General features: G+C 39.5%; 1 protein-coding gene and 2 long non-coding RNA genes across 3 annotated transcripts; 1 reads left to right on the plus strand and 2 right to left on the minus strand.

Annotated features, from left to right (window-relative positions):
* Window positions 1-16951: 16951 nt before the first annotated feature.
* Window positions 16952-195359, minus strand: ipo11 (importin 11). Its single transcript, XM_047381873.1, has 30 exons — window positions 195212-195359; window positions 188541-188690; window positions 182075-182175; window positions 178694-178766; window positions 176548-176751; window positions 168285-168417; window positions 166952-167010; window positions 156713-156761; window positions 149378-149448; window positions 149061-149253; window positions 144945-145097; window positions 144222-144265; window positions 140849-140939; window positions 138375-138422; window positions 135245-135350; window positions 119540-119666; window positions 108258-108291; window positions 108040-108080; window positions 107806-107922; window positions 102775-102888; window positions 94475-94590; window positions 91507-91583; window positions 63709-63788; window positions 63532-63612; window positions 60009-60104; window positions 59647-59760; window positions 57733-57854; window positions 54382-54477; window positions 51759-51843; window positions 16952-18793 (listed from the first exon to the last, which is right to left on the minus strand). The coding sequence occupies exons 2-30, from the start codon at window positions 188676-188678 to the stop codon at window positions 18629-18631; spliced, it is 2928 nt and encodes a 975-aa protein (XP_047237829.1). The 5' UTR covers window positions 188679-188690; window positions 195212-195359; the 3' UTR covers window positions 16952-18628.
* On the plus strand, window positions 162461-163023 carry LOC124878092. The gene is made up of 3 exons (XR_007040657.1): window positions 162461-162576; window positions 162682-162833; window positions 162922-163023. It is a non-coding gene; the product is annotated as an uncharacterized LOC124878092 (long non-coding RNA).
* Window positions 195360-197982: 2623 nt separating the features above from the next.
* Window positions 197983-199012, minus strand: LOC124877480. Its single transcript, XR_007040541.1, has 4 exons — window positions 198941-199012; window positions 198655-198772; window positions 198498-198574; window positions 197983-198196 (listed from the first exon to the last, which is right to left on the minus strand). It is a non-coding gene; the product is annotated as an uncharacterized LOC124877480 (long non-coding RNA).
* Between the last annotated feature and the right edge of the window lie 27357 nt (window positions 199013-226369).

Here is a 226369-nt window from a genome sequence, read left to right on the forward strand (position 1 = left end):
CAAAGCAAATAGATGAAGACCCTAAAAGACTGGCAGCTGTATTAGCAGCAGAAATGTGGTTCTACAAAGTATTTTCTCTGCACGCCACACTTTTCAAATTTTTGATTTAAAAAAAATTATAAAACCATTTATCATTTTCCTTCATCTTTCCAACAGAGGACTACTTTGTGTTGGTCTACCCCAAATCAAAATAAAATAGCTGTAATGTGGTTGTAGTGTCACAAAATGGGAAAAAGGCAAAAGGACAGGTAATATTTTCACAAAACGCTACAAATGCACATTTAATACTACAAATTTATGTTTAAATCTTTCATATGTTTAGAAGATTTAGATTTTTCTCTTGTTTGCTGAACAGGAGTCATTCATCCAAACTATTAATCAATTTTAAAATGGTCATCAAACATAATGTCACCAATGCATGAAACTCTTCTCTTAGTTTCAGCTCCAGGACCAAACAGGCTTTTTATGTCAATAGAGGACTCAGTACTTGGATACTGACTGTTGGAGAGAGACAAATGATTATATCTTTTAGGAGTCAATCCAGTGCTTATTGGTATTAGCAGTCAATTGGAAACAAGAATCCCATTGGTCAATCAGACCTTCACCCCTTCTTCAATAGTATATTAGATTGTATTACTATAAATGCCATTTTATGCATCATGTATATCTGGTGCCAACAAACCTTTGAATGTAGTCCAAAATTCATTTTAACTGAAAAGCTCTGAAATTACCTCAACTATAAATATGTAAATAAACACACCTTCAGGCATCATTTAAACTTTTCAGACCAATGATAAGAAATGAAATCTGACCTTAAGCAGGTGCAGATATTTACACCAAAAGTAGTACTATTATAGAATGAATAACAAATAAGGTCAAATGTCTAATAAATATAGGTTACAGTAGTGAATTTGTTTTGACACTTGCTAGTGACACATTTTAACCTAACAAAGGTTACAGAGAAATTATCTCTTGCCAAATGAATCAGTTTGAACTATTGAATTACTATTAGTAGAGATGTGAATGAAGTGCTATGTGAAGTTATTGTATTATATAATCATTAATCTGACTCATGCATTAGTCAGTCAACGTTTCAGTCTGAGGAGAATCCTCTACTGTCCCAGAGAACCATTACTATCACACATTTAAAAAAAAATCAATTTCTTTAATGTATAGTTTTTTTTATTATGCATCTGCAGGGCAATTCCAGCATTTTCCTTAGCATTGATGGAGACTAGAACTGAATCTGGGAAATAACTTTCTGCAACAAACTGTGTAGAAGGGCATTCTGTCTCATGAGCAGAGTACTTTAAGAGAGACTGAGTTAAGTAGCTTATAAACTATAATTGGTTGTCTCAATATAACTCATAGCTGAATGAAACCATTCAACCAGCAAAGCAGTTACAACTATATTTAGAAACTACCTTCCACTCTCAGATGACGGACATGGGAATTGTGCATGCAAACATGAAGACACATGACCGCACGAGGACTCATTATTAGTGGTATCCAAGACGGCAGGGACACAGAACTACTGCCACTGTCTAGGATTTCAGGTTTTAATAAAAGGTTTCCAAAAGCAGACAGAATCTGCCACTTCTAATCTGGATCAATGCACAGACAAGACACTCTCCTACATACTGTCACCAACACTTACTTGCTTCCAGAGGCCATAGAGGTCAAAATGACACAATCAGGTAACTACTGAAGCACAGCCCAAGACAATTTCATTTAAAAAGAAAATTCTTAAGAAATTTGACATACAGTCATGGTGAACAACATGGTCTTTAAAGTCCAATGTTTCATAGATAAAATTGTTAACTGGTCCTAGCCAAGTCTTAAAATTAATTTAGATTTTTTTTTAAATATATGCAGCTATAGATCTACAATGTTACATGACATTGGAAAGTGCGACACATTTTACAAAAACTAAGCTAAACAAATATTTTCAAGCTTTTGAAAACCTGAATCCATTCTTACAGCTAAATGCTACTACTCCATACAGACCACGAATAATATACATTGCCAAAAATTCCAAAATTGTAGGATTCGTGAGGACTCTTGGAATTTTGCAAATATTCGGGTCCAATCTGTGACACCCGGTTACTATACAGGTACATAAAGATAAATCTTGAGATTTGGCTGACTTCATTCGAATATTATCAAGAATTAACTATGATTTAGGAGAATCTATGAAGAATACTGCACGGAAGTTGGGAATCACTTAGGCATCAGTTAACAATGCCGAAGGGATCAAAGAATCATCTACGATTAAATATGAACTTGTTACTGTTCTTGACAATTTTTCATCAGGATATAGTAAAAAGTGATGCTGGACTAGCAGGAGTGAATGTACATGAATGATGACTGTTTATATTTAGAAATTAAAATGTTTTTTTTTTTTTTTTTGCAGCATCACCAGCCTTTATTTTTCTAATTTTTTGATTGTAAACTGACAGGAAAGGGGGTGGAGAGAGGGGGAAGACGTGCAGCAAAGGTCACCTGGGCCAGGGGTTGAACCCACCACAGCTGCATCGAGGACTGAAGCCCCTGGATAAAGATCATGTGTTTTATGATCTTTATCGTAAAACACACGCAGCCACCGCAGCACCCTAGAAGTTAAAATGTTTTAAGTGAAGTGATTGATTTAGCCAACAAAATAAAAAACTAAAGTGCTTGATTTTGGACATAAAATCTAAGAAGAAACTAAATTTAAAAGTTAAATTTGAGTTTGTTTTACATTTCTTATTTATTTTTTTGAAAATAATATTATTTTCTTTTTACCTTTTTTTATAAATTATTTTCCTTATTTCTTATTTTTTCCCTAGTGCAAAAGAGAACTTTGGGCAGTTTTAGGGGTTACAAGGAACCTGAGTGGTCTAGGAAATGCTTCATGATCCCCCAGTTGAGTTAAGAACACATAGAAATGCCTAAGAATCACTTAGGAATCGGTATGACACCTAAAAATGAATTAGGAATTTGTTAAGAATTAACTAAAATGTTTTAGATTTGGGAGCTTGGCACCAAACTTTTGAACAGCTCAAAAGTTTTGCCGCTAATTCCCCATGGGTCAAGAATTGTAAGGTTTCACTAAGAATAAAAGACAAATCAGTTGAGAATTCAGAAATTGATCACAATTCAACTAAGAATCCTACAATCTGGCAATTCCTAGTGATAGGGGCTTTAGTAAGTATAGTTTAAGTATTATTTAGGTACAGTTAATCAAATTTAAGAGATATTGCAAATTCTGGAACAATTTCCGAGAACCGCAAGCAAAGAGGATCAGCACAGAAACCAACCATACCTTGGGTCCCCACAGCTCGACGCTGCCACCACTTTGTTCATAGTGTGTTCTCATCCATGTGCAGTTTTAGTTTTATATCAAACATAGCGTTTTACTAAATGTTTAACTTCTGTTCATCAGTCCAGAAACAATTCTTCCACGTTTGCTCTGTCCCTTACATTGATTTTAAGAAGCTAAAACATTTGTAAAGTTTTCTTTTGACAATGGCTCACTTCTCACCACCTCTCAATATAGGCCAAATACAGGCACTGCATAAATAGATAACAGTCAACCTGACAACAGACTCTCCCACTAATTCTGCACTGCTCTGCAGCAAGAAGGTCCGAGAGTTGTATCCCAGCCTTGGGTCTTTCTGCATTGAGTGTGCCTGTTCTGCCTGTGCATGTGTGAGTTCTGTCCAGAAAGTCCAGCTTCCTCCCACATTCCAAAAAGAAGACTATTAGGTTATTTGGTCTCCCTAATTGCTCTTCGGCTGTATAGATAAGCGCATGGATGAATGGATGGATGGAAATCCATGTAATACTTTCTTTTAAGTTAATAATTATGAGGTGCTTTGTATTGTTTGATTACATAAAATTCCAATAAAATACACTGAAATTTGAAAATGTAAATATTTTCAAGGGTAAAGTACAAGTAAATGTAGGCCAAAACAGACCCTTTGCACAAATTTTCCAGATAATAAAATTTCTCACTCAACATGAGGAAAATACTTATAAATGCCAGGTTTCAAATACTGACTCAGAATCCTACTGACTTTAACATGCAACAAATGTTCACAATTTGAGTGACAGTGAGGAAACACTCCTACTTGGTGATTGGAGAGGCTTAAGATGGAAAGAAAAATTATTAATATTTAAAGTGATTGGTGCAAAGAGTGGATCTAAATGCTATTAAACTCAGGGGCATACTTAGTTTTGAGTCACAGCTGTTAGGCTTTCTACTTCTTTTGCCCTCCACTTGTTCTACATAATGTGCTATCATGACAAGATTCAAGAAGTGGGCTGAAAATGAGTGAAAAAGCACACAGGTTTCTAAAGAACCAGACCTCAAAAGTTCTTCAGAAAGCCTGAAGTTCTATTGATCGACAGCATTTGAAAAGATAATAAAAAAATTGAGTTGCTTTACAGGCAAAGTATGAAGAAAATTGGAGCGGAATAAACTGCTTTTGAGCAGTACTCTATAAATAAAAAAAGGGAAATTTCTCGTATAACTTTGGGAGGAGCTTAGATAAACAAATATGAATAAAGAGAAAGAAACGAATTAACAAATCCCTAAGTTGGGACAGAGCAACATGCCACTGCTTAATTATGTAATCTTGGCAGAAAGTAATCCAATAAAGAATGCAAATCATTGATTAGCACTAATCCTCTCGCTCTTCTCTGTCATTCACACCAGGGAACAATTAACGCTAAGCTCTGCAGAGCAGTGCACCTGTGGAAAGATGAAGGAGTAGAGTCTGTTGGATTAATAGCACTGGTGAGGAAGAAAAGGCAGGTTGAGAAGCAAGGATGAGCACAGAATGGCTAATAGCCTCTTCATGCTATATAAGTCACTAAAGTGACCACTAGTCTGGAGTACAATTATTCTCAACCAATTAAGACAAATGGTAAGGTAAGGTTATTTATATAGCACTTTTCAGCAACGAGACACTCAAAGCGCTGTACATACAATTATAATACAATCACAAAGAAAATAAACACAGATACAGACACAGAAAAACAAATCAAATGATAAAATCAAACAACAGAGGTAATAAAAAAAGAAAAATACAAATAAAGAGAATAGAATGATGGATAAGAAAATGAAAGGAAAATTGGACTGAAAACTTAACTAATAATGTTTAAATAACACAGTCAAAGGCCACTCTAAACAATTTTTTAATTTTGATTTGAAGCAACTTAGAGTTTCGGCGCTTTTACAGTTTTCTGGCAGTTTATTCCAGATTAGTGGAGCATAAGAGCTAAAAGCTGCTTCTCCATGTTTGGTTCTGGTTCTGGGTATGCAGAGTAGATTTGAGCGAGATGACCTGAGAGGTCTGGGTGGTTGATCCACTGACAACAAGTCTGTAATGTATTTTGGTGCTAAGCCATTCAGTGATTTATTGACTAAAATAAGTATTTTAAACTCTATTCTCTGAGCTACAGGAGCCAGTGTAGGGACTTTAGAACCGGGGTGATGTGCCTCTGTGTTCCTATTCCTTGGAAAGAAAACACAGTTTCTAGGTAATCTTATGAGGGCAGATGTCTGAGAAGTAAACTAAGTTTTTTTTGCAGACCCTGTAATTACAGAACTGAGCAGCAGAGCCACACAGGGAAACCATTTAAAGGAACAAGTCAGTGTTGCAGCATTTACAGATTTTCCACAGAGAAATAGCACATAAAGAAAGCTATATGGCTTTTGTCTTTTCTGTTATCATTTTCAAAATAAAAGCAGACAGAAACTTGGAACCCAAATTAAGAAAAGTTCCCCGATTGGTTTTGACATTTGGAATTTAAAGAACAGGCTACAGTGAAATGAACTTGAATATAAAGAAACAACATCTCAGAGTGAGGAGAGTATTGTTTAATTCACTGAATGTTGCTTTCTGCCCACTATTAACTCTACGCCTCTAAACTATAAAGTTGGATGAGTAATTACTGGTATGAAGCTTTATAGCTCCTTTTAAGTCGCTAGTCAGACTTTGCTGCAGATTACAATCGAACTCACTTTAGATAGATGGAACTGAAACATAATTATCAAGGCCCAAAGTTATTTTCTGCAGAAGCAGGAAGCACTGTATGTTGAGATCAGCATCCAATTCAGAGCTTCCAATTAGGCACTAGAGTAAAAAGCTATTTCAGAGCTGTGTGAAATAATGCCGAGTAGGTCTTGCCAGTCTCAAAAACTTCAGATTATAAAGGAGTCGGTCAATACAAATCCACTGTGAAAGCTGTGAAGTAGCACCTTTACTTTGGCAGTGAGTTGGAAGCTTTAGTGTTGTCACTATTGCAGAGAATGAATGCCAGACATACAGTTGTGAGGGCAATCATGACTGAAACTGCAGTACAGTCAATGTAACTGCCACAGTTCAAGTCAACACCAGCGGGAAAAAAGCAATAAATTGCCTGCTCCAGCACAACCACACAAGGATAGGCGGTTATAGACAATGGACAGTCTTAGATGCATTTCTCGTACTCGTATTCGTCGTCTTCCGCTTTTTCCGGGACCGGGTCGCGGGGACAGCAGACTCAGCAGAGACGCCCAGACGTCCCTCTCCCCAGACACCTCCTCCAGCTCCTCCGGGGGGAGCCCAAGGCGTTCCCAGGCCAGCCGAGAGACATAGTCCCTCCTGCGTGTCCTGGGTCGTCCCCTGGGCCTCCTCTCGGTGGGACATGCCTGGAACACCGCCCGAGGAAGGCGTCCAGGAGGCATCCGGTATAGATGCTCGAGCCACCACAACTGGCTCCTCTCGATGTGGAGGAGCAGCAGCTCTACTCTGAGCCCCTCGCGGATGGCCGAGCTTCTCACCCTATCTCTAAGGGAGTGCCCGGCCACCCTACGGAGGAAGCTCATTTCAGCGGCTTGTATACGGGATCTCGTTCTTTCGGTCATGACCCAAAGTTCATGGCCATAGGGGAGGGTAGGAACGTAGACCGACCGGTAAATCGAGAGCTTCGCTTTTCGGCTCAGCTTCCTCTTCACCACAACGGACCGGAAAGGCGCCCCCATTACAGTGGCAGCCGCACCGATCCGTCTGTCGATCTCCCGCTCCATTCTTCCCTCACTCGTGAACAAGACCCCAAGATACTTAAACTCCTCCACTTGAGGCAGGAACTCCCCTCCAATTGGAAGAGGACAAGCCACCCTTTTCCGGTCAAGAACCATGGCTTCGGACTTGGAGGAGCTGATCTTCATCCCAGCCGCTTCACACTCGGCTGCGAACCGCCGCAGTGCATGCTGTAGGTCTTGGCTAGAGGGGGCCAGCAGGACCACGTCATCTGCAAAACGAAGAGACGAAATCCTCTGGTCCCCAAACCAGACCCCCTCCGGCCCTTGGCTGCGCCTAGAAATCCTGTCCATAAAAGTTATGAACAGGACCGGTGACAAAGGGCAGCCCTGCCGGAGTCCAACATGCACCGGGAACAGGTCCGACTTAGTGCCGGCAATGCGAACCAAACTCCTGCTCCGCTTGTACAGAGCCGGATGGCCCCTAATAAAGGGCCCCTGATTCCATACTCCTGGAGCACCCCCCACAGGGCATCATGAGGGACACCATCGAATGCTTTCCCCAGGTCCACAAAACACATGTGGACCGGTTGGGCAGACTCCCATGAACCCTCGAGTACCCTGTAGAGGGTATAGAACCGGTCCATTGTTCCACGGCCGGGACGAAAACCACACTGCTGCTCCTGAAGCTGGGGCCTGAAGCCGGGGTTCGACTATTGGCCGGACTCTCCTCTCCAATACCCTGGCGTAGGCCTTACCAGGGAGGCTGAGGAGTGTGATCCCCCTGTAGTTGGAACACACCCTCCGGTCACCCTTCTTATGTAGGGGGACCACCACCCCAGTCTGCCAATCCAAAGGCACTGTCCCTGTCCGCCACGCAATGTTGAAGAGGCGTGTCAATCATGACAGCCCCACAACATCCAAAGACTTGAGGTACTCAGGGCGGATCTCATCCAACCCGAAGCCCTGCCACCGCGGAACTTTTTAACCACCTCGGTGACTTCAGCCTGGGTGATGAAAGAGTCCAACCCCGAGTCCCCAGCCTCTGTTTCCACCAGGGAATGCGTGATGGCAGGATTGAGGAGATCCTCGAAGTACTCCTTCCACCGCCCGATAATGTCCCCAGTCAAGGTCAGCAGCTCCCCACCCGCACTGTAAACAGTGTTGGTGAAGCACTGTTCCCCCTCTTGAGGCGCTGGACGGTTTGCCAGAATCGCTTCGGGGCCAACCGGTAGTCCTTCTCCATGGCTTCACCGAACTCCTTCTAGGTCCGAGTTTTTAACTCTGCCACCGCCCGGGCCGCGGTACGCTTGGCCCCACGTTACCTGTCAGCCGCCTCAGGAGTCCCACAAGCCAACTACAGCCGATAGGACTCCTTCTTCAGCTTGACAGCGTCCCTTACTGCTGGTGTCCACCACCGGGTTTGGGGATTGCAGCCGCGACAGGCACCACAGACCTTACGGCCGCAGCTACAGGCGGCAGCATCGACAATAGATGCGAAGAACATGGTCCACTCAGACTCTATGTCTCCAACATCCCTCGGAATCTGGTCAAAGCTCTCCCAGAGGTGAGAGTTGAATACATCCCTGGCCAATGGGTCCGCCAGACGTTCCCAGCAGACCCTCACTATGCACTTGGGCCTGCCAAGTCTGTCCGGCTTTCTCCTCCCCCAGCGGATCCAACTCACCACCAGGTGGTGATCAGTGGACAGCTCAGCCCCTCTCTTCACCCGAGTGTCCAAAATATGCGGCCGAAGGTCTGATGATATGACAACAAAGTCGATCATTGACGTCCTGCCTAGGGTATCCTGGTGCCAGGTGCACTGATGGACACCCTTATGTTTGAACATGGTGTTCATTATGGACAATCCGTGACTAGCACAGAAGTCCAATAACAAAACACCACTCGGATCAGGGAGGCCATTCCTCCCGATCACGCCTCTCCAGGTGACTATGTCGTTTCCCACGTGGGCGTTGAAGTCCCCCAGCAGAATAATGGCTTCCACAGGAGGGGCACTATCCTGCACCCCCGACAGGGACGCCAAGAAGGCCAGGTACTCCGCACTACCACTTGGCCCGTAGGCTGAAATGATAGTTAGAGACCTCTCCCCAAACCGAAGGTGCAGGGATGCGACCCTCTCATCCACTGGGGTAAACCCCAACACGAGACGGCTGAGCTGGGGGGCGACAAGCAAACCCACCCCAGGCCGCCGCCTCTCCCCGTGGGCCACTCCAGAGTAGAAGAGAGTCCAGCCCCTCTCGAGGAGATGGGTTCCAGAGCCCACGGTGTGCGTGGAGGCGAGCCCGACTATTTCTAGTCGATATCTCTCGACCTCCCGCACAAGCTCAGGCTCCTTCCCCCCCAGCAAGGTGAATTTCCACGTCCCTAGAGCCAGCCTAAGCATCCGGGGATCGGGCCACCAAGGTCTCCACCTTCGTCCGCCTCCCAATCCTCTTTGCACCAGTCCCTCACGGTTCCCCCTGCAGGTGGTGGGCCCACTGGGGGATGGTCTCGCGTCTCTCGTTCGGGCTTGGCCCGGCCGGGTCCCCGCGGAGCAACCCAGCCACCAGGCGCTCTCCGATGAGTCCCAACCCCAGGTGGGATCCCGGCTCTGCCGTACCGGGCAACGTCACGTGCCTCGATTTTGTAGTCGTCATGAGGGGTTCTTGAACAGCTCTTTGTCTGACCCGTCACCTAGAGCCTGTTTGCCATGGGAGACCCTACCAGGGGCATTTAAGCCGCAGACAACATAGCCTCTAGGATCATTCGAGCACTCAAACCCCTCCACCACGTTAAGGTGGCGGTTCAAGGAGGGGCAGATGCATTTCTTTCCAATATAAACATAATATATTTTAACAGTTATTGAACAAACACTCCTTTATGCATCTGTCCATGTATGTAGCTATATATTTATCCTTCATCATCTATCTACATGTTTTAATGCCGGTCAACTATTATTCTTAATGAGGATTAATTGCACTATTATGGGGTTGGAGCGCCCCCCTGGATAATGGTAGGGAAACACTGCAATCTATGCTGGGACATGTCAAGTGAGTCATCCGCCATAGTTTACTAAAGCCAGCTGATTTTCTTGAACCTCCTTACAGTTGATCCTGGCAGGCAAGTGTCTGTCTGATGTGACATCATGAACCCAAATGCACACAATGCAGAATTATGCGGGGTTCTATGTATGCCTTTTTTTTTTCTTTGGTGAAATCCATAGTTATTATCCAGCTGCATTTTTATAGTTGCTGTATAGCTGTTTTTGAAAAGAAAAATACTATTGGGTAATCCATTCAAAGTTACTTTAAGACTTACTTTTACCTTTGCTTGGCTAATTAATAAATTTTAGTAGTATAACATTTCTTGCCCTGGTTGTTGTTATGAATGCCTTTTAACAAACAGATTTAATAATGTTTCATGAGATATTCAGAGTTTGAGATTACTTCTGATAACCAACCTATAATCTGTGTTTTCTTTCAAACTTTCCTTCGTGATGTGTTAAGAGTTCATTAAATTGCATCCTTGTGTCTCAAGTCATCTTTGTGCTCTTGGGCACAATGACGAAAATGAGCCAGTCGCATGGGTTTAAACTAGAGCTTCTGTTTGTCTAATTTTTTGCCATGCAATTTTCCTAATTATTCCAGTATGTTGTTTTGGTATCATCCAAAACAACATCCTTTTCTGGCAAGGTCTCTCCTAAACTGATTGTAGTGTGAAAAATCATTCAGGTGAACTCTCCTAAACACATTAATCCTCACCTTCATACTGATCTTTCAATGTGCTGGAACTCCCTAATTCACCCCTTGCTTGCCATTAGCTGTAATGCACAAATAACTTTGAAATGGAATTTTGCCAGTTCTCGCTTAATCAGTTTTGATGAGCTGGCAAGTAAATTTTTTTTCACTGTTTATTAAATGCATAAAAAATGAAAAACTCCCACTATATTACATTGTGTACACCCTGCAGCTGTTCCATCTTAGCTGCTGTCTCCTGTTCTGATCCATCCAGCCACTGTTCCACTTCTGCTGCTGTGACCTGTTCTTTCACATGAAGGTTATTTTATGGTCGATGGCGTGCCTGGTAAAAAGATGAGTATATGTATTGGGAAGTCTGCTGGTCCTGATGGTGTAGCACAGAGGTTTATCAAGGACTGTGCTTCAGAGTTAGTGATGACCCTACAAACCATCTTCAACTGAAGTCTCCAAACCAGACGTGTCCTTGCCCAGTGGAAAACCTCATACCTTGTACCAGCGCCTAAGGTGGCAAGGCCAGCAGGGATGAAGGACTACAGACCAGTGGTGCTGACGTCTGTTATAATGAATACTCAGAAAAGCTACTACTCTGACTCCTCAGACCCCTGGCAGACCAGGCACTGGACTCATTACAGTTCAGCTCTCAGGAAAATATAGGGGTGGATGATGCAAATATCTTTATGCTTCACTGGTAGACTATGTGAGGCTGATGATTTTTCATTTTACGAGCGTTTTCAATAAAATTCAGTCTCAAATATTAAAGGGGAAACTGGAGAAGATGGGAGTGGATCCCATTTTTATCACTTGGATCTACAACTATCTCACTGAGAGGTGGCAGTATATCAGGCTGGAGGGCAGTGTTTCTAGAACTCTGCTGAGCAATATTGGGGCATCACAGCGGACTGTGTTGTCTCCTTTTCTCTTCACATTGTACACTGCTGACTGTACATACCATTCCGCATCATGCCATATCCTGAAGTACTCCGATGATATAGCCATTGAGGCAAGTGGGAAGAGTGGGGACTAAAGGTAGTACAGAGCAGTCATCTCATTTACAGAATGGAGCAGGACACATGGTCTTATCCTGAACCCCTGAAGACCAAGGACATGATCATTGAATTTGGTAGGAAACCTTCCCAGAAACCAATCACCTTTGATGGAAAGGAGATTGAACTTGTAAAAACCTACATGTATTTAGGAAACCATCTCAAACTGGAGCTGGACTGCTCGGCACAGGCAAGCGCCCTGTACAAGAACGGACAGAGTAGGCTCTATTTCTTGAGTAGGCTAAGCTCCTTTAATGTCAGCAGGGAGTTGTTGCACATCTTTTACCAGTCTGTGGTGGCCAGTGCTGTGTTCTTTGGGGTGGTCTGTTGGGAGGGGCAGTATAACCCTGAGGGACAGTAACCGGCTGGATAAGCTGATCAGGAAGTGTGTTTTTGTGACAAGGCTCCAACAGGCTTCTCTCCCTTCACTGCAGAAGAGTGGTTTAAGAGATATTTTGGTCCTTCTGCTATGAGACTATAATACAGGTCCTTCTCAAAATATTAGCATATTGTGATAAAGTTCATTATTTTCCATAATGTCATGATGAAAATTTAACATTCATATATTTTAGATTCATTGCACACTAACTGAAATATTTCAGGTCTTTTATTGTCTTAATACGGATGATTTTGGCATACAGCTCATGAAAACCCAAAATTCCTATCTCACAAAATTAGCATATTTCATCCAACCAATAAAAGAAAAGTGTTTTTAATACAAAAAACTTCAACCTTCAAATAATCATGTACAGTTATGCACTCAATACTTGGTCGGGAATCCTTTTGCAGAAATGACTGCTTCAATGCGGCGTGGCATGGAGGCAATCAGCCTGTGGCACTGCTGAGGTCTTATGGAGGCCCAGGATGCTTCGATAGCGGCCTTTAGCTCATCCAGAGTGTTGGGTCTTGAGTCTCTCAACGTTCTCTTCACAATATCCCACAGATTCTCTATGGGGTTCAGGTCAGGAGAGTTGGCAGGCCAATTGAGCACAGTGATACCATGGTCAGTAAACCATTTACCAGTGGTTTTGGCACTGTGAGCAGGTGCCAGTTCGTGCTGAAAAATGAAATCTTCATCTCCATAAAGCTTTTCAGCAGATGGAAGCATGAAGTGCTCCAAAATCTCCTGATAGCTAGCTGCATTGACCCTGCCCTTGATAAAACACGGTGGACCAACACCAACAGCTGACACGGCACCCCAGACCATCACTGACTGTGGGTACTTGACACTGGACTTCTGGCATTTAGGCATTTCCTTCTCTCCAGTCTTCCTCCAGACTCTGGCACCTTGATTTCCGAATGACATGCAGAATTTGCTTTCATCCGAAAAAGTACATCGGACCACTGAGCAACAGTCCAGTGCTGCTTCTCTGTAGCCCAGGTCTGGGGAATGCGGCACCTGTAGCCCATTTCCTGCACACGCCTGTGCACGGTGGCTCTGGATGTTTCTACTCCAGACTCAGTCCACTGCTTCCGCAGGTCCCCCAAAGTCTGGAATTGGCCCTTCTCCACAATCTTCCTCAGGGTCCGGTCACCTCTTCTCGTTGTGCAGCGTTTTCTGCCACACTTTTTCCTTCCCACAGACTTCCCACTGAGGTGCCTTGATACAGCACTCTGGGAACAGCCTATTCGTTCAGAAATTTCTTTCTGTGTCTTACCCTCTTGCTTGAGGGTGTCAATAGTGGCCTTCTGGACAGCAGTCAGGTCGGCAGTCTTACCCATGATTGGGGTTTTGAGTGATGAACCAGGCTGGGAGTTTTAAAGGCCTCAGGAATCTTTTGCAGGTGTTTAGAGTTAACTCGTTGATTCAGATGATTAGGTTCATAGCTCATTTAGAGACCCTTTTAATGATATGCTAATTTTGTGAGATAGGAATTTTGGGTTTTCATGAGCTGTATGCCAAAATCATCCGTATTAAGACAATAAAAGACCTGAAATATTTCAGTTAGTGTGCAATGAATCTAAAATATATGAATGTTAAATTTTCATCATGACATTATGGAAAATAATGAACTTTATCACAATATGCTAATATTTTGAGAAGGACCTGTATAGTGACCACAAAGTTGATATGTCTCCTACAAAAATTTATTTTCTCTAGGTCCCTTCAAAATATCTGTATCTGATCGTCTTTTTGAAATAACTTCTTATTTGATGTAGATGGTGTCCCAAAATCTGTAAAATATGAATGTATTTATGACATTAAAGCCACCAAGATGGCGCCAAAGATGGCAGCCTCGGAGCTTCGCTCTCTCTTTGTTTTTGTATTTTGTGTGTTTTTATGTTTTTCGAGCCACAGTTCTGTGGTGTCATTCAGTAGAGAGGAACTTCTCAACATCAGAGAGTCCTCTCTTGGGATTTTTTCACCATCTTTCATCGATCCGAGGTTCACTGAGCTCCTTGCGACCGGGGCTGCGGCTCTATACGGGATTCTGCGCCGAAAAAGTCGAAGGGGAAAGCGTGCTGGTAAAGCTCCGCAAAAGAGGACTTCGCACACCACTGCCTTTAATCCACCTGGCAAATGTCCGCTCTCTAAACAACAAGATGGACGAGCTGCTTCTCCTCACCGGTAAAAACACGGACCTCCGCGGATCAGCGGTTCTCTGCTTCACCGAGACATGGCTGAGTGAAAACATCCCGGACCGCGCACTGCTGTTGCCGGACTTCCAGCTGTTCAGAGCGGATCGCAGCGCGTAGCTATCGGGGAAGAGGCAAGGAGGCGGAATCTGCTTTTATATAAATGAAGGTTGGTGCAGAGACGTAAAAGTGCTGGGAAAAACATGTAGCCCGGATCTGGAGTCATTTTCCATAATCTGTAAACCGTTTTATTCACCGAGAGAGTTTTCCTCGTTTATAATAATCGGCTCATATTTTCCACTGCATGGCTGCACTTCTGCTGCTGAAAAACATCTCGTTGAGCTGATTACAGACATGGAGAAAAAATACACGGACTCTTTCATCATAATACTGGGAGATTTTAACAGAGCAAACCTCTCAAATGAACTCCCCAAATTCAGACAGCATATTAAGTGTCCCACCAGAGACAAAAACACACTGGACCATTGTTACACAGCTTTAAAGGACTCATTATGCTGTTACCAGGGCTGCTCTGGGTTTTTTGGATCATTATCTAATCCACCTCATCCCAACCTACAGACAGAGACTAAGAGCTTCCAAACCCAAGGTTCACACTGTTAAGAAGTGGACTGAGGAATCAAAGCAGATGCTACAGGCCTGCTTTGAATGCACAGACTGGACTGTTTTTGAAACTTCAGCCACCGACTTAAACTAACTAACTGATGTGGTGACATCATACATCAGTTTGTGAGGACATGTGTGTGCAGACCAAGACCTTCTGCACCTTTGGGAACAACAAGCCATGGTTTACTCCACACCTCAGGAATCTGCGCAGGGAAAAGGAAGAAGCTCACAGCAGTGGAGATTGGGCGCGGTACAAGCAGGCCAGGAACAGACTAACAAAAGAGATCAAAGCAGCCAAGAGAAGCTACAGTGAGAAGCTTAAGAACTGCCTTTATACTGGTGACACTTCAGCTGTATGGACCGGTCTGAGAAACCTGACTGCCTATGGGAGCCCCTCCACCCATCCTGAACAGAGTCGTCTCCTGGCCAACCGTCTGAATGGCTTCTACTGCAGACATGACAAGAAGCCATTCACACCTCAAACCATCTCCTCCACATCCCATTCAGAAACAAATTCCTCCCATAAAGCAACCAACCCCCCACCATCAAATCCTCTGCCTGCACTAAAGATCTCCAAGGAAGATGTAAACAGGCTCTTTCAGCGCATGAAAACAAAGAAAGCTGGAGGACCTGATAACGTCTCCCCATCATGCCTGAAAGCCTGTGCCAATCAACTCGCTCCGATCTTCACAAGGATCTTCAACAAGTCACTGGAGAAATGTGAGGTCCCCTCCTGCCTCAAACAATCCACCATCATCCCGGTGCCCAAGAAACCCACCATCGTAAGATTAAATGACTACAGGCCTGTAGCCCTGACGTCTGTGGTCATGAAATCCTTTGAGCGGCTGGTGTTGAAGCACTTGAAAGACATCACAGGCCCCCTGCTGGACCCCCAGCAGTTTGCTTACCGAGCAAACAGGTCGGCAGATGATGCTGTTAACTTAGGTCTACACTACATCCTGCAATACCTCAACCACCCAGGGAGGTACGCCAGGATCCTGTTTGTAGACTTCAGCTCGGCCTTCAACACTTTCATACCAGACATCCTCCACCAGAAGCTCACCCAGCTCAACGTCCCAGCCTCCACTTGTCAGTGGATCAACAGCTTCCTGACGGACCAACAGCAGTAGGTGAGACTGGGGAGCATCTTCTCCCGATCCAGATCAATAAGTACTGGTGCCCCCCCAGGGGTGTGTTCTATCTCCACTCCTCTTCTCTCTGTACACAAATGACTGCACCTCATCGGACTCGTCCGTGAAACTCCTTAAGTTTGCAGACGACACCACTGTCATTGGACTGATCCAAGACGGTGATGAGTCTGCATACAGACAGCAGGTGGATCGGCTGGTACACTGGTGTTGTCAGAACTACCTTGAACTGAACCCACTCAAGACTGTGGAAATGGTGGTGGACTTTCGGAGAACACCACCCCCATACACCCCCCTCACAATCCTCAACAACACTGTATCGGCCGTGGACCACTTCAGATACTAATCCGGATGTGATGCCATCACGCCTGCTGCTAAGGCAGTCAAATTGTGAGTCTCCGTTAATTCGCCATCTTGTAAAGGCATAAACGTTTCTTGCTGCCATCTTAAGAGTTCATAACTCCATTTAAAATATTTCACTGAGGGCTAATAACTATTAACAATCTATTGCAAAAAAGGTTATTGATTTATTATTTGGCAAAGTATTATGGTCCTTAAAACAATCAGAATGGACCAAATCAGAACCGGCAAATCAGACCTGATCAGCCTAATCGTTGCATCCCCCTGGCAGTGGATCTTTAATGTTCAACAATCTAAGCCCTAATCTGCTTATCAAATCAAAAACCCGACATAAAAAGAAAATTGCAGGTATTTTAGTAAATTCCAGCAGGGTTGTTTTCGATTATACAAATGGGGAAAATCAGAGAACAAATCAGAGAATGGAGAAAGAAGTTGATAGCTGCTTTGGCAGATTACTTACATTTTATTGAAGGCTTAAGAAAGGAAAAATATGGATTATTTCTGGCAAAACAAAACCAAATGTACCCTCAACTGTGTATGTAATGTTCAAAACCTATTTAGTACTAAAATAAAATGGTAAAAAAAAGGTGAAGAAATTCTCTACTGCTAAACTAGTTAAGAACTGAACAGACAAGTAAAAAAGGGGGCTTTCAGGTTCCAAGAACAGATCAGGCTGTATGCATAAGGCTGTAACTCGGACACAATGTCAAAGAAGATACAGTCAGGATCATCATCTTCCCTTTGAGGTTTACTAATTGAATGTAATCAGGGTACTTCTTTGCTCCATTCATCCCAAAAGAATCAATACTAAATCAGAGCCAAAGTTCACATGTTTTTCACACTGGAGTTTTTCTCTTTTATGACTTCTAATTTACAACAAAGTTATTTGTCTGAGCTTTAACTTTAATTCACATTGAAACTGCCTCAATTTAAACTGAACAAGGTACTCAAATCTGTCAAGTAATTTATAAATGTTTATCACCTATTGTGTAAACCTCTTACGTAATTAGACTGAGAAAATCTCAAACAAAAGCAAACTGTTCTCCTTTCAGATCACATTTATCAAAGCTTCATTTCTAATTAAGACAGCTCTAAAAAATATCATGGCAGCAGGACCAGAAGGACATTTTTCTGTTATTAGCAAACAATTAAAAAGCGAATTTATTGGACAAATCAAATGAAATGGAAAACATGACTTAAGAGCTTCTGAGATTTCCATGAAGAATGTATCTTGTGCTAAGTTGCACTAAGATGTAGAAAATCAAAATGTATTTCTTTAATTTATGTTTTTCCTCTGAGACCCCCAAAGATTATGTTGAAGATGGAAAAAAAAAGAAATGTAAAACAGTTTTTGGTTATTAAAGTGCTCTGACACACCATCTATTAGCAGCAGGAAGTATGTACATATAAATGTGGTTCAGCTCATTTATGAATCAACAGAATGACTTCAAAACTTTTGCATCAACAAAAAAGTAAAAGTAAAACAATCGCTCAGTAGTAACTTCAAGCTGACCTATGTCAAAATAAAAAATACAAAAACATCATGCAAGTTATCATTCATACTTTACATACAAAATTACACTTCTTTTTTGTCTTTTAAGAATATATTCTGTAAACACTGTTTTACGTCCTTCAGGTTTTTGTTTTTTTTCACACATTTCTGCTACAATCTCTATGTTTTTCCCCCCAATGAAAAACAGTCCGAGGCTTCTTCCCTGGTTCCTGCAGCTGAGCTTTGTATTTTTACTCAACAACTCCAATATTAACATCAATCATAACTTTTAACCAATCTCAAGTCAAACTGTTCCAAAGTTAAGAAACTAGAAGAATTAAATGGAAGCTCTGGTGTAGTGATGTCTACATGTGGGTGCTTTAAACGTCTTTAAGCATATGTAGGCACCCACGAATAACATCGAAAGAAACAAAGTGGTTGACAAGGCTAGGACTGAATAAAGGTAAGCCTGGGTAGAAGTTGGGAAGGTCTGAATCGGGAGTTCACATGTCAGGTAGATCTTTAGCCTTTTTTTAGTATGCTTTTTCTTTTTTTTTTTTTTTTTAAATGGTGGAGCATAGCACTGGTGAAATGAAGTGAAGGACTATATGCTATATTCAGAGGGCTTGCAGAAATTCCTGGAGCTGCCTGACGAGCTCCGTATCCACAGTCTCCATCAGGACCCCGAAGCTCTGGTCCCCCATCAGGGCTTGCTGTGCCTTCAGTTTTTCATAGACAAACTGCTGGAGAGACACGCTGTGGACCGGGTCCTCTAGGGCCAACTGCAGCAGAGAAAAAAACAACAAATACAGAAAATTGTTTTAAATTGGTCTTACGTAATGCTGTAATTTTCAGAGGAAATTAATTTCAGGGTTTTATCAGAATCAGATTTATTGCCAATTTCATACATACAAACAAGGAATTTGACTCCAGTACACTTTGCTCTCTGGGTTTTGTTTTTTTGCATTAAAGAATATACATACAGGGGTTGGACAATGAAACTGAAACACTTGGTTTTAGACCACAATAATTTATTAGTATGGTGTAGGGCCTCCTTTTGCGGCCAATACAGCGTCAATTCGTCTTGGGAATGACATATACAAGTCCTACACAGTGGTCAGAGGGATTATAAGCCATTCTTCTTGCAGGATAGTGGCCAGGTCACTACGTGATACTGTTGGAGGAAAACGTTTCTTGACTTGCTCCTCCAAAACACCCCAAAGTGGCTCAATAATATTTAGATCTGGTGACTGTGCAGGCCATGGGAGATGTTCAACTTCACTTTCATGTTCATCAAACCAATCTTTCACCAGTCTTGCTGTGTGTATTGATGCATTGTCATCCTGATACACGGCACCACCTTCAGGATACAATGTTTGAACCATTGGATGCACATGGTCCACAAGAATGGTTCGGTAGTCCTTGGCAGCCCATCTAGCACAAGTATTGGGCTAAGGGAATGCCATGATATGGCAGCCCAAACCATCACTGATCCACCCCCATGTTTCACTCTGGGCATGCAACAGTCTGGGTGGTACGCTTCTTTGGGGCTTCTTCACACCGTAACTCTCCCGGATGTGGGGAAAACAGTAAAAGTGGACTCATCAAACAACAATACATGTTTCACATTGTCCACAGCCCAAGATTTGCGCTCCTTGCACCATTGAAACCAACGTTTGGCATTGGCATGAGTGACCAAAGGTTTGGCTATAGCAGCCCGGCCGTGTATATTGACCCTGTGGAGCTCCCGACGGACAGTTCTGGTGGAAACAGGAGAGTTGAGGTGCACATTTAATTCTGTCGTGATTTGGGCAGCCGTGGTTTTATGTTTTTTGGATACAATCTGGGTTAGCACCTGAACATCCCTTTCAGACAGCTTCCTCTTGCATCCACAGTTAATCCTGTTGGATGTGGTTCGTCCTTCTTGGTGGTATGCTGACATTACCCTGGATACCGTGGCTCTTGATACATCAAAAAGACTTGCTGTCTTGGTCACAGATGCGCCAGCAAGACGTGCACCAACAATTTGTCCTCTTTTGAACTCTGGTATGTCACCCATAATGTTGTGTGCATTTCAATATTTTGAGCAAAACTGTGCTCTTACCCTGCTAATTGAACCTTCACACTCTGCTCTTACTGGTGCAATGTGCAATCAATGAAGACTGGCTACCACGCTGGTCCAAATTAGTCATGAAACCTCCCACACTAAAATAACAGGTGTTTCAGTTTCATTGTCCAACCCCTGTATATACAATATACAAATATACACATATATAAATAAAAAGGCGCATTTGCAACATATGTATGCTGTTGTTTGGAAAATAACAAAAATAACAGAAATAAACTTTTGAAGTACATCCCTCTGTGTGTATGACAAATGGATGAGCTCAATGTTTTTGAATTGAATAAAATAAATTAACTTTGATGAATTTCTAATTTATTAAATTGTACATATACCAGTCAAAGCCCCAATTCAACCAGTCATCTTCTTAGTTCTGTTGCACTGTGGCTAAAAACGTTAATAGCAGAAACTACATTTACAGATAATTTTAACTTTATATATATATATATATATATATATATATAAGCAATGTAGAATGTGTGGAAATTTAAATTCCATTCCGTCTTCCTTGCAGATTTGCACAAACACTGCAATTAATTTTGACATTAATAACCTAAGAATCTGAAACATAAACAATATGGGATTCAATTTGTTGTTTTCTACAAAGTAATCTTAAATTACAAGAACTAAAAACCGACTTATTGTTATACAAGCTCTTGGTGGGAAATGATACAAACAGATTGGAACAATCCCAGACAAGTCATTTGACATTAACAAATAGATTTCTGTTTTAATGGAGAGGCTATTTACATAAGTAACAATAAGCGAGTTTTAGGACATTTGCCATGTAGCACCTAAATCAATAACACTCCAACTCCAAGTCGATATTGACAAAAAAAAAAACTGTGAAGAAAAAAAACAACTCAGACAGGTTGCCATTTCCAAGTCCGACAAACATCAAACAAAGAACTTAGGAAGAAAATGATTCAGTATATGTAGTCACAGCCATTCATCTTACGCAGAGGAAAGCACCGGAAAAACAATCCTTGACAATAGAGTGAAAAAAAGCCAGGGAAGTTGGATGGCTGACTAGAGTTGATACATTTCTGTGGGTAAGCACACAGTTATTTATTTTATGTGAAGTGAAGCCAGGGAGGAGGCAAACCATAGCACAGTAAAGGTTGAAAGGCTCTGCTCTGCACATAAACTCGAGGACATTGTGACTACTGTCAACATCTTTTGACAAAACATTTCAAACATGAAGTGATAAAATTTATTTTTACTTTCTTGGAAATAAAATGACAAAAACACTAGGCATTATTTTATCGCATAATTTTCTATTATTGTTTGCTTCCTGAGTATTTGCTGCCTCTCACTTTTTGAGTTTTGTTTATCTGTTTTGCTTAACTAACATTATTCCACAACCCTCCTGCTTGATCTCGGCTTGTTGCCACTGTGGACCAATCGTCCAGCCTTTGAAGGCAGCGGATGCAGATAGCTGTTTTATGGTCTCTAGTTTAGGTTCCGTGAGACAGGTTCGTTTACCCAAGTGACAATGTGTTGTTGCAATAGTCATTTTGAAAAAAAAAAAAAGTATTTTCATTTGAAACCTTTTATTCCATAAGTAACTTGACTTCTTTATTGAACATGACTGAGATGAGGGTGTACTTTTCTTTTGCAAAAATAATCCCAATGTAGTCAATGGTCACTAGGATGTTGATAACTGTGCAAGAGTCATGTTGACCTTCACTTCTACTATTGGAGTAAAGGAAACTAGGACCTGCTGCTAGCCTCAGATGGAGCCACGTCAGTGCCAACAACTCCAAATAATATGAAAGAAAATACTTACAAGTGAAGGGCAGCACAGCATGGTTTCCTAGTTTTTTACTAACTAAAATTATGAAGTGAACCTTTAAATACCAGCCTATTTTCTTACTTTGAATTTGGAACATTGCTACACGAATGAAGAAAAAATATTTCTAGAGGTGTTACACAAATTTCTTAGGAAGCATCCCAAGAAAAAAAACCAAAAAAAAAAACCAAGTTTTATAAAATGGGATGATAAATGGCCTTTTATAAATGCTTGGAAAAAAAGAAGTAAATCCAAAATAGGGTGTCTGCATGAAAAAGTACGTCTACTTAGCGAAGCATTTTAAATCGATAAGAAAACTTCAGGAAATGGAGGAAGGGAAAAGAGGACTGTCATACAGATGAATCAGCAGAATGTTAGCAGGACCTTAGGGGCATACATGAGCTCTAAAGTGCAATACTTCTCCTCTAACAGCAAGAGTGTTGAGATTAAGAGCATGCACTTGAGACCTGGTGTGCTGGGACTGTGCTTATAACAGAACTGATCCAAAACAATCTGTAACGTAGCTTCTATCGCTAAGAACCATAGGTTTGACCCACTGTCTCCCCTGGAAACAAAAAAAATCTGAGGCAGAGATGAGGAGACAAGAGAAGTTCAAATGAGGTATTAGGAAAGGAGAGGTAGATGACGTACTAGATTGAAAAGAAACGCGAGAAAGTGGGTTAAAAAACATTGAAGACACATGACATGAAAGAAGATTGTTGCAAAATAAGACAGAAGACAAAAGAGAAAATCAGATAAGTCATAATAGATTGGACAGCTTAAATTAAACGACTGTTATCAATCAAACGTGTGTATGTATATTACACACACACACACACACACAAAGTGGGGGAGAGCAAGCATTTGATACTCTGCCGATGCAGGTATTTAACGGTGAGAGACGGAAAGACAAAAATCCAGAAAATCACTGTGTGATTTTTAATTAATTTGCATTTTATTGCATGACATAAGTATTTGATCACCTAACAACTAGTAAAAATTCTGGCTCTCACAAGCTGGCTAGGACATTCCAGGTCCTTGAGATTCTTCTTACAGAGCCACTCCTTAGTTGCTCTGGTGTTGTGTGCTTCGGGTCGTTGTCATGCTGGAAGCCCCAGCCACGACCCATCTTCAATGCCCTCACTGAGGGAAGGAGGTTGTTGGCTAAGATCTCCCGATGCAAGGCCCTATCCATCCTCCCCTCAATACTATACAGTCGTCCTGTCCTCTTTGCAGAAAAGCATCCCCAAAGAATGATGTTTCCACTTCCATGCTCCACGATAGAGCTCTTGGAGTTGCACTTATCTTTCTTCTTCCTCCAAACACTGAGTTTAGACCAAAAAGCTCTATTTTAGTCTTATCAGACCACATGACCTTCTCCCATTCCTCCTCTGGATCATCCAGATGGTCATTGGCAAACTTCAGACGGGCCTGGGCATGCACTGGCTTGAGCAGGGGGACCCTGCGTGTGCTGCAGGATTTTAATCCATGGCAGCGTAGTGTGTTACTAATGGTCTTCCTTGAAACTGTGGTCTCAGCTCTCTTCAGGTCATTGACTAGGTCCTGACGTGTAGTTCTGGGCTGATCCCTCATCTTCCTCATGATCATTGATGCCCCACGACGTGAGATCTTGCATGGGGCCCCAGACCAAGGGAGACTATCATCCTGAACTTCTTCCATTTACTTATAATTGCACCAACAGTTGTTGCCTTCTCATCAAGCTGCTTGGCTATTTTCCTGTAGACCATCCCAGTCTTGTGCAGGTCTATTTTATCCCCGATGTCCTCACACAGCTCTCTGGTCTTGACCATTGTGGAGAGGTTGGAGTTTGTTTGAGTGTGTGGACAGATAAGTTCAAAAAGGTGCAGTAATACAGGTAATGAGTGGAGAACAGGGGGGCTTCCTAAAGAAGAACCAACAGGCCTGTAAGAGCTTGGATTCTTACTGGTTGTTGGGTGATCAAATACTGATGTCATGCAATAAAATGCAAAGTAATTACTTAAAAATCATGTAATTTTCTGGATTTGTCTTTTAGATTCTGTCACTCACAGTTGAAGAGTACCTATGATAAAAATTAAAGACTTCTGCATGCCTTGCAAGTAGGAAAACCTGCAGTTTATCAAATACTTGTTCTCCCCACTGTATATATGTGTCTGTATAGGCAGACAGAAAACAAGAAATAATTAGGCTGTGCATTGTTTCCTGCAGAGCGAGGATTTATGCTGCTTTATGCCACTGTATATCATAACGGCTAGAAGTGTCCATTTACCAAAAGACAGTAATTTGTGGCCATTACAGTATGGACAAGGTCAACAGCAGCACAGGTGCTGTGTAATTTAAATAGTGACTGATTACCTGGGACCAAGGTAATCAGTCACCTTGGTCCCAGGCTATGCCGAGAGACCATTTTCTCTCAGCAAGCTATGCCGAGAGACCATTTTCCACACCATTACACTGCCATCACCAGCTCGGACTCTTTTGGACAGGGAAGGCTGGGTCCACACTTTCAAGATGCTTAGGCTATATTCTTCTTCTACCGTCTGTGTGACTCAGCAGAAATCTACAGCTTCATTGGGTCCCTGAACATTTTCTTAATTTATCCGTCTAGTTTTTATGAGCCTGAGCTCGCTGCATTATTAGAGCAGTCTCTCAGGACCTCCCTAACCCCCTTAAATTTGGGGTCAATTATCTATTATACAACTTTAATGAAAGCAATCTAGATCTATATAAAATGGTCTTCCCTTTGCTTATTCTCGTCTCTGTCGTTTTTTGTTAAATTCAGCTTACAATTTTGCATAATGCTTTGATAAATATTTTCACAGAAGCTGTCAGAGTAATTGTTGCTTTTCTGTTTACATAAAAGCAATTACATCATGTTTTATGATATTATTAAAGCATTATGTTAATTTCTGACTTAACATTTCTTTGTTAATATTGCGAAACCATGTTATGTTTATTATTTTATTCTTTGTTTAACCAGGAGTAAGATAGTTGAGATTAAATATCTCTTTTCAAGAGTGCATAGTCACTAAATGAGATTGTACAATGATAATCTCATAGTGGGCAATACCTAAATGCAATCAGGATGCAAATGCAACATAAACAAGGGGGAATTTATAACTAAAAACTTACTGCATTATTGCTATTTGCCAGGGGATTTAACAACTATCAACATAGTTTGCTTTGATTATTTCAGGCTAGTTCTCTTCAGAATTTGTGCCATCACAGATAAAAAGATGTGCACAATTAACATAAAACCTAAAGGCAGCATATTAATAACACGAGGAGGAACAAAGGGACCGGAAATAAATAAGGATTACTGCTTTACTTCACTTAGTAAAGGTACAATAATAAATGGTGATGTAGAAAAAAAAACTGAGAAAAAAAATGTACCTAGGGATTATCTGAAAGAAAAAAAAGGATATAAGACATCTGCAAAAGTATAAGAAAACATGATCGTGCCAAACTAAATATTCCGATCATAGCAAGGATGCATAGAAGAAAAGATGAAACCTGTGGAGTTGTGAGGAAGATAATGAATTGAGTGACAATGAAAGGAAAGGAGTGCTGATGAGAGTAAAGGGTGGAGTGAGAGCGACATGCTCCTGCTGCGGCTCACTGATAAAGAGGATATGGTTCTTTATGCCTCAGAGAGAGTAGAAGATAAATGAGACAGGACGAAAAGAAGAGAGACAAATGAGATATGAAGAAAGTGGGAAAGTTTGAAAGAGGCTTAGTGAGAAGATACAGAATAGCAAAAAAAAAAAAAACAGAACAGAACAGAGAAGAGAAGAATAAACTGCGAATAAGAAAGTTAAATATCATCATGGAAGTGATGTTTTGCTCCTATACCTGTAAAAATCTAGTTGCCTTTAGCTTGTGCAATATACAATAAAATATATCTAGTGGGCTTGCTCCATTTGTTTTTACGTAAAGGAGTTTCAAACATTTGTTGTGCTTGCACTGAGACCCAAAGTGTTCTGCTAACAGTTGCAGAAGAGGCACAGTTTCACATCTCTGTACCAATGATGTACAATTTACTCTTGATGTGAGCATTTGATTGTAAATTAAGACAATCTCTTTCTCTGGAACATGATCATCTGGCTGAAAAAATTATGTCCATACTATCTCTAAACAGATATGTTACGGAGTTGATGGTTCTCAATTTTTAATCAGCATAATTTTCAAAACACCGCTGTACTTCTGTTGCAAACTACCACATGTGTGTTATAAAATAGTATGGCTTAATATCGCTTCAGAAATGGGATTCAATGAATTATAAAGACAGGAATTAAAAATGTGGTTTAGGGGTCTCATCTATAATTAAATGCCTTATTTGTTGTTTTTTTTCTATAATATGTGCATCAGCAGATAGCTTCCATGGCCTAAGAAAAAAAAAAAAAAAAACTACATATCTGCAAACATTTTACCCAGTTAAACCATGAGTAAAATATACCGAACAATTTTCTGCTAGTTGCAGAAAAAAGAGCCCATGACAGAACAATTTCAAGCCACAGCTACTTTTTGTGTACTTAAACCTAGCTAACCACTTTTACTAGCATTTTCACAAAAAATGTTTTGTTGTTGCATGTTTTGAAATACATTAGATGACATAAAACCCTAGCTTGGTCCATTCTTCAAACAATACATTTGCAATTTACCTGCAAAGTTGCAAGGTAGCTTAAATTTAAGATCCCCTCCCACTGCTATGGCTTAACTTTTGCATGGCTCGAGAGCGCTCACTTTCCCATAGCGCAAACCTGAAGGTTCTTCTTGCATATGTTGCAACAATCTACTTGAGGATTTGGTCCTCGTTTCAACCATGTTTTGTTTATAGCGTTCTCAAGCCAGCTGTCATTAAAACGGCAACCACCTTGCATGCCGTTTTTCCCCGCTCACTTCAGACATGCATGACTAGAAAGACACGGTTAATTACTAAAAGTTGGTCTGCAACATAGCTATGTCAGAGGATGGTGCCGGTCCAGTAGCTGGTCTTTTCATCCGGTGATGTCTACCGCTCACACACCGGTATTACGAAAAGGAGCGAACCCACTCTGAGCAGTAGCGAGGCTTTCTAAGACTTCATTAAAGGCAAAATGATCGCTTTCCATTTTGTGACTTTAACTCAAAAATATAAAATTGAGGTTTTTAATTAAACTGTTAAGAGTGCACTTTATTATAAAACTCTGCAGTTAGAATATCAAGCACTTTCAAGGACTTCATACAAAAATCAAGCTTTTACCCAACCTTGAAAACAACTCGTTAAAATTCAAACATTTTTAAGGATTTCAAGCACCCGTACAAACCCTGCGTCCACCTTGTGTGGTGCTATGCAGATGGTCTGCCTGCACTGATGAAGATTCACTCACTTCAACATGCCAAATGCTTGAAGTGGCCTACATGGCAGTCTTCTAATAAATTCACCTTTTAAATATATAACCACTTATGGCCACTCAGTCTATGTACAGAGAATGAAACTTCAGCTCAAGGTGACTACATTAAAAAAAAACTTTAAACAAGTTAATAATAATCAATAATATTGATGATGTTTCACAATTTATGCTTTTTTTTTTTAACATTTGATAGGAGTTAAAATGTCTAAGAGCGTCTAATTTTTTTCTTGCTAAATACCAGAGTAATGAGCGAAATATTTGATTAGGAAATTTATAAAACGTTCTACAGTCAAAACATAAATGTTCTTACCGCATTTATTTTTTACTTGAATTTTGGTTTTGTCTTCTTGATGGAACTATTTTGCCTGAGTCAGGTCTGTAGGCTCTCTTGCTAAAATACACCCCTTTCTTGTCTACTAGCAAATTCTGCATGGGACTGAGATGAGTAGTTTGAGAGCCACTCCAAAACAATAACTGTGTTGTCTATAAACCACTTTGTAATTATTTCGGTTTTATACCTAGGGAAATGTCCATTTAGAAAATATATTTGTGCTCAAGCTTTACCCTTATGTTTTGAAACTTTTCTTCAAAATGTCCACATGTTTTTTTCTTATGATGCATCTATTTTGTGAAAAAAAACCAGTTCCTATCACACAAAACACTCCCACTTCCATGGCCAAACCCTTCCACCTGATCTTCAACACACCACAGGAATCATCTCCAAAAATAAAGGTCTTTTTCCCTGGATGCATCTAATCTGGATTTTCATGTTGCTTTTGGTTTGATGGCTTTTTCCTGTCTGAATGGCCTTTCAGCCCATATTGGGACAGCATTGGTTTCATTGTGGATGAAAAGGTATGATGGCTGGATATCCCATGGTGTATACTTGTGTATAATTGTTTGAATTATACTTTTGATTTTCCCATGTTTTCAAGGAAGCAGTGTGTTTGAGATGTGTGCTAAGTATCCACAGATGTGTCTCTATAAATGTTGTGAAATAGGCAGAATTATCCAATTAATCAGAAGCTTTCAAATCCTTGACATTATCATCTGAGCTTTGTGTTTAAAGGCATATTGGTGTTATTGTATGTAAATTACTGATTTTGAAGACAGGAATAAACAGTTTGCTAAATTATTCATTCCTTTATTCTGGCATTTACCAAATAGAAATAGGTTTGGCAGTAAAGGTTGATGAAATTTGTGAGCAATACCTTAAATTCAAGGTGCATCTTTTTGAAGCTGCAGCTTGTTACATTGTGATTTAAGCAGGATATCTTCATTGAAGCAAATAGCAACTATTACATTTTAAATCATTTCTTGCAAAGTGATCCCTGTATTACCCTTGCATAGTTGAGTATATGCTCACAGTTACATGTCATAGTCTAGAGTTATTCAACCTTTAACTATACTTCAAAGATTAAAAGCTCAGGTTATTTTTTGTCTTAACATCTCCTTCAGAACTATGAATACAGACCCAATGTTATGAATTCTGTGCAGTTCATTTATTCACACAAACCCTCCTTTTGGCTAAATCTCAGGCATCTTTTTCAGGTTACTTTAATATCTAGTCCATTCCAAATAGGGGAAACATAAACGTTGAAAAGTAAAGATTTTACATGAGTTACCTGATAAAAGCTCAGGGTTCTTGAAAATTACATTTTAAATTATAATATTTAAACATGATTTTACAGGTCACAATAACACTTTAAATCCCCCAGCCTCTCATATTACACCAACAGTCTGGTTTCCAAAGAACTAAAAGAGCTCTTTAGACTTTAGTGGGATGACATCTCAGACAATAATTATCCCAATGGTCCTTTTGTAGAAAGGTTTTGTTATGTTGTTAAAAGTTATGTTTTTGTAGTTTGTTTTTTTAGCTAACATATTTCATTCTAATTTTTTCACCATGCTAATTATCCTTTAACTATCAGAAGAGGTGTTTTAGTCTGCGGATGCATATTAAAAGTCAAAATCAACTTTAGTCTTAACTTGCTATATAGGCCATACATACAGCCAAATTGAAAAGTCGATTGTTACATACCCACGGTACAACATGCAGTGAAAACAACCAACATCTAAAATAAAGCACTTGAACAACAAACAAATAGGCAAAGAGGGTTAAAGAGGGTTAAGATATACAAATAGCTAATTTGTATAGCTTAACCATTTTTATTAAGATTTTCCCTTCTTTAATTTTAATACACCGGGAAAATAAATGGCAGAGTCTTAATTTTGTTTTATAAACAAATTAAATCATTCAGGGAATTCAAAAAGCAGCTTCTGTCTCTTGTCAATGTAAACTCTCACAGAGCTCCAGCGGCTCACGGTATAAATAAAGTTGCGAATTCAAAGATTAATGTGACTTTGAATGACAGGCCAGGTCAAACAATGATACTCAGCACCTTAAATCTGGTGTGTGACCAGGCAGGCACTAAAAGTTTCTATTCATATGTAAGGTGGCATTTAGTTGTGCAAAGGTGGCAGGCAAAGCTTTGCAATTCTAAACTTCTGTAAAAAAGAAAAAGAGATGGCTGAATGGATATGCAGAAAAATATAAATTAGGTCTCCATCCAATCTAATCACCACCAAGGGACACAAGTAGTTGCAAAATAACAGAAAGAAGTCAGCTGAAATAGAAATGAAGGGACATATAAAACCAGTCCCCATCCAATCTGCATTACTTGTGCAATAAAACTCCTCCTCCATCATTTGCTAGTATTTCTACAAAGTTGACACAAAAGATGCCAGTGAAGACTTTTGATAACTTCTCAATTTTTCTTTCTCGTATGGTCTTTTTCTCCCTTCCAACAAGCTTTTGATTTGTGACCATTTGTAGTGTATTAGCTGACCTGGCAACAATACACTGCAGAATTTCAAAACATTTGCTTTAAAGGGAACATATCATGCAAAATCCACTTTTTTAGCCTTTAAATACATTGTTTTTTCTGTTTTTGTCTTGTTTCTGGGGTGCAAGATAATTGTTAACAAACTACAAAAATGGCCAAACAAGTTAAAGTGGAGCGCTCCTTGGCTTGTAGGGGGGCGGGGTGTTAAGTGCCTCAACAGCATTTAAAGAGGCAGCACCAAAACGAGTTACTGAGGTGCGTCTGCCTCAGAACAGGGGTAAAAGAGGGCACTGTGGAGCAACAATAACAAGGAATTCAGACCAAAGCATTGCAGCTTACCCTTATATTGACCACAATTGAATGATTTAAATGTGCAAAGAAAGAATTTAAAAGCATGATATGTCCCTTTTAAACTAGCTTTAAAGTTGGAGTGAAATATATGGTTAATAATAATAGTGCAAGCTAAATGATTTTTGTATGTTCCTCTTTAAAACAGGTTTTTTCTATCTTCCAAAGAATGAAAGTTTGTCTGCATGCCAGGCCAACATACCAAAAGCAGGAAGAGAGGATGTAACGGAAAAGAAGAAGAAATAGAGGAAAAACAAAGTAAGAGCGAGAACTCAAAAATAAAAGAGTTTAAAAATGTCTCTTGGGGCTACTTGAAGTAGAAAAGAAGTGCAGGTGCACAACTGCATTTGAAAACCAAATAGCAACAAAAACCCCGATGAAACAGAATTTCTTCTTGGTGCTTTTTTTCTTCTCAATCAGCACAATACTACCTTCAAAACAATCAGTTGCAACTGCATGACTTTGTTTGGTCCAGTCTAAAAAAATCTCAGTGTGAAAGCAAACTGGGCCAACTGAAGGTGTGAAGTTTCTCACTTTTACTAATTCCTTGACCAGACCCCCAGTGAGAATATGGCTTGAATCTTCAAAATGCGAGATACTATCTATACATATTTATTACCAGAATAGATTTCAATTTCCTACTGGACTCACACCAGCGATCGACAATTAATTATTTAGCGTTCTAGGCCAGAAGGCCTAGAACAGTGTACAGTGTACCACTAAAAAATTCAGCAGTGGTGTGCAGTACCAGGAAGAGGGCAGAGCGGCTGCCTTCAATAAAGCTTTCATTCAGAACTAGTTACAGCAGCACTTTGGGTTAGCAATATGCAGTCTAGAACTGTTATGATTCTGGCCCATCTGCCTGCTCTGCCCTCATTCATGCAATCAACTCATCTGCTTCAACTCATCTGCTTCACCTGTCTGCTGCTGCGCAATCCCCGTCCTGCCACACACCTGTGGAACTGTAGTTATATGCAGCCATCTGACAGGCAGACGGTGCCAGATTTTTGAAAACATTTGTGAGTAGTTATCCGGCGTTCCTTCCTGACTGATCTTGTTCTCTGACCTTGCCTTGCCTCACAGATTTTGCCTTCTTGCCTGCCCCTTGTCTGACGGATTGGATTTCTGGACTCTGGTTTTATGCCTCTGCCTGCCCCTTGTCTGACGCCTCTAGCCCTGGAATTCGACCCTGTTTCTGTCCCTGGATTTACGCCTCAACCTAGCCACTGGTTTATTCAGCCTGAGCCCGTCTGGCTCTCAAGTCCGCCTAGAATTACTGTCAAGAGGACAATCACAGCTCTCTGTGTTCCTGTCACAGTTTCAGCTGATTCCCCGGAGGATTTGGATCAGTCGGCAATCCGACTTCAGTCTGTTGGACGCTTCCTCATTAACTGTCTGGATCACTTCCTCCTCTGGATTCTGTGCCTCATTCCCAGACTGAGAAGGTTAGTGGCTTTATCTAACTCCTTGCAAATCCTGAGTTGTATTCAGCCACTAACTAGTCTCTCTGTTCTCAGTGGTTCCTGGAAGCTGACTGCTGTTCTCCTGCTCTCTGATCCTGAGTTTCTGAATAAACCTTTAACTTATCACTTTGTGTTTGGTTGAATTTGGGTTCTCTGTCTCTGGTTGTGATAAGAACTTAATCTGTTTATAAATTGCCCTTTTTTTTTTTTTTTTTACTCATTCCGAATTGTTTAACTGCCTGTGCTGTGTTTTGGAGCCCCAGAGAGTCATCCGCGGCCAGCCTTTATAATGCTTACCACTACGTTTAATCTCTTTCCGCTCATTGCAAAATGTCCCAAATAAAATCAATGGCAGAGTAAATAGTTGTGTTGCATGCCATTTTGTTACATTTTAATGCATGTGCATCACAATCGTGGGGGATATGGGTGTTTTAGCACCCAGATGTAGGCAGTTGCAGGGGGCATCAGTTTTAGAGAGAGCACGTTAGGGTTCAGAGGTCAGCAATTAAATAAATGCAGGTTTAAACAATACTATGTTTTAGTTACAGTTTGTGAAAGCAGTCAATTGAAGCAAACTGTGTGTGTGGTGCTCATTTTCATCCCAGATGTAATGTTCGTAAGCATTTTTATAAAACTAACAAATCTCTTGAAGATGTTGAGATCATGTTAAAATAAAAAAATAAAACACAGCCATTAAGAATCAAAATTCATAGCCAAGCACCCCCACACTTTTGAAAAGCTTGGTACACCACTGTTTTAATCGAGAAAACCTGCTTAGGGGCTGACGGCCAGAGATTTCACTCAGCAGTATGCAATTGCACATGACGGTTTATTTCCGAAATGGCAAAAAACACTGGACAAATAATAAATGACACCAAAGAAATTCCACACATTCTTGTGGTTGCCAGAAATAATTTCAACATGTTTTAAATATCTGTTAGGCCCCCAGCCATGGATAAAAACATGAATGAAACTTGGACTGAACTATACACAATCAAAGGCTGGTGTGAACCTCTCTGCATCTGAAAATCACACTAACCTACTTCTAGCTCAGCCCAGGAAGGGGAGTCTATGCTGGATTCCCCCGTGACGTCATTCAGTCTCAGAAACAAAAACACCTTGTTCCAACATGACCACCTCTTCACTCGACTCTAAACAGAGAGCTGGACAGATGAGGCACCACGTGTGAATGTCTCCTTGGGAGCCAGAAAGCAAATGTCTTCAAACTCTGATCCACAGTGACTACTGCTTAAAACGCCCTAGCGTTCATATAAAAAGGGTAATAAAACAAGCATGGCTTGAACTTTTCTGTCTGAGGGCACTGCGGAAAAGCAACCTGTGTGCAACCAGAGTTCTCAGCAGAAAGCCTGTCTCTAACAACGTTGAGTAAAGCAGTCTTCCCAACGACCCGGAAAAGGTATTGGAACCGCAGTTCTACCGGCTGATGCAGCCCGACCCCCCCACCCACAACTACTGAGAGTAGCTGCGATGTTTCTTTATTAATGTCCACCACTTGGTTGGACCGGACCGGACAATTTTGCTTCTCAACTCGTGACCCTAGGACATCCTTTCTTCAGAAAGGTTCACGTAAGAATTGGTGTTTGGGCAGAGAAATTAGATTAGGATGAAATAATCTAAATACGGTTTATTTCATGATGTTTTGCTTTGTAGTGTTAAAGAAGTTATCCAAGTGCTAGCAGTCAGTCAGTCCAGCTAACGTAAAATGACTACATTGTAGCACATGGTGCCACAATGAATACATCAGAAAGCAGAGACTGTTAAAATTGCTTTAGGACATTTTTGAGCGATTTATTAAACATTTTATGGAATTACATGTAGTGATGAAAAAACAACTATTAGGAGTTTACATAACCGCTAAATTAAAAAGCTTCTGCTAAGTCTAAAAATATTCAAAACTATGTTTAAACCACAAAATTTAGGCTTGCACATAGCATCAATTAAACTGTCTTTTATCGATTTCTTGATCTTTTAAATAATTATTATAAGTGACCAAAATAAATCAGAAATTAAATTAAATGAAGCATGCCCGTATCTGTGGATTGCCAGAGTGAAAATAACTGTAAATTTTGTATTTTTGTATGAACTGTATTTTCCAAGTTGTGCTTTGTCAGGAAAAATAAGCATGATCTCCCACTGATTTAGGTGTTGTTTAAACGGATGCAGTCTCTACAGTTCCCAAATAATTTATGTTTTTCAAGTAGTGCTATTGCACCATTTTTCCTTTCTTAGGCAATACCGTGGGGATCTTGTCCTCCCAGTTCATTTTTCATAGAATTTTATTGAATTTGGGAGTCATATTTAACCTAGTTAAACTTTACTCAATGTTAGTGACCTGTTTGCTCTAATGATCCCCCAGTGCAGGTGAACACAATAACATGTCTGGTGAAGCATGAGAGCCTGTCTTCGAAACCTCTGCAAATAGTGTTGATTCACAAGTCATAACATCCCTTCTGTAATTTGCACAGATTTTCCATTTCTTGTAAATAGACTGTTGTTTTATATCTTATCTATTTTCAAAATCATCCTATTTAGTTGCATGTTTCTTTTAATCTGAGTGTGTTATTTTATTAACTGTATAGTATTTTTTTTTGTCTGTATCTGCATGCTTCCATTTGCCTTTCACTTTGCTGCTAGTACACCTGAATGTCCCCACTGTGGGACAATAAAGAATGTTTCTATTCTATTCTATAACAGACTTGGAAAAATGGAACAAAACAAATTTGACTGTTTTTAAGTGTGGCAAAAATTATATATGTATTAATTGCAATACATTTCATGCCAATTTGATAGATGTAATAAAACACTGATATATATGGCTATGAGATGGTGCAGTAAGTAATTTAACATTGCTTTTGTGACAGCGAGAAAGACTTTGTAGCCATGACTCAGCCAAGAAGTCAATTGGAGATTTGGTGATAACGTGTCATCTGGATACACCTTTTCTGATGGAACTATGTGGAACAGAAGGGTGGCTGCTTATTAGTAACACAGAAAAAGATTATTGGGGGCACTTTGCTACAAATATCAATTATGCAAGAAACATCGATGAGCTTTGAGAAGTAAACAGATGAAGAGGATGGATTACTTCTCATCAAGCAAGAACAGATGTGATGTTGAAAACACTTTTGACTTCAACGCCCACATGGGAAACAAGACTATAGTGACATCTTTCTGGAGCACTTTAGAGCCTTTTTTGAAAGCTCTCAGAGAAATATCCAACACCCATTCATTAAGCTTAAAAACAGTAACTGATAACGAACAATCAAAATTTTGGCTTTCATTGAAGGAAAACGCCAAAACACGGTGGCGCAGTTGGTAGCACTGTTGCCTTGCAGCAAGAAGGTCCTAGGTTCGATTCCTGGCCTGGGGTCTTTCTGCATGGAGTTTGCATGTTCTCCCCGTGCATGCGTGGGTTCTCACCGGGTACTCCGGCTTCCTCCCACAGTCCAAAGACATGCCTGTTAGGTTAATTGGTAACTCTAAATTTCCCTTAGGTGTATGAATGAGTGTGTGCATGGTTGTTTGTGTGTTGCCCTGTGATGGACTGGCGACCTGTCCAGGGTGTACCCTGCCTCTCGCCCATAGACTGCTGGAGATAGGCACCAGCTCCCCCGCGACCCACTATGGAATAAGCGGTAGAAAATGACTGACTGACTGACATCGATGAGCTTTGAGAAGTAAAACACTTTTGACTTCAACGCCCACATGGGAAACAAGACTATAGTGACATCTTTCTGGAGCACTTTAGAGCCTTTTTTGAAAGCTCTCAGAGAAATATCCAACACCCATTCATTAAGCTTAAAAACAGTAACTGATAACGAACAATCAAAATTTTGGCTTTCATTGAAGGAAAACGCCAAAACAAAAAATAAAAAAACCTTCCTCTGATAACAGTAAAGTACCAGACGGATAATGACTCAACATGAAATATCTAAAATCCGAGAAAAAAACTAGCAAACATCCAGGAGCTTTAGAGAAATAAGGCCCCTTTTCCACGGGCTCTTTTTAGGCGGCGCGGCTCAACTCCACTCGGACTCACTCAACTCGGCATGGAATCTGTTATGCTTCCATCGACTCACTGACGGCTGGAGCTATGGCTTGAAGCCAGTTGTCAGTGTAATGTGCTACGTCACTATTAATGTTACTGTGTAACATTGACACATTAAAATAATCTGTGTGAAACTAAAAAATAAATAAATAGAAAATAAAAGCATAAATAAACAAAATACAAATAATGTTTGTATCACTGTATATGCAAGAATGTCTTGTATATGTTTTTTCATGTACAAAATAATCCACTGGGATACTTATCTGGAACACAGACCAGCCAGAACTTATACAAAAAGACAAGGGTTTTAATGTGTGGGAGGTGTGGAGTAGACACTGCTGTCCGGTAATGCCTCAAAGCTTGCCTGAAGAACTTACAATTTTTGTATTTAAAGTGCAAAGCCTCTGACTTTTGACTGCAGTGAAATTAGTTGTAGGTTGGATGATATATAGGATTTTATACCTTATCCTGTGCAGGTATGACAAAAGTATGTACTGATATGGAAAAAAGAGAATGGAAACACTCGCAAAGAGGACCGAATGGAGTGGAGCCTGGGTAAACAGAGCACGTGGAATAGGGGCATATGGGATGACTTGCCCGTTAACCCTAATAATGACAGTGGGCCACATGACTGCAATTCAGGAATGGTACAAACTTGGCCTGGTAACAGGCTGAATTCTTTTGGCCAAGATTTTTACTAAGAATGTTTAACTCTTCATAAAATTAAAAACATTAGATAAAACGCTAGATACGAGTATTTCTTTTTCATTCGCCAAGTTTGTTGCTTTCCCTTTATTTTCATATAAAACAGGACTGCAAACCTTTAAAGATTTTACTTAAAAGCAGTTGAGAAAACCTATTCCCGTACTTGTCTTCCGCTTATCCGGGACCGGGTCACGGGGGGAGCAGACTTAGTAGAGACGCCCAGACTTTCCTCTCCCCAGAAATGTCCTCCAACTCCTCCAGGAGGAGCCCAAGGGGTTCCCGAGGCTGGCTAGAGACACAGTCCCTCCAAGGTGTGCTGGGCTGTCCCCTGGGCCTCCTCCTGGTGGGACGTGCCTGAATCACCTCCTGGGAAAGGCGTCCAGGAAACACCTGATACAGATGCCCAAGCACGCCTCAGCTGACTTTTCTCGATGTGGAGGACCAGCGGCTCTACTCCAAGCTCCTCCCGGATGGCCGAGCTCCTCATCCCATCTCTAAGGAAGTGCCCAGCCACTTTCAAAGGAAGCTCATTTCAGCAACTTGTATATGGGATCTCGTTCTTTCGGTCATGACCCAAAGTTTATGTGAGGGTAGTAACGCAGACCGACCGGTAAATCGAGAGCTTCGCTTTTCGGCTCAGCTCTCTCTTCACCCCAACGTACCGGTACTGCGGGGGCCAAATCAATCCATCTGTTTGCTCCATTCTCCCCTCACTAGTGAACAAGACCCCGAGAACTCCTCCACTTGAGGCAGGAGCTACCCTCCAACCTGAAGAGGGCAAGCCACCCTTTTCCAGTCGAGAACCATGGCCTTGGAGGAAACTGATCCTCATCCCAGCCACACTCGGCTGCGAGCCGCCCCAGTGCATGCTGTAGGTCTTGACTAGAGGGAGCCAGCAGGACCTTGTCATTTGCAAAAAGAAAAGACCACTGGTCCCCAAACCAGACCCTTGGCCATGCCTAGAAATCCTGTCTATAAAAGTTATGAACAGGACCGGTGACAAAGGCCATCCCTGCGTAAGGGACATTGGTTTTTGAGCAAAAAAACCCCCAAAAAACTAACCTATCAAAGCAAGACTAAAACCACAGAGACAACCAAGGCATTGAATCAAATGACATTAAAAAAATTGTTTTTAGGAGCAGCAGAAAAATTTAAACAAAGTTGAAGATTCAAAATAAAAAAGTATCAGAGAGCCAATTTTATGATCAATTTCTTAGCTAAAATAACCCTAAACTTTTAAATCCCTATAATTCGCAAATAAAACTCAAACTCATGAGCAAAATCTAAAAGGTTTAGTCCAACACTGAAAAAAGTGACAGAACACATTCTGTTATTGTAGCTCCTATGACAATAATTAAAATATAAAAGACATCTGCCGCTTATCAGTATCTACTTGCAGCCTCTTAGGGTAAAGGTTTTACTCTGTTAATTAAACCACCTTTTTTGAATTAAGACCTATGGGTCAGTCCTTTTTATGAACTCTGAATTTTGATTAACATAAATAAAAGCATAAACTGTAGATAGCTGTGTGAATCAGAAATGCTGGTCAGGTCTCAAAAACAGTCAGACTTGCACTTCCACTGCAGTGAGTCACATTCCTAATTAACGAGCTCTTCTTCACAGTTAATTAAGAAATACAGTGATCAATTTAAGAACTAATTGTCGAGGCAAGGAACAATTATTGACATTATCATTACTTGAATCACACTAATCAACTCGGTGCAGTCCTTGTTAAAGAGCTGACATATAACAATCCTTTTGTTCCTGTATAGTTTCTGAAATAAACCTGTACTTAAATTCAGAATGCAGGATTTGTATGGACAAATATGTAGGAAACTTAAGCTTTTTACCCCCTTGAAATACGTAATTAGTGTCAATTACCATAGTAACTGATTCTCTGCTCCTAACCTGATTACTAGCAACCTTTTTCTATCACAACCCTTAGAACATATTTAACACCACCCCTTCAACAGCGCTTGAAGCAGCTATCTATGACACTAATTTGCTAAAATTTGATACCTGCAACCTGCTTATTTTTTTCTAGCAAGAGACCATCCTACTTTCCTTGAAGACTGCACAATTTGAGAATTATTAGAGTTTTATGTGTTTGGATGGATATTGTATGTCTTAACTTGCAATCTCGACATCACTGTAAGAACCTGACCTTGGTGCATTGATGTACCTTAGTGACCTTTCTGGAGCACTTTAGTGCCTATTTTGAAAGCTCTGAGACAAATCCAGCAACTCTCCAATAAAAGATGAGAGTAATGCATCTATGCATCCTCCGTTCTATGCTGTCAGTCGTGACATTGGACGCTGGTTTTTTAAGCATTTTTATCTGGTTATTTGGATCATTGTGGATTACAGCAAATGAAAGCAAAAACAATCTGTTTCTCTGAACATGAGAATGTTACACAAGAACAATGAAACATTTTATGTTATAGACATAATCACAGACACCCCTGCACAGGTAGGGTAAGCATCAAAAGGTCAATGCTAAAAAGAGCACTATATGTGTTTAAAGAGCACTATATCCAAGCACATTAATGGAAATTTAAGTGGAAAAAAAAGCAGTGTGGTAGAAAAAGGTCCACAATGAAGCTGCATGATTTTTGGAAATAATGAAATTATGGTAAGAAATTTCAATATTACAAAACATCACCTTACCCATGACTCATGGAGAGAATGTGTTTCAGAATAAACAGGTTACTGGAGCCAGTAATGGTATCTTCAGATTCCAATTGACTGGAGCAGATAGTGATGCCTTCAGGTTCCCCGTGACTGCAGCAGGTAGTAATGCCTGATAAACCTGTATTTTTCTATATTATTTTTTCTTTTCTATTATAACAATGACCCCACCACCCTATAAATTTAGCATCTCAGTCAGACTAACAACTAAATCACACAAAAATCATCAATGGAAATCAAATTTATTAACCAATAGAGGCCTGGATTTGGAGTCACACACAAAATTAAAGTAGAAAAACACATTAGAGGCTGATCCAACTTTGATGTAATGTCCTTAAAACAAGTCAAAATGAGGCTCAGTATTGTGTGTGGCCTCCACGTTCCTGTATGACCTCCCTACAACGCCTGGGCATGCTCCTGATGAGACGGCGGATGGTCTCCTGAGGGATCTCCTCCCAGACCTGGACTAAAGCATCCGCCAACTCCTGGACAGTCTGTGGTGCAACGTGACGTTGGTGGATGGAGCGAGACATGATGTCCCAGATGTGCTCAATCAGATTCAGGTCTGGGGAACGGAGGGGCCAGTCCATAGCTTCAATGTCTTCATCTTGCAGGAACTGCTGACACACTCCAGCCACATGAGGTCTAGCATTGTCCTGCATTAGGAGGAACCCAGGGCCAACCGCACCAGCATATGGTCTCACAAGGGGTCTGAGGATCTCATCTCGGTGCCTAATGGGAGTCAGGCTACCTCTGGCGAGCACATGGAGGCCCCTGCGGCCCTCCAAAGAAATCCCACCCCACACCATTACTGACCCACTGCCAAACCAGTTGTGCTGAAGGATGTTGCAGGCAGCAGATTGTTCTCCACGGTGTCTCCAGACTCTGTCACGTCTGTCACATGTTGTCAGTTTGAACCTGCTTTCATCTGTGAAGAGCACAGGGTGCCAGTGGCGAATTTGCCAATCCTGGTGTTCTCTGGCAAATGCCAAGCATCCTGCACGGTGTTGGGCTGTGAGCACAACCCCCATTTGTGGACGTCGGGCCCTCATACCATCCTCATGGAGTCGGTTTCTAACCGTTTGTGCAGACACATGTACATTTGTGGCCTGCTGGAGGTCATTTTGCAGGGCTCTGGCAGTGTTCCTCTTGTTCCTCCTTGCACAAAGGCGGAGGTAGTGGTCCTGCTGCTGGGTCGTTGCCCTCCTACGGCCTCCTCCACGTCTCCTGGTGTACTGGCCTGTCTCCTGGTAGCGCCTCCAGGCTCTGGACACTACGCTGACAGACACAACAAACCTTCTTGCCACAGCTCACATTGATGTGCCATCCTGGATGAGCTGCACTACCTGAGCCATTTGTGTGGGTTGTAGAGTCCGTTTCATGCTACCACGAGTGTGAATATATACTTGGAGTTAGATTGTGTTGTTTAAGTGTTCCCTTTATTTTTTTGAGCAGTTTAGCAAAACCCATAATACTCCACTTGTGAAAGTAAATCTGTTCTGCTTCTTCTTGGCACGCAAACAAACATTCTGAGAGCTACTCTGCTGGACAGGACAAATCAATCAATCAATCAATCAATCAATCAATAAAGGCCACTGGTGCCGCAAAAAAAATATTTAAAAAAATTAATTTAATGCAGGTCATTTTTAAGTAAGTGAGATTAAAGAACAAAATTATTGCAGTAAGAGTAAAAAAAAACATTAAAAGAGATTTCAAGCAAAATTACATTAGCAAACATGTTCAGAAAACTAAATAGCTTTGCCTATTTGCAGAAGTAACATGGAGAGTCAGTTCTGGACTGTTGCAGATGATCACAGTAGTACCTGCACTTTCCTTAACCCTCAATTTAATGTTAGAACTTTACAAAGATTCTTCATTACTTCAATAGCGTTTTTAGTCAACTAAAACAAGTAATTTTTCAGTCCTGGAGTCTTCTCCTCTACTTTCATGGACAAGTGGCTATACAGATGAGAAGCAAAAAGAAATGGAAGCTAATTGTGGCAGCTGTGCCTTGGGCTATACAAATGAGAATATTTTCATCCTGTGCTGTAGAATAGCAGTGTCAGAGAGGTCTGTTATTCAACCAAACCAAATTATGCAGAGACTGATGGTCTGCTTGAGAACAGAGCAACAATAAAGCAAGAATGGCAAGTCTTCATTACCAATGCTTTGTGTGGCACAGAGTGAAACGATAACACACAGAAACTCATTTCCTACAAATATACACCTCTGCAGGATCTTTGGAGGCTGTGTGATTGCTCATTAAAATGAGATAATACAAGATGGTTGGATGAAAGGAACAACTTAATGTTTCATCAGCTTCAAATAATATTTTTTGAGCAATTTAGAGCTCTGAGCCTAACCTGTGCTATAAGCTGATAATGACCTGTTGCAGAGATAATCGCATTGGTAGGTATTTCGTCAATGTTTCCTTTAAGAGAAAATAATGATGAATAAAAGCTACTTGAGGAAACACATGTACAATATCAAGACAATGAACAATGGGTTTGAATTTTGACAAACTATAATTAGTTACTATTTAGGTGTCTTACTTTTTTCAGACATCCGCATTTTAAAACTCTCTTTCTAGTTAGACTTAATGCACTAGACTGATCATATAAACAGACCTTAAGTTGGCCTCTGCACCACTTCGGATCGACTCACACCAGGACCATTAAACACAATTTTGACAAGTATGTATTTGGCACTGAACTGTAAATCTAATTTTATGTAAATATAATTTCAGTTTTCTTCTGTCAACCTTAGTCATCGCAAATGAACAATGAAATGTGATGCGCCATACAGACAATGAAAGCTTTATTTTCACATAAATAATTATCTTTCACAACAACTGTCAGAAATGAGCAGGTCTGGATTTTCCTGCATGTTTAGTTTAGTAATCAAACATTTAAACTGCAATTCCTGAGGATCATCATTTTCACTTAGGTTTATGTCTTGTTAAAAATAGATTCTTTATCAATCTTTCTGACATTTCTGAGTAACCAGCCTGGTAACTGTTTACTGCTTGGATAGGAAACAGACATTCCTTTCAAAATAAAAGCTGGTTCTTCAAAATGAATGCGGGATTGGAGCACAGAATTAACACTTTATCAATGTTTAATTTACAATTTCCATGTGGCTGTTTGGCAAAATCACGTGATAAAAATCATATTCCTGTTTGAGGATGCCCTACCTTAAGTCCTGACCTAAATTCAATTGAGAATCTGCAGCAAGACCAAAATATTCTGTATAGAATCTATCCAAACTAAATACACAATCTATATGACCAAGAAGAACGAGGGATGAGCAAAAGTCTCCAGATGTTCAAAGCTGGTAGTGACATACCCCCAAAAGACCTGCAGTTGACATTCCAGAATGAAGTGGTCCTACAAAGTTGTGTTTGGGGACTGAATACAAATGCACATCACACTTTTCAGATTTTTATTCAATAAAAATAAATAAATCAATGTGCACGTTCTATCTGGTTTACAGTTATGCACTGTGTGTTTGTGTAGTCCAAAAAATGCCAATAAAATGCATTAAAGTGTAAACTCTTTTTGGCTTTTGGAAGGATCTGTAACCTGGTCACCGCAATGATTCAATGATCCCAACAGCAATGTGATTCCAGCCACAACAGTATCGTAACATTATTGCCTTTAAACCAACTGAATGATAAACCTTAGCAACCAACCCTCTTATTGCACATGTATGCCAATTTATCTTGGCACTAATGCGTATTATAGGACACGTCATCTTGTTTCGGCTGCAGAGAGTAAACAGTCAACAGCAACTTATATTTAATATATTCCGTTAAATAACCTGTGTACATTACTGTGTCGGAAAAAAACGGACAAGCTCAAGTGGGTGGGAGCCACCCCAGCACAACAAACAGCCTCCATATCATTAGTACCCAGTAGACAATGCCTTTGATGTTACCTATACCTCTTGTTTGATGGTGCTGGCCTTGTAGATGAAGCACAAGAATCAAATGATGCATTATGTACAGAGGCCTCCACGCAACATCACTTAGAATCTAGTTGTCTGAAATACTCAGATCAAAGTGAGGTACCCTTAAAAATCCAATACAAGACAGAGTGGAACAGTCAACAGCTTCTATGACACAAAAACAAATTTGCCTTGAAGCAGAGAAAAACATAGCAAGTCCAATTTAGGCAGAAATGAGGAGCCAGCAGCAGTCAGGGGCCAGCCTCTCCACCTTCAGGACTAGAATCTGAAGAGTGACTTTAGTCTATGTATGGAATGCACAGGAGCATATCTTCATACTTACGTTTAATAGACTACTGATATACTCCAGATCTGAGCTGGGAGTGTATATATTTAAACACTCCCTTTTGTGCATGCAGCAAAGATATCTTGGATTACAGCAATTCTTACTTGTCTCTTTGCATTTTAACTACCGGTATATAATTACCAAACTGCGTGAAGATAAAGAACATCAAAATATACAATTTAGATGATTGGTGTGTTTTCCTTTCTCAATTTAAATGTAATATAAAAAAAGTATTTTTAATCACCTCAGTCTGATAATGGCCTCCTCCACAGACACAAAGTTAGCTCTATATTTTAAAGAGAAATGCAAATCAGAAATTAATTAGATTCCTCATCTGTAGCACTTATATAAAGTCAAAGGGTTAAAAAGATTTAAATCACTATGAAGCTGAAAAACATACTGCAGAAAAGGGGGGTTCTATTAAAACTTAATACTTAATGAATGCACTTTACTTAAGTTTTACTCTTAATAAAAGATTCAAACTTTGATTTAAAATCCTAAAGGATACAAAGAGCTAAATAAACAGCATACATGAAGGCAATATTTCTCAAATAGTCTGCGTTATCGGTCAGGTCTTCGTGCAGTTACTGGCAGGAGGTATGGAAATGAGAGGAGAGGGTAGGCACAGACAGCAGGAGAGGAACTGATAGCCTGATGAATCATCTTCGCTTCCCTTTCTTTCCTGGAGCTTCTTTGGGACACAGGCCAGACATTCCTGCAAAACCAAGTTAGATTTTGCAAGTATTTTTTCTCCCTTAAATCCACTTTAGCTGGAGCACCAGTGAGTGACTGTGTGTAGGCCAAAGCGATTGGTAGACTTTAGTTTAGCAGTGCGTCACTAGTGCTGTTGTGTTTAAAATATTTGAAGAGGTGGGTGCGCAAGTCAATTTATTAAATAAGTTTAATTGTAAAGCATACAATGCTTTTATTTAAGGTAGTCCTTTTGCAGATTTACTCACATTGATAATGCATTCAATGAATCGATAGGGATTTGAGCCATTGATTTCAAGGTTTTTTAAGTACAACATTTAAATTTAAGCCCTACCGGAACGGTGGAAAATTACTTAATTACTTTATGATCTATATTTACTTGTCTTGCGGCATAAAGTTCAATATAATTCTGTCATTTTAAATTTGTGTTGTTTTTTTTTTTTTAGTTTTACCATGTGATTCAAGGACTTTTACTCCTATATACCTTATTTTAATGCAGTGGTTCTCAAACGTTTTCTGTTGCGCCTCCCTTGAAGAATAAAAAAATGATCAGGCCCTTCTATCCCAACAAAACTCACCTTGATTGAAGAAGATAAAAATTATGACTATTCATCTTTAATACTGATAAACAAATCATAAAATCTGCAATCACATTATTAAGATCAGTAATAACCTGGTTCTTTGTGTGGAAAGAAAAACTATCTTTGGCAACAAAGATAAATAAGTCAATTTGTGCTAACTAACTTAATAGTATCAGTATTACTCACTAAAATGTGCCTTTTATCCACTGCACACCTTCTCAATACAAAAACAATACGGTGCAACCTGAGTCAAGAATACAGACATAGAATAACCTAAAATGTGAATATTGGTTTCATTTAATGTTATGCAATAAATGTTAATGTTTATTGTAACAAAGCAAAAGTTGCGCTTTCAGAAGGAAAATTTGTTGCTTTGAATTACTTGAAGAAAAAAATATCTTTACCCTTCTTTCGAGGTCAAACAGCAGTAGCGGGCTTTGTTCTAAACCAGTGCTGAGTACAGGCGTGATCCTACCTAAATTGATTGGGTGTTGTTTCAACACCTTCATCTTCTCAAGGGTCCATGTCCTAAGACAGGCTACATGTCATTTACCATGTGACAATAATACAGGGTTTCTTCTGTTATTTGCTGCCTGAGCAGCATTACTCATGACACACAATCTTGCTATTGGCAACAAAGGATTTCTTGCCACTGAGTGCAAATACAACAAAAAAAATTAATGTAATGTACATGGACTTCAGTTTGCTCCAATAAACAATCCTCTGGCCCCTGTTGCCGTGCTTTCAGGTCAGTCTGCACCTGTTTTAAAGGAAATCCTTTTACGCCGATGTGCACATGCATTGTAAAGTGAGACGCTCTGAAAAAGCAATACCAGAATCAATCATTTCCCAACAATGCCACAGATCCCTATTCCTTTTTTTATTTTCTCCTCAAACTGAAAACTGTATGATGTGGGCGCAGGCGCTGCCTTTACACACGCATTCATCCACGTCTTCGAGCACAGAGGCGCACAAGCATTAAGACGCAGAGCTGCAACTTAAAGTCCCCTTTTTTCTATTCCTTGGAGCAAAAAGTCAGAACCTGGGTTGAGGCGATAAGTGCACTGGGATGCCACCCAGCAAAATACACATATGGTAACACAAATATATATATATATATATATATATATATATATATATAGATCCCCATCAACATCAAACAACATCAAAGCCTTTCTGTATATTGCTGTAACATAAAAACATTCAGGGTCTGCATTTAGATGTATGTATAGTCCACCAGATTTAAAGCTGTGGCTGCTGTTCAATAGCCATGATTCAATGTCTGACTAATTTACATGCATATGCACATACATATTTAATCTGTTTGAACTTTATCACATTGCAATGACAAACTTGAACATATTTCATTTTTGTTATTATTTGTTGTAGACCAAGACAAATTAATGTGAAGTGGAAGAGAAATGATCATGCTTTTGGTTTTTTTATTTTATTTTACAAATAAAATTAATCCTAATGTTCATTTGTCATCAGCCTCCTTTACTCTGATATTCCTAAATGAAGCCCATTTCAACAACTTGCTTTCAGAAGTTAACTAATTAGACTTAAGGTGTGTGTATTTTAATCTCAGAATAAACACAACTGCTCTGTGAAGGCCTCAGAGAATTAATGGAAAACAAAGAGCATCATGAAGACCAAGGGACACTGCAGACAGATTAGGAATAAAGTTGTGGAGAAGTTTAATGCAGGATTAGATTAACACACCCTCCATTTCTGCTACCTATATGACCCCCTCTCTTTTCCAATGGTTATGGTCAATCTGACAGAGAGAGGTATCCCAATCGTTGTGGTTTTTAGTATAACAATGGACATCAGTGGGCTCTTGATGGACAAACTGTCTACTTTTAAGGCTAGGCTTAAAACTTTCCTTTTTGACAAATCTTATAGTTAGAGTGGCTTAGGTTATCCTGAGCTATCTCTGTAGTTATGCTGCTATAGGCTTAGGCTGCTGGAGGACATAACGACCACTTTCACCCTCTTTGCTACATTCTCAGACTACTCTCTAATTCTGCATTATTTGCTGTTATTTCAGTTTTTAACTTTGTTCTCTCTGTGTCTACCAGTAACACCTTTCTGGAGAGGGGCATCGTCCAAGCTTCTGCTGGCAAGAACTCAATGCTCACCCTCTACCAATGATCCACATAGCCCTGTCTTTTAGTGTTTAACCCTTTCTCTCTCCTAGACATGGCAACTGACTGAGCTTTACTGTAACTAATTATAGGTCCTTCTCAAAATATTAGCATATTGTGATAAAGTTCATTATTTTCCATAATGTCATGATGAAAATTTAACATTCATATATTATAGATTCATTGCACACTAACTGAAATATTTCAGGTCTTTTATTGTCTTAATACGGATGATTTTGGCATACAGCTCATGAAAACCCAAAATTCCTATCTCACAAAATTAGCATATTTCATCCGACCAATAAAAGAAAAGTGTTTTTAATACAAAAAACATCAACCTTCAAATAATCATGTACAGTTATGCACTCAATACTTGGTCGGGAATCCTTTTGCAGAAATGACTGCTTCAATGCGGCGTGGCATGGAGGCAATCAGCCTGTGGCACTGCTGAGGTCTTATGGAGGCCCAGGATGCTTCGATAGCGGCCTTTAGCTCATCCAGAGTGTTGGGTCTTGAGTCTCTCAACTTTCTCTTCACAATATCCCACAGATTCTCTATGGGGTTCAGGTCAGGAGAGTTGGCAGGCCAATTGAGCACAGTGATACCATGGTCAGTAAACCATTTACCAGTGGTTTTGGCACTGTGAGCAAGTGCCAGGTCGTGCTGAAAAATGAAATCTTCATCTCCATAAAGCTTTTCAGCAGATGGAAGCATGAAGTGCTCCAAAATCTCCTGATAGCTAGCTGCATTGACCCTGCCCTTGATAAAACACAGTGGACCAACACCAGCAGCTGACACGGCACCCCAGACCATCACTGACTGTGGGTACTTGACACTGGACTTCTGGCATTTTGGCATTTCCTTCTCCCCAGTCTTCCTCCAGACTCTGGCACCTTGATTTCCGAATGACATGCAGAATTTGCTTTCATCCGAAAAAAGTACTTTGGACCACTGAGCAACAGTCCAGTGCTGCTTCTCTGTAGCCCAGGTCAGGCGCTTCCGCCGCTGTTTCTGGTTCAAAAGTGGCTTGACCTGGGGAATGCGGCACCTGTAGCCCATTTCCTGCACACGCCTGTACACGGTGGCTCTGGATGTTTCTACTCCAGACTCAGTCCACTGCTTCCGCAGGTCCCCCAAGGTCTGGAATCGGCCCTTCTCCACAATCTTCCTCAGGGTCCGGTCACCTCTTCTCGTTGTGCAGCGTTTTCTGCCACACTTTTTCCTTCCCACAGACATCCCACTGAGGTGCCTTGATACAGCACTCTGGGAACAGCCTATTCGTTCAGAAATTTCTTTCTGTGTCTTACCCTCTTGCTTGAGGGTGTCAATAGTGGCCTTCTGGACAGCAGTCAGGTCGGCAGTCTTACCCATGATTGGGGTTTTGAGTGATGAACCAGGCTGGGAGTTTTAAAGGCCTCAGGAATCTTTTGCAGGTGTTTAGAGTTAACTTGTTGATTCAGATGATTAGGTTCATAGCTCGTTTAGAGACCCTTTTAATGATATGCTAATTTTGTGAGATAGGAATTTTGGGTTTTCATGAGCTGTATGCCAAAATCATCCGCATTAAGACAATAAAAGACCTGAAATATTTCAGTTAGTGTGCAATGAATCTAAAATATATGAATGTTAAATTTTCATCATGACATTATGGAAAATAATGAACTTTATCACAATATGCTAATATTTTGAGAAGGACCTGTATATGTGCTCTCTTTCAGACTCTAACCTTGAAAACGGGCTTAGAGTTTATCTGTTCTTTCTTTCTAGGTGAAACGACTAAAGGAGCTACATCCATTAACATTTACTTTTCCTTCTCATAGAAAGGACTCCTGGATCAGTGCTTCTTTGTTCTCTTTGTGTCTCTGCTCTGTTCTCTCAAACCTCCAGTCGGTCGTGGCAGATGGCCGCTCACACTGAGCCTGGTTCTGCTGGAGGTTTCTTCCTGTTAAAAGGGAGTTTTTCCTCTCCGCTGTCGCTACATGCATGCTCAGTATGAGGGATTGCTGCAAAGTGAACGCCAGTGACTGTCCACTGTCTCTACATGCTCATCCAGGAGGAGGGAATGCTGCAAGTCACTGACTGGATGCAATCTGCTGGGTTTCCTTAGACAGAAAAACTTTTTATCCAATTTGAATAAATAACTGAATCTGACTGCACTGTTCGGATTAATTGGAAGTACAGGGGTTGCACAATGAAACTGAAACACCTGCTTTTAGACCACAATAATTTATTAGTATGTTGTAGGGACTCCTTTTGCGGCCAATACAGCGTCAATTCGTCTTGGGAATGACATATACAAGTCCTGCACAGTGGTCAGAGGGATTTTAAGCCATTCTTCTTGCAGGATAGTGGCCAGGTCACTACGTGATACTGGTGGAGGAAAACGTTTCCTGACTCGCTCCTCCAAAACACCCCAAAGTGGCTCAATAATATTTAGATCTGGTGACTGTGCAGGCCATGGGAGATGTTCAACTTCACTTTCATGTTCATCAAATCAATCTTTCACCAGTCTTGCTGTGTGTATTGGTGCATTGACATCCTGATACACGGCACCGCCTTTAGGATACAATGTTTGAACCATTGGATGCACATGGTCCTCAAGAATGGTTCGGTAGTCCTTGGCAGCCCATCTAGCACAAGTATTGGGCCAAGGGAATGCCATGATACGGCAGCCCAAACCATCACTGATCCACCCCCATGCTTCACTCTGGGCATGCAACAGTCTGGGTGGTACGCTTCTTTGGGGCTTCTCCACACCGTAACTCTCCCGGATGTGGGGAAAACAGTAAAGGTGGACTCATCAGAGAACAATACATGTTTCACATTGTCCACAGCCCAAGATTTGCGCTCCTTGCACCATTGAAACCGACGTTTGGCATTGGCATGAGTGACCAAAGGTTTTGTTATAGCAGCCCGGCCGTGTATATTGACCCAGTGGAGCTCTCCACGGACAGTTCTGGTGGAAACAGGAGAGTTGAGGTGCACATTTAATTCTGCCGTAATTTGGGCAGCCGTGGTTTTATGTTTTTTGGATACAATCCGGGTTAGAACCTGAACATCCCTTTCAGACAGCTTCCTCTTGCGTCCACATTTAATCCTGTTGGATGTGGTTCGTCCTTCTTGGTGGTATGCTGACATTACCCTGGATACCGTGGCTCTTGATACATCATGAAGACTTGCTGTCTTGGTCACAGATGCGCCAGCAAGACGTGCACCAACAATTTGTCCTCTTTTGAAGTCTGGTATATCACCCATAATGTTGTGTGCATTTCAATATTTTGAGCAAAACTGTGCTCTTACCCTGCTAATTGAACCTTCACACTCTGCTCTTACTGGTGCAATGTGTAATCAATGAAGACTGGCTACCAGGCTGGTCCAATTTAGCCATGAAACCTCCCACACTAAAATGACAGGTGTTTCAGTTTCATTGTCCAACCCCTGTATGTTCCTGACGTGAAGTGCCTTGAGACAACATGTGTTGTGAAGTGGCGCTATATAAATAAACTGAATTGAATTTAAACTGAATTATAAAACAATAGCGAAAGTTTTGAACATCAGAGTATGACAACTGCTATTGCACTAAAGCATAGTCGTACACCTAAACTAGACGTTAGGCAAAAAAAAAAACATTAATCAGAGAAGCAGCCAATGGGCCCATGGTAACTGTGGAGGAGCTGCAGAGATACACAGCTCATGTGACAGAATGTGTTAACAGGACAACTATTAGCAGTGCACTCCACAAATTTGGCTTTGAAGAAGAGTAGCATTAAGATAGACATAAGAAGTTGCAGTTTCCACAAGCCTTGAAGGAGAAACTGCAAAAATGTGGAAGTAGGTGATCTGGTCACATGAAACCAAAACTAAACTTTCTGGACTCCACACCAAGCATCATGTTTTGGGGAACACTAACATTAGACCTTACACTGCCCATCACCTTCACATTGAAACCCACTGGTGGCAGCATCATGATGTGGGGATGCAGGAGGGAAATCAAAGAACCAAATCAAAGCCGGCCCAACACAGACAACTAGAGCTACAATGAAAGGGTTTAGAACCAATCATATTCATGTGTTAGATTGGCCCAGTCCACATCCAAAACTTAAACCAACATGGAATTGGGAAAACTGCAGCTGTTGGTTCAGCAAAAGCTGGTTCTACAAAGTGCTGACTCAGGTTGGCTGAATACGTTCAGCTTAGATTAAAATCCAAAAAATGAAAACCATGCATAACGTTTGTTCCACTTTACAATAATGCACTATTTTGTGTTGGTCCGTCATATTAAATATATATTAATTTAAGAGTTTACTTGTGACAAAATCTTAAAATGTAAAGCTGTTTTAATACTTTTCCGAGCACTGTAACATCCACCTTTGAATGCACTGAAAAGAGATACATGAAGGACGTTGCAGAATGATTAAGATTAAAAGGGGAGAACAGAAAGAAAAACTTAAAATCAATTTATAGTCTTAAATATCAGACGTAAAAAAAAAAGTTAGGAAAACCTTTTAATAGTTAAAAAATTACTTGTATACAGTGTGTGTGTGTGTGTGTATGTGTGTGTGTACGCATGCATTTGGTATGTTTAACTCACAAGCTTCTTCCTCTTATCCTGCTCGGTTGGAGGCTCCTCTTCGTCACTTAGCTTGGGCTCTTCAAAATGGATCATCAGCATGCAGCTGCCAACACAATATTCAACTCAATATTAATAACCACCCATAGACCTGCACAGTAGGAGACAATCTCCGAGCAAACAGCGTGTGCAAACACAGGCGCACAAAAAAAAGACTGAACCTTTGTTTTACACAGCCACGAACGCTATTCAAATTAGTTCATCTGCATGCAGAGAGGAACTGCAAGTGAAAACCTTTGTGCTCAGTATAAAGTCTGTGTATGGCCTTTTATTTCCTTTGTGTTCATTTCTTAATTCTGTACTGTGAGAAGAGATAACACTGTGGTGGCATGAACAGGATATTTTGTGACTTTGAACCACATCAAGTGATAAGCTGTGATCAGAAAGTCAACAAATTCTGCTAAATGACATTCAAAGGAGGCAAAATACAAATCTTTCAACCTATAATACATTGTTGACAGCAGATACATTTCATACATTTATGTAATGCAAGTGAGACCGAATCATAATGCTGGGACGATCACTCTTTTAAAAGCAGCTACCTCAGTACTTGGACATCGATTGTTGTATTGAAAACTTAAGTTGTATCAATAACAATCTGAAGGAGATTCTTTGAGGCTTTTTATAAAACACAACTCGAATTTATGACCCTTCATAAGCAGGCAAAGCACTCGAAAAAAACACTCATAGTTGCTTGTCACACTGTTGGTTACATAAGTTATTGTTTATATGAAAATCACTGACAAAACCTTAAAATAACAGAGAAAAATGATGGTTCATTTAAAAAGAAGAAATATTGCAAACAACTCAAAGACAGTAAATGAGCCAACAACCATAAACAAGGCCTCAGTATGTAAATAAAAAATAAAAATAAAAATGTATTTTCTCTGGCTTCCTAAAATTCTTTGAGAATACAGGAAACACTTTATATATTTTTGTGGAAATGGTTAAATAAATAATGTTCTTAATGTATTGTATTAATGGTAATGTGTCCAGACAGCTCAGTGTTAGGGCTTGGCATAATTGCTGCACAGTGGCAAAAAAGGTACAATTCCTAATTGCAGATAGAAAAAACAGTACATCCATTAATACTTGCTTCACAACAGTGAACCAAAAGAATTTAATGCAATAATGGCAACTAATAAAAAAGAAACATTCCTTGAACCCATCTGACCCTCTCTCTCATTATGGCTCTCTTACAGTGACAGACATTTTAGAGAAAACATGGTGAAGGACACCATTTGTGAACCCAAAGGATTTCTGAATTGGATGCTTATCAAATGCAGGGTTATTTTCTAGGTCACCGCCACTAACTTGTACTATGAATAAACTAATAAAAGTGTGCAGTGGTGACTCACAATATTGTCAATATAAGTAATTTGTGGGATTAAATCTGAAGACAGGGTTGTGGGTTCATTACTTTTCTGTAGATTGGAGATATCAAGACAGTTTCCATTTTCAGTATAATGTTGTGTTGGGTTTAGGTGAAGATGAAAAAATACTTTTACGTGATACTATTATAGTATTGATCCAAATAACTAGAGATGAACTAAGCCATTAGTTATTGGCTGGAGTCAGCTCAGTCAGCTTGAACAGATATGACAGATGATAACTCAGTCAATCATAGGTTAAAAAAATATTTTTATGATCAGTGAATTCATCACACATAAACACTACCAGGTCACAGTAACAACAACCCACTTCAGTGTGAGCACTGTTACAGAGTGAAGACCATTCAAAGTTAGTAATTGTCAGTAAAGTGTTAAATCAGGGGAAGCACAGATGAAAGAAGCTATTTAAAAAGAAAACTACATTTTCTACAGGTTTTGGAGGTTTGTATCAGTTTATTCAGGCAGCAAGAGAATGCAAGACTTTTACAAGTCCTGCACTGTAAAGGCCTGAAGCTATTACACCCAAGTTTCTGTATTAGTTTGGGCATTTAGCCCGTATGTTTACTGGAAGAAGCAACTTTTGGAAATGTTGGAAACCTGTTAGAAATCTCAGAGTTACCATTGATATTGTGCTGCTTTAGTAAAGCTAATCAGACTTTAACATGCAAATGATGTAATCCTATTCTCTAGTAAGTACTAAAAACCTGTTTAAGGGCAACTCCTCTCTCTAACACACACGGCGTGACGTCACTGCTGTAATTTGAAAGCAAGTTGAACCTCAGTGTAAAAACCGGCCCCTTGATTTAATTTGTGAACTGCTGTTTACTGTATTGTTCCTGTGGTCCTCTGGTCTGTTTTTATCAGTCACAACTACGAGAGTATCTAGTTTGAAAACTGCTTTTTTTAGTGCTTTTGTAAAAAAAGACATTTGTACATAAATAAACCATGTTTTATCCTTAACGTGTCCATGAACTGTAACAAGGTGGGTGATTCTGCTAGTAGTATTAAAATGCTGCCCTTTATTTGCCTTAAAGGAACATAGCTGGCCATAACCCCTTTTTATAGCAAGTTTAGGAATCAAAAAGACTCATAACTGAAAACAAAAATATATTTAAGCCTTTTAACTAATGCAAAGCTTAAACTGCAAAATTGACAACAAATTAGTGGGAAAAAACCCCAAAAACATGACTTACTCTTTGAAGGTCCCAGTTTCCGGGTCCTCTGTCATCACATCATGCAATGCTTCCACAGAAATGTTGATGATGCCACAGAATTTGTCTTGGATCACACTGATAACACACAGAATGCACGGTTTCATTAGTTGCAGCATCATTAATGTAACAGCTGCCTGCTTTCTCATGTATTAGTAGGTGTGCTGGTTCAACAAAGCACTCTGTCAATTTAGGGAAACATCACAACACAGTAAAAATAAAATAAAAAGCAGGGAAAATAATGATATACTAATTTATAGGAAATTCCCATCACAATAATTTGTGGATATTAACGACTAGTGTTCAAAATGATTTCAAACCAAGGGATATTTGAAAGTCTAAATCAAAACGGGAGCAACAGATTATCAAAAATATTGTCTGACATAAAAATAAAAAATATGTTTCCATTGGGAAGATAAACAACATAATAAAAGCATACAAATTCAAACTACACAAGTAGGCCAAGGTCTAGATATAACATGGTTTTGCCATACAGTACTATTGTTTACTACAGTGATTTTTCCTGTAATGCAGAAGCCCATGCTCCAAAATATGCTGGCTGGCAACACCCACGACCCAAGCCTGGAGACAAGCTGCAATCATTGATGAATTATTTGAGCCATTCTTAAAAAGCAGAACAAAAGGAGTGGGCTCCCTGTGTCAAAAAATGTGAAAAGATGGAGGCAAAACAATGCAAAAATAGGGTAAGTGTGGGTATAAGCACGGAAACATCAAAAGCTGCCAGTTCATCTGGAAAGGTGGAACCCAGCTAATGCTGCATAAAGTTCAATGTCTGGCAAAACATGAAAACTCTGCAGAAAAGACTGTTATACTGAGAGTTAAACACCGACCTGTCCCAGTTTTTTATGGGTGGGAATTATTTCCCTGTAAACTAGTGAAGAACAGACTTGGGGCAAAAACTGAACATCACTTTTCTTTTTGGGTCCTTGAAAAATGGCTCCAGCATAAAGTCTCCAAAGGTGCAACTAGCATCAGCAATGGATTAAACTTGATCCAGAATATTGTAAAACACTTGTTGGGGGTTCAGTTTTTCTCTCAGATCTTAACCTAGACTGTTACCTACTCTGGTGTTATGAGGAAATCAATCTTATCTACTCTTTCTGTAAGTACTAAGGCTTTGACTGATGAGTATTAGCCAACTTAGTGCCATCAAGACTGGAATAACAACTGTATTTTCTTCTGCCAGTGGAGAAAAACATTTATTTTTGTTGCAAATCTAAAATTTGTTAACAGGGAATGCCTAGCAGAAAGATGGGGACTGTGCTGCAAGTTTCAGTAAAAAATCATATATAGTTGAAATCCACATGGCATGGCGTGCAGCCCTAAATTTCCATATAGAAGTTCAGGATCAGCTGCCTGTGTAAATACAAATATCACACATTTGCTCCTGGTTTCTGGTCAGGTTTTGAGGTCCACTCACTGGTACTACGATACCCACTCCACACTCAAAATGAGTAGTTACCGAACGGTTTATCATTTTTGGGCAATAATAAGTATTTAAAATAAGAATTGTGATTTCTCTTTTATGATTACAATAAACTGATTGCTTTGTAAACCCTAAAAACTAATATTGGGTTAAGATTGTTACTTTGGCTGTCTGAACGTGTTTCACTAATGGTTTCATAAGAGGACTTGTCATCTGATTCTGTCAAAGAAATTGACAAATGATGTTAAGGTAATCGAGTAATTAAAGTAATTTATTCTTGCATAGATGACTCAGAGCTGCTCAAAGAAACTGCAAACTTGCCTCCAGCAGGAATCAGGTGACAGCTGTAAGAGCCATGAGCGATGCAGATATTAGGTCACTAATTAGTCAAATCCAAATAGATCTGTATTTTTGTTTTCCAATAAATGTTTAGTTTGGAAAAAAAGCATGCAGTTATTATTTTGTCCCTTTTTATCTTAGTATATGTAAAACTGGATGAAAAAAGGAGACACAATAACTTCAATTTACAATATAACCCCTTCAGAGTAAAGAAATTAGTTAATTAAGCCTGGTTTCTGTGCAGTTTCATCAGCGCAAAGGTCTTTAAACAAGACAACAAATAGACATTAATACAGAGTCTGAACAAGTCAATGTGCATCAAGAAAGGTCAAGTATTCATATGGTAAGACTGAGGTAAACAAAAGATACATGTATTACATTGTCTAAAACGAGATCAAAATAAAAGGGAAGTTAAAAGGTCAACTGTGAACAAATTAAGGACCTCTTCAAGTTTAGCTTGAACTGTACATGAGATAGTTGATTTGCCATGCAGCACTTAACCCATCTGAGCTGTCATAATCCATTGCTGCTGCAGACCAAGCACGGGGGTGTAACAAAGGATTTCATGCCTGCCTGTGCCTATGATTACCATATCTGGCTTGCAGAACAATGAGCTTCCCTAAATCTTGATAAAAACAAACTGCCAGTGGGGACATCAAACAAGGAGTTGAACTCTACACCACAGAGAACTGTTTGTATCATTTGTAAAAAGGTTTTATTAAAACAATGAGCTTAGAACTGCTTTGATGGTAAGTAAAAGAAAACTTCAGCCTTCATGTTTTTTACAATCCACCTTGCTTCTGCAGAGTTTAAAAGGTGTGGTTTAGAATATTTAACTGCAGAGGCATATAAATAAGCTGACACTAGACTGCAGCTCATCTTAAGACACTAAACCTCAAATTGCAGGACAACCAGTTAGTCTTTCTTTGCACATCACTGACATTCTTACTTAGCAATCAGCACCACATAAATCCTCTCCTACTAAATACATACAGCACCAGCAAGTGCTGCTTTGTAGGAAATGTTCTAAAACCATAATTTGACCCATCATCAAAAGTTTTAGCAGAAGAGGGCTAGACTTTTAAGTGTTTTGTGAGTATTTATATGTTTTCTCTTAACTGGTGAGTGACAGATGTTGGCCAGATGGTGTTGACTCCCAGCACAATAATCTGGCACCTCGAGACTTTTTTGGCTCACTACATATTTGCATTTTTCATCTCGCTGGCTAAAGCATGTGGTGTTAAATTCTAAAGAGAAATGCGGTAAATTAAACTTATGGTGGTAAAAATGTGTGTTTGGAAGTAATTCTTGCTGAAAACACACTTCCACTCCTAAATTCATGAGATTCATGGAAATCGCATTTATAATATGTTGGTACATTTGCATGAAATATAAGAACATATGCATTAAAACTGATACTCATACAGGTTAGGGTGGTTGTATTGAAGGAACTTGTCAAGTGCTTCTTTCCTCTAACTGCTGACATTATTTGGGAGCATGCAACTCAAAACCTAACGGGCATTCAGAGAAATATAGAAGTTTCGCACTTGTTGTCAGATGGAAGAAGAGAGAGCAGAGCCAAAGATGACAATTTCCTCCTCTCAGGTTGAGTGATGTTGTCCATGCGGTCCACCCACATCTCGATCACACTCCCCAACAACTGGTCCATCTATAAATCAGAGAGAAAGGATTTATGAAGGCTCACAAAATGTGAACTTTTTCACATCGTGTTTTAACCACACATTTCAAACTACGTTATTCAGATTTTATGTGACAGAGCTGTCACATCAGCCCCTTTATTTTAGTTCCTCAAATAAAATCCATTTCAACCAACTGTCTTGACACTGAAATGGTGGAGGTTCAAAAAAGTATCCCATTGAAATGTGCCTTTGGCAGATTTTTAAAGGTTAACATGTCTTATTTTCCTATGCTTAACTGTTTATGTCATTTGCATATGTAAAGCACATTGAGGACCTTGGTTTATTTTAAAGTGCTTTATAAATAAAGGTGGTAAACTAGGGCACTGTATCTGATTCAGTAATGCTTAATCTATCATCCAAAAGTGGAGAGTATATAATAAGGCTGATCAGTTTAATCAGAAGAGGAGCCAACAGCCACATGGTAACTCTGGAGGAGTTACATCTTAGGTGGGAGAATCTTTTGACAGGAAACTAATACTTGTTATGTCCGCATATCTGGTCTTTATGGAAGACCAGGAAGAAAAAAAAAAAAACAACAACACTGTTTTAAGAAAGACTTAAAAACTCCTATTTGAAGTTTGCTACAAGCCATGTAGAAGGACACAGGAGGTATAGAACAAGATGCTCTGTTCACGAGACAAAAAAAATGACCTTTTGGCCCACATGAAAAATGATTGAAAACCATGATTGTTTATCCTACAGTAAAATATAATGGTGGTGGCAGCATAATGCTGTAATGATGCTTCTCCTTAGCAGAAAAATAGAAGCTGGTCAGAGTTGATGGGAAGATGAATGAAGTTAATTACAGGGCAATCCAGGAAGAACACTTGACACAGATCTTCCACCAGGACAACCCTAAACATACAGTCAGACTTACAATGCAGTGGTTAAGATCAACGCCTGCTCATGTATTAGAATGACCAAGTCAATGTCCAGACCTAAATCTCATTGAGAATCTGTAGCAAAACAAGAAAACTGATGTTCACAAATGCAGGCGTGATTAGTTTCGCAAGGCACTGTTATTCTATTTTCGAATCCTTTTTTATGGTCATTCCTACTTCTGCAGACATCTTGTCTGGTCTTATAATCATTTACTTGCTTTGTCTAGTTTCGCTTTGATCTTTATGCCCTTCTTGACAAAGGGTGGTGTTATTTATATCACTATTTCTTCTTAATCCACCGCTTTTCTACCTGCAAGTCTATTTTGTTTTCCATGCCAAAAGTGCAACATATCTTTATTATTTAAAATTTCCTACTAATAAAAAGATGAAAAAAGATCATAGAGAACATAGAATTAATAAAGAAGAAGAAAGCACATAGAGGGGCATTAACAGAGAATTAAAAGACAAAAATGAATAACAGTGTTTGCCAGGTCCCGTTACTGCAAGCTTTTGGTCTTTTTCTGCTTTAAGTGTCAACAAAAATATCCATCCCTTTCTTTTCCTGTAACAATCTTCTTCTCTAATGTCAAATATAAAAGGCCAACCTGAACAGAAATCTTCTCTGGTTACATTTATTTAGCAAGCTTCAAACTGTACTATATAGAGACAACTTTAATTTTAGAATTTAAAAAACGACTAACAACAAAGTTTCAAGATGAAGGAAGCAAGTCCATCTTTTCAAGGCTTAAAAATATCCTAATTTGTAATTGTTTGGGTCATTACTTTCAGCCTCAATTTGAAAGATTCATTCGTTTCTCAGGAGACTATGAGACAAAATGGTGATGAGGTGACAGAAATGAAGGGCAGACGTCCGCTTTACCTCCTGGTTGCATTCAGAGGCCATTTGTGAGAGCAAAGAGGAGAAGAAGCTAAAGTTCTGGAGCAGCACACGACCCATGATGCCAAGGTAGGTGGACATCACCACAGGATAACGCTGTACGTCACACAAAAACAAATTTACATGATCAGATAAGCACACATGAGCATGTAGTAATGCTTTAAATAAATATACAGGATACAGCACGTCATGATGGAAAGATGGGACAAGAATTAATACGACAAAATCCTGAAATGGCAAAATGTCACAAAGAAAATAAACTGAAAATATCATTACAGATCAATTGTTCTACACAACTTCGGTCCAGATATGCAGGAGATGGGGAAAAATAAAAAAGTCCTTACCTCCCCGTCCACGACACCTCTAAAGACAGCTGGCAGCAGGGGCTGGAACATGTGGGCTCCCAGTATGGGGCTAACCTTTAAAGCTATTTCAACCACCTGCAGCGACACATAGAGAGGAAGGATGAGGGAAACACAAAAATGTAGCAATGAGAAGCAGGAAGGTAAAACTCAGAAAGGCAGGAAAAAATTTAAAAAGGTCACGGAGCGATATAAAGAGAGTAAATTGCGCAAGAATATTAAGGAAAATGCATTGCAGCACTCAGCTTCAGTAACTTACAGATAAGGATTGTCTTTTTTTGTTTTAATAGGATTAGACATTTGGACGTGTTCTGTGGTAAGTGATGGTTCTCATGCAAATAAATTCCTATTCCTTAAAATCTGGACCCCACTGCCAACTATAAAGTGCATATGCTCAGAGGCGTGAACGTGTGGGAATTCATGTATGCATCCACAAATGGCAAAAAGCAAACCTTACCAATTAATTAATAATTGTCTTTTTTGGGTACAAGCCAGATGCTTAGTCTTTCAAAAAGAACAAAAACAAACAACCATCTTGAGCTTTTCTTTCTTTGGTCGGTGATCAGTTATCAGGATTTAGCAGCTCTTACAGGCTTTTTAGGCCCAAGCAGCAAAAGCGATGTGACGGTCTTTAGTAATTGCAGGATTTATTATTATTCTTCTTCTGCCCTTTACGCGGCTTTTTACAGGCCAAAACATATATGAAAACTTACCAAATATTTCCCAAAATTGTCCCCTGATGAAATTTTTAGATTTTAATGGAGTCAAAAATAGGAGTGGCCAAACTCTACAGCGCCCCCTAAAGTGAGATGAGCCAACTGGTAAATCCTAGAGATTTGAAATTTGGCACAATTGTCCAAACAAATCATGGAAAAACTCACTTTGAGGTATGTCCTAAAACCAACAGAAGGTCGGCCATTTTGGGTCAAAGGGTCATTTTTGGACGTTTTTCACTTTCACTTTCACACATGTCAAACTTTAACAAATGCCTCCTAGGGATTTTGCCCTTTTGGCTTACAATTTGGTCAGTATGCACTTAAGGCATGGGGGATTAAACGCTATCAAAATCATGACTTTTTGAGCATGTTAAGCGGCCAGGCCTCAAACTTTGCCTTCTTGACAAAAAATTTTAAACACTGTAACTTCTGTGTAGAAAGGCTGAATTAGACCAAACTTGGTATGATTGATCCCTCTCAGGTGACACACGATCCTATCTGGTAAAATGCTGACATCATCACAGCCACGTCCCTTGAAAACCGAAAGTCACTTTTTCACTTGGAAAGGTCCCTCTTTGGCCCTCTAGACCCAATCAACTGGAAATTGTGCCACAAGACAGAAAATATGCTTGTCTAACTTGGTTTGGAACACAGATATTGTACACTGGAGGGTGTGGCCATGGTGGCATGGCAAACTGCGACATCACACTGTGGCCACATGTTTGGCTCTAATTTCCACATCTGATCTGCATCAAATTCAATATGGTCGATCTTAGGCCACGCCACCAAATATTTCACTGGATCTCTTGGTGACTGAACTAATTCCTCCAGATCGCCTGCTACAAAATAAAAATAAAAAAATTCTGCCCCAAGCCATGCTTTAATTGAGGATTATGAAAAACTGGAAGATGCTCGAAGATGGTCGTTTTGGATAAAATTTGCTATTTTGACCCCATTTTGTAGTTTCCAGCCTCAGTATCTGAGCGAACTTCTAGAACTTTTGATTTGGTTTGTAATGCACCCTGCTGCAACCCATATGATGCTTAGAAATCAGGTTTTAAAATGTTTATAAAAAGTCAATCAAAGACGAACAATTCTTGCAGATATTTGCCCATTTTATTTAGCTTCTGACTGGCCGCTTCTGACTGGCCAACCAACCAACCAACCAACCAACCAACCAACCAACCAACCAACCAACCAACCAACCAACCAACCAACCAACCAACCAGAGCAATGCATATGGAATCTTTAAACAGCTCATGCTGATTAGCCAGATCCCTCCATTGTCAGGATGTGTTATGTAGACATGCATGTCTACTATATGCTCGATGTCCTTTCCGTAGTCAACAACATTAGCTGTGACCAGATGTGCAGTAAGTCACCAGGCTTACACAAGCTCAAGCATTGTGGACTTACAGCAATTCTGCTGGCGTACAGCTTAGCTGAAAAATCAGCAAACAGGATCCCTGTGAAAATATTTTTAAACACCTATACTGAAAAATTATTATTCGGTCATTTTATTTTAAAATAGAATAGAAATATCCTTTATTGTCCCTCAGTGGGGAATATAAGCTGAATTTCACATAAACAGAAAAAGAAAAATATGACACAAAACACATTTGCCCTTTACAACACATACATCTAAAATACTCTGTTTAAATTAACAAGTTCAAATCAATTCAATTCAAAAAACAGGAAAAAAAAAGAAAATTTTTAAATATTAAACAAAAGCTTTAGAAAATGTCTTTCACTTTAACTGGCATTGCCTTTGTATACTTCCAGCAGGTCAACTATGTGCAACAGCTCTTTATTTGAAATTGAATGAGTTCTGCAGGTACAGCCTCAAGTTTATAATTTTTTGATTAATTCTTCTCATAACCAAGATAACATTTATTTTATTCACAATGCCATAATACAGGACACCTCTGACATCCTGTAATCCATGCTTTTGTTTAATCATATGTCATCATAGGATCCTAATATTCTTAAGTCATTCAATGACTAAAATATGTGCTGAAAATTCCTTATTTGTGTTGGTGTACAATGAAATAAACTAAGAATAAAATGGAAGTGAAAGCTAAAATATTATACTAAAAGCAAGGTTTCTACACATTTTTGTTTAAAAATTCCATCCTTCTCCAGTCTCAGATTTATTTCTGTCTATTATGGACATTGAGAAGAAAGCATTTACCATGAAAATACTTTTTACAGGTCTTAGATTGTATTATGTCAGGGCTTGACAAATCAAGGAACACAAAAAAGTTGAAGCTGGCTTTAACACAGCACTGTGGTAAATGGCTATTCTACTGGGTATTTTTTTGGTATCTAGACTAAGTTAGATCAGCTCTATTTCTGAATTTATGCCACTTAGATATGTCAAATTCAGACTAAATACAGTTTTTTAAGCACAGTTTGTATTCTTTATTACTTTCTGCTTCTACAAATGAGGGGTGGAAAAAAATAGGCACAATGTTTTCAGAAATTTAGATTTTCATACAAAATATTCCACACTTATTTTTCTCTTTTTCCATAGTTATCCAGAACTGTGAAACGATTAAAGCAAAATCAATACTTTTTCCAACGATTTTAAGAGCAGGAATGTAGGAAAAATCTGCTAACAAACCGAAACAACAAAAACTAATTTAGGAAGCTAAATTTGTGTTCCAAATTTTGAATTTTTCAAGTAATTAGAGGAGAATAATGCAAAGTGAGAATACCAGAACAGGTATGTGCCATCAGTTTTTTGCATTTTCTAGTGTGCAAAGCAAAATAAAATAAAAAACAATTACCTTGAGTACTTGGACTTGTCCCTCATTTGTAATGTCCTTTAGAAGATCACAAAAGGATCTGCACAAGGATTCTCCATAATTCTGTAGATAAATAAAGGAAATGATGAGAAAATCTGATAAACCAATTTTAAATTAGCTCTTTGTTCTTTAAAGTGAGTATCAGTGTGTTTCTCCCACCTGCAGGAACTCAATGGCAGACAAGTACAGGTAGGCATTAATAATCTGAAAACAGGTACGGAGATTCTCGGAGCTCATCTCTGAAACACAAATATCATAACATGAGATTCTGAAATTGCACCTATTGTCCATTTAATCAAATATAAGCAGGTTAACATTTTCATGGGTTTAAGAAGGTTTTAAATAAAATAAAAAAACTGCATTAAATTGACTTTTGAACAAATCATGAGAAATTGTTTAAAATGTGTTTAAAAGAATAGCAGTGCCTGTAAAAAAGTGAGTAAAGCCTTACATATAAACTGTCAGGTTTAAACAACCTACAATACTTATAACATCACAAAAAGAAGAGAGAGACAAATAATTAGTTATTTTACTCGCTGCGAGGAGAACGGTCAAAACTTGCTTTCAGTTACAAATCCCGCACCGCTCTGAACAGCACCTGTCCGTCCCCCTCTTTTTATTATCCTTCGGGATTCCCTAGTTACAAAGAACGTTACTCTCTAAGGATGGGAAACAACAGCTGCATCGTCAACAGGTCATAAACTCCTTTATCTTTTAACAACACACTTCCACAATCTCCTCCAATCTTAGGATCAGTGCGTTGTCTGTTCAGCGCAATCAGCCTTCATCTTTATGACCTCCTCAACTGGACTGCTTCCTCCTCAACGAGCTCAGCTCCATTTATGATCTTTGCCTGCAGACAACTCACCACATCCTTTCTCACACAAACATCATGAAAAGTTATATAATCAAATAGCCAAGTTAAAGAATAGGAACAATATAAGATAAATCTTTATTCAATTATTCTAACATAAATGCTTCAACTTCCACACACGAATGCATTAGGGACACCTTACAGTCTATTATAAAACAAAACGTGAAGAAAATTCGATCAAATTTCTTTTTACTCTACAGACAATGAGGAAAAAGGAATACCAGGCTGAAATAGCGATTTCTACATTTTTCTTTACAAACTCAACAGATATTTGTTGTTTAACCACCATTTTTCAGAACTGCTTCAAATCTGTGTTACATGGAGTTGACCAACTTCTGGCACCTGTTAACAGTTGCCAGGATGATTTGATTTGCATTTCTTGGTTTTGCATCTTAAGAACCATGTTTGAAGTCATCCCTCAAGTTTTCTGTTGGATCAAGTTTGTTGGGTTGAGCTTGGCACGCAATGACAATATTCTGGTTACCCTGAAAAAAATGCCTCTTTACCACTGGTCTGATTTAGCCCGGCTCTGCTCCAATTGGCCCTCTTTGCGAGCATTTCCATTACAGTTTTTTCCGTACCAGTACCTAGTTTTTTCATCCCTGCTCCTGAGGAGGTACGAGCGGGGACTACATGCGACGTGAACAGACTGCTCTTTACTGACTGGCCATGCGGCCAGGAGGAATGAGAAAGTTTTCGCCGAGGTAGTGCAGAGAAAAGTTAATAAAACAGTAACGTTAATAGCAGCACAGCACACTACACTGATAGCTGGAGGCGAGGCTTCAGCCACCATAGTTCCAGCCGTCAGTGGATCAGTGGAAACAACAAGTACCGTGCCGAGTAGAGCAAGACTGTGGAGCACACCTACGCCACCAAACTAGAGCCAGTGAAAAAGCGGCAAAAGATGCTGCTCAGTTACTGGAGTTTTTTGGGTTGCTGTCTTGGTGAAACATTTATTTCAAGGGCTCTTATGGCAAAGGGGAAATGCCCTTTGGCATAAGACACTGTGCCTTGGATTTAGTGGAACCTCTTCTGAGCTTTTTTTCCCCACCAAACCTTGGGACTTCGGGGTAGCTTCTGGCTACTAGGTTGGCTTCATATAAGAGTCTTCAAATTGTTGCAGTACTCACAGGTAAGTGTAAACCTCTGTTGATCACATTGGTTTCTACGGAAAAGAGAAATCTACGGAGGTTAGCTGAAAGCTAACCGTTTGTTGACTGTGGATGTTTCTTCAAACTTCATCGTCGCCCGGACAACTCCTCAACACGTTCATAAGAGTTTAGATTGAAATGATCTAAACGTTTTTCATTTATGAAGTTTGGTTTTGTTTGTGTTGAACTCAGCTATCTTAGTGCTAGCAGACTTATCTGCAGCACACATTTTCAGTTTTGTGTTCGTTGTCTGTGTGTTTTTAAAGTTAAGACAAACGTTATTTAAAGGGTGATTTTAAACACAGAAGATCGGCCATAACGCGCCGCCTCGCTCATGCATTTTAATCCTTTTATTGATGGTATTTTTAAAGGTGTGTGTTTGATTCTGGTGCTAAGCTATCAGCCTCCTTTGTTAGCTTAACTGCTAACATCTAAGGACACGTGCTTGCTGCCAAACAATATTTACCCATAAAGGTTTAGTTTTCAATCAAGTAAATAATGTGTCCCTAACATAATTTTACTAAATTTGATAACTAAGTAAACACCATTAAGCCCCATTTCTCCAGAAAGATTTGGCTCTTTTCCAAAATATTTCCTTAAATATTTTACCATTTCCTTTAATAACATTTCTTTAAATATTATTTTAATAAATAAAGGCAGCTAATGAGACCCCATTGAGAATTAGTCATCCAGAAGGTTGGTTTTATTCAGCAGATCATTCTTAAAATATTATTTGATTAAAATAATATTTTATCTGATCTTGCATTGTTAATGGTTGTCTAAGTTAGTTCCAAGACTAACTTAACTTCACTTCCAGATTCTTCAAGATAATCCTTGGTTCTCAGACATAAACATTGCATGGTAATGTTGCATTGCTCTTTTTGTCATGGTTTTCAATCTTTAATCAACTTGTTTATATTGTACATAGCCCATTAGTCTTCATTATTCTTTCATTCTGCTTGGTAGTTAGTTGGATTGTTTTAGCATAGTAAAGAGTTTGCTGATTGAAATATGTTTGACTTTGAGTTGACTTATTTTTATTAATAAATTCTTGTATTTTAAGAAATTGTGTGAATTCATTCCATGTGTGTGCAGAGTTTTTGCTGTTCAATAATGTCAGAGCTCGTCTCACACCTTTCTATTTTGTCCTAATACCATCGCCTTACTGGGCTGGTATTCACAGGACAACCCTTAACAGACCGAAATATTATTTGATAAAATATAAAAATATTAATATTAAATATTAAATAATATTCTCAGATTAGTAATCCTAACACCCCCAAGAATTACTCTCTAAAAGTTTTCTGTTTAGTGTCCCCCCCAAAAATAAAATGGGATTTTCGCCCCTGTAACCAGGATGTGAGAGGGCGAGAGAGAGAGAGCAAATTTTAAACAGGTAACAAGAAGGCTCAACAGGGCAGGGTTTCCTCTATTTGTAATTGCTATATGTAATTGATCGTGGTGCACCGCCAAGACAGAATATAAGCCGCCACACCTTCAGAATAAAGTTATTTTTTTCAAACACACACAGACACAAACATGTGTGTATGTGTGTGTGCGTTGTTATGTTAATTTTTATTTATGCACTTATACTAACCATATTTAGACAGTTTGAAATTTAAATATCATAAAACCTTAAAATGTACTTTATTTTGAAAAACCAACACCGCAGGCTCCTTCCTGCCTGCGAAGAGGGAGGCAAAAGAATTCCACTTCCTCCGTTCCTGCTCTGTTCCGTCCGAAGTGGACAGATTGCACTTTTGGGTGGGTTAGAGTGGTTCATGCAATAGCCTGAGGCTAGTGCGGTACAATGGCTCTACAATAAATGTTAATTGACTCTTAAACCACCAGTTGTGTAACAATGAAAAGTGGGTTATCAGACTTGTGCAATTATGTTTAATGTTATGTACTGAACAAGGAGCTCTAGTGCTCATTGAAAACCTGCTGGTGGAGAGGGGAAAACAGCTACAGCCAACATTTTTAAATCTGCTATGTTTGCCATGCAAAGGGAAAACATAACTTCTTACAGAGAGAATAAGGTTGGTGCAATGGGGAGGAGCTGAAACCGTCAAAGCCCTTATAACCATATTTCTTAATTCAATTAAATAGCACATAAATTCATACATAAAGTTCATCAGTAAGGCATAAAAGATGGAACACTTATCCTTAAACCTTTCATACTAATTCAACTTTTTCCACATTTTCTCACATTACATGTAATATGAAAGAAATATTTGTTTCCCATTTAATTTGTTTTGCTAACAAAAATCTTAAAAGTGTGGCATGTATTTTGCATTTAAGCCCACTTTGCTCTGACACCCATATAAATAAAATAGCAAATCTAATTTTCCTCAAAAGTTCTATTTACTCCATACACTATACATGTGCATTATTGTATCTCAATATAAATACAAATTTTCTTAGCCAATGTAAAACTAAATTATACTAGATCCCAAAAGGACTTTTCAAAAAGTAATGTAGGGGACAATGCAGACATGTGGAGAAAGGTGATCCTAAAACTAGACTAAAACTGAAACATTTTGTCCTCATGCAATTGCTGTGTAACTAATAATGCATATATCCCAGAACACACTATCCTCATAGTAAAACAGGGTGGAGGCAGAATCATATTGCCACAACCCTGCATTTATTTCTCAGACAGGGAAGCTAGTTGAAGTCGATGTGTAGATGAATGCAGCTAAATGTAGATCAATACTGGAAGAAAACCTGCTAGAGGCTAGAAAAGACGGAGGCTAATGTTCTAGAGGGATAACGAGCAAAACCAGCCAGAACTACATGAAGTGGTGTAGATCATACGTTGTTCATGGTGTAGATTGGTTCAGTCAAAGACCGGACCCAAATCTGTGGTGAGACTTGAAAGCTGAAACAGATTTACACATCTGTGACCACGTGGGCTGACTGGGCTTGTGCTATTTTACAACTTTTGTCTTATTTTGGTGGAGTCATACCCCCAACATACTAGCCAATGTAACAGCAGAAAAAAGAGGTTGTGCAAAATATTGTGTCATATGGAGGTTGAATACAAAGGCAAACCATATGCTGCTTTGTGTTTGTCCATCACTTAAAATCACAAAATACTTTTGCAATGCACTGTACAGCGTAGATGACAGAAATTACAGGTTCTTATGAGCCTTAAGTGGTGCAAGCACAAACTGTTAGGGCCTACACAAGAACATTCACAAACAGGACAGGATTTATCGTGTTAAGAGTCTTTAACTCCTAGAATAGTCAACATAGTTACAGTCAAAATGTTTACAAAGAGCTGACAGCACTAAGTGGAAATAAAAGAGAAAACAGCCTAGGAAGAACTGATCCTAAGATTGAAACATAGAAACAAACACTCTTACCTAGATGTCCACACAAAGAAACTCGACAATCTGATAAAACCACATACATACACCAAGACCATCATCTTCATGAATAACCTTTAGGTAACACATAGAAACACATAGAAAACTTGGATAAAAACTTCACAAAAGCTCTGAATGAAGCCAACACATCAGTATGACATTAAGAGCACTTTTGCTCTTTTTACAAAAACAAAACTGCATGCTTTTTTCTTTAGCTGCTAACTGTGTTTTCAGAATCCAGAGTTATTTTTTTAGAGGTAATAAGATAACATTTTAAGCTTGTAAAAAAAGAAAACCTAACATGTTTGGAGATTTAAATAGAAAATGTCTAAAATAGTTCATAAAAAAAGTTGCATGTTAAAAATAAAAACTCAGGCATCATAAAGCCCACTTGGACCTTGCTGCTTCTCACAGGTGATGTTTTAATGCTTATGTATGCCATGTGTTTCCTCGGCTGGCTGTCAGCCATAATTAAGTAATGGGCGTAATATATGCAACCATCTGTTATCTGGTCAAGTATGCAAAGCGTTCCAGGGCCGATTTAGTTAGCACATCAGTCTATGTGAATATTCAATATTACTCTCACAGTATGGAGCCAAATTAGGGTAAACACATTCTGTGTGCCAGCGCACAAAACCGGCACATTAACAGACTTAAAAATCCAATAAGCCAGTGAGCAAGTAAGCAGAAAATTCTGGGACTTTACATGAACATCCAGGTTATTGTTGTATAGTGTCACTATTTGAAGTTTTCAGTTGCAGTGATATTGGAATACATAGCACTTTTGAATAAAGACAGAAAAATATGAAAGCAACACTACAACAACTTCTCAGCTTCTGCTTGGTAAACGTCGCTCTTGGTTTCATCTGTCCAAAGAATGTTCTTCTAGAACTGTGCTGACTTTTTTGGCAAAGTCCAATCTAGCCTTTCTATTATTGGAGCTACTGAATGGCTTGCACCTTGCAGCCAACTCTCTGTATTTACTTTAACACAGCCTTTCTGGTCGACTTGGATATTGATACGCTCACCTCCTGCTGAATGTTGTTCACTTGGTTGGCTGTTGTGAAGAAGGTGTCTCTTTATCATGGCTTTGATGCTGTGATCATCCACCACGCTGTCTTCCGGTGGATGTAAACAGCTGTTTTTCCTTTGCAGTTTTACAATGCTCTCTCTTTTTTTCTCAGGATGTACCAAACTGTTGATTTTGCCACTCCTAATATGGTAGCAATTTTTTGAATGGGTTTGTTCAGTTTTCGCAGCTGTAGGAAAGCTTGTTTCACCTGAAAGATTGACCTGGATTCCTGAAAACATACTTCTTCTCCTTGTGACCAAATAGGTTAATCCTCATCTCTTCTGACTATTAAACTTTGTCCACAAAGCATTTTTTTGGTCATAAGTGCAGTTGTAATTTTGGCTTGTTTTACAATGTCGTCTTAAATGTTGATGCTTCTTTCTTGGTGGTACCCTCTCAGTTCATTTTGCTCTTAGATTTGCTTGGCTGTGACCACTAGGGCTGCAACGATGTCATTGATGACATCAACTGTGAAAAAAAGCGTCGTAAAAAAAAACCAAAACAAACACTGTAGCGTATCTCAGTATTTTAAGTCTCAGTGCACTTTATCTCAAATGCAGTTAACTGAGGCAACTGCAGAGGGCAGTCAATCAAATGAGCAATTAAAATTTTAGAGGGAAAATATTTAGCCAGAATTATATTACAGTCTTGTTAATTGCAACACAGAGTGTGGTTCCTCTGCAAACTGGGAACACACGCTTTTCCAAATGAATAAATTTCATTATACAGCGCAATGAAATTCAGAGTGGCTTTCTGGTGTAAAAAGATGGGTTGATTTACATATTTAAATCCACAATAAAATAAAACCTTTGTACCCAATTCTTGTTATAATAAAATTACTGAAAATGTATGGTATTACAATAATTCTACCCTGAAAAAAGGAGCAGTTTTAATGGAACTTTTTTTTAGCAAGCCTCAAGTATAATATCACAAAACAACCATTGGTAAAAGTTGTAGATGCATTTTATAATTAATATCTGCTCAGTCAACGCTTATTAAATTAGATCGACTGAAAGCCCCTCAAAAACAAGAGGATTTCAAACCTCTTGTGGCATCAGGTTGGTAGAACATAACCAAACTGCTATCACAGCAACCCTCAAGTGACTGCGTATCGACGATTCTAATATTGCTTCCAGATGAGATGCCACGAGTTAGTCCCTAAAGGCTCAGATTGGCACACGCATAGAGGGGCAAATATGATTGAGCTGAGAGCCAATATCTAAGACACCACTGAAGGGCTACTCCAGTTAACATCGTAGGAAGACTAGAATGTTCAGGGGAAAATTGTGCCAAAATTAAATAAAGTTGAAGACTGCAAAACAAATCTTAGCAAGAATTCCTCATACCAACTAATTCTACTGTGTATTGCACATAGTACATTTCAGACGGTAATAGCAGAATTACTGATGCACAACACGGTTTTTAGAAGATGTATTCTAACATATAAAGAAAAGGAAAGATCTGTTTCCTCAAACTTGCAATTCAGATAAGGAGTGTTTGCTAGATCGTTACATCAGGGTATTATTAAGTGGAACATACAACACTAGAAAAAGCCTCCCAAATGGGCACGGCAGTGGAGCAGGGGTAAACAGCGCCACCCATGTATGGAAGTACATTTATTTATAAAAAAATATATAAAAGACAGACTGTGTACGTTCATTATAAGAATGAACAAATAACACAATTCAATAGATCTCCAGTGGAGATCTACAGCTTTTGTAAAATCTCAGTAAGACCATATGGTTGCAATCAAAATATTCATTCAAAAGCAACATCTGGGATGTTCAACTTTTATGTTCCCCAAAAGCAAAAGAGAACATGAGAAATACTTTTTGACAGCTGTCAGATATCTGCCCTTATGTAACAGACAAATAAAACTGTCCTCGTATTCCTTGCCGATAAGCAGTGAACAGACTGAAGCAATATCCTCTGAGGGAAAGGTTCTGCATCAACACAGGAAGACTGAGAGGTTCAGGTTTCTGAAATAGGGTGAAAAAATGACCAGAGGTCTGATTTTGGGCTTGAGGTAGGTCTGGAAAGTCAGGGAACCAAGGCCTTGACTTGATAAGACATTCAGGATTCTTACTGATAACTGCTAAAAATCAAACTGATTAAATAAAATAAAAGCGAAGCTCTTAATTTACTGGCAAGTACACTTTCCAACACTCACCTGTAGTAATAAATATAGATCATGAATAAAAGAACACAGCAGTCGTAGAGCTAGTAAAATATTTTAATATGAGTTGTTAAATGAGCACAGTTTTTAATGTTGACCTTCAATTAATTTTGAAATTCCTTTTTTTTTTTCTTGCCAATATTTTTTCTGGCCATGAACAAAATATTCAGAAGGCCAGAGAATGAGTCCAAATGTCCTTTTTGCCAGTTGACAGATTCTGCAGGGTAGGCAGAGCACATTAACCTTCTCCACACAAAGTGTCATAACAGAACTAGTCACAACAGCAGCTGCTGAGCCCCTGATTAGGCTTTAGTCAGAACATATTTTATAGCCCTGGGCATATGCTGCAAAAATTCGCTTTGGTTATGAACATTAACTAGAAAATGAGCCTCGCACATGACTATGATAATAGCCCTCGAGGTAGCTCCAGTGTTTTAAAGAGAAAAAGGCTTATGGTCATCTAGTAAACCAATATTTTTCTTTAAATGTGTGATGCTGATGATAAGCAAAGACATCAACAGACACAAAAATGTGTTTCTAGTAAAATAAGACCAGATTCAATCAAACAGAGAAATCTGGAATTTAAAAACCCATAATAAATGGTTGAAACAGCATAGCAAAATTTAACATATTTAGCCATTTAACTTTCAATGTATGTATGGATGCAAAAATGAGCAGAATTTTATTATCTGTTGTTGTAGAGTTCCAATGACAGCAAAATAGAAAACCTTTCATGTTTCTGCACTAACCTAATTTAGGGTACGGATACGTTTGTTTTCTCCATTCCACTATGGAATAAGCGGAATAGAAAATGAACGCCTGACATTATACGTTTTTTTATTCAAGTCTTTCTACTTAAATGTGATTGGACCACCTTAACTTTTTGTAAATGTTTAACTTATTTATAGTCTTTCTTACAGATGTCTTTTTCTATCACAAATAGACCTTCAGCAATTTACAACGTGAGAAGCATTATTTATCTAATTTATTTTTGGCAAAAATACATCCAGCTCAATTCTAGCAGATGATGAACTTGTAAATAAGCAAAATAGAGGTCATGCACTTGCAAAACTGTTCTATACCACAACACTCAGACAGGTTCCTGAGTGGGCCCTATTGTCAGTTTAGTGATTAGGAACATCATCTGGCTTTAAATGTTGCTGGTACCAACAGGAATCTTTATGACTTATCAAAGAACAACGAAACCTTGGAGCATTTAACCTCTAGCCAGTCTCCAGTGAAGTCTCCTGGATCCTATTTGTCAAAAACGGGCCACAGTAATAAATTCTTGAATAACTTCCATGTCTGACTCATAAAACCGCAGGTATACAGGCCAAACGCAGCATATGAACAATTGGGTGTAAATAAAACTGGTGTCTGGAAATTCTATTATGAAATTAATTGGTAAAAACTTAAAACATAAAAATGAATAGCTCCCATGAGAAGAAAAATAATAAAATAACAATGTAAAGGCTACAAGTCACACCAATTGATCGTGAATGCAGCAAATTAAGTTAGATATTTACTGCTAATAAAGTCAAAGATTACAAGTTTATATTAGTTTACCTAGAATAAAAGTTCAACAGTGTATCTGCATTAAATATGACTGAACACATCACTATAGTAGCTGTAATTAAAGTAATTACTTTGAGTAGGGAGGGCTGAAATAAAAAGGTTGTCTTCTAATGAGGATGTCTAAATTGATCCATGAAGCACATTAGCTGGGCAGTTAAGTGGGAGCGCTTAACGTGTCTTTAGTTCAGATACTCTTTGGCTGTAAACATTATTGATAACAGGAGGGTGAGTGTGCTATGCCCTGTTCAATTCAACTCTGTAATCAATTAAAATTAATAGAAACATTAGGTCAGAATACAGACTTCATGGGGACAGCCTTTAAAAAAAATCAAGGGCTCCTTTTTTCTTTTTTTAACCAATCTTTTAAATTATTACATAATAAATTAATACTCCATTTCTAACTGTCTGCTACAGGTGTACCCAAGTCCAGTCTTGAAGAGCTACCATCCTGCAGCTTTTAGATGCATCCCTGCTCCAACACACCGGCATTAAATAAATGGCTTTTACCAGGCCTCTGCAGAGTTGGATGACCGAATGCTGATGTTGGAGCAGGAATACATCTTAGGCTACATTCACACAGTAGGCAAATGCGGCCCAAATCTGATGTTTTATGCCAATATGCGACCCATAGTCAACTTTTTCATGGCAGTCCAATACCAATTCATATAAATCGGTGGTATTAAATCGGATCCATATCTGACAGTTTTCAAAGCGCCAGCAGTCTGAATGGTCATGTCGCATTTCATCCGACTTTCACGTCATTGTCCTGGCTCCGACTATGCCTTCGCTCAGACTTATACTACAGGTGAAAAGTTTTAGATGCACCTTCTCAGTTAATGGGTTTCTTTATTTTCATGACTATTTAAATTGTAGATTCTCACCAAAGGCAACAAAACTATGAATGAATGAATTTTCCACAGAGTCTTAAAAGAACTTCCCAGATGTACATTGAGAGACAAAGGTTAATGTTTCAGTCATAACAGCAACGTGCGGCTACTTTAAGGAATCTAAAATAAAAAACATTTTTAAAGTCCTTTTACAATTTTTGTTTGCTGCATAATTCCATGTGTTTATTCACTGTTTTGATGCCTTCAGTGATAATCTAGGTATAATGTAAATAGTCATAAACGTAAAGAAAACCATTAGTTGAGAAAGGCGTTCTAAAACTTTTGACCGGTAGTGTATCTACAGAAGTAGAAGTCACTGCTCAACAAAACGTTGTTGTACTTAGCTGAGCTCTCTTTTTTCATATCTTTCTTTGACTTTTTATGATGTATTCTTAATATTGTCAGATCCCATTGCTCACCAATTTAAAAAAATGACACATAGACGCCGACATCAATTACAGGTCCTTCTCAAAATATTAGCATATTGTGATTAAGTTCATTATTTTCCATAATGTCATGATGAAAATTTAACGTTCATATATTTTAGATTCATTGCACACTACCTGAAATATTTCAGGTCTTTTATTGTCTTAATACGGATGATTTTGGCATACAGCTCATGAAAACCCAAAATTCCTATCTCACAAAATTAGCATATTTCATCCGACCAATAAAAGAAAAGTGTTTTTAATATAAAAAATGTCAACCTTCAAATAATCATGTACAGTTATGCACTCAATACTTGGTCGGGAATCCTTTTGCAGAAATGACTGCTTCAATGCAGCGTGGCATGGAGGCAATCAGCCTGTGGCACTGCAGAGGTCTTATGGAGGCCCAGGATGCTTCGATAGCAGCCTTTAGCTCATCCAGAGTGTTGGGTCTTGAGTCTCTCAACGTTCTCTTCACAATATCCCACAGATTCTCTATGGGGTTCAGGTCAGGAGAGTTGGCAGGCCAATTGAGCACAGTGATACCATGGTCAGTAAACCATTTACCAGTGGTTTTGGCACTGTGAGCAGGTGCCAGGTCGTGCTGAAAAATGAAATCTTCATCTCCATAAAGCTTTTCAGCAGATGGAAGCATGAAGTGCTCCAAAATTTCCTGATAGCTAGCTGCATTGACCCTGCCCTTGATAAAACACAGTGGACCAACACCAGCAGCTGACACAGCACCCCAGACCATCACTGACTGTGGGTACTTGACACTGGACTTCCGGCATTTTGGCATTTCCTTCTCCCCAGTCTTCCTCCAGACTCTGGCACCTTGATTTCTGAATGACATGCAGAATTTGCTTTCATCCGAAAAAAGTACTTTGGACCACTGAGCAACAGTCCAGTGCTGCTTCTCTGTAGCCCAGGTCAGGCGCTTCTGCCGCTGTTTCTGGTTCAAAAGTGGCTTGACCTGGGGAATGCGGCACCTGTAGCCCATTTCCTGCACACGCCTGTGCACGGTGGCTCTGGATGTTTCTACTCCAGACTCAGTCCACTGCTTCCGCAGGTCCCCCAAGGTCTGGAATTGGCCCTTCTCCACAATCTTCCTCAGGGTCCGGTCACCTCTTCTCGTTGTGCAGCGTTTTCTGCCACACTTTTTCCTTCCCACAGACTTCCCACTGAGGTGCCTTGATACAGCACTCTGGGAACAGCCTATTCGTTCAGAAATTTCTTTCTGTGTCTTACCCTCTTGCTTGAGGGTGTCAATAGTGGCCTTCTGGACAGCAGTCAGGTCGGCAGTCTTACCCATGATTGGGGTTTTGAGTGATGAACCAGGCTGGGAGTTTTAAAGGCCTCAGGAATCTTTTGCAGGTGTTTAGAGTTAACTCGTTGATTCAGATGATTAGGTTCATAGCTCGTTTAGAGACCCTTTTAATGATATGCTAATTTTGTGAGATAGGAATTTTGGGTTTTCATGAGCTGTATGCCAAAATCATCCGTATTAAGACAATAAAAGACCTGAAATATTTCAGTTAGTGTGCAATGAATCTAAAATATATGAATCTAAAATTTTCATCATGACATTATGGAAAATAATGAACTTTATCACAATATGCTAATATTTTGAAAAGGACCTGTATTAATTCAGTAAACAGTCTGCTATGACGTCTATGCATGCCAGTCACGTTGGGGTCGTGAATCGTTTAGACTGAAGTCTGATAGCAGTCCTAATTAAACAGTGGTGTAAACCAACACACAAAAAAAAAAAAACAAACAAACAAAAAAAAAACAACACGCATCTGAGCAAAAAAAACAATCATAATCGAGCAGCAAGATCCGCAGTGGGAATGTGGCTAACGTGTGAAGGTGGCAGGATAGTAGCTTTCGAGGACTTGACCTGGGGCTGCCCTAGTATCATGCCTTTCTTCCTATGCCTCTAAGGCAGATAGTGTCAAACTCTAATCCTCGAGGGTCAGTGTCCTGCAATTTTTGGATGTGTCCCAAGTCCAACACACCTTAATCGAAAGGCTGAATTACTTCCCTATTCCCTCAAATTCCACAGAGTCCTGCTAATGACCTAATTATGTGATTCAGATTTCATGACACAAAAACACATCTAAAGGTTGCAGGAAACTGGCCCTTGAGGACTGCAGTTTGACACTTTTCCTCTATGGCATAAGCAGTGAAAAATAAGTGGAAAAACCACCAAAGTGAAAATAAAATAGCACTTTAGCTCTATCATTTGCTCACTTTATTTGGTGTTTGTTCTGCTGCAGGACAAGCCACTGCTTCACTCAAACGGCATAAACGTGTCCTAGTTCAGAGCCAAGTGGTACGGACACAGAGCACAGAACTAATCTAACATTTTTACTGCAGCGAGGCTCCTGACATTCCAATCAGGGAATTTGCTGTGCATGTTTAGCAGTGATGAAACAGAGCTCGTTATCACAGAGGCCAGGCCACGTACCTGGCATGTGGAAACCTCCTCTGGTGCCAAATTCTCAATGGCCCACATCCCTCCACTGCTCTCCACGGTCCAAAAGAATGAACGAGCGGATGTTCAAGTGAAAAGAAGCCAAAGATAGTGAGAAACTGAGGCTAGAAAAAGATTCTAAAACAGAAAACCTGATTTCTTCAATAGTTTTTCCAAAATTAATGCAAAGAGATGAATACATATGACAGAAATTGCTCTTTTTAGTCCCAAGTGCTGCAAATATTCATTTTAAAACAGGCTGCTACTTTGTTTTGACCTGTGACCATACCCTCAAGCTATTATCTTTTATCCCTTCAGCTTTGAAATTTGCATTGAACTCCAATGACAAGTTAATTATATTTAAGATACCTAATGTTTTTAAAAAATCTAGCTCAAGAACATAATGTTTCTCAAAGTAACACGAGAGACATAAAAAATAGCAAAGTGAGCAGAAAGCATTAATGGCTGATAAACAGCTGTAATTCTAAAGGAGGCATATCAAAAAGAATAATTTTCTTCACTCAATAGCATATGTCTAACAGTCTGAATTTAGCAAGCTTGAAAATATCTAATTAAACCTTTCAGATCCGTCTACTTTACACTTGAAGCTCAAGGAGAATTATTCAGCCTTTTTCGACTATATTCACGTCAAAATTCAGCTTTAAATGATTATGGAAATAACATATCTATCTAGTGGAAAGTCAATGTTTGCTTTTTTTTTTTTTTTAAAGATATGTTTTTGGCACTAGTGGCCCTTATTTTGTATTTTTTTTCTTTTGACAGTAGGTAGACAGGAAAGAGGGGTAGAGAGAGGGGGAGACATTCGGCAAATGTCGCGAGGTCCGGGACTCGAACCCGGGACAGCCGCTTCGAGGACTATAGCCTCTGTACCATGTATAGTCCTCGAAGCGGCTTTTGCCCCTACACCATCAGTGCCACACCCACATGTTTGCTGTTTGATATTTTATTAACTACTAATTCTGTGTGGAAGTTGAAGATTTTACTTAACCTCAGAAAAGATTTTGCTAATAATGATTTACCAATTTAACTAATGCATTGTCTAGAATTTTACTTCGCACAGGCTGGTTACAGCATGGAAGGATATTGAGGTGTTCAGAATAGGGCTGTCACTTCTCATTATGTTTTCATGGCGTTTTGATAGACCTGCTGTTCAGTTTGGATTCGGACCAGCATCCACACTTTCATAAAGGATGCTCTATAAAGAGCAAAATAGCAACAAAGTATACTATTCAATAAGTACTTAATAGTATATTTTTGCTGAAGTTTATGCATTAAAAAAATAATAAATGTTACAGGAATAACCAATACAGTATACTATTTAATTAGCAGAAGGAATAATTGTTACTTTTCTGCTTAAAAACAACAGAACCAGATCATGTTACACGTTAATTTCTACATTTTTGTCTAAATAAAATGTAATATGATGGTATTTTTACTCAAGATTGCAACATGCCTTCTAGAAAACCTTGGAGCTTACTTGTTGCATAGTAACATTTCTCTCTTACTTTAATCCCCTAAAAACTTTGGCACAAAGCAAGTTTTCAAAGGCTGAGTTGCATCTTCCCAAGCATGGTTGAACCTGATGGTAGTGAGGACATTTTGATAGCAGTAAGGAAATACTGAATCAGCTAATAGAAGAATGATTTTCATGTTAATGTGATGGGATTATAGAACACAGATGCAATAGAAAAACCATCGACAGGAAGAAGATGGAGGACCAGCTGAAGCAGAACAACCTCAATGGGGTTTGGAAGAGCCTGAAAACAATTTCAGGTCACAAACCAAAGTCCCAGGATGTAGTAGGTTTACGGTGGGTGAATGATCTGAACCAGTTCTTCAAAGGATTGATCAGACACTCGCTCCTCCCCGAGCTCAGTCTCCCCTGCTACTAACCCCCTTATCTTCGATGCCACTCTGCTTTTCTTACCCGAACTTTACACCTCCCAGCAATCACCAACCCGCCTTCGCCTCAGAGGACTCCATCACAAAGTGTCACAAAGTCCCTTTCAAAACTTCAGGTGAGGAATGCGCTGCGAAAGATCAAGGTGATAAAAGCTGCAGGTCCAGATGGCATCAGCACCAGACTCCTGAGGAGCTGCGCAGATCAACAGTGTGGCATCATGGGACATATGTTCAACATGAGCCTGAAGCTGGGGAAAGTACCAGAGCTGTGGAAGACCTCCTGCGTGGCACCAGTGCTTAAGACCACACATCTGAAGGACCTCAGCAGCTACAGGCCAGTAGCACTGACATTGCATCTGATGACGACCCCCGAGAGGTTGGTCTTCCACCACCTTTTCCCCTGGCGAGTGTGGATCAGCTGCAGTTCACCTAACATCCTGGCATCAGGGTAGATGATGTCATTATCTACCTCCTTCACCGAGATCTGACCCACTTGGAGAAGACTGGAAGCTCTGTGAGAAACATGCTCTTTGATTTCTCCAGTGCCTTTAATACCCTCCAGTCTGAACTTCTGCGAAACAAGCTGGAACTGTCAGGAGTGGACCACCATCTGTCTTAGTGGATAATGAACTACACCACTGGCTGCCCACAGCATGTGAGGACATAGAGCTGTGTCTCTGACAGGCTGGCCTGTAGTATGGGGGCCCTACGGGGAAGTGTGCTGGTACCGTTCACCTTAACCCTTTAAGACTGCAAACTTCTCCATCAACTCCCCAGGCTGCCATCTTCAGTAATTCTCTGATGACTCCGGCATAGTCAGCCTCATCACAGGCGAGGATGTCTCAGGGTACAGACAGTGGACATTGGTCTTTCTGGACTGGTGCCAGCAGAACCACCTCCTGATCAACACAGGGAAAACCAAGGAGCTGGTGGTGGATGTCCACAGGCGCAGACCCACCACAGTGACACCAGTGAACATCCAGGGAACTGACATTGAGGTAGTGGACTCTTATAAGTACCTGGATATTCACCACAACAATAATGTTGGACTGATGTCACAACAATGATGCTCTTTACAGGAAGAGTCAAAGCAGACTCTACCTGCTAAGGAGACCAAGATCTGTTGAATTGCGGGGGGGGGGGGGGCGGACCTTTGACTCTCTGGTAGCGTCAGCCATCTTCTATGGCATAGTATGTTGGAGCAGCAGTTTACCTACAGGTACGCTCTGTCCTGATGCCCTCTGGACACAGTGCAGGTGGTAGGAGACAGAAAGACTACCAAAAATAATATCACAATGTCTTCCACCCCATGGATGAAGATGCTGCAGAACTGGAGAGCTCCTTCCGTGAAAAACTGCTGCATCCTAGGTGCACAAAGGAGAATTATCACAGATCCTTCCTCCCAGCAGCCGTTAAGCCTTAACTGCTCCCAACCAACTCAATAAGTGTTTACATCCCTGCTGTTTGGATTTAGTTTTTTTTACTAAATGTTCTGCTGTTTCTCATACACAATTATATGCTTTATATGCGCATTTTGTGCATTTTCAAAATCATCTTAATCAGTTGCACATTTCATTTAATCTGAGTAGACTATTTAAGGTTAATTAGGTTAGGTTAATTTTTCCCTTACTGTACAGTCTGTTAATGTTATTTTTTTTGTTTTCATATTTTTCATCTTGTGTGTATCTGCATGCTTCCTTTTGACTTTCATATGGCTGCTTATACACCTGAATTTCCCCACTGTGACACAATAAAGGACATTTCTATTCTATTCTATGAGCTCTGAGGGAGTTCAACAGTGACTGTTTTCCAAACCCAGAAATTAATACATGTCTTGGTACAAGTCACAGTCCGAGAACATAGAGAAACAATAGTACTGACAAGTCAGACAGAATCGTCACACCGATAAACAACTGCTACACCAGCCCCAAAGCAAAACTCGATTACTTGTTTTATATGTTTTACAAGTTCCTTAACCGGCCCCGATCCGAACCAACTACAAAAAGCGTATGTCTCTTTGGACATAAAAAGCCACCGTAGCTGGTAGCAAAGGTGTGTGTTGTAAGGTAATCATACCTGATAAGCTGTGTGTTGCTTAGCAACGCTACTGGCTTGTTGTGGGACAAGGCACGTAGAGAACGTCGGCGTTCAGCACGCATTCTCCGACGGGGTTCCAACATTATAAATATAACGTCTCAAAGTCTGTGTTGAATGAGCTGCTCTTCAGTTTCATAATAATATTGAAGCTTTAATAATGACACAAATATGCAGAACAGAGGTGCAGCACGCAGCACGTCTACAGATGTTTTCCTACATTTCTGGGTCTGTGCTCTGTCCCGCCCCCGTCATTTCTGTCCAATGGGAACCATGATCGTCACCCGTGTGGCTTTGTTTACAAGTAATAGTTCACTTGCAAAAAGTACAATGTAAAAACAAAGCGCACCAAATGAAAAAAATAAAGTTTGGTTTTGGTCCGGACCAAACAAGCGGACCAAAGGACCTTCCTGGTGTGAATACACCCTAATAGTCCAACACATAATGTAGATACAGAAATCACAATTATTACTCATTGCTGAAATGCGTAATGAATACATTGGCTTGTTTGTTTACCATGTTACAAATCATTCACTGGCTATATGCATGTTATGTAACTGTCTGTAGTTATGATTACTAAAAAGGAATAAAAATTATGTTTTATTAAGTATTTGGTTAATCAAGGTATTTTGTAATGATGTTGTATGGTTATTGTTGCACTGTATTGTTTAGCAGATAAGTCTAATCACAGACAAGGATTGTAAATAAACAGTTGGCTGAAATTTGGTATGCAAATAAACCAACCTGCTACAAGGTTCAGATTACATCGTCACTGAAAATAAGCAAAAAATAAAATTATTGTTAATAAAAGATGGCTGCAGATTATGTGTGCTTCATGTCGGTGCAGTGTCAAGCACACTGCAATTACAGAAGACTAAAATGGTACAATCAGCATTTAAAAATGTAGCAAGGAAGAACATACTAAGTAAAACGAGACAGTACAATTACATGGCTACCCAAATGCTTTTTTTTTTCATAATTATGTGTTTAAATCAGAGGAAACAGAGAGCAATTGGGTCTTTTTCCCTAATACATCAGATTTTTCTAGCAGTAAAATCTAAGCAAGCATGAACTTGGATACAAAGACTCAAATATACAGCCAACCCCACTGCTAATGCACAAAACTGAAAAGGTTCTTACAACACTGTTGAGAAAGTGACTTTCACTGCTAAATAATATGCTCACACTAGATCTTGCCTGAGCAAATGGCCATCTTGTGCTGTACTTATGCTAAAAATAAATGCTTAAGTACCTTTTGAAAGTGTGACTCACCAGATGATTGGTGGCAAAATCTTAAACTGGCATGCATTTTCACGTAACATTCTCTTCTCCTTCACTGCTGTCTGCTTGTACACACAATTAAAAACCACAGCACTACGTTAAACAGAAACCTCCTACGAGCACCCCTAGCAGTTAACCATATTCTATAGCACAGATTTCATCTGTCCAAGTTTAAATATATACATTGTTAATGCTTCATGTATCTTTTACTTTTCTACAATACGTCAAACGTCAATATATTTTTATTGGAATTCTATGTGTCTGACGCCAACACAAAGTAAACCGTAGTTGTGTAGTGGAAGAATGACGCATGGTTTTCAAAATGATTTACAAACAAAAATCTAAAAGCCTGGACTTTCATTTATATTCACCACCCTGGGTTAATACTATACTGTACCGCACTTTGCTGAAGTTACTGCCGGGACTAACCGACTAGCCAACTGCAAAAGAAGTCAAGCTCAGTCAGACAGGATGGAGAGGGTCGGTGATCAACTTTCAAATCTTGTCACAGATTGGATTTAGGTCTGGACTTTTACGAAGACACTAACACATGTTTACGCTTTGATCTAAACCATTTTATTGCATCTCTGTTGCATCTCTGGCTGGACGTTTAGACTTGTTGTCGTGTTGGAAGGTGAACGTCCACCATAGTCTTGAGTCTTTTGCTGCCTCTAACCGGTGATCTTCCAGGATTTAGCCCCAGCCATCTTCTCATGAACTCTGACCAGCCTCCTTAACCCTGCTGAAGAGAAGCATCCCCCAGCATCATGCTACCACCATCATGTTTCACTGTGTGGACAGTCATCATTGGGTGATTTTCCATTGTAAAAATGTCAAAAATCATGTATCGTTTTCTTTCCACTTCACAATGATGCACTGCTTTGTTTTAGTCTATCACAAAACATCCCAATAAAATACATTAAAGTTTATGGTTGTAATGTGACAACATATGTTACCATTTAATAGGTACAAATAATTTCGCAAGACACTATATAAAGAGCATGTTTCTAAAAGTTAATGCCTAGATTAATAAACAGAAGATTTAAACACAAAACAAATGTTTATGGCTTGATGTAACGTTACGAAACAGCTTTAATCCAAGTAAACAGGATAGATTTCCCACAACAGCGCATGCACTGACTTTCCAACAAGATTTATTTTGAGGAAGGCAAAATGTGTACTGAAAAAAGCAAATGTTTATGCATCCTGCCTCACTTTGTGACACGAGACAATTGGTAAGTCTATGCATGAAAGGCTGGGTATTTTGTGGGTGTAGATATTGAAACGGTCTTTCACAACAGGAGCCCTGGAGTAGCATTTAAATTAAACTGTCACTACATGCACACTGGCTTCAGAAATACCTTTCTTCCATAGTATGTTGACAAACATGGCACAGAGAATAACTGGTTATAGTCTATTCTAAGCTGAGACAAATATTTTGTCTGTTGCTGCCATTTTAGAGAAGATGCCTCAATTTCTTTTTACAGTCTGGTAATCTTACCATAGGTTGACAGGAGGATGAGAAGACAAACTATAAGGAGGCATTTTTCTATTTAAGTTGCTTAAAGCTGATAAGTTATTTAAAAAGTGTCATTAATATCCTCCCAATTACCTATAACAGAGGTCATGTAAGGCAAAGGCACAGTTACTGCTTCAGCCTTCAAAAGCACACAGATTGAAATACCAAACCTTACTTTTAGAGGATAACAACGAAGCACTCTGAGATTTCCAATCTATGGTTTTGTAAAACAGTGACGTGTCGATACCAATTTTAGAAAACTTTAATTTCCCTTGGAAATTGGAACTGAACTATGATATAAGAAGAAGCAACATTCCTCACAATTTATTTTCTATCTTCCTGCCAGGTGTCAGGTAAATATATTTCTAAAACTAACCAGTTGAGGGCAGCAATTTGCCTGAGCTGCTGCTTGACTATTGCAAATGCAAATAGTAGAAAAACAGCAAAGGCCCTGTTGCGCCGGTGGGCGGGGGTGGTGTTGCGCGAGGCCCATGCCTTGCAGTTGTGGCGCGCTGTGTGGTGGGGGAGCGGGGTGAGGCAGGGGTGCTTAGAGCGAGGCTGAGTGTGGAGCTTGTGCTGGGTGGGTGTGGCTTCATCGACCTCTCAGCTATGGAGTTCACCTGTGAGGGTGTTCCCCTGTGGGGGAGGGGATTCGTGGCGTTTGGGTTCAGGGGCATGTGTTCAATATCGGTGTCCTTGTTGGGGGTGGCCCTGTGTGGAGGTTCATGTTGGGGTTCACTGGGGGTGGGAGGCTCATGGGGTTGGGATTGGAGCTCATTGGAGGGTCGGGACTGCTCCATCCTGGGGCGACTCTGGTTGGCGGGCTGGTTTGGGCCACGTGGACCCCTCTTTTGTACATAGCCCCCTCTCCGGAGGTGGATGGGGGTTGTTGGGGACTGGGTTCAAGGCGGGGACCGGGCCGGGCCCGCCCGGGTCTGGGCGGTGCTGGCGCTGTCTGCCTGTCTCTGCCCCAGGAGGGAAGGGGACCACCTCCTGAGACCGAGGGCTGGTTGTCCCTAGGGGGTACCGGCGCCTGGACTTGGGAGTATAGAGTATGCATGGGGAGTGTGAATGAGTGTATGACGTCCATTGTTGTTTGTCTTTACGTTGGGTGCGAGTGATTTTATGTGTATGCATGAGGGTGGGAGTGGGTGATTGTGAATGTGAGTGCCTGTTTTTTGTTTTTTTTTGTTATGTTTTTTTGTGACAGGTTGGGTCTTGGACTGCTCCCTCTCCTGGATCAGCTTAGGCCCCCCCATCTTATGGGGGGCCTATTTCCTCCCCGCCACACTACCTGCTGGTGGTTGGAGTCTCTGCCCGCTGGTGTACTTGGGGTTCTCGGTGTCTGGGGCTGGGTGCGTTGGTGTGTGCTGGCTCACTCCCTGTGGCTGCTTGCCAGGGCCTGGCCCCCTGGGCTCTGTCGGGACTCTGCTTGGGTGGTGGTGTGTCCCGGCGTCTTGCGTCTCTGGGTCCATGGCTGGATCTGCTCGGGCGTGGACGGTTGCCGGCGGGGCCTGTGGGCTCGTCGGTGTGGCTCCCTGGGGCTTGTGCATTGTCGCTGCTGGGTGGCTCCCCTGGGACTCTCCACTGCTCTTCTCTGGGGGGGTTGTGGTAGTCCCGGCGGTGGTTCTCCTGGGGTTCCTGTGCTTTGGGGGGCCTTTGGATGTCTGTGGCTCGGATCTCCTCAGTGTCCGCCCGGGGACCACGGGGCAGGTCAGTGGGTCCTCAAACCCCTATTGCATATTTTTGTGGAGAAACCTTGTATACAAAGCGCGTCCACACTCATACTCACAGGTGTTAAGCTTCAGGTGTTGACAGATGTTTTATATTGGGCTGCACCTCTCACTAAGTACATTTTACATTCATAAATACCGTGTGCTATTTTGTTAAAAAAAATAAATTAAAAAAAACAGCTGCAGGTGTATAAGCAAGCAGGGTGTAATCTTTTATTCTCTTCATCCTTATTTCTCTCCTCCACTCTTTCCTTCTTTTCTCCCCTTTTTCCCCATCTCTCTCTTTTTCACGCTTCTGTTTTCCTTCTCATTTCAGTCTCCGTGTCCGTAACAATTGAAATATTCCCAAAGAAGTTTTTCTAATAAAGTTTATTTTATAAATATCAAGCAGAGCTTTAAAGCATTAGCTGTGATGCTCCGCCTGTGAAAGTAAATCTGTTGGGCAATTTCTTGGCACTCAGGCAACAATTCTGAGCAATACTCTGCCGGACAGGACATGGTAAAAAAAAAAAGAAAAACAGCAAATGCAAATGGCAGCTGATATAGCTGTTGTCTGGGTTGTTTTTCTACTAAATTGTTGAAATGTTATTAATGAACTATGTGAATACAGAAACTTTATAGATGACAGAATGCATTTAGTTTGTAAATGGTGGAATTCAGAAAAAAAAGTGATTATTAAATAGTATTAAAGTATTATTATTGGTAAAAAAAAAATAAAAAAAATTGCAAATTATAAGATTTTTGAGTGCCTGAGAAAAAACAATTTTTAAATTCAGCTCCTAGTGGTTAGCATTGCTAAAACATCAGTCTGTGTGTATGTTCTAGAGGATGTAGATGCCTACATAAAGTCTGATATTTTCAGAGGGTTGCTAGCTTTTCAAAATCCTGCAACTTGCATGATTGTCATTGAAAGCTAGATAAAACTGTGCTGTAATACTTTCAGCTTTTCTGTTATCTGGTGAAAGTCTTTCTCTTCCTCGCAGCCCGAATAAAAGGAAGGCATGCCTCACCTTTTTGTAGGAACAAAACAAATTTCTCTTGAAAGCATCTTTGCATCTCCCTCCTTTGAACCTCTTTTTAAACCATTCACTAATAATCAAGAATAGTTATCTTAAGCGTTTTCTTCCCTCAGTATGACGACAACTGTGCAACATAGTAGCATTTATGCATGGCACCTTAACAGATTGAAACAAGATCAAATTTGAGTTTGCAACAAGCAGGTCACTGGTCAAGACCTGTCAAGCGAAACAATTGTCTGATTCCAGTTAACAGCCAACTTCAAGGTGCATCTAGACAATGGGGTCAAACAAATGAGTGAAAATCTGTATTTAAATGCGGATGTTATACACAGCTTCCTCAAACTGTCTCCTTCCTAACAAGACTGAACACATTGGGTCCCTGTTGTGAAGACAGAAGAAGTGATTGTGATTAGCTTTAGTAAAATGGCTGAGTAAGGCAAATATCTACATCACAAGGCAATATAAACATCAGTGGTGCCAGTCAGTAAACAAGAGCCAACACTCTCGGCTCTAGTCACATTGCCTATAGCTGCAGATTTAGGACACAACCCTGTTGCAAAGCTTTAAGTTTTAGTAGGAACTTGATCATTTGGATTCTCTCATGAAAGTAATAGCATAAACTAAACTGATTTGGTTAAAGGCGAATGTAAGGTCATGATCAGAATAATACACTGGCGTGTAAAACGGTAAATTTGGACTGTGAAGCACATAAAAAACTGTAAAAGTGGCCTTGGAGTAATATATTCATTCATTTAGAAATGTGCGCCTAAATCAAAATCTCCTGCCATCTTCATCTTTTATTGCAAAACATTTAATCTCCAGTTTAAGGTCAACAACTCTCACTTCATCATCAGAAACATGTAAAAGACTAATGTGGCATCTGATTAGTGTTCATTGAATCTTTTAAATATCTTCATTACTCATTTAGATACAGCCAATTAGGCCTCAGCTTCTCAGTGTTTGAGAAATATATTAATGCTGTCTGTCTTCTTTTATTTTTCTTACAGTCTGCCTTTCTTTCAAGTATAAATAGTTGATCCTTTTATTTCCTTCCTGAACAGCTTACAATGAATTGTACACACCTTCAGCAAAGACCCCTCAGTTATAGTTGTTTCTGTCCTCCCTTATACAGTACACACTGTATAATTCTCTTCCTTTTCGTTTCGACATTTTAATCTGAGTTAAAGATGTGATGCTTTGCAGAAAATAAATCAATCAAAATGAAATGGTTTCTGTTAGGCAGAAGATAAGGGCCTCACTTATCTTTCCAGTCTTCCATGTCCAAGCCCTACATGTAACCTGTCTTTTATTTCTTCATGGTTTTTAAAACCATCGCCACTTAAATTCATTTTCATCTACCGCCTTCTGGTTATGTTCCATCAACCTCCTCTTTTCCTTGATCCTCTTCAAATCCATCCTCCACTATTGCTCCGATCCATAGCCCTTTGGCACTCTGTGCCCTATGGAGTCCATGCAGTCCATACAGCAAGTAATCAAATGCTCCGGCAAAGCCAATAAGACCACAAAAGTCGTTGTATAAGTCTGACCCGTTGATCTGATACTAAATTAATGTCCCTTATAACACAGAAGGCCAGACACACACTTATACAACATGTGAGGTGTCCTGGTGATCTAAGCTTGTGATAAATCATCCACCCAGCTCAATTCAATCTGCAATCACTCATAGCTGCCTACAGACCAATAGTAGTAGCTTAGATGCCTTAAGGCAGTGCTGTGATCTTCAAAAGCAGAAAATCGCCAAAGAAATAAAATTATATAATTAGGTTTATGACAATAGATTTCTTGAGCTTACCTCAAGGGCTGTACTGTAAACACGTTAGAACAAATTTTGATGGTTGTGATTTTTTGTTTGTCTGCAGCATTCTTCATTAAGACTATTTTTAATAAAGAAGTCCAGTATTTCAGTTTTGAAGTACAAAGAAAAAAAACATTACTCCTTAACAACAAACTGTTGAAACCAGATATTTACATACACTGCTTGAAAGGACACTGCCCTTTTTTTCACTCTGTCAAACATTAAAATCAGAGTAAACTTTCTGTTTTTGTTATGATTTGGGTTTGTTTGGTTTTTGGTTTCAGGTTTTTTCTTTATGTTTTTCACAGTTAAGGTTTTGAATCGTTCTTCTGTTTATTATTATTATTATTATTATTATTGTTAGATTTTTTAATCGTGTTTCTGTTTGTTTTTCTGGTCATGCTTTAGTTTTGTCGTCTTGTTCATGTTTTGTCAAGTTTGGTTTTTGGATCTGGTTATGCTTTTGTTTCATGTTTTTCTAGTTTCTGTTAGTTTGTGTTCAAGAGTCTCTGTTTTGCTCCAGCCACGTTTGTTCTTCTGTCAATTAAGGTTATCCGGTTCACCTGCACCTAGTTAATCTGTCTTCTTGTTTCACCTGGTCACACTCCATATATACACACCTGTCCTGTTTATTCCTCGCGGAAACATTCTCAGATCATGCTCATTTCTTGTTTGGTGGATCATGCCAAGCCTGTCCTGCCTGTCCGTTTATTGCTTTGTTCCTGCCTCTTCTGAGAGTGAGTTTTTTGTTTTGTTTTTTATTAAATAGTTTTGCACTTACCGTCATGCTGCCTGCTAGTCTGCATTCCGGGGTCCTCTATCTCGCAAGCCATAACAGCTTTAGATAAGATAAACTTAACAAAATTATTATGTATTTACTAAATGCCAGGATCATTTTGCAAGGGAATTATTAAAACTTTATCCAAAATCAAAAGTCTATATACAGCCAGATAACTGCATTTCTAAACGATTAAGGAAAGCCCAGATAATTTTGCAATGGCTCGGTTGGCTTCTGATTGGTTAATTCACAGGATTTGAGTTATTTTTAGGTCCACTTGAGGATCTATTGTTGAGGTGCACCTGAAATATGTCTTCCTTGTGTGACATGAGCAGCAAAATATATCAAATCACTATTGTGATTGCAATATCAATATGTATATAATATATAAGGACTCCCTTAATACAAAATTAGGTCGGATATTACACATTGGCTGCTGTGCATGCAAATTCTGCAGTTCAATAATGCATTTGGCCTGTTGGATGGATCGTTCACTGCCCTCAATCCCAATACTTGACACAAATCTAAATCGACCCAGATGCTAAGGTACAATTTCCAGATGCCTTAAGGTGCCACGTTCATCTGTTCAAACAATATATGCAATATATGCAAGTAGAAAAGAGTACATGACTGTCCAACCATCATAGTGATCAAGAAAGAGACAGGTGCTGTGTCAGAGATGAATGTGTTTTTGTGCAAAATGCATCAATTCCATAACAAAAGCAAAAGACCTTGAGAAAATGATGAGTAAAAGCTGGTAGGAGCACGTCATTATCCACAGTTAAACCTGTCCGGTATAGAAATGGGCTGCGATCCCACTCCCAAGAAGCCATAACTCCAAAAGCAACATAAATGCCAGATTACAGTTGACCATTTTTATATTTGAAGGGAAAAGGGAGAAGATTGCAAGCCTGAGAACACCATCCCAATGGTGAAGTACAGGGATGACAGCATCATGTTGTAGGGGTATTTTGCTGCAGGAGGGACTGGTGCACCTCAGAAAATAAATGACATTATGAGGACAGGGTATTATGTGCAAAAATTGAAGCAACAACTAAAGACAGTCAAGAAGTTAAAGTTGGGGTGGAAACAGATCTTCCAAATGAACAAGGACCCTAAGTATACAGCTAAATTAGTGACAAAAAGGCTTAGGGACGACACAGTCAATGTTTTGGAATGGCCATGAAAAAGCCCTTATTTGAGCCTATAGGAAATACAGAAAACAGAGCTGAAAAAGTCTGTGTGAAATCAGGCCTACAAACTAGAATCAATAGTACAAGTTCGGTCAGACGAATTGGGACAAAATTCTAGCAAACTATTGTAAGAACCTGGTAGAAGATTTCTCAAAAAGTGTGACTGGTGCCATACAGTTTAAAGGTAATGCAACCAGTTACTGAATAAATGTATGTGAACTCCTGAATTAGAAGAACATTCAAAAATGATCCTGGATCATTATTCTGGCATTTGGCAAACAAATTATTTTGTCAACTGACCTAAAATATAAAAGGACAGAGTAGATTTAATGCCAGACTGTGGGAGATTATAGGTTATGTGTCTTTTTATACAGTTTAGGAAAATATTTGATTTGACCTAATTATATTACTCCCCCCCCCCCCCCCCCCCCCCCCCCCCCAAAAAAACCATTTAGTTGCATAATTGCTACTATTGTTATATTTTATCCCACTCAGTTGAGTTCATTTATGTTAATGCATAATATTCTGAAGAAGAAAAAAAAAAACATAACATAGGATAGATCAGAAAAGAAAAATCTTCTGTAAGCTCACCCAGCAAAGCTGACATGTTCTGGAAGATTCTGAGCAGCTCCGGGGTGATGGCTGGGCTGTTCTCCAACGTCACCAACCTACACAATGAGAGGGAGGACATGGGAAGAACACACATTAAGAAGAAGTAAAGGGATAGATGGAGGAACAAAGAAGATAAGAAATGTTCAAACACAAAATAGGTTGATGATGTGAGAAAGAAGCACAGAAGACAGAGATTAGAAGTGAAAAAAAGAGAAGAGGTAGGAAAATGCAACAGGACAAATTACAGAAAGTAGAATGGGACCATATTATGAAGGCAGAAAAACATAACACATAGTGAAGGAGGTAAAAAGACAAAAAAGGATAAAAATAGGAGAGGGAATGCAATTCTGCTCAATGAAAGCCACTGCTTCTGAGAACTGCTTCACCTTTCTGTTGCATTGAGTCGACCAACTTCTGGTACCTGTAAGCAGGTAATCAAACTCTGCCTGTCTTAGTTTCGCCAAACCACATGTTTCCTATTGTTTCATACCGGGTTCTCTTAGGGTAAAACGTTTTCATTAGCTAAAGTTTATGCTAGCTTTTTTAGTTAGTAAGTTGGAGCATGCCATTTACTTTTGATCATATTTTCCAAGTTGTGAATAGATTTAATAGTGGCCTCTCAGTGTCTTTCTGACTGTGTCAATACTGCTCTCAATGGGGTGTTGTAAGAAATAGCAAGTCATCTCTGCTCTTAGTGAGATAAGGTATTTATTGCAAGAGGTTAGGACTGATTTGGCATCTAGAAGTTTAGGATCTTATTTTTAGTATATTATTTCAGTACAATAATCATTTGCTTTGAGGTTGCAGAGAATAACACGGCCCAAAATCATACCAAACTGTCTATAGTTAACAAAGATTATTCCTTTATTGTAAAATGGGATACAAGCTCACTGAAAAACAATGCATGGTATCAATTTGCAAATTACACTGCCAAAACTCTTACTAAAGGTAATTGCTTGTTATATATGGGAACAGACTTACCAGAGGCCTATACTGGTATTCCATCAGAAGGGGACCCATTTAGCTCTCAAACAAACTGAAATACCTAACAATGCCCTACCTGATGGTTCTGTTATAAAAGTATTGAGTAAGTTGGAATCATCAAATGAAGAATTGGCTGAAAACTCTGGCATAGAAAATCTGATAACAAGCTGGTTGGAAAGACAATTTGTCAGGTATGCAGCAGTAATTATTTCCATTTGAACCTCGTTGGGATGCATGATAGGAATCATTGTATGTTTTGGATATTGCTGCATTCCATGTGCCAGAACAAGGATTTATGGAGTCATTTATACTGTAAAGTCAAAATAACCAAATCTACTTCCATATCAGTTCCCACTGTTAGGACCTAATCCATATGATAAAAAGTTTTTATTAGCTAAAGTTTATGCTAGCTTTTATAGTTAGTAAATTTTAGCATGCTATTTGATCATATTTTTAAGTCATGAACAGATTAAATAGTGGCCTCTCAGTAACTTTCTGACTCTGTGTCAACTCTATTATTTATTGCAACTTGGTATGATTTTCAACTAATTTGCAAAATCTTCTTTGCAAATTAGTTGAACTCACAGTAAAAAAAAAAGCCAATCTAAAATGATCCTTAACAATTCCTAATGGGTATCAGGCTGGTCACTAATGTTGTTGGACTGGAGCCTTTACACTGCTCCGTTACTGGTGTATTTATGGTTGTTTTGTTGAAACACCCATTCCAAGGGCTTTTCCTTTTCATTATAAGGCAATGTGTCTTCTTCAAGTATTTTATGATTTTATTCTGATCCATAATTCCTAGTATGGGATAAATATGCCTAAGATAGTAGTATGAAAAACAGATCGACACATCTTCTTTGGCCACCCTGAGGCTGATCCATCTGCCATTTTTCAGGCCATCTAAATGCGAAGTCTTTGGTTTACGTTTTAAAGCATTTGAGATAATTTTAGCTGAGCAGCCAATCATTTTCTGCACTTTCTACATTTTCTCTTCTCCAGTAAATTTTTTAATCAAAGTATGCCACATAATACAGAATCAGCAGCATGCAGGTCATGACTGTTGTTTTTTGTCTACCTTACTAAACCTACTAATAAAATATTTGTCGCAAATAAGTAATTTCTCTCAAAACAAGTGACCGATCTGGTTAGTTATGTTGCACTGCTAATATTTTGAAAACTGTACAACTGCAGTGCAATGGTTTACCATAAATGAACAGATTCTGACTTTTTAAACAACAATTGGTTGTAGGAAAATCTGAAATAACAGTTCTACTATTCACAGTAAACAAACATGAGAGACACCGAGAAGGACACAGACAGAGAAATAAAAGCGCATGAAAGATAAAAGCAAGAGAAAATGACATTGACTTTGTAAACATATACAGGGCAGTGCTGGTCATCAGACAGGAAAAAAACAGGAGAAAGATATAGGGTTGGTACAAAGACAAAATGAGAGGGTAAATGTTTTAGAAAATGAAAGAAAGTTTTGTGTTCATTTGCAAAACAAAATGCACTCCTCCGTCAAAGATTCCTGAAGTGGCTTTGAAATTACTTGTTCTCAAAACAAAGGCATAAAAGGAAGATTGTGGGCGACAAGACCATTCAACATATTCAGTGACCATCGGGCATCTCTGCCTGTGAAAAGGCCAATTCAAAAGATGTAACAGTGAGCTCATTAAGCAACACTTATCTGTGAACTGTTTGCATCTGGCCTCTAAACGGGATAGAAAACATCAGTTAGTAAATGAGGCTGACAAATGATAAGACTAAAAAGACTCATCATCGAAAGGCACAACAGAGAAGGGAGGCAGAAATAAAGACAGCCACAGCCTCGGTATTCATGCGTAGGCATGTGTGTAAGGGATGAAATGAGATTACTAAGTGCTTCATAAATGTCTGCCTCAAGGAATTTGTTTTTTCTGAACTCATAAATGTTTGAGTACTGCATGTCTATCCATACCAAAGCTCCAGTCCGTCTTCTAGCAAATAGACGTGTGGTGGCTGAGAAACGTCGGTGCTCAGCTGGATGACAGGAAGAAGGAAAGGGTAAAGGTTCTTACTCTCTGCCCCAAGGCCCTGAAAGAACAAAAAGATGCAAGAATCAATGCCAAACAGTGACAGCATGGCATGGATGCAGACAGGATGCTTCAAAGCTTTCCTGTGCTTTGTGTACTTCAGTTTAACTTTAGTTCCTGGCAATTCATCTGAGCAGAGCATATCAGAGGAATGGATTTATACACCCCACCACGTGCTGCCACAAAACAATGAGGAGAATATGCTGCAAAGTATGTGCAGCTACTCCTAGTTTTAAAAAACATAGCTGTCAGAAAGAAAAGCTTTTTGTACTCAAAGTCTTTAATTTAGCAACAAACCACTTGCTTTAACCAGCCAGGGTTGTTTGGACATTATATGTTAATTTGATGACCCTATAAAACAGTGCAGGTCCATTAGCTTTGACTATTTAGGAAAACTAAAACACTGGGGCACAACTGCAGGAGGTAAGTTGCAGCTCATTTCCTGGGCATTTGGATTTTAATGACGTTTGGGATGATATGTGGGTAAGTAGAAATCACAAATTTTTTTTAGGGAATTATTTCCTGTGGAGGTACAAGTCAAAACCATATTGGTATAAAGAAACATTTCTTTCGTATAACATTGAGAAATAAACCAAACTTTTTATTTCGATACTGATGGTAATGAAATACACGATTCACAATACCAATCTCAATATCACGGCAACCGTTCTTGCAAGTATACGGTTCAGCTGAATAAAGATCAGCAAGTTATAACCAATAAAAGAACAATATTAACGTTAAATTAATTAGTGCTAAACCATTAGATAATAGGTAATTTAGCACCCATTTAGAAAAAGTATTTTTAAAGGATTGCTACCCTGTGTAGCAAAAGATAATTGTTCATAACCTTAAGACAAGTATGTACCTTCAGAATCAGAAAACTTAAATCATCCCTGCGGCGCAATTCAAGGTGCAGTATAGCATTACAAAAGCATTACAAATACTTTAAAAAAAGTAACAATAAAAAAGAAAGACTGGTGAGGGGATGGGGGGGAAAGCAGTTGCAGTAGTAGATCGCACAAGGTTAAGGTAAGGGCAGCAACAGTGAGTTAACATAGCATAGTAGAATGAGTTATATGCAACTTAAATTAGTCAGTAAGGCAGCGTAAACTGTTGGTGAAGGAGAATGAGGTGTCAGAGTTAAGGAGCAGGACCACATGAGGGCCAAAGGTTCCCCTCCTACTTTTGAGTATTGGAGGCAGGGCAGTGGAACCTGCTGTAACAGTTTGAAGAGGGGCAAAAGGGCATGAGAGGTCCTGAAGAGGTCGCCTGGTGATGCTGCAGAGCTGCTGTTCATAGACAACAGTCAAGAGTGAGCAAGGCAGAAGCCTGGGCACGTCTTCACAATGCTGTGAAGATGGTTTCCGTCCTGTGGTGTGAGGGCTTGAAACCAACAGTTTATGGAATAGGCAATTACATTTTTAATGAAAGTGTAGTAGAATGATAACCAAATGTTTCTGCTCACAGAATAGGAGTTTAATTTCCGAAGGGGTACATCTGATGCAATTATTCAGAATCACCGCTGTGTTGGAGGAAAACTTCAGTCGTGCATCAAAGATGGTTCCTAGGTACCTGTACTCTTCAACGGTCTCCACCGGTGACCCGTTAATGGTAGTAATGGTCAGTACAGCCAGCTCCCTTTGCCAGTTGAAGAAGGTCACTATCAGCTCCTTGGTTTTTGTTGACTTTAACTCCAGCCAGAACTCATCACACAACCAGATGAACTGCTGTAGAGCTGGTCCAAGAAGACGGTCATCGCTGCTAAGGAGAGACACGAGGACTGTGTCATCAGCAAACTCCACTAGGTAGCGGTGACCCCTAGTTCACACTGAATACATTCTGTGTCTGGTCCGTCATCCATCACAAATTGTGCCATGCAGCAATTCGCACTGGAGGCGTTTTTGCCTTTAGGATGCATTCATGCATTTGTCGACAGCTCAATCATTCATGAATTTCACCCCCATTCAAATTCATGGCTTTGTGCTCCATCATCTGTCAAAAATAGACTTGATCCATATCTCAGATGGACAACCAAGGAGAAGTCATACAGCAGCAACTTGGAGCCAGTGTGAATTACGGCATTGACTAGAATAGCTTTCACTGGTCAGGAACGATATCAGAGCTCACTGAAGTTTGGAAGAGGTGCTGGAATAAATACAATTCCAAGCTGATTTGCACAGTGTTAAGGACACAGTTGTCAACTCCTGGCACACTCTGCGTCTCGGTCTGCTTTAGGGCTTTTACTATGTTGGTTGTACAAAATCAAGGGAGGGGGTGCTAGGCTTGAGGGTGGGTTTAATGTCATCCACCTGTGCACAATTGTCAACTTTACTCACTTCTGATGAAGAAATTGTTGAGATCATCAGGGAGTGATGATGGGCTGTTATCAGAACTGCTAATGGAGTAAGTGGTGGCAATGTTAAAAGCAGCCATAGACCCAAAGCTAAGCAGAGGTCCTCTTGAGTGAATTCCTCCTCCACGTTGCTTCTGTACTTCCTCTTGGCAGTCTCAATTGCTCTCTTGACTTCTGTGTTGGCCATCTTCTTCTGCTTTGTCACGGGTCTTTTTTCCTGTGAATAACTTCTTTCAGTTGTTTAAGTTTGTTGTTTTCTCACAGAAGTTGATGTATGCAGTGACTACATCTACCTGTTCACTGATGTTGTTCAATGAGCTGAGAAGGCTATTCCAATCTTTGACCTGAGTGACCTCACAGCAGTTCTGTAAGGTGGCAATGTTATCAGTGGTCCACTGCATAATGGTCTTAGTTACCTTTTTAACTCTCCTGGGGTATAAGCAGGGATAACTTGAATGATGTTATGATCAGCTGAGCCTAGAGAGGGGAGTGCAGCAGATCTATACGCATCAGGGACTGACCTATAGCATCTTTCTAGGGTTTTCACAAGCTCAGTGCAGCAAGATACATATTTGTGATATCCTTTAAGAGATTTATCCAGGATGCAGTGGTTAAAGTAATCCAGGATTAATTTTGGTCAGTCAGGGGATAGCTGCTCTAGTTTTATTATGGGTGTTTTGGATGTGATCTGTGGCTATGGTGGCATCCGCTTTGGGGTGGATATAGACTAGGATAGATAGACTGCTTTAGTAAGACTTGATCTCAGACAGTGACGAAAAAAAAAAAAAAGCTTGGAATGTTGTTTTATGTAGCGTGTGTAAATATCTGTTTTCAGCTGCTTATATGCACAAACAAAATTTGGCTTTTATAACAAAGCCGTGTTTATAATTTATCCACACTAAGAACATTATCCCTTCAAACTTCTCTTCAATATTTTCTACACATGCTCTAAGACTCCTGTTGGAAAACCTAACCACTGTTGGCAAAACTTAATGCATCCAATCCCTTCACATTTCACTTCACTTTGTGTATTTAAAAAAAACACTTGAAGTGATGCTGAAGCATTAAAAAGCATGTTCGTTGGGTCGCATGATGGAAGAGCAGGGTTTTGGGGGGTTAGGAGTATTAATCCGTATAAAGGCGAAGAGGATCCAGAGTAGTGTTTCATAACAGTTAACAGTGTTTCTATGATGGCACCACCTTTATTTGTTCCCACATTTATTTGCGTGTAAAAAGAAATGAAAGCGTCACTCAATCCCCAGCTGGAACAACCTTGTCTTACAGGAAAAATTCATCCATTAAAAACAAGCCAGTCAATACTGTAGCTTTTATGAGCTGAAGAGTTGACTTAATGCCATGCGATCATAAAGACAAGATTGGTTTGCTCCAGTGCCAGATGGACTTAAGTTTAATAACCAAAATAAACACACTTAACAGTCTCATTTCCATTGTGCTACAAGACCTTTAATCCAATACTTCATAGTACTTCAACTGCGTATTAAACATTGACCTTTGCCATGCCATCCAAATTAGCTCTGTTTATATTTGGATTACATAAGGATCAGAAGATGTCCGTCAATCCAGAGAAGATGAGCATTTCCTCTATAGTTAATAGCATGTACAATATAGAGCATAATATTGTAAAAGTATTCATACCTCTTTCCACAATTTGTCCATCTAGAAGCAAAAACGTCAATGTATTTAACAGAAATGCATATGATAGACCAAAAGAAAGTATTACCTGATTGTGAAATACACAGAAGCTACTTGTTATAACAAAAAGGAAAAAAGTTCAATTGGCATTAACAATTTTGCATGGCACTGCAAACTCAGTTGAGCAATCCCAAGCTAATTTGTTGAACCCTATGAGTTTCACTAAGTTTGCCAGATGTGTTCTCGTGTTACTCTCAATGGGAACATGTCATAATCATCTGCCACTATAAAGTAATGCAGTCGCAGCCACACAGGGGTCCAAAGCATATTAAAGATTAAAGACCAAGATGGGCAGCTTCATTCCTATGGAAGCAAATCGATACCATATTTCAAATGAAAAAGCATTTTCAGAAATGCTTTTTCATTTTAAGAATGTGGCTGCATTGTTTGACTCATAAATGAAATTAGTAATCAATAATCCTATTTGCATTTTAATTTTCTTCTTCAAGACTGCTCATTCTTTCACTTAATTAAAATGAAAAAGAAAAAGACATTTGAGATTTATTTTTCAAAATGTACCCCAGCAAATAGATACCAAAATTCAATTTGAAATGTAAAATTTGAAAATTAAAAAGCATTTCCAGAAATGCTTTTTCATTTTAAGAATGTGGCTGCATTATTTGACCCATAAATAAAATTTGTAATCAATCATCCTATTTGCATTTTAATTTTCTTCTTCAAGACTGCTCATTCCTTCACTAAATTAAAATTAAAATGAAAAAGACATTGCTTTTTCGTTTTTGTGGTCTGCCCGCAAAGTACTGCCCAGGGTTAGGGTTAGGGTTAGGGAAACGAAAAAGCATTCAGAGCGGCGGGCACAGAAGAGTGACGTCAGCAACTGCTCTTCCTCAGCTCCCTGCTGGCCGAGCTACCCATCTTGTTCGGTAGAGGGCGCTGTGCACGTCTGCATTGCATTACATTGCAAACGTGCGGGAAAATTGATTGAATTGCTGGGTCTTTAACATCTCAGGTCATGGCGCTCCCTCAAATTCTGCAAACACTTTTAGAATTAGCTGAGCAGGTAGAATCCATTAGTATATCCGAGTCTGATGCCCGTGACCGAGTAGAACAAGTCATGGAGACCTTGGCTGCATACTCTGCCATCATAGATTTGAACATTAATGAGTTTGCTATAGTAAACCTCCGTTCAGTCCTGGAACGGCTGGATGCTGTGGAGCCTCAAATGGGATGAGGACGACTAACCATCAACATCCTGTTTGAGTCCATTGAAATCTATTTATTAAATGGTTTCAAAGTACATGAAATAGCGGAGCTGTTCGGCGTAGGCCACCAGACGATCCGTCAGAGGATGCAAAGCAACGGATTGAGGTAACAGACTGCTTATTACTATTATTAGTGAAGGAACCGTGTTCACAATTAAACATATTTGTTGCCATTTGATGCTTCATGACGTAGCATATGCCTGTATAAGGGCGTTTAGGTAGGTAGGTGCAGTACTGGAGACAACTTTCTAACAACATTGGCTCTGGGTGATGTGGCGCTCGAGGCGACAGTCGCTCCCCCTCCTTCGTTGTGCTACGGGGGGGAAAATATGGAGGTAAATTTGTCTCAATATTATTCAATCAAGCAAAAAACTAATCTCAATCAAAAAATATTAAGTTGTGATCAAAACTTTCAAAGTTGTAATGATTTTTTTTTTTAAATGTAATATTTTATTTTGGGGAGAAAAAAAAATTGTTTGATAAAACTTTTTTTGATTAAAATGACTCATTTTTTCTCACGAAGTGAAAAAAAGTTATTTGCAAGACATAAACTTTTATTTGCGCAGGTCAAAAATCTTTGGTTACGAGTCTCGCTTTTTTGGTTTTGATGCTCTCTGTTTTTGGTTAAACTCAAAGAATTTTGAGTTCTGGAAACATGAACATCCTGGGCGGGGCCTAAAGACGAACGCTGTAAGACGTTTCCCTATTGGTTAGCGCTGACTAAAGCAGCAGACTTTGATCCCCCGCACCTCTGAACTTCTGCTCGAACTGCAGGGCTTGCGGCGTCGCTTCAGTGAGGAGACATCAACTGTACAGAAGAAAACTGCGGTCAAGTGAGCCGAAAGTCAGAAATACGCGGTCACGTCAGCTGACACCAGCTCTCTCCTAAAGATTAGCGTCGCGCATACAAGGCGCATTACGGTAATGGAGCAGCAAGGACGCTGATCCTGGCAACGGTTGAGAAAATAAGAGGAAAACAGAAAAGTAACCTACAGAACATTTATATTAATTACATTTTTACAACTTTCACATTTCACATTCACAATTGACACTGTGGAATCTTTCCGCTTCCTGGGAACCATCATCTCCCAGGATCTCAAGTGGGAGCCAAACATCAGCTCCCTCATCAAGAAAGCCCAGCAGAGGATGTTCTTCCTGCGGCAGCTGAAGAAATTCAACCTGCCAAAGACTATGATGGTGCACTTCTACACAGCCATCATTGAGTCCATCCTCACCTCCTCCATCACCATCTGGTACGCCGCTGCTACAGCCAAGGATAAGGGCAGGCTGCAGCGTGTCATTCGGTCTGCTGAGAAGGTGATTGGCTGCAGTCTACTGTCGCTCCAGGAACTGTACACCTCCAGGACCCTGAAGCGGGCAGGGAAGATTCTGGCTGATCCCTCCCACCCCGGTCACAGACTCTTTGAGACTCTCCCCTCTGGCAGGAGGCTCCGGTCCATCCGAACCAAAACCTCACGCCACAAGAACAGTTTTTTCCCATCTGCCACCAGCCTGGTTAACAAAGCCCGGAAACCACCCTGACACTCTCCCTTTCCCCCACACCCCCCTTTTTTGCTGACAGGACACTTGTAACCTGTAACTCTATGCGTTACATTAACGCTCAGCTTGGACTCCTGCTTTACTTGCACAATGATCACCTGCACTGTTGTATTGCTCTTGCATCTTATACTGCTCTATGCTTACTCTCACTCACTTAAAACTGTGCACATATATTTATATTATATTGTAGATATGTTTATACTGTTTAATTTGTATTGTATTGCACCGACTACGCCAAAACAAATTCCTTGTATGTCCAAAAACGTACTTGGCAATAAAGCTTTTCTGATTCTGATTCTGATGTTTTATGTAAAAGAATAAATATTTAATATTTTACTGTACAGTTTAGGAGAAATATCTTGTCAAAATACCTCAAAATGCTCAACCATTATATGCATTTGTCCCACATTCAGGAATTTATTTCTCCAAAACCATGAGAGGTGACAACACAATCTCTTCAGATTTTATTAGAGGGTTATCTATATTATAACCAGAATTAATATTTCATAATTTTACTGTAAAGGTTTGGAGAAATACACAACTACCCCAAGTGTAGTATAAAACAGAATCCATGTCGGGCAGATGGCATCCCATAATCCTGTGTGTTGTCCTCACAACCCATGATACTTCCTTCCTCTCCTGTGCAGTTCCCACACCAAACATTTCTGGAAATGCTTTTTAATTTTCAAATTTTACATTTCAAATTGAATTTTGGTATCTATTTGCTGGGGTACATTTTGAAAAATAAATCTCAAATGTCTTTGTCTTTTTCATTTTAATTAAGTGAAAGAATGAGCAGTCTTGAAGAAAATTAAAATGCAAATAGGATTATTGATTACTAATTTCATTTATGAGTCAAACAATGCAGCCACATTCTTAAAATGAAAAAGCATTTCTGGAAATGCTTTTTCATTTGAAATATGGTAACAATTTGCTTCCATACATTCCTGTGGGTACTAATGCTCATGGATGGAGCTATTTTTTCTCATTACCTTTGTGACAAATTAAAGTGATGTTGAGGCAAATTATCAGAAAAGACAAATAATAAAAAATGTCTTGCAAGATGACGCTCAGCGCTGCCAGAAGCAGGTGTAATGTACATTTTCCCGAAGAGTTATGAACTTTCTGAGTTTGTGTAAGACCAACAAAGTAGGAAGAAAACCGACGTCATAGACACTATTATAAAAAATACTATTTTTTGAAATGTGCATAATTTAGGCCAGCGGCCAGAAAAGGAAAAGTCATGAAAGTGCCAGATGTACTAAACACGGCCATATATCACAACCGATGACTTGGTTTTTGTGCACAGTATACAGTGATTGATGAAGCTCTGTACCTGCACCAGGTGGATAAGCGTAGTGAGTATGGCACATCGAAGCATGTTGTGTTCCTCAGACTGTTTCCAGAGCAGGGGCAGGTACTGAACCAAACAGCCTACGTATGGTCGGATCTGAAGCAGAAAATCAAAAAAGGGGAATAAAAGCTATGCATCACAATAAAATTTCATTTACAGTAAAATCAAAGTAAAATTTAATTTACAGTTCACAAGAAATCAAAACTAAATTTGACAGAAATGTGTGAGAGATTTTCTCTGAACTCTGTCATTAAAGTAAGGAAAGAGGCCAATCTTTTAGAGGCAAATACATGTATCAGCAACACTAATAACAGTAACTGCAAACACATCATTAATACGACGGTATAAAAAAAACTGACAGGCTGAGCTTTTAGAATAAAACTTGCGGAATGCTCACTACTTTCTAATGGTCGGTGGAACTACTACGAATTTACGTTCATTATTACATGATTACATAAGAACGTCTTAAGTAAACCTCAAAAAAAGGCTCAATATCAACACTTAAGGGCCCTCAGGCAGCCTTGTAGTAAAAACGGGGCATAATTTTGTAGTGGAAACGATTGTCAGTGAACAGCGCAATAAGGGAACTTTTCTGAGCCAAACAGCAGATGGACCAGTCAGCGTCTTTCAGTCATTTACTTTAAAAACCAGCATTACGTTTAGGAAATGGCTGGATTATTGCACATTGCAAAAACAGCATCTGTGAAAGCTCAAATAAAAGTAAATGTTTTATACAGTGTTTAATGCAACATATACAGACACACACTTAAAATTTCTAATTAAAAATGTTTGAATTTAAATCGAGATGGCCTAACTACAGTGAAAACCTGTCACACCTTAAGTATTCAGTTAGTTAGTTGGTTAGCAAACCAAAACATGACAAAGGCTCAGACTTGTTCAGCATTTGACTTTTAATGTACATATAGATTCAAAACTATAGTAACCAGAGTGCTCAGTTGTAAAACGTTTTTGTTTGGTGATTGAAATTTTAAAAATACAGGTTCTTGCACACACATAAATCCAAAGATCCTCTCAAAGTGTCAGCAGAATCTGTAGATCCAGAGCAGTTAAAATACTTAATGTAGTTTATCTTTTTTTTTTCCACCAGAGAAGATCATGTTTCCGTATCCTCCTGTCCTACATGTCTACCTGTCATGCCAGGCATGTCCTCCCTCACTATTTCCATGAATCTAAATATCCATTATCTGCTGCTTGATTTTGACACAGATTAAGCAGAAATATAGAACTAACCTCTGAATTTAGCACACACACGTTTATTGAGCTGAACATAATTTAATGCCAATTGTAACTTTAAAATAGCACTACATTCATAAGAATAATGGCTGGCACTGATTTAGTTTTCACACCATGGCTGTCTGTGCATTTCACAACCGGAAATACTTTCAAACTGCGGAATTTTACTTTCTTATAAGCATGGAAAAATTGCAGTAGTTGTGCTGTGTTTAGTCAGTGTGCAGCAGCACATGGAGGAGCTGCAGTGTTGTAGTACCCCAAATAGCTGGAGAAAACCCCACCCACTTACTGGTCATTAAAAGGATTTTCACTGTTAGAGTGATGATGGAAGGTTTTTGCGGTTTTCGAGTTGTAACTTCTTTAAATCTTGATACTAGAAACTGGCACATGGGTGCTTAGCACTGAATGTAAATGTTTCGCTTCAGTTTCGAGCAGGTAAGCAATACACAGAAACTGAAAGGTGGAATACTTAACTTAATTAACCTTGCTAATATTTATTACAAAGTTGTCCATTTAACTTTATGTAACGCAGTAAAAACGATGTGAATATTTTCCGTTTTAAATTATTTTTAAAGCATTTGACATTTTCCAAGCCAACTACCTGTGATCTATGTGACATTTAGCATTTATAATAAGATTTAAGTGTTAAGAAGTTATGCTCTAAACACTCTAAATGACATGTAGTCACACAAAAAGTGGATGTTGTCACTATTTCTTTATTTCTGTACCAACTGTTGAGGGAAATGTACCTGCGAAATCTCAGTCTAGCAGTAAATTTAGGACTTCAAACAGGGTCGTGCCTATTTCCACTTTGACTCTTGCTAATCATTCATATCCTCTTTAGTGGCTGTGTGGCCGTCCTACAGACCCCACAATGGGATTTCTTTATTCTTTTTTGCTCGACTGCACCTTAGTGGGGAGCAGGTTAGGAGCAGAAGGAACACAACATACAGTCCCGAGAAGAGAGATAAAAAGTGAGAAATAACAAACCCACTAACCAGCCTAGGGTGACATTTGTGAGATTGACAGCGAAAAAGGAGCTAAATCTCATACCTGTCATAGTATTCATTTCAACTCAAGCCGCACTCATGGTTTCATTGCGCACGGGTTATTTTTTTCTTCAACTGCTGCCACTCTGTGAGTTCAAAATCCCCCTGTGAGGGGATCTAGAATATTAATGGGTCTTCAACTGACTCAAAGTTCAGCCAGCACCAATGACTGGTGAAGACGCAACCAAACTGACAGTTCACTGGGTTCAAAGTAACACTTTTGACATATTTAAGTTAAGGAATCATGTAGGCAAAGATACTTTGGATGTCTCTTAAAAAAAGAAAATCATAGTAAAACAGTAGAGGGTCCAGAGGAAGGTCATTATTTTTAGGGCTGACAGTTAAATGGATTAAATTGATGTTCAGAAAAAAATTGGATCTATAGGACCATAAAGGCAGTACAGAGAGATGACTGTACCCTCATGCTGAATAAGAGCAGACATAAGAACAAGTGCTGCCTGGGGCCTTGTGATTTAAAAAGAATCGGGCAAAGACATACTGAAAAAATAACTGAGAAATTATTCATGTCTATCTAACTGTGTAGCCTTGCTATTGGTTTACTGTTCTGCTCACTGAGTGTTGCAAAAGGTGACAAATGTTTTGTATCTTAGTGTCACCTTTTCCCCTCAGAGTACAGGTCAATACCTCCAATTTGTGCAGTTATTCATCACAGAGTAACAGAATGTCTCCCCTGCACAAGGGCACCTTCATATTTAGCGTCGCCACAACTTTATTGTTCATGCTTGAGACATGTACAGATGCATCTCAATAAACTATGATATCATCAAAGTTAACTTGTTTCAGTAATACAATTTTAAAGGAAACTCATTAAATAGATTCCTTAGACACAGAGTGATGCATTTCCTATGTTGCTTGAATTTTTAATTGCTATTGCTAACAGCTAATAAAAACCCAAAGTTAAAAGTTCACAGAAAATTACATCAGGTCAGTAAAAGGGGATTTTCATAAATAGAAACCTCACCCAACAGAAAAACATGTCCATGTACCGTACAGTATATTCACTTACTACTTGGTCTGAACATGGTTTTGCTTGAATTACTGCATCAATACAGCGTCGTGTGGAGGTGTTAAGCACTTCTAAAGTTACTTTGCTTTAATAGCAGCTTTCAACTCGGCTGCATTGTTGCCTCTGGTGTCCTCTTGACAATACACCCCAGATTATCTATGGGGTTTCGGGCAGGCCAGTTTGTTGATCAAGGCAGTTCACAACATCTGAACCTCTCCTCAACTCTTGAATCGATGTTGCTTATCCACCCTTTTTTTAAGTGTACTTTTTCCTTCCACTCAACTTTCCATTCCATATATGCTTGGCTACAGCATTGTAAATGGCAAGCATCTTTAGTAATGACTTCTGTGTCTTATTGCCCTTGTGACTGGTGTCAGCAATTGTTTGCTGAAGAACTGTAAAAGTATGGAGTGTTCCCGCTGATGGTGTAGGCCAGGCATCACCAAATGACAGACCTCAGTCCAAATCTGGACAGAGTGACGGTTCTGTTTATTGCAGTGGTTGTTTATTCCCGCGGGCATAAAAACTCGCAGGAATAAACAGCTTAGATGCAGAGCCGAGCAGAGACGCGGGCGGTGTGTTTTGGGGGTCACCTCTAGTCCAGGTATTACAGCCATAACTTCAATCAGTCGAACCAATCAAATCTTTTGTTTTTCCTGCGCGGGTAGCGCAGTGAGCGCGCCGGAGCAGAGTGGAAGAGGAGGCGGTGATAATATGGATTGTTCCAAAAAAGAAAGGTTGATGGGGAAAACCACTGTTGTAAAGATGAATGGATGAAGAAATTTATGTTCATTCTTCCAGCAGACAGTTCAAAATCTGTGCTTAAATGAATACATATGTCTGCATGAGAATGGCTCTGACTCCTTTCCAACCAAGATTTAAACTACTGGCATGGCAGTGACATGCCCATTTCTCTCATTTAGAAAAGGAAAATAAAAGAATAATCGAAAAGGAAAAGATGATTTTAAAAGCTCTATTTTCATTTTTCCCTCTAAAGGAGACATTTTTATTTAGCGTTTTCTGAAGATGCTGACCTGTTTTAGAAAATGGTTTGCACTTGGTTTTTTCCTAGCCTTCAATTCTTTAGGCTTGGAAATCAAATCTAAGAGAAAAAAGAATTATTAGGCTCTGTTTGCATTTTTAAAATGTATTTTATTCTGAGGTTTCTGTTTTAATCTGAAATAAAGGCCTTCATTTTATTTGCCAGGGATTGCTTTTATATATGGTAACATAGCTAGTTGTGTACTATAAAAGTGCACTTTGTTAAGAGATAGGTAAGAGACAAAAAGACAAAAGCTGGAAATTTTTGTAACTGGACCTCAGTGAGTTTTTATTGAATACCCCTAGTGTAGGCCATAACATAACATTTCTATATCAAAAATCCGTTTTTATTGGTCTTATGTAACATTCTAATGTTCTAAGAAACTGGATTTTCATTTTTATCAACTGTATGTCATAATACAGGGTTCTCGCCAGCGCATTTCAGCGTAGCGGGCCGCTATGCTGAAAACTGTCACCGCTATGCTGAAATTTAGGCTGATACACTCTTTTTTTATGAGCGCATCGGCCCTTTGACTGACATCTGGGCTGCCTCTGTGTGGTTTTTATGTTGGCTATAGTGCAGGCAGAGTCTGTTCCCGCAAAAAAGTGCAATTGGAACCATGCTAATATGTCGAATCTCACCTGGGTGTTTACTCTCTCTACGACGCAGGAAATGACATGGAGAACCTGCATCTTAGTGTCACATTCTGTCACTTGCTGCAACAGCTGGAAGAGCAGCCCAAAGATGGACTCCAGGTACTAAAACAGAGAAAAAAAACACAAGCCATTTGAGACTAATTCCGAAGATGAACCACAAAAACAAAAACTTCATTCATTAGTTTATTTAAAAATGGATTTCTAAGAGCTTATACTCACAGGGAGAAATTGTTCTGTCCGGAACTCAAAGTCATCAACAGGTGATCCTGAGTTATGGATAAAACTTTAATGCATTGGACAGACTGAAACCAAAGCAATGTTTCATTTGTTCTGTGGGGATAAAACAGGTCTTCAAAAATAAACTATATTAGCACCAAAACTTAATTTGATGGAAAATTTCGTCCCTGTCTGAACAGCCTGAAACTTAGGGAGGATATTCAGCTTTAGTGTTGTAGCCGTTTCAATCCGCACCTGTGAGGGAGGAGGAAAAAAAGTTAATTTCACAGTGCCACTGTATTGGTACACAAACATGTTTATTCACCTAGCTGCACAAAAAAGTTAAATAAGGGAAGTGTACAGAGTGAGTTTCTGGTGAATGAAGCTAAGAAAAGCATATTGTTGTTTGTCATTTCAAAGCCAACAAATATGAAACAACAGCTGCATAAAAGAATGCAACAAGTATATGAAGAATAAATAAATTAAGAAATCCCATCTCACTGACTTATGGCCTGTTTTAATGAGTTCTAAAACCTGCATTGATTGAAAAAGGGCTTCCTAAAACCTAAAACTTACATTTATTTAAAATCACCTTTTACTTCTCCAACCTTAAAACACTAAAAACATGGAAGAATCTCAACTCGGACAATCTGCCGTTTACTCATTGTATAAAATTGAAGCAATTGTTGGCATTACTTTGATACCATACAAATCAGTCTAAACTATTCAAAAAAAAATATATATATATATACACACACATACATATATATACATTTTTTTTCTTTTTTTTTTTACGTCTCTAGGGGTGCGACAGTGAGTACGAGTTTTAAATCCCAGTGCATGCAGTCCTGTAGACAAATCTTTATATACAATGTATAACAGAGTAACCCCTGATATGCAAAGTTGCTTCAAATGTAATTACTGTGTAACTGGTCACTTACTACAACAATGGCATAGAACTTATTTAAATTATTCATTTATTAACCCCAGTTTCATCAGTAATATCACACAACCTTGCATATCTTTCTGACACTACGCGAACTTCCTACATTAAGCAATGTGAAAAAGCAATTTCAGTAACATAGCTATAGCTACATCCACTGGAGAAAACATGACTTTTACAGTTCTTCAGCAAACAATTGCTGACACCAGCCAAAAGGGCAATAAGACACAGAAGTCATTACTAAAGATGCTGGCGATGATCCATTTTTTTTTAAAATTTGCATTAAACACTGAAGCCTCTTATCATCAACATCAGTGATGTCTGCAGAGATCATCATTTGTTTCTAATTCTCCAGCCACCCATACCATCACCCTTTGTGCAATTGCCAGCAGGTCAGAACAGTTGGTCCTGGCAGCTGATGTTAGCTTTTTCCCAGAGCTGATGAAAGTGATAAGTCTCCTACACTGGGCTGAGGCACCTGCTAATCCCACTGCAGATGGTATGCAGATGGTATCTGCTTTGACTCCCAGAAATTGATCTAACAGCAATATACCAAAATCTTCTGATAAAATGTACAAAGCTCCAGGGCACGATTTGTTGCTAAGAGGTTTCTAAATAATATAAGCATCTATGTTGGGTTTAACTGTAAACCTCAAATATAGAGATGTATTACATATAAGTGTAATCCCGGTTTTAATAGTTGTATCTGAACAACCAATTATAAGGCTTCAAAAGCGTAAGTCAACTACAGTGTCAGGAAAATATTTCCCCTTTTACAGACTTAGATCTTGCAGATCACTTCAAATAATGATTTCAATTATATAAAGGGTAAAAAAAGCTATCCAAACAAAGCTGCCCTGATAAAAATAAACGTGTCCCCTTAGCCCACAGACCAATACCATATTTAACTATCAGTATGATGCTCTTTTTCTGAAATGCTGTGTTTGTTTTATGCCTGATGTAACATGACGCACACCCTCCGAAGCATTCCAGTTTTGCCTTGTCACTCCACACGATATTTTCCTAAACATCTCAAGAGATCCTCATGATGTGTTTTGCAAATGTAAAATTGATCTTTGTGTTCTTTCAGTTGAGCAGTAGTTTTACCTTGAAGCTCTCCCACTGATGCCATTTTAGCCGGTCTCTTCTTGTTAAATTATTAGCACTGACCCAAACTGAGGCAATTGATGCCTGCAACGCTTCAGACGTTGTTCAAGGTTCTTTTGAGATATCTTGGATTAGTCAGTGATGGACTCTTGCAGTAGCTTTGGTAGGACAGCCACTCAAGGGACAGCTCACAATTGTTCCATATTTTCTTCATTTTTGGATAATGGCTCTAACTGTGGTTTTACTGCAGTCCAAATGCCTTAGAAAATGCTTTGCAACAAAATGGCTGAAAGCGGGTGATTGTTGGGGGTTGGGAAAAGGCTGGTTTTAGATACCCTTTTTTCCTTAAATAAAATCATCATAACTGTTTTTCAAACAAAATACTTTGAAAACAGCTTTTTACTCATGTTATTTCTGTATGATATTAGTTTGTCTGATCATCTGAAGCATTAAGCAGGACAAAACAGCAGAAATCTGTAAGGGGGTAAACAGTTTTCGAAGCACTGTATTATTTCCTGCTTCTCGCATTCGTCCATTCAGCGAACACAGACTGAAGCTGTGAGGCTTGTCTGGCTGGACCACTCAGAGCAGCACACTTTATAGCATAAGGTCTGTTTATTCCCAAATGGTGCTGAAAGTATAAAAGCTTGTTGAAAGTGAAATGTCAGACTATTTAGATTTTTTTATATGCTTAAATGAGCTCTTCAGGAGCTACCTCAGCACCAAGTAAAGCAACATGTTTGGGGCCAGTGAGAAAAATGTTTTTCCAAGGTTTGTGTTATTCTGTAATATGTTTTGCGTTTTGAAACTGTTAAATTGTGGTGCTTAATGTTTCTGAACCCAAGCTATAGCTCACAAGTAAAAAAAAAAAAAAGTTGTTCAGTTATTTATTCTAATTTAAAGTTTTATATACGAGTATTTTTTTTTTTTTTTAATTCTCACAGGTTAGATTTTCTGAAGGTGACTCTTCCATAGTTAAATGAAATCACTTGAAACTACCTGCCTCGGGCAGCGAAAAACAAACTACAGTGGATCATGAAGAAGTCTGACAGGAATCATCTTCACCTGCTAGGTAGGAAGGAGGTCTTTAACCACAAGAATTTAACTCCCATGAACGTCTTTTATGTGTGCATCTGTGTGTGTGAATGGACTTAATGTGGACTGGATAGGCCGAGAAAAACTCAAAGATTTTCCTGGGTTTTATTGATGTATTTATTTAATATTTTGTGGATGGTCATTTACCTAATAAATAAACAGCCTGGACATGTTGGTTCTTCTAATATAGCTTTTAATCCTAACTTTTTCTGTGTATGTGGTCAGTATAATACTGGGCTCCCTAGGATTCTGGACTGTGATACAATCATATTTTACTGCTTCAACTCAAGCAATTACTTACACAATTATTTGTGGGAGAAAAGCAACCTCATGTAAATGAAGGTGCACTACTTTCTGATTTTGTCTTCGCAAAGTTCACTTGTTGGCGCCACATTTTAAATGATTATTAATCCCACTAAGAACCTGTGGCTTCAACCATGTCCATGAAAATCCACATTTACTGGCAAGAAATCCAAAACACTATAATCCATATTGAAAATACTTTAAAGTCGTTCTTCGTTTAAGGATGAGAAAGTGAACCTAAATGGAACAAACTGCCAAAACTCCCAGTCTAATGTCTTTAAACATGGCTAACAATTGTAGCAACTGTAACCCTGACTGGAAATGAATTTAGTCTGCAATAAAAAAAGGAATTCAATTTGATACAGAGAAGACAGAAATGAGGAGCAAAAAGTACAATTCGAGCAACATGCATCCATCTTACTTTATTGCAACATATTTTGTAGGATGGGAAAAAACTTTGTTCACATTTTTGTATGACAGTCGCTCTAAAGTATTAAAATGCAACACTACTTTGCGTGTCACGCAGATGCTAATTTCTGTTTAAATATAGCGAGTAAAAAAAGGATGGATATGTGGAAAAGCACATTATGCCCATCCTTAAATACATTTGTGAATCTGATGCTGTGAGCCTGTTTCTCTTTCAAAGGCAATAAGAACCTAGTTAAAGAGAATGGTATCATTAACTCCAGTTGAAAATATAGCCGTTGTTCTCAGCTACACTAGACAAAGAAATGTGTTGTGTTTGAGCCTTTTATCAGGATTATGAAACCAAACGTATGGCCATCGCAGTCCACACACCTAAACCGTATAGAAAATATAGGAAGTGAGCTGAAGGGACCAAGATGTAAGAGAGGACCCATCTGGATATTCTAGAGATTGTGCAGAGGAGAGATCAAATGTACGGATGCTGTAAATCTAACATGAGTAAATAATTTTGAAACCAGTGATATAATTTAATATTAAAGATGAAACCAATAAAATCATATTTTCAAACTTGTTTATATTTGTTTTCTAACATGATTTATTTGAATTTTAATGGATTCACATTTCTTTTTTATCCAATGTTTCTTTATGAGTTTTCAAGATTTTTTACATTTATTTTAATCCATTTACATTGCTCGTTTCATTTTTTGGGGGTTGTTTTATTATATCTGAATGTTCTCCAGGTCCCATCTCTGTGAGACAGCTCAGGTTGCCTCGATTGAAAAACACTGCATGAATAAAAGTGGATTGATTGAAAATCGCTCAGCCAACAAAGCAAACTGTGAAGCAGAGGGAAAAAAATGCACCAAAAAGCTGAAAACAGGCCATCATCTCATAATCAACGTTCTTCCACCTCACACTATATCTGGCAGCTTATTTCTTCTCGTTCTGCCTAAAAAAAGTGTGAACCGGCTTATGAAGTCTTAGCTTAGCTGTGTTATGGCTAGGAAGGCTATAAGGAACAAGTCAGGCTTTGTGAATAAGGAGCGAGCAGAAGCTGCTTCTATGACTGTAGCAGCAGGTGAAACATTAAGGGCTACTGCTAGGGAAAAGGTGGGAAAAAGCTCTTCTTAGCTTTTTATCCCGGCTTTGAGGCTCTTAACCCACCCCTAGAACTTGGTATAAAATCCAAGTTATCAGAAATAAAAATCTTGGTTTCCAAGCAACAAGGGCCAACGTAAATATACATTTTTAAACTATCTGGACTGACCAACATATTGCAGCTTTACCCATTACCATCATTAAAAGTTTAAGATCAATAATTCATTATCATCCAGAGTATCAAAGTGGCCCAGGGAATATTGATCAGAGACACGATTGGTTAGCTCGTTGGTGATGCAAGAGTAAGACAATGTGAAGAAAGAACACTGAAACCCTGAGAGGCATAATTGCACTCATAAACCTTTAGGCAATTTACAGTTTACAGTGTGAGCAATCTTCATATCTATTAAGCTTCACTGAAGCACATAATGATGGTAAATGAAGTGTTCAGTAACTGATCGTTGTCTATTTTTAAATATGTCCAATATCTATAAAGAGTAAAAATCAAACTGAAAAATCAAGACTTTAGACTGGAGATAGAAAGAGTGCCTCTAATTGAGTAATGGATACATTAGATATTTTTTTTAACCACTCATTCATTTTCATTATTAGAAGTAGTGGCAGAGTCCTTTCAATTCTTTCCACAGACATAAAAAAGGCATCTTGCTTGTCTTCCCTTTGGTTAACTTGCACAGTCCAAACACACACAACTCTGCACCAAGGCTACATATTTAAAGACACTAAGCTTGAATCAACCGAGAGACAACAATGTAATTGGCAGGAATGATGTGATGCTTTTCACAGAAATACCAAGTTTCCTCTGCCAGCTGAAGAGAGACGAGCAAACTGATTAATTTCAACATCCTGCATATTAAAATTGGGCTACAGTCATAGCAAACAGTAAGTAAACCCTCTGCTAAATTTACCCTCTGTTTGCAAGAGATTACCCTGACCACCAGTTCCAGGTCTTGAAAGAAACACTCATCTTCTTGGGCATTTCACTGTAGGTACACAAAGAAAGATGCCTGAGAAGAATGGACTGGTTTTAGGTATCAAAATATACCAAGCTTTTAACAATTTATGGTTTTGAAACAAACTTTACCTTACCCTATACAAGTTTCAAAACCATTATAAGAGAAAAATTAAATATGATCACTCCCTGCAGTAAGACAAATTTATAGTCTGTTAATTTGACTTTAACTAGAAAACTACAAAACATCATGAGAAACAATTAGAAAATTTTTGTCCCACTGTTCCAATCCCACTTCACTGCAATTTCAATCCAACTCAATCCAACTCTAATTTCCCCTCGGGGATCAATAAAGTATCTTTGAATTGAATTGAATTGTAAGTGCTCCTGTCTGATTGGGAAATAAAAGCTTTATCTAAACAGGATCTCTTTGGTTACACAATAAACAGCCCTGGAGGGGAGAGGTGAAGAAACTGAATCTGAATCGCTGTTATAACGCTGCAATATCTCTCTCACTGAAAATCAGATAAAATGCAGTAGAAAACTTGGCCAGGCGTTGCATTATGCAAGTGGAGGTTGAAGCAACATGCACACCCATGCAGGTGTCTGTTGCAATGAAGCTCACCACAATTTGCAAAAAAAAAAAAAAAATGCATCTCTGACATTTAAGAAATAAACGCTTTAAATAGGATTAGTGAATCTGCACATGGTCCTGACAGCAGAAATTGAGTGTTCAATTCTTCCAAGCTACCAGTGCAGCACGTCTCCCAATGTGACTTAAAATCACAGATGCTGCTACATGAGCAGCTAGGTTAAAAGTTCAAATCCAGGTTTGCATGTAGACATCAAATTAATGGGATTATTTTTTTAGAGGGGCAAACTATATGACGGGAGTGAGGTAGCTGCCAAAGACAAACTTTTTCTTTGAAATTTCACCATCATTATATAACATATGCTGGTGCCCACGACCCTTATTAAGGCGATGATGTTTGGAAATCACAGTTGGTAAGGTACTACCATGTCATGGAAGCAGCTGACTGTAGGCTTGTTGCCTGACTGGATATTACAAGAGATAACCAGCTTTATCAGTTGTTACAGTTCGCACAGGGCAGACGGTCTACCACCAAATGTATTGGCTATTCAGTCTAATAATTATTTTTGCTCAAGTCTATGCATCAAAAGCAAATCACAATAAATAAAAGCTAGAGTTATTCAGTCTACTATTAGGTTGTATTAGTTTTTACAATGATCAATGTTGTTTTTTTGTTTAAAATGAAAGCTACTACATGATGTCATACATTTCTGCTTTGCTATGTTAAATGCAGCAAAATTTGTACTTTTGTGGTATTTTCACTTAATGTTGAAGAGAGCAAAATGAAAATCTGTTTCCTGAAAGGACATTTCAACTTAGAACGCAAGGGTAAAACTCGACATCTAGGAGCTGGAGAAAGGCCAAAACCAAGTTGTCAGTGTTGTCAGATTTTGTGATCCTATGTGTGTCTCAATCTTTACTGTTTCACAAGACTGCTAAATAGATGGACATGACAAATCTCACATCTCACCATAGAAGTCATACAATTAGTGCCAGAGCGGAACTAAGACCCAGCGATTATGATTTGCTCCATTTCAATAATAGAATCAGAGCTTATTGCTAGAGAGGGCTCAGTCTTGTTTGTGGTATTATCATAATTATGTTGAAATTTTAACATCAGGAGATGTTATGGTTTTAGAGAAAGAATATCCTCAAGTAAGGTTAAAGAAAAAGGTTCATCAAGATTTGCTGGATTTGTCCGTTGCCCAATCCTTCCCACCCGTTGCATGAATTTCACCCTGGGATGTTTTGTCATCTGGCTGATGGTAAACATACCGATGTTGATGCATAGTGTACCCTTGACATCAGCTGCACATCAAAATGTAATGGTTTTCTCCCCTCACCATGTTCCACCTGTTTGGAGAACTTCATGAAATTCCACCTGGTGGTTTTTCTCTGTTATCTTGCTGACAAGCAGACAAACCATTGTCAGTGCATACCTCAACCCCAACCTTTGGCTCAGGCAGAGAACATTTCATTACTATCACATTACATTCTACTCTGCTTAGCTCAGGGAATACAAATCATGCATCTGAACAGTCCTTCCTTCAAATAATGAAGTAAGAGATAGATTTAGACAGGACGTTTCAACAAGGTGGTTCAAAAAGACAGATGTAACTTGATTTTCTTTACCTTTAATTTGAACGCCACAAACAATAATTGACATCCTTTCTTATAAACGGTTAAAAAATAAGCCATCAATCAAGTCGTCTGCTAATGAAATTCAATAGCAGTAAATAACATTTTTTAGCAAGGATGGCAATCAAATAACACGTCTACCAAAATAGGAGCGGTAGTTTATCAAGAGTACATCTAAAGAAAATAGGAACACAGAAGCCTTTGTTTTTTAATTAAAAGATTAAGTTTCACAAAACTTTACAAAAAGTCTAAATTAGTAAGTTGTAAAAGGCTTCTGGAAACTTGGCAGTGTATGCAGAAATGTGAAGCGACCTAAAATACCAACACACTCAAGGTTTATTTAAAAGCAGGGATGTCCAAATCTGGTCCAAAATATTGGATCAAGGTTCCGATCATGGCATATTTAAACGACTGATTTCAAATTCAATCTCTAAATTCAACTCCCTTTGCCTGTGGTTGTCGTACTGTCTGAGATTTTATACCTGCTGCATTAATAAGCCGTGTTTTGCGCTGATATTGTTTTTTATATTTTAAAAAACACGTGCAAAACTGTGCATATTATTATATGATCTAATGAATCAGGCCTTTTCCTAACAATCAAAGCCTCACCCTTTACATTGAATTTCACAGTGAAACAGACTGTAGTGGCAGTTTTCAGGCAGTTTGTGTCATGTAACATGCTGTCTCCAGGCACCCACTAACTGTTTTCGAGTAAGAAGCCTGCAGCTGCCCCTCCTTTGAGTGCTCGAATGATCCTAGAGGCTACGTTGTCTGGGGCTTAAATGCCCCTGGTAGGATCTCCCATGGCAAACAGGCTCTGGGTGACGGTCAGACAAAGAGCGATTCAGGACACCTTCATGAGGACCACATAATTGAGGCACGTGACATCGCCCGGTACGCCGGAGCCGGGGTCCCACCCTGGAGCCAGGCCTGGGGTAGGGACCCGTCGGAGAGCACCTGGTGGCTGGGTTGCTCCTCGCGGGAACCGGGCTAGGCCAAGCCAGAACGAGAGACGCAAGGCCATCCCCCAGTGGACCCACCACATGCAGGGGGAACCATGAGGGACTGGCAATCCCAAACCCTGTGGTGGACACCGGCAGTAAGGGAGGCTGTCAAGCTGAAGAAGGAGTCCTATTGGCTGTGGTTGGCCTGTGGGACTCCTGAGGTGGCTGATGGGCACCGTGAGGCCAAGCAGGCATTTGACTGTCTCCCTCATGGTGCCCTGTGGGGGGTTCTCCAGGAGTACAGAGTCTGGGGCCTTCCTCTGTACAAGCGGAGCAGGAGTTTGGTCCACATTGCCAGAACTAAGTCGGACCTGTTCCTGGTGCATGTTGGACTCCAGAAGGGCTTCCCTTTGTTACCGGTCCTGTTCATAACTTTTATGGACAGGATTTCTAGGCACAGGCAACGGCTGGAGGGGATCTGGATTGGGGACCAGTGGATTTTGTCTCTTCTTTTTGCGGATGACGTGGTCCTGCTGTCCCCCTCTAGCCAAGACCTACAGCATGCACTGGGCGGTTCGCAGCAGAATGTGAAGCGGCTGGGATGAAAATCAGCTCCTCCAAGTCAGATGCCATGGTTCTCGACAGAATAAGGGTGGCTTGTCCTCTTCAGGTTGGAGGGGAGTTCCTGTCTCAAGTGGAGGAGTTCAAGTATCTTGGGGTCTTGTTCACAAGTGAGGGGAGAATGAGGCAGGAGATTGAAAGACGGTTCGGTGCGGCTGCCGCAGTAATGGGGACTGGTGTGGTAAAGAGAGAGAGTAGAGCCGAAAAGCAAAGCTCTTGATTTACCGGTCGGTCTATGTTCCTACCCTCACCTATGGCCATGAACTTTGGGTCATGACCAAAAGAACGAGATCTCGGAAACAAGCGGCTGAAATGAGCTTCCTCTGTAGGGTGGCCGGGCACTCCCTTAGAGATAGGGTGAGCCGCTGCTCCTCCACATCGAGAGGAGCCCGTTGAGGTGCCTCGGGCATCTATACCGGATGCCTCCTGGACGCCTTCCTTGGGAGATGTTCCAGGCACGTCCCAACAGAAGGGAGGACCAAGAGACGAGTTCACATTGGCATGATCTGCTCCAGAAACTGGACTCTGGCACGGTACAAAGCGTTCCAATGGTTTGGTGTAAAATCAATGTCAAGGTGTGTTCAACAAGTGAAACATCTAAAAGTTGAAGGACACCAGCCCTCAAGGACAGGAGTGTCACACCCCCGTTCAGCATGGATCTACGGAAAACATCACCAGTATTAATAAGATGTGACTTTATTGCAGACTGTTACTGTATGTGTCAAGTCAGACATGTTGAGGATCAAAAGTCAGAAATCCCAGTTGGGAGAAAGTATCAGTCATCAAGAAATACAGGAAACACAGGAAAGAGAAATGGCAGCATCCAGAACATCAACACTGAGCTAGAGAAGATATAAAACTGATGGAAAGTATGGTGTTATATAAAGACACTTTAAAAAGGTAGTGAGTTCTCAAGATTTGTTTTTTAATGATCCAACTAAAGCTCAGTACTGGCAAACCAGTGGGCATTTGTTTGTTGAAAATATGTCTAAATGGATAAATGGTTGATGGTGGTTGATGACCTATAGTCACACATATTGTGCAAATATGTTAATGTGCAGAATTCACAACAAACTTGGTAAGTAAACTTCAAAGACGAGAGGAGCTGCTGCTGTGTGACAGTGTGATAGTTCTGATTGGAAATTACGATTCATGCTGGCTAACTGGCATTTCTCCTTATTGAAACCAGACAATGTTGGCGACTGTGGCTCAGTAGGAAGAGTAGTCATCTTGCAATCAGAAGGTTGTGGGTTCGATTCCAGCTTCCTCAGGCCATGTCAATGTGCCCCTGGGCAAGGCACTTAACCTCAAGTTGCCTACTGATCTGCGTATCGGTGTATGAATGTGTGAACGTTGAGTGAATGTGGCTCTAGTGTAAAGCGCTTTGAGCGGTCTGTATGACTGGAAAAGCGCTATATAAGTTCAGTCCATTTACCATCTTGTGATATTGAGAAATTTTGTTGTTGTCGATGAACACCCTGTAGTGCTGTTTGACAAACATTATGTGCATTTTCGTCCACCAGCACAGTGCAAATATGTTAATATATGGCCATATATTGCAACTGATGAAAAGGAGGAAATTTATTCATACGGAATCAAATGAAGCTGTCTTAATGTTTTAATTTCTTTTGGCATATTTGCATGACTTGCTCCAAAGATTTGTTTTGTGGAATTTATAAATGTTTAATTCAGAGTTCTGCAGTTCCAGTCATTAAAATGCCATATTTTCTAAATGTCTAACCAAGCTGCGTGTGCAGTTTGCTTACCACCAGGTCGGGATCCTGCATGAGGGTCAAGATCACCTCGTAGAGCAAAGGCCGAAGATCGGATTTGAATTTGACGGGGATCCACTGTCCTATTAGCCAGATGACTCGTCTTCGTATCAGCTTGTACCTGGAAAAGGGGGAAATACCATGGTCTCGGTTCTGGTTCTTTAAAAAATTATTTATCAGCTTATCCAATTTATAAAATGCATAAGTACAGAGGATATTTGTATGATATAATTTAGTAGAACACATAATAAAGTAAAATAATGCAAAAACTGTAAAAACTAAATTGCAGTCTCACTATACATTTTCAATTATTAAAAGAAAAGAAGTCTATTTTATGATCTACAAGAAGTAAAATTTGGGATTAATTTGTAAATCTTTCATCCAGACATTTCTTTTATTTGGAATAGTTGCAGACAATCTGATTAAACCTTTAGGAACACGGACAAATTCATCTGTAAAACATATGAAATGCCTTAAAGAGACACAGTGTACTCTGAACAAGAAATACAACCCAAAAGGTTACCATTATACCAAAACTGAAGACTATAGCGGTGTGTTACTTTACACATAATACAACCCAACAACAACGTGAAACCTTGACCCCATGTTAATGTTTTTAAACGAAGGCATAACGACCAAACAGAAGAAGCCAGAGGAACAGTGAAGACAGAGGAAACACTAAGCAGAAAAAAAATAGTCTTGGAAAACCAGAAGGCTTTAGATGCCCGCCTGGGCCTCATGGTGTGTGATGTGAATTAAATCTCCCTACATTCCATGTCGAGTAGTGATGGGTTTTTTCCAACAGTTGTTTTGGGCAAGCATCCCGGAGCATCAGCCCTTTTAAATTCTGAAGAAGAAAATGTGTCAAGGGACCGCATCGGCATGGACTGAAAAATTAGAAGATGAAGGATAGGAGATAACACTCTTTTTTGGCCTCTTGTCAAATATCCACTGGGAGACAAGATACATGCAACTGTCCATAAAAGTGTAAACAACAGCATGACTCATGGTTCCAAGATTGCGAGTGTGTTTGCCGGTTTGTTTCTGGTTTATGTCGGATAAGACAAAACTTTAATTTCTACTTTACAAAACATTTCAAAAGCTAAACGTTACAACAGGCATGAACAATTATCACCAACATTAAGCGAAATCCATTTTCATTGCTTTAATTGAATTCCATTCCAAATTACTTTATTAATCCCAAAGGGAAATTAAATGTTGTCGTAGCTCATATTATGCAGGTTTCTTCAAAGAGTTGTTGTAGATGCTGATGGTTGTAGGCAGGAAGGATCTCCTGTAGCGCTCCGTCTTACAGCAGATCTGAAGAAGCCTCTTGACTGAAGACACTCTGTTGTTGTACAACAGTCTCATGAAGAGGATGCTCAGGGTTCTCTATAATGTTCTACATTTTATGAAGAATCCTTCTTTGCACAATGATCTCCAGAGGTTCCAGAGGAGTCCCCAGAACAGATCCAGCCTTCTTTATCAGCTTGTTGAGCTTTTTTAAGTCCCTGGCTCTGGTGCTGCTACCCCAGCAGATGATGGCAGAAGAGATCACACTCTCCACAACAGACTTTAACAGGATAAGATTCTCCTTAATCTCTCCACATCAAATTGTCCAGAATTTCTGAAGCAAGCAGGCATACACCGTCATAAATTCAACACATACAGGGGTTAGACAATGAAACTGAAACACCTGTCATTTTAGTGTGGGAGGTTTCATGGCTAAATTGGACCAGCCTGGTAGCCAGTCTTCATTGATTGGACATTGCACCAGTAAGAGCAGAGTGTGAAGGTTCAATTAGCAGGGTAAGAGCACAGTTTTGCTCAAAATATTGAAATGCACACAACATTATGGGTGACATACCAGAGTTCAAAAGAGGACAAATTGTTGGTGCACGTCTTGCTGGCGCATCTGTGACCAAGACAGCAAGTCTTTGTGATGTATTGAGAGCCACGGTATCCAGGGTAATGTCAGCATACCACCAAGAAGGACGAACCACATCCAACAGGATTAATTGTGGACGCAAGAGGAAGCTGTCTGAAAGGGATGCTAACCCGGATTGTATCCAAAAAACATAAAACCACGGCTGCCCAAATCACGGCAGAATTAAATGTGCACCTCAACTCTCCTGTTTCCACCAGAACTGTTTGTAGGGAGCTCCACAGGGTCAATATACACAGCCGGGCTGCTATAGCCAAACCTTTGGTCACTCATGCCAATGCCAAATGTCGGTTTCAATGGTGCAAGGAGAGCAAATCTTGGGCTGTGGACAATGTGAAACATGTATTGTTCTCTGATGAGTCCACCTTTACTGTTTTCCCCACATCTGGGAGAGTTACGGTGTGGAGAAGCCCCAAAGAAGCGTACCACCCAGACTGTTGCATGCCCAGAGTGAAGCATGGGGGTGGATCAGTGATGGTTTGAGCTGCCATATCATGGCATTCCCTTGGCCCAATACTTGTGCTAGATGGCCGCATCACTGCCAAGGACTACCAAACCATTCTTGAGGACCATGTGCATCCAATGGTTCAAACATTGTATCCTGAAGGCAGTGCCGTGTATCAGGATGACAATGCACCAATACACACAGCAAGACTGGTGAAAGATTGGTTTGATGAACATGAAAGTGAAGTTGAACATCTCCCATGGCCTGCACAGTCACCAGATCTAAATATTATTGAGCCACTTTGGGGTGTTTTGGAGGAGCGAGTCAGGAAACGTTTTCCTCCACCATTATCACATAGTGACCTGGCCACTATCCTGCAAGAAGAATGGCTTAAAATCCCTCTGACCACTGTGCAGGACTTGTATATGTCATTCCCAAGACGAATTGACGCTGTATTGGCCGCAAAAGGAGGCCCTACACCATACTAATAAATTATTGTGGTCTAAAATCAGGTGTTTCAGTTTCATTGTCCAACCCCTGTATACACATGTTCTAATGGCAGCGAACAAACCAAGCGAGGGAACCAAGCGTTTCAGAAAAGCAGTCATCCTAAATAACTTGCGCTAGGGTCCAAGGAGTAGCTGTTGAATCTGAAGGGACACATCCTCCTTTTAATGAATGAAGAGTCCTTAAAGGGCGAAAGCTTCTACAACAACTTATGAATGCTTTTGACCTGTCAAAAATATACATTTATAAATATATTATGTTGTCACTGTCAAGCTGAGGCCATGCTTTAACAGGAAGTTGGAAAAAAAACTTTAAATTTATGGTGCTTTTGGCTGATAATATGTTTTTCTCCATTCTATCAAAAACATTTTGATTTGGTTTTTAGTTGAACTTCAATAGTTTGCTTAAATATTTTTTATGTTTACGTTATTTACCGTCTATAAATTTTTTTGATAAATTTATCTTTGGTCCCATTTATCTTTTAATTTGATCTTGTGCTGTTATTTTGGATATCGTAAATTATGTGTGAGGCTGCATGGTGGCGCAGTTGGTAGCACTGTTGCCTTGCAGCAAGAAGGTCCGGGGTTCGATTCCCGGCCTGGGGTCTTTCTGCATGGAGTTTGCATATTCTCCCCGTTTTTTAAGTCAGGTTTTAGTAATATTCCTGATCAAAAAATTTGTTACACTTGCTATTGTGAAGTTTTCCCCAGCTAACTTAAGAATTTATTTATTTATTTATTTTCAAAAGAACGTCTAAAAAACGTGGTGGCGCCTCATGGCTGACTTTGCTTGATGAGAACAACCAGGGCACTCTTGTGAGTCAATGTAATAAATCTTATATTCTTTCTTGCATTCAGTTTTAGTGGCTGCTATAAAAACAGCAGAAACACAAGATGTGCCCTCGCAGCCTTCTGCCCTCAAATTATTACTCAGTCACTGTGTCTTCTAAGCACACATGATTAGAATACTGTGCCAGGCTTTACATAGATATTATGTTGCAAGTGAGCAATATTTCGTGTAGAACACAATACCTGATGCAGCTGTGGAGGCTGCAGTTGGTAATGTTTATTTTAGCACACTGTGGTATAATAGAAGCAAAAGAATGGCAAAGTAGATGGAGGTGAAGGCTGACAGGGGTTTCTGTCCATCAGTCACAGGTCAGACATGACTCATCCACACCATACCTGTCCTCCCACATAACCTCACAAAGCTGTCAGAAACTCTGCTCATCATTCTTAGGAACACATGGGCAATCTGATGACAAAATATGAACTATCGGGAAGGAAAAACCCAATTTTAACATAATCCTTCCACAGTAACACCTCTACTTCTATTGTGTTAGTATTTCTTAGGTTGGAGAAATGTGTTGAGTAGTCGGCAAGAACCAAACATTACATGTGCATAACGTGAAAAATTAAAAGCATTCTGATTATCTGACTTGTTTGATAAAATGAGAATGGATACTACTTTTCTCAACTTAAATGTTTTCCAAAGATTGAAAATATGATAAATCTCAAACACAATGTTTAGAATATTTCTTTACAGTAGGCCAAAATGAGGCCAAATTTGAGTGTATTTGTGAAAACTACTGACAATTGTGAGTATTCTGTTACTGGAAATGTATTTATTTAAAGCTTGTTTTAGTCCTAGTCTTTCAACAGACCAGTCTGATTTATTTAATAACCTACAGAAACAGCCTAGGTAATTAAATGAATTTAAAAGGTCAAGGTGCTATTTTTATTGTTTTTCTCACTTTCAATTTAATTTTCCCCACTGCAAACATACCAAACTGAATTACGGTACTTTATGTTTGCAATATGAAAGAAGAAACAAAAAGCAAGAGTCAATCCTCTCTGTCAATTTCTGGATATTATGAAATGATGAAGAGAACCAATACAGACTAATTTCACAGCATGCATTGGTCACCCAGGAGAGCAACAGAATCCACCACAAAAGGCAATGTAAAAATGCCAGTGTTTTTTTTTTCAGTCTTCTATTTTGACAGCAGACGGATGAAACACTCCATCTGTATCCCACAGTCTGTGAAGGTGACTCAAAAAACTGTAAGAAAGGCCACGACAGTGATAGTAAGGGCATGTACAAGTATTGTGTACATACAAGCACGATTACTGTGTGAGATTTGTATGATATTACAGGTGAGTGCACTTCACAGGAAGTTTGTGAGTATAGTGCGCTCTCAGATACAATGATCAAGATCAACAATCACAGGCATACCAACATCTTTGTGCACGTACCAGCCTACATCCATGTGTAGTCATAATGTCACATTTCAGGCTTTAAAATAATAGGGGATTCCAACCAATTTGTGTATATGTTGGTTGTAAATGTGACTGTGAAGCAGAAAAGCAGAAAATAATTTACCTTTGGGAGATCCATAACAGCAATGTATTACACAGACTTGCAGGGATTATCTTCTAGATGCCAGCAAACAACCATATGTCCATAAATTTAAAGCATAAACTGCTATCTTTCTCTTATATGTAATTTAATATATATATATATATATATATATATATATATATATATATATATATATATATATATATATATTCCTGGTGGAAACAGGAGAGTTGAGGTGCACATTTAATTCTGCCGTGATTTGGACAGCCGTGGTTTTATGTTTTTTGGATACAATCCGGGTTAGCACCCGAACATCCCTTTCAGACAGCTTCCTCTTGCGTCCACAGTTAATCCTGTTGGATGTGGTTTATCCTTCTTGGTGGTATGCTGACATTACTCTGGATACTGTGGCTCTTGATACATCACAAAGACTTGCTGTCTTGGTCACAGATGCGCCAGCAAGACGTGCACCAACAATTTGTCCTCTTTTGAACTCTGGTATGTCACCCATAAGGTTGTGTGCATTTCAATATTTTGAGCAAAACTGTGCTCTTACCCTGCTAATTGAACCTTTCACACTCTGCTCTTACTGGTGCAATGTACAATCAATGAAGACTGGCTACCAGGCTGGTCCAATTTAGCCATGAAACCTCCCACACTAAAATGACAGGTGTTTCAGTTTCATTGTCCAACCCCTGTATATATATTAAGAAATCACATGGAAAGTGCCAAAGAAATCTCTTTTGTCTCACAAGTCAACAATTGTTAGATTTAAGCTTCTTTCTATCCGACCATGTGTGCTGACGTACCGGAAAAACATGTTACACAAGAGGAAACGGAAGCGATTTTGTAGAACATTAAGCCCTGTCATGTCTTTAAAGTATGTGTGCCACTTTTGATGCGCTCCCATTTTGATTAGTGCATATATACTGGGATCAAGTGTTTGGAATTGACTGTATTCAAAAACTTCAGGATGGGTATGTCTCTCGTTTTATATTTGAGGATCAACTGACCGTATCGGAGTTGAATTTTAATGCTCTATGAATTTCCCCAAGTGATCAGGTAATTATTAGCTGAAATACTCAGTAGGGGAAGCCTTGGGTTTTCCCTCCAGTTTCAAGCATCCAGAATGCTGAGGTGAGTAAATCTTCATCACAGCAGACTGCATAGTAAGGTCTATAATAGTGGCACACAGATTCAGTGCACATGGCATGTGAGAGCTGGGGAACAGCCATGTAGTGAAATTTTTCTTAAATACAATACAAAGCCTCACTTATCTGGTAAAATCAAAGTGTATATGCTACATTGGCAAATGTGTGAGGGGTGATGCTAAAGCATTATTTTCCAAGGGCTTCGTGTTTCCTTGAGTAACTGAAACAAAAACCATGAAACATTGTGAAAGGTATTAAAAGTACGGTAATGTGCTTAGAATCTAAAAACAATAACTATAAAACACAGATGTACTATTGTTGGAGGTAGTCATGGACTGCTATGAAAGTCTCACTATAAATTAACCTTGACTAAACAAGGTATCATGGTATTCACACAAAAGCATTCAAAAGGGTGAGTATTCCTATGGCTGCCAAAATACTATTAAATATTGATTGTTAAAAGTTAATGTTATCTGTAATGTTTACTTATTGGTAGTTTGATTTATCATCTACATACCTAAGCAAAAGCATAGTTTACTTTATTATTAGTGCATGTTTATTGTGCAGGGCTTTATGACTTTGGCCGGTATGCTCCTTATTAATTAAGAAGTAGGACAAGCAAGTGTTTTTTTAGTCAGGCTATCAGCCTGCAGTCATTTTAACAGACATGACACTTACAGTTTGACAGCTGCAGTTTTATGACAGTGTTGCCTACATAAAAGTCATGGATGGCTCTCCTTTAGTTTTCATTCTATGACTGTCTATATTTTTATGTGGTGGGAAATATGTCTCAAGAGTCGAATGTTTATTTCTTATGAATGAAGGAAAAGTGTAGGACCCTTCTTTCAACTAGATGATCAGCAGTGAACAGAGACAGGTGGGGGAGGGACAATGCTCCATTACTCTATGCTCCGAACATCCAGCGAAAACTCCAGTCACTTCAGAACTTTCTCTGGTATCAAAAGGACTTTAACATGAAGCAAATGTAGGCTGTAAATAATTTTTGGCCTTAAACACACAACTTTTTTTTTTTTAAACAGCAGGTTACCTTGATACTGGGAGCTGCCCAATGCCTCTATATAGGGGACAATAAATAGTAACTCATATAGTCTTGGAATTTGAAGTTTTTATGTTTTTTTAATGAAGTTCCCTCTTGATCTTAATTTACAGATTGTCTAATACCTGTGATACATTGAGCTGTAGGTTTCCCTGGCCCATGCCTAGCTTGTGGTATGAATAAGGCCAACATGCCCAGAAGTAATGTTATATTAAAAGTCACGCAATCTTAAATATTTAATTTAAATTACAGATGAGTAAATATGCACAAAGTAATTGTTATGGAGTAGGTATAGAAGTAGGTAGAGAAAGGGGTTCATAATCTAGTGATATTAACTACATTATGCACTCATTTGTCAAAAAAAAAGAACAATTTGATTATTAACCAGCTTCCTCACATTGAGCGATACAGACAAGTGATGTTATGAACTGCACTTGCTGTACCATCTCTATGGAAACACGAGTCTGTTAAATATGGAAAAGATTTTCTTGTGTCTCTACATGTGGCAGGAAAACCATCAAGCACATGACAAATTTCTCCACAAAGCTGGAAGGAGACATTTTGACATTTCCAAAAATGTTGTTTTGTATCACCTTTGAATTTCAGTACCTCCCCAATTCTGGTAGCATCTTATTAGAGAAAGGTTCTTCAAAACTGTCAATTTGGGAAGGCGTCCTAGACTTGCCTTAGTGCACTAGCAGCTTAGGTGGAGCAGACTTCATAGAAGTTCTTCTTCATTTAATGAGAAAAAACAGTGAACTGACCCTGTTTTTTCTATTTATTGATGGAGATAAGTGAGGACTAGCAAGATCAACGAATCTCACAAAATGTCCCATGAATTGATTCACAACTAGATGTGATGGGGGGGATAAAAATCAATAGGGCTTCAAGGATATCCTTGACCAAGGAGACAGCATCGCACCTGTCACAGATTAAACTTTTGCAGAGAGAAATTAAGCTTCAGAACTTTGCAGGAGGGCGAGAAGTTTGGTTTAAACTGCTTTGATGTTGATAATCAATGTTTTAAAGAAAACTCAAAATCCTACTGCTAATGTCTCGTGTGAAAAAAATGTTAAGATCAGAACAAACATGCTGTATTAACAGCTATCACCCAACGGGCCAAGAATAACAGACAGTGGAGCAGCTGGGACTGTTCTGCTAACAGCGACAAATGTGCACCGGGCAAGGGAGGCAGCCAAAAAAAATCTGCTTAGAATGTGGCTCCTGGCAGAGACAAAACAGCAATTCTGTTTCTCGTTAGATTTTTTAAAGTTGGATAAATATTTAAGTCATGAAGCTGCTGCGGTTTATTAGCCATTACGAATATCACTGCAGAAGGAGGGAGTAAATACAGATAAATTGCTTGCATGAAATAATCCGACTGGAGTGGGTTGAACGACGAGATATATTAACCTGCCTGTAGAGGAAAACATAATGAATAACATTTCTCTGGGCAAAACAAAAATTGTGTGTAAAAAGGACACCTCAGCATACAAAAAAAACTATGAAAGCAAAGTTAAAGTATGGAGGAAGAAAATGTATATAAAATATTGTTTCCCTTTGATTTGTCCTCCAAAGGAAGAACCTTATGAAACCCCACTATGCCTTATGTCAGTGGAGTAAAACCTGGTAGCTATAACCAATGGATGCTGCTTAACATCGCGATTGAAGTCTTTATTGAAGTCTTGTGCATCTCCTTTCTAAACAACTCACTCATTAACTTACATAATTTGACTTCCAGCTAAGCACAACCCTGGGACGCCAAACTCCACGTAGGTGCTCCTGCTACTGAATTGATGCAAGAGATGCTCAAATATCTATGAGGGGTCAAAAAGCAACAAAAATTAACTTGAAACGAATTGAGGATGTGAAATACTGAACATTAAAATTTAGTGTCGTAAAAACCAACATGATAAATTTCGTCTTTGTGAAAATTAGAATCTGTGAATTTGGGAGGTCATTAAAATGATAAGGTAAATGTTAATGGTATGGGGTGGAGAGTCAAAGTTCAGCAGCAGAATGTAGGGTTCCATGGATGAAGATCTTTTAAAGCGGAGCCTTGAAGGATGATTGGCCGGGAAGAGATGCAGACTTCACGCTGATTGGTGGAGCAGAGCCACATGGAGGAGTAATTGACGAAGCTGGAGGTGATGGTGAGTCTTCCATGTTAAATTTTTGTTTAAATTTCATATCTACTCGGTTTACTAAGATTTCACTAATTGGGCTCTGACTGTTCTGTAGACATTCAAGATAAATACATAAATAAAAGTGCATGCATTAGAAACTGAAAATGCATTACTGTGCTGCTCTATGATCTTACTGATCATTGCTTTCAAATAGTAAAATAAGAAAATTTAAAAAATAAATCAGTTGTATTCGTTCTCATGGCTCTTATCTGCAATTTTCCCTGAGTATATTCAACTGAAAAATAAATATGAATAAATAAAATAAAATACAATAAAATAAAATAAAATCCAAAAATCTATAGCACACAGACAAAACAATACTTCCTTCATATAAAAATCACATCTTGTACAAATGTAAAAATTTAACTGATTTAAAAACTGAAAAATACATTACTGCTCTGTGATGCTCACTTGTCTGAGGCTGAGCCTGATACTTGATGGTGTCTCATCTTTTGTACAAGTTCATCAATGTTCGGGGTTAGGCTATGAGCTGAGGAAATCCTCAGGATTGAGTGAAGGTGATTATCAGTAAGACGGCTCCTGTGTGATGTTTTGATTAGCTTCATTAAAGAGAAAAGTTATTCACACAGGTATGTGCTGCCAAACATAGAGAGCGTCCGAGCAGCCTGGAAGCGCAACTGGGGCAATGTGTCTGGGATGAAACGTGCAAACTCAGCAACATCCAGTCTCTCATATTTTTCCTTCAGTGTGTCATTGCACTGGAGCTCAATCAACTCCATTTGTAGATTTGGTGGTGCGCTTTCTACATCGACTGCAAAGGGATTGCTGAGCAGTTCAAACCTGCTTTTTTGGGCTTCAAAGTCAGCAAATTGGCGTTGGAAGTTGGCGGCAAGTATGTTGAGTTTATCAGCAAACTGTGCACTCGGGAACACAGCGGTAGAGAGCTTCTCTTTCATGGTCAGGCAGCTGGAAAAGTGGCTCAGGTTCTTTCCTCATCTGCGTCTCCCACCGACTCAGCTTGGTTTTAAAGGCCGTCACTGTACTGTACATTTCAGAGATGACACATCCCTGTCCCTGCAGCTGCAGATTCATCACATTCAGATGGCTCGTGATGTCGCAGAGAAACGCCATTTCACACAGGAAAATTTCATCTCAGAGATCTGTTGTGTCTTTCCCCTTTCTTTCCATGAACAGACAGATCTCCTCACGCAGCTCGAAACATCTTTGCAGCACCTTTCTCCGGCTTAGCCATCCTACCTCTGTGTGATACGGTAAGTCACCATACTCTGTATCGAACTCGCCCAGAAATGCCTTGAACTGGCGGTGATTTAACCTTTGGCTATGATGATGTTAACTGCTCGCGTTATGGTGCTCATTACATGTTCCATTTTCAAGGCTTTGCCACACAACGACTCTTGGTGTATGATGCAGTGATAAGCTGTCAGCTCATCTGTGACGTTTTCCTCCCGCATCCTCTCACGCATCCTTGCCACCAATCCACTCCTGTGTCCACACATTGCGGGTGCTCCGTCTGTGGTTAATCCCACACGTTTTTCCCAAGGCAGCCCCATCTCATTTACACATCTAGATACCTCTTCATACAAATCATGTCCTGTAGTTGTGCCATCCATAGGACGTAATGCCAAAAACTCTTCTGTTCTACTCCACGGACGAAAATTGACAGCTGGGCAATGTCAGATGTGTCCATGCTCTCATCCACAGCAAGAGAATATGCAATGAAATCTTTTCCCTAACTCACAAGTTGTTCTTTTATATTGGTGGAAAGCTGGTCTACACGTTAAGGCAACGGTGTTTCTGCTCAAGCTCACGTTTGAGAATAGTTGTCTTTTGTCTGGGCACAGTGTGTCACAAACTTTAAGCATACAGTTTTTGATAAACTCTCCTTCTGTAAAGGGCCGGGCTGATTTTGCGACCTCTTTTGCCACAATAAAGCTAGCCTTGACAGCAGCCTCACTTTGTGATTTGGCATATGTGAACATAGCCTGCCTGGACTTAAGGCCTTGTTTTAATTCTTCCACCCTCTGTAGCCTTTGTTCCGTGTCCATATTCTTGTCTTTGTCTGTGTGTTTCTGAGAAGTTTGATAGTGCCTTCTTAGATTATATTCTTTCATTACAGCCAAACTTTCTCTACACAGAAGACACACAGGTTCCCTTTCACCTCCATGAACATGTACTCTGCCTCCCACCTGGCTTGAAACCCCGTTCTCAGTGTCCACCTTACGTTTAGCCATTTTTGAGGAGGTGGGTACCTGAAAGTTGATCTCTGCTGTGATTGCTGATGAACAATGAAGCCGCTTGTGCGCGCTACAGTGACTTCGCGGACTACCGTTGCATTGTCGGGAATGTAGTGTTGGTGCGTGCAAACCACCAGCGGGCGGCTGTGGCCTGCGGGCCGGTTCTAATACTAATTAAATATCATCCAGGGGGCCACAGATAATTAATTCACGGGCCGGATTCGGCCCGCGGGCCTTGACTTTGACATATGTGCACTAAGAACTACTTCTAGAAAAATGGATTAGATGGATATTGGTACTAAAGGACAGGGACACAGATTGGTTTAACATCTGGGTGAAAGTAGATTAAATATACAGTAACTTTAATTTATGTAGTATAAATAAAAGTACATACAGCAATTGGAAATCTTGATCAATGAATAAATTAAACTTGTTTTGAGTCATCTCACAATTTTAAAGTAATTTGCTTCTCAATGAGAGTAAAAGCCCTTTTTTCTGAAACCCTTTACAAGGAGTTGAAATACAAAAATGAATAAATAATGGACTGACACTAAAAATAAGTGCACTTAGAGGAAGGTACGTGAAGGTGAGGTTTGAGCATACATTTGCAACAGAAAATGTCAGGTTTCTGTTTGCTACAATCAGAAGCCAAGGTTCATTTGTGAGTGAGATCATCAAACCTGCTCCTGCTTTAACATTCCTGCTTTGAAACCAAGTAAAAAGCTCAATGCAAAAGTTCTCAAAACTAAAATCAAAGGCATTTTAAGGGGGAAAACAATTTGGCAGCTTTAATAAAAAACATCTCTCTTCAGTAACATACCGTTCTGCTTTCTTAAACAACAATTTCTTAACACAGACTAATGGCAACAATGGCATTAAACTGCAAAGATGTTAGAAAACAGGTTTTTCCAGCCATCAAAAGACAAGAGTTAAGTTTATACCCAAACTTGTATTTTTATTTAATCACCAATTAGAGTGTGTTAGATTTAGTCAATATATGACTCCATTGGTTAATAGGCTTAAAAGGTTAAAGAGGTCATACATTACATAAGACAGCTTTTTTTGAGCATGTACACTTAAATTTTCACCCCCTTAATTGCCAAAGGCTCTCTGTTCACACCCAACAGTTTATTTCTGTTTAATGCAAACAACTAATTACCAAAAGGCCAGAGTTTTTACCCACGTGGGCGCTTGCATTTTATCATAAGTCTGCAGGAAATCTTCAAAAGCAAAGAATGCAACGATTTGAGGCCACCAAAGAAATTCATCACAAAAATAAACAATTCTGATGAAGAGGATCCCTGCCAAACATAAAACTTAACAGGCTGTAGCGTAACAAAGCACTAGAGCTAGAAATGCTCCAAAAAAGCAATACCTCAGAGGAGGATCCTCGGAAATATATATAAATATTTATTGAATAGGATCTCTCATATCACTATCACATACCAATATATTAGTGTAATATGAATTTAAAAGATAGTACTATAAAAACAGATATCAGATAAATATAAAGTTAACAGCCTGTGTGAAGCTATTAAAAGAGAATGGGGTTGACCGGATCCCCAACAAGCAAGCAATAGCAAGAGATAATACAAGGAATAAATACATGTAATGGAAAAACTGACAAATCATTTAAAGCTGTAAGATTCCCAGTCAACAAAGTGGGTGAAATTAATAATATTTAAGTATCAAACCAGTGACAAGGAAGCAAAAAAGAAAACAGAGAGAGCAAAAATGAAGGGAAAAGGCAGAGACCCAGCCTGGGTGTTTCTGGTCCAGTAGGTGGGCTACAGGAAAAAAAACACATGAAGACTGAACAAACTCTCAAACTAGAGTTTTAGAAAAACAAATCAATTAATGTGAAGATGCAAAGCAATCATTTCCCTGCAACAAAAAGCATTTATCTGAATGTGTAGTCTTTTCAAGCATGCATTTCAAACAATCCAAGTTGCTTTTCTCTTAAATCATGCAATGTTTGCTAAAGAACATGATTTTTTTCCCCACACGGAATAAATTTTAAAAAAAGACTGGAAAGAACAAAGGAATAAGGACCCGCATAAAAAGTCAAGGGTTCATTCACACCTGGACAGTGTAGGTGACATCAACATGCCTGCTCTCTGACGTCAACACTAACCCAAGTGAACGACCTTCTGAGTACTCTGGGCTTTTTGTTTTGTTTATTTCGGATGCTGAGTGTGAAGGGCACTTCTTTGTTCTTTATTTCAAACACACCATCATGCCTTTCGCTGCCCTCTCTCATTTTCTTCTTTTTTACAATACATTCATCAAGCAACTCACTGTTTTAATTAAACCCTCGATCAGAATGCCTATTGGTGCTCTCCATCGTGTACACACCTCTTAAAAGTTCTGGTTCTTGAGACTTGAAAAAAATGTATTAATAATTGCCAGACTTCTCCCACCATTAACGTCACATATTTCCTGTACAATAAACTGAAAAAACAGAAAAAGTAAAATATATGAAAAATAAAAACTACAATAGCATGGTTGGATAAGAATGCACACCCTTCAATTAATACCGTTTTGACAGCAGGGGCTTCTGCTCTGTGGTGTTTTGGTTAGCACTGTTTTCTTGCAGCACAAAAGGTCCTGGGTTTAAATCCCGGCATTTCTGCATGGAGTCTGATGTTCTCTCCTTGCATGCATGGTTTCTCTCTGGGTACTCCGGCCTCCTTTCACATTCCAAAAGCATGACTGTTGGGTTAATTGATCTCTCTAAATTGTCCTTAGGTGTGAGTGTATGGGTGTAAGTGTGTGTGGTTGTCTGTCCTGTGTGTCCACAGTGATCAAAAATTGTCCAGTCAGGATGTGGCACGCTCACAGATTCCAATCAAAGAAAACTGAATGTTAAAATTAAATCAACAGTCTTTAAACCAACAGTCTGGGGAAGGACGTATTAGGTTAACTGTCTGCACACTTACGCTACCCGGTAATTTGTATGTATATTTTCTCCAACCAATTTGTTTTTCAGCTGAATTATACAGAATATATCACAGAGAGGAACAAGTTTGTAAATGATGTAACAGGGTCTCCTGAGAATTTAACAGGAGTGTGTGGACTTATTAGAACCAAATTAGTAGATCTGTTTTTAAATCTCACCTGCCCGAGCGAGTTTAGCTTGTTATGATAAATTTAGCCACTACTTGCACTAAGCGCTTAAAAAAAAAGAAGCAGCCATTAATATTACTTGGACAGAAGCTAAATTTAAGCCGGTTACTTATGAGCTTTTGGCAAGCCTCCAGTGTGCTACTAGCTGCTATCAGTAGCTGTAAGAGGTTAATAGTCAATTAACATGAGTTACCCTGCAAGGAAAGTTAAACCTGCAACATTTTAGATACCAATATCTAAATTATAAAGTAATATTGAAATTTGATGATCACATAGTAAAATAAAATTTTAAAAAGTTGAAGCTAGAGAAGTGAATCTAAAAACCTGAAAATAACTGCTTAGCTGCTTCAGGTTTCAACTTTAATTCCAACATTTAAATACAAAAAAGGCAAAAAAAATGTTTATAATTTGAAAAATTCACAAATTAAAGAGAGACAACAACAAAACAATGAGCTTAGAAAAGAAATGATTTCTCAAATCTCATATGAAATACTAAACAGTAAAAGTAAAGACAGCTTGACTTACAGATCTCTGCGATTGTACTTGCCATTAGAAGCTCATCTTGTACAGTGCAATAATGATCACAAGCGTTGTCACTTGCTTTGAGTTACATTTTAATTAAATGTCAAAGTTTTTTATTTATTGTTTTTTTATACAGAAATAGTTAAAGCTTTAAAAAGAATCCCAGATATTCTGCCAACATACCTATGATGGCTGACTTGCAGCTCTCCAAGAAGCTGATTCTTGAACCACTGGTCAAAGTCCACATTGTCAAACAGTTCATACGCTGCCAGCCCCACTGCATTATAAACTGTAATAACACAAAGGAAAACCGTATGAGTCTGTAGCAGTAGTTACAGTTAGAGTAATGGTATTAAAGTTTCCTTCCAACCATGTAGTCCAACATGGTGGAGACAAAAAAATATATACTGAAATCCATTAGAATGAAATCCATTAGAAAGTGACAACAGCATAGATTTTTTTTAACCAGTTACTCATCGTATCAAACAGTTTTCCATCTTTGTCGCCCTTAGCCGATCCAGAAGTAAAGGAATATGGGTGTGCAACCAACACAGACTGGATTACTATAAAAAACAACCTCCACATATTTTCAGAACTTTTTTCCTACTACTATACCTGTAACACGATAAAACATGTGTTAATGCAACTGCAAAAGCAGAACGTTGCACCATTAAAGAGTGGAGTGCTTCTATGCCAAGACCCGTAATCTCAAAATACAGCAGAAATATTCAGAAATCATTTAAATACCTACCATTTGTATCATTGAGGGCCGACTGATATGGATTTTTATATGGCATATGTTATCTTTTACAACATAGGTTGTTTTCCGCTCCAAATTCTTTTTTGTCTCTGGGATGAAAACTACAGCTTTTTCTTTGGGCATGAAACATGTCAATACAAGGTTGGCAGAAATTAGATGGCTTCTACATCTGCTGCACCTCACACACAGCATTTAAAGGATGGCTATTCCACAGGAGCCATTTGCTTCAGCCCTCTGCTAGTTGGAACTCATTGCTTATTGAGCTAAGGCTGAGTAAAGGTGGCACACATAGACTGGTACCCCTGTTGTTCGCCCTTTTGGGTCTCCTAGGATATCACCCAATATGTTTGAAATATTGGCAGATGGCTAATAACAAAAAAAGCTAATTATTTCGAATTCAGTTTCAAATGAAGCTGAGCCCCACTTTCCAAAAAAATACTAAATATAATTTGACTGTTGTCAGACAAAACAGAGTAAAGACATCTAAAAGGTGATTCTTTTTGGAAATCAAAAACATTACAACAATAATTGTTTGTAAGGTAATACAAACGTTAAACAAGAGATGTCACTAAGGTAAAAACTGACTTTTGAGATATCGTTTAATAAAACTGAAGGATTCACCATTCTCATTTTATTACTGATAACATGCAAGCTTGGCATTGGACAAAAGCATATTGACAAATTATCCTGGGTCTGCATCAGGGGTGACAGAAAAAACTAGATATCTCAGGATAATTATGAAATAATGAATAGGTTATAAGGATTAGCCCCAAACTTCATATTTGAACTCATTTTCTTAAAACAATTAAAAGGTACCTGCAGCATTTTTAGCTATTATTGCAAACATTGCACGGTGGCACAGTTGGTAGCACTGTTGCCTTGCAGCAAGAAGGTCCTGGGTTCGATTCCCGACCAGGGGTCTTTCTGCATGGAGTTTGCATGTTCTCCCCATGCATGCGTGGGTTCTCACCGGGTACTCCGGCTTCCTCCCACAGTCCAAAGACATGCCTGTTAGGTTAATTGGTCACTCTAAATTGCCCTTAGGTGTATGAATGAGTGTGTGCATGGTTGTTTGTGTGTTGCCCTGCGATGGACTGGCGAAGTGTCCAGGGTGTCCAGGGTGTACCCTGCTGGAGATAGGCACCAGCTCCCCCGCGACCCACTATGGAATAAGCGGTAGAAAATGACTGACTGACTGACTGACTGACTGCAAACATTAAGTTTTACCCTACAGATTTAAAAATAAAAGCTGGTAAACTTATTTTAGCTGCAACATCCATCCTTTTTGTACAGCCGAATCTTACATTGTGTGTTGTTTTAACTTAACACTATGTCGTGGTCCAGTTTAAATTGACCTGGGGATACATTAAAAATAATTCCTGCTCTATATTACTTTGACATTATTTTCGACTACCTTGGATGAGATGTTTAAAACATTTGCATTTATAGTGGTTCAAAAAAGCATATCAGGCGTCTAATGGTCTACGCCACTACACTTGCTCACTTCTAATGAACAATATTTCGGGGAGTGGAAGGTAACACTGCCCATGTGGCCTTTAAAAATGATAAATTAGAGAGCTAATGAAAGTTATGCACACTCCCTGTGGAGACTCTGCAAAATCGCAAATTAAAATCACAATACATTTGAGACCATATTGTAGGAAATGGGTTAACATTTGCTGCAGTGTGAGCGAACCTCTCAGATTAACTACACCAGTTGGAGAAAGTGAAACAGGTTTATAAATCACATGATGCCTCATGCTAAAAGAAAAATACAGAATAATAAATGGACAAGGGAAAAAAATGGATGGAGGCTTTAAAACAAATTATTATTATATATATTATTATTATGATTTGAGAGACAAGCTTACCTACTTGAAAAACCCAACAAACACCACATTAGCTTTATTTATAGAGCACTTAAAATACACATACAGGACCAAAGTGCTGTATGATAAATCTGGACACCAAACAAAGTAATCAACCGATTATGTTATATGTGCATAATTTAGTCTGAATGGTGTCATGCAAAAACATTCATACCCCTTGAACTTTTTCACATTGTGTTACATTACAGCTACAAACATCAATGTATGTTATTAGGATAAAATGTTATAGACCAATAAAAAGTAGTGCACAGTTGTGTTTTTTTTGTGTGTGTATGTGTGTGTGTGTATGTGCGGGCGTGCGTGTGTGTGTGTGTGTGTGTGTGTGTGTGTGTGTGTGTGCGCGCTTGGGTTTAGAGCTACTATAAATATGTCAGTCAGTCAGTCATTTTCTACCGCTTAGGTTAATTGGTCACTCTAAATTGCCCTTAGGTGTATGAATGAGTGTGTGCATGGTTGTGTGCTGCCCTGCGATGGACTGGCGACCTGTCCAGGGTGTACCCCGCCTCTCGCCCATAGACTATAAATATGTATCAGTTTATAAAAGTTCTAAAAACTGTAGAAACTTTGATCACATTTAAAATAGAGAAACGCATTTAAAATATTTAGGTTCAATTTACTTTAGCTTTACCAATTCTTAAAGAACATCAGTGGACCTTTGACTAACCTGCATCTTTCATTAGCAACTGAACAGGGTCCTCCGCATTGGTTGGGCCTGCAGAGATAGAAAGTATTTCACCTCAAACATTGTTTAATGGCAACAAATATTCTGCACCAAATCCTTTGATACAATTAAGAATTAATAAAGCATTGACTCCAGAATATCCAAATCAATTTATCAGCATGTTCTCCTTATCCCCATCAGTTGATTTTTTCATCCCCTTAGTATTTTTTCTGCCACTAGGGTTTATATTTAAATGAAAAGTTTTATTCTTTCTCTTTTTATTCCAGGAGAACCAATTTCCGATGCAACTATGAGCACAAATGCTGCTCTAATTCAAAAACATGACAAGAGCTACTGTGTCTCTGACTGAGGGACTGAATAGCTGAAACTGGATGTTACACCGATTATAGCCTGGGAACTTCCCAGCCCTGCTGATTGCATGTCACAGATGCAGGGACTGATTCAAGAAACGTGTTTCGTCATTTTTTGATGTATAATCTTATTTCCCCTGAGTAACCAAAACAACATCTGAACACGAAATGAGCCATTTTGGACTGACTTTGCATTGAGGTGGCCTGAAGAAAACAGCATGAGAAAGAAAGACAACTATTTACTGGATCTTTCAAAAATAATTTGTTTTGCATTGAATATATTTTACAGGACTATCACTAATGACCTGCTTTTTTCTGATTCATTTATTAAATAAATCAGGGAAAAAAGGGTTAACTATTTTTTGATTAATTGATTAATCTAAATGTGTTAAAAAAAGCTTTTTATTTTTACACTGAATGTTCAAATTTACTGCATATTGTAAAATTAAATAATAAATATATATACAAAATAAATATGCCTTCAGAATGCCAAATATAATAACACTGAATACATTTTAAGTAAAAAGTGCAACGGAGAGGTTTTCTTTCAAGCGGATTTGAACTCAAACTGATCTGAAACACCAGTCATTTTAGTGTGGGAGGTTTCATGACTAATTTGGACCAGCCTGGTAGCCAGTCTTCATTGATTGCACATTGCACCAGTAAGAGCAGAGTGTGAAGGTTCAATTAGCAGGGTAAGAGCACAGTTTTGCTCAAAATATTGAAATGCACACAACATTATATATAGTGTTGTATAAACAGGGGTTGGAAGATGAAACTGAAACACCTGGTTTTAGACCACAATAATTTATTAATATGGTGTAGGGCCTCCTTTTGTGGCCAATACAGCGTCAATTCGTCTTGGGAATGACATATACAAGTCCTGCACAGTGGTCAGAGGGATTTTAAGCCATTCTTCTTGCAGGATAGTGGCCAGGTCACTACGTGATACTGTTGGAGGAAAACGTTTCCTGACTCACTCCTCCAAAACACCCCAACGTGGCTCAATAATATTTAGATCTGGTGACTGTGCAGGCCATGGGAGATGTTCAACTTCACTTTCATGTTCATCAAACCAATCTTTCAGCAGTCTTGCTGTGTGTATTGGTGCATTATCATCCTGATACACTGCACCACCTTCAGGATACAATGTTTGAACCATTGGATGCACATGGTCCTCAAGAATGGTTCGGTAGTCCTTGGCAGTGACGCGCCCATCTAGCACAAGTATTGGGCCAAGGGAATGCCATGATATGGCAGCCCAAACCATCACTGATCCACCCCCATGCTTCACTCTGGGCATGCAGCAGTCTGGGTGGTACGCTTCTTTGGGGCTTCTCCACACCGTAACTCTCCCGGATGTGGGGAAAACAGTAAAGGTGGACTCATCAGAGAACAATACATGTTTCACATTGTCCACAGCCCAAGATTTGCGCTCCTTGCACCATTGAAACCGACGTTTGGCATTGGCATGAGTGACCAAACCTTTGGCTATAGCAGCCCGGCCGTGTATATTGACCCTGTGGAGCTCCCGACGGACAGTTCTGGTGGAAACAGGAGAGTTGAGGTGCACATTTAATTCTGTCGTGATTTGGGCAGCCGTGGTTTTATGTTTTTTGGATACAATCCAGGTTAGCACCTGAACATCCCTTTCAGACAGCTTCCTCTTGCGTCCACAGTTAATCCTGTTGGATGTGGTTCGTCCTTCTTGGTGGTATGCTGACATTACCCTGGATACCGTGGCTCTTGATACATCACAAAGACTTGCTGTCTTGGTCACAGATGCGCCAGCAAGACGTGCACCAACAATTTGTCCTGTTTTGAACTCTGTTGTGTCACCCATAATGTTGTGTGCATTTCAATATTTTGAGCAAAACTGTGCTCTTACCCTGCTAATTGAACCTTCACACTCTGCTCTTACTGGTGCAATGTGCAATCAATGAAGACTGGCTACCAGGCTGGTCCAATTTAGCCATGAAACCTCCCACACTAAAATGACAGGTGTTTCAGTTTCATTGTCCAACCCTTGTGTGTGTGTGTATATATATAAATTTTAAGATAAGTGAAAGCCAACTCTACAGATGGTTGGTTAAACATTTAACTGACCCTGCAGATTCTGAACCATGTCCAGGAGTACTGGTGTCAAGGTCTGGCTGTAGTTGTGGAAGATGTCCAGGAACAAGACCTCTGTACACGGCTAAATGGGGAAAAAAAGGACAAGTAGCAGTCAGTATACCGAATCATCATATGCTAAACCACCAACTCTGGTTTTGTAGGTGGTAACATGATTAAGCTAGGCTGATGAAAAGCAAGAGGCATCACAAAGAAAACACATCAAATCTTTAGCTCAATATAAAGGAGATTCATAATACAAATGTCAGTAGTACACTGGCATAGGCTCTTTCTATTTGCTTGGCTTTGTTCAGCAGACAAGGACAAACCTCTACTTTGTTTACCAACTTAAGAAGTCACACACTAAAATTTACAGATAAAAACAGATCTGAGATGTTGGACATGTGCTGTGGAGGTTCAGGAATACATGATACAAATACAGGTCCTTCTCAAAATATTAGCATATTGTGATAAAGTTCATTATTTTCCATAATGTCATGATGAAAATTTAACATTCATATATTTTAGATTCATTGCACATTAACTGAAATATTTCAGGTCTTTTATTGTCTTAATACGGATGATTTTGGCATACAGCTCATGAAAACCCAAAATTCCTATCTCACAAAATTAGCATATCATTAAAAGGGTCTCTAAACGAGCTATGAACCTAATCATCTGAATCAACGAGTTAACTCTAAACACCTGCAAAAGATTCCTGGGGCCTTTAAAACTCCCAGCCTGGTTCATCACTCAAAACACCAATCATGGGTAAGACTGCCGACCTGACTGCTGTCCAGAAGGCAGCTATTGACACCCTCAAGCAGGAGGGTAAGACACAGAAAGAAATTTCTGAACGAATAGGCTGTTCCCAGAGTGCTGTATCAAGGCACCTCAGTGGGAAGTCTGTGGGAAGGAAAAAGTGTGGCAGAAAACGCTGCACAACGAGAAGAGGTGACTGGACCCTGAGGAAGATTGTGGAGAAGGGCCGATTCCAGACCTTGGGGGACCTGTGGAAGCAGTGGACTGAGTCTGGAGTAGAAACATCCAGAGCCACTGTGCACAGGCGTGTGCAGGAAATGGGCTACAAGTGCCGCATTCCCCAGGTCAGGCCACTTTTGAACCAGAAACGGCAGCAGAAGCGCCTGACCTGGGCTACAGAGAAGCAGCACTGGACTGTTGCTCAGTGGTCCAAAGTACTTTTTTCGGATGAAAGCAAATTCTGCATGTCATTCGGAAATCAAGGTGCCAGAGTCTGGAGGAAGACTGGGGAGAAGGAAATGCCAAAATGCCAGAAGTCCAGTGTCAAGTATCCACAGTCAGTGATGGTCTGGGGTGCCGTGTCAGCTGCTGGTGTTGGTCCACTGTGTTTTATCAAGGGCAGGGTCAATGCAGCTAGCTATCAGGAGATTTTGGAGCACTTCATGTTTCCATCTGCTGAAAAGCTTTATGGAGATGAAGATTTCATTTTTCAGCACAACCTGGCACCTGCTCACAGTGCCAAAACCACTGGTAAATGGTTTACTGACCATGGTATCACTGTGCTCAATTGGCCTGTCAACTCTCCTGACCTGAACCCCATAGAGAATCTGTGGGATATTGTGAAGAGAACGTTGAGAGACTCAAGACCCAACACTCTGGATGAGCTAAAGGCCGCTATCGAAGCATCCTGGGCCTCCATAAGACCTCAGCAGTGCCACAGGCTGATTGCCTCCATGCCACGCCGCATTGAAGCAGTCATTTCTGCAAAAGGATTCCCGACCAAGTATTGAGTGCATAACTGTACATGATTATTTGAAGGTTGACGTTTTTTGTATTAAAAACACTTTTCTTTTGTTGGTCGGATGAAATATGCTAATTTTGTGAGATAGGACTTTTGGGTTTTCATGAGCTGTATGCCACAATCATCCGTATTAAGACAATAAAAGACCTGAAATATTTCAGTTAGTGTGCAATGAATCTAAAATATATGAATGTTAAATTTTCATCACGACATTATGGAAAATAATGAACTTTATCACAATATGCTAATATTTTGAGAAGGACCTGTAAGTAAACAAAGGGTGCGACCAGATGCAAAGTTAAGTAGTGTCAAGTAGTGTTAAGTAGCTTAGTTTAACATTGTCCTTTCTTGGAGGCAGTGGATTATACATTTAACTAGAGATAAATCAGTCTGAGTAAATTAGATAAATAAAACATAAATTCATTGAAAGCAGCTACATAAGACCCCTGTACATGCACAACTTTCCAATAATCTGCAGCAGTTTAACATGTTTGCGTCATCTGAATTAAACTGCATATTTTCTGCAACAGAAACGTTACCGTGGCAGACCAAGGTCAAATGTGTTCAGTATCAAAACATTAAGAGGATGACAAGCAGCAGCAGCAGTTACTTTCATGGACCACAACTTTGTTGCCCTAAAATACAATTTTGTGAACAGCTGGAAAACTGTAACCTATACTGAGCACAATAGTGGTAGGTGGTAGAGCAGCTTCTCATCTGGCAAACAGCAGTGACAATGATCCAGTCCTCAGGTCATGTAAAAGGTCACATTTTTCTTAACCAGGCCATTATGTTATGAAATTCTGATTAAACCTTTAAGATTATAAGGCCAAATATCTCAAAAGATTATCTCTGTAGACTTCTCAAAGCTATACAACATGCTGCAATAATATGCGATTCTCTATGTTATTTGGGTGCAAAACCTTGTTCTTAAGTCATATTTCTGCTGCATCCTCAGCAAACCCGATGGTGCTTTTGTTGAATAAGGAAGCCCTGTCATTAACAGAGTAAACTTCAAAGAACTAAACACATAACCCTGAGGGACCTATGCTCTATTTCCGATGATATTATGCAGTCAATGTCTGTTATTTTACTCAGAGGATGTCCAAAATTCACAAAGAAATTTGGTTCAGTAGCAATATTGTCTGTACAATGAAACTTTCAATTATCCTCATTTCTCAGGCACGTTGGAATGAAACATGAGCCATAAACTGCTTGGCAACAAAATCCTCAAGGACAAAAAAGTGCTCATCTTTAAAAATATAAATAAATCACTTTCTGTTGACCAAACCTGGATATGGTTAGTATAATATAAAACAAGGTGAAAACCTTAGAAACCGTGCATTTAAAAGGATACATTTATTTACTTGCAACCAGACATACCCAAATAAGATGAAACTACGATGCAAGCTAAGGCTGGTGTCTCTATGGATTACTACTAAAACATATTTGTTTAGGGTTGCTTAGGATATAAAAGGAACGGGTTTCATTCAGTAAGAGCCTATTTGCCCTTCAAGGAGCATTCTGCTATGTATAATCATAAAGACATGGCCTGTGTATCTGTAAAATGTACTTTCAACTTACCCGTAGACTGTACTTCCAAGAGTCACCACCTGTTTCTTCAACAGCTATAAAAATGATAAAAATGTGTATTTATTAAAACTTTTCCATCAAGATTATATGTCACACAGCAGAAACACTGTCCATGCTGACTAAAACACCAATGTGTTTCTGCATTTGTGCAGTTCTATCACACTAAAAGCTAACTGCACTATGAGGCTTAGCATTACGGTCTTTCCAGGTGTCTATAAGATCAGACAAGTCTGTGAGGGTTTTGTGCTTTAACAAGGCTCTATCTGTCCCAGACTGAGCCAAATCCAAGATGTTATTTCACTGCAAAGGTCTCAAAAAGCAATTAAAATGAGCATTTTAAAATGCCATGGGATGACACTAATTGTAAAAAAGCCTTCTAGCCACAGGTTTAGATTTACATTGTTTTAGATTTTCAGTCCTCCAGGTCCAGTAATAGGTTTGGGAGTTTCCAGCACTCATGACTCATACATTTAAATTTTTACAGGTCTATTGCTTCGAACACCTGTGCATTAACATATTTAATATAATCTCATGGAAACTGCAAATAAAGATACTTATCTGATAAGTTTAAATAAAGTCTAAACTGAGAGCCATATTGCAGACTATGATTAATGCAAAACTAGCCAATTCCCCACAGCTTTCGCTGTGCCTGAAAAACAGTCTGCAATCTTATATGTTTAGATTCCAATTGTGTTTAAAGTGTAAGAAACACACCGAAGCTCTCAGGGTCCTCCTCCCACATCGTCAGTTCTTCTTCTGTGAGGAGAAAGTAGTGTGAGACGAGCCGGCGCCCGATCTCTGTCAGCGTGGGGTGAGTGAAGAAGGCTGTCTTGATTTTGTGAGCCTCTAGACTTTCTGCTTTACTCTCTGAAGAACAGGGAAAGGAGAACAGTGTCAAGAACCATAATAATTTGAAACATAATGGTAACATAATACAATGCATTGATTGTAACAAGATAAGCCAGTACCACTTTCCTTTTTATTATTGCACTTTTAAGCACCCCTCAGTTTTAAATTACTTTAAATTACTTTAAAACTGCAATAAAAAAAGGAAGTATGATGTATCTTTATTGAATAGTAGTTCATAATTATTATGCAGTAAGTAAATTCTGGTATTTGATTCCAAATTAAAAATTTTTAAAATAATATGCTAAGTTAAATAATATAATAAATAACATAAGGGTGTCCATCAGTGCGCTTGGCACCAGGACACCCTAGGCAGGAGGTCAATGATCGACTTTGTTGTCGTATCATCAGACCTTTGGCCGCATGTTTTGGACACTCGGGTGAAGAGAGGGGCTGAGCTGTCCACTGATCACCACCTGGTGGTGAGTTGGATCCACTGGAGCAGGAGAAAGCCGGACAGACTTGGCAGGCCCAAGCGCATAATGAGGGTCTGCTGGGAACGCCTGGCGGAGCCCTCGGCCAGGGATGTATTCAACTCCCACCTCCGGGAGAGCTTCGACCAAATCCCAGGGGATGTAGGAGACATAGAGTCCGAGTGGACCATGTTCTCCGCATCTATTGTCGATGCTGCTGCCCGTAGCTGCGGCCGAGTGTGAAGCGGCTGGGATGAAGATCAGCTCCTCCAAGTCAGATGCCATGGTACTCGACCAGAAAAGGGTGGCTTGTCCTCTTCAGTTTGGAGGGGAGTTCCTGCCTCAAGTGGAGGAGTTTAAGTATCTCGGGGTCTTGTTCACGAGTGAGGGAAGAATGGAGCGGGAGATCGACAGACGGATCGGTGCGGCTGCCGCTGTAATGGGGGCGCTGTGCCGGTCCGTTGTGGTGAAGAGAGAGCTGAGCCAAAAAGCAAAGCTCTCGATTTACCGGTCGGTCTATGTTCCTACCCTCACCTATGGCCATGAACTTTGGGTCATGACCAAAAGAACGAGATCCCGGATACAAGCGGCTCAAATGAGCTTCCTCTGTAGGGTGGCCGGGCACTCCCTTAGAGATAGAGTGAAGAGCTCGGCCATCCGGGAGGGGCTCGGAGTAGAGCTGCTGCTCCTCCACATTGAGAGGAGCCAGTTGAGGTGGCTCGGGCATCTATACCGGATGCCTCCTGGACGCCTTCCTCGGGAGGTGTTCCAGGCACATCCCACCGGGAGGAGGCCCAGGGCACGCTGGAGGGACTATGTCTCTCGGCTGGCCTGGGAACGCCTTGGGCTCCCCCCGGAGGAGCTGGAGTAGGTGTCTGGGGGAGAGGGATGTCTGGGCGTCTCCGCTGAGTCTGCTGCCCCCGCAACCCGGTCCCGGATAAAACGGAAGACGACGAGTACAAGTAAATAATATGCTAAGGGAGTTAAAAATTGTGTTTTTAAAGGATAAAACATATTCACCACTTCATTAAAACTTATTTTATCTTCATTCTTGATTAAGACCCTGTTTCAGGATTACTATACATTTTTTATTTTTTAAATTCCATACTTTAAAACAGGGGTTTGTCAGCAGAATGTAAGGTGTTGGTTAAAATGCTAACTGTAACTTGGCTGCAGAAAAGTAATGGCACCAACTCACTTTATAAAACTGGCATCTAATGTGATAAACCCAACACGGTACCACTAGCTTGAGATGCTGGATGGAATTTGGTTGGACAAACGTAACACTATTTTTTGACACATCTTTGAAGCAACCAGACAAGAATTTAAAAAACCCTGCTGGCAAAAGTGTGGACACATGAATGCCATTCACACTTCTATTGTATGGTCATTTCCCAAACTTCCATCATTCTGGAAAGGCATTGTTAAGATCAGTGAATGTATCGTAAATTACAAGCTCCCCAGCTATCCACAGGTATGGTATTCTGGAGTTAATCCCAGCAAACAAAACGTAAAAAAAAAAAGATTACTTATATCTCTTTAAAATACTGACTGGGGCAAACAACAAGGCTAAAACCAGGAATTATAAAATCAAGGCAATAGACATAATTGAAAAGATCTAAATTATGGAGAAAATTCCACCTGCGAATGAAAGTGGGAGGTTTCGAGCAGAAAAAAAAGTTGAAAAGTTTTTTTGTTTTTTGTTTTAACAAATACTGATTCTTTAAAGCACAGACCTAGTTTTAAAACCACATACAGGCCCAGTCTAAAATCCTGATCTGAGAAGGTTTAAATGCCAAAAAGGGAGTGTAAAGAGCCTTTATATTTGCGGTTATCCATGTACAGGTCCTTCTCAAAATATTAGCATATTGTGGTAAAGTTCATTATTTTCCATAATGTCATGATGAAAATTTAACATTCATATATCTTAGATTCATTGCACACTAACTGAAATATTTCAGGTCTTTTATTGTCTTAATACAGATGATTTTGGCATACAGCTCATGAAAACCCAAAATTCCTATCTCACAAAATTAGCATATCATTAAAAGGGTCTCTAAACGAGCTATGAACCTAATCATCTGAATCAACGAGTTAACTCTAAACACCTGCAAAAGATTCCTGAGGCCTTTAAAACTCCCAGCCTGGTTCATCACTCAAAACCCCAATCATGGGTAAGACTGCCGACCTGACTGCTGTCCAGAAGGCCACTATTGACACCCTCGAGCAAGAGGGTAAGACACAGAAAGAAATTTCTGAATGAATAGGCTGTTCCCAGAGTGCTGTATCAAGGCACCTCAGTGGGAAGTCTGTGGGAAGGAAAACTTGTGGCAGAAAACGCTGCACAACGAGAAGAGGTGACCGGACCCTGAGGAAGATTGTGGAGAAGGGCCGATTCCAGACCTTGGGGGACCTGCGGAAGCAGTGGACTGAGTCTGGAGTAGAAACATCCAGAGCCACCGTGCACAGGCGTGTGCAGGAAATGGGCTACAGGTGCCGCATTCCCCAGGTCAAGCCACTTTTGAACCAGAAACAGCGGCAGAAGCGCCTGACCTGGGCTACAGAGAAGCAGCACTGGACTGTTGCTCAGTGGTCCAAAGTACTTTTTTCAGATGAAAGCAAATTCTGCATGTCATTCGGAAATCAAGGTGCCAGAGTCTGGAGGAAGACTGGGGAGAAGGAAATGCCAAAATGCCAGAAGTCCAGTGTCAAGTACCCACAGTCAGTGATGGTCTGGGGTGCCGTGTCAACTGCTGGTGTTGGTCCACTGTGTTTTATCAAGGGCAGGGTCAATGCAGCTAGCTATCAGGAGATTTTGGAGCACTTCATGCTTCCATCTGCTGAAAAGCTTTATGGAGATGAAGATTTCATTTTTCAGCACGACCTGGCACCTGCTCACAGTGCCAAAACCACTGGTAAATGGTTTACTGACCATGGTATCACTGTGCTCAATTGACCTGCCAACTCTCCTGACCTGAACCCCGTAGAGAATCTGTGGGATATTGTGAAGAGAACGTTGAGAGACTCAAGACCCAACGCTCTGGATGAGCTAAAGGCCGCTATCGAAGCATCCTGGGCCTCCATAAGACCTCAGCAGTGCCACAGGCTGATTGCCTCCATGCCACGCCGCATTGAAGCAGTCATTTCTGCAAAAGGATTCCCGACCAAGTATTGAGTGCATAACTGTACATGATTATTTGAAGGTTGACGTTTTTTGTATTAAAAACACTTTTCTTTTATTGGTCGGATGAAATATGCTAATTTTGTGAGATAGGAATTTTGGGTTTTCATGAGCTGTATGCCAAAATCATCCGTATTAAGACAATAAAAGACCTGAAATATTTCAGTTAGTGTGCAATGAATCTAAAATATATGAATGTTAAATTTTCATCATTACATTATAGAAAATAATGAACTTTATCACAATATGCTAATTTTTTGAGAAGGACCTGTACATCTGTGAATCTCCCAATGAGAGGCTCTTCTCTGCTTCAGACGTTTTATAACTCACCGTCGCTGTTCTTGCTAGGTTTGTATGTATCGTTCTTTACAATCATCTTGATGAGGTTCATGCACTGAACAATGAAACGCTCAAAGGTCACTCCCTTTCCGGCAGGTGTGAACACGTAGGTAACGGCAAACTCCAGGGACCGCTGTATTAGGGGAATGAACGCACACGGATGGCACTCCAGGAAATCTAACAACTGCAAGACCCCGAGGAAAGAGAGGTACAGACATGACAGAAAGAAAGCGAGAAAGACATATTTACAGTTTGAAACTACAAGTAGACAATGAGTCATGGCATACCTTTAAGTTAGGTTTACTTACAACTTTAGTGTACAGTATTATCGTCTTTTCCAGCTTTTCTCTGCATGGGCTCTCTGAACCAACCTGCCGACCTGAAACCGAAAAAGAAATGTCACACAGAATTGTTTAACTAAAAGAAACATACATATCAGTTAAAATTACTTGACCTCAACTCTAAAATGCCAGAAATATCACTTTCAATTCATGCTTTTCAGCAACCAATTATTATTATTAGAAACAATGTTAGGACTTTTAGTGAAAACCTGATGTACCATAAATACCGTGGTACATGCTGTTCAACTATGTTGTGTTTTAAGGAAATTATACAGAATACATATATTTGTCGGTGTGGGAAAATATGATACACATCAATTATGACACAAAAAATGCAAAAATCCAGGTTAAAGGGTAAATCTTTCTTTTTCAGTTAGTGGTGTCCAAGTGAGAAAAAAAACATCACATGATAATCTACTCTACCTGGGAAGTGTATACAAGAATGCGCAGAAAAAATTATTTCTGCTATTAAGATTACCCAAAAACATACTGAGCATTTTCTTGTTGAGCACATTCATGCCAAATTTGTATTAACGGGCAGGAGCTACAGGGTCCCTGCTGCTTCCCTTCACATTACAGGCAAAACAACTAAGATTAGTACAAACCTTAAAGTTATTTCATTTTTTGTCTTTTGAAAATATATAGAGGGCAGCTGGAAGATAATTATATTTTAATAGGAGTCAATTAACCCTGAAGAAAACCCACAGATATTCACTCTCACCAGTTGTATAAAAAATATATATATATTTAAAGTGAGGCTAATGGGGTTTTTAAGTTTCTAAGAGGAACTACGGTCACCATCCACTCTGTTGCATCTCATTAGAGAGCGGTTTAAAGCAGAAGCAATAAAACAGTTTGGAGTTTAATACATACTAATATAAAATGTGTTTTTGCCTACAGGTCTCTGAGGATTTGGAAAATTAGATAGCATGATGTCAATTTTAACAGTGAGATGACAGCAAAGTTAGGGATGCACAATATATCAGCGTTAACATCGGTTTCGGCGGATTTTAGTGATTTTAAAAATATCAGTATCGGCCTAAAAAGTAAAACAGGAGAGGGAGGGGTGTCAGTCAGCCATGTGGTATTCGTTTAGGCATGTTACAGTGATGCAGTGCAGGACAGTAGAGTGTTACACTGAAGCAGAGAAGCAATTTCAGCAGTGTGGTCATTTTTTCACAGTCTCAAAAGGGTAGTGATATATATATATAATATACAAGATCTGGAAATATCGGATATCGATATCAGCCTGAATTTTCATATCAGTGCATCCCTAAGCAGAATATATTATATAGGTTTTACATCTAGATTAAAGCTACGGATTCATATACAGGTCCTTCTCAAAAAATTAGCATATTGTGATAAAGTTAATTATTTTCCATAATGTCATGATGAAAATTTAACATTCATATATTTTAGATTCATTGCACACTAACTGAAATATTTCAGGTCTTTTATTGTCTTAATACAGATGATTTTGGCATACAGCTCATGAAAACCCAAAATTCCTATCTCACAAAATTAGCATATTTCATCCGACCAATAAAAGAAAAGTGTTTTTAATACAAAAAACGTCAACCTTCAAATAATCATGTACAGTTATGCACTCAATACTTGGTCGGGAATCCTTTTGCAGAAATGACTGCTTCAATGCGGCGTGGCATGGAGGCAATCAGCCTGTGGCACTGCTGAGGTCTTATGGAGGCCCAGGATGCTTCGATAGCGGCCTTTAGCTCATCCAGAGTGTTGGGTCTTGAGTCTCTCAACGTTCTCTTCACAATATCCCACAGATTCTCTATGGGGTTCAGGTCAGGAGAGTTGGCAGGCCAATTGAGCACAGTGATACCATGGTCAGTAAACCATTTACCAGTGGTTTTGGCACTGTGAGCAGGTGCCAGGTCGTGCTGAAAAATGAAATCTTCATTTCCATAAAGCTTTTCAGCAGATGGAAGCATGAAGTGCTCCAAAATCTCCTGATAGCTAGCTGCATTGACCCTGCCCTTGATAAAACACAGTGGACCAACACCAGCAGCTGACACGGCACCCCAGACCATCACTGACTGTGGGTACTTGACACTGGACTTCTGGCATTTTGGCATTTCCTTCTCCCCAGTCTTCCTCCAGACTCTGGCACCTTGATTTCCGAATGACATGCAGAATTTGCTTTCATCCGAAAAAAGTACTTTGGACCACTGAGCAACAGTCCAGTGCTGCTTCTCTGTAGCCCAGGTCAGGCGCTTCTGCCGCTGTTTCTGGTTCAAAAGTGGCTTGACCTGGGGAATGCGGCACCTGTAGCCCATTTCCTGCACACGCCTGTGCACGGTGGCTCTGGATGTTTCTACTCCAGACTCAGTCCACTGCTTCCGCAGGTCCCCCAAGGTCTGGAATCGGCCCTTCTCCACAATCTTCCTCAGGGTCCGGTCACCTCTTCTCGTTGTGCAGCGTTTTCTGCCACACTTTTTCCTTCCCACAGACTTCCCACTGAGGTGCCTTGATACAGCACTCTGGGAACAGCCTATTCGTTCAGAAATTTCTTTCTGTGTCTTACCCTCTTGCTTGAGGGTGTCAATAGTGGCCTTCTGGACAGCAGTCAGGTCGGCAGTCTTACCCATGATTGGGGTTTTGAGTGATGAACCAGGCTGGGAGTTTTAAAGGCCTCAGGAATCTTTTGCAGGTGTTTAGAGTTAACTCGTTGATTCAGATGATTAGGTTCATAGCTCGTTTAGAGACCCTTTTAATGATATGCTAATTTTGTGAGATAGGAATTTTGGGTTTTCATGAGCTGTATGCCAAAATCATCCGTATTAAGACAATAAAAGACCTGAAATATTTCAGTTAGTGTGCAATGAATCTAAAATATATGAATGTTAAATTTTCATCATGACATTATGGAAAATAATTAACTTTATCACAATATGCTAATATTTTGAGAAGGACCTGTAGAAATACAGAATATCAAAAAAGATTCTGGAACACCCTTAGTAAAGACACAGGCTGACTTCCACCATGCTACACTGCATTAAAGCAGTAGTCCATGGAAAATCAGCCCCAACCAAGAAGATGGACACATTTCAGCAGGATTAACATTATGAAAAAAACAAAAATCAGTCTTATGTAATATATATTTTTTAGCTATAAACAAATAAATCTGTATTGTGTTATGAATGTAATGTTGTCAGATTTTTGAATTTAATTACTAATAATCAATAAACTCTGCATTGATATTTTAATTATAAGGATTGACCTAAAACTCTATAGACCGTATCCAGTTGTCTGATGTAAAGGTTGAGCTTTGTTTCCTTTTCATTTTCAAGCCATTTTATTTATTTATATGTTTCAATCAGTAACAAAAATGTTCCTAAATAAGTTGTGGGAAAAAGAATATGCTACCTGGTTGCACAGCCACCCACCCTGTTTTACAGCATAAATAAAAGTGTAAAGAAAACGCATTTGTGCAATGCTTACAATTTGTATGTTTGGAGCTCAATACATGTTTCAACTGAAAGCCTTACTAGCAGTTGCACTTATTACAAATAACCACACTGTTATAGCACAAACAAACTGAAATCTACTGTTGAGTTAGTTTCTTCATCAGTACACCTGGCATTAAATCACATCCTAAATGAAGCATGCTGACAACAACACTTTAATTAAAATGAGGCTGTAATGAAGTGTGGATTAGTATTAACAGCAGCTTTTTGTTCCAGAAGCTGCAGCAGGTTGGGAAAAGAGCAGCGAGAGAGGGGGTGGTCAGAAAGAATCTCTACATGAATTTAGTTTTGATTTAACGTTATGTTACCAACTTCACCTTGCTGCTTTGTTTCAGTCTTTGTGCTTGTTGCTCTTTGCAGTAAGATAGAGTTAATACGTTTTAATATAAACTGCCTACACAATATATCAAGATGCTGGTGAAAATAAAGATGTCCCATATTTATTGGTTACTTTAACAACATAATAGTCTCTGGGATTCTTCAAGTCATTGAGAACTGGCTGCTTCATTCTTCCATTTGATTTCAGTTCTATCAGGTACTTCACTGGTGGCACTGCATTATTGTTAACTGGCTCTACAACTGCTTTGTTGGCTTCTTTCTGATTTTTGTCCAAATCCTGCATTGTGTAAATCAATACACTATTGCATCTTATTGACTGTGTGCCCATGCGGTTAAAACTCTGTTTCCAGGTGTGACAGTCAGTAATGTTAGCAGACGTGATGCAAAGTCATCAAAGTCACAGCGGTCACACTCGGCCAATCAAGACAGAAATAGATGTCAAAAGAATTAAAGGGAATCCTCTGGTTTTTCACACATGCATAGCTTTATAAAATAGCTTTCAATAATAAAGTGGCAGATGAGAATGGACATGTGACCTCAGTTGGAAGGCAGACATAAAAAATCAAGACCCAGACAACCGAGTGGACATAATTAGGTCTTAAACTGCAAAGCTAAAACTTTTTAATTTGTCAAAGGCGAAATACTCGAGTGAGTTAGATGTCACATAAATTTAAATATAGATAACACTGAACCCTGTCAGTATGGATATATTGTTTATTCAGGAACAAGTTTTTTCTTTATATTGTAGATGTGCATTCATGTTATCTCCACTATTTTAATGCTAGAACCTTGCTTTTCCAACTACATTGCTTTGATGAATGCACATCGGACCATTCAAGGTCGACTTTGGAAATCCTGAAACCTAGATAACTTTGTTTGACAACATGTCTTTGTTTCCCCAAATCTACAAATTTGTAGGCCATGTTTTTGGAAAATAGGTTCACATTAAAAAACCACTGAGAAAAAAAAAATAGTTTCAACTTTTAAACAATACAATCATAAACTTTGTGTTGTAATGGGCATTTTACGTGGTAGACGAACACAAAGTAGTACATACTTGTGACGTGAAAGAAAAACTATTTTTATTTTCTCCTAACTGATATCTGAAACGTGTGGCATGCATATGTATTCGAACCCTTTTAGTTTGATACTGCAAAATAAAAGCCTGTGCAACAAACGCCTTCAGAGAACATTTAATTAGGAAGATCCACATGTCATTTAATCTCTTTATACATTTCAGCTCAAAATTATTAATAGCTCTGGCAGATTTAGGTTTAATTCTTTATTTATTTTACCAACATGTTTTGATCCGGCTTAAATTTAACAAAAAAATATGTAAAGGGACTTAAAAATTAGAGTGAAGGAGGCCTTTAAGCTGCAAAGACTAGGGGATTATGACTACAGAAAGATTATCAAAATATCAGTGGAAACATGCAAAACGTTGCTCAGCAATTATAAGAAGGGTTTCATTGCTGTAATGCCAATAAAGATATTTCTAGAGTGGTATAATTAATCTGACATGCCATTTTTTAATAAAATGTAATAAAAGATATTTTTTTAATTGACCTGTCAGTGATGCTTGCTTCTTTTCCAAACAAAGTTCTTGGTTTAATGAAAATTTCAAATCTAAATCTACCAGTGGTATGAATAATTCTGATTTTAACCGTATATGGAGATGAGTAAACGTTTACCTGCCAATGATTTTTGAATAAAAACAATGTTTAGTGATTGAAATACTAAAATCATAAATATGCTAAGGCAAAGCTCTCAAAGTATATTTTTAGGTCCAGCTGATTGCTAAATTAAACTGATTGGATTTCCTTCCTTTAGATCAGAAACACAACTAAAACTGTCTGATTTTATTTCAGCTTTTAAGCTGACACCAAGAATATGCAGACTGGGTGTCAAACTATCTAAATGGGGGCATAGCTATGGGTGAGCCTGGATGGGCCTATGCCCACCCACTTTGTACCAGGACTCACCCAATCAAATTGCTTTCTTAATAAAGTTAAATTATCTATATAATTCTGATTTATTTTTGACAAGCGTCACTCAAAGTTATCATAAAGTAAAATAAAATGAAACAGTATGAAACCTAAATCAACAGTATTAATATATGCGTGGTGGTGATAGGAGGTAACAATTCCATCTTTGCAAGACTTTCTGTCGTTGGCTGTTTTGAATAACATCAGCGTTGCCAAGTCCGCTTGTTAGAGGCGACTTTGGGCTTGTTTTTCTCTAAAGTTGCTTGCAAATCTCATGAGTTGCGGGCTGCTGTTTTTGGGGTTTGTTTTTGAACGTGAAGTTTTCTTATCTGGGTTTGGCTTTCTTACCAAGCAAAACCCCTTGATATATGAAGCAAAACAGGAGTGGTAGGTAGTTTGTCCTTTCCACACCCCCTGGTTAGACAGATAACCAAACTGGTAGGTTTAAAGAGGACACCTATGGCCTAATGTGGGCCGCAGGTTCTTTGCTCCCTGCATCATCAACATTTGGAAAACTGAAGATTCTGTGAAACCCAGCTGAGTGGTTAACATAACCATCACAGAGGCTGAGAACTCTGAGAACAGTTAAAATGCAAAATCAACACGGGACACAGGTATCTATCTTTAATGAAACTGTTATACATATTTCCCAATGTCAGCTCGCTGCTTAAGATTCTCATAACCCTGCCGATCACGTACAGTAGAAAGACTGTTCTCAACTACAAATCGAATAAAACAAGACTGAGGGCCTCGATGTCAACTCCACACTTGAACAACTTTGCCCTTTCGTCTTTTGAACGGAACCTGTGCGACTCTTAGGATTATGATGAAATAATATCCATCTTCAACAGCCAGCCCCAGCGCCTTCGCTTTGTCTCGTAGGAGGTATTGTGGATGTATTATTACAACTGTAAATGTAGGCCTACATTTTTTTATTTTGCTTTAGTTTATTTGTTGGACGATTTTGTAACAGGTTATGGGAGCGTTGCTCAAAATCATACAGTGATGGTAATAACATTCTTGCGATGCTGGTTTTTGAACATTGAGTTGTTTTGTGTTAGTGCTTGTATTATTGTATTGCACTTCTTTTAAAACACACTAACAACCTGATCAAAGAAATGAGTTGAAGGTTTTTTTTGGTTTGTTTTTTGTTTTACTATGTCTTTGAGCAATAACTGTTACAGGTTTACTATGTTTTATTTGGCCCAGATGTTTTGTTCGAAGTTGTTTCTGTCTGTTTCTGGTAGACACATAGACACATATCTGTTGAAACAAAAGTGGAACTTAAAAATAAATGTACTTTCAATTATAATTATTTGGCCAACGCATTTTTTTATTAGGCCTGGCTGAAAAGTAATTTCTGGCTACGCCACTGTATCTAAAGCACACATTGTGCATTCACTAGATGAAATACAGATAAGTGTTTCATCACTGAAAGGAAAGTCAAGGATCAAAGAATCAAGTCAGGAAAAGAGGAAAGTACTTACAGCATTCCAAGAACTGTTTCAGCCTTTCAAACACTGCATTCAGGAAACCCTGAAAAAGAAGAAATGAAGACAGACCGAGATAAGGTTAATCTGCTAACATGTCAGCTACTGAATCATGATTGATTAACCTGTATCTCAGGGAAGCAGACATACTAATACATAGACTGCATGTCTATGTGTACATGTAGGCACACTTGCCTTACAGGTCCTTCTCAAAATATTAGCATATTGTGATAAAGTTCATTATTTTCCATAATGTCATGATGAAAATTTAACATTCATATATTTTAGATTCATTGCACACTAACTGAAATATTTCAGGTCTTTATTGTCTTAATACGGATGATTTTGGCATACAGCTCATGAAAACCCAAAATTCCTATCTCACAAAATTAGCATATCATTAAAAGGGTCTCTAAACGAGCTATGAACCTAATCATCTGAATCAACGAGTTAACTCTAAACACCTGCAAAAGATTCCTGAGGCCTTTAAAACTCCCAGCCTGGTTCATCACTCAAAACCCCAATCATGGGTAAGACTGCCGACCTGACTGCTGTCCAGAAGGCCACTATTGACACCCTCAAGCAAGTGGGAAGGAAAAAGTGTGGCAGCAAACGCTGCACAACGAGAAGAGGTGACCGGACCCTGAGGAAGATTGTGGAGAAGGGCCGATTCCAGACCTTGGGGGACCTGCGGAACCAGTGGACTGAGTCTGGAGTAGAAACATCCAGAGCCACCGTGCAAAGGCGTGTGCAGGAAATGGGCTACAGGTGCCACATTCCCCAGTCCTGGGCTACAGAGAAGCAGCACTGGACTGTTGCTCAGTGGTCCAAAGTACTTTTTTCGGATGAAAGCAAATTCTGCATGTCATTCGGAAATCAAGGTGCCAGAGTCTGGAGGAAGACTGGGGAGAAGGAAATGCCAAAATGCCAGAAGTCCAGTGTCAAGTACCCACAGTCAGTGATGGTCTGGGGTGCCGTGTCAGCTGCTGGTGTTGGTCCACTGTGTTTTATCAAGGGCAGGGTCAATGCAGCTAGCTATCAGGAGATTTTGGAGCACTTCATGCTTCCATCTGCTGAAAAGCTTTATGGAAATGAAGATTTCATTTTTCAGCACGACCTGGCACCTGCTCACAGTGCCAAAACCACTGGTAAATGGTTTACTGACCATGGTATCACTGTGCTCAATTGGCCTGCCAACTCTCCTGACCTGAACCCCATAGAGAATCTGTGGGATATTGTGAAGAGAACGTTGAGAGACTCAAGACCCAACACTCTGGATGAGCTAAAGGCCGCTATCGAAGCATCCTGGGCCTCCATAAGACCTCAGCAGTGCCACAGGCTGATTGCCTCCATGCCACGCCGCAGTGAAGCAGTCATTTCTGCAAAAGGATTCCCGACCAAGTATTGAGTGCATAACTGTACATGATTATTTGAAGGTTGACGTTTTTTGTATTAAAAACACTTTTCTTTTATTGGTCGGATGAAATATGCTACTTTTGTGAGATAGGAATTTTGGGTTTTCATGAGCTGTATGCCAAAATCATCCGTATTAAGACAATAAAAGACCTGAAATATTTCAGTTAGTGTGCAATGAATCTAAAATATATGAATATTAAATTTTCATCATTACATTATAGAAAATAATGAACTTTATCACAATATGCTAATTTTTTGAGAAGGACCTGTATGTGCCTATGAATATAAATAAAGCTCTGAGCTCCACAGTATGAAAGAGAATCAATTTTCTGTAGCTTGGTGTTGTAGCAGCTTAGCATGAGAAATTAGGTGATAGATGGAGGGGCTCTCTGTTTAATTCAGCATTAATGTTCAGCCACGAGGTCAATAGCAGCGTCATTAATCACACATCTCGAAAGCCCATTTCAGACAGCAACTAAGGTTCCCAACAGTGTTGGTGCAGGATAGGAAGGGTCACAACTAAAGCACAAATAAATTAGTGGGAGATGATAGAGAACACAGATTACAACAGCCATTACTTATGATTCTGTTGGGAATTTGGTAAGACGGAGAAGCAAAGCAGGTGCCATAAAAAGAAGGAAATTTGAAAAAACATGTTTTTTAAACAATTAAAAGCGCAACATCATCATAGTTAACTGTCACTGTAAACTTTATATACAACAAAATTAAAGACCACTCTTTCCAGTAAATATCTAACACTGTGTTACATTCTAGAGGACTTCGATGCATAGAGAAATTTTAAATCCATAAATCCCATTATTTATCTAAATATCCATGCAAGGCCTAATATGACCAACTTAAATTATTGTGAACGCTTCACAGTTACAGCCAGCTGAACTATGATTAGTACCAGCAGCACTACAAATAGACGGTACATATAGAAATTAGAAGTGGATTAGTAAATGCTACCTGGCCATAGGGATGGGTACCAAATTCTGTACTTTTAGAGGTACCGACCAAATTCCTTCAGTACTACCGAGTACCAACTCACGTAACATAAAACGGTATCATGTTTTGCAGCTCTTGCTTTCGGCACTGTTGGCGCGCCAGAATCCACAAGCGACTTGTTTGCAGCCAGCAACACGGAGGAAGAAATGTTAGAATTATTTGGTGATGGCAACAGCGACGATGCAAGTGAGGCAGCCACATCAGCATCTTCGTCTGCTCCGGGTAAGTAAGTCTAGACATGAAATTAGCATTAGCATGACATTTTAACTTGCATTAGTTATCAGCTCGGTTCCTCGTATTTTGTAACGTTTGTTTCATTTGACATTTATTACAACAAAAAGACACACAAAAGTACAGAAAATTGGTACCGTTCAGAACCGGTATCGATTTCCAGGTACAGAGTATCGGTTCAAAGGTGAAAGGTACCCATCCCTAAGTGGCCATATTATAGAGCAAACTTTGAACAAACGTTTTTTGTCCATGTACAACTTTTACATTAGAATATGAAATTATATTGAGAGTCCCCCTTTACTGAAGTTACATTTTTAATAAAAATAAAGAAAATATAAATATTGCACATGAAATTGTACTTAATGTACCTCTAAAAGTGATGAATATGCAGGGGTGCAGGTGCAAAAACAGTGATCACCAGTAATGTAAATTATAGACATAATTCACCTTGTAGAATCAGTATTTAGAAGTGCTACAGCCTATGGGTAGCTGTTTTTAAAGTGGTTTGTTCAAAACTCCTAAACCTCCTGCCAGAGCACAGAAGGTTAAAGAGTGCATGATCAGGGTGTGAAAAGAATTTTCTTAGCCCTGAAGAGACTGCTAGCGTTTTTCCACCAAAGGAACTCTTGTTCATGAATTGGTTCGTTACGCGTCCCTTCAAATGTTGGTGTTTGGTTGAGCACCAACGAGCTTTTCCACCAGTTTTGGAAACCAAGCATGTGTCATCAACAGTGGCTGTTATACAGCGTAATAGCTAGACAGCTGAACTTGCTGAGCTGCGCCCAATGTTCCTTTTAATGCAAAAAGAGAATCAGAATCAGCTTTATTACTAAGTTTATACAGACAAACAAGGAATATGACAGTCTGATGTTTTGAAGGGCTTTCTGCTGAAAGAAACCATCTAATGGTGGCAGAAAGCACCACAAAAACACGCAGAAAACGAGAGACCAAAGTTCGGAGGCTACCATCAGCGGCGCTATCTTGGATCCAAACATCCATAAGGTATAGTTAATACAAAAAAGAAGACGGCAACTTCGTCAGAAAAATGGTACATGCCATGTTTTCATTTGTATGTGTTCAACATCCCCAAGTGTAACGGAAACAAGTAGCTGTACAATATACGTTTAGTCTGTTCTTGCAAACATATAAATAATGTGTATGCCGTCTGTTCTTCGTCTTCGCCACCGTACTTGTTGCTATTGCCTGCAGCTTTGACTCGCCCAGGGTGATGTTGCGGCTCGTGCAGAAAAAGCAAGTATTCTGCGGTTGCCGAGTTGAACCAGAATTCAGGCTCTGGAACCTGTTTGTCAGCGAAACACAGTACCAGTTCAGAGTCACGTTCAGGAATCGAAACTGGCTGCGAAACCCGTTGGTAGAAAAGGGGTATAAGGGAACTCAGTCGAAAGTATAGTTCATGGATTCAGTAGAAAATATATTCCTGTGCAGCACTTTAGTATTTTGATTTTATCTTGGTTATGCAAATTTTCCAAATCCAAGCAGTTTAAACCTGAATGCTTTTTGAATTTAAGCACATAAGGTGATGTCTATTTGTATATTAATGCCCAAGGTGCTCAAACCAGAGTACCGCCAAATAGGAAACACCACCAAGACCGATATCAAACAAATATCTGAAGATAAACGTCTCCAAAGCTTTATGGACCAATGCTATGAGAATGACTATTGGTGGGACTTGGTGGCTGGGCTTTTGGCTGAAACAAAGCCAAAAGAGGTCCATTTAAACAGGCGCCAGCAAGATGGAGGTGGAGTATAAGTATGGGCTGGAATTATCAAAGATGAGCTAGTTGAAGCTTTTTTGGGTTCAATGTAAGCCTCAAAGATGAACTCACAGATCTACTGTCAGTTTTTTGAAGACTTTCATCAAGCAAAGGTAGAGGACAAAGTCTGCATCTTTCAAGAAAAACATGAACTACGTGCGGGATAATGCTCCACTGCATGTATCCAAGTACTCCACAGCATGGGTGACCGTTAAAGGTCTATAGACTAAAGAATAATGACATGGCCCCTTCCTTACCTGACCTAAACCCTAAAAAATGTGGGCTCTTCCTAAACAGGAGATGTATGGTGAAGGAAAACAAAGCTGTCTGAATAGAGTCTGGGAGACCGTGGCTGATGCTACACAGAAAGTTGATCATCAACAGATCATGAAACTGACAGACTCAATGGCTGAGTGGGTTGTGACTATTATTAAGAATTAAAGAGTGGCTATAATGGTCACTGATTTTTTCTTTATGTCAGAAATGTTTCTTTATAAATTTCTGAGATATTATTGTTCTCCCTTTAACAAATGAAAAAGCGAGAAAAGGAAAATTGTAGTTTTTTTATTCATATGCATATTTCTAATATTTTCTGATATCTGCCTAATAAATGTGCACACACATATTCTAAATCGCCTAAAATCATATTTTTACATTTATTAATATTTTGGATTGACTGCATTTGTTCAATAACAATTCATTTTCAAACCAACAACATTCCCAGTAATTGTGCATACAGTGTAAAAACAGCTCAAAGATAAGAGACCGTGAGTTCATGTTATTCCTCTGCAAATCCAAGTATTTATTAATGTCTGTGATTGTTCCCTGTGTCTTGTCTTAAATTATGCAGATCAGAAGTGAAGCTGACTCTGAAGTATTAAACACGGAGTAATATTTAGATTTGTCGTTGGTTCTTCATGACCTTCCTTCTTCGAGATTGCGCTAGGTTGTCAGTGCCAGAGCTGGTGCTCATGGTAGCTGAAACAAAGAACTGGTGCCATTACCCGAACCAGTTCAGCACTGAAATCCAAATCGGATGGACAATAATAAGAAAATGAATGGAAAAAAACAGAGTACAGATTAAAGTCTTTAGGTACTTTTGTTAATAGACACACAATTTTCTAGTCCCTAAGGACATACCTGACATGTTTCAAGGGAGACTTCTGTCTTTATCAAAGGTGTCACTAGTTGGTATGTGACGCAACAAAATCAGCTGTTGTTTCCAATGAACAAATGAACTTTATTGGAATACTACAGATTATAGAACTAAATACAGTTCTATAATGTTACATACTAAGCCGTGGAAAGAGGAGATGATGACTTTAAAGGAAACTTAGAACTGCTTGCCAAAATATTTCCCACTGTGGATGAAAGAGCACTGCTCCAGAAATGGACTAGTTTCAAGGTCCATGTTGGCCAGGGCTTGTTAAGGTAAACTGCAGGAGCAAAATGTATTTTTGTTTTAATGTTGTTTTTTTAGATATTCAGTTTTCCTTAAAAAATATAGTCTTTAAAACATTTGCTGAATCATTTTAGATTAGTCACAGTTGGAGGTGATGCAGGAACTGGCCTCTGACTTTGATGAAACGAAGCTCCTCTACCCAAATCTGGCTCTACTCTCTGACATTGCATTAACAGATCCAGTGTCAAATGTCAACTGTGAAAGAGACTTCTCGGCCATGAACAGGGTAAGTATGTTGTTTTTTTCACTTTTCTACTAGCAGTTTATGTGGGTATACTATTTTCTAATGTCAGTTATGTGATTATTTTCAATAGATAAAGACAGACTTCAGAAACAGGCTGCAGGGGAAAAGCCTCAATGCATGTCTGCGCATCAAAATAAATGGACCTTCTGTGGCTGAAATGGACTACCAAAAGGCTCTTGAAGGGTTCTTTAAAAAAAAAAAAAAAAAACAGAAGTATTTTCAGTAATATCTTACATTAACAAGTAATTAAATATTCAATATAAGAAAAATAAAAACATTTTTTAAACAAAAACATGGTGGGGCCTGCCCTAGCGACACCTACCACTGGGCTTAGCCAGTTTTCTGGGGGAAACCCTGCAATACTATACATATGCTTCTATAGTTTCTGAAAGGGCTGTTATATTATGAAAAATAAAACATGACATTTTGGTCAGAGGTGAAATCATGATTACAGAACACGTTTACTCACCAGGTTTTTAGGTCTTTTGGAGAAGACAATGAAACTGAAATAAAAATATAAATAACTAAACAGGCCTAGCTCTAACTAATGTGCCTGTTTAGGGATGAAACAAAGAAACCAAAGGCTTTTTGTTTCTGACAAACAATATTTAATTTTGCTTCACTGATGCAGAGCTTGTTTAAAAATAAAGCATAAAAAAATGATTTAAAGGACTTAAAAAAAACTTGTCTTTTTTAGTCTGCATGAAAACTGCCAAAATAATTATTCAGAGTCAATATTTTCTGCAGTATGGTTCTCCATCAGTGCCTGTGATTGCAAAACAGCCTTCAGTTGTCTGAAATGATTGTCATGTGTGATGAGTCTTCTTACAAGCGGCTTAATACCAGAGACTCAAGAATAAATGCTACAAACTACTGCCAGAGGGCTGTGACAGAGCAAACAGAGTTCAAGGAAGCAGTGCCAAAGAAAGACTGATGGTTGCACTGCTTGTAGTTTAAAAAGACTTCAACCTGAACACACTGCACACTAAACAAATCAATACTATACACGGCCGTGCCTGTGTGAGGGGGAATAACTAGTTAGTAGTGATTGTAGTCCAAAGAAAATCACAGGACAGACCAAAAAAGCCTAAATTGCTTGTTCTGCTGGAAATATGATTAGTCTTCAGATATGTTTAAACAGCTTCCTGTGAAAAATGTGCTACCTAAAAGGTGGAAAAAACTTAAGGCAAAAGGAAAGACCAACAAAAGCTGTTAGGAAAATAAACAAAATGAAGACGTGTTTACCATCAATCAGATTAATTACACCTAATCAAGGATTACATGTATTGTTGACAGTTTTACAGTACTTCTACAATCAAAAACAGTTCTCTGAATAATAAATGAACACTCAAAATCTTAGTCAAGCTGACTAATGGCTTAACTAATATCAAAATTTGGGGTTTCATATCTAACATCAATTTTGAGAGAAAATAGTTTGGGAGAAGAAAAAGACAACCTGTAGTAGTTGTTTTTTACAGGTTTGTATTGTAACATATTATTATGTTTGATTCACGTGCTAAATTAAGTTTTTTTTCTTTTGTGGGGGGTTCAGGGGTTTAATGGGGATATGAAATGATACCCTTTGACTACGTACAAAGCCTTACAGGGCAAACAGCTGAGAAGTAGCCAACTGACCGAGCTCACGAAGTGCAGACAAACAGAAGCTGGGCATCAACAATTAGCCTGGCATGACTTAGATTTGACCTGCAGTGAACTAGACCACTGGGTTTCCCTCAAGTGTTCATCCCAAGAATATTTCCTGCTGATAATGTGCACATACACTTACAAGTAAGAGACAGCTAATATTCCACTGTCCAGGTGACAAAGTAGTGTGTCTGCAACAAAATCTGTGGCCTGATGCTGTGGTGAACATCTGAGTTAAAACCCAAAGCTGTCATTGAAGTGGTGGGTTTACTGCTATCAAATGGTACAGCTGTTGTGTCCAGGTAGAGTCTGGACACTGGCTCACCAAGTACCGTATTTTCCGCACTATAAGGCACACCGGATTATAAGGCGCATAGAATAGAAGCTACTGCAGTCAAACGTTTGACTGGGGTTGCGTTATGCATCCACTAGATGGAGCTGTGCTAAAGAGAATCTCAACAAAACAGTCAGATAAGTCAGTCAGTCAAACTTTATTAATACACTACAAACCAGCGTTCTGATAACTCCATTCACTCTCATGGTAAGGTCTCCTCTACATAGAATTCTATTGAATAGAGCCAACCGCACGTTAGGAATGCATTGTAGTCTATGAAGTTGAAGTTGAAATCAAACGTTAGTTAAAACGTGAAAGGGAACTTTTCCCTGATTCAGTAAACACGTAAAAGAAACAGTTTGATGCACTAAATCAAACGTTAGTACTGTTAACCTTTCCTGTTTCTGTCCCCTGACCGTAGTCTGATGACAGAGGGGAGACGCTTTCTCCAGGGCCGAAGTTACTAGTTTCCTCGGGGTTAACTCCCTCACTCATACGTTGCTGAGTTGAGCATGAAGAAACAGCATCAAAACACTGAGTTGTTGACGAGATTCGGGGTTCTTTTTAATGACTTTGCAGCACGTAAAAACACAGGGCTTACAGATTCATACACCGCTGCTCCGGTCGCCGTCTCTACCCACCCCACACACACAATAATACCGACGTCACTCCTTCACTCTTGATTCTCAGCTACGGCAGCACACAGCGCCACCTCTGTCCGGAGGAGTAATGTCAACATCTTCCATACACACACACGAAACATACACCCACACACTGAGCTTCTAATCATATATAGTTCAGGCAATTCCTGCAACAGTACATTCAAACGTTATACAAACACAAGTGGCGTTGGACTAGGAGTAAGCACAGTACAGGTGTTTACCGCTATTACTTCGGCGACGCCCCTGACTACGGTAGCCGTAATGCTGCAATGTGCGGCTTTGTAGTTTACCAGTCGTACTGAAACATTTTGACAGAGCGCCGTGTACAACCAGTATGGATCAACCAATTAACCAATTGATCCATATATAAGGCGCTCCGGATTACAAGGCGCACTGTCATTTTTTGAGAAAATTAATGGTTTATAGTGCGGAAAATACGGTAATCACATAATTATAATCCCCCCCCACCATTTCTTCCAATTAGTTATGCTAATACATATAAATGGACAAATATATGACATGTTACTTGTGAGTTTTTTTCCCCCCATGTGCTTGTTTTATGTTCCATGTTAGGTATAAAGTGTGGACTGCCAGTTAAATGTAAACTCAATAAGTCAGTCTGTCAAGAGTACTGCCTGAGAGAAAACAATATCTACAGAGGTTAATACTTGATCATCTGTTCAGGCAAGTAATTTACTCTAAAGTGCATTCAAGCATTAGTTTTTATTATTAGTACTAGTAGTATTATTATTAATAAATGGTGGGGTGTCTCTGAATTTCATTTTTTTTACCTATAACGGTTAGCAAGATAAATGACTCCCAAGTGTTCATAAGGTAAGCCGTTTTAAACCAAATTAAATTTCAAATCAAATCTTTGAGATTTAGATTTTATAACCACTTCACTTGAAGCACTTTGAATTACCTTGCTACTGAAATTTGCTATAGAAATAAATTTGCCTTGCTTTGCCTTAAAACAATGTATTAAAAAGGTTCATTTAAAAACAAAAATATAAAGTATCTCAAAATTACTTTCCTACTTAGGTCATTTTTACTAATCATTCTAGCTGCAATTATTCAATCAAAGAAACAAAAACAGAATGCAATTTTGGAGCTGGAGTTGAAATGACTGCCATATTTTCTGAAAATAAATTAATTAACTGACAGCTCTGAGAAAACCAAAGCACATTCTGAGGATTATTTTAAACCCGATTTAAACTAAAATGAATGAACAGTTTAATGGAGTGGAACTTTCTTCCCACTGGGAGTGGGAGAAGAGCACAAACCAAACTCCTGACTCTTTGAACCAGACCAGGCTAAAGGCACTTTCAATCATCATAGCTCATCCATATTTTGCACGGTGTGACTGGAGCTATTTTTAACTCAAAACACTTACAGAAAGTATAAGCTTTAGAAAAATAAGCGGTTCTAAAGCATCCAGAATGAAATAACTCGCAGCTCACCATTACTTCCATATTCTGTTGGGGATCTTGAAATCCATGGACTGTCAATTTGCGAAGCACTAAAAGGGGCGGACAGAAAAAAGTTAAATAAATAAATGTCCAGGACTGTCAATAATTATAAATTAGGTCAACAAACATCATCCTACATATAGTGTTTCATAAACTAGCCGATTATATTATTTAAATGAGTTCACAACTTTTCTGGATAATTAGGCTCTGTAATGAGATGATGTAAAAAAAAAAAAAAATACCCCTTTGGTTTATCAATTAAGGCCAAGATTTTCTTCTTATCGTTTATTGATAGATTGTTGCAACCCCCTAGGAAGTCAATGCATATAAGAGTGTACCACGCTATGATAAGGTATTTACTCCCTTATCGATTTCCTCTGTTTTTGCTGTTCTTGCAACGCTTAGACAGGAAAAAGCTAGCCAAACCAAGCTGTACTGTATTCAGCTATACTGGACAGTCAGGCAACAACCGCCTGTTTTAGGTCACGCTCAACATTTTGTTTTGTTCATCTAAGCCATTCAAAGGTGGACTTGCTGGTGTGCTTTGGATCATTGTCCAAATAAGGACAACAAGCCATGTGGTAGTGAAGAAACAAACAAGCCCCTGAACATCACAATAACACCACCATGTTTGACTGTCGGCATGATGTTCTTCATCTTAAATGCTACATTGATTTTATGCCAGATGTAATGGGACGCACACTTTCCAAAATGTTTCACGTTTGTCTCGTCAGTTCAAAGAATATTTTCCAAACTCCTGGGGCTCATCTAGATATTTTGTGGTAAAGCAGTAGGTTAGAAACTGGAACTCTTCTAAGAAGGCCCTTTTCCCCAAGTTTCTTTCTTGTTGTTGAATCATGAACAGGACCTTAACTAAGGCAAGTGGGGCCTACAGAGCTTTAGTTGTTCTTGTGAATCCACACCTTACATCAGGTTCTTGATTTTCTTTAGAGCAAGGCCTACATTCATGTTGTCAGACAGGTTCTATTTAAGCAATTTCTCAATTCTACAGGTTTGGCAAATAGCAGGTATGGGTGCGGCTTGCGAAACTGATCCAAAGCAATTTGGGTAATTACAGTTAAATCCAGATTCAACAAGGGGAACAAAAATATTCACATACTGGGTTTGGTTGGTTTGGATAGCTCTTTTCCTTAATAAATGTTATTGTTATTGGAAAACTACTATTCACATTTACTCAGGTTATCTTTGCCTGATATTAAAATTTGTTTGATGATCTGAAACATTTAAGTCAAAAAAGCAAAACAAAACAAATATTTAAGTGTGTAAATATATTTTTGGTCAGATGTGACGTTGGAGCTTTTACCTTTAAGAGAGAGCAGAGTCCTCTCCAAGGAGTTGAGCGCTGCAGCCTCATCTCTGGCACATACTTGCTGCAGGAAGCAGTCGGTGTGATGACTCCACAAGGAACACGCAAAGCTATAGATGCCCGACGCCAGCTGCCAACAATCATAATGACAGTAGAGTCAGTCACATGCCGATAGCATTACAGTGGATTTAGGCAGGCATTTCAGCTAACCCTGCAACACTAGGGAAATTAATAACATGTTAATTATGTATGAGCACAAGAGATCAGCATGCTTGTGAGCGGCACCTGTAACAGACTAGTCCTGTTGTTAAAGCGGAAGCTCTAAGATGAGAGCTGTAAATTATTATTCTTGTTGAGGTCAATTTTGGAAGAAAATATATTTTTTAAATCCCTCAAGACAAAGGGCTTTTAATGCTTTAGTGGTTGCCAAACAGAATAAAATTAGCAAAGCCATTAAATCGCTTACAATACAAATAGTGACTAAACACTCAGACATTTCAGTGTTAACGCTGGAGCCTCGAAACAAATCAAGAATGTCATCAATACATAAGCATTTATTCCAAGATAAAGGCGAACAAAACCAAATGAAAAAACTTTGCGAAAAAAAAAAAGGAAAAAAAACTACAAATAATCAAAGAAACTGGACTGAGATGTCAGATGGAAAAAAATTAGATCCACTGGTTACGAGTGCCTGCTGAAAAAGAAATCATTATTTTGACAGCACAGCACAGGCCTTAATATATTTGTTACAGAAACTGGCAGACTGGCAGGTTTTCTCTTTAGAGAGACTTCTCACAAGCTTCCCACTTTCCATTCCTCAGATCCAATTTATGGAAGCTGAAAAAAGATGAAGGTTAGAAAATGATCTCACATTATTCTCTTTACTACCAAATTTTAGTTTCAAGTCTTATTGCATCAACTGATATGAAAAAAGGTGCATTTGTCAGCTGGTTTAAAGCTTGACATTTGACACAAACAGAAAGGTCCTGGTGGTAAATAAGTATCTCAAATGGTACATAGACTATAGGAATACAATGATCCAGATGCTAAAGGCACTTATTTATGAGTGAGTAAACAACCCTCCACCAAGTGGTAAATTCCCAATCATCGTGTTGTGAAAAGGTTGGGAAGATGAAAGAAGCAACATACAATTTAAAAGACAAATAAATTAACAAAAAAGACAAATACTTTTGCATAAATCTGTTCATTTTATACAAATGCGCAAACATCTTTTCATACTTGCTCTGTCTGAACAAATAACTCTCCAATAATCTGTCACCAGTTATCACATTAAGAAATACATTAAAAAAGGTAAAAATCAAACATTCAACATTTAAATAAGTACTAAATCACTTAACATTTAAATATGCCTTTGTTCTTTTTTAATGAAGGAAGGCATTTTTTTTAAATCATGTTTATAAGTGACTTTTACATCTAGAAAGAATCAACTGAATTAAAATAAAGTACAATCACAAGAAGTTGAGAGCAAATCCAAACTTTGCGGATGTTAGGGAAAAGTTGCAGAAAAACATACAATATGCACTAAAGAAATTTACTTTTTAGCTATATTTTTTGTCCCACAAAAGTCCATCAAATTAAAAAGAAATATGAGTTGAAAACTTTCGCAACAGAATGTAACTAATGCCAAATAGTGTGTAAAAATGGAGCAATTGCTTTAAATAAAAAAATAAACATTGACATAGTGACACTTCAAAGAAATATTTATTTTAAACATGGTTATATATTCCCAGTTCAATACATGCAGTCAGCGCTTCACTTTATGTTTTTAGTTGGAGGCAAATAAAGACTTATAAGCATGCAATGTGTGTTTTCACCGAAATAAAAGAGATTTGATTATCAAGGCTGAGAAGGAGGCTCTTCAAAAATTAAGGCAACTTCCTGAGGTAAAAAAAATGATGCTTCAGGTGGCATATTGCACAAATAAATATTATAAAAGAACAAACAAAAGTTGCAAATAACAGCTCTAGGCTACAAATAACAGCAGAACAAATACCTATTATGTTTCTTTTTTAATAGCTGCAGACAGCTTAATCATTACAGTTTATAATTTATCATGTAGACATGGAAAATAAGTTGATTTCCATGGCAGGAAAATGCTGATTAGAATACTTTTTGAATTCCAAATATTGAGTTTGGGAAATTACTGCAGAATTTCTCAACATCCAAGAATCCAATATTTTTCACACCACTGGGTAAATGTGTGCACTTCAAACACTCAATTGTAACAAATACTTCTGAACAAAAAACAGAACCAAACATCAATGTAAGCAAACAATTTTTTCCTCCTGCTGATTTCCTATTCACCTCACACAAGCATCACCAAAGAAAGGAAAGTGCAGATCATTTTATTCATCATTCTTCCAAACAATATTAATCCTGTAGGATATTGGGCCACAAGTGCTATTTCAGAGCATGGTTTACTACAAATAGTGTGCTAACAATGAGCATCCGGTGACTGGTAGCTGGGTAGATGCACGCTGTTGATGAAAGAGGAGACATAGGCATTCTGTGAACGTTCATTCGTCATCTTGGCTACCATAGTGTGTCAGCTCCAAGAACCCTGATAAGTTCTCTCAGGCCAGGGCTTGGCAAAATCATCATAGTTTATTTTAAAAGCGGCTTTTAAAGTTTTTATAGATAAAATAGTTTCAGCTATATTTTGACTGGGAACTTCAAAGTTCAAAAGTTATACATGAACAATAAAACCCAGAGAGTCACAAGTACTTTAAAGTGGCGAGGCTTTTCCTTCATGTTAAAAAGGGCTTCATTTTAACGCAACACCACAAAGCGCTGCCAGCTTTAAATGGAAAGTAGCAGAAGCCTCAGGAATGAGGTTATGCACTAATTAGCATATCCATTTTGCCATTGCATCCTATTTGCATTTTCCTGGTGACAGCCATCGTCAGCCTTTCACATCTGGTTGCTTCTGTGCTGCCGCTTCTTACATAGTGCATTTTAAAATTGCTGAATTCCCAATAAAGCTTCTCTCATTTGGATACTCCCCCCCTCCGTTTCTGTTATCAGACACTAAAATGAGTCTGCAATATTGAGAAGCACCCCATTTAACACAAGTTAACCAACAGTTGCATACAAGTAATTTCTAAGCTTCTGTTCTCCACTTTTTTGAAAACGTGATGTCAGCTAACAATTAACATGTATATAAATCAAAGACAACACCTGTGCTGTGATTTCTGCTTAATTTACATGGAGCAAGATTGTTCAATAGGTAGATAAACAGCTAACCTCCATTTATATTCTTAGTTGTCAGCTAGAAAGCTTGATAAATGAGTCCAAAGTAAAAATGAAAAAGCTGGACCCAAAAGACTTAATGAACTGTAAATGCTATTCAAACAAAAAGTAGCAAAACATCCACTTACTGCCTTATAGATAGATCCTAGACAACCTGACACTTAGGCTGAATCCCTTTTTACTCCTTGCCCCTTATTCTTAGCCATTAACCTGTTAGCCCTTGGAATGCTCTTCCCTGTAGAGTAATTGGTTTGCTAAGTAGCATGGACTTTTCAAGGGCATAGGTGAAAATGATGGGATACGAGCTAGGGCTACAACAATTAATTGGATTAATCGATTATTGAAATAATCGTCAACTAATTTAGTAATCAAATAATCGTTAACTGGAGAATACAGACTCTAAAACATAAAATTTGTTGAAAGAACAACCCACTCAGAGCAGAAATTAGGCAAAAATTGTACAAACAAATATATACATTTTGCATTTCTGATTAGAAAAAAAACCTTTCTCTCTAAATATGCTTTATTCAGAACTCCTCAAGTGGCTTAGTTTAGCTTCGCCTGGTTCAAATTCAGTGAAAAAAACAAAAAATATATATTCTTTTAAGAACCTTGTACTATCCGATTATTAATCCCTTCATCAAAAAAAATAGTCGACAGATTCATCGATTAACAAAATGATCGTTAGTTGCAGCCCAAGTCTGCTCACATATGTAAATATTTACTGTTGACACATTTTTAATGAAACTCAAGAGCTCAGTGAATTCCAGCATTAGTACAATAACTCCAGTCAAGACATGTCCTTGCAACTAGATATACTTCATTGTTATTGGTATTACAACAAAGTAGGAGCCACTGGGTACAACAGAAATCTGGCCTTGAAGTGACAGACCACGTAAAACCGCAGAGAAGGCCTCCTCAGGTTATATATGCCCAGTTTAATACATGCAGCCAGCGCTTCTTTGTGTTTTTAGTTGGAGGAAAATAAAAAGACTTATATTCACGCAATGTGTGTTTTTATCTAAATAAAAGAGGCTTAATTATCATGGTTGAGAAATTTGATCGCATTTCCTGAGGTAAAACAAGAGGGCCTCAGGTGGCAGAGTGCACTGATAAATATTCTAAAAAACAAGGAGTTGAACATAAGAGCTCTAGGCTACAAATCACAGCAGAAAAAAAAAAACACCAATCAATCTTTTTTTTTTTTTTTTTTTTTTTTTAATGGCAACAGACAGCTTTCATCATTACAGTTTATAATTTATCAGGTAGAGGTGGGAAAGAGGTTTGCTATTTCCATGGTGGGAAAACAAAGATTTAAACAACATTTGAAATCCATATGTTGGGTTTGTGAAATTCCTGAACGTTCAAGAATCAAATATTTTCCAACCCGTGGGTAAATGTGTGCATTTCAAACACTCATTTTTAACAAATGCAGCTAAGAAACAAAACAGCCAAACACCAATGAAAGCAAAAATGTTCTTCTTCCTGCTGCTTTCCTATTCTTTCACAGACCATGGTTCAGCAGATGTTAAACAATAAGATTTATTTTCAAAAATTGTTATTAATGTTTTATTCCTCATTTTAAATAGCTTTTTAAGTTTGTATTGAAACAGATGTTGCCTTAGACTTTCAATTTAAACCGTGTTGTGATAATTATTCAAACAAATCCTGATAAACTTATTTGTCCATATCACTCAGCTCTAATGATCAGTTGGTAAGAAAACAGAAACTAAAATCTCCTCAAGTGGGAGATAACTTCCAATACATGCATATTTTAAGTAAATGTCTCCTTGGGCTGAACTGCTAAGACAGCAACTCCTGCCAGATGAATAGAAAAAGTGGTTGAAGGCCAAACCTAAAAGAGAATTATCAGTGGAACGAAGAACTGTTTGACATTAAGAAATCAAACCTCATGGAGGAGAAGCAACCTGAAAGGCAGGACTGAGCTCACTTTTTCTTCTTAATGTTTCTAAAGACATGCAGACTCATAGATATGTGTCCCAGTTTCCTCCTTTAACTTCTAATCTGCATTAACCCCTTACATTCTGAGGTGATTCCTCCTACTGTCAACCTTAGTCACATTACTCATCTGCATTACACACCCACACCTTGCCTCGGCATCCTTCCTCAGCTCCCTCATTTCGTTCACCATCTGATTACCTTTGCATCAGTCAAAGTAGTACAGTTAGCACCCCAAGCATCAGCAAGTGATCCATCATCCTGTGCACTACTAACTGTTTTGAGTTGGGCTTAAGAACAAAAAGAAAAAAAGTGCACAGAACATATTAATCCCTACACACAGAAATGTTTCTACACAACTTTGTGGTGAGTTTTTTTGTCGCTGAGCAGTAGTTTGGTTTCAGTTGTACAAGCTTCCACATCTGAATAGATACGGCAACAACAAACAAGGGAAATGTGTTGACTTAAACCAAATGATATAATACCAAATGTATTGCACCAAAACAAAACATTGTGATGTTTGTCTCAGTCGACTTGCTGCCATGTGGGACCCAGACTACATTAACACAAACTTTATCCAGTGGTGAAAAACAAGAATGGACAAGTTTAAGGTCAATGAGGATTGTTGTCGAATCCACCCATGTCTAAAGTTAAACCACACACTTTTGTATCCGTCCGCAGGCTTCTGAATTATTTCCGGCTGGGTGTCCCAAAAGCTTTACCAGGTAGAAGCAGAATGCTTTATGAATTCTAAACCCGGATTTCATGCGTGTTTGGGGTCTGATCATCTGCTTTTGTCCAAAGTTTCAACCGTCCAACCCAAACTGTGAGTTTCCGCTGAAAAGAAGTTGGTTAGGATGTTTAGGAACGATCCTGCAACCGCCACAGCTTGAATCTATCAAACTGAAAGCTTCTACAACACCAGTGGAGCTGCAAAATATGCCAAATCGCAATCCCCATTATGGTTTCAATTAGGGCTAAAACAATAATCGTAATTAATCAATTATTGAAATGCCAAATTCTTGGCAAAAATTCTTGGCATAAAAAAAGCGTGTTGTTCTTCTGCATCTTGCTAAAGGGAGACTGAACAAAATACTAGTCCGTGTCTGTATGTATTTGAGGAGGTATGTGTATTTGTTGCATCATCAAACACCCTGGAAAAAAAAGAAAATGCATGACTAAAAGTCTATAATATCCTGCAGATAACGAGGGTTTAACTAATGAGGATCCTGCTGGGACAGAAATCTGGTGTGTAGTACACCCCCTTCTAGGATGGCTCCAGGTAACAGGGGAATTAACACTGTGTAGGTTGTTCAATGTCAAAGTAATCAGTATATCATTTAAAAAACTGCACAGCTTAATAGGCGCTGAGCCCACTTTGTTTCAAGTTGTCTGTAAAAGGGACAACTTTTGGCATGGATTTTGGCATGGTGCCTCAGCTTCACATCTGAAGTTTCTTTTTGTGTCAGTCACTGTTTCTCATGTCCAATAATCTGTATCTTTCTTCTTCTGTTGTTCCCATCTTTTCTCTCTCGGTTTCTTTCATTATTTGATTTGCCTGAAATTAGTCTCTTCAAGGGTTTCACATATTTTATTCTTTCAACTATTGGATCATGAAAAGCATGTGTAGTTATGATTAATGTTCAAACATCTACCCATACAACAAGCAATAGTTACCTCTAATAAAGAATATATTATCCATGCCTGAAAACAAATATGCATGTAAAAAGGATGTCACATTCCTTTGGAAATAGATAAAACTGGAGATAAATCTAGTTTTATATCTTATCTGCTTTCAAAAGATACTGCTGGTAACAGCAACAACAAAAAATACAGGGGTTGGACAATGAAACTGAAACACCTGTCATTTTAGTGTGGGAGGTTTCATGAATAATTTGGACCAGCCTGGTAGCCAGTCTTCATTGATTGCACATTGTACCAGTAAGAGCAGAGTGTGAAGGTTCAATTAGCAGGGTAAGAACACAGTTTTGCTCAAAATATTGAAATACACACAACATTATGGGTGATATACCAGAGTTCAAAAGAGGACAAATTGTTGGCGCACGTCTTGCTGGCGCATCTGTGACCAAGACAGCAAGTCTTTGTGATGTATCAAGAACCACGGTATCCAGGGTAATGTCAGCATACCACCAAGAAGGACGAACCACATCCAACAGGATTAACTGTGGACGCAAGAGGAAGCTGTCTGAAAGGGATGTTCGGGTGCTAACCCGGATTGTATCCAAAAAACATAAAACCACGGCTGCCCAAATTACGGCAGAATTAAATGTGCACCTCAACTCTCCTGTTTCCACCAGAACTGTTCGTCAGGAGCTCCACAGGGTCAATATACACGGCCGGGCTGCTATAGCCAAACCTTTGGTCACTCATGCCAATGCCAAACGTAGGTTTCAATGGTGCAAAAGCGCAAATCTTGGGCTGTGGACAATGTGAAACATGTATTGTTCTCTGATGAGTCCACCTTTACTGTTTTCCCCACATCCGGGAGAGTTACGGTGTGGAGAAGCCCCAAAGAACGTACCACCCAGACTGTTGCATGCCCAGAGTGAAGCATGGGGATGGATCAGTGATGGTTTGGGCTGCCATATCATGGCATTCCCTTGAGCGAGTCAGGAAACGTTTTCCTCCACCAGTATCACGTAGTGACCTGGCCACTATCTTACAAGAAGAATGGCTTAAAATCCCTCTGACCACTGTGCAGGACTTGTATATGTCATTCCCAAGACGAATTAACGCTGTATTGGCCACAAAAGGAGGCCCTACACCATACTAATAAATTATTGTGGTCTAAAGCCAGGTGTTTCAGTTTCATTGTCCAACCCCTGTATGTACGAGTAAGAAGGGAGAACACAAAAAATCCCAGGAGAAAACAATTTTTTCTTCTCCTTATTTGTCTAACATTGCATTTATCTGTGATTGAGAGCAGAACGAAAGAGGAAGTCTGAAGAATGAGCATTAAAAGCAGCTAATTAAATAAAAAGAAGATGTGATGCTGTTAGTGTGGACTTACATCCTGAAAAAGACGCCTGTCCTGCGCCAGACGTTTGGATGCCAGTGTTTTGGTGACATGATAGAAGGTTAGTAGTGCTCTGTGCTGCAGCAGCCCATCGTGACCCTTCACGGATTCGAGCAGAATTGGAATGAGCTCCGGCCATTGCCTCGGGCAATCAAGCCGGGCCACCTTGGCTATCAGTACTGCGATCTGGGTTGCTATCTGTAGGGAAGAAGGGAAAAAAAGGTAAGCGAACATAACCAGAGGCAAAGCATTAAAACAACAGCAGGTGAATATGCCAGGGTAAAATTAAAAGGGAATTGAGCATAACTGTTAAGCATATTTACTACTATAAAAACCCCAAAACAATTAAACTACCTGCTGTTTGTTGATATGTAAATAGAACAAAAATGGCAGCAGTTCTTTGTTTTGATGCCTTCAACTGATATGGAAATATTTCAGTACATAACCTGTGGACCAGCAATCAGAAAATATATTTTTGATTTGTAAATTTTTTGGGTGATTTGTTTGGTGCGTCTCTAACAATATTTATCATACCTTACTGCTTCTTTATGTTAACAAAATGCCTATAGTAGTACCCAGTTACTGCTTTAATTCCACAACTTCTGTTTTCACCCATGCAGACTTGCATTAAGTCAAGTAAATATGTGGAGAAATAGGATGCTAAGCAGCCCAAATGTTTGGAAACAACATTTTGTGATACATTAAGTATGGTAACTAGAACAATAAACTCCTGTACCCTTTATAAAGGGCTGAAATTTTAATTAGCTTGTTAGAGCTACGTCTTGCTTGGGATCCTTGTGAGAAAAAGTCAGGTGCCAAAAATTATACTCCAATAAATGACACTTTTCAAAACTTGGCCAGTTATTAATATTGAGGGCCAACATTTCAATTCATCAATAAGTGATTTAAATATTTATATGTCACAATTAAACTAAAATTGAAAGCACACACATAAGCTGAGTAAAGTAATATGTATTAATATCTTAAAATAAGCAATCCGACACATTGTTAAATAATAATTAAGCTAAAAATACCCAGTTTTGATTGATATTGTTTTGTTATTATATTGTTGTTATTATTTTGATTTTACTTATGTTGGAGCAAATGATGAATTTCTTCTCCATCAATGTCAGTGGGTAGGGCTCCCTGATTGGGCTCAAGTTGAGTTGCTGTGCTGGTTAACCAATCAGAAGATTTATTTAATAACCCATGGTTAAAGTTTAAATCAAAGAAAAAATTAAATAAACAGTGAAATAATGCAATACAATTCATAACTAGTAATGATTTTTTAAATACATTTCATTTTTAATTAAAGATTTTTACATTTAATTCTTTAATTAATTAATTACTGGTAAATTTAAATAAAACAGATACATTTCTTATATAAATATATATGTAGAATTTGATTTAGGTTCCTACAATTCAAATATGTATTTACTTATGTAGTTATTTATTGACCTGTGGAACTTTTGGCCCTAGATACATAAGCCGTGGCAGAAATACAAAAATAAATACAACAATGTTGAAGACTGCTTTCATTTTGCCTGTTAATACGAACCAGAAACAGACCACCTAGATGAGCAATGCATTCCTTTAATGACAACCACCTTAATGTTAAATGCCTATAACACTAATTTAAGCATGTGATGAATTTGTTTAAATGCAAGATTAATTTTCCACTATTGATAGGTCATTATGGTTTCTAAGAAAAACAGGTAAGGTCATAAATTTCATATTGATTGTGGAACTTCAAAATGTGCATTTAAACAGTCAAGAGAATCGAACAGAACACATAACCCCTCAAAAAGCTTTGATTTAAAGAGTAGAGGCACAGACTGGTGAGACATATGGAGTTTAAAAGCGTATCCATCGCCTGCCATATGGACCCCATCAGTCCTGACATTACAGAGCTGTCCCTCAGGGATATACAACTTGTAGAAAGCAGAACTAATGGCCGCCGTTTAGGGCCACCATCCATGCCCATTCTTTTCAATCTCCATAACTGGTCAAAGAAAATTACATTATGATAGACGAACGGCTTCGAGTCGGATTTCTTGGACAGCGGCAAGTTTTGTGCAGAATAAAACTAGGTTAAAATCTTTTTTACTTCCCCCCAGTATATTCCATTCTCCCCACTAACCTGATTGATGGGCTCGTTGAAGTTTGTGATAAGACCAGCACGCAAAGAGGTCTTCTCCTCTTCTGATAATGCACTGTGAACAAAGCAAACAAAAACATTCGGAGGGAGTAAGCAGGCAAGGAGAAAAGAATGCACAACATAGCGTAAGTTTAGAGTTTCATGTGTCATCATAATTCCCTTGATGCACATTTATTTAATTCATTAAGATTTTTGATGGCACACCAGCCAGAGTAACAAGAAAGACTGGAGGAATAAGAAACAAACAAGGTCAGACTAAGCCTGCAACATTGTGGCTGGATATTAATGTGCCTGGTGTTCTGCTGCAATTACCAGCGGGACACCAGGCACATTAACACAGGTGATTGCAATACATATCCCAAGAGACCCCCTTGTCCTCTCATTTCTATTTCTATACATGCAAACAAGTTACATAAACCAGCAATATGGAATACATTAATTTACCTACCTATCCTGGGACTAACTAAATCACTTAAATGTGCAACAATTGCTTGAATTATGCAAATTCAAGCATTTTCCAACTGTTTTCTATTTTATGTGTCTCTGGACATGGATTTTGATATATTTTCTGAAAGAGACTAGAACAGGTCAGTTCTGGGAGGACAATGTTTTCCAGGGTTTAAAATTAGACTCAATGTTCAGCTTTAAGTGTCATTTGATTTGTTTTTATTAATGTTCTTAAGGAACCGACAGTGGAAATATGATTCTAACAAGAACAGAACGCTGTGCTGTGTCTTAGTTTTGATTTTACTCAGTGGATTTCAAAACAGGAGAAAACCTTTTCTCTAAATTAAAAATGTAAGACAGCCAGGAGCACCAATGAAAACATTCTTCAAAAGCTGATGGACCGAGTAGAGATCAGCCAGAAGGACTGGTGTAGAAAAACATGGGGAAGCTGTCATCGTGGAAAATCTTCTTCATTAATAAAAACAACATCTCACCACAGAATACTTTTTTTAAATTGATCTGAAGGGACTTTGTAAGATAAATGTGAATCCAATAATTTTCCCAATGCAACGGATTGCCAGAACAACAATTAAAATACTCTTGAGACATTATTTAGATAAACAGCCTCTGTAAAACTAAATCTGCAACACATTTGCCTTGCACAGATTGTATTACAGGTATTTAAAATGGTTAATATTACTATATGAATCAGGTGTTTTGACAGATATAATCACAAGAAAGTAGTTGTAAGTTTACTCTACTTCTCCAACACTGCCGATTTATTTTTATAATAAGAAAACTTTCTACTTTTGTTGCTTGAAGTTTTCATGTTCCGAGCTCTGGGAACAGTCTGCCAGAGGATGTCAGGAAAGTTGAAAGCAATATGAATCATATTCATATTTTAAACTTTTATGAAATCTCCTCGTTTCATCTTTATGTTACATTTCCCTTGTGCATTTGCTGTACTGCTTACATTTGCACCATTAGCTTTGTTTGTCAAAGCATCTTTCCATGTACTGTTTAAATGAAATAAAATACAAGAAACATAAAAATAACAGATTTTAATATAATTTTTTATGTTGTCATCTCAATATTTTTAAAGAAATAACACCTTGAGCATAGTCACAATTACCAGGGTGTCACATATTACACCTAACGAGTTGCACAAAATGTATTGTCTCTAAAAGTCGAGGGGTTTTGATGATATTATATTTTATTGAGATGCACCTGTAAAAGCTGTAATATTCTTGCTCTTCTAGCCTTCCACTGAAACAGACACAATTCAGTAGTAAACACTACTGCCAGAGTTCACAAGACCTTGTCACGCTTCAGAGTTCAGGCTTATTTAATGGACCCTAGTGAAATGAAAAACTGTACTGATATTAACATTTATAATGCTCCTTGGAGACCGTTTTAACTTCTGTGAGCAAAAGAAGCAAGAAATCATTGGGCTTTTTATTAGCCGTCTCTTTAAAAGCAGAGAATAAATTATTTATGTGGGTGAATTAGAGAACAATGCATGGATAATTTGGGTGTGAAGAGATATTCAATGCCATTCAGAGGTATTTTTTGAGGGTTTTCCTTTTTTTGTTTCATTTCTGCAAAAAAAAAAAAACTAAAACAAAACCGGCAAAGTACATTATGCATCAATTTAAAACAGCAGGGTACTGTTTTAAAAGAAGTCTACTCAAATGGCCTTTTGATGGCCCAGGTCTATCAGAATTTCTACTTATCTACATTATATTTTCTTCCCATTTTAGGATAAATGGGCTAGTAAAGTGACCAAACAATTTTAAACAGAAAACAAAAAGTGTGCAATATCAACACTATAAAGACCTGTTAGGTAAATGTTTGTGGTACAAATGAATTGCATAACATTCGTTAGATTATTATGCTGAACTACTTGGGTAAATATATAGCTGTTGTCACACTATTTTGTAATGTTTTCATGTATGTTGGTGACTCCAAAAACATTTGTACATGGGTCGAAATGCACTGAGATATACAGTAGATTTACATGAAACACCACAGCCTGTCAAGTTGATGAAGTACAAGTATTGTTTTCTGATGCTTCACCTACCATGTCAACTACTTCATGCATTCAACATAATGAGGTGAGTGAATCTTCACCAGTGCAGGCAGAGCTTCTGCATGGCTTAGCAATAGACTTTATCCTCTTTCACAAACCACTTCAAGGTGGGATGAAAGCGTTTTTGTTGCCTCCGTCTGTTTTGTGAATGGACAGATGTTGAAGAGAGGGTTGAAGTCAGCCCCCTTTGTTATGTTAGCTGAGGTTGTGATGACGTATGGTTTATGCAACAAGTCGCAGAATTTCAAAGCCTAATCTAGACTCAGAAATCTTTCCTGAATAGAAGCACATGAAGGTGGGATAAATAATCTGAATTGTAAGCATTTGCTAGGCTTACAACAGGATCTCTATGCTGAATTTGTCCGCCATTACTCTTCTGAGAAGAATACCATGGGGAGATGTCTGACAGAAATGTTATGCCGTAGTGTTAACGCCTGTATTGCAAATCAAATTTAGCAAATTCCATAGCAATGGTGCCTTTTCTTACACAAGACAGAAGAGGCACAAACTAATAAACCTGGTGTAAAATCAAAGCAAAGCGAGATAGATAATCAGACTGAAAACGAAAAAAAAAATATGACATCTGGGAAACATCAAGCAGATGTTATCTATAATAGGTAGGAGCCTGGATGAAGAGAAAATGTGGGAACAGGGACTAAAAACTAAGACCAGTTTAGCCTCACAAGAAAGAAAAGATTAAGACTGATGAGTATATATAGTACATCAGTGGATAAGGTAGAATAAAAGCTAGATAAGCCACATTGCAAAGACAGAAAACCTTTACATTGAACAGTGAGAGTGTGAATTTGAGGAATGAAGGTACTTACTGAGGGGCCACTCTTCTCCAGTATCTGTCAATGCCATTTTTGAAGTAAAGAACAGCAAGCCATCTCACGTTCACATCCAGCGTGTGATTATTAAAAATATTCTGGAATAAAAACGAAAATGGACATTCACCACCAGTAACAGTATTAGAGCTCATATAATCAATACCAGGCAACCCAAGGACAGATGCACTTCAATTATATGCAATAGCTAAAGCCATCCTAGAGGAAATATCTGAAGCAAAACCAAAATATGACAGGACATACACAATTACACAACTGCTTCTTTTAAAACACAGAGCACGTCCACTTTATAAGCAAGGCTGTCTGGGCCATACACACTTGTGCAGTTTTACTCCCTGTAACTACTGACATGCCTGAGCTGTAAATTGTTGTAATAAACTCTGAAAACATGTCAAACAAATACTCTGTATTCAGAGTTATTTGCTCTCGCACAGCAAAGGCCGGAGCTCCATAAAGACCAGCCACAGTAATATCAGAGATTGGAATCTCAGCTATCATATTTTCAGAATGGAAAGTGTGTCGTTTAACATTTGGGCTTTTGTGCCACTATAAAACATCCATCTGCCGCATCAAGGGAACAGAACCACCATTAGCAGAGCTCCACAGCGTAACTATTTACTTCCAATATGCAAGTGAAAAACAGCCAACGGCCACTTGGCTTTTATCAGATCCAACCGATGAAGCTAGAATTTAGCTAGTTTGGCTGCCTTTTGATAAATTCATGCAGATTACTGCTCTACGGAAATAATTGAGACATATTGTGCTCCCTGGCTAGATTGGGGCCATGCCATCACAAGCAGCTGCACACAACACAACTTTGTTGTAAACATCTTTTGTAAGTGTTGAATCCTCTGTGGCTCTGAAGACAACACTACATCAGTAGTGGAAGTTGTTCCAAAGCCGCTCTCAGAAAACCACCAGAAGAATCGCTTGAGGATTAGCTCCACACATGGGCTCCGGACTGCCTAAAGTTGCATGGCGTAACATGCACTGGGCGGCAAGAGAATCTTCATGTGAGATGCCTGACATTAGAAGTATTCCATTGTGGCATCAACATGAAGTACAAAGGCAGATAATTATACAAATTGTGCACAGCAGAAGATCTGTGGTTGTTAATGTTTCATCAGAGATGGTTCCCAATTCTATAGATAATTGTTTTTGTCCCTGTACTCATACTATATACAGGGGTTGGACAATGAAACTGAAACACTTGGTTTTAGACCACAATAATTTATTAGTATGGTGTAGGACCTCCTTTTGCGGCCAATACAGCGTCAATTCGTCTTGGGAATGACATATACACGTCCTGCACAGTGGTCAGAGGGATTTTAAGACATTCTTCTTGCAGGATAGTGGCCAGGTCACTACGTGATACTGGCGGAGGAAAACGTTTCCTGACTCGCTCCTCCAAAACACCCCAAAGTAGCTCAATAATATTTAGATCTGATGACTGTGCAGGCCATGGGAGATGTTCAACTTCACTTTCATGTTCATCAAACCAATCTTTCACCAGTCTTGCTGTGTGTATTGGTGCATTGTCATCCTGATACACGGCACCGCCTTCAGGATACAATGTTTGAACCATTGGATGCACATGGTCCTCAAGAATGGTTCGGTAGTCCTTGGCAGTGACGCGCCCATCTAGCACAAGTATTGGGCCAAGGGAATGTCATGATATGGCAGCCCAAACCATCACTGATCCACCCCCATGCTTCACTCTGCGCATGCAACAGTCTGGGTGGTACGCTTCTTTGGGGCTTCTCCACACCGTAACTCTCCCGGATGTGGGGAAAATAGTAAAGGTGGACTCATCAAAGAACAATACATGTTTCACATTGTCCACAGCCCAAGATTTGTGCTCCTTGCACCATTGAAACCAACGTTTGGCATTGGCATGAGTGACCAAAGGTTTGGCTATAGCAGCCCGGCCGTGTATATTGACCCTGTGGAGCTCCCGACGGACAGTTCTGGTGGAAACAGGAGAGTTGAGGTGCACATTTAATTCTGTCGTGATTTGGGCAGCCGTGGTTTTATGTTTTTTGGATACAATCCGGGTTAGCACCCGAACATCCCTTTCAGACAGCTTCCTCTTGCGTCCACAGTTAATCCTGTTGGATGTGGTTCGTCCTTCTTGGTGGTATGCTGACAGCAAGTCTTTGTGATACATCACAAAGACTTGCTGTCTTGGTCACAGATGCGCCAGCAAGACGTGCACCAACAATTTGTCCTCTTTTGAACTCTGGTATGTCACCCATAATGTTGTGTGCATTTCAATATTTTGAGCAAACTGTGTTCTTACCCTGCTAATTGAACCTTCACACTCTGCTCTTACTGGTGCAATGTGCCATCAATGAAGACTGGCTACCAGGTTGGTCCAATTTAGCCATGAAACCTCCCACACTAAAATGACTGGTATATATATATACAGGGGTTGCTACCAACTGCGCACGGTGGCGCAGTTGGTAGCACTGTTGCCTTGCAGCAAGAAGGTCCTGGGTTCGATTCCCGACTGGGAGTCTTTCTGCATGGAGTTTGCATGTTCTCCCTGTGCATGCGTGGGTTCTCACCGGGTACTCCGGCTTCCTCCCACAGTCCAAAGACATGCCTGTTAGGTTAATTGGTCACTCTAAATTGCCCTTAGGTGTATGAATGAGTGTGTGCCTGGTTGTTTGTGTGTTGCCCTGCGATGGACTGGCGACTTGTCCAGGGTGTACCCTGCCTCTCGTCCATAGACTGCTGGAGATAGGCACCAGCTCCCCCGCGACCCACTATGGAATAAGCGGTAGAAAATGACTGACTGACTATATATATACACACACAACTGATTATGGGGCATAAAAAGAAAGCAAGACTGAAAGAAAAAAGAGAAAATTATCAGTATGTCTAATGTTTAATTGTTTATAGGATTTGGACATAGCAAAAAAGCCAAAGCTAGTGTAACTGCTGTGGACGCTCCGTTTATTTCAATGTAAATTATAACACGAAACAATATTGTGTTGAGCTGTGCATGAGGCATTGCCTACAAATTATCTCAGGTATATAATGTGTAAATATAGCCATAAACTGCAGGTAAAAATAGCTGCAGTGACATCATCCGTAATGTAGTATTAGGAAAAAAATACAATGTTGCCTTTTTTTTAAGTAATTAAGTAAAAACAAGAAAGAAGTCTGATTCAGAACTAGAGGAGACAATGTACACTTCTTATCCTGGCAGCAATCCGGTCATTAACTAAAATCATAACCTGCTTAGTCACCCACTTTAGCATAAAGAAGACGTAAAATAAGTTTTAAATAGGTTTTCATTTCATTATCACTTAAATGCAAAGAAAAATTTTAAAAAAAAAGGTTATTTTATTGCAATCATACAGGTACCATCTACAGAGTAGCAGTCAAGAGCATCATGGTAACTCTAGAGGAGCTGCAGAGATCTATAGCTCAACTGGGAGAATCTCTTGATAGGACATCTATTTGTCCTGGACTCCACAAATCTGGCCTTTAGGGAATAGCAAGACGAAAACCAATAATCCGATAAAGCCATAAAATATCCTGTTGAAAGTTTCCAACAAGCCCTGTGGGGGGGGGGGGGGGACACCAAACATGTGGAAGATGGTGCTCTGATCAGATGAGATCAAAATTGAACTTTTTGGTCTAAATGCCAAACGCCGTGTGCAGAAAGAACTAACACTGCCCATAACCCTGAACACAACATGTATAATGCTGAGGGTAGACTCTGGTCAGAGATGATGAGCTGAGGGATGTGGAGCTAAATGCAGGGCAAACCTGGAAGAAAAACTGAGAAGACTTACTGTACGACAGAAAATTGGTCTTTTTTTGGTGCTGTTAAAAAAGATTTGAAGATGATTTATCATTATCCTTCCTGCCACAGTTAAGCAAAAATCCTTCCTTCCTTCCATGCAGACTTGGAAAAAAATATAATTCATTTTGAAAAAGTTGGCATTAAATATCTCCCACAAAAAAACTCAGACAAGGAGAAATAAGTGCCACACAAAGAGTTGTCCGTTTCATTAAAATTTATCTAATAACTCTAAAAAATGTCATTTTATATATACTTTGACTCGGAGATGTTTATTTACATCAACTGTATTATAAAAAAATGCACTCCTACTGACAAAATAAAAAAGGAAACATTTTTCTCCATGACTGGTTCTTAGTTCTCTGTGTTCAGCTAAGCCGAGCACATACTGGGCCAATATCATTACAAAGTGCAGAGATGAAAGTGAAATGCATCTTATCATTCGAAGCCTGGCGAGAACAGTAAACTAAAATATCTGAGTAATCTCTCTGGTGGATTGCGTTGTGCACGGACGTCTTAACCTCCTTTACAAATACCATCTGTGGCCCAAACTATCAGCAAATAAATTTTAATGAAACAGTTCAATAGACAGCTGACTAATTCTCAGTCAGTGCCTCTGACATCGAATGTTTATGATAAATCCAATAACATTTATGGTAAGGAAACATTGATCAAATATTTTAAAAAGTAAATTCATTCCACTGAAATGAATAGTTGTTGAGATATATGGTCATAAATATTGCTAAAAGGCATTTCCATACTACACCTGTGTAATTTTGTTGCGCTCTTTTATGACGTCAAAAGGGGAACCCCTGCAGGTAAACTGACTGCTGCTAAAATGGCAGCAACACAGACAGCAGCGAAGAATCTGATATTTCTTTAGATATATTTCAGTCACTATCAGAGAGATAGTTATAGAGAAGTGCTGCGCTGTGCAGACAGCCATCTAATTCGACCAGAGTTGATTTTTGCCAGATGCCGGAGCATGGTCGGAGTCAATATGCATAAATCATACCGCAGGAAACGGAACGAGTACAACATCCGGATTTTCAAAATAATTCACTAAAGACGGGCTAGATCTCGCTATTAATAAATACACGCATATTTATATAAACACGTGTATATATTAGCAGTTGTTTACATTAGATCAATTAGATCAGTTACTGGGTTAACCAAGGTATCATAAACCGAGCAATTAAACATTAAATGCACCAAATTAAGCAGCAAATATAGCTTCACTGTAATCAGTGAACTCGATGCATAAAATAAAACGTGAATCAGTTTTACCAGGTTTAACTTCCACAGAATGAGTTGTTTTGGACTTCCTACCGCATTTATCACTGGCTTTTATTGATCGGCGTACGGTTGTTGGAGCTCCTCCAGGCTTCACAGCGGACCAGACCAGACTGGAGCAGATGCAGTGTAAATCCAGGGTTACAGTATATATGTGAAACAACCGGAGGCGAAGCTGAGCAGCATGGAGCAGTAGCAGCAGACATGAGATGATTCAAGATCTGAAGACACCATCTGGTCCGTCATTTTTTAAACTTTATATAAGAATCTTTAGAGAAATATTTATTTAAATATATGGTAAGCGCATGTAATTTATCTTATTTTAATAATAATTTTGGATTATTAATAGTAAAACAATAACTGCCAATATCTAAATGTCAGTTTGTGATGAGGAAGTGTTTTTACCTGCTGAGCCTTGATCCATTAAGCAACAGCAACAATCTTTTCTTTAGAGATCTTTTCCCATCAGATGCACTGATATAGACTCTGCTTTCAACGTTCTCCTTCGTCTGGCAGATATCCCGACCTCTGACATAATTTCTCTTGTGAATTCAGAGGTTTCTTGTTAGAAGGACTTTGCTGAGTAGTTCTCTGATCACAACTAGCTGTGCTTGGTGGCACCAGCCATCTGTCCCTCATCAGTTTTCCAGCTCTGATCCAGGCAGCTCTTATCCTCTTCACTTCAGGAAATTAGTGTAAACTAACGGCTGCTGTCGTAGTATTGCTGCCACCACCAGCAATGCACCGTTTCACCATACTAACACTGTTTTAAAGCAACTTGACTTCGACCTGAACCGTTTATCACTGAAACTCACACTCTGAATGACAGGAGACTTCCCCTTTCACGTCATTTCCAGACAACTTTGGAATTGCAAAATTTAACATAGAAATATGCTTATTTAATGTCACAATTGTCTTTTATAACTTCTTCAATGCAAATATCATGTTAATTACTGCCCGATTTCTTCGATATTGAAATGTTTTCTTTCAATTTTTGCATTTGTAGGAAAGCGTGTCACAGGGACTTTAACACAAATGAATCCCCAGCTGCCTGCAACTCACTGCTTGCTACTTTAACCATCTTATAATTTCTTCCTTTGGATAAAGCTATTGTATGACATTGTCAGGATGAATTATTAGGCAAAAAGAAGAATGTGCCACCCATCATTTTGATAGTATTAAATGTAATGATGATGATATATTCCCCTTTACCTCAAAAACTGATCCTCAGATTCTAACTTATCAGCAAGTTTTCTGCTTCATATACCACATTCATCAAACTGTCAGTCCATTATGAGTTTCTTATAGATTTTATATTAGTTTTAAATCATAGCTCACCAGAAGGACTGAATAGAAGCCTGGCTGCGTCTCCCACTGCCGAAGCTGCTCCTCTGCAGGCTTCAGCACAGCTGTGTCCTGGCTGGTAGCTTGGGTTAAGGCCTGCAGCACCACTGAACTGGCACTGTCCATATCCATAGCTGGATATATCTGCAGAACACCATGAGAAGGGAGGAAGAGAGTCAAACACAGGAAATGAAAAATTACTGGTTTACTTGAAAGAAGTTTCAATGTGTGGAAAAAAAAAAATCTAATAAAACATCAAGAGAAAGCTGTGGGGGGGTCGATAAGCATCCACAAAGAACATGAGAACATGAAACACTCGCTTTTACTTTATCTGACTGAATTACTTCGACCCCATTTCATTATAGATCAAGCAGTGCTGAAACCCGTCCCGAACTCGGTAAAAAGAAGCTACAGAAATTGAATAAAGAAAAGCATACCTAACAGAAACAGTTGGAGTCGCCATGCAAAAGCTTGCTGTATGTCCCAGATATTATTTAAGCACTTCAGTTCCACACGTCCAAAGGAGCTTTTCCATTTCAAAGAACAAGCCTGACTAATTTGCCTCTGTGCCTCATATAAAAGTAGTTGTCAGATACGAAGATAGACTGCTGCATAACCAGACCTTCACTCAGATCATGCTTTTATTTTTAGGTAGGATATGTTAGGTAAGGAAGAAAAAAATATAAATTTTCTTCCCACAAACACACTGCAACTAGCGCCACCACACCTACAAAAAATATATATCAGTAACTACAATAAACTGCTTCAACCATCTGAAAAAGTCTATAAATGTGATGGATTGTGTTGCATTTTTTAATGGATTGTATGTTAGTTGTGTTTTAGGATTTCAGAGGGGAAGGTCAAAATATTGAGCAAGGCTGCCATCTACAGACCAGAAACATAATACAGACCCTACATAATAAAAGCTCTTCAGGAATTTGCAAATGCATGAGGTTAATTTTTTTTCTCAACACAGCAGTATTAAAGCAATGATATGGCAACTGCTTTCAGCTGCTGAAGAGCATGAATAAGAAACTGCAATAAACCCCAGGTATTTTCTGTTCCAAATGTGTGCTCACAGTAAGACCAACTGGGTTTAAACGTTATCATTATTGCAGGAACCTTAGCATGGCTCCTTTTCCATGCAAAAAAACTAGAAGAGCACCTTTAGGCAGAGATATGATACAGACTTCCAGTCAGTCTGAGGCTATCCTGGGGTTATACTATGTTACTGAATTTAGATTTCTGAACAAAGTTTATATTTTCTGAACAAAGTGTATATTTTCACAAAAACTGTAAAAGAATGTAACATAATTGTAAGTGCCACCAATACGGCATTTGCAGAGTGATTATTGAACACTTAAACCAAACCAAATGCACTGGTCAGTCTAAACAATAAAACTAATTAGAAGGCAAGTTTAAAAAAATCCATTGTCATTCTTAAAAATTGTACAGGTGCATCTCAATTATTTGAAGGCGATATATTTCAAGTGTTTATTCCTGTTACTTTTTATAGTTACAACCTTCAGCTAACGGAAATTTCACATCAAAATAATTAAGAATTAAAAAAAGGATATTTCATTCAGAAATAACATTATAGTCACTATAGTCTGTCCAGCAGACAGTCATTAACGCCCTTTAGAAGGAGGGTAAGCAAAATCAGGGTGTTCCAGAAACAATCAGATATTACTGGGTCCAGGCGGTAGGACTGCCAGCAGAGAATGATGTAAAATATCTGTGCTAATAAGATAAGAAACAACAGTAGACAACAATTAAACTTAAAATCTATTCCTTGTCAAGCGTAAATTTCCAAAGAAATAACACCAGCCATAAACATTAGATCCTTGTCAGGAAAACCATTTTTAATCGGTAACTTCATTACTGAACAGACATTTTGATGTTATGTTTATAACAGAAACATGGGTAGATGAAAATAGTGAGACATCAACAAAGATAGAGCCAACGTGTCAATTACAACTTTCTGAGTGAGAGCAGGAAGCATGGGAGAGGAGGAGGGGTGGCCACCTTGTTTCATGATTGACTAAAGTGTAAAAAGGTGTTCCTGGACAAATGTGACCTTTTTGAACATCTGCCTGTCCAGGTAAAGGGCCCTGCTCAAGCTATGTTTATGAATGTTTGCACGCCTCTTTCAATGATTTCAATCTCCTGATATGTGTTAAGTGCGAAAACTGAATCATTGTGAGGGATTTCAACATCGCTGTTGACAACTCTTAAGACAAAGGGGCAAAAGAACTATGAGATACACTTAAAATGTTTAGTTTGACTCAACATGTTACACAGCCAACACAGAAAAGGGGACATCAAGAAGGGTCTGAAAAGTTCAACCTATCTGACCGCATTTCAGTTATCTTTGAAAGCATCGTTTTCAATCGACCCAATTGGCCAAAGAGATATTATAAGAAAAAACTTTTTTTTTTTTTAAGGACAGTGCAACTGAAACCTTTCCTCACGTTTACTCTTCCACACCCACTTTGTCCTGTAACTCAGTAGAGGAGCTGGTAGATAACTTTCATTCCCAAATTTCAGACATCATAGCTCCCATTAAGGTGAAGGTTGTCTCCGGTATGAAGAAATCTCCGTGGAGAAATGCTCCACTGGCAAGAAGGGAAAAAAGGGACTGCGAAAAGCCGAACGAAGATGATTCACTATGAAACCTTTAAAAAAAGAGACTTCACAGACCTTAATTTCAACTGAAAAATGCAAGAAAATCTTTCTTTTCTGAAATCATCAACAAAAGCACTAATAATGCTTGTGCCTTATTTGCTCGGTCGACAGGTTAACAAACTGTCCTGGGTCTGAGGATGTGAACTCCAATGTAACAAGGCCTGCAATGAATTTGCTAACTTCTTTACTAAGAACTTTTAGAAGATTAGAGGAGTAGTCTGGACATCAATATCAAGTCCTGCACCAATGCTGTGTCCAACCAAAACAAACCTGGACAAAATGACACAATTCTACCAAATCAAATACAAAAACTTAAAAGTAATTATACATCAATTGAGCTCCTCCTCCTGCTGTCTTGATATCTGTCTTTGATTTCTTTAAGAAAGTCTTTCCTGTCATAGCGTCTGATTTGATTGAAATAATAAACTCATCCATGTTGTCAGGTGTTTTCTCCCAGGCCTTAAAAACAGCTAGTATCAAGCCACTATTGGAAAAACAATAGTCAGGACAAGTTGCTATTGCAGAATTATAAACCCATCTCAAATCTCCCCTTCATCAGTAAAGTTATTGAAAAAGCCATTTTTCAACAGTTAAATACCTTTTTGACAAAGACCAGCCACTTAGACATCTTCCAGTCAGGTTTTCGTGCTCACCACAGTACTGAGACTGCTCTTGTCAAGGTGTTCAATGGCATCCACATGAATGCAGACTGGAAGAACCACAGTGTTGGTATTATTGGACCTCAGCTCAGAATTCAACACTGTTGATCTCGGTATACAGGTCCTTCTCAAAATATTAGCATATTGTGATAAAGTTCATTATTTTCCATAATGTCATGATGAAAATGTAACATTCATATATTTTAGATTCATTGCACACTAACTGAAATATTTCAGGTCTTTTATTGTCTTAATATGGATGATTTTGGCATACAGCTCATGAAAACCCAAAATTCCTATCTCACAAAATTAGCATATCATTAAAAGGGTCTCTAAACGAGCTATGAACCTAATCATCTGAATCAACGAGTTAACTCTAAACACCTGCAAAAGATTCCTGAGGCCTTTAAAACTCCCAGCCTGGTTCATCACTCAAAACCCCAATCATGGGTAAGACTGCCGACCTGACTGCTGTCCAGAAGGCCACTATTGACACCCTCAAGCAAGAGGGTAAGACACAGAAAGACATTTCTGAACGAATAGGCTGTTCCCAGAGTGCTGTATCAAGGCACCTCAGTGGGAAGTCTGTGGGAAGGAAAAAGTGTGGCAGAAAACGCTGCACAACGAGAAGAGGTGACCGGACCCTGAGGAAGATTGTGGAGAAGGGCCGATTCCAGACCTTGGGGGACCTGCGGAAGCAGTGGACTGAGTCTGGAGTAGAAACATCCAGAGCCACCGTGCACAGGTGTGTGCAGGAAATGGGCTACAGGTGCCGCATTCCCCAGGTCAAGCCACTTTTGAACCAGAAACAGCGGCAGAAGCGCCTGACCTGGGCTACAGAGAAGCAGCACTGGACTGTTGCTCAGTGGTCCAAAGTACTTTTTTCGGATGAAAGCAAATTCTGCATGTCATTCGGAAATCAAGGTGCCAGAGTCTGGAGGAAGACTGGGGAGAAGGAAATGCCAAAATGCCAGAAGTCCAGTGTCAAGTACCCACAGTCAGTGATGGTCTGGGGTGCCGTGTCAGCTGCTGGTGTTGGTCCACTGTGTTTTATCAAGGGCAGGGTCAATGCAGCTAGCCATCAGGAGATTTTGGAGCACTTCATGCTTCCATCTGCTGAAAAGCTTTATGGAGATGAAGATTTCATTTGTCAGCACGACCTGGCACCTGCTCACAGTGCCAAAACCACTGGTAAATGGTTTACTGACCATGGTATCACTGTGCTCAATTGGCCTGCCAACTCTCCTGACCTGAACCCCATAGAGAATCTGTGGGATATTGTGAAGAGAACGTTGAGAGACTCAAGACCCAACACTCTGGATGAGCTAAAGGCCGCTATCGAAGCATCCTGGGCCTCCATAAGACCTCAGCAGTGCCACAGGCTGATTGCCTCCATGCCACGCCGCATTGAAGCAGTCATTTCTGCAAAAGGATTCCTGACCAAGTATTGAGTGCAAAACTGTACATGATTATTTGAAGGTTGACGTTTTTTGTATTAAAAACACTTTTCTTTTATTGGTCGGATGAAATATGCTAATTTTGTGAGATAGGAATTTTGGGTTTTCATGAGCTGTATGCCAAAATCATCCGTATTAAGACAATAAAAGACCTGAAATATTTCAGTTAGTGTGCAATGAATCTAAAATATATGAATGTTAAATTTTCATCATGACATTATGGAAAATAATGAACTTTATCACAATATGCTAATATTTTGAGAAGCACCTGTATTAATAGAGCGACTGGAGATCTGGGTCGTTCTTTCTGGTACAGCAATTAGCTGATTTGAGTCTTGCTTGAAGGACAGGGACTTCTTTGTGTCAACTGGTAACTTTCATCAGAGGTGACAAAAATCACATGCGGGGTTCCCCAAGGTGTCATCCTGGGACCCCTCCTATTCAATATCTACATGCACCCCTAGCTCAGATCATAACAAACAACAAGATAAGTTACCATAACTACGCAAATGACACACAGCTCTACATAACAATGTCACCAGGTGACTATGAACGTGTTCAAGTGTTGGCTTGAATCCACTTTGTGGCTGTGCCATAACCTTCTTCAGTTGAATAAAAACAAAACTGAAGCAATTAATTTTGGACAAAGAAGGAGCAATCTAGAGTCAGCATAAAGCTTCATTTTCTACAGCTAGAAACTACTGATCAGGCCTGAAATCTGGGTGCAGTGACGGACTGACCTGAACCTCAAAAAGCACATCAACACAATCACTAAGTCGGCATTCCATCACCTGAAGAACATTTCCAGAAATAAATAACTAATGTCACAGTAGGATATAGAAAAAACTCATCCATGCACTTATATTTGGCCCAACTGACAAATGCAACAATGTCTTCACAGGTCTGCCTAAAAAGTCAATCAGACAGCTGCTGCTGATCCAGAACGCTGCTGCCCGCCTCCTCAACAAAACTAGAAAGCTAGAGCACATCAACCCACCTCTAAAGTCCCTACACTGGCTCCCTGTATCTCTAGCTTACTGGAGAGCATGAACTGATAGATATCCAACAGTCTGACATTTACTTCTCTGCATATTTGGTTGGCAAAAAAAAGCTGTCTATAGAAGCAATGCAAACATGACTGCGGGTATTCGCTTTGAAATGCTGTTTATTTTACTTAGTTACACATCGCGCAGCAACTGGCTAAAATGTATAGTAATCGAAAAATAGTTTGATTTATTTAATACGCTAGATGGTCTGCAAATATCTTTAGCTGACTGGGCTTTAACTGTTTCCATCCAATCGGTGTCACAACGTCAACACTGCGCTAACACAAGGAGTTAATCCGATGTTAGAGTTAAATGTCTAAAGCTTTCTGCAGACATGGTCCTTACTGGATGTCATGATCATCAGCTGCTTCGCTCTGCTACATCGTGCTGCGTGTATATTTGTCCAAAGGCCTCTATTATGGCTTTATTACAGTTAACGTGTTCAAAATGCTACTAAACATGTTCATGAAACAGTGTCATTTTGTGTTCGAGCACAGATGAGATCTAACCTAGCTCTAAAACATATGCTCCCCACTCAGACATGAATTATCAGGATTCAGAAAGCACTGCCATTAGCTCTGTCATTACATCTTGCTTCACTTCATCACTCCAAATGTCGCAAATTCATATAATACAATAAGAGCTCATTTACCGAGGAGTTCTACATCGTATACATCACAGCTAACTTTAAGCTAACTAGCAAGCTAAACTTCTTCAACCAGAGACCAACCGCAGGCATTGTTGCTCTTGTTCACTTATTAAACGTCCTGTAATGAAATATGTGACGGTAAAAGCAGATTTTAAAAAAAGAGTCTCACCTCGAAAAATGTTGAGAGAAAAATTAAAGTGTTGTTGTAACAGTGGCGGCCGTAGAAGCTCTGCCAGTTGTTTCAATGTAAGGAGCGATGGAAAACACACGCTGGTTGGAATGGCACGGCTTGCGCAGCTGGCGCATGCTGATGATGTCATCAGTCATGGGTTTCTCGGCTCTATTTTCAGGATTCGTAATAACTGGCACTGCTCACTAACAATAACCGCGTCTGTCTAAAACGGCTCTTCTCTTAGTTCTACTCCCAGATTTTACCAACATACATGCAAAGGTACAATTCCAGTATTGTTCAAACTAATCATCCTCTTCCAGATCATTTTGATACCAAAGAGAAAACGTACTCCAAAAAAGTATGCCATATTTTGTAAAATTTGAATGAATTGAAAATGCTGTCAATAAATCAATATGTAAAATGATGCAAAATTATTACATTTATAAAATACTTCAATAATTAAATACATAAATGAGGAAACCATTCATTAAAATATGTATTAATTTTATGTTAAAAGTATGTATAATTATAATTATTTTGGTAGTTATTTATCTACTTAATATTCCGCTGTTGTACCATAACGAAAAAGCTGCCGTTTTATCCCAAAGGCAGCTTTTTGTTTAAGATGATTGTATGTAACAGGTGACGCAGAAAATCCTTTAAAGACAATGGTCCTCCTTGTGTCCTTGCTTATTACACAAGATGCTGGGGTTTGATTCCTGACAGAGATTGTAGGCTGGTTCTGTTTTTTTTTTTTTTTTTTTTTTTTTTTTTTTTGTTATTAGCATCAGGTACAAATAGTAGGTTTAGTTCAAATACATTTTAAAACGGAGCTTTTAGACAGAAGCCGCTCCCTCCCACCGTCGGACGGCAGGTATTTGTGACTTGGACATTTAGCTTTGCAATCTGAACAACTGTGTCCATCCCTGCTGTACAGTTTTGTGGTGTTACCTATAGTCACAGACCCACAAGACTAAAGAAAAAAATCACAGAATTTTAGGTATCAGTACAAGCAGTAATTTATTCTGTATCACATTTTGAGGTTTCAAGCATTATCTATTCATATATTTCTGGGTTTCGAGGCCTGATTGACATGACAGTTACATTCACTGCTCCTTCACTAAATGAAGGAGATGATGTTTTGTTTTATATCACATTGCACAGTGTTCACACTGATGCTGTCACCAATGTCACTTGACTATGCTGCACCTCTAATTTAATTAATCTGTGCCTTGTTGAAAACCACACAGTATGTTCAAGAATACATTTCATGTGTCCTGGGTTTTATTCTGCCTTGCTATAGAGCCATACTTCCTTATTGGTTCTTAAAGCTTTTAGTCTGGTGACCTTTTCTATAATTTTTCGTGATGTATGAACCTGTATTCTTTATGGCCTTTTGCTTTGTTTTTGTATTTGTTTTGTATCTTCTAGGCTTGCCTTTGGTTAGTGTACCTAACCCATATTTAGCTGATGCTTTAACTTCTTGCACATCATTAATTGCATGTGTTGAATATAGCCAGTGAATGCTGTAGAATTCAGTTGGTAAATGTTAAATATAACAATAGCTCATAACTGGACCTTACCTCATTTAACTAGATTTTTATATTTCACATTGATTTGCCGCCACGTCCTTTTTGTGCCTGCTAGGTTGCACTTACACATTTATTGCACTTTCTATTTTTTATTTTTATTTTTTTTGGACGTTAAATAAGTGTAGTGTCGAGGATTCAACTTAATTCTCCGTCAAATCACACTCATGCATTGACTTGGTCTCGCTAACTCGCGCTGTTTTGCAGCAGCAACAGTATTGCTTTTCATCTTAAATATGTGCCGATGTCATTAATATTTATTAATCCATCGGCGAGAAATATGTACTTTTGAGCTTCTTATTTCCTCTTGTTGCCATGGTGAATCGTGTTTTCAGCCTTCCATTCATGAGGGCTTCTTATTTACGCACGCTCGTGCTCAACTCCGAGCGACTTTGACTCAGAGTGAAGTAACCCAAGTGTTATCACTGCGGTCCAGTGAGCCGACAATCAGAAATACGCGGTGACGCCAGGCGACGCTAGCTCCCTCTTAAAGATTAGCTTCGTGCATACAAGGTGCATTACTGTAATGGAGCAGAAAGGACCCTATCCTTGCGACGGTTGAGAAAATAAGAGGAAAACAAAAAAGTAACCTTCAGAACATTTATATTCATTACATTTTTACAACTTTCACATAAATGTTTTATGTAAAAAAAAAATACATATTTAATTATATTAATTTTACTGTACAATTTTGGAGAACGGGTCAAAGTATCTCAAAATACCCAACCACTATATGCATTTGTCCCACTTTCAGGAATTTATTTCTCCAAAACCATGAGAGGTGACAACACTCTCTCTTCAGATTATAGTAAAGGGTTATCTATACTGTAACCACTATTGATATTTCATAATTGTACTGTGCAGTTTTTGAGAAATACACAACTCAAAGTACCTCAAAATGCTCCACCATTATATGCAGTTGTCCCAGTTTCAGAAATGTATTTCTCCAAAACCATAAAAGGTGACAACACAATTTCTTCAGATTGTATTAGAGGGTCATCTATACTATAACCAGAGTACTTTAGAATGCACATACTGCATATTTATCATTTTTGTAAAATCAATAAGCACATTTGATGTCCAGGATTAAAGGCAAGTAACATCATTCTTTATACAACATGTTTTCTATTCAACATGGCTTCTAATAATAAACAAATTTGCAAACTTTTCATGTAAGATAAACGGAAATTTATTAATAAAAACAGAACAGTTATCAAAACCAAAAATTATCTAAATCTAACTAACCAACAACTTCAAAACCTGAAAACAATGAACAATTTTGTTAGTGACACAACGGGCAGTCCCTCGCTGTTTTTGCCCTTTCTGGCACCTCTGCAGGATCCATGTTCATGCATTGTAAATTGTACCACCGAATGCATGAGTCACACTGAATCTGTAAATATCCCACACAAATGTCAGTCAGCAATATATATATTATGTCATGTTAATAATCATTGTAAGTTTCCTTTTGGTCATTTTATAGGTGTGACCAGCCTCTAACATAAATCTTTGCTTGAGGTAGGCACCAGCCTCCCTGCAACCCTGCAGAATTATAGGCTATTAAAAAACTTTATTGATGGATACATGCATGTGATTATAAATCGTCTATCGATGGTGTTTCACTTTTATGTTCATGATAAACAAACCTTTATTATATATCACTCCAAAAATACTATGGGTTTCAAAACACTCACCCAGTCAGTGACAGCCGTCCCCGGCATTGGTGGTTTGGATACTGAGCACATTGCACAGTTGTGGTCCATGTCAAAAGCTTAAATTAAAGTGCGTATTATTTTTCGACATAAATAAATGAATATCGCCCAGGAAAAAATATTTAAATAACACAATTACCTGATAATTCAAGGATTTGCAAAGCAAATGAAACATGGTCCTTCACAATGTTTGGTTTGGCGGTTGAAAACATCATTTTTGGTTTGTCTGGAAATTACTCCATGACTGCCATTGCCATCTGTAAGAAAAGTTATTTCATCTAATGAGTACAGTATCCACCTAATACCTTGGTCTAAGATAGGAATTCTTCATAATATTGATCATCTGTCATGAACAACAAGGCGATGGAAATGTAGTTTTAAGTATGTTTCAAAAAGTTATGTACACTGTAATGTGTTAAGAGTACCTTTTTTTTCCCTGACTTTTACTGCTATATAAGTTTTTTTTTTATGTTACTCTTGTCAGTTGGTGGTTGCCATAGCAACCAGTAACAGTCAGCTCTTCCCCTTTTTCTGTTGCTGTCTGTTACTATGGGGCAGAAGCTGCTGGAGCTGCTAACCACCAATTTGTTTATTTGTCTCTTGTTAGAATAAATACAGAGAACCAGAATGTGTCTGTCGTGAAGTCAACCTTCTGGATCAGAACAAACAAGGAGGGTTACGTCTGGTGCCGTGACCTCGTGACTACTAAGGATCAGCCTTGAGCTAATCTGACATCCAGTGGATTAAAGTCAGACTCCACATGAACATTCAGGTTTTACTGGTGATACAGCAATTCGCGGATCGGATGATTAGCACAGCATTCTAGCATCCTTCTGCTAGCATTTGCATATTACTGTATGAGTTTATTTGTTCTTCAACCTTTTTAATATCTATCTAACAGTGTGTTATTTTTGGAGAAAAAGTCTTATCAGCTACTATGGTTAACAAAAAAACAACAAAGCAAAAATAATTTTGTCTTGATACAGCATTTTTTTGTTCATTTTGTGAAATCTATATATACTTTATTTTCCTTCATTTGATTTGTGACATACTCGAGTAGGAATGACAGAAGAGTTTGATATAGAACATAATACAGAACTAATGAACATGGGGACACATTCTAGAGTGAGCTTTGGTAGAAGAACAATGTTATCCACAAGTTCACCACCTTATATGGGTTCTCCAGGTTATGGCAGAGGGATTCCTACTAACACTCATGAGTGTGGGGCTGATTTGTTCGATGGGCACAATGTCCAGAGCCCTCATACCTCCTCCCCAATTGATTCCCATGCCTAGTGAAACAGATGCTACATTGAAACATTTTAAGTGTTCTAATCACAGAACTAGGAAAACACACAGGAGATTCAGTCACAGCAAGGCTACTGTCAGATAAAAACACTGTAACTAACCAGAGTAGAGAAGGCAAATGTGTACAAGCTTGTGGCACTACAGTTGACCTCACACAGCTCACCATGGCACTTAAATGTAATGTCAAAGAACCTCCAATTTTACGTGGTGATGTATCTGACAAAAGCTCTGTCCTTGAATGGGTCAAGCTGATGTCAATGTATTTGAAAAAGAACAACGTTAGCATTATAGATCAGCCTGGTGAGATTATGGATACGTTAATGGGAAGAGCCAGATATGTTGTGAGAATAGGTACAGGTCCTTCTCGAAATATTAGCATATTGTGATAAAGTTCATTATTTTCCATAATGTCATGATGAAAATTTAACATTCATATATTTTAAATTCATTGCACACTAACTGAAATATTTCAGGTCTTTTATTGTCTTAATACGGATGATTTTGGCATACAGCTCATGAAAACCCAAAATTCCTATCTCACAAAATTAGCATATTTCATCCGACCAAAAAAAGAAAAGTGTTTTTAATACAAAAAACGTCAACCTTCAAATAATTATGTACAGTTATGCACTCAATACTTGGTCGGGAATCCTTTGGCAGAAATGACTGCTTCAATGCGGCGTGGCATGGAGGCAATCAGCCTGTGGCACTGCTGAGGTCTTATGGAGGCCCAGGATGCTTCGATAGCGGCCTTTAGCTCATCCAGAGTGTTGGGTCTTGAGTCTCTCAATGTTCTCTTCACAATATCCCACAGATTCTCTATGGGGTTCAGGTCAGGAGAGTTGGCAGGCCAATTGAGCACAGTGATACCATGGTCAGTAAACCATTTACCAGTGGTTTTGGCACTGTGAGCAGGTGCCAGGTCGTGCTGAAAAATGAAATCTTCATCTCCATAAAGCTTTTCAGCAGATGGAAGCATGAAGTGCTCCAAAATCTCCTGATAGCTAGCTGCATTGACCCTGCCCTTGATAAAACACAGTGGACCAACACCAGCAGCTGACACGGCACCCCAGACCATCACTGACTGTGGGTACTTGACACTGGACTTCTGGCATTTTGGCATTTCCTTCTCCCCAGTCTTCCTCCAGACTCTGGCACCTTGATTTCTGAATGACATGCAGAATTTGCTTTCATCCCAAAAAAGTACTTTGGACCACTGAGCAACAGTCCAGTGCTGCTTCTCTGTAGCCCAGGTCAGGGGAATGCGGCACCTGTAGCCCATTTCCTGCACACGCCTGTGCACGGTGGCTCTGGATGTTTCTACTCCAGACTCAGTCCACTGCTTCCGCAGGTCCCCCAAGGTCTGGAATCGGCCCTTCTCCACAATCTTCCTCAGGGGTCCGGTCACCTCTTCTCGTTGTGCAGCGTTTTCTGCCACACTTTTTCCTTCCCACAGACTTCCCACTGAGGTGCCTTGATACAGCACTCTGGGAACAGCCTATTCGTTCAGAAATTTCTTTCTGTGTCTTACTCTCTTGCTTGAGGGTGTCAATAGTGGCCTTCTGGACAGCAGTCAGGTCGGCAGTCTTACCCATGATTGGGGTTTTGAGTGATGAACCAGGCTGGGAGTTTTAAAGGCCTCAGGAATCTTTTGCAGGTGTTTAGAGTTAACTCGTTGATTCAGATGATTAGGTTCATAGCTCGTTTAGAGACCCTTTTAATGATATGCTAATTTTGTGAGATAGGAATTTTGGGTTTTCATGAGCTGTATGCCAAAATCATCCGTATTAAGACAATAAAAGACCTGAAATATTTCAGTTAGTGTGCAATGAATCTAAAATATATGAATGTTAAATTTTCATCATGACATTATGGAAAATAATGAACTTTATCACAATATGCTAATATTTTGAGAAGGACCTGTGTTAGGTTTAAACACCAAACACTTTCACAATTCTGCACAAAGAAAGACACAGAGAAGTTAGTTCATTTTAACCTGCAGGTGAGAGTGTTTCAGAGGCTGCTCAATTACAATCCTCCAAACACACTCTGAGACAGCCCCTGCTCTCTCTGCCTTTTATTCATAAGAGAAGAGGCCCTGGTTACAAAATGTTCCAAGCACAAAACAGGGAGAGATGCACACTCATATTGATTAGAAACAGCTGCACTGACAGAATGTTCTAGAACATCCTGTCTCTATCTTGCAGCTCTTGTACATATAAGATATAATCACTCTGAACAGCAAGCTTCACTTCTATTAAAGTTAAAACATATATAATCATTAATTAACCCTAACATTTTCCTCCTCTTTATAAATGTTTTAAACACTTGATACATCAATCATTAACCTTTTCTTCTCAGATTTTCAGTTAAGACATCATGGTGTGTTTTATCTGTACATGTCATTAAAAAAGTAGCAGGAGGTCTTTAAGTTTACTGTATACAACTAATTGTCGTCAGGGTCAAGATACAGATCAGGGAAATGCAGAGAAGTCTCTTCTTCTTCCTGGTCATCATCATCATCATCACTGGCTCCTTCTGTCTCCTCAGGTCTCAGGAGGGCATACATCTCTGACATTTCTGTTTTGACTGGCTGAATAGCAGAGGTTATTATGCGAGTGCACAAAGCTCTTATACACGGAATACAGCAACATCCACACAATGTGAGAATAGCTGCAAAGACTGCTATTGACATAAGGATAGACAACACTAATTGTTTATATTTACCAAACATTTCTCCAAACCCATCCCACATTGTGGTGTCAACTCCAGAATGATCTTTCATTTTGCTGTTAAGTGACCTAAGGCCCTCCAGGGCCTTGGTGAGGCTCCCATCAGCTGCGGTGTTATTTGGAATAAATGTACAACATTGATGCCCAAATATTGAACATACTCCACCTTTTTCAGCTAAGAGCATATCGACAGCAATTCTATTTTGGAAAGCCATTAAAGAGGTAGCTGACAATTGTTCATGGATGGCTGAGAATCCTTCTTCAGTTTTATTTCCTAGTCGTTGCACATTGTAATGGATGTAATTTATTCTGTCAACATTTTTATTTATTGTGCACCACCAGCATATGGTGGATTCAAAACCTGCTGCTACTTGATCTGCTAACTTATATTCATCAGGAACTCCTCTTGGTATTCCTATGCTATCTATATAAGTAGGGTCGTCTTTACTCCATCCTGATCTTTTTTCTCTATTTTTCCAGGTGTGTGGAAATATGCTGGCTACTGTACCCAACAACTCTGCTACTGAGAGTGGAATAACAGACACGGGAAATATTAATGACACTGATGCACACAATCCAGTTGTGTTGTATGGCAACCTGTCATACAGTTTATCGTCTCCACACCACCACCAGATGTCGCTGCGTGCTTTAGGTTTAAAGCTGACACCTACTGCTATGATGGAGTGACATTGATCTTTATTGAGTCTGCTTATGTTTGATCCCACACCTGTTCGGTTTATACAGGAAAAATTTCCTGGAGCAACCTTATTTGAAAACATCGGTTTTTGTTTTTCGGCGGTAGTCAAAGGATAAATCTTATCCCACATAGTACAGTTTGTCGAGGGTCTTGTGCTGTTCATTACTTCTACTAGGCATTTTTCTGTCAACGTTGAGGGGACCACCTGTAACAGTGGTCTGGCTCCCATACATACTACACAATCTGTTTTTACTGCCTGGGCAGCCTGTTCTGCCATTAAAAGCCAGTTGTTATCTATTTTAGATATTCCTGTAGATATTTTGAACCAGTCATCTGGGGTTACTGGTTCTGTCTTGAACTCCACTAATAGTTTTAGCCCCATATGCCATTTGTTTGTTTTGTTTTCAGGTGTGGCTGCATCATGCCGTATTACCGCAAGTGGCTCAGTAATGTTTTTAACGCATATTTGAATCTGCCAGTAATATTGGCCTTGGCTAGAATCTACATATGGTGCCGCCACAAAGTCTGTACATCCCGTGTTGTTGGGGGAGATCACAGTCAAGGTTAGACCTCCTCCATCTTTTATCAGGGTCAATTGTCTTCTCCATTTAATTGCTGGACCTGTGGACCAATCAGACCAGTCCTGTCCTGTTTCTGCTACTAAGTATTTCCAACTCCACCATTGCACATCTCCATAGGTCAAATACCAATCCCATTTCTTATACATTGAGGCTTGTTCATTTGTGCCATCACGTGCTGTTCCAAGCGTTCCCCAGGGTATTTTTACTGTAGTGGTTTTCTGTACTGGTACACATAGTTTTGTGGTTCTGATGCTTACATCATTTGGGCAGGAATTAACATTTATTTGTCTTTTACTCAAATCTTTTCTTTCTTCGTAAAAACGTTCCCATAGTAAAATAGCTCCTACAATTACCACTGAGATTATTCCAGCTACTAGCACTATTTTCTTGTGTGTGGGGGTGTACATCTTACTTATAGATTGGAACCTTTCCTAAGCACCTTTAAACAGAGTTGTGGAGATCTTCACCGGTTTGAGACAATTGTAAACTATAATTACAATTCCCTTTGTAGCCGGACTTTCCTCTGTAGGTTTGTTGAAAAGTCACAATGCTACAGCAGATACCACAATGCTATGACCACAACACAAATTATGATGGTTAGAATATACACTGCTATTAAGAAACTTATTTTAGTCATGTTCTATTATTCTTTTACAATGTGTCAGATGGATCCATGAGTTTCTTTCTGCAATCTTAATTGCAGTTCCAGTGGTCAACAACACCTGATAGGGACCTTCCCACTTAGTCTGAAGTTCCCTTGTGCATTGTGTTTAGCACAGATCAAACATGTTCTACAAAAATTTTTTGAATAAGAGTTAAATCCATATGTTGTGTATATTTTGTTCACTAATCCTACCATTCCTCCTCTCGAGACATGAGAAACTCCATGACTCGATATTGCTGCCCATTTGTATAGGTTTTTTGGTAGGATAGGTTTATTTTCTGGTCAGGTGTATATTCCTTCTTTAAGTTGAGCTCTCTTTTTTAGCCAGGTTTGTATTTCATTTTGGGGTGATTGTTGTTGCATTTCCAGTAATGTTTCATCTTTTAGTTCCATTGTTACTAGGAGAAGACTACTTGGTTGTTGTTCTGCAGCTGCTTTAGCAGTTTTATCAGCAAAGGCGTTGCCTTTAGTCACAGTGTCTGTTCCTGTGGTGTGTGCTGCACATTTGCATATTGCAAGCTTTTTTGGCAGTTGGACTGCTTGCAATAGCTCTGTTAATAGTGCTGCATGTGTTACAGGTTTTCCAGTGGAGGTAATCATACCCCTATTTTTCCAATGTTGTGCAAAAGTATGCGTTGTTGCATATGCATACTGGCTATCAGTGTATATTGTTGCACTTTTTCCTGTCATTAATTTGCATGCTTCAGTTAAGGCTACTAACTCAGCAGCTTGCGCTGAGTAGTGTGAAGGGAGTGCTTCTGCTTTTAGTACTTTATTAAGAGTCACTACAGCATATCCGGTTTTTGTTTTACCTTTCTCATCCTTTTTGGAAGACCCGTCTACAAATAATATTTCTCCTTCTGTCAAAGGAGTATCTTTTAAGTCTTTTCTGCTTTTTGCTATTTCCTCAGATAATGTTTCACAATCATGAGTTTCTCCATCCTCCTCTGTGGGGATTAATGTTGCTGGGTTTAGTGCTGTACACCGTTCTATTTTGAGATGTGGTTGTGACAGCAGGATAGACATACAGGAAAGATGTCTTGCAGGTGACAGAAAACTCATTTTAGTTTGCAAAAGCAGTGCTGAAACTGCATGAGGTACTTTCAAAGTGAGTGGATGGAATAGTACAACATCTGCGCTAGACGTGACTGCTAGGGAAGCAGCCACCACTGCTCTAACGCAATGTGGAAGGGCACACGCCACTGCATCCATTTTGGTTGAATAGTAGGCTACTGGTTTATATTTACTTCCATGTAGCTGTGTCAACACGGAGGTCATGAAATTTCCTTTGCAGTCTACCATTTGTACAAAGTCTTTGTTGTAATCTGGTAATGCTAACACACAACTTCCCACCATAGTTTGTTTCAATTTACAGAGTGCATCTTCTGCTTCAGAACTCCATTTTAGGTAGTCAGACATTTTAAGTTCCTCTTTGTACATCAGGCTTTGCAAGGGTGCTGTTAGCTCTGCATAATTTGGCACCCAACTTCTACAGTAATTAGTGAGTCCTAAAAAAGACATCATTTGTTTCTTTGTCAATGGTTTTGGTGCTTGCAGAATTGCAGTTTTCCTTTCTTCCATTATTGTTTTTCCCCCTGAACTGAGCTGATGGCCCAGATATTTCACACTTTCCTTACAAAACTGTAATTTGTTTTTGCTGACTTTGTGGCCTTCTTTAGCCAAATGTTTCAGGAGTGCTATGGAGTCTTTTTTGCATTTTTCTTCGGTTTCAGATGCAACTAGTATGTCATCCACATACGTGAGCAATTGGCTCTGTTGTGGTGGGTCAAAAGTGGCCAAGCTGGATGTAAGAACTTGGGAGTAGATGGTGGGGCTTTCACAATATCCTTGTGGTAATCTGGTATAAGTGTATCTTTTCCCTTTAAAGGTGAAAGCAAACCAGTATTGACTGTCTTTGTGTAGTGGTACAGAAAAGAATGCATTGCTTATGTCCACCACAGTGAAGTATTTTGCTTTTGGGTTCAAAGAGTTTAATAACGTGTGTGGATCTGCTACACACGGAGATCTTTGTATTACTGCATTATTTACCGCTTGTAAATCTTGAACCATCCTCCATCCCACAGATGGGGGTGCCTTTTTTACAGGGAATATTGGTGTGTTACAGGGTGATTCAGCACACTCAATTAATACTCCAGCCTTCTTTAAATCTTCAATAACAGGTTCTATTCCCACCATTGCATCTGGTTTTAGAGGATATTGTTTAACTCTGGGTCTGTACTCTGTTTTTGGTCTTATCACAACAGGAAGTGCTCCTTTTACCAGGCCAACATCAGTAGGTCCTTGTGACCATAGTCTCTCAGGAACTTGTTTAAATAGTTCCTCTTCTTCTTTTGTGAAAAAGATGTGTCATTTTTGTTTTGGGTCTAGGTGCACTCCAGCCTGGACAGTTACTGTCCAGAACAATGCCTTTTTGGTCATTTCAGTGGACTGGCTATACCATGTGTTCATGCCGGTTACCACCCAATCCCTTGCTCTTTCACCTCTGTCCACTAGTTTTGCTAAGTTTTTCCATTCTTCCTTTTTGTCTTTGCATAAGGATATGTGTGGCCCAGAAAGTTGTCTGAACAGTGGTTTGACAGTTTCTGGCAATATTACTGCAGCTGCTGCATTTGCTTCTACATCTGAGTACACATATGAGACTGTTATCTTTGTTGGGGTCATCCTGTTCAGTTCACTCATGTACTTGGTGTCTGGCTTTGCAGTATACCACATTGTCACATGTAATTCATCTGGTGACATAACATCTTGTGGGCTCCGCATTGATTGTTTGCCTTCATCCACTAACGATGCCCCTGTTGCAGTTGGCGGTTTGTTAGGGATGTCTAAAGTGTAGTAATAATTTGGTGTTCCCGTCCCTTGTACTACATAGACTTCCTCAGGTTTGCCTCTGACCACTCTCAAACCCTCTGGGGTTGGTGTTAGGCTTAGGCAGAGGGCTATTAAGCCATCTCTTCCCAATAGGTTCACTGGACATTCTGGTAACATCAAAACTGATAACTGACATGTTTTTCCTTCTGGATCTCTGATCCATAAGGGTTCTGTTTCATTTACTTGTTTGATTTTACCTTGTGCGGCCTGAACTGTGGTACATTTCCCACTGGGTCTCACATATGGTAATTGTTCTCTAATTGTTGTCCTGCAAGCTCCACTATCACAAAGAAACGTGATAGGTGTGCCTTGTACCAGCAGGGTTATTTCAGGTCTTATTTTTTCAACATAGAATAGGTCATCTAAATTTAGTATTTCCTCATCTTCTGAGGTGGTTTTCTCTTGTATTAAATTTTGATCCAATTCTGTCCCGTTTGTCTCACGATCTAGTCATGCATTTTTAGTTTGTGGGGGAGGACCTCCCCTACAATCCCTGGCTAGATGTCCTTCTTTACCGCAGGACCAACATGCTCTAAGATTTTGTGCTCCAAAGTGTCCTCTACCTCTTCCTCTACCTCGGCCTCTGCCTCTTCCCCTGCCCTGTGACTGTTGATAGTACACAGTGTTGTCCTCCTCTTGGTAAAACACTGCGTCTCTAACTGTGTCCTTTTTACCCTTTTTACTTTTTATAACTTTTTCAGCATGCAGCGCATGATTTATGTAGTCTGCAAGCGAGCCCCCACTCATTCCTATGTAGTGCCGGTTCACCCAGCCATGTATGTCGGGTGTTGAGCCTGAGTGGAGTGCATTTTTTAGTTGCTGCTGATAAGCACCATTTTCATCCTCGCTTGGTTCCAGTCCACTGTGAACTTTAAAAACTTTTGCCATTCTTACTCTATATTCATCAAAAGGTTCGTCTGGTTTTTGTTTACATCTCCCTATTTCAGTATAGTTTGCTCTCTTTTTATATTTTCCTTTTATTCTTTCCAGGAGAGGAACTAACTGGGTTGTTAGCTCTCCGCTACCAGCTGCAAGAGGTGCTCCTAATGTAGTTGATGGATTATAACCTCCCTTCACGTGATACCAGTCAGGGCCAAGTTTGCACATCCATGCTTGTTGGACTTCTATTCCATTCAGATGGTAGGCTTTCCTAAGATCCTCCATCTGCCTCACACTCTCATCCACATCCTCTCTAGGGTGTGGGATTCCTTCTACAGCCTTTTTAACATCATCTTGGGTCCAAGTTCGATAAACTCTAATTATGTCTGATTGGCCTTCTGCGCCTGCTCGTGGGTTAGGGAGTTCAATGAGGGGAAAAGTTTGCACATCCCCTCCTTCATCTAGGGTCATGGGACTAACCCTAGGTAATGGAGATAATAAATGTCCCAATGTTGCAGACCATTTACCCACTGCACCAGTGCTTCGAGTAGCAATTGGTGTTCGTGGTGTATATCCAGGTGGTGATGGTGGTGGTGGAGCAGTGGGTGCATCTATATCATTTCTCCCCACTGCCCCTCCCTGTTGCTGCAGTAACTGCTGTTGCAACGCTAAGTAGGGACCAGAATATTCATTATCTTCCCTTCTGTGAAACATTATGTTCTCATGTCCTGCTTCTTTCCATTTTGCTTCCTCTTTTTCTCTCTTTTGCTCTTCTTCACTTGCTTTTTTTTTTTTCTTTATTTTGTCGCTTCCTTTCCTCTCTTTCCTGTTTTGCCAGTCTTTCTCCTTCCTCACGTTGTTTTGCTATTTTAACCCAGACTTGAGTCTGTGCATAACCTTCCTTTCTCATTTGTTTTTCATTATTTTTGCATTTAATTTTTATTTTATTCTGTAATTCTGTTAGGGCACTTGTAGACAGCTTTCCATTATAATTATAGGTTTTTATCCAATAACATAGGGGTTCTACTGCATCTTGATTTTCTTTTTCTACCGCTTTCCAATCTTTGCATGTAAGGTTATCAAGTAACTTTTGTTTCTCTTTACTTTGCCCCTTTCCCATTTTGAACTAAATTTAGATCCAGTATGTTTTTTAATACCTGGTGTATTCTAAATACTGGATTTATGTATTTGAAAACAGGATGGTGATCAAGAAGTCAGTTGTGGTAAAATCCACTTCAACCCTGTTCAGGTGGGATTTTCTTGCCTACAAGCATCCACAAAGGCTCACCATTTACTATCTGTTTTCAGTTTATATGAAAAGTAAGGACCTAATGGTCATTACGATTCCATTCACTCTTCCACACGTTTTTCAGTCACACTTTTTTTACGCGTTTTACTCTTACTGTAATTACTTTCACAAAAACATAACAGAGGACTCCGCCGTCCTGTGTAGAGTTTAATTAGTCTATTTCAACTAAGGGAGTCTACCCTCCTGCGGAATTTAACTGTCTATTTTAGTTCAACAGAGGACTCCGCCGTCCTGTGTAGAGTTTAATTAGTCTATTTCAACTAAGGGAGTCTACCCTCCTGCGGAATTTAACTGTCTATTTTAGTTCACCTGATAGTGTCTAGAATTGTCAGGGTTTCTCTATACTGTACTATTTTAGGTCATTTGCATTTCATCACTCATTCCTTTTAAATGAAAGACCTACTCACTGGTTCTCTGTGTCCTCGGGAGTACCGTCAGCCGTCAGACCCCAGCCTGTCAGGGAGGGACCAGTCCCGGAAAGGGTATTAGTACTGTGGCCACAGATTTGTCTGGAATCTCACTCACCCACTGGGATCGTCAAGCGTCTTGGTCTCCGGCTCGAAGGACCATTTATGTTAGGTTTAAACACCAAACACTTTCACAATTCTGCACAAAGAAAGACACAGAGAAGTTAGTTCATTTTAACCTGCAGGTGAGAGTGTTTCAGAGGCTGCTCAATTACAATCCTCCAAACACACTCTGAGACAGCCCCTGCTCTCTCTGCCTTTTATTCATAAGAGAAGAGGCCCTGGTTACAAAATGTTCCAAGCACAAAACAGGGAGAGATGCACACTCATATTGATTAGAAACAGCTGCACTGACAGAATGTTCTAGAACATCCTGTCTCTATCTTGCAGCTCTTGTACATATAAGATATAATCACTCTGAACAGCAAGCTTCACTTCTATTAAAGTTAAAACATATATAATCATTAATTAACCCTAACAACCTGTATATGCAGTGACCTTTAACTCAGTGTCAAAATACAACCTGAAGCTATTTATGCTATCCCCAAACAACATTTCCGTGACTTGATATACTCATGCTTGCCTCTTGCTGACTTCTGCAGTACACTTCCCATAGGTAATGAGAGTTCAATTGATTACTGGGTTCGTCTGAATAAAGCAGCAGATATAGCTGAGGAGTGTCTCCAGCACCAAAGGAAAAGCAGAGGTGACATCAGTAGAGGTGGCCATGATGTTTGTGAGACACTGCAATGAACCTTTACTGTCTGTTGTATTCAGTAGCAAATTGGCAAGCAGTTGGACAGCTAAAGAGGTGCAAGAGAGGATTGATGAATATCACAGGGAAATGAAATTCAAACAAAGTAAATTTACAGCAGAGAGCCACCCCAGACAAGATGTTTTAGTGATGAGCAATACCACACAGGAGGTTGGGAGAATGGAGACAGAGGTCATGATCCATTCCCACAAGCAGAATGTGAGTCAGCCCCTAGAAAGTGCGGAATTCACTACAATGCAGAACAGCATGGAGAAGATGACTGAGATGCATGGTGATGTATTGAGTAGTCTGACTACTTCTTCAAGGCCTACTACCTTCTGTGGCCACAATAACTCATTCCAGAGAGTGAGGGTCTTGGGGCCCAGAGGTTGTAGCATCTGTAGTGACAGCTCTCACTCTACTATCACTCATCGCTTGTGTTTTCTATGTCACCAGCCAGGCCACATGAAGTTTCAGTGCCCTAACTTGTCCTCTCCACTGACTCAGTCTGCACCAATCTCTCCTTCCCATCAGGAAAACTAGACAGGCCACATTTTGAGAGCCTCAGAGCCTGAGTGAAAGTTCCATAAGTAATAATTTACAGTCAGTATATGAGTCAGCCTGTGAGAGCCTTCCCAGCCAAAAAACAGTAATTCTCCAGAGTATACAGTGTTTAAATGGCAGTGATAGGTTGTTCTACACACCTGTAGTAATTAATGGATGTGAAAATGTGTCTGCTATGTTGGACACAGGTTCCATGGCATGTTCTGTGAGCGAGGCTGTGGAAGAGAAGCTCATCGCTGCAGGCATCTTGAGCAGTGATTTTCATCAGAATCTAGATCTTGTTTTAATTGGATGTGGAGGACAAAGAGCCCAACCGAAGAGAGTTTGTGATCTACAGTTTGAAGTATATGGATGCACAGTATACCTGCCTACTTTAGTTGTTCCTGGTCAAGTGGAAGAGCTTATCTTAGGAACAAATGTGATCAAGTATCTGACACATAAACTCAAGGAGTCAGGCAAATACTGGGAAATTATTTCTGAAACTTCTGGTCCTAACAATAAAGGGCATGATGACTTCCTTGCTATGCTTACTGGCATTCATCAGTGGAAAGGTGAACTTATACCTGACATCGTAGGCACAGTTAAACTCACCAGCGCTGACACTTTTGCTTGGACATGAACACTTGGTTTGGGGAAAGCTCCCAGAGAAGTCACGTGGGGCCCCAGGCTGCCCTGTGATTGTTGAGCCAACACAGTCTCATTGTATTCCAAGAAATGTTCTTGTTGGCAGAGTGGTCACTCCCCTGTGGGGTGATGGATGGATCCCTATGAAGGTCATAAACCCAACAGATAAGTCAATCACAATCAAGAGAAACGCAAAGCTGGCTGATGTGTACCCATGCTTGGCTGTTGTGGAAATGCAGATCAATGACAGTTCATATCTGAAGTCCAATGGCCAACACATCAAAGCTGAAAAGGATTCAGATTTGTCAGACATGGCTGAGGCCCTGACAGAATGTGGCTTAAGTGATCTGGATCTTCATTCTTGTGAGGTATCAGATTGCTGTAAAAGAGAAATGTATAAGCTTGCCCTGAAATATTCTGACATTTTCTCAAAGCATAGACTAGATTGTGATGAAGTGAAAGACTTTGTCCACAAAATCCACCAAGTAGATGAAAGACATTTCAAACTTCCTGACAGGCGTGTGCCACCAGCTCACTACCAAAAGCTGCAGATGATACTGAATGAAATGGAAGAGAAGGGAATCATTAGGAAATCATGCAGTGAGTTTGCTTCACCACTTGTCTTAGTCTGGAAGAGAAATGGAGAACTCTGCATCTGTACTGACTTCCAATGGCTAAATGCATGTACAGTGAAGGACGCACACCCTCTTCCACACCAAGCAGACTGTCTTGCTGCTCTGGGAGGCAATGCACTGTTCAGCACTATGGACCTCACGTCTGGGTTTTACAATATTCCCCTGCACGAAGAGCACAAGAGGTTCACTGCCTTTGCCTCACCTGTTGGTCTTCATGAGTATAACAGGCTCCCTCAAGGACTTTGTAATAGCCCAGCTAGCTTCATGCGCATGATGATGATGATTTTTGGAGATCAGAAAATCATGAGCTTACTTTGTTACCTTGATGACTTTCTGGTTTTCGCACCCACTGAAGAGGAGGACATAAAGAGGCTTGAGATGGTCTTTGAACGGTTGCATACACACAACCTCAAACTGGCCCCCAAGAAGTGTCACCTTCTGCACCACTCAGTCCACTTCTTGGGCCATGTCATTGATAGTAGTGGTGTGTCAACAGACGCTGCCAAAGTAGAAGCTATAACTAAGATGTCCAAGTCAGATCTGATGTTTCCTGATATACCCTACCCTAAGAGGATCAAGTCCTTCCTGGGCTTAGTCATGTGGTACCAACGTTTTATCCCAAACTGCTCTTCTGTGGCAAAGCCTCTATTTGGACTGACATTTGAAACAAAGAACAACAGCTTAAACAAAGGGTACACGTCCATGTACTTACAAAAAGCTCACAGCTGCAGACTGGACTCCTGAATGTGACCAAGCTTTACAAATCCTTAAAGATGCACTGCTCAATAATGCTATATTGGCTCACCCTGACTTCTCCAAACCATTCATCCTTTCCACCGACGCATCGTCTGATGGCTTAGGTGCTGTACTATCCCAAGTTACTGAAGGTGATGAACGGGCTCGACCCCTGCTCACTGGTTGGAGTTCTTGGCACTAAAATGGGCAGTGTGTGAGAAATTCAACCATTGGCTGAAAGGTCATGTTTTCACTGTTTGGACACATAATGACCCACTTGCCCATATCCTCACCAAACCAAAGCTTGATGCATGTGACCAACACTGGGTTGCAAAGCTGACTGCTTTTGATTTTGATATCAAGTATGTACCCGGGCCAAACATTTTTGTTGCAGATGTCCTTAGTCGAGAGCCTTTTGGTGGGAGAAGGATAAGTCAGCGTCTGATCTGTGAACCATACAGATGTCTGCTAGAGGAGTCTGAGAGTCTATCTGGAGGAGATATTCAAGAGGTTTTCAGAGAGTCAAATATTTGTCAAGCCACCCAGAAACCTTCACACCAAAGCACAGTGACAGCACCCAACAAAACAACCCCTTCAGTCAGCTCTTTGTCTGCATCAGAGGTGTCAGCTCTCCTAGACTGTCATAATAATTGGGATACAGCCACAAGAATCAGATCTACAGTGTTGGTGGAGCACACCCAAAGTGTGATGTCAACTGGCCAAGATGTATTGCCATCATTTTACAAACAAGATCTTAGGGACAGACAACGACAAGATGCTGACCTACCAAGAGTAATATTCTATGTTGAGCGACATCGTAAACCATCAAGGAGGGAGAGACCTAAGGAAACTGTGAATGCTTTGAGGCTTATGAGGCATTGGGACAAACTGGTGATAGAGGACAGCATTTTGTACCATGTGTCTAAGGATCTAATCACCAGGAAGAAGAGACACCAATACATTGTGCCTTTGTCACTCAGAGAGGATGCCTCCAAATCCAGGCCTCCATTGGTTAATACATTTGATTTCCATTGATGATTTTGGTGTGATTTTGTTCAGCACATTCAACTTTGTACAGAACAAAGTATTCAATGAGAATATTTCATTCATTCAGATCTAGGATGTGTTATTTGAGTGTTCCCTTTATTTTTTTGAGCGTTGTATATACAAAGAAATAAATATTCATCATAAAAAAAGAAAACATTTATTGAAATCATAAGTATCATAAGTATTTTTTTTATATAATGCAGGTTGAATGAATTCTGTTTTAAGATTCATCATAGTCATATGAAGTCTTCTAAAGTTTCTATTAATTCTTACTATTAATGTTATTCTACAAATACACTGTTTGAAAAATACTACTGTTTGTAATAGCTACTTCATTCATGTCTACCAGATGGAACTGTTTGAGCTGAGTTTGGTCTTTCTTGTTGACTATGAATTCTTTCACAGTGCTAACAAGTATTTCAGCACTTAAAGACACAGGAAAGACTCTTGCACTTATCACTGGAAAGGCTATTGATAAGGCCTGGTGATTGTCTGCTATTCTGAGTGCATTATTAATTGCTTTCTTCAGCAGTGGTTTTGTTATAATTTGGGGGTGTTTTTGGTTGCGGGTTTTTCTTTTTTGTTTCACAGTTAAGGTTTTGAATCATGCTTTTGTTTATTATTTTCCTAATCATGCTTTAGGTTTTGTCTTGTTCATGTCTTATCAAGTTATGTTTTTTGTATCTGGTTATGCTTTATTTTCATAGTGTTCTAGTTTGTATTCAAGGGTCTCTGTTTTGCTCTGTTTGGGAAATTATCTTATCACACTTTTCTTGAATGTCTGATCGACCAGCTGCAGACAGCGCTTTAGCAAGTCCACCATGATGAGCAAGGGTATCATTTGCTGCATTAACAACAGCATCTGCCTTAAACATTGTTAAATATCCCTTCCAAATAGAAATGGAAACTTGTTTGGAAACTTTCAGGGAGAGCTGTAGTACTGCATTGTCATGATGTTCAGCATCCTATAATATAAAAAGAGGTTATTCAGTGACTTTGAAACACATAGTGTCATTGTTTTCAGAATAGATCTGACCCACATACAAAAGTACACTCCGGAGAACGAAAATCAGTAAAATAATGTTTTATTGTGCAACAAGTAATCAGGAACATGAACGAGTGAATCTCCAACTGTATGAAAGGTGGGGAAGAGAACTGGTGAGACAAGGAACTAAAATGAGGCAGATCTAATGATAAATAACTAAGTTGAATAAGAGAACAGCTTACTAAGTAGATGCAATCAGGTCGCCAGGGGTTAAGGGATTCAGGGTCTCGGTTTACGGAGCAGAGTTCGTTCTGATGTTTCCTCTGGTGCTGTTTGAGGGAGACTGGAAAAACCATGTAGTTATCCAAGATACAGATGCTTACGTTGGAGCGTGGACAGGGTATGCTTAATGTCTTGATCCAAGAAATGGAGGAATCAGGAAGGCTGCCAGCCAGAGCGAAATCCAGTTGAAGTCAGTAGTTCAGAAAACGAAGTCTTCAAAAATGTAGGAAGTCTTAACCCACAGAACTTCTGAGACTCAAGTCTGCGTTCAGCGAGGTAAATCCAAGAAACAGGGTTGCAGCCTGCGAAGGAGCATAAACAAAGTTACTTAGAGCGCGAAAACGAAGCTTAGACTAAAGGGAGCTGAGTTCGTTACCACTGTATGCAAACACTCTCGCGTCGAAGTGCTGGCAGCCTCCTGCTTAAATACTCCTCATGCAATCAGCAGAATAAGACGCACCTGTCACCCAGCGCACCTGAGAGCTCCAGCACCATCTGGGAAACTGAACACAATGTTGCAAGTACAATATACTCAAACAACAACCCAAAACCCCAACATCATCCCCCCCTCAACGGCTGCCGCCTGGCGGCCCAGAAGAAATGGACAGTAAGGAAGCACGATAATCATCAATCAGAGAAGAGTCACAAATGAATGACCGGGATGAAGCACTAGGGATCACAGGCTTTATTTGAGACACGGATGTATGCGAAGACTTGCAGGTAGACGAAGGCGAACGGCAGAGGGAGTGACTACATTCTCTATCTCATATGGTCCGATGAAACGAAGCAAAAGCTTTCGGGACATAGACTTTTAGAGGTACATCACGCGCTGACAACCATACCTTTTGTCCAGGCTGGTACTCAGGTGCAGGTCGGTGTCTCCGGTCAGCGAAACACTTGTTTTGATCAACGGTACGGTGATGAGCTTGGATGGTTAAAGACCAGATAGATTTGCAACAGCGGACATGCTGATGGACTGAAGAAACCGTAATATCCTTCTTGTCAGCAGAAAACAGAGGTGGCTGGTAACCAAGGGAAACCTCAAATGGAGATCGTCCAGTAGCAGAAGATACGTGCGAGTTGAGTGCATACTTAACCCAAGGTAAATGGGAGCACCAATCTGTGGGATTTGTAGATGTGAGGCAACGTAATGTGGATTCCAGTTGCTGATTTAATCTTTCAGTTTGGCCGTTGGACTGAGGGTGATAACCAGAAGTCACTGAAACTTTACCTCCAAGAGCTAAGCAAAACTGTTTTCAAACCTGAGAGATGAACTGTGGACCTCGGTCGGACAGAATGTCTTGAGGGATTCCATGTAAACGAAAAACATGTTTTGTGAGTAATTTAGCAGTGTGCAGAGCTGACGGGAGTTTCCTGAGGGGAATGAGATCGCATGCCTTAGAGAATTGATCAACAATCGTCAGAATGGTTGTCATACCTGAGGAAAGTGGTAGTCCAGTAACAAAATCCAATGCAAGGTGAGACCAAGGACGATTAGGAATGCTGAGGGGTTGGAGCAGACCTGCGGGTGGTTGGTTACTTGATTTGTTTCTAGCACAGGTTGTGCAAGCCTGAACGAACCCCCTTACATCCTTATGTAAGGACGGCCACCAAAACCTCCTCTGAACCAATGCTTACCCCAGGATGAGCCGAAAATCTGGCTGTATGAAGCCAGTCAATGAGTCTGAAACGGACTTGAGATGGAACATAGATGCAGTTGGATGGTCCATTGCCAGGGTCAGGTTCCTGTTGTTGAGCCCTAAAAATAGTGTCCTCCATCTCCCACCTGAGTGCCCCAATCGTCCAGCTATGTGGCAGGATGGGAGCTGGTTCCTTCACCGAATCATCAATGGCAAACTGTCTGGAGAAGGCATCAGGCTTCGCATTCTTTGATCCGGGTCTGAAAGACATGCACAAATCAAAACAAGAAAAAAATAAAGACCATCAAGACTGACGTGGGTTGAGTCTTTTTGCAGATTGAAGGTAGGCCAGGTTCTTATGATCAGTCCAGACTTGGATGGGATGCTCGGCCCCCTCTAGCCTGTGGCGCCACTCCTCAAGGGCTAGTTTTATGCCAAGTAGTTCTCTGTCCCCCACATCATAATTTCTTTCAGCGTTGCTGAACCTGCGGGGAAAAAAAGCACACGGATGGAGTCTCCCATCCTCAGAGTTCTGCGGCAATACAGCTCCAACAGAGATGTCAGAAGCATCAACCTCCAAGATGAACTATTTTGAAAAATCCGGATGAACTAAGATGGGGGCTTGAGAGAACTTCTCCTTTAAAGCCTGAAAGGCTGCTTCAGTTTCAGATGACCAGGAAAAGGTGATCTTGGAAGAGGTTATTGCAGTAAGAGATGCAGCAGTCAGACTATGATCCTTGATAATCCAAGAAAACGCCGTAACGATTTGCGAGAGTCTGGCACAGGTCAATCCAGGACTGTTTTGATCTTTTCTGGATCTGAACGTACCTGTCCACCCTCAACGATGTATCCCAAAAAGGTGACGGAGCTCGGGGAGAAAGCTGACTGGAGACAAGATGAATGACACTTAATGGACCAGGACTCAACACGACACTTAGACCAATCCAAATGAGGGTTATGTTTCTGTAACCAGGGAAAACCCAGTACTATGGCACCTTGGGACACTGGAAACACAAAAAAAGATATCTATTCCCTATGATTGCCTGACAACAAAAGATCTAATGGCTTGGTACGCTGAGTTATTTTCTGCAGTTTCTTCCCGTCTAAGGCTAAGACGGAACATGGTGAAGTAAGAGGCTCTACCTCAATTCCTGCCTTGATAACCAACTCAGGATCTATCAAATTCTGGTCGCATGCTGAATCTATTAAAGCAGACAAGGACAAAGTATGTTGATCTATTATAATAGTTGCAGGTAGGCTGAATCTGGGGGCCTTAATTGACTGTGAGTGGTCCACCAACCCCCCCTTTACAGTTGTTGGACCCTGTCTTTTGACGGCCCGGGACAAGTTGGACAGTTAGCTATGAAATGATCAGGTGAACCACAGTAAAAACACTCTCTAGTCAGTCTACGTCTTTGTTTCTCTTCAAAAGAGAGATGGGTACATCCCACCAACATGGGCTCAGGATCAGATGCAGATTGCTGAGATGGAGCTTTAACACAGGGTGAAAAACTTGTTAATAGTGGTTTGAAAACGGACCTCACCGCTCTGGATCTTTTTCTCTCTCTTAGTCTGTTGTCAACTCTAGTAGCTAGTAATAACTTCATCTAGTGTAGAAGGTTCATCCACCAGGGCTAACTCATTATTTAAAGCATCGTCTAAGGCGTGTAAAAAGGTAGTCTTTAATGCTTCATTATTCCAACCAGAGGCATCAGCTAAGGTACAAAATTTTATGGAAAACTCATTGTGTGGCCTTTTGCGTTGTTTTAGGGCTCTCAACTGTCGGCCAGTACTAGACTTATCTTCCACAAGTGAAAAAGTCTGTTTAAATTCCTTAACAAAATCCTCAAAAGAACAACCAAAGTCTCTGCAATCAGAAAACCGGGCTTCAGCCCACTGTAAAGCCTTGCCTGACAATAAACCAATAATGTAAGAAATTTACACTGGAGTTACACTGGAGCAAAAATCCTTTGCAGTTACCCACCTCACTAGAAAACTTTTCTGGGTTGGGGAGGTGATGTCACGAGAATGAGGAAGTTGTTCAGATACCGGCGGTGCGGCAGCACCATCTACCTATACAGGTCCTTCTCAAAATATTAGCATATTGTGATAAAGTTCATTATTTTCCATAATGTAATGATGAAAATTTAACATTCATATATTTTAGATTCATTGCACACTAACTGAAATATTTCAGGTCTTTTATTGTCTTAATACGGATGATTTTGGCATACAGCTCATGAAAACCCACAATTCCTATCTCACAAAATTAGCATATCATTAAAAGGGTCTCTAAACGAGCTATGAACCTAATCATCTGAATCAACGAGTTAACTCTAAACACCTGCAAAAGATTCCTGAGGCCTTTAAAACTCCCAGCCTGGTTCATCACTCAAAACCCCAATCATGGGTAAGACTGCCGACCTGACTGCTGTCCAGAAGGCCACTATTGACACCCTCAAACAAGAGGGTAAGACACAGAAATAAATTTCTGAACGAATAGGCTGTTCCCAGAGTGCTGTATCAAGGCACCTCAGTGGGAAGTCTGTGGGAAGGAAAAAGTGTGGCAGAAAACGCTGCACAACGAGAAGAGGTGACCGGACCCTGAGGAAGATTGTGGAGAAGGGCCGATTCCAGACCTTGGGGGACCTGCGGAAGCAGTGGACTGAGTCTGGAGTAGAAACATCCAGAGCCACCGTGTACAGGAGTGTGCAGGAAATGGGCTACAGGTGCCGCATTCCCCAGGTCAAGCCACTTTTGAACCAGAAACAGCGGCAGAAGCGCCTGACCTGGGCTACAGAGAAGCAGCACTGGACTGTTGCTCAGTGGTCCAAAGTACTTTTTTCAGATGAAAGCAAATTCTGCATGTCATTCGGAAATCAAGGTGCCAGAGTTTGGAGGAAGACTGGGGAGAAGGAAATGCCAAAATGCCAGAAGTCCAGTGTCAAGTACCCACAGTCAGTGATGGTCTGGGGTGCCGTGTCAGCTGCTGGTGTTGGTCCACTGTGTTTTATCAAGGACAGGGTCAATGCAGCTAGCTATCAGGAGATTTTGGAGCACTTCATGCTTCCATCTGCTGAAAAGCTTTATGGAGATGAAGATTTCATTTGTCAGCACGACCTGGCACCTGCTCACAGTGCCAAAACCACTGGTAAATGGTTTACTGACCATGGTATCACTGTGCTCAATTGGCCTGCCAACTCTCCTGACCTGAACCCCATAGAGAATCTGTGGGATATTGTGAAGAGAACGTTGAGAGACTCAAGACCCAACACTCTGGATGAGCTAAAGGCCGCTATCGAAGCATCCTGGGCCTCCATAAGACCTCAGCAGTGCCACAGGCTGATTGCCTCCATGCCACGCTGCATTGAAGCAGTCATTTCTGCAAAAGGATTCCCGACCAAATATTGAATGCATAACTGTACATGATTATTTGAAGGTTGACGTTTTTTGTATTAAAAACACTTTTCTTTTTTTGGTCGGATGAAATATGCTAATTTTGTGAGATAGGAATTTTGGGTTTTCATGAGCTGTATGCCAAAATCATCCATATTAAGACAATAAAAGACCTGAAATATTTCACTTAGTGTGCAATGAATCTAAAATATATGAATGTTAAATTTTCATCAGTACATTATGGAAAATAATGAACTTTATCACAATATGCTAATATTTTGAGAAGGACCTGTATGGTGGACTGAGAGTTTAGGGTTTGCTGTAATATGGCGGTAATCTGCTCTAACTGTTGATTTTCTTGCTGTTGTTGCTCTGAAAGGGAACGGAGAGAAGAATCATGAAAATGGATCTGATTAGCATGTTCAGAGAGTGTTCTGCGGAGTGCTTCTGCTGGGTCTGGTTGGCGAGAGTGTTCTGTCATTGTTTTCAGAATAGATCTGACCCACATACAAAAGTACACTCTGGAGAACGAAAATCAGTAAATTATTGTTTTATTGTGCAACAAGTGATCAGGAACACGAACGAGTGAATCTCCAACTGTATTGTTGGACCATGTTTTGCTGAATATTGGACCATTTGCACGTTGCTGGACGCCACCAGGCCTGCTGGCGTTTTCGGCCATTTTATATCCCAGGACAGTTCGCTACTACAAATCCCAGCGGCCACAGCGGCTGATAGGACAGGGGCGTCGCAGCTCTGAGGCCACAGTTAACTGTATAACAGAGTATGAGACGGCCCACCATTGCTTTCCAGCTGAAACCGAGACACGGTTATCACGCAACTGGAGCATCAATTCTGGAGAAGAAATCCCGTGTGGACTTTCATTCATTCTCCCCGATGGCCAACGAAAAAGAAAAATTCATGAAAGAAGTTTCTGGAATAGGAAGGCCAGAAATTTCACTTTATCAATCAAAGACGTGAGTTTAACACGTAACAGAAGAAAAAACCCTCACAGAGGTTTCAAGGAGATGGATTGCCACACTTGTTTTTATTCCAGTCAACTACTGACGGTTCCCTTTTGCCAAGGAGGCCAAAGGACGAAGATTGACCACTCTTCCTGGAGTTAACGGTGGACGCGCAGTAACCCCCCCCCCCCCCCCCCCCCCCCCGAATAGCGCTCGAATGTTTTAGTTTGGTTTATCCCACTTTTAAAATTTAACTTTTTTTAAATTAATTTTTTGTCTGTTTTGCTTGATTATTTCCATTAAAGCATAGACCTAGGTAAGCCACCAGTAACTTGTCATTTGGTCAGCGGACAGTGCGAGCTGCGCCATCAAACAGCTACGGAGGTTAGCTTAAGCTCACCCTTTTGTTCACAGAGCTTTTTTCAAACTTCGTCATCGCCCGGACAACTCCTCCTCAGCAAGGTTCACATACGAGGTTAGGGTTTGGGCAGAGAGAGATATTTAGGATGAAATGATCTAAACGTTTTTCATTTTATGAAGTTTGGTTTTGTTTGTGTTGAACTCAGCTATCTTGGTGCTAGCAGACTATCTGCAGCACACGTGCTCAGTTTGTGTTCTGTGTTTGTGTGTTTTGAAAGTTAAGAAAAACGTTATTTAAAGGGGGATTATAAACACAGAAGATTGATCATAACTTTTGCATTTTAACCCTTTTATTGACGGTATTTTTAAAGGTGTGTGTTTGATTCTGGTGCTAAGCTATCAGCTTCTTGTGTTAGCTTTAACTGCTAACAGCTAATGAAACACCATTAAGCCCAATTTCTCCAGAAAGATTTGGCTATTTTCCAAAATATTCCCTTAATAATATATTTTTAAATATTATTTTAATAAATAAAGGCAGCTAATGAGACACCGTTGAGAATTAGTCATCCAGAAGGTTGGTTTTATACAGCAGATCATTCTTTAAAACATTATTTTATTAAAATAATATTTTATTTGATCTTGCATTGTGAATGGTTGTCTAAACGTTTGCTGATTATTGCCTAAGTTAGTTCCAAAACTAACTTAACTTCATTTCCAGATTCTTCAGGATAATCCTTGGTTCTCAAACAAACATTGCATGGTAATGTTGCATCACTCTTTTGGTCATGGTTTCAACCATCTTTAATCAACTTGTTTATATTGTACATAGTCCATTAGTCTTCATTATTCTTTAATTCTGCTTGGTAGTTTAGTTGGATTGTTTTAGCATAGTAAAGAGTTTGTTGATTGAAATATGTTTGACTTTGAGTTGACTTATTTTTGTTAATAAATTCTTGTATTTTAAGAAATTGTGTGAATTCATTCCATGTGTGCGCAGAGTTTATGCTGTTCAATAATGTCAGAGCTCGTCTCACACCTATTTTGTCCTAATACCATCGCCTTACTGGGCTGGTATTCACAGGACAACCCTTAACAGACCGAAATATTATTTGATAAAATATTAATATTAAATATTATTCTCAGATTCATAGTCACAACACAGGGACAGGAAGCGATTAGAGCTTTGATTTTATTGTCATCAGGGGAGTGTAACGCTCTTAGTGATGATAGCATTGAGCAATGTGAAGCAAGGATTCAGGAGTTGCTCCAGGTCATTAAGAACCCACCAAAAGACAGAAAGGTGGCCGATGTGTTAGGACAACTCACTCTTTTATATCAGCAAACTGTAATTTTGGAAAGAGACCAGTGTGTTAATTTGTAATTTATGCTGAATGATACTTTACAGACAGCAGATGCCACTAGGTGTGAACTGTTAGAAGTGGAAGAGAAGTTGAAAGCAGTTGAGTTGAGAGCCAGAAGGTTGGAGGTAGTTGAGAGTAGCCAGAACACACCCCCATTCCCTAGAGAACTGGGGGTGGAGATAAATCCCACCTCACAGGTTGAAACCTTTGAAAGTGAGACACACCTGGAACACCCAGAATGAGCCTTCCACTCAAAGCTGGAAAATGTAGAAGCTACTCTCCAGAGATTTCCTTCCCAAGCTCGAGGTTTTCCCCACACATCCACAGAGTCCAGAACAGGTATGAGTAGGCAGATTAGATTCAGTGGTGAGGTGTCCCACCCCACTGTAGTAGACAGCCATGAACAATACCATACTAAATAGTTCAAGATTTAGAGGCGAACAGCCTTCAAACTTGTCTCGCAGCAACCTCCTCTGCGACCCCTCACCTCTGCCAAGGGGACAAAAGAGTTGTCTCTGGAACTAAGGTGGTTCATACCGCCCTCAACCGTTGCCCAAGACCCGAGTCCATGGAGCACAGGGCCCACCATTGTACCATGAGCAGCCTCCAGTGCCTCCCCCAAGGGTGAAGCGTGATGGCCTGACACACGGGGGATGCAGCAGGAATGAACCTTCAGATGATGACTCAGATGGGCCAGCACCAATCCCTGAGAGTGGATTGCGCACATGCCAACTTGAGTCTCTTGCCCAAGACATAAAGCGTTTTGACCCTAATGATGCAGAATCAAACATTGATGATTATCTTAGGGAAGTCGAACGCTGTCTCTTAGACCTGTACTGCCCATCAGCAAGAGAAAAGTTGAAGCTCATTTGGAAAACAACAACCAGGAGCCTCCATGTTTTCGTGGAGAGCCTGCCCTCTAGAGTTGGAGACCATTATTCAATCGTCTGTGAAGCTTTAAGGGAAGAATATTCTGTGTACACGGACCGGGCCTCAACAACACTTAGGGCTTTCGCCATCCAGCAAAAGAAAAGCGAAGCACCCAGAGAGTATTACCGGCGTGTGAGAGCCACTTACTTCCAAGGCGGTAATGCTCCCAGCATAGAGGAGGAACACGCTTTTAAATCATTATTCCTCCACAACCTTCACGAAAGCGTACGATACGATGTCACTATGTACTGTAGAGCAAAAACCCTCACCATGCAAGAGATCCGTAAATATGCTCAGATGGCATAGGAAACACATGCACGGCCTACTAATGGATCAGAACGTGAGGCTAGAATTTTACAGGTGCACAAAGAAGAAGACAGTCTTGCGTTAGAAGGTCGAGAAATGCCTTCAAACAGAACCCAGGCTAAGTACCGGTTAAGGGAACAACGTAGGTTTGATCGCCAGTCAAAGTTGCCAATCTTGTTCGAGGAGGTGAGTAGAGCCATGCTCTCCCTCATTAAACCATTTCAGGCCAAAGCTTGTGATGTAAGCATCACCAGCTACACTCAAGACTGATCAGAATCAGAATCAGAAAAGCTTTATTGCCAAGTACGTTTTTGGACATACAAGGAATTTGTTTTGGCGTAGTCGGTGCAATACAATACAAATTAAACAGTATAAACATATCTACAATATAATATAAATATATGTGCACAGCACACCTTCAGTGTGCAGATCGTGATCGTGCATCACTAGTGGGGTGGGGCTGGACATCACCACCCAAGACATTACTCTGGTGTACCCCATCTAAGACATTACTCTGGTGTACCCCATCTAATGTGTGCACATTGAACACAGAGCCTTTTCTTGGTGGCCAGGACCTGCTGGACAGGCTGGCCCCACTCACTGACTGCCATCAGCACCAACTCTGGGTCCAGGTGGAGGTGCCAAAACCACCGGGTGCAAGCAACAAACCATCCTTTGTGACCAACCAGGTTGCCAGTTTAGAGGAGCCCAAAGAACCTCTCAGACCCTCGTCAGAGCCAGACATGGGCACCTCTGTTACACAGCTGCACCCAGAAAACTCCTCCCCGCAGTCATGTAAGTGTGAAAACTTACAACCCCAAAGTGGTGGAAGGTATACACCTGGAAACCATGTTCATACCCGAAGTGCTTCTAGCATTCTGGCTGGAATATTCATCAACCAGTAGAGAGCTGTGTGACCGCTTGTGCCAAAAAGATCCCCTCTTAACTGAGGCACAACACAGCCACACACTCCTTTTAGCAGACAGGCTCTGCCCTCTCCTTAAGACAGACAGAGTGTGCACCTTCAGTGTGCAGATTGGCATAAAACAGCTCTCCCATGCTTTCCGCATTGTTCCAACAGACCAAAGGGGGGGTCACATTATCTTACGCCCATTACTATCCTGTAAGGGATAATGGAGCTGTTCCCCAGAACTCCTGCGTGTTCGTTTGTTTTGGAAAAACTAAGTCATATGCTATACTGTTTTAGTAAAACTAAATAATAAAAGAAACACAGAGACTGCGCAGTTTCTTTTGCCCGGCCGGGGAGAGGTTCCAACTTGCATCACCACGGAGACTTCTGACTTTTCCTCCCCAGAACAGGGTTTTATTCAACAACAAGGCGTATACATTTGCAAAGAAAAAACACACATTTTATCGAGTGTCAGTTGAACTCTTACACCTGGCATTCAGCTGACTGTCCTTCACACTGTTCGACCTTCACAACGCTTCCTGTTATCCTACTTTTGGCTGTTATCTGCAGACATGTACAGAAATCTGCAGACACATACAGAAATATCTTCACTGTTGCAAGGCAGATTATAGCTAAGTCAAACACACACACAAATAGGCCTGTTTTGAACAAGCCACTAAGTTACACAATACATTTTATTTCACACATTATTAAACATAACTTGAGCATAGCAATGCAGACCCTATTAAGTATTTTAAATGTTTTCCAACATCACCCCCTTTTGAAGTCTTAATAAGACTTCAACCTAAAATGTCCGCAGATTATATTTTAAGC

Source organism: Girardinichthys multiradiatus, chromosome 12 (assembly GCF_021462225.1).
Source record: "Girardinichthys multiradiatus isolate DD_20200921_A chromosome 12, DD_fGirMul_XY1, whole genome shotgun sequence".
Classification (NCBI taxonomy): Eukaryota; Metazoa; Chordata; class Actinopteri; order Cyprinodontiformes; family Goodeidae; genus Girardinichthys; species Girardinichthys multiradiatus.

Coding starts and splice junctions, on each gene's coding strand:
- ipo11 (XM_047381873.1), bottom strand. CDS start 188,678: ATGGATATGGACAGTGCCAGTTCAGTGGTGCTGCAGGCCTTAACCCAA. Junction 168,418..176,547: donor ACAGGCGTCTTTTTCAGGAT/GTAAGTCCACAC, acceptor GATTGTTGGCAG/CTGGCGTCGGGCATCTATAG. Junction 18,794..51,758: donor AGGATAAGAGGAAGAAGCTT/GTGAGTTAAACA, acceptor TCTCTGCTGCAG/TTGGCCCTAGAGGACCCGGT.